The sequence below is a fragment of the Muntiacus reevesi genome, chromosome 3 (genome assembly GCF_963930625.1).
Source record: "Muntiacus reevesi chromosome 3, mMunRee1.1, whole genome shotgun sequence".
In the NCBI taxonomy this organism is placed as follows: Eukaryota; Metazoa; Chordata; class Mammalia; order Artiodactyla; family Cervidae; genus Muntiacus; species Muntiacus reevesi.
This window is the reverse complement of record NC_089251.1, coordinates 182,112,147-182,400,504: the sequence shown is the minus strand read 5'-3', so window position 1 is coordinate 182,400,504 and position 288,358 is coordinate 182,112,147. Positions and strand designations below refer to the sequence as shown.

General features: G+C 39.2%; 3 protein-coding genes across 11 annotated transcripts; 2 read left to right on the top strand and 1 right to left on the bottom strand.

Annotated features, from left to right (window-relative positions):
* The first annotated feature begins 79,705 nt into the window (after positions 1–79,705).
* CCDC28A (coiled-coil domain containing 28A) lies at positions 79,706–94,251 on the top strand. The gene is made up of 6 exons (XM_065931270.1): positions 79,706–79,850; positions 83,274–83,473; positions 86,654–86,817; positions 87,621–87,775; positions 88,806–88,828; positions 93,680–94,251. The coding sequence occupies exons 2-6, from the start codon at positions 83,316–83,318 to the stop codon at positions 93,732–93,734; spliced, it is 555 nt and encodes a 184-aa protein (XP_065787342.1). The 5' UTR covers positions 79,706–79,850; positions 83,274–83,315; the 3' UTR covers positions 93,735–94,251.
* Positions 94,252–96,951: 2,700 nt separating this feature from the next.
* Positions 96,952–178,759, top strand: ECT2L (epithelial cell transforming 2 like). Of its 3 annotated transcripts, none has more exons than XM_065931260.1 (21): positions 96,952–97,008; positions 110,874–111,000; positions 112,104–112,216; positions 130,307–130,469; positions 133,821–134,073; positions 134,870–135,038; positions 135,874–136,012; positions 137,758–137,926; positions 138,583–138,711; positions 144,392–144,484; positions 146,078–146,260; positions 147,683–147,786; positions 160,739–160,953; positions 161,876–162,023; positions 163,656–163,729; positions 163,829–163,985; positions 164,605–164,670; positions 165,953–166,041; positions 171,419–171,591; positions 172,908–173,031; positions 178,587–178,759. In XM_065931260.1, the coding sequence occupies exons 2-21, from the start codon at positions 110,899–110,901 to the stop codon at positions 178,627–178,629; spliced, it is 2,706 nt and encodes a 901-aa protein (XP_065787332.1). In that variant the 5' UTR covers positions 96,952–97,008; positions 110,874–110,898; the 3' UTR covers positions 178,630–178,759. The 3 variants fall into 3 exon arrangements, with proteins under 3 accessions (XP_065787332.1, XP_065787334.1, XP_065787333.1); XM_065931262.1 differs by lacking the exon at positions 178,587–178,759 and adding an exon at positions 155,331–155,417 and having other exon boundaries at positions 172,908–173,155; XM_065931261.1 differs by lacking the exon at positions 96,952–97,008 and adding an exon at positions 105,434–105,473.
* Positions 175,291–263,149, bottom strand: REPS1 (RALBP1 associated Eps domain containing 1). 7 transcript variants are annotated; one of them, XM_065931263.1, is made up of 20 exons: positions 262,849–263,149; positions 224,039–224,162; positions 222,195–222,391; positions 221,908–222,061; positions 220,829–220,953; positions 220,163–220,325; positions 219,821–219,884; positions 218,083–218,237; positions 206,504–206,625; positions 202,950–203,030; positions 197,555–197,642; positions 196,683–196,784; positions 186,217–186,289; positions 184,707–184,825; positions 183,775–183,857; positions 181,880–182,065; positions 180,631–180,726; positions 178,620–178,768; positions 177,785–177,890; positions 175,291–175,556 (listed from the first exon to the last, which is right to left on the bottom strand). In XM_065931263.1, the coding sequence occupies exons 1-20, from the start codon at positions 262,999–263,001 to the stop codon at positions 175,488–175,490; spliced, it is 2,409 nt and encodes an 802-aa protein (XP_065787335.1). In that variant the 5' UTR covers positions 263,002–263,149; the 3' UTR covers positions 175,291–175,487. The 7 variants fall into 7 exon arrangements, with proteins under 7 accessions (XP_065787335.1, XP_065787337.1, XP_065787336.1 ...); XM_065931265.1 differs by having other exon boundaries at positions 183,775–183,839; XM_065931264.1 differs by having other exon boundaries at positions 186,217–186,286.
* Positions 263,150–288,358: the final 25,209 nt, after the last annotated feature.

The following is a 288,358-nucleotide window of genomic DNA, read 5'->3' as shown; positions in this document are numbered from 1 at the left end:
TGATGCTGCTGGCCAAGGAATCATCCTGAGAACTGTGGATGAATGCAGTGAATGGTTAGGGTTCCAGTTCTCACAGCTGCTGCCACCAGCAACCACTTATGTGGTTAAAGGGATTTTCCATTAATAGAGCTAAACGTGCTAGAGAGTGGAGTATCAACCAGTTAGTCTCATCACTGCTTCTCCTCCTCCATCACTAACAAGTAAACTGGGCAATGTCCTTGGGGCATAAGCTTGAGATAGTATATTACAGTGTTAGAGTATTTAAATACAGCAAGCAGGGGGAGAGAAGGAAAGGGAAGAAGAGAATATGCTCCCTTAAAACACACCACTAAACAAAAATAAGCCTGAAATTACACATTTGTTCCTATATTATCTCTCTTCTGACACTGATCGTGAATGTCTGGCAAAAGAAGAGAGACCAGAAGATGGGAACCATTAACAAAAAGACTTTGTATTTAGAGACTAGATTACCTTTCATCAGTACAGCTCAAAGAACCACACAAACTTTATTAATTCTCTTCAGATTCACAAAAATACTGTCACATGGGCTGCTAATTCACCTCCATGGGTCACACCACTGGGCTAGTGGCACAGTGATTAAAAAATAACCTGAATAAAGCAGAAAATACCTATTACACCCTAGCCACATTCAGAAATTTTTCAATATTAAAATGAACAAAAGTTCACAAAACTTAAGGCTATTCACATAAAATGTTTAAACACAGAATTAACCTTTATCACATTTTGTCTCAACAACTTACCAGTTTTGTGACTCTGGGCGAATTACCTCTCTGTGCCACTCAGTAAAATGGAGGTGGGGGTGGTGACATGTCATTCTTACACAGTTATTCTGAGTATTGAGGAAACCAGACTATAATAAGTATCCTACAAACGTATGCTACAAAAGTTATTCAGTCGATGTTAACATAATTTTTAAGTGGACTTTGCAATTTCCAAGCAATAGATTTAGATTACTAAATGTAATGGAATGTGAAATGTACTAATGGCACTCAGACATTTTTCTCACTCATTTCACACCTTCATCCCCTGCCACCATTATCATGGGTGTATTTGCCCTGTCCCCCTATTTTTCCATAGACTATTAATGTTTCAGGTAACCATCCAACATTTAGAGTAAAAGAAATAAGGTTAATCTTCACCTTTCCACAAAACAAGAACCAAAGCTGCAGCAAGAGCTATTCGACAGACCTTTGTTTTTAAATTCTGGTGAGCCAAATCTAAACAGACCCCATATGCCGCCAAGACCAGCCACCCGCCAAGGCGAGAAATCTTGAGACAGATGTCTCATAGCCATTCTGGTGAATGGGGAAGGGAGATGTTTATTTGTTTTTTAAGGGGAAAAGAGAAATAACTTCAGAGGAAAAATAGCAGCATAATATTTATTAGAATGATGGGAAACACTACTCAATTAAAGAACCGATAAAGAGGGAAGGAGACAACTATCTTTCGACTCAACAATCTGTCTGTGGTAAAGATTCACAGAACTGTCGTTGTGGGCAAACAATCTTAGGTATAAAATATGATGAATTTTTCCAGCAGATGAGGATAAGAGCAAAGACTTAACAATCCACTGGACTAACGGATATAACTCCAACACATCCTCTCCTAAATACTACTCCTGAGTGCAACTGGCAAGTTCACAAATACTAAACACAGAGAAGAAATCCTAGGAAGCAGGAGGAGGAAAAAAAAATTCTCTCTGCTTGGTAACTCTGTGTGAACACACAGGTCCCGGAAAGCCAAAGTCAAGTGAGAGATTGTCAGAGAGACGCAAGGCTTCTCCCATTTAAAACAGCCTCTGGGTGTCGACGGCTTGGCGGAAGTTCTCACATAGCTAGGTTTTAAAAGACCAGGACAAAAAATTATATAGAGACAATGACACCACTATTCTCTTAAAAATGCTATCTAGTGCTATACTGATAGATAGATAGATAGATAGATGGATAGATGGATAGATAGATAGATAGATAGGATCTTCCTGACCCAAGGATCGAGTCTGGGTCTCTCGGATTTGGGGCAGATTCTTTACCATCTGAGCCCCAGATAGATCAATACATGTTAGCAAAAACGGAAGGGGGGGGACACAGGCACACTCCAGGTTGTGACAATTTCTTCTTTATAGCCTCTGCACTTTACAAGTTTGAAATTTATGATGAATATACATTAATATCATAATTAGAACTATTTGATGACATACTTTGCAAGGTTGAAAGCTTTTCAACATACTTTTACTTATACAAAACTACACTGGCAGGCTGTGTAATTCAATGATTAAGTTTCTGAGTCTACCCTCATGAATAACGCTTAAGTTCATCATTTCTATACTAATTCAGTACCAATCTTTGGTCTTAAGCATACTGACAACCAGGAAAATACCCACATTTGCTTCGCAAATGTCTGTGTGTTACTCTACACTGTACTCTGCACTCAAGGTAGTTACAACCAACCCAGTGAAGTTAAAATACCAAGCAGACCTCCAGATCACATGCATTTATTTAGCTAATGAAGTCACTCTCTCAGAGTAAAATGTTCCACACTGAAATTCAAATGCAGCCCTGTATCAGTAATAGTCTCCTCCCACGTCAGGAAGTAATTCGCGTTCTGCATGCAGGATATCCAGATAAAAGGCAGAAAAAGGCCACTTGTAAACAAACTTAACTTACACTGTGTTCTTACAAACATTTAACAGAAGTACCTCCTCCCTTTTTCATTCTCAATACAGGAAAAGCTTACTCATCTCTTGGGAGGCTCATATTTTAAATGGATCTAAATCAAAGCACTGACGATAAAAAAAACATTTAAGAAGGTGCTTAAATTAACAATCCATTTCAAGGTTAATTAATCTCATTTTTCCCTTATCAACTGCATTCTCTAACGCCCCCCCCCCCAAAAAAGCTAATTTCGGTTTCAGAAATAAGAAACTGGTTTAAAATACATACAGAAAAATAATGAAAGTAATCACTCTGATCATATATACAAATAAAGGGTAATGAGGAAATTAAAGGATAAAGAAGATAATCCAGAAATTACATATATAGCAAATGGAGGGAAAAGAATATTTTTAAGCTTGCATGGAGAAATTCTGGAAGAATACAGAGAAACTAATAAAAGCAGTTATTCTAGTGGGGAGAAGGGAGGACAAGGTAGATGGGGAATAGAAGCAGGGGGATAGATGGGGGATAGATGGGGGATAGATGGGGGATAGATGGGGGATAGAGCCTTCCCAAGGTATAACTTTTGCGTATTTTTTTCAATATTGTAAGTGGATAGCCTGTTCAATAAACTAAGTGAAAAACTATGCTAAGATTATTCGGACTGCTCACGATTTTCCACCAACCACAGCCCTCATATAATGCAGGTGTACAGAATCCCAGCTATGGAGTCAGGCTGCCTGGAGTTCCCTGAGATACCACCAGCTGAACATCCTGAGAGCTGCAAGGAGGCACCAGTACCCACGTGGTGGTCACAGGAGCCAGACCATCAGCAGGGAAGTAGCAGAGCACCTCAACGGTGCTCCTCAGATGCCAACAGAGCCAGGCAGAAGTTAGTTATGCATAGCAGAGCCCCCTGGAGAAGGAAATGGCAACCAACTCCAGGATTCTTGCCTGGAAGATCCCATGGATGGAGGAGCCTGGTAGATTATAGTCCCTGGGTTCGCAAAGAGTCAGACACGACCAAGTGTCTTAACCCAACCCAGCAGAGCCCCCGCTTAACTCCATCTCCTTTTCTACTCATGTAAGTGCTAAGTCCTCAAAACATTTTTATCGGATGTCTAACACAGCCACGTAAAAGTCCCCGCTATATTTTACCATGTGCTGCTGCCATGTTAACCAGTCAGTTACTACACAGTCCTTCACACAGTACTTTCCCAGCTTTTAATCAGAAGGGGTAGAAAGTAGACGAAAGAACAAAGAGATTTCCCTGTAGGAATAACCTCAAACAGTTGTCTGTTCTCCCCAAGCAAGACATCGTTTTTCTTTGGGGGGAGGGGGGATAATGTCTTGTGAAACAAATCAGAAGAATAAAGGAAAATAAAACACTAATGGAAGAAAATTCCCATCATCTCATGGTGGAGTGAAAAAAATCTTATTCCAGAAGGGTTTATATTTGTGTTTTAGAATATAATTTTTAGACGAAGCAAGCTAAAAACACCTAAAATCAGTATTTTACATGCATAGGAGTGCCACTGTCCTTCAAACTTACAGGCAGGTTTTCTAAGTTTAAATTGGTAATTTGGAAGTCAGAACAGATTTTCCTTCTAGCCATAATGTCATCAATAAAGGTTAATTCCATCCGTAATATTTACTTGAGTATCAGGTCATTCACACAAAGTGGTAAAGTGCCTGAATAAGGACCCTATTTCCCTTGTATCCCCTGCAGCTCGGCACTACCAGAATAACCCCAAACACACCTCATGAATGGAGGACTATCCCACCGTCTTCAATGGACCAGATTCCTAACCCACAGCACAGACTGGTGTTTCCAAAACTCTGGTTAATCAGAATCACCTGGGGGTACTTGTCAGCCAGGCGTGTTCCTGGCCTCACCCCAGACTTGCTGACTCAGAGTCTCCAGAATCTCTGGGAATCTGTTTTTAAACAGGGCTCTGGTGCATCTGATGACTCAGAATATGTGGGAAACACCAGATGAATGAAATAGTGCTAACAACCGTTCTGCACCCAAAGGTGCTCAGGGAACGCTGAGATCTGAGCAGAGCCCCTCAAGTTCTGAACGGGGACATGAAATCAGGAAGGAGCAGGGTTCAGGCTCTGACAGCTCCCTGGGCAACTGAGATAAAGGAGATGTTCTTAGAGCTTCCCAAGTGGTGCAGTAGTAAAGAATCTGCCTGCCAATGCAGGAGACACAAGAGACGTGGGTTTGATCCCTGCATGGAGAAGATCCCCCGGAGAAGGAAATGGCAAACCACCCCAGTATTCACGGACAGAGGAGCCTGACAGGCTACAGACTGTGGGGTCACAAAGAGTCAGAAATGACTGAGCTCCTGAGCCCGCACACTTAGAGCTAAGAACCCAGTGGGAGCTCAGTTGGGTCTGTAGGTCCTACAAAGGAAGGAAATGGAGATGCACAGGGCCCCCAAACATTTGCACAAAGGGTCCAGGAGAAGGGCTCGCTTCCCCCATCCCCAACCCTCTTCCATCCTCAGCCCTACAAGCCAAACCCCTATAAGGCAGAAAGAAACCACCACCCTGCACACATTCCTGTCAGAAACTACATGTACTTTAAGACCCTGGGCAGAACTCTCTGGTTTTCACATGGGAAGGAGCTGTGCATTTCTCTCTGACCCAAGCTTTATCTTCGCAGTTTCAGTGAACGGCCACCTGACGTGGCACATGGACATCCACGTACAGCCAGATGCTAACTCGGCCTTTACCGTCATCAAAACCACAGCAAAGGATGAGCACACAATCGCTGTGTGCCGGGCACTGTGCTAAGTACTTCAGAGGCATGTCTCCAATTTCTTGGCTATTTGATAATAGTTTGAGAGTTTAAAAATGAAGAGAAGGAAAAGGGAGAAGGCCAAAAGACTTAAGGCTCCCCCCGACCTCCGATAATTGACAGGCTGTTATGCCATATCCTCGTGGTGTCAGTTTCCCTCGTCTGAGTACAGAATGTCATGATTTGAGGAGAGAGTACCATGGAATGGTTAGGACAGTTTCTGGACACAAGTCTGCCTGGGTTCAAACCCCAGCTCTGTCACTTATTAGCTGTGAATGTGGACAAGCTATCTGTGCCTTAGCTGCATCGTCTCTCAAACAGACGACAGTATCAGCATCATGAAGCTGCTGCACATAGTGAAGTGTCTGGCCTACAACGAGTGCTCTGACATCAGGCAACACAAATCACCAAAAAGACAGCCCAGTGCCAGAAACTGGAACTGTGCTGCTGCCTAGATATCAATATCTCTTTTCTGTTGTTGCTAGAGAGATGCTAAACACTCTGACAGACATATTTAATTCAGAATGGAAGGGACTGAGGCTGGGACCTCCAGGGCCTTTTCTCAGAGAAGCCTTCATTCAGAAACAGAAGTTCCATATCTTTTGCTACATTTGTCTGACGTGCTAAGGCACCTGTTTTTAGAATCGCAGACCACAAATGTTGACATGTGAAAGCAAGATGGCCATTGGCACCATCCTGCTGATTTTGAACTTTAAACCTTATAAAATTAATTCACTCCAGGATATAAACCAATTTGAGGAGAAACAGAGCTAAATAAATAAGTTAGTAGGTGCCTAGTTAGGTGCAAGTCATTTTATTTTACACTTAAACTGTGAGTTTTAAAATACATTAAAATGATAGCCAGAGAAAAACACTGCATGATTTTTCTGTTTCTAAATTTTCTTTCAAAATATTAAGACTCAAAGATTGCTCTCTCACTGGGTAAGTTTTCTCATTCGTTAGTCTCAACCCTAATACATACAGATGAAATTTTAATATTGGCTCTTCCTCTTATACAGAGGAAAAACTAGGTAATTACTAAATAAATCATTTCAACCTAAACCAAGTAATTATAGCTTCAATACCCAGATGTCAAAGAGTAGATTGATGTTTTGGCTTAAACAATATATGCTCATAATATTTTTTCAAAAATAACTCTCTTTTTTAGAAATCTAACATATGGCAAATGCATTTAAACAATTCTCTTTCCAAAATGACATTAACACTTTACAAAGATGAAGAGGAATCTATGAATGGACTGTGGGCAAGATATACACAAATTTGAGACAAGTATCTGCCTGATCTGTTTGGAAAATGACTAACCCCTCAAGACGTGACGCTCCATGCACTCCATGTGGGTAAAATGTGAGTTGAAAGAGTCTGTGTGGTCATAAAGAATTTACTTCAGAACAAATGTTAAGAATCAGAGAGAGAATATTGATCAAAGTTGCATTTACAAAATCATCTGAGATACCACTGTTATCAAAAGTTGGCTTAAAACTCAACACTCAGAAAACTAAGATCATGGCATCTGGTCCCATCACTTCATGGCAAATAGGTAGGGAAACAATGGAAACAGTGACAGACTTTATTTTGGGGGGGGCTCCAAAATTACTGCAGATGGTAACTGCAACCATGAAATTAAAAGACGCTTGCTCCTTGGAAGAAACGTTATGACCAACCTAGACAGCATATTAAAAAACAGAGACACTACTTTGCCAACAAAGGTCCGTCTAGTCAAAGCTACGGTTTTTCCAGTAGTCATGTATGGATGTGAGAGCTGGACTACAAAGAAAGTTGAGCGCCGAAGAATTGATGCTTTTGAACTGTGGTGTTGGAAAAGACTCTTGAGAGTCCCTTGGACAGCAAGGAGATCCAACCAGTCCATCCTAAAGGAGATCAGTCCTGAGTGTTCACTGGAAGGACTGATGCTGAAGCTGAAACTCCAATACTTTGGCCACCTGATGCAAAGAACTGACTCATTTGAAAAGACCCTGATGCTGGGAAAGATTGAGGGCGGGAGGAGAGGGGATGACAGAGGATGAGATGGTTGGATGGCATCACCGACTCAATGGACATGAGTTTGAGTAAACTCCAGGAGTTGGTGATGGACAGGGAGGCCTGGTGTACTGCAGTCCATGGGGTCGCAAAGAGTGGGACATGATGGAGCGACTGAACTGAACCCCTCATTAGAATCACAAAATGCCAAAATTGGAAAGGCCCATGGGGGGTTATTTTAGTCAATGTCTCTATTTTACAAACAAGGAAAGGAGGTTATGAATAAATTGTTCCAATATGCATTAGAAAATGGCAGAGGTGAAGTCGGACTCAAGTCTCAGGATTCTGAATCCAGTGAGCTTCCTCGTCCATTTTAACAGTCCTCCCAGTGCTCTAAGAACACAGGGGTACTTGTTAAAATACTGGAGACTCTGGCTCAACAGGCTTTGGAAGGGTCTGGGAATTCATAACTTTAATGAGAGCTCCAGGCAGTTCTTAAGGTCTGGCTAGTATGGGAAACACTGCTTCATGTCATGCAGTCTCCTTAACCTGAGGTACAATCTGGTCACTCAGCTGTCAGTTTCTATTAATACATTTAGGGACCGTCCAGGGATTAGAGGTGGGTGGAGACCTCATTTCCACACCAACATCCTCCCTAGTATGTGGTATGTTTCAATGAAAGCAAGTCTAATGCCAATTTCACCAGAAATAACAAACATTTATCAGCAGGCATGCAGGCACAAAAACAATCACACAACCTGCTCTTAAAAGTGCAGTCAAATCTCTACTCTGTCTTCTGAATTGACAAACGCCCTGCATGAAAGGTTCATTCTGACGAAGCAGCAAAGATGTTCTGACTTTGGGACCAGTCAACCCTCTGGTTGGGTCAGGGGAACAGTGATTATGAGGTAGGACAACATGCATCACCCAGAAAGTATTAGGCTACAGTGTCTGCCTAATACAGACACTACAAACTCAAACTTGTTTATGTAAAATAGTACTCATATAATCTTTCTCTTGGCTAGCTATCTTGACCACCACTTATCTCACCTATAAAAACTGTATACATTCTACCAAGGCTGTCACATGCGGGTGCACACACTGAAAACCACACCTACCCCATGGAAGCAGTTAGCAAATACTAATGTATGAATGATGCGCCCTAGAGTTGCGCAACACAGCAAACCTCCCTGAACTTAGAAAACTTCTAGAATCTTCTGAGGGGGAGAACAATCTACTTTTCTGGAACTGTAAGGGGAAAAAAGTCAACAAATCATCTTTTTTCCTACCTGTTTCAACAATTACATTTCATATTCACCCAGAAAGCACTGTTAAGGTGAAGTTTGGGACTAAAATCAGAAGACTGGTTTGTCTGTCTGTATATACTTCTTACTAATTCCAGAATTTCCATTTCTTTGTCTGTAAAACAGACACTACAACCTGGCCCTCCTACCTCACCAGATTTTGAATCAAATAATGGATGTGAAAAACATTCTTTCAATTATAAAAGTGCTACATAGTGTAATGTTACTATTAATTATAAAAAGAAACAAATCACGCTGGGTTTAAAAATAAAACAGGGCTGTGAGGTTGAGTGTATACTGATTTCTGCAAAGAAAAGTCTGTTCTGATTGTTTACAGAGCCAAGATGTAACCCACCAACATTTCTGGCCACTGTCACTATTTTCAATGGGAACTTATTTTGTCAGCAAAATTAATGAGATTTGACTTCCAAGGGAAGAAGTTTTCTGGTGGTTAAGCTCATACCCTTAAAGAGGTAGAGAGTTAACTTTTTCATTTGCTTTTAGAGTAATTGTCTCGTTCTGCAGACTTGCAGCAGTCAGTATACCAGTCCCTCCCAAAGGTTTTGTAATGATTCTTGCTGACACTGAGCACTGAGAGACTAAATATTAGTTCAGTTCAAATGTTGACTGAGGTAGTGCATTCCAGACACTGTTTTAAACTTTAAAACACAAAGATACGGCCACCCTTGACCTTAGGAGCTTGCTATCTAGCAGAGGGGAGCAGAAATGAATAGATTTCAGCCCACACTGGTAAATGTGGGGATGGAGGTACAAAAGAGATGTCCAGACTGGATACCATGGGAGCTCTCTCTCCAACCTGGTAGTGTTGGAGGAAGCATTAGGAGAGTCTTTAAGGATAAGTAGGAGAAAAAAAGTCAAGTGTGTTATCCCCAGTCATGACAAAAAATTATTTTGGACGATTACCTATGAGGTTGTGGGGAGCGGCAAACTTGACTAGATACTTCTCAGAATCACTGAGGCAGGGGGCTGGCCCACAGGACTAAAAGCAGCTTCTGTACTGAAAAGATAAAGTGTATCCGTTTTTTCAACAGTTCGGGCTCACACCTCTGATACCTAGAGACCCATCAGGCAGTGAAACATACACACAGCACTGTTACACTCTGGCTTCTGATCAACTGTTAGTTGTTACTTGCTCCTTGGGAGACTCATTACAAGGTTTATCTGAAAGAAGGATGAAATTAACAGTCATCATTGTCCTTAGGACTGTTTATGAAATGTATCTAAACTGTTCCCCATTCCCACCTGACCCTAAAAGGGATGGGATAGATGCAATGGGTCAGCAGGTGAGCCAATCAGAAGGTCTGGGCTCCAGGCCTGCCTGCGCCATTAAGCCCACCACCTAACCTGGCGTTAATCACTTCAACTCTCTCGGACTCAATTTCCTCCCATGTTAAGTGTTAATGAAAGAGATGACCTTTACAGTCGGTTCCAAGTCTAAATGTCTGTGCCTCAGTTCCAATGGAACATGTTATCCTCTACACCTGACTAAAAAGGGATCAAAATGACTTCAAAATGTAGCTTTTACACAGAAACAAGACATTAAAAAAAAAGAAGAAAAATCTTACCTGAGTCTAAATAAGATGAATGCATAGTGTTTCAACTCATTTTAGCATACAAAAAAGTTAAGTGTGTGAAGGACAGAAACCACAGAAATATGTTTATAGTTCAGCTTTCTTCTCTACATTTATACTTCTACTATCAGACATAATTACATTAAATAAAAGCCTTACATCTCCATCATTTAGAAAAAAAAAAAAAGATGAGCCAGGTTTTCCGGGGTGAAATCAAAGATTCAAAGAAACTTGTGAAAAGTTTTAAAAAGAGTTATTTTCACTAATTAGGATGACCTTAGTTAACTCAGGGAATTGGGGGGGGATTTGGCTGCAAACCTTAGCTATTGGTGCATATCTATGAAAAGAGAGAAGAGTGATACATTTAAATGTAAAACAAAGCTGTCAAAAGAAGGAGTTCTGACTCCAGGGAGTCTTTTCTAGTTTTTCAATTCCCACAATAGATTAGTTCACCTAGTAATCAGATCTGCCTCATCACAGCATTCCTCAAGGGTGAAATTCTCCTTCACCTACACACAGACACTACATGGGAAAGGTATAGAAGCAACTCAGGATTACGGGATGACCAGGACATACTACTAAGACAGTGTATCCTAATTCATGAGGCCATTATTCACTTTAAGTAGATATTCACTTTAAGTCCAACAGTTTTGAGACTACTCTGATTTTTCTTTCTCTGACTTTTTTTTAGAGGGGAGGGGAGGGATACAGGGAACTCTCCCTGGGTGGGAACAGTCCACAACTTATAAGGACGTGCTGACAGCAATATCAAAGAGATGAACTGTAAAATATAAAACCATTACATGGTAACTTCACAACTTGGAGAAAGATGTATGACAACAAGCAGTCTCACTGGTATTAAAGTACTAAAAACGAACTCTTCCCGTTGCAAGGTGGTAAAATATAGTTAAGCTTCTCTAGGAAGGAGAAAAAAAAAATTAAAACCAGCTATTCAAGATTGCATATGAAGTGGTTGGAAGAGACACAGCATTTCATCCTGAGCTGCTGAAATCTAGGCCGTGTGTTACACCTCCCCTCCCACCCTGCAACCCACCTCCACTTTACTCTTCACGCTTAGGATTATGATCAAGTCCACCTACCGAAAGGGGAGAAACCACACAAACATCACGCTGAAAGTGTCTCTACTTTGGGCCAGCAGGAAATTCCAGTTACTTCATTCACTGGAGCTAGTTAAGCTACTGAACTGAAACGCTTGCATGAAGAGGTCACTACCTCGGGACAGATACTTGATTTTCAGGGTTGGAGGAGGTCAGACAAGGACGATGGGGATTTTGAGTCTCAGTACAAAGTCAAGGACCCCTGAATTACAAAGAACTAGTCGGCGAAGCGGCTAGGGGTTGGCAAGAATAAGCGCCAAAAGAGAAAACCCTGAACTAAAAGCATACTTTTATTTTTAAGTCAGAGCACCAGTCAGAGAAGTGACCAGCAGCCCCAACACTCGCTGAGAACCTTTGAGATTTTCGCAAACGGATCCTCCTGAAGTCTCGAGGACTGGAATCTTCATAAATCCATACCCATCCAGTACCCCGGCTCCTCCAACAGGCTACCTTCCTCTGACCCTTTTCCCACGACCTTGGCTCCTCCTCTGCCGACAGCGCCCCGGGGGCTCCTCTCAGCCTCCTACACAGAGAGAAGGACCAGACAGACGGACAGCCCAAAGCCATCAGGGCGCCCACTCCATTGAGGCGGCCTGCAACCTAAGCAACCCGAGAGCGCCACGCGCGCCCGCCACATGCACGGCCACGGGTCTCGGATCGCGCCGTCCCCACCCGGGAGCCCGACCCTCGCGCGGGCCGGGGACTGCGAGGCTCCGCGCGGACGCCCGAGAGCCGGCCGGGAGCCGCCAGGGGGCGGGAGGGAGCAGCCGGCCGGGCGCCTCCCCGCCTCGTTCCCCTCCCCCGAGCCTGCCTCCACTCACGGATTTTCACTCGGCGGTGGTCGAGGCGCGCGGTGGCGGCGTGCAGGGCGTCGAGGCGGCGGTGCAGCGCGGCGGTGCGGTGGCCCAGGGCGGCCGCCTGGCCCTCGAGCTCGCCGAAGATGTCCCCGGCGCAGCGCGACAGGTCGGCGAGCTGCGCCAGCAGGCAGACCAGGGCGTGCGAGCTGACCTGCTCCAGCGAGCGGAAGAGCGTTGCGCCCGCCGCCCCGGCCGCCTCGGGCCGGCGCAGCCGCGCGGGCTCCACGGTCCTCTGGTGGAAGGGCATGGCCGGGGGGAGCGGCGCGGGAGCGCGGCGCTCAGTCCGGCCCCCGTCTGCGCGGGGCGCGAGTCCGCATCCAACACAAAGAAAAGTCCGGGCGGCGGCGGGGCGCCGAGGGCCGGCGGGTCTCCTGCCAGCCGGGGAGCAGCGAGGCGAGCGGGCGGGACGGACCGACGGGCGGGCGGCGAAGAGGGGAGCGGCGGCCGCCTGGGGAGCCGCGGGGAAGGGCTCCGGAGGGTCCGAGCGGCGGCCGCCTGGCGCCCGGCGGCGACCTTCCAGCCGCCGGGGCTCCCGGGCCGCGCGGCCAGAGGAAGTTCGAGGAGCAGCTCCCGGGCTGGGGGCGCGGCGGCGAGTTGGAGACGCGAGTCCCGCTGAAGTTTGCAGGGAGGCAGGAAAGAGCCGGCGACTCCTTCCCTCCCTCCCGATTGGAGAGGGAGGAGGAAGCGGGGGAAGTGCCGCCGACACCGGGCGAGAGGGAGGGGAGGCGAGAGAAAGGAAAGGGGGAGGAGAAAAGGGCCGGCCCGGGGAACCACCTGCGGCTCCAGCGGCCGCCGCGCCCGGCGCCCGCGGGGAGATGATGGCCCCGCGCCTGGGCGCACCCTAATCGGCCGGGCACGGTCGCCGGGTCCCGGGTCTCCGATGTCGCTGCCACACTTCCCGCCGGAGCCTCCGGGCGGCTGGACAGAGCCCTGGACCGCCCCCGGCCCAGTGCGGGGAGGGGCGGGGCGCCGCGGGGGCGGAGGCGGCAAGCCCAGCGGCGGCCGCTCACCTGCGCGCCTGCCCGCGGGGACACCCGGGCCCTCCGTGGGTCCCCGGGAGTTCTCCAGTCCCCCCTCTGGAAAGTGGCCGAGGCTTCTGGGCTGCTGTGGTGGATCTGAATGAGGACATCGTTAGATCGTCCAGTGGCTGGTGGTTTTGTAACAGACAAGGAGTGCGCTCCTCCTAACTAGGGGGACGAGGAGGACTCTAAGGACTTCTTTTTGGAGGGGGATGGTTCCTCCGGTGCCTCCCTCCCCTCCATCTGGAAAGGTCCTGGCTAAAATGTGCCAAATCTGGGTTTCTTTCCCCAGGCGCGCGCGCGCGTGTGTGTGTGTGTGTGTGTTGGGAAAGTGGGGAGCACAAGAGGGTAGGCAGCGGATCAGAACCTAGAACCCTGAATTATGTACCTGGAAGACGTTTAGTTAAATGCCATTGAGGTCATGGTCATAGAACACCCCACTAACTCAAACCTTCTGGTTAGAAGCATCTGAGGAGCTTCAATACCCCGAAGCTAAAATCCCACTGGCCTCATCGCGATGTTTGCTCAGAGAAGGAATCTCGGTTCTTTGGTTTCTGCCCCCCAAGTGACCCGAATTGCTGTGCTTTGGGGCTGTAGTTTGGGAATCAGTCTCCAGAGCGGTGCTGATTGTACTACAAAGTGGCTCCCCTTTCTCTGAGACGGGAGTGCAAGACCAACAGGCCTGAGGGAGCCCCTCAGATGAAAGTTAGTGGACAGAAATGGGTTTTGGTCTTTTTCCCTTGTTGTACAACTGATCATTTTTCACAATAGGGACGAATAACAATCTAATAATCACCCACTCTGACCACCTTTGAGATGTTCTGAGGCCCAAAGGAACTGCTGCTGTCCCTGGGGGGAAAAAATGCTTTGAAATTTATGAAGCACTGTATAATCATCCGTCACAGTATAAAAGTGTGCGATTGCCTCAAGAAGTATTTGCTGAGTGCCTGTGTGTGAAGCATGGGCTAGAAGTAAAAGTACAGTCAGCAAAGCTGACTCCTTCCCACCCATGAGGGTGCTCCCAGTGCAAGGGACCAGAAATAACATGCTGAATTCACAAACCTACAATTCACCTGTTTAAGGTATACAATTCAGTGGGGTTTTTTTTTTTTCATATATTCACAGTGTTAGAATATGAATAGATATTGGAATATTCATAGAGAAAACATGAAAAGATGCTCAAAAACTAATTAGATGAAGCAATATTATTAAAACAGTTTTCCCTTAAATAAATGCTTGAAAACCAGGTCTAGTTCAAGATGCCACTATGATAACCATGGCACTGCCCGCCTCAGTGGGCCATCCCCACCCCCCTTGCTGCTGACAGAACTCGCCTTGTGTACTGGTATGTCCAGCCTCTGAAAGAAGTCAATCTTTCTGTCCCATCCTGGTCTGACAGTTAGTGGTCAGGTGTGACCCAACTATAAACCAACAAATTTTAAGAGGGAGTGGGAGGCTTTAAGAAATATTCACCTCCTTGATGAGATGAGAAAGAAAAGAAGGTTCTCTCATTCTCCCCTCTCTGGTCAAACCCTGCCTCCTGCCTTTGGATGTACTCAGATCATGATGGAAAGTCTGAGACAGTGGCAGGATCTTGAGGCCATGAGAGACAGCCCTGGAGAATGAAAGCCATCGTGCAAATGCTGCACTTACCCCATGAGGATGACCCTGTGTGCACGTAAGTGCTTCCCAGCTGGCACTAGAGGTGAAGAACCCACCTGCCAATGCAGGAGACATAAGAGACACAGGTTTGACCCCTGGGTTGGGAAGATCTGGAGGAGGACTTGGCAATCCACTCCAGCATTTGTGCATGGAGAGTCCCATGGACAGAGGAGTCTGGCAGGCAACTGTCCATAGAATTGCAGAGACAGACATGACTGAAGTGACTTAACACACACACATATATGCACTTAAAAAGGTAAATCCTTGTGGTCTGGGGACCAGGAACATTAGCATCACCTGTGATCTTATTAGACCTACAGAATCTCAGGCCTCAGACTGACTGAATCTAGTTTAACAAGCTCCCCAGGTGATTCAGATGTATTTTACAATTTGAGAAACACTAGCTAAACTCCTGTGGGGTGAATTTTCCTTTTACTTCAGTCAAATGCATAGGAATTTATGAAGAGAAAAAATAGTGGGTGATCAAGGGATTGAAGATTCTGGAGAGAATTAAGTGAGTATGGAAGGATGAGATCAAGAATACAAATGAAGTTGCCAGATGGCCTAGGTGTCCAATAAGGAGAGAGCAAAAATCATCTGTTTGGAGCGGATATAAGAAAGAGGAAATGGTGGGGAGTTTCTTAGCAACTCAACAAGTGGTGAATATAAGAATTACTGAATAAGAGCTTGGGTGAACTGGATGGCTTGAGTAAAAGGTACATAGATCTAACTTTCCCTGCACTCTAGAAGCCCCAAAGTGGAGCACATGTTTGCAAATTAGCACAGTGGGAATTTCAGAAGGATCAAGGTCACAATTAAGATCATCATTAAAAGGTTGACTGTAGAGTATGTAATCGATTAAAGAATGCAGTGGACAAAATAAATAAATGGCCTGAGTTCCATGGGAGAGTTTCAAGCATGCAATCCTGGGTTTGCCCAGGACTTCATGGAATGGACCTGAAAATTGGCTGCAGAGAAATATCAAGGGGAAAAAAAACAAACAAACAGGCAAGAATGTCACTATTAGAGAAGGGGGCACCAAATATGAAATCTCAGAACAATGACTTATGATTATGTGAATGGAGAAAAGAAATGTCCTTAATAAGAAAGGCAAGCAAACTGCATCAACTATGTCTTCTTGATAATTATTCAAAAGGCAGAACTTAAAATCTGTCTTTAATGGTGCACACTCAGTTGCTTAAGTCGTGTCTGACTCTTTGAGACCCCATGGACTGTAACCCACCAGGCTTCTCTGTCCATGGAATTTTCCAGGCAGGAATACTGGAATGGATTGCCATTTCCTTCTCCGGGGAATCTTCCCGACCCAGGGATCAAACCCAGGTCTCCTGCATCTCCTTTATTGGCAAGTGGATTCTTGACCACTGAGCCACCTGGGAAGTCCTTAAATCTTAATCAAAAAGGACTCAAACCTTAGATGATAATAAATATGGGCCTTTACCTCAAGGTTTATGATAAAAATTGACACCAACTAATGTAGTTTCCTAGGCTGCCATAACATTACAAACTGGAGGCCTTAAAACAACAGAACTTTATTGTCTCACTGTTCTGGAAGCTAGAAAGATGAAATCAAGGTGTCAGCAGGGCCCTGCTCCCTCTGAACCTGTCGAGGAGAATCCTCTCTTGCCTCTTCTAGTTTCTGTATTTGCCAACAATCTTTGGTGCTCCTTCACTTAGAGGTGGATGTACCAATCCAATTGCTGCTGCCATGGCCACATTCTCCCCATGTGTCTTTGTGTCTCTCCCCATCTTATGAGGACACCAGGCACATAGGATTAAGGGCCCAGGGCCCACCCTACTCCCATAAGAGGGCTTCTCAGGTGGCACTAGTGATAAAGAACACACCTGCCAATGCTGGAGACATAAACAGATGCAGGTTCAATCCCTGGGCTGTGAAGATGCCCTGGAGGAGGGCATAGGAACCCACTCCAGTGTTCTTGCCTGGAGAATCCCTTGGACAGAGGAGCCTAGTGGGCTACAGTCCATGGGGTCACAAAGAGTCGGACACAACTGAAGCCACTTAGCGACTTACCGGCACTCCAGTAAGACTTTGTCTTATATATTACATCTGCCAAGTAAGGTCAGCCTGAGGTACGGGGGGATAGGATTCAACATACCTTTTTAAGGGACACAATTCAAAAATATCAGCCCAATGAGATGACTATTTTTAGGTAAATTATTTAGATTGAGAGACTCTTCATGCCTGAATTACTTCAAGCAAGAAGCAATAGCATACTAAACTCCCAGGTCCCAGTTTGGGACCTTTCTGGGTGAGGCAGGGGCTGCTGGAAAGGGTAACAGGATAGAAACACTAGGTGAGGCAAGTGTTTTGGGCTCTGGTCCCAGAACTCCTGTTGGTTGGTCCTGTGTGGCCATCAGCCCGCATTCTCCACTCATAAATTCAGCAAGGGATCTGGGTTTGCCTTGATTCTGTTCCTCTCTGCTCTATGGTCAACAAGAACTGAGAAAGCAGAAAGGAGCCCTGAGGTCCTAAGCCAAATCTGTACATGGAACCATGACTAATACTCTGTATTCACACTTGTCCATTAACATTAACCTGAAGGGAGAATAAAGAGAAATCCTATTCAATCAATTCCAGGACCAAAGTAGTAGATGTTTGTATACTTTTTAAAGACTCCAAAAATGAGTGGAAAGCAAAATCAGAAGTCCTGATAGAGTATACAGTATTCTCCAACTTTTTGATATAGAGTACAAATTGTTATTGTATGGAAAGGCTAATGGTTGATACACTCTTAGTATCACTTACCAGCAGGGAGAAGAGCAACAAATTATCATAATGTGAAAAAGAAACAACAGGCACAGTGGGGTGTACCAGGTAACATTCTGTCCATGAGATACTGCAGTTCATGTGTCTGATTTGCCAACGGATAGAAATTCTACCTAGTCAGTTTGGAGACTTCTATGAACCCAAGAGTCTTCCGCTTTTAACAAACAATGGCAGGCAAGTGGTAATTTTCCCCAAATTAAAAATGGCACTGGTCTTTGATTAGCCAGAGATATCTTCTTCAAATGCAATTCTGATTATGGCCCAAAAACCTTCAAAGCGTTTCCAAAATCTCTAGGATTACCCTTAATAAGGGGCTTAAAGCCATGAGGGTGTGGTCCTGCCTTTCTCTCCAGCCTCTATTTCCTGCTTCCACTCTCCCAGCCACCTGAGAGTCCTTACCTGTTAGTTGGGTGGTTGGATGTACAAACTCAAAGTTTTCTTCAGTTAAAGATCTCGCCTTCCTCTCCACTCCCCTGCCTCTTCTTCTCTTCCTCGTAGTTACCTTGGCTCCCCCTTCAGAAGTTCACTCACATCACTTCCTTGACTAAGCCTGCCCTCACCTCCCCAGCCAGATAGGGTCTGCTTAGTATCAGGTACCATACTCCTTGAATACATGAGAGTTTGTATTTATATATTCAGGTTATTTTAAAATAAATATCTATATGAGTCAGGGCTCTGAAAGGAAATAAACCAACCTCAGATAGTTCAATTAAGAGAACTGAATCAAAAGACAATATTACAGAGGTGTGAGCAGGTTAAGAAAGGCAACAAAGGATGTCAGGACCCCCAGAGACTAGTCTTTGGGCCACCTGGGTTTGAGGGGTGTCAGGGGAACACCACCCTGATTCCCCTCCAGGACTGACCTCATCCATTAGCAGCTGGGAGTACTAGTGGCCAGCTGGCATTAGCCAAATCTCTCTTTGAGACTCATCCTCCACTAAAAGCACCTTCTTACTGAAGACACGTCCTTTAACACACCCAGTAACTGGTCTCCTTGGAATTTAAGGTCCTGCCCACTTGCCGCCCTTCCCTGCACACCCCCGCCTCACAAGTGCAGGGTCATCCCAGCTCATTCTGCCCAGTCCTGCTTCCCTCACCTCCCCACCCCAGTGGCAACTCCAAGAGCACTCACTCACCAGGCCTCCTACAGACAGAATGTTGGAGTCTGTTTCTCATGGAACCTGACCTGGAAAAAAGGCCAAGGGGAAGGAAGTGTTCACCGAGCAGCATATGAGCTGGGACCATGAAGAAGAAGAGGTCACCCATAACCTAGAGAAGTGCGTTAACTGCCAAAATATAGCCCCTGACCAGGAAGGAAGCAGGGGAGAAAAAGCTCAAGCTCTCCTCTCCCTCCCTGTTAATTCCTTGCCTTACTTCCCACTGCTGGGAAGCCAGCCCAATATCTCAGGCTGGAACAGATCAGGCCATAGATGGGGTGGGCAGAGGGGAACAGATGCAAATGGAAGTTAATCAGAACCCACATTTTTGCTCCTCAGTATCCCTTTTTACTCATCCCTCAAATGAAAAAACTCTGTCCCCCATGTGGAAAACACCCCTAGCTATTATCAGCCTCAGGGTGATATCAATTCAGGTTTATTCTGAGCAGGACCTAAACTGCAATATTATCTACCTTCAGTACCTCATCTGGGGAAGCAGGAAAGGAGGAAGATAAAGACAAAATCAGTTAGTATAAGTTATGCAGCCACCTCTACAGCTAATCATGGGGTCTAAACTGATAACTGCACCTCCCGTCTTCTACCATCCACTCCGTGTTCTCCTTACTCTTGGTCAGCACCTGTCAGGGTAAAACAAAACGTCATTCCTGCAGCATCCTGTGTCATCCTGTGTTCTGAGGACAACAGTTTTCCATTCACTGTTCTGTGTGATAACAACCAAATTTCTCCTTAGTACGTGGCCAATACCTCCAGTGGCAAGAGGAGTCCCAAATATCCAAGAATGTCACCTTAGCTCCCAGTATAGTGGAATCACGGCCCTGTTCTCCAACAGAACATTGGCCATTTTCCCCCCTTGTGAATGAGGAATTACAATGAAGAGCCAGTCGGCAAGGGAGACTGAAAGATGCTGAGAGATGCTCAGATGAGAGGATAGATAACAAATACAACATAACCATCACAATGAGAGGAAAGAGAAGAAGGGGCTGCCACCAGGGAAAGTAGGAGTCAGGAGAAAGAGTTTGCCAGCTATATAAGATATGAGAGATCATAGATGAGTTGTGACTATAACAACAGAAAACACCCCTAGCTATTATCAGCCTCAGGGTGATATCAATTCAGGTTTATTCTGAGCAGGACCTAAACTGCAATATTATCTACCTTCAGTACCTCATCTGGGGAAGCAGGAAAGGAGGAAGATAAAGACAAAATCAGTTAGTATAAGTTATGCAGCCACCTCTACAGCTAATCATGGGGTCTAAACTGATAACTGCACCTCCCGTCTTCTACCATCCACTCCGTGTTCTCGTTACTCTTGGTCAGCACCTGTCAGGGTAAAACAAAACCTGATGGTGCAGCCTCACAGAGGCTTCCTCAGGGCCATTTGCATCCTCACAACACAGGAGCATCGTAAGATTGCTTCCATTTTCTGAGATGAACAAATAGATTCAGAAAGATGAGTGACTTTCTCAAAACTGCACAGAAGCAAGGAGCCTGGGTCTCTAGGGAATCTCACCGAGAGAAAAGAGATAGGGCATTGTATTTCTGAGCATTCTGAGCACTGGGGCATGTGTGCCTATTATCTCCCTTGATCCTCATGTAATCTGAAGCTAAGTTTTATTGTACCCACCTTACAGATGGGCACAATTAAGTACTTTGCCTAAGAGCTCAAAGCTAGGAAGCAATAGACACAGGATCCCTAATTGTTCAATTATGTCATACCGCAGGTAGGCCTGGAATACATTTAACAGATGAGAGAAGAAACAAGATTCATAAAACCAGAGAAGAGTTCCTCAATCCAAAAATAGCCTAATATCTTAGAAGTCAAGGGGAGATGTTTTCACTGGGAGAAGATATAATATCATGGAAAACACAGTGGACTCTACTAGCTCCAGAAATGCTACAAGCTGGCTGCGAGACCCCATACCAACCTCTTAGCTTATCCGGGCCACTGTTTCCTCACAATGAACAGTTCAGAGGCTTCTCTCCCACCTCCAGTGTGTGTGAATGAAGGTCGCTCAGTCATGCCCAGCTCTGTGGGACCCCATGGCCTGTAGCCTGCCAGGCTCCTCTGTCCATGGAATTCTCCAGGCCAGAATACTGGAGTGGGTAGCCGTTCCCTCCTCCAGGGGATCTTGCCAACCCAGGGATTGAACCCAGGTCTCCTGCACTGCAGCAGATTCTTTACCTGAGCCACCAGGGAAGCTCTCCCTCCAGACCTCCCTGCTTACATATTCATCATTTCCTCCATCTCCAGCCGGAAGGTCTACTTACTTGTGCTTAAGAAGGAGTCATCTGTTCCTGCATCTCTGTCGCTTTGCTCCTGCAATCACCGCTCTTTCGAATCTTCACTCTCTCTGTCTCTCCACGTGCCACTTGAGCATTTAAAACACACTCAATTGAACTCTGGGGGAGAACGTGAGGGTGGGATGTTTTGAAAGAACAGCATGTATATTATCTATGGTGAAACAGACCAACAGCCCAGGTAGGATGCATGAGTCAGGTGCTCGGGCCTGGTGCACTGGGAGGACCCTGAGGAGTCGGGTGGGGAGGGAGGTGGGAGGGGGGATCGGGATGGGGAATACGTGTAACTATATGGCTGATTCATGTCAATGTATGACAAAACCCACTGAAATGTTGTAAAGTGATTGGCCTCCAACTAATAAAATAATATTTAAAAAAAAATAAAAAAAATAAAACACACTCAAATCTTGCAAGAATACCAGGTGGGTTGCCATACCCTCCTCCAGGGGATCTCCTAGACCCAGACCCAGGGATCGAAACTGCAACTCCTGCAGTTCCTGCATTGCAGGCAGACTCTTTACCACTAAGTCACCAGAGAAGCCCACATAGTTTGTTGGTACTTAATAAATGTTTGCTGTGATATAATAAATAATAATAATAAATAATAACAAATGTTTATATGTATTATATATATAATAGTTTGTTATTATATATAGTTTGTTATATATTATACCACATAGTTTGATACTTAATTTTTGCTATAATATAATAAATAATATAAAATAATAATAGTTAATGTTTATATATTATATATGATAATAAATAATAATAAAAGTTTACTAGATCTCAATTTCTTTCTTTTTCTTCCTTCTTTCCTTTTCTTCTCCTTGTTCTCCTTCCCTCCCTCTCCCCTCTCTTTCTTCCTTCTTTCCTCTCTCAAACCCATTTGCTCAATTGATAAAGAACATTTCAACCTGAAAGTCTCACAGGAATGTCTAGAACTGAGCTCATCTACTTCAGCACCCCAACCTGATCTTGCTTTAGCATTTCTTACACCTACAACTTGCCACAGAGTCCTCCATCCAGAATAACAGCTGTCTATTAACATCATTTTGGGGATATAGATGTTCAACTGGCTACAGATCTGCCACCCAAATTATATCCCTCCATCTTGTCTTCAAGGATATCATGGGAGTCTTCCAAAGGCTTTACCAAAATCACACTGCCGTTCTTCTGTACCAAGTAACCACCTCAAGAAGGAATGAAGGAACTGTGACTCAGGGAGAGAAAACAGCTGCAGAAAATGAAATGCAGCAAATAAATAGCCTTGAAAATCTCAACCAGAGCAGTTAGAAATAACTTCTTTGAAGTTATTTGACTGTACTGTATGAACTTTACAAAAAGCAAGGTAAAAGAAAACCTGAATCAGAACCAGGGCAGAAACATCTCTCTTAGCTAATGTCAACATGTTATTGAAAAGAGATTGGAAGTGCCAGAATTATCCTACATATTATTTTAGCTTGTTACTTTCATGTTTGTACTTAGGTAAACTGGTTAGTAAATGGTTTCAGGTTCTTTCCATAGTTTGGATTACTCCCTGCAAAGCTGTTTGGGCCCAGCAGCATTTCAAAAATTCAGCTGGCCTTCATCAACTGACAATACAAGAAACAGCTTATAAACCCATTATTTTTGTTTTCTATGAATATTGCTTACTACAGTTTCACTTGAGAAATTCATTTTAAACCTTGTGTTAGGAAAAGCATTGCTTCCTAGAAGAAATGAGTACCTTTTTTCTCTCACAGTTATTTTAAAGAACTGCTAGCTGACCATAGGTTCTTCTAGGTTTCTGTGAAGCTTTAAGACAAACTTCTTGTCCTGTTATGGGGTCTGTGCCCTCCTGGCCAGGATGCGTGCATGCGTGCTAAGTCCCTTCAGTCCCGTTTGGCTCTGTGTGACCCTGTGGACTGTAGCCCACCAGGCTCCTCGTCCGTTTGATTCTCTAAGTGAGATTACTGGAGTGGGTTGCCATGCACTCCTCCAGGGGACCCTCCCAACCCAGGGATGGAACCCACATCTCTTACTTCTCCTGCATTGGCAGGCAGGTTCTTTATCACTAGCGCCACCTGGGAAGGTTATATTTGCTCCCAATCTCACCACCACAATTATTAACTTTCCACTCTATTTTCCATAACTATACTTTTTTTTTTAAATTCTATTTATTTACATTTTTACATGTGTACCCATTGAGCTGCCTCAAATTCGTGGTTGAAAAATATGAAGTGTGCATTAAATTTTAATTAATTATGAATTATTTAATATGAGTGCCATTATTTCCAACTAACCCATTATTACTTTTATATTTTTATTAAAAGTTAAAAAATTTGTTGTTTCAGTTTTGAAGTGAAGTTCACTCAGTCATGTCCAACTCTTTGTGATCCCATGGACTGCAGACCCACTGGCTCCTCTGTCCATGGGAATTCTCCAGGCAAGAATACTGGAATGGGTTGCCATGCTCTTCTCCAGGGGATCTTCCCAACCCAGGATCAAACCCAGGTCTCCCACATTGCAGGCAGATTATTTATCAGCTGAGCCACCAGGAAAGCCCCAATGAGAACATAATTGATATACACCACTGCTAAGTTTAAGGTGTACAGCATAATGATTTGACTTACATCATCGTGAAATGAAGACCACAATATGTTTAGTGAACATCCATCATCTCATATAGATAGAACATTAAAGAAATAGAAAAAAAGTGTTTTTCCTTTTGATGTAGATTCTTAGGATTTACTCTCTTCATAACTTTCATGTAGAGTGGACAGCAGGGTTAATTATATTTATCATGTTGTACATCACATCCCTAGTACTGTCTGTTTGTACTGTTTGTACTTATCCTCTTGTTATTTTCAATGTTCTTAGGTTGTAAAGATAATTTATGCATTATCAAGGGGGGCTACCTGAACCAATTGCAGCAACCACCTTGCTGCCCAGTCTGGACAAACCTAACAAGTCCCGTCCCATCTGAGGGCAACAGATCATCTTATCCACACAGCTGACATCTCTCTTTTCCAGTGTTCCTGCTCTAAATGTGGTGTCAAAAGATGATGAGATCAGTGAGATTAATTTATTATTCAGTAAATTCACATTATTTTCCTTCTTCAGTATCCAATTAAAAATCCTAATTCTGTGCCTCTTTCCTCCCCTTCCTCCATTATCTGATCATTTAGTTATTTCATTCTTCATCTTCAAAATGAGAAATGGGTTGGAAATAAACTAAATGTCCACCAACAGATGAATGGATAAAGAATATATGTACAATGAAATACTACTCAGTCATAAAGAATAAAATAATGCCACTTGGATGGATCTAGAGATTATCATACTAAGAGAAGTAAGTCAGAAAAAAACAAATACCATATAGTATCCCTTATATATGGAACCTAAATATGAGGCTAATAAACTTATTTATGAAACAGAAACAGGTTCACAGACTTACAATCAGACTTGTGGTTGCCAAGGATGGAGTGGGAGAGGAATGGATTGGGAGTTTGGGGTTAGTGGATGCGAACGATCATATATAGTATGGATAAACAAGGTCCTACCATATGGCACAGGGAACTATATTCAATATCCAGTGATAAATCATAATGGAAAAAAAATGAAAGAGAACACATATATTTTAACTGAATCATTTTGTTGTACAGTGGAAATTAATACAACATTGTAAACCAACTATATTTCAATAAAATAAAATTTAAAAAAGAAAATGGGAAAAACATGACCAATTATTAGACTATTAAAATTATGTACCTGAGACAAGAAAAAAATAGAGAGACCAAATCCTTATAGTCAAAATGGGAAATTAACAATGTTCTTATTTCAGGAGGTTCTGAAAAAAAGTTTCTTCTAGAATTATCTACAGAGATTACTTGTATTTCCTACATGCAGTAAATATCTAAATTGTCCACTTCATTTTGGTCTTGGAGATCTAAGAAGCATGGTCAGGAAAATTATCCTTTCTCTGTTGTAAAATTATTTTAAGTTTAGGCTCCTTGCTTTACTTTTTTTCTTTCCACTTTCAACCACTACTTAAACCTAATAGATTAATGGAATGTTCTTTGAGAAAGTAATTATGTAAATACTAGCAAGATAAAATTATCTTGAAAAAATCTACTCCAAGGGAAAAAATGCTTTCATATATATATGTGTATATATATATATGTATATATATGTATTTTATATATATATATATAAAATCCTTTGTTTCTATTTCCTCACACTTGTGAAAGTGATATTGACTACTTCCTTCAAAAAATGGTAAAATTTTTAGTTATTGTATCATGCTTCAATAAATAGACATAATCAGGGACATTGTCAATAACAGAATAATGCATCATCTTATGTAGGTAACTGATTATTTATAATATTACCTGTCCTCAGGGATCAAACCCAAAGAGCCTTTTCATGAATTTGGGAAAGTGGAGCCTTCTCAGAAGCTTTCATAATAATATACATTTAGCCAGAAGTGAATCTGCTGTGAAGGTAACAAGGCTGAGGCCTAAGGGGCTCCTCACTTGATTTTTCCTTGACCTTGTGAGGGAACCTTTCCAATATGTCCATAGGGTCATATATTTTTGTAAAGTTTGTAAAAATCAATTGTTTGGTCTTTTTTCCCTCAAAGAGGAACTCCAAAATTGCATAAGTTTTGGACTGCATAAAACCTGGATCTACGCCTCATCTCAATGGAAAGCAACCTAGCAATCTGTTTTCCTCCAAAGTAAGATTGTAAGTACAGCAAACCAACTCTCTTCTGTAAAATACTGTTTTAATTGCATGGTGGTGGTGGTTTAGTTGCTAAATCATGTCCGACTCTTATGACCCCATGGACCATAGCCCGCCAGTCTCCTCTGTCCATGGGATTTCCCAGGCATGAATACTGGAGTGGGTTGCCATTGCCTTTCTCCTGGAGATCTTCCCAACTCAGGGATAAAACCTGTGTCTCCTGCTCTGCAGGCAAATTCTTTACCACTGAGCCACCTGGGAAGCCCTTTGATTGCATAAGACTGAGGGGAAAAAAAAATGTGTGCTCATTTGAGTCATTATACTAGACTATTTTGAAAGCAATATTTGGGAAAAAATGCCCTATTTAATATTCAACTAAGTCCAACTGTAATTTAAACTATTAACATTTAGCTTTTATTCATAATTTAGCCATAACTCATACTTCCTAATAAATTAGGAGAGCTTGGCAATAATTCAATATACAATTAACATTTCATAGACATGCAGATTTTTCTTTTAATGTATGCACATAAAGAGGTGAAATAATATGTCTCCTCTAGCATTTCCCTTTTGAGAAAAATTATATTTTTTAAAAGTTTACATAAAAAATTACATGTCCATTATAACCATTTCATAAGGAAAGCTAATATTTCATCAAATCAGGATAATTAGGGCATAAAAGTATCTTTCATCACAGTGTAATCTTTCTGTCACTGAAACACAACACTTATAATCCTAAACTATGCTTGCTAATCTTGGCCACAAGGAAGTTAGAGGAAAGGTAATTCATAAAACAACTCAGAAAGGTAACACCTCAGTACACCAAACCACCTAGATTACTGTGGACCACAGTCAACCCCCCCAATTATACTGAGAAACAAGCAGGCAACCAAAGGGAAATATAAAGTACAGTTCTGAGCAAGTTATAATTTTATCCCTTGTAGTTTCTGCCTTTCAGCCATCAAGTGGCCTAACTGTGCAAGATCTGTAGCTTCCAAATGGCTCCTTGAAGTGTGTTGCAGGCATCCAGCCTCAAGCTCACATAGGCCACCGAACATAGTGCCCTGAAACTCTCATAAGTTCTATCCATGGAATTTTCCTCTGGAGTGAGTTGCCATTTCCTACTCCAGGGCATCTTCCCATCCCAAGGACTGAACCCCCATCTCTTGTGTTTCCTGCGTTAGCAGATTCTTTACAACTAGCACCACCTGGGAAGCCCCTCTTTAGAGGGCACTTGGACATGAATTGTGGTCGATTCAACAGTTAAAATAAGATTCAGTGGTGTGTTTCTGTACCTTGAGAGTGAAGAGATTACGTCAAGGTCAAGCACAAGGTCTCAACTTGAGGGTGGGTAGATGGAGAGAGCAGACAATATGAGAAAGCATCCTGATGTCGGAGTTAAAACAGTGACTTCTCCTTTAAAAGTTGCTGACATTTTCGAGGCAGATGTGTTGTGCTGGGCATTAAGCCAAGAACTGTGCATGCATATCTCACTTAAATAACTGGTTAGGACTGAAGGAGGCTTTATTATCACTGCCACTCTACAGGTAAGGAAGTAGATTTGGTGAATAGCTAGTGCATGGAGAAGAGACTCTGGGTTTATATTCAGCCTGATTCAAGAGTCTGGATTTGAAAACATTATGCCAATGTTTCCCAAAGTCAGAAACAGAGTCTCTGCAATCTGTGACGGGATTTTACTTGGCGCACAGATGCTTCATTAAATATTGAGAAAGGCATGACTCCTTTTGAAGGTCTTTCAATCCTTTTCCTGTCGAGGAGAAGGGCTCAATTTGGTGTTGAATTGTCAACACCTCTCTAATGCTTGCTGGTCTGCTTTTGTAAACAAGGAGACCAAGCCACAGGCTTAGCCTTCAGCGGGCAGTGAGTGGTATCTAGCTGGAATTTAGCAAGTATTTTCATAGTATTTGTTTCCATATATTTTATATCTGTGGAATGAAATATGGGTTTTTCATCATGTAGTAAAACAAATTTTTCTTTTTTCAGTAAGTATATTTAAATAGTGTGCATATTTAAAGAAAATATTAAGAAACTGTGGTGACCAGCTTATGGCTATCTATCTCCCTAATAATGCCATCAAACACAGAAAGTATTGCTGTGAATGTATTTTGCAGATGTGACTGAAATTCATAATTGCTTGGTTTTAAGTGAGGGAGATTATCTTGGAGTATCTGGGTGGGCTCAGTGTAATCAAAGTGTCCTTAAAGGGAAAGAAGGAGGCATGAGAGTCAGAAGGAGATACGAAGACAGAAGCAGGAGTCAGTCAGAGTGATGCAGCCAGAAGCCAAGGAATGCAGACAACTGCTAGAAGGAGGACAAGGCAAGGGAATGGATTCCGGCTCTGTGTGCTGCATCATGCCCAGTCGCCTCTGACTCTTTGTGACCCCGTGGACTGTAGCCAACCAGGCACCTCTGTCCATGGAATTTTCCAGGCAAGAATACTGGGGTGGGTTGCCATGCCCTCTCACAGGAGATCTTCCCAACCCAGGGATCGAAGCCAGGTCTCCCACATTGCAGGCGATTCTGTACCATCTGAGCCACCAGGGAAGCCTGAATATCCCCCGTGAGCCTCCCAAAAGATGCGGCCATGTAGACACCTTACGTCAGCCCAGACTTCAGACTTATGACCTCCAGGACTGTAAGAGAGTAGTTCTGGTTGGTTTAAGCTACTAAGTTAGTGGCACTTTGTTTCAGTGGCAACAGGGAACTAACACAGTCAGTGGTGTTTGCTCGGCCACAAATGACAGGGTAAGCCAGGTAGTGTAAAGTTACAATACCTGTCCAGAAACCAAGGGTCAGGTTGCTTACTAGACAGTTTAGAGGGAAGAGTGCTCTTCTCTGTAAACTTTGAAATATGTTAGTTTATGCCTGTTAGGGGTTATTGGTGCATAGCAGGTGTTCTGTAAACATCCAGGGAGTGGATGGATGATGAAAGGTGAGTGAGAGAGAGAGAAGTATTTCCCTGGAACATGCTGTGGTTCTTGCTGTCCTCTACAAGGCCTATGTCTGCTAAGTGAGAATGTGCCTCAACAAGAAAAGTAAAAAGATTCCAGGTCTGGGTCACCATTAAGAAGCCATTAGGAAGCAGTCTTAGGGCTAAAGGTTGCTGCTTGTAAATGTACCATTTCTGCAGATACCAGTCAGTTTCCAGGACTTTGACAGTCTGCTCTTTTTGTGTTTAGAGGCAACATCTTCTCTTTTTACAGAGGGTCCATCCTTTTTTCTCACAAATTCTTCAAATAAAGACACATTCTTGAATGAATATTTTCTCCTTTAACCCTCTTATTTTACCCTAATCTCTGTTTCATTATCTAGTTGCTGGTTTCCTTCTTGTCTGGACCTTCAATCATTATTTGAACCTTACGGCCTTACTCAAGTAGAAAGTTTAACCCATCTCAAGCATTGACTTCTGGGTATGCTAATACACTCCTTTTTCTCAGTGTCAATTTCAGAACCAAAAATGTTTAATTTTTTAGTCTTATACAGTATAAGATCAAATTATTTAGATCTGCTTGAGATGGAAATGGTAACCCACTCCAGTATTCTTGCCTGGGAAATTCCATGGACAGAGGAGCCTGGTGGGCTGCAGTCCATAAGGTTACAAAGAGTTGGACACAACTGAACAGGGAGACAACAAAAATAATACATGCAAGTTGGTTTTGTTAATGACACAGTAACAAAAAAGAATTGAACTCATGTTGAACCCCAGTTCCCTTCTCTATAGGCATGTGTGTGTGCGAGAGAGAGAGAGAGAGAGAGAGAGAGAGAGAGAGAGAGAGAGAGAGAGAGAGAGAGAGAGAAAGAGAAAGAGAGAGACAGAGAGAGAGACAGAGAGAGAGAGACAGAGAGAGAGAGAGACAAAGATACAGAATTATTCCTCCAGAGATATTCAGTGCATACCCAGGTTATCTGTATTCTTTAACAGCAGTAGCATTCTGGACCCTGTTCTCCACCTTGTTTTTTTAAACCTAAAAATCTATAATAATAATAATAATAATACTTCCTAGGGGTGCTGTAAGGATTAATCAGTTAATCCTCAGCTCATCCCTGGGCACTAAATGAGACTTCTGTTAAACAAAATACATGCTCTCTTTAAAAACAAAATTTCCAAGACTCTAAAGGATGTTATTTAAAATCAACACATCCCAACATTAATTTTTATTATTTCATATTCTTTTAAAATAATATGTAATTAAATATATAGTATAGTCCTACAATCAATAAAAACTTTCAATCCTGATTGTTTGTTTTTAAAATCATTTATGTAGAGCTTGTCATTAATGACTCAGCCTGCAAACTTGTAACTTTATACATTTAAAATGCAAATAAGTCATAGTTTGTGGACTCTGTCCCCTGACGTTAAGCATCTGTAATATTTATAAACTTTTACACTACTAAAATAAATGAATCTTAAAATGAGGAGGGGGTGTTTTAGAAGTCACATTTCCTAGATACAGATATATCCCACAACAGTCTGTACTACCTAGCCCCCACTGAGCGCACCTAGTGAAGCTCACTGCTTCACAGAAGGGTCCATTTCATGTTCCCATTTTGAATTGTTTTAATACAAACTTCCGTATCTTTAACCCCATATCTTGCTTTTATCCATGCCAAATCCTAAAAGATGATGCTGTGAAAGTGCTGCACTCAATATGCCAACAAATTTGGAAAACTGAGCAATGGCCACAGGGTTGGAAAAGGTCAGTTTTCATTCCAATCCCTAAGAAAGGCAATGCCAAAGAATTCTCAAACTACCACACAATTGCACTCATCTCACATGCTAGCAAAGTAATGCTCAAAATTCTCCAAGCTAGGCTTCAACAGTATGTGAACCGTGAACTTCCAGATGTTCAAGCTGGTTTTAGGAAAGGCAGAGGAACCAGAGATCAAATTGCCAACATCCACTGGATCATCAAAAAAGCAAGAGAGTTCCAGAAAAACATCTTTTTTATTATTTTTTTTATTAGTTGGAGGCTAATTACTTCACAATATTTCAGTGGGTTTTGTCATACATTAACATGAATCAGCCATAGAGTTACAGGTATTCCCCATCTCGATCCCCCCTCCCCCCTCCTTCTCCACCCGACTCCTCTGGGTCCTTCTGCTTTATTGACTATGCCGAAGCCTTTGATTATGTGGATCACAATAAACTGTGGAAAATTCTGAAAGAGATGGGAATACCAGACCACCTGACCTGCCTTTTGAGAAATCTGTATGCAGGTCAGGAAACAACAGTTAGAACTGGACATGGAACAACAGACCGGTTCCAAACAGGAAAAGGAGCACATCAAGGCTATATATTGTCACCCCGCTTATTTAACTTATATGCAGAGTACATCATGAGAAATGATGGGCTGGAGGAAGCACAAGCTGGAATCAAGATTGCCGGGAGAAATATCACTAACCTCAGATATGCAGATGACACCAGCCTTGTGGCAGAAAGCAAAGAAGAACTAAAGAACCTCTTGATGAAAGTGAAAGAGGAGAGTGCAAAATTTGGCTTAAAGCTCAACATTCAGAAAACTAAGATCATGGCATCTGGTCCCATCACTTCATGGGAAATAGATAGGGAAACAGTGGAAAGAGTGACAGACTTTATTTGGGGGGCCTCCAAAATCACTGCAGATGGTGACTGCATCCATGAAATTAAAAGACACTTATTCCTTGGGAGAAAAGTTATGACCAACCTAGACAGCATATTAAAAAGCAGAGACGTTACTTTGCCAACAAAGGTCTGTCTAGTCAAGGCTATGGTTTTTCCAGTAGTCATGTATGGATGTGAGAGTTGGACGGTGAAGAAAGCTGAGCACCAAAGAATTGATGCTTTTGAACCGTGGTGTTGGAGAAGACTCTTGAGAGTCCCTTGGACAGCAAGGAGATCCAACCAGTCCATCCTAAAGGAAATCAATACTGTATGTTCATTGGAAGGACTGATGCTGAAGCTGAAACTCCAATACTTTGGCCATCTCATGGGAAGAACTGACCCATTTGAAAAGACCCTGATGCTGGGAGGGATTGAAGGCAGGAGGAGAAGGGGACGACAGAGGATGAGATGGCTGGATGGCATCACCGACTCAATGGACACGAGTTTGAGTAAACTCCAGGAGTTGGTGATAGACAGGGAGGCCTGGCATACTGCAGTCCATGGGGTCCCAAAGAGTCGGACACGACTGAGCGACTGAACTGAACTGAACTGAACTGAACTGAATTCTATCCCATCTTGCATTTCCCCTCTGGGCTCTAGATCTGAGCTCAAGTCTCACCCTATGCCCTAACCCATAGGCACCCATTCCAGCATGAACCCTTAAAATAAATTTCTAATTCTAATGGGACATCTCTAAAAGGTTTATAATATGCTTAGTTTAGATGCTTTTATATTTGTGTAAAATGTCAAACAATTACATTTGCTAGCTGAGCAAATGTACAACAAAGCTGTAAGTTTACTTCTGATAGGTACCATGGGCAAACTGGACTGAATTTCTGAAACAAAGTCAGATTAATAAACCACCAGCTAAACAAAGTTCCATAGAGACCTGGAAGCTGTCAGTTGATGACTCAGATAAGACAAATGCGTTACATAGTGACTACAACATATTAGAAAAATGTGAAAACTCGATGTTGTACTTTGTTTTTCTGATATTCTTTGTACTAGAATTTTTAACTTTGGAAAGTCCAGAGAAGTTTAAGTGAATACTGAAATAGCAATTGAATAATTCTAAATTTCACGAAGAGAAGTTGAAAATAAAGCTTTCCTAGGATTTAAAAGTAAAATGTTATCTTGGGACAATATAAGCACAAATATAATAATGTGGTGATTGGGAACTGGATGCACTGAATATGAGGTCCCATAGCTGAATACAGACTCCATGAGGCCTCAGAACTGGTGTTCTTTATCTCTGGGACAGCCCTTTTACCCAGCAACAGAGTCTGGCCCATTGTAGGCATTAAAACAAAGAAAATTCTAGTTAAAAATAAGACAGACACTTCCCCTGGTGGTCCAGTGGTTAAGAATTCGCCTGCCAATACAGAGGACATGGATTCAACCCATGGCCCAGGAGAACCCCGCATGCCTCAGGACAACAAAGCCCTGAGCCTAGAACCTGTGCTCCTCACCGAGAAAAGTCCCCCACGCTGAGAAGACCAGGCATGGAACGAGTAGCTCCTGCTTCCAACAGCTGGAGAAAGTCCACGTGCAGCAACGAAGACCCGGCACAGCCATAAATAAGTTAAAAATTTAAAACTAAGACATTATTATGCTGAAAGATATAAGTGTAAGCATGAATATATACTCCACATTCAAGCCTGTAATAAATCGTTAATTAATCCTGAGAACAAAGACTAAATCATTTTAACCACAAAGTTCCTATTTTACTGAGAAATACAAATGCTGAAAGAATTCATCACTAGCAGACCCATGCTTTAAGAAATATTAAAGGAAAAAGAAAATATTCAAGCAAAAGAAAATAGATACCAGATGGAAATATAGACCTAAACAAAGTAATAAAAAGCACTGGAAACTGTAACCACATGGGTATATTCTATGATTTTTCTCTAATTATTTAAATATTTTTAAATGATAATTGAATGTTTAAACAAATATAATTAAAATGTATGGCACAAATATCATTTAAACATCACTAGGGGGAAAATGGTCATTTTGTAATGATAAAGAGCTCAATTCATCTGGAGGACATGACATCATAAATTTTTATGCTCTTAATAACAAAATTTCAAAATATGTGAAACAAAAACTAATAGAACCACATGGAGAAATCAGTAAATCTACCATTATAGTCAGAGATTTATACATCCCTCTCTCAATAATTAATAATACAAGTAGACCAAAAATCAAGGAAGATATAGAATGGAACAGCACTATCAATTTGATTTAACTGACATTTATATAATTCCTCAATTCTTCAAATGGTGGCAAAAACAATTTTTTCAATTACACATGGAGCATTTAACAGATCATATTCATGGCTACAAAAACGTGTCAATAAATTTTAAAGGATTCAAGTCATACAAAGTATGTTCTCTGACCACAATAGAATTAAATTAGAAATCAATAGCAGAAAGATCTCTGGAAAATCTTCAAATATTTGAAGTAAAATACTTCTAAATAAGCCTTAAGTCAAAGAAGAAATCAAAAGGGAAACTGGAAAGTATTATAAACTGAATAAAAATTAAAACATAATTTAGTTGGAAATTTATAGCACTAAGAACTGTGGTGTTGGAGAAGACTCTTGAGAGCCCCTTAGACTGCAAGGAGATCCAACCAGTCCATCATAAAGGAGATCAGTTCTGGGTGTTCATTGGAAGGACTGATGTTGAAGCTGAAACTCCAATACTTTGGCCACCTGATGCGAAGAGCTGACTCATTTGAAAAGACCCTGATTCTAGGAAAGATTGATGGCGGGAGGAGAAGGGGATGACAGAGGATGAGATGGCTGGATGGCATCACCGACTCGATGGACATGGGTTTGGGTGGACTCTGGGAGTTGGTGATGGACAGGGAGGCCTGGTGTGCTGTGGTTCATGGGCTTGCAAAGAGTCAGACACGACTGAGCGACTGAACTGAACTGAAGGTCTTCCTAGGTGGCACAGTGGTAAAGAATCCGCCTGCCAATGCAGGAGACTCAGGAAACTCAGGTTTGATCCCTGGGTCGGGAAGATCCCCTGGAGCAAGGCATGGCAACCCACTCCAGTATTCAGAATTCCATGCACAGAGGAGTCTAGAGGGCTACAGTCCACAGGGTCACAAAGAGTCAGACACAACTGAGCATGCATGCACACATGCACACACACACATACACACACTATAGCACTTAACACCTACATTTGAAAAAAGAAAAGGTACCAAATTACTGATCCAGCTTCTACCTTAAGAAATTAGAAAAAAGAAAATCAATGAAAACTATAGTAAGCAGAAGAAAGGAAATAAGATTACAGAAGAAATAAAATAGTATGAAAACAATAAAGAATATCAATGAAATTAATATACAAAAGTCAACTGTGTTTCTATATATTGTCAATGATCAATTGGATGTTGAAATTCAAAAAAAAACCTTTCAACAATGTCAAAATCATGTGAAATACTTCGGGACAGATCTAACTAAATATGTGCAAGAATTCTATACTAAAATCACTATATTGTACACCTGTAACTTATATAATATTGTAGAGCAGCTGCAAAGATCCCCTGGAGAAGGGAATGGCAACCCACTCCAGTATTCTTGCCTGGAAAATCCCATGGTCGGAGAAGTCTGGCAGGCTACAGTCCATGGGGTTACAGAGTTGGATTAGACTGAGCGACTAACACTTGCACACAGCAGCTTTACTTCAGTTTTTAAAAAGATATACTATTAAATGCAAGCATATTCTTTTTAAAAAGCACTAGACAAAATATAATAATCTAATTAAGTAGGCCCCTGTAATAACAGAACCAAAAGTATCAGGATAGTAAAAAGGTTTGCTTAAAACCAATTTGCTAAAAAATAAAAACAAACAAAAAACACTACAAAACATTGCCAAGAGACGTTAAAGGAGACCTAAATAAGTGGAGAGCTATCTCATCATGATGTAAAACACTTGATATTCTTAAGAGGCCAATTCTTGAAAAACTGAGCTATGAATTCAATGCAGTCCCAATCAAAATTCCAGCAAGAGATACGACATGAATGACTCTGGTACACAGTATGGTAAGTGAAAGAAGATAGACACAAAAAGGCAAATATTGTATGATTTCATTTACATGAAATGTCCATAAGAGGCAAATCCATAGAAACAGGAAGTAGTTTAGTGGTTACTAGGAGCTGGTGGGCGGAGAAGGCAATGGCACCCCACTCCAGTACTCTTGCCTGGAAAATTCCATGGACAGAGGAGCCTGGTAGGCTGCAGTCCATGGGGTCGCTAAGAGTCGGACACGGCTGAGCGACTCCACTTTCACTTTTCACTTTCATGCATTGGAGAAGGAAATGGCAACCCACTCCAGTGTTCTTGCCTGGAGAATCCCAGGGACGGAGGAGCCTGGTGGGCTGCCGTCTATGGGGTCACACAGAGTCGGACATGACTGAAGTGACTTAGCAGCAGCAGCAGGAGTTGGTGGGAGAGTAATGGAGAGTGATTGCTAATGAATACAAGGTTTCTTTTAGGGGTGATAAGAAGGTTCTGGAATTAAACAGTGGTGATGGTTGCACAACTTATACACTTTAGAATGGCTAAAATGGTTAATTTTATGTGATGTGAATTTTACCTCCATTAAAAAAAAATCTACTTAATAAAACCCAGCAGGCATTTTTATCATAATTGACAAGTTGATTCTAAAATTCATGTGGAAATGAGAAAGACATGACATAGCCAAAACAACTTTGAAAAAGTAGAATAAACTTAGAAGGCTAACTCTACCTGATTTAAATGCTTATTATAAAGGTACAGTATTCAAGACAGTGTGGTACTTAAGCAAAGACAGACAAATAAATCAATAGAACAGAACAGAGAGTGCAGAAATAGACCCACACATAAATAGACAACTGTTTTTCAACAAAGTTGCAAAAGGAAATTTAGTGAAGGATTGTCATTTCAACAAATGGTGCTGGAATAATCAGATATCCACATACAATAATAATAGTAATAGAAAACTTTCATCCATACTTTGCATCATATAAAAATTTAACTCAAAATTGATAATTGGCCTAAATGTAAAACCTAAACCTACAAAACTTCCAGAAGACTTGTTATTGTTGTTCATTTGCTAAGTTGTGTCCGTCTCTTTGATGAACTGCAGCATGCCAGGCTCCTCTGTCCTCACTTTCTCCCAGAGTTTGCTCAAACTCTTGTCCATTGAGTTGGTGATGCTATCTGACCATCTCATCCTCTGCCAACCTCTTCTCCTTTTGCTTTCAATCTTTCACAGCATCAGAGTCTCTTCCAACAAGTCTGCTCTTCGTATCAAGTGGCCAAAGTACTGGAGCTTCAGTTTCAGCTTCAGCTTCAGCATTACACCTTCCAATGAATATTCAGGGTTGATTTCCTTTAGGAATGACTGGTTTGGTCTCCTTGCAGTCCAGGACACTCAAGAGTCTTCTCCAACACCACAGTTCAAAGCATCAGTTCTTTGGTGCTCAGCCTTCTTTATGGTCCAGCTCTCATACATTTGTACATGACTACTGGAAAAATCATAGCTTTGACTATACAGATGTTTGTCAGCAAAGTGATGTCTCTGTTTTTTAATATGCTGTCTAGGTTAGTCATAGCTTTCCTTCTAGAAGATAACATAGGACAAAATCTTTCTGATCTTGGGTTAGGCAAAGATTTCTTACATACAACACTATAATCACAACTCATGAAAGAAAAATACTAATATATTGGACTTAAAATTTAACACTTCTGCTCTTCAAAGGATACTGTTAAGAGGATTAAAAGATGAACCATGGATTGGGAAAAAAAATATTTGCAAAGCATACATTTAATAAAGGATTTGTATCAGAAGATAAAGAGCTCAAAGAAAAAAGTTTACCTGCAGAAAAGGAGTGAAATTGAGAAGCAAATGAGTCTTGGCAGTGTTCTGGCTTCGACTGTGGGTTGCCCTGAGATACAGCTAGACCTGGGGCTTTCCTACAATTTGGTTACATGAGTCAATGTGTGTGTGTGTGTGTGTGTGTGTGTGTGCACATGCACATGTTCAGTTGTGTCTGACTGAAGCGACTTAGCACACACAAAGTGCTCCTTAGCTCTGAGAGGAGCATGCATGCCTGCTCAGTCGTGTCTGACTCTTTGTGACCCCATGGGCTGTAGCCCACCAGGCTCTGCTGTCCATGGAATTCTCCAGGCAAGAATACTGGAGTGGATTACCAGTTCTTCCTCCAGGGGATCATTCTGACCCAGGGATGAAACCTGCCTCTCTTGTATCTCCTACATTGGCAGTCAGATTCTTTACCACTAATGCCACTTGGAAAGCCCTGACGTGAGTCAATAAGTTATCCCTTCTGTCTAAGTAGGTTTGAGTAAGTTTTTCATTCCTTGCAACCAGAAATGCATCTTTAATATGAATCATTTAGAGGAATGGAAATATGATAGAGAGGATGTGGAAGAAGGAATATAAGAATGCTCTGTAAGAGTAACTGTTGAGAAACAAATGATTCATTGTGATCACAAGGAACTCGTGATATGGCCATGTACTTGGCCATGAGTTCATATCTTATTATTTATTAAAAATTTTAAAGCACACATTTCAATGAAAGAAATCAACCTGTTGTCCAGTGGTTAGGACTCTGCACTTCTACTGCAGGGGGTACAGGTTCCATCCCTGGTTGGAGAACTAAAGTGTTGCCAATAAATACCATAAAGAAAAGGAAAAAAAAAAAGACTGCTAGATATCTATCCTAGAGGAATACTGGCACCTGTGTACAAGGGGAAATGTATAAGGGTATTCACCACAACTTCACTGTAATAAACAACAATTACAAACAACTAAATTGTCCATCAGAAGAAGAATATCAAATAATCCATTGTAGAGCCACATCATGGACTACCTGGCAGCAGCTTAAAAGAACAAGATAAATCCATAATGTACTGCCATGGAAAAGAGCTCTGAGACAAGTTGTTGTGTGACACAAGCAACTTGCATTCTTAGCATGTTTAAAACATACAAAGCAAACCTCTATATTTCTATAGATGGATATACATGTAGGTAAACCTATAGAAGAGAACTGGAAGGTTTCACCATCAAATGATAATTGAATTCACCTCTAGTAGGGGATCGGAGAAGGCAATGGCACCCCACTCCAGTACTCTTGCCTGGAAAATCCCATGGACGGAGGAGCCTGGTGGGCTGCAGTCCATGGGGTCGAGAAGAGTCAGACATGACTGAGGGACTTCACTTTCAGTTTTCACTTTTATGCATTGGAGAAGGAAATGGCAACCCACTCCAGTGTTCTTGCCTGGAGAATCCCAGGGATGGGGTCTCACAAAGTCAGACATGACTGAAGTGACTTAGCAGTAGCAGGGGATGGAGATTGGGAGGAGTTAAAAGGAGACTTTTAGTTTGCCCTTTTAAAAATAATTCCAGTTTTGTTTAAAAGTATTTATCAGCTTGTCTGTTTTGTTTGAAATTTTACATATGAGTAAATTCACTGGAACTTGTTTAATTAAAACAAATGAAAGAGGATGAATAAGTTTTACTGTGCATAGTGTACTAGCTATTATGTAAAATAGGTAAGGTCCATACCAAGTGGAAAAGGCTAAATGTGCACAATTTTAGAGTCTCTATATAAGGGACCTATGTACCTAACTTCCAATAATAAAATGAACAAATAGACTAAGAAAGAAAATCTTTAAAAAGGTCAATTGGGATAGACTATAAGGAACATAAAATGTTTTAAATTTATGAAAGGAACATCTGACTTTCTAATGGATTGTTTTTAAAACATTCAACTACAAGTTTCTTCTTGTTGCTGTTTTTCCCCATGGGAAAAAATGTTTAGATTTTCTAGTTAAGTGACAAAACCTACTGTATTAGTGTTCTTTGAAAGGAAGCATGGGGAAACTTTGGAAATGAAGGGCAAAATGTACTGAACATCAGGGAGAGAGTCACAGAATCTAAGGACCCACGAAACTTCAGTCCTCAGGAAGAACAAGAACCAAGACATCTCTCAGATCTAGGCTACGGGTGGACAGCTGAGCCATCAGGCTTCCTGGAAATCAGTCTTGCACCACATGATATAAATACACCAAAGCAATGGCAAGTCCCAGAATCTCTTCCAGCCTCCCACATACTCACAAGGTCCATTCAGGTCTTGAGAATTCTGAGGTTCTGAAGACTTTCTGAGTTGACATTCCAGCTGTGTTACTTACCTACCATATGACTCTGAACAAGTTATTTAGCCATCATTATCCTCATCTAGGGGCTTCCCTGGTGGCTCAGATAGTAAAGAGTCTGCCTGCAATGCAGGAGACCTGGGTTTGATCCCTGGGTCAGGAAGATGCCCAGAGAATATCACAGACAGAGGAGCCTGGTGGGCTACAGTCCATGGGGTCGCAAAGAGTTGGACACATCTGAGTGACTAACACATCACACTTCACATCCTCATGTGTAAAAATAGGGGTAAAACTGTACCTAGCTCCTAGAGTTCTTGAGAGGATTAATTTATATAATACATTTAAAATTATTAACCTAGAGTATGTATTCAATTAGCATTGGCTATTATTACTTCCTATTCATAAACAAAAATATATCAAAATGTTAAGTACTCTTAACAGTGGAGGTATAAAGGGTTCTTCTCTCTTTTCATTAAGTTTCTCTACTAAGAGTGTTTTATTCTAACTGTAAAAAGAAATATTTTAAATCTGCACTAATAATCTAATGATTAGAATTACAGTAGGATCTGCTATTCAAAATAGATAATTTATGATCAATCAACAATATTTGAATGTCTTTACAAGAGCTTAAGAACAACAGTGTGAAATTTTATCCATGGAAATTAGTAAACTTTTTGCCTCCAAAGAAAAAGATAACACAGTTCTTTAATTGGAACTGTCTTAGTTCAACAGACTCAAGTGAATTTCTTGTTCATGTGTATATCTCCTTGTTTGACTCTTTCTTCAGTCATTATTTGTGATGGTTCTGTCTTGGTCTTGAACAAATAAACAGCAGAATATTTAAAAATACTGGACTGCCGGTCCTGGCAAGAAATTCATCCCCAATGACTGAAACCAAAAGGTCACAAGATGTTTCCCTTCATTTTGTCATTTGATCTTAGATATGCTGCTCTCAAAACACAAGCTACAATAAGTAGCTATTTAGAGACAAGACAGCCCAAATCTATCATTTAAAAGAGGAAATAAGTGGTGAGGACATTGCATTCTTAAACTAGAACTTCTGAACTGAAAACTTTTTGTTTGTTTAAAATAATTCCACACAACCAGGAATCAGTGAGAGAACAATCTCCTGTCAGTGGTGGCAGATACTGTAAGCTGACTCCCTGACCAGCCATTTCACCCTTCCCATCCAGCCTTCGCTACTAGGATGCTGACTGGGAAGAAAGATACTTGCTTTCCTGTACTTGGCCAATGGAAGCTGGGTGGCTATGCAATCCAGTTCTGGCCAATGCAGTGTAAACAGAACCTCTGCTTAAGGTTTTTAGAAAAGTTTTTTAAAGAACTGGGCTGACAACTTCCTTTTCACTTTGCCCTTCCTTCTTCCTCCTTCTTCCCCCTTGCCACTAACACGGTGTCTGAAGTGAAGCTATCTTTCAACCATGAAAATGAGAGCCACATGAAGGCACCGCTAAGCCACCACCCTGACCTGGAAGCTTGCCCCCAGATATATTATTGTTTGAGGCAAATAAACCCCTTGCATGATTAAGCCTCTCTTCCTTGCATTTTTGGTTGCTTGCAGGCAAACACATTTACATCTGATCAAATATAACATACCAAGGAAAATAAATTACTCTCTGACATTAATAACTTATTTTTTCAGAGACTATAAAGGACCTAAGAAAGATGTTTTATCAAATTACACTAGGATAATGCCTGAGAAACTTGATTCACATGATGTACAATGTGAATTTTGCATTCTTGAGCTTATCATTAACTTAGAAAAAAAAGTAAAGTTGACATTTTAAAAAATTTCATTTTCATGGAGAATATATAAAGAGAGTATCAGTGAAATACTGTCATGTGAATATACAATACAGTCTCTGTAGTTTTATATTCCTAAAGAAATTAAGAACATTCTTCACTATTAAGTTGAAATATCACAACATAACAATTACATTACATTTTCATTCTGGGGCTGGGGTGGGGTAGGTGAAGTAAGAAAACTGGGGTAACTCTCGGAACCAAATAGAGTTACCAAATAGAGCTCAACCACTCCCTTCCCCAAACCTCTGCCCTTAAGATGATGTGAATTTTGGAGATAGCTAGCTCTTGGTTATTTGTCTAACTTTATAATCAAAATGACATCATTGGACCTTAAACTGGAGAAATTTTTTGCTATCTAGATTAGGTCAATCTCTTCAAAAGGAAAGAGGCTTATGAGTTATATGCAAGGTTCAGTTGCCATGAATGTCTCAGAGTTCATATATAGGGTGTACATTTGAAAACCTCTGGAGATCTACCAGATTAGCGCTCTCACCCCTTGGGATTAAGTATGGGGCTGGTCATTATATGTATACTTTTGAGTATAGAGTTCCATTGGAGTTAGTCAAGGGTGACCATGGGGGAAAAAATAAATGGTGGAAAAAATGATCTTGCAAATCCACCCGCCACCTCCCCACACCATCTCCCATTTGATCCAGAGCTGCTGTGCTTTAGGTTTTTCTATTTAAGGGGTTTTGGAGTAAGTTTTCATTTGCAGCAAGTTTATATTGCTTAAAAAAAAAATAACCGGGTTAAGATATATCCTAATGCCTATTTACAGATACAAACATATTACTTGAAAGTGCGTGTGTTCTAAGTCGCTTTTGTCATGTCTGACTCTTTGTGACTCTATGGAGTCCCTGCCAGGCTCCTCTGTCCATGGGATTCTCCAGACAAGAATACTGGAGTGGGTTGCCATGCCCTCCTTCATGGGATCTTCCTGACCTGGGGATTGAACCACATCTCCTGCAGCTCCTCATTGCAGGCAGATTCTTTACCATTGAGCCATGGGAGAAGCCCGTATTACTTCGGAGAGGTAACATTAATTCATTAGTATCCCCATACACATTAAAATTTAGCTGAGCTAGTAAATTAGAGCAGCAGACCATCTTGGAACTATTTATTTGACTCTCAGGTTGCTAATTCTTCAATTATTAATACATTAATCTAAAAAACTAGTGTAATCCATGAACCTATATTTACACCCCAACAAGTGTCTCATCAATTAGTCACTTAATAGTTTCACAAATGTGGGCAAGTTAACCTCTTTAGTCTGTTACAATGGAGCTACCACCTCACCAGGTAATATGAACACCTAGAAGCACAGAAAATCTCTGATCTCAGGTATCCTGCAAAACTAGTACTGTCAACTTCTGGAGCAATGGAATAATCATCAGATTTTTTTCCCCAGATTCTTCCTTTAACTCTGTTGAAGTCTTCTGGACCTCTCTCAACTGTTACTGCTATTCTTAGAACAGCTATTTTAGGGAAAATATCTTCTTTTTATTCCCAAATCTAAGCCCTTAGCCAGTTTTTATTGCTATGCTGCCTGATCATTGCACAGGGACTCTAGAGAAATAGGACACTGAGCTCTTTCGAGGGAAATGCACATTTGTTATTCTTCTGAATAGACTTTCTGCCTGAGATTTATCTCCTACTCTGTGAGCTGGGCCAGACAAGATAGAAACCACAAATATGTCTTCCCCTTAGACCCAGAGCAGAGCCAGACCAGCTTTTCTCGTAAGCTCAGAGCTCTGAGAGTGAAGTCATGGACCGGGAAGAAAGCAAACCCTCTTCAAGGTCTGCATGGGGAGAGGGATGATGACTCAGCACAGAAGGAGGAGTATGTGGACGCCTTTGTTCCTCCAGAATGGCAGCCCCATTGTGCTCTTCTCGTCCATCTTTGGTGTGTCCGTTAATGCAGGCTAGAGCGTGATGTTAGATCGGGGTGGGGGACCTCTGGTCAACAAGCCCTTTCAAGACCAGCTCTAGTGGCAGCTCCCTGAGAACCACAGTCCAGGTTCATCCTTCCCTCCCAGGAACTCTCTTACCACTTACTATTCACAGTCATAGCTCTTTTAGGGCAGCTTTTATGTTTATGTAAATAACTTTTCTCCTTAGGTAGATTATACATTCTTTGAGGACAGGACGGAAAGATTAGTAGCAGATTATAAAGACCACAGGCATTTGTGGTCCAGTGGACTAGGTGGTCCTGTGGTAAAGACTGTGCTTCCACTGCAGGGGCCGCAGGTTCAATTCCTGTTTGGGAAACTAAGATCCCTGCCTGCTTCGTGGTGCAGCCAAAAAATTAAATTAAAAAATAAAAGACAACAAGTACTAGTTAAATGTTTATAATCAATAATCAAGGAAGGATAAGTACTTGATAAAAAGAGATACCTTTGCCTGGATTAGATGGAATTTGGAAGCCTTCTTCTAAATAAAGAAATGTCCCAAAAAAAAAAAAAAAAGAAATGTCCAAACAGAATGTCTGGAGGCCTCACCAAATTAGGAAAGTGAGTCTGGAAGCTCTAAGACAACGAGGCCCCGCCAGAAGAGGAGGTGGATTTGGAGGCCAGGGGTAAGGCCAGCATTGCAGACACAGCAGGGGCGACCACAAACAGAAACTCCAGCCAGGAGGAACCAATGTGTCAACTGGAGGCCAAGCCTGGGGAGCTTCTAGTGGTTAGATTCACATCTGAACCATTCTTCAGGGCCTCTTATGTGGCACTGGGGGATACCCACTGTAGGGCTCTGGACCACTGCGATTTGTCTAGTGCAGAACATATGGACATACTTGTTTGTTTATCTCTAAATAAAACTTGGTTTTACTACACTGCAATTATTGAACTTGTAAGTGGAGTTCATGCCAGTTTACCACATTATCAAATGGACAGTTTTCTCCGGTTTTGGCTCATGCCAAAGAACATGATTTTGGAGTCAAAAACCCTGACATTGAAACTTTCTGAGCCTACTTCCTTCTTTTCTGAAATGAAAATATTTTTCACCTTAACAAATTTTTGCTTCTAACACCTTACCAGGCATATAGTAGACACTTCATGAATATTAGTTTCCTTCCATTCTTTATGCCATAAGTGTATCTGGCAAGATGATCACCACCCGAGACATTAGTGCATGTTTAAGCTATAATAAATGTTTCCTGTAAGAAAGCAAAGGAAACAGCCTGAACTTTCCGAATCATTGAAAAAAACCCGAGAAGGCATTTAATTACTTCAGTCTTGCTCTTCTCCTTAAGCAGATGACCTACTATAAAAAGCAAACTATCTTTCAATGAAGCTCATTTTGTTTTACGATGTGTTCAGTTTTCACAAAATCAACTCCAGGAATTACTTTACTTTCTTCTAAGAAGGAAATAATCTTTCAAGGAGCATTTATTCTTTTTACTACCTTTCTCCTGCACTGTGATCCCTTTATATCATGCCTAAATTGAATTTTAAATGCTTTTAAAGCAATTTAAAATGGTATTTTCACTGGCTGATATTTATAAACTTGAAAGTTAGTAGATTTTGCCTATATTGGTACATATTTCCAAATACACTTTTAGTTATTCTTCAAAGGACTCATAGCACATCAAAGGGACATGTGATTTTTAAAACAAACCTGAGAAAATCCACAATCAACAATTTGTATCAGTCCTGAAAAAAGCAAACATAAACTCATCACTTTCCTATATATAATATAGTCACCTTTTTTGGTACAGTTAACACATGGATGAAATTAATTATAAATACATCACTATATTAAGAAAGAAAATGTCTATTCAAGTACAAGTTACTACTTACTGATCAATAACAACCATTAGCAAATAAGAAAGCAATGTACTTCAAGTAACAAGTATTTATCAAGCATACCTTATGTGCCCAGCACTGTGATAGGTCCTACAAATGTGGCTGTGACTAAGACCCCATGTTGTCTTACTAGTTAGAGTGTATATTTAAGGATACATCAAATAATAGAATCATGTACATTTTTCTTACTGCATTAAAACACAAAATTAAATCAATATATTCTAAAATATTAACTTCATCTTAGAAATAAACCAACAAAGCTAGAGTTTTGAGCCAAAATGGAAACTCAGCTGTAACAGCTACTGGATTTATAGCCATTAAGCTATCTGGAAACTATTCTCTTCCTTTAAAATCCAAACTAGCTATAGAAAACCCTCTCACTCCCACAGGGTATATTAGCAATAGAAATTGAGATCAGAAGGTTGGAGAAGCAGAGACAGGGTTCATACAAAGTGAAGCCATATGTACTAGATTGGATTATTGTTCACAATTCTTCCCTCCATCCCTCAGCCATGTAAACCTACAGCACACTAGAGTGGATTGGTGTATTTCCTCACTCTATTGACGTTGTGCCATGTAATTTGCTCTGGTCAATGAGATGTCAGTAAACATGACATGCACAAAGGACCTAAATGTCCTTGCATTCTTTGGCTCAGTCTTTAGCACTCCTATGATTGCCACCAAGAGGTGTGTGCCAGCTAGCTGCTCGCCATGAGTCTGGGCCCCAGAGTAAGATACACAGGCTGTCCTACACCTAACCTAAAGCCAAGAGCCAAGACAAGCTGAACTGTGGCCTAAACCAGGGCTGCCTCTGCCAACCTGCAGGCCTGTGAGCAAGAATATAAACGCTTCCTGTTAGAAGCCACTGTTTTTGAGATCTTTGCAGGACTTTTAGAGCCATAAGTAATGCACCATTGCTGGATAAAATAAGTAGCCCAGATCCAGCAGTATGAGAAGTAGTATGAGGACTTCATGCCATTGTAGACAATTGTGCAATTAGTATAAAACACCTAACCGAAGTAATAGACCACACCAACGATAGAAATCATGGGATGGAAGTGGGAGTCAGTGAAAGGTGCAGAAAAAGGGCCACAAATTAATTAAACAAGCCTAGACATCATAGGCTTGCCTGCTTACCAAGAGTTGGCATGTCCTGATGGACAGGTGACAGAAACACCACAGTTGAATTTGTCTCTTGTTAAAAACACAAAGCTTTATTTTCCATTCACGGTTGAAAATATTTTCATAGATCAAAGACTTTAAGTAATTTAATAAAATGAAACTTTAATTTGATATCAATATAATTTGAAAGGCAAGCACAATGATATTCTTCTTTGTCTTAGTGACTAAGAAAAGTAAAGAGACTGACTTTTTGTGTAAATTATATATCTGTACCAAGAGGAGATTGAATGCTGTCACAGTAAGCCCTGTGAATGAAAATTTTGCAATAGTTCAAATAGAGAAAAGCAATGAAGAAATGATTCACTGCATAGCACACACCTTCTTTGTAGGACACAAAGGCAGGCAAAGCTTCCACAACATATTAGCCAACACCACATTCAAACTGAGAAATGAAATTTAGTCTCAGTCAAATGAGGTCTATAACACTGTTGATTTGAAATTCTCTAGTTTGGTAATTAAGTTGGCATCTAATTTAAAATTTTGTTTTTGTTTTATAGTTATAATAAACACTTGAGGTAAAAGATTTTGCCTCGGTTAGTATCCTATTGTGAGTAACAGAGAATTCAAATGCAAACTCACTTAACTAGGAAAGAAAATTTATTTATTCATGTAGCGGAAAAGCCTTGGGGTTGTTTAGTGTCATGAGTGGCTTGATCCAGGGGTTCCAAAAATGTAATCAAAATTCAGTTTCTCTTCATTTCTTGGCTCAGCCTTCTGCTGTGTCAGCTTCATTCTTAAGATTCATGTGGTAGCCTCTGGCATCTCCAAGCTTACAATCATGTCCTTATTGCTAGGGGTTTCTGTGGAAAGAGAAAGTAGACCCCATACAACTGCAGTATTCACTCTGGTTGAACCAATCCCCAGAGCCGAGGCCATGTCTTCTGAAGCAGACAGATTGACAGTTTCCGATGGGAAGTGGAGGTGGAGAAAAGTTTCCCCGAATAAAATCAGGGGTCCACTAGCAAAATAAGGGGTGGCCTCGGGTGGACAAGGAACACCGAGCATCCTCTGTATCGGGGTTGGCCTATGTACCAAGTATGTCCCACTGCCTGCCTTTATACAGTCACTGGCAGAGAATGGTTTCTACATTTTTTAATAGTTGGAGGAAAAAAGTCAAAAGGAGACTATTTCATGAAATGTGGAAGTTATATTAGATTCAAATTTCGCTGTCACCGAATATTGGAAGAGAGCCACATGCATTCATTTTATGTACTGTCTACAATTGCTTACATGCTACAGTAGTCAGGACAGAAATGACATGGCCCTCAAAGTCTAAAATATTTACTATCTGAGCCTGAAAGAAAAACCTTGCCAACTCTTGCTTTATAAGTTTATCCCCATAGCTTGATTCTAATATATTGTAAGTTAGTATTATTGTTAAAATGATATGTCAAGACTGAGGATCTTTAGCTATACATGTCCTTTTAAAGTAGATCAGTCTAGAGTTTGAGAACTTCAGTTTCATCTATAGGATACTGAATATCAAAGATGTAACAACAACCAGAATTTCAGTTAAATAGAGAACACTGAAATAGACACTGCCCAGAAAGTGAGGATTCTGATAAGGACAAGCAGATTCTGATACGCCCCTGTGACATCACTTCCAGATGTTTGTCCCCTTGGACACAGGCAGTGCTGTTCGGGAGACGTGAATCATGTCAACTGAGACATTTTGTGCATCAGAGAGGAAGAGTATGGATGCTTGGCAGACAAGCATTAAATTATTTGAGACGTGCCGGCTACATTTCTCCCATATCCAGTGTCACGTCAAAGGAAATCACCATCAGCTCTGCTCTCTACCCAGCTCTAAGCCCTTCACCCAGGGGTGGCCAACCCATAGCCCAGGCAGTGGCCTAGGAATATTAAAAACCCTCAGAGATGAGCTGAGTTATTAGTTTCCTGTAATTGCCATGACAAATTACCTCAAGCTGGATGACTAAAAACAGAAATGTATTCTCTCACAATTCTACAGGCTGGAAGTCTGAAATGAAGGTATTGGCAGGGTTGGTTCTTCTGGAGGCGCTGAGGGAGAATCTATTCCATGCCTCTCTCCTGGCTTCAGATGGCTGACAATTCCTGGCATTCCTTGTCATGTGGCCACCATCTAATCTCTGCCTCCATCTTCACAGGCCTTTACCCTCTCTGTGACCCTATTTCTTCTCCTTCTTTGCCTCTCATAAGGACGCTCATGATTGGATTAGGGTTCACCTTATTCTAGGATGATCTCTTCTCAATATCCATGCCTTCAAAAGCCCGTATCTCAAAGAAGGTCATATTCTGAGGTTCTTAGTGGACATGAATTCAGGGGGACACTACTCAACCACTATATCTGGATCAAGTAAAATCAGGAATTTGAAATGGGAGAATAGAGATAAGGCAACTAATATTGGGAGCTGAAGTTTCAAGATGTCCTAGAAGGAAACAAGGGCAAACCAAACTTATGAGCAAGCAGAGGCACTAAAAAAGTCAGAAAGTACAGATACAGAAAAGACTGTGAGGAAGAGAAAAGGTACAAAGAAGACTGTAAGGAAGCCTGATGGTAGCAGAAAGAGAAGCAAAGAGACATTCAGAGAAGCAGACATCAAGACTATTGGAGTCATGCTAACAGCAGGGCAGTTATAACTCTGTGTGACCCCATGGAACTGTGTCTGTACTGCCTTAGGCATATTCCAGGATCTGAAGGTATCTGTTGGTCTTAAGTTCCTTTGAGATTCTCTCTCTCTTTTCATCAACATTTTTATAATCATCACCATTGCTAAACTTTGCCGAAAGATGTCCCTTTTACTTACCACCTAAAGAGCTTAATATCTTGAGTATATTTTAGATAACTACTGAGTAAAATTTATGTGCTACATGTTCATAGTGAGGTCCCAGTAAGTCTAGCTAATCTTAGCCCTTTATTTATTAATTAACTTAATTAATTAATTTATTAAAAATTCTTGAGTTAAAGAGCTCCCTAGACAATTATAAAAGATATCTGAGTCAGATTTACCCAGCTGATAACTATAGTCAAAACATGATTATCATCAGTCATCATGGTATGTGGATTAGTCAACATTTACTAGTCAACTTTTACTAGTAACAATCCCCAAATCACAATGACTTAGATAATAAAAGATATATTCGTTGTCTATCAATCATGGGTTTATGGCAATATTTTTCTGCCACAACTTTCTTCTTTAATATTCTCATAGCAAAGGGAACAGAGAGGGTTGGCAAAAACACACAATGATGATCAACACTTCTGTTTAGACATAGTGTAAGTTATATCTGCTCACACTGAATTTCAGGGAATTTGAACTTGGACAAAGAGCTTTGGTTCAGTCTGGTGGCAATATTGAATATGGAACATGTAAACACAAAAGATATGGATGGTCATTTTCTACTCATCCTGCATTTGTGAATCAAACAAAACTATACAGGAGCTGGAAATGAAGGAGATGTATAGAAAACAGCAGATGTGGAGAGAGCACCCAATGAAATTTCAAGTACTTGACTTCAGATACATTTGATATCAGCTGCATTGTCACCCTTGGGTCCCATGAACTATATCAGCCCATGCCTTGGAAACCTTTTGTGTACATTTCCAATCACATCTGATTGTGATACAACTGCTTTCACACAGGCTTCCACTCTTTTTTTTTTTCCCAGCATCTCACTTGAGAGTGGACACACACTCTTGTTTCCCGTGCAGGGCTTCTCTGGACCTGTGGTACAGGGCAACACGGGAGCCCACTGGGACTGACATGACACCCGCGGAAGGACAAAGCAGCAGTGGGAGGCAATGCCTCTCTCCTCACCTGGTCCCTGTGACAGGCCTGCAGAAGGTCTCAGCAGGAACAGGCACCAATCCATCTCCTAATAATGCAGCCCTGTGTGCCTTTCTCTCCTTCCCTGGTTCTCTTTCTTTCATCCCTCCTTTCTGCTTCCTTGAATCACATCCCAAATAAACTACTTGCATGTAACTCTAGACCCAGGCTCTGCTTTGGGGGGAACCCAGAATAAACAAGTTGACACCAGAAGTAGCCATTGAAAGAAAGCCCTCAAGACAAGATTCTAAACCTGGCCCACCCACTGGGCATGCAGCAAGAAGAACCTCATTGTTGGTAGTATGTGAGATGGTTATAATCTCTGGCAACAATGGCTTCATAAACTGTAATCGTCCCTGTTGGATTGGAATGTGGTGGAAGTAGAAGGCATAGCATGGGTTATGTGGTAATTTGGGACTGGAACAGATGGCAATAGTAATTACAAAAATTATAGAATGGTTTGGCTTCTGTTAACTGCTTTTAAAGTCTTGATAAAAGAAAACATACTCATGTAATTCAAATATAATGCAAAGTCCACTATAAAAATAAAAAGCCTTCCAGGTCAGTGTCTTTTCCATAACTGGTGTTGGATCTACTAGACATCCATATGGAAAAGGTGAACTTTAACCTCTTACTTCACACTATATTCCGAAAGTAATTCTAGATGGATCATGGACCTAAATGTAAATAATAAAACAATGAGGTTAAGCACCAGGAACTCTACTTAATATTCTGTAATGACCTAAATGGGAAAAGAATCTAAAAAAGAGTGGATATATGTATACCTATAACTGATTCACCTTGCTGTACACCAGAAATGAATACAATGTTGTAAATCAACTATACTCCAATAAAAATTTAAAAATTAAGAAAAAAACAATAAAGCCTTTAGAAGAAAATAAAAGAGAACATATTCATGACCCTGGGGTTAAATAGAACACAGAGAGCATTAACTATAAGAGATGACTGATAAATTGGACTTCATTAAAACCAAGAACTTCTGTTCATCAAGATACCATTAAGAGAGTTTTCTAAAAGGAAAGCCAAGGACTTGGAGCATGTATTCAACAAAGTATGTAGATTCAAAAACATAAAGAATTCTTACAAATCAATAAGAAAAAAAATAAACTCATATAGCTGGATTTTCAAAAACTGCCTCCATTTAGTATATATGTATGATGGAATACCACTCAGTCATAAAAAAGCATGAAATAATGCCATTTGCAACAACACAGATGGACCCAGAGATCATCATGCTAAGTAAGTCAGAAAGAGAATGACAAAGACTATATGATGTCATTTATATGTGGAATCCAAAATATGACACAAATGAACTTATGTATGAAGCAGAAACAGACACACAGACATAGAGAATAAACTTATGGTTACCGAAGGGGGAGAGAAGCAGGGGAGGGATAAATTAGGAGCTTGGGATTAGAAGATCACGAGCTACGATATGTAAAATAGATACACAACAAGGTCCTGATGTTTATTACAAGGAACTAGATTCAATATCCTATAACAAGCCATAATGGAAAAGAGTATGAAAAAGACTACATATATGTATGTATACTGAATCACTGTGCTATACACCAGAAGCTATGGAAACTAACACAACTATACTTCCTTTAAAAGAAACCTGTCTCCAAAACACTTTTTACAAGCATAAACAAATGACAAAAAGCATATGAAAGGATGATTAATGTCATTATTCATCAAGGAAATGCACATTAAAAACCTACAATTTAATACAACTACACTCCCACAAGAATGACTTAAAAGAAAAGAACTGTCAGTATGAAGTAAATTCCTGGTAAGGATGTGCAGCAACTGGAATTTGTTGCTGGTGGGGCATTTAAATCAGTACAACCACTTTGGGAAACTGCTTGGCACTATTTAACTGAAGTTATATGTACATATGGTCCAGAAACTAAGCAATTCTACTCTGGGAAAATTGTACTCCCAAAAGAAATGAACATTCATGTTCACCAAGAGTCACATGAAAGAATGTACATAGCAGTTTTAGCATAATAACACAAACTGGAAATAACCCAAATATCCATCAGTAGGAGTATGGATAAATGAACTATGGTGACTATGGAATGCCAAACAGCAATGAACAAGAGCAACTGCTTCCCACAACAACATGAATACACCTCACAAGCATAATGATGAACTGACGTACAAACCACAGATCCATTTATACAAAGTAGATGGGAAAAACACACTTGTGATGAGAGAGATCAACAGTGATAACCTTGTGGGGAAAATGTTGATTGGGTGCGGGCATGAAGATGCCTCTTGGGGTGTTGGAGATGGTCTGTATCCTGATTGGGGAGCAGTTATAGGAGTGTATGTAAATGTAAATGTATAGCAAGCTCTATATCTAGTATGTATTGACTTTGTTGTATATAAATTGTACCAGGCTTCCCTGGTAGCTCAGCAGTAAAGAAGCTGACTGCCATGCAGGAAGACCCCCTGGAGAAGGGAATGGCTACCCACTCCACTATGCTTTCCTAGGAAATCCCATGGACAAAGGAGCCTGGCGGGCTACAGTCCATGAGGTTGCAAAGAGTCAGACATGACTTAGCAACTAACCAACAACCATATAAATTATACCTTGATTTTAAAAAAAGTAAAAAAAGGAGATAGAGGAAAAAATTTTAAATGACTCTCATTTCCTATAGCTATAGGGCAAAATATGGTGAAAACATCAGGCCCCAGATTTAACAGGAAAGGTGGCAAAACTGCAAAGGAGAGTGAAGGCACAACCTCAAAAGTCTTTGATGCCAAAGTCAGGGCCCTGCTAGGGAAAGCTGTAACCTGACGTCTGGGATAGTGACATTTGGGTGGATACAGCAAAATATCTTAAATCCCCAAATTTCCATGAAACTTCTGCCAGAAGCAGCAATCCTTTCCCCCTTGCTAGAGAAAAATTCACAATGGCTGGAAGCTTTGCAAAAACCTCACCTGAGTCAGGCCTTTTGTAAGACAATGCTTTGTCTTTTTAAGATCTGCCACCACAACCTTCGCTGCCTCAGGAATAACAAGGGTTTACAGGGAAAAAAACATTTCCTACTCTGGGAGGAAATAGCTTATACAGTCAAAACAATCACAGGACCAGAATAATAAGTGCTGGCAAGAAGTGGAAGAACATGTGTGGGAGTGTATCTTGACAGTGGTCAATCAGAGTGACAGTAAGGGCAAAGAATATAAACCTCTAAATCTGCATAGTGGAGAACTCGTCCACACTGGAGCACTCTCCTGTGTCCTGGGGTTAGGCCTCCTGAAAAGGAAATCTGGAGTTACCCTAACACGCTGCTGAGATGGGCTCTTGGAGTGTGGCCAGCGAGATGTCTTACTGTAAGCAAGGTCAAGATACCAGAACTGCTTTGGCCAAATAGTGAAGAAGAGGTCATAAAACTCAGGGTGGGGGGGGGCGGGTGGGATGTGAAAATGTTAAGATAGATTTACCACACTTCTTACAAATGATTCAAGAATCCACTCTCTGACCATACTCCTCAGGAAGTCCTAAAGGACACTTACTTCACTGAAGGGATAAGAAACACATCAAAAAGTTTGCATTGAGGGACTGCCCTGGTTGGTGGTCCAGTGGCTAAAACTCTATATTCCCAGTGCTCCTGGCTTCCATCTCTGGTCAGGGAACGAGATCCCAAATGCTGCAACTAAGTTTGCATGCTGCAAGTAAAAGATCCTGCATGCCACAACTAACACCCAGGGCAGCCGAAAATTTTATAAAAAGGAGAAGTTTGCATTGGGATCTTTGAGAAATTCAATGATACATTTCCTCTATGTGTTGAAGAGATGCTGCCTTGAAACGAGCAGAAATGACAGAATTCTAGCACAACGGAGTCCTGGGAATGGCACTTGACAGAGTCAACATGGACATAATCACTGTAATAGACAGCAAGTCTAGAATAGCAAACACAGTGTCTTTACAGAAAGCTGTGGCAATGATTATAGACTATGACCTTCCTAGGAGCAAGACAGAGGGATACCCAATCACAGTCTTTCTTCAAAAGCTTTTGCTGCCATTTATGATAGAAACTTTACAGTGGAGAAAACCGTCTTTCTACACTTTTAAAAAATTAATTAATTACTGTATTTTTGGTTGCACTGGGTCTTTGCTGCTGCACGGGCTTTTCTCTAGTTGCGGAGAGTGGGGGCTACGCTCTAGTTGCAGCGCATGGGCTTCTCATTTCAGTGGCTTCTTTCGTTGTGGAGCACAGGCTCTAGGATTCTAGGGCTTCGGTAGTTGTGGCTTCCGGACTCTAGAGCACAGGTTCAATAGTTGGGGGCACAGACTTAATCGCTTTGTGGCAAGTGGGATCTTCCTGGATCAGGAATCAGACCTGTGTGTCCTGCATTGGCAGGCAGATTCTCCACCACTAAGCTACCACTAAACCACAAAGGAAGGCCCTCCTCCTAGACTTTGTGAGGACGGTTACATAACAGGGTCTGAACCGACACAAACAGAGTCAAACACAAAACGCTATCATAGACCTCTGCGTGGGGAAGGACTTAACGGGTGTCAGGTAGCGTCTTTATGCTTGGCAGAAGTCCATTGTTACTGTGATCCCCAAAACTCTGCAGAATAGAATAGAATCCTAAAGATAGGAAATAACCTATTCTGTGATTATTTCTCCAGTCCCCAAGAGTGAAATTTGAATGGACATACTTATCATTTGGCAGAATTTTCACATTCCAAGACCTACTATATAAAAGTTAATGTGGTAAGAAAGGCTACAAAGAAATCCTTGAAAATGTCCCCCATTGTAGTCAGTCTAAGTGCAAAGATAGCAAACCAAACACATCTCAAGAGGAATTTCAAGAATTCACACAACTCAAATATTTAGAGGATTCAGAGTGTTGGTTTCCCTGTTTAATTCACCTGTATGGCACCTGCAAACACCAGATAGATCATGTCAGTTAATGGTGATATTTTAATCTTAACCACTTGCTAGCTCCAACTGAAACTGATGGACTGAACAGTTTGTTTAAAAGAAATGATCAATACAAGCTCTGGTATACAGTATACAGCTCTTGCCCAACAAAAAAGAGGATCCAAAAAATTTTATGTGAGAAGGACAGCAGTACATTTTACTGTCTTGACTTGGCTTTTAAACACTTCTGCTTTCTTCATAATATTGTCTCCAAATTCCTGATCATCTTGATATTCTCCAGAAAATCAAGCTGGTCCACTATGACATCATGCTAAGTAGACTTGGTGAATAGAAAGTGACAAGTATTCTGGATGCCTTAGTAAGAACCTCCCATGCCATGGGAGACAAAAAATACAAAGATTCACAGGCTTGCTACTTCAGTGAAACTTTTAGAGGGCCAGTAGTCTGTGATGTCACAAACAGGCCACCTAAGGAATATAACAAGTTTTTGTCCTTGCACCACCACCACCAAGGGGAACAGAGCTTGGGGGTCTCTTTAGATTTTGGAGGCAATATAATACTAAACTTGGGAATACTACCCCAACCCATTTATTAAGCAGTTCAAAAGACTGCAAGCTTTGAGTGGGGCCTAAAGGAAGAGAATGTACATCTATAATTTTAAGTCACTCAAGTCATATGCTAACCAAGAACCAGTGAGATTAGATGTATCCTTGATATTTAAGGATTTAATGATGTTAAGATGCAGGGGCTTCCCTGGCAGTCCAGTGATTAAGACTCTGAGCTTCCACTGCAGAGTGGCAGGTTTGATCCCCGCTCAGGGAGTTGAGATACTGCATACTTTGCAGCCAAAAGAAGAAGAAGAAAATTTCTTGAGCTGAATAAAAATGGAAATACAACATATTAACTTAAAAAAAATTTATTTAAAAAGAGGATGTTAAGGATCACTAGAGAACCTCAATAGGAGAGTTGGAACTCAGACCCTACGATTCTGGTAGAAAGTGACGTCTTTGGCAGCGGAGAACAACTTATCATTTGAAAAGCTAGGCCCCGGTAGAGATTGTCATGAGACATCAAATGACTGTGTGATCTAAGCAACCTACACATCATGAATGAGAGTTTAAAAGACCCATTAAGCCATAAATTCAGATGGATGTAGCAGTAACCCATCATAAAACGTAAGTGGGTACATAGAGGATCAGGTCTAGCATGGCCCCAGGGCTCAAGTAAATTACATAAACAGGTGGTCCAAGTGCCCATACCTCCTACTTTTATTGTACTGATGCCTCACTTTGCACCTATGACCAAATGATGGAAGAAGATAAAACACAGCCTTGATTATCAGACATGTTCACTCACCATGTTGGTGTGAGCCAAAAATGGAATGCGGGTACAGCTAACCCTACCCAGGAGGTGCCCAGAAACATGCGGGCAAAGGGAAATTCTCCCAAAGGAAGAGTTTATTTATGCTAAAGAAATCTAGCATTTTATTTGGTCATGTATGTGAACAACAAACCACACTAATATTGATAGCATTTGTGACATTGGAATGAATAGAAATCATAAATGTTTTCATTATTATTTATGCCTAGTTATTACACATTTAATTCATTAAAAAAGAAGCATTCCTTTTGTAATCCCGTGTATTTTATCGTATGCATTTAAAAACACACTTTGAGATGAGTCTGCTGGCTTCACCAGACTGCTACAGAGGTCACAACACAGAGATGGTTGAGAACCCTGTCCCAAAGACACTCACCCAGTGGTGTCTGTGGACATATACCGGCATAGTCACACTAACACCATCCATCACAGAGAAGAGCTGGTGGAGAGCTATGTCTTCATCATTAGAAGGAATAAGTTAATTGTTGTAGCTTTATTCTATGGAATACTATAGCTACATACACTAAAACACGGGTTTCCCTTGTGGCTCAGCTGGCAGAGAATTCGCCTGCAGTGTGGGAGACCTGGGTTCAGTCCCTGGGTTGGGAAGATCCCCTGGAGAAGGAAAAGGCTACCCACTCCAGTATTCTGGCCTGAAGAATTCCATGAACTCTATAGTCCATGGAGTCACAAAGAGTCGGACACAACTGAGCGACTTTCACTTTCAATATCCAGTATTGTCAAAAGAAGGGGAAATCTAACCTTTCAAACATTATTAGTGGGGAAGAGAAAGGTAATACAAAGTTTCTGAAAGGAAATTTGGCATTTGTTTAAAATTCCATGAAAATTTGCTCTAAAAACCTGCAAATCCTTGGCATAGCATTTTCACATTTAGAAGTGTATCTTAAGGAAATAATGAAACGAAAGTACATAGATATTTAGTTACAAAGATGCTTACTGTGGAATTTTTTTCTCACAACGGAAATGTGAAAAAAAAGATGATTAGATACTGGCAAAGTAAACTGTAATATCTACATATTAAAGAATAGCATGGGGGCTTCCATGGTGGTCCAGTGGTTAAGCGTTCACCTGCCAAAGCAGGGGACACGGGTTCAATCCCTGATCTGGGAAGATCTCACGTGTCACGTAACAACTAAGCCCGTATACCATAGCTACTGAAGCCTGTGCACCCTAGAGCCTGTACTCCACAAGACAAGCCACCGCAGTGAAAAGCCCGTTTGTCACAAATGGAGAAAGCCCTTGTGCAGCAATGAAGATCCAGCACAGCAGCAAAAATAATACTAATTAATTAATTTTTAAAATATAGAATAATGTCACTGAAGTAGTATCAATAAGATAGGAATACACTTTAAAACAGCATAGAAGAAAAACAGGACCTATGTAGTATGAAGCATTTTGTGATTTAACATTTATACAGCAATTTTTCATTTTAAGAGTTTCACGTTCATGAAGTGAATTTGGAAAACAAAGGTCAAAGAATATAAAAGTCACCAAAAATTTCAACCAACCAGATATATTCACGGTTCATTTCTTGGTGGATATTATGTTATGAATAAGACTCTAATGTAAACAAATGGAATAAAAACATATTTTTTAGGAACCCAAATATCAAATTGAATTACAAATCTAAATGTTCATCCTGTATGTAGGTAGAATGAATTATACTATACCTATCTGAACTTCCAAAAGAGCTAATAACTCAGAAATGTTAGGGATGCCCATTGGGTAAATTTTCCAAATTCTGATCAGGAAACAAGTCTGATTGGAAAAAGGTAGGAAAAATGAATAGAAGCCACCTATAGTTAACATTTGTTTTTTGAACTTTTACCTAAACACCACAGGCCTTAGGTATGAAGGATTTTATGATTAACTACTGTGTTTGCACAAGTTAAAATTCAAAGCTTGGGTTCTGGAGACCTTCTGCCTAGGGTTAAATCACTGCTCCACTACTTACAAATTCTGTGTTATTAGGCAACGTACGGTCTCTGTCAGTTTCCTCTGAATGGAGAAGATAACAGGCCCCACTTACAGGGTTATAAAATGAAACGAGATGATATATATATGTAAAGCACTTAGAATCGTACCTGGCTCTTAATAAGCACACTATAAATGCTGACTACTGGCTTTGCAGGCATTAGTGAAGCAACAGAAGCACATTTTTAACAGCAATCTGAAGCCCATCATATCATGTGCATTGAATAAACGACTCATTAGGAAGCTGCACAAGCTACAGCCTCCCCTTCCTTTTGTCCAGGAAAGCTGTTTAATACCGCCGTAAACACTTAACAGCCACCATCAGAAGGAGAAAAGTTGAGAAGGATTTCCCTGTGAATAGAGCCGGTGTGTGCAGATGGGACATCTAAAAACCAGTACATAGTTTCCTAGGCGGTGAACTCTCCCCTCTCCTCCCTAAATTCTTAGAATCAGATTGTGATATTTTCTGTGCTCAAGACCCTGCTATAAAGTTGACCCATAAAGATACTTAAGGTTTGGCACCCATCTTCTCAGAACTTAAAATCACTTAAGAGGATGATGTCAAAATACCTAAAAAGATAACTAAGTAATCCCAGCACATTAGCTTCCTAACATTGCTGTAACATATTTTCACAAACTCAGTAATTTAAACAATATGAATTTATTCTCTTACAGTCTGGGAGGTCACAAGTCTTCAGTGGATCTTACTGGGCTACAGTCAAGGTGTCCATACGGCTTGCACTCCTCTTAGACACTCCTGTGGGAGTATCCATATCCTTGTCTTTTCCAGCTCCTAGAAGCTATCCACATTCCCTGGCTCATGGCCTCCTTCAAAGCCATCAATGTCAGGCTGAGTCCTCACACTGCATCTTTCTGGTTCCCTCTTCTGCCTCTTCCATTTTTTAAAGGACTGTTTTATGATTATATCTGCATAATCCAGGATAATCTGCCTGCTTTAAGACCACCTGATTTATAACTTTAGTGCCATCTGCAATCTTACTGCTTCTCTACCATGTAACCTAACATCCTCTCAGATTCTGGGGATGTGGACATCATTGGGAGGCTATTATCCTGCATTCTGCTCCTAATAAATGATAATGATCAAGTGAGATAAAGAAATGGCACAAGATAGGATTTCGGTGGAGTTTAAAGTCACTGCAGCTGGGAACAGTCAGTGAACGCTTAAAGGAAAAGGCAGATCCATTCTGGCCGGTTAAGCATAGTTTTAAAAGTGGAGTGGGAGGAGTCCAAATGAGAAAAGGAATGAGAACAAAGTCTTGAAAATGTAAATGAAATGAAAATGAACCAGACCACAAAGGATGAATACTTTGGCTAAAGGAAGAGTCACAAAAGGGGGAAGCAGAGTGGCTGGGAACCAGCTTGTCAGGGGTCGAGAGTTGATTCCCTGTCAAAGCAAACTGACCCCAGTGCGCTTTTTAACATGATAATGTATTCCCAGATGACCATCAGGATGTCAGTGCTTTTTCATGTAATAACAGCTGAATGTAATACCATCAGAAAAATTCGTAATTACAGTTCCTGGCCAAATTAAAGTAGGCAGCCAAAACTGTCCCCTCAGATGAACTATAAGAAATGATCAAAATTGGATTTTGTCCATTTTTAACAGGGCCACTCATAGAAATCAAAACATTTTACTAAGAACAAATGATGCCTGTTAAGAGCTCTCATATTATATCTTTACTCTGCAAAATAATATACAAAAATATTTTTAAATGTGAAAGGGGCTCTTTTTTTCTCCCCATAATGTGGCTGTTTGGTGCTAAAAGTAATGTTACAGGTCAGGTTCTCATATCAGGTGCCGCATCAAGCCTGCTCCTTCATTTTGTTTTCACAAAACAAAAATGACATTTTACAAGGTGCATAGTGGTTAAAGGAATACTGCATATGCTGTAACGTCCAAGTACTTGTGAAATAGACTCTTCCAAAAATCACTGAATATTTTCAATAGTTCACCTCTAGATTGTTAATCTCAGGAAAATGTATTAAATGTATACTGGTAAAAAAAATTTTTTTTAACTGCACAAATCAGAGTGAGAAAAAAAAAGTCAAGAGTGAAAACCAGTTTCCCTACCTCCTACGCTTGAGCCATATCATTCCAGTCCTTGCCGCCCCGTCCCAGACAACTTCTGCTTGCAATGTCCTTGTACAGAGTATCTTTAACACCCAAATGGTAGTGAGACAAGAGGGAAGAGGGCAGACCACTACTTTCAAAAGAATGGCATAGCCCTCAAGAATACAAAACAAACTCCTTAGAACAGATTAAGTCCAAGATGGTGGACGATTCAACTTCCAGGGGAACTTGAGCCTCATTATACCCTCATTATACACATTATACACATTAACACACGCTAAATGACACGCCTCATCCATGGAACAGAGTTAAATATCTTCAAAAGACTTAAGAAAACTGAACACAAAATAACAAACTATGTGTCAAAAAACTGAGAACAGTATTCAATGGTGAGTGCCCCAGAGATCACAGCAGTGGTCTTTAAAGTGGGCTCGGCTTACCTGGTTTGAGGCACCTGCCAACACTCCATCCACTAATGCCATTCCGCAGACACACCAGGAATCCTCCTGCCTTGAGGTCACCGGCGGCCTCGTGCACCTCGCATGCTCTTCCCCAGATGTCTGCGTGGCTCACTCCCTCGCCACGCACAAGGCTTGCTCAGATGGCCCTCACACAGGTGGGAGCTCCCTGACCATCCGAGAGCTCACTCTGGCCCCTCCTGTCCTCTGCTTCATTTTTCTCCACAACACACCTCACCATCCCGCCTCCCTGCCCCCGTTGTTGTTGTTCTTTAGACAATAAGCCATGTCCGCCTCTTTTGTGACCCCATGGACTGTAGCCCACCAGGTTCCTCTCTCCATGGGGTTTCCCAGGCAAGAATACTGGAATGGGTTGCTATTCCCTTTCCTAGGGGATCTTCCTGATCCAAGGATCAAACCCATGTCTCCTGCACTGGCAGGCAGACTCCTTACCACTGAACCACCATAGCTTAGTTGGAAAAGAATCCGCCTGCAATGCAGGAGACTCCAGTTCAATTCCTGGGTCAGGAAGATCCCCTGGAGAAGGGACAGGCTACCCACTCCAGTATTCTTGGGCTTCCCAGGTAGCCCAGCTGGTAAAGAATCTGCCTGTAATGCAGGAGACCTGGGTTCAATCCCTGGGTTGGGAAGATCCCCTGAGAAGGGAAAGGCTACCACTCCAGTATTCTGGAGTATTCAGAGTCAGACATGACTGAGCAACTTTCACTTTCACCATGAAAGCTCTGTATATTACTTATAATTCTTGCTATTACAATACTGTGATGAACATTTTTTTGTCTATTTTCTTGTGCATGTTCTTGTACTTAGAAGCAAAAATATTGAACCATGAGTGAAGCACATCTTTAATTTACTAGATACTGCCAATCAACTCTCCAGGGTGGTACTTATTCATACTCCCACCTGTTGTTTCACATTCTTCACAGCACTCCACATTATCCGACTTTTCAGTTTTCTGCCAATCTGAGTATGAAATGGTATCTTCAGTTTCAATTTGCATTCCCTCTATCATTAGTGAATTTGAGCATCTTTTCATGTTTATTGATCATTTTAATTTTCTCTTCTGTGAATTACCTGTTCATATCTTTTGCTAATATTTTTATATATTCTTGATACCAATTTTTTGTCACTTAAATGTGCAGCATGTAACTTCTCCAGTCTCAATGGTCTTTTAACTATTTTTTATTTACAGTAAAATTTATTTTAATTGATTTTAACATAATTTCAAAGTAGGTCTTTGCTCTAAGATAAGCAAAAGAACAGATATCTTAAATCTCATTAAGAGATCCTTTTCACACTGTTCCTTGAGTAGGGCATTGAGCTTTGGGGGTTGAGTAGGGCACAGAGCTTTGGATGCCCCAACAGTGACACCCTAGCATTCTATCCCTGGAGATTTTACCTAGAGATACAGAAAGAACAGATAACACCAACATACAAGAATCAAATTGTAAGAGGGTTTGATAGGATGGAGAAGGCAATGGCACCCCACTCCAGAACTCTTGCCTGGAAAATCCCATGGATGGAGGAGCCTGGTGGGCTGCAGTCCATGGGGTGGCTATGAGTCGGACATGACTGAGTGGCTTCACTTTCACTTTTCACTTTCATGTATTGGAGAAGGAAATGGCAACCCACTCCAGTGTTCTTCCCTTGAGAATCCCAGGGGTGGGGGAGCCTGGTGGGCTGCTGTCTATGGGGTCGCACAGGGTCTGACACAACTGAAGTGACTTAGCAGCAGCAGCAGCATGATAGGAAGGAACTCTTGTGTTACATTCTACATACCTCCTTAGGGTTGTCATGATAATGACTGATTTTTTTCTCTGCAAAGCTCAGTGCTGTTTTCTTGTCTGTTTTTGTTTTAAGTAAAATGTCAGAGTACATGAAAATGCTATACTTATTTATCTTAATAATAAAAATAATGGAAGTTTACAAATTCTTCATGAGTACAAGCTGGGTCATGACTATTACTGATGGAGTTTACCCAAGACACTAACTCCAAGTTTGGTGACCATCAGCAAGCTTGCGCAGTGGCTGAATCTCATTCCCATAATGCCAGCCAAGGTTCCAGAAGTAACTAGCAAAAGCGAAATGTTCTGGATCCTCAGACAGCTGATACGTACCCAGGCCCACTAGGCCACCGCAGAGGAACCCGGCAGCCAGGGACGGGACACTGCCTGCTTTTGCATATCCAGTGATCCCACCAGGGGCACCCAGCGCTGCACAGCCAAAGTCAATCCAATGTAAAGGCACCAGTGGGCTGGAGGCCTGCATTGTTCTCTTTCATTTCATTCAAACAGAATTTTACACTCGGCCTGCACCTCCTTCCCGAACACCTGGGCCGACACCTGTCTTTTAACTTTTTTAAAGTGTTGTTTTTAAAAAAAAAAAAATAATCCAAATTTTACAATGTCTCTTTGTTTGTGGCTGTACTGGGTCTGGTTGCTGTGCATAGGGTTTCTCTGGTTGTGGCTAGTGGGGGCTCCTTTTTCTTTGTGGTATACAGGCTTCCCACTGCAAGGGCTTCTCTTGTGGCGGACCACTGGCTCTAGGGCAGGTGGGCTTCGGTAGTTTCGACTCAAGGGCTCTAGGGTGCAGGGTCAGTCGTTGTGGTGCATGTGGCCCCTCAGCATGTGGGATCTTCCTGGACCAGGGATTGAACTGGCATCCTTTGCATTGCAAGGCATATTCTTAACCACTGGACCACCAGGGAAGCCCTTAAACTGTTTTTTGATGTACAGAAGTTGCCATTCCATTTCTTTCTTTTTTTCTTTAAATTTATTTATTTATTTATTTTTCCTTTATTTTTATTAGTTGGAGGCTAATTACTTTACAATATTGTAGTGGTTTTTGCCATACATTGACACGAATCAGCTATGGATTTACATGTGTTCCCCATCCCGATCCTCCCTCCCACCATTCCATTTCTTAAAGATAAATTATTACATATTAATGATTTCTTAAAGGTGTTTAGAGTTTTTCTTACATACATAGAATTAAAAACACATTTTAGGATTCTTTTTTTCCCATAGGCATCTATTTTTCAGCACAATCTATTACTATGTTTTAGAATGACAGTGTTCCCATGGCGCAGATTTGGGGAGATACTTCTCTAAAAAAGAGGAAAGGACAGTGGGCTTTTGAGGAGGGCAGGCACCTGATGGGAAGAGAGTTTAGGAAGGGAGAACACTATTCTCTCATTGTTTTATGTGGGAAAGTTTGCCTCTGCCATTGTGAGTTCGCAGTCATTCAAAAAGTCTTGACTGACTTATACAATGGCTAAATTTATCCCTCCCACGAAAGTCTTGTTTTTTCAAAACATCTGACTAGGCTGACATTATTTCACATGTTACTCTGCCAAGAAGGTTCATAGGTCCTAGGGAACTTCTTTCCTGAACTATATTATTGGGAATTTTATATACCTAACTTCATATTTGAAAGATTTAGTGTAGCTGTAATACTCTAATTATTCTAAAAACTTTAACCTTCTGTAACTGAAGTGATGGGATTCAGTCAGTTATTTTCATTTTGGTTTACCTAAATTCCTGATGATTATCAATTGATCATTAAATGCCTAAACTCCAGTGTGACTGCGGAGACTTTGAGCCCCAAGTTCCTTTCCTCACATTGTCAAGGGAACATTCATCCTTATCAAGTTTGATCCTTTAAAGATAGAAACAGTAAGAGGCTACTTGTAACTCAATTCTGATCCCCTCCTTCTCTCTCCATTACAGTCTCAGGTAGACAACGTTGATAATTCAAATGACGTTTAACTTCCTCAGTGTTTCCCATTCCTTATTCTTTCGACTTCTATTTATCTTAACACATTTCTCAATTTTAGATTAGGAGTTAGTAGTAAGGTTGTCTAGGCATGGTTAGGTGAATAATAAATATAACATAGCAACAAAAACTATGTCATTAAAACATAAACTAACTTAACTTCAATAGAGACCACTACTTCTTCAAATATCATTATTATTCACAACGCTTCAATGAAAGGAATTACTGGATAATTGTTAAATAACCAAACTGAGACAATTAGTAAGAGAAATTACTGACATAAGAAAAACAAACTAGACATAATTTTAAAACACTAAACTTAAATGCCAGTGGCTCCATATGTATGTAAAGGAAAAATAATTTTGTTGTAAATTAACTAATGAACAAACAAGACAATGGTTTGGTTAGGCAAAATACTTGTTTCGATATTTTATCACAGTCTTGTAAACCTCTCTCGTTTATGTAATAAAATTGCATCAGTCATTTTCCTCTGCTGATGGATTTAGCTACTGAGATTTATTATAGATCATAAAAAGATTCAAACTGTAAAGTTAATTTTAATACTACAGCATTTCCTACTTCAGGAACCTGTCTAGATTTTTTAAATTTTTCTTCATCATGTCCTAAGGATGACTGTTCTTTTTTTTTTCATCCTATCTTACAACTTGCTGTCAGCCTCTTGGCCAGTCTAGACTGGAAGAATAGTAAGGGCACTCCTATAACCCAGAGAGGTTAAGTGATAACTGGGAGGGATGGTGAAGCTCCTGTGAAGAAAATAATGGAAATTCTTAGATGTGAGAATTCTCTAAATAGCATCACCTTAAGGAAATCTCCCACTGAAAATGGAAATTTTAATAATCTTAGGAGTCTGACAGGGACTTCACTGGTGGCTCAGACAATAAAGAATCTGCCTGCTATGCAGGAGACCCAGGTTCAATCCCTGGGGTGGGAAGATCCCTTGAGAAAAGAAAGGCTACCCACTCCAGTATTCTTGGCTGGGGAATTCCATGGACAGAGGAGCCTGGAAAATTCCAAGGACAGAGGAACCTGGGGTGCGGGGGTGGGGGGTGGGTACAGTCTGTGGGGTTGCAAAGAGTGGGACATGACTGAGTGACTAACACTTCCACTTTCACTTTTAGGAGTCAGATGAATTACCATTGGGCTCAAAAACGTTGTTTCTTTATTCAGACCCTACTAAATGAGTCAATCTTGCAAAATTGGAAAACAAAACTAGAAGTATTTACTATGAAAATACAGATTCCTTTTCTTTCTGTGTAGCATCCTCTTCTAGTAACAAATAGAAACAATGACATTTATTAATATCATTAAGGCTACACAATACATTTATAAGTGACATCAAAATTTAGAAGAGCAAAGTATGGGAAAGGGGAGAGAGTCAAGGTCTGATAAGAAGCTGTATGAATCTGGGAGATAATGGAGAACAGGGGAGCCTGGCTTGCTGCAGTGATGGGGTCGTGAAGAATCGGACATGACTTAGAGAGTGAACAACAATAACATAAATCAATCAATAAATAAAACATTGGAGAAGTATGTAGAATAAAAGGAGAACAAAATTTTTGGTAGCTCTGACTGATAAGTAAGGTCACAAATTCAAGATACTGTGACTAAAGATTTTCTTTTTGATCTGGAAATCACAACTATTATCTATGTGTTTTAAAAACCTGTGCTATGTAATGCTTTAACAGCATTACAGCTTAAAGGAACTATCAGGTGACCTTCCCTTTTTAGAGTTGGTAAAATAAATCCCCAGCCATTGTGCTTGTTATTTGAGGAAAAGGGCAAGATCCTGATACCTTCTTTCGGTCTAGTGTAGATTTCTCTCCTTCCTGGTCTGACGCTCACACTATTAGAGTCACACCTTTTGTTTACATAATGCACACAGGTCACTGGCCCAGAGGATGCAATTGCACTCAGGGATGGTGAAAACCCTTTCCCTCCTTAGCATGGATTCTCTTGTCAGATCACATCCCCTACTTCTTTCAGGCAGTAACTTAGACTCTAGGTATTGGCAAATGAAGAAGATATAGTCTTTTTCCTTTAGGAACTCAGTGTCTAGCAGAAAATAATACACAAATATAATGTAACATGATACATCTTCTACTATAGTTGACAGAGGTTGAAAAGAAAAATAAATAGTCAAATATAATAAATAATAAAGATTGAAAAGAATAATAATCAGCATTACCTAGAATATGGGGAAACAGAGCACTGAAACATGATTGCTAGAAGTTCAAATTAATAAGTATTCTGGACGGCATTTTAGTATTATGTATCAAAAGCATTTTTAAAAACTAAGAAAAAGTGAATACCATTTACCTTAGCAGCTCCATAGCTCAGGACTTAACCTAAGGAAATCCTCAGACAAATTTGCAAGGATGTTTGTACAAATATTCAGAGAGAGTAGCATTTGTTGTAATAGTGAAAATACTACAGTTTCCAGTAAGAGGTGGTGATTAGTTAAATGAATTTTGCTACATCCATACAACAGAATATTATTATCACCATTAAGAATGCTATAGTTTTATATATATATATATATATATAGAGAGAGAGAGAGAGAGAGAGAGAGTAGAAAATACGCATTTGATTTATCTTTGAGTGAAAAGTAGGTTATAGAACATAATAGATACGATGAAGATGGTATATAACTTCTTCCTCTCCAAAACCTATAACCCCCGTCTAATCATGAGAAAAACATCAGATAAATTCCAATAGTGAGGCATCCTGCAATACACTGACCTACTTCACAGTTGTCAAGGTCATCAAGACAAGGGAAGTCCAAGGAACCGTCAAAACCAAGAGATCCCTAAGTAGTGTGTTTAGTCACTCAGTCGTGTCTGACTCTTTGCAGCCCCACGGACTGAAGCCCACCAAACTCTTCCGTCCATGGGATTCTCCAGGCAAGAATACTGGAGTGGGTTGCCGAGCCCTCCTCCAGGGCATCTTCCCGACCCAGGGATCGAATCTTCATCTCTTCTCCTGCTTTGTCAGGCAGGTTTTTACCACTAACACCCCCTGGGAAACCTGTGTATTTTACATATGTACACACATATATGTGTTATATATATAAATTGTCTTTCTTATAGTAGCTCATCTTTCATGCCCTGTTAGCTGCTTCTTTTCCCCCCATGCCTACCCCAGGCTCCCAAAGCATTCCATTCCTATCTCTCTTACTTCATTATATTTATAGTGTAGCATTTTAACCACTTGCTTACAATCCTGCAATCTCCAGTTTGACAGGAGTTCCTGTAGATTCTGTCCCCTACTTTACACTGTATTCCAGAGAGGTAGAAAATCCTTAATAAATATTTAGTGAGTGAACAGCTATATTTCTACATGACAAAGAAGGAAGAAATCGCGAGAGGCAGCAATCCATGGCGGATATGTTTCTGTAAGAACAAAAAGGAGCAACTAAGAACTGAATGATTAGTAGGATGAGAGGAAAGACAGACCTAAAGCTCAGGCAGATGCAGTTGTAGGGGCCTCTCCAGGAAAAATCACGTGACAGTTTTGACTGGAATAACCTGGGGAGCTATCACATCAATCTTAATATACGACTGTATCTACAACATACAAGTTCTACACATGTCAATATGGAACAGAATACTAAGATATACTGTGAAGTAAAAAGAGAAAGTGACAGAACCGTGTGCATATCCTAAGTGTGGGTATGAATACATGTGTGTACACACATATATATACATTCATATACTGCACACGTGTGTGATGAGATCAATAACAAGGCTGTGTAGAAGAGAGAGCTCCTTTTCATCATAAACTTTTATTACCTTTTATTTTAATATCACATACGTGTTATTAATCTATTCAAAATTTTAGAGGGATCTACAAAGTGAAATTTTGGATTATATTTCTAAGTGAACTTTTAAAAAAGGAAACCATATGCAGCAAGGAAAAAAACATCTGGAATAGGATATACTAAAATGTTAATGGCATACCCATTGTCTGTGCTAAGTTTTAATTTTCTCCTTCTCTAGTCTTTTCTGTCTCAGTCTCCTAGTTTTGCCAGTTCCTTTTTTCCCAAGGCTGGCTCCTTACAAGTGTTCCCTCTCTGGATTCTCTTGGTGATCTCATCAGGTTTCATGGCTGTAGGTACCAAGTATGTAATGAACAAATATATACATCCAGGCTAGATCAGAGCTCCAAACTTAAATATACAACTGTTTCCTCAACACTGCCACCTGAATGCCTAAAACATCAACTCAAGTGTAACATATCTCCAAATGAACTTCCTGCCCTCCCTGGCCTCCAACACACAAGTCGTGCCATCTTTGTCTATGTCAAATCCTTCCTTGCAGTTGCTCAGGCCAAAAACTAGACTCACCTTCCCACATCCCATATCCAATCTCTCAGTAAACCTTGTTACTTTCACCTCCAGAATGGATCTAGGTTTTGACCACTTCTCACCTCCTTCCAGCTGTCCTCCCGGTTCAGGCCCCGTCTCCTCTCATGTGGATCACCTGGATGGTCTCCAGATTGGTCTCCCTGCTCCTCCCCTCCACTCCCACAGTCTCCCCCGAGGTGGTGATCTATCCACATGAAGACCAGATCATGTCACTCCTCTGCTCAAAACTCCCCAGGTGCTTCCATTTCTCAAAGGAAAGAAGTCCAAACCATAGAAACAGATCACTGGGTCCCACATGACCTGTCACTCCTTCCATCCACATCCACAAAGCCTTATCTCTCTCATGTCACCACTTGCCCTTTCCTGTGCTCACCCCTCTCAAACCAGCTCAACCCCCTTACCCGTCTTCTTTACACACCTAGCCTGCTCCTACCTTGGGCCACGGCGCTGTTCCTTCCTCTGCTCTTATCCCAGGTGTTCTCGTGACTCACCCTTTCCCATTCTTCAAGTCTTTGCTCAAAACTCACTCGCTCAATTAGGCCTTCCCTTCTGTGCCTCCCTATCCAAAATTGCAACTGCCCATCCATGACCCTATGCCCCTTTCCCCAGGCTATTTTCCCCCATAACACTCATCCTTTCTATTCTACAGAAGTGATTTGGTTATTAGGGTCATTTTTACAATCTGTCATGTCTACATTTGAGTACAAGCTCCATGAGAATGGGGACTTCTGTCTGTATTGTTCACTGAGCCTAGAAAAATATTTGACATGTAGTAGATGCTCAGTAAATACAAGTTGAATGCACAAGCTTGGATTACTTGCATAATAAGAAATGATTTAAAAGTAAAAGTTACTATAATGAATGAAGGCTACAACTGTCTACTTACTCATAATTTTAAAGTTTCGGTGGGTGTTACAAACATTGTATTTTGCTTTGAAAAGATCTTTCCATTCTTGTTGTCTTAGGAAAAAATATTTTATTTTTAAAGAAATGCTTTAAAATATTTTTTTTTCCTTATTTCTCAGGGCTAAAGTAGAAAAAAGTTTTATTTTATTTTCACCATGGGGGGGGGTGGGGTGGGGAAGTAATCCGTTTTGTTTCAGTGGTTGCCTTTTCTCCTGCAGGCAGCGCTGCGGAGGAAAGAGAAACAGCAATCAGGGCCAAGCAACAGGGTTTTACCCTGTCTCCACCACGCACTCAATTGCTTTCAAACAGGGACCTTAGCCTCTCCTGAACCTCCTTTTCCACATCTGTAAAGTGAGAATGATACTTACGTCACAGAGTTGTGAAGATTAAATGGGGTCATAGCTAATATTTGCCGGGTGCTTACATCACAGAGTGGGTAATAGCATGCCTGTTTTCCCAGCTTAGGAAACAGAGGCCAAAGGTTATCCAACTAGTCAGGTAGCAAGGGCAGAGGCCCTGAATGGTTCGTCTGGGATTCCTTCCCCTCCGCTCTCCTATGTCTTATCTCTTTGGGAGAGGACAAATGGCGAAAAGAGCATCTAAAGATGACTAAGTGGGAACTGGAGTTTGACCCTTCCCTTAGCACCCGAGAGACTGTTGCCTTGAGCAATGTCCCTTGGGAAGTGCACCATGGACATGACTGGGTCATGCATGAACCACCTCAGGCTATCACAAATCTGGACGAGTTACATAGAATTAGCAATAATCCAGGGCAACATCTCTCCCACTTCTTTTTTTTTTTTTTCAGGTAGATAATTACGCAAAGTCAAATTCTTCTACTTTTGATTTTTCTTTTGGGGTCTCAGCTCAGTTATTTCCACTCCAGAAATTTTTTCCTCACACATGTGCTCCTTAATCTTCTTTCACCTTTTATTAATTCTTATCCAGTTACCTCAGGTAAATCTTTCTTCTCCTTACTGACATTCTCTATTGCACCTATAAACCCCAAAACAGCTATGTTCAGGTTGGTAAGCATAAAGGGAGTATTCAAGATACAGCTAAGTTAAGGAGAAGACCAGCCCTTCACTTTGAACTGTTCCGGGCTCAGTGAACAATATGGCGTACTACCCCAGATGGAGATCAGATACCCTCTCCAGCATCTTCTCGTACGGTCCACTGACTTCTGCATTCACATCAACGTGGCTGTGGTGAACAGGGCTTAATGCAGCTGCGGGTGGCCCGAGTCCCAGTTCCAGCCGGCAGCTGTGAGGCTTCGGGCACTTCTTAACTCTCACCCCACTTTCCTCATCTGTAGCGTGTGCGCTAAGTCACTTCATTTGTGTCCGACTCTTTGCGACCCTATGGACTGTGGCCCACCAGGCTCCTCTGTCCAAGGAATTCTCAAGGCAAGAGTACTGGAGTGGGTTGCCATTTCCTTCTCCAGGATCTGTAATGTGGGATCATAACAAAATCTACCTCCTAGGATTACTATGAGGATTAAATGGGTTAATTCATTTAAATCACTTAGAATGGCTTCAGGGACAGAGCAAGGCCAAAACAAACACGTCAATGGGATTTCCTCAAATATGAATATTCAATATTAAATTTTTTTCTATATTTCTTACTCTTTAAAATATTATTATTATGGAAATGAAAGTGTGAAAATGTTAGTTGCTCAGCCGTGTCCAAGTGTTTGCAACCCCATGAACTGTAGCCCACCAGGCTACTCAGTCCATGGAATTCTCCAGGCAAGAATACTAAAGTGGGTGGCCATTCCCTTCTCCAAGGGATTTTCCCAACCCAGGGATCAAACCCGGGTCTCCTGCACTACAGGCAGATTCTTCATCATCTGAACCACCAGGGAAGCCCCAACTATTATCATAACCACTCTTAAAAAAAAAAAAAAAAAAAAAAAAAGCTTTTAAACTACAAATACAGTGGTTAAGTCACATAAATTTTTTTCCAGTCACATAATTAAATATACTTTTACTAGGTAAAGTGAAGATCTACCACTCATAGTATTGTTTCTATGGAAAGCTTAAATTCAGAAATTTTTATAAATGACATTTTAAAGCACACTTTATCTAGAAGATAGGGAATGCTCATATTGAAAATGCAAATATACATAAAACTATAACATATGATTGAATTTACCGGAAAAGTCTTTACTTTTTTGAAACAGGATTTATTTCAAAAGCAATTTACCTATTTCTGTTGCCAGAGTTGCTGTAAATCTGGTACCTCTGAAAAGTATTAGAGGTGACAGGATCTAGAATCTCACTTATTCACGGTTTGGCTTTTGCAAACAGAATCACATGTGCTATTAAAAAAAAAAAAAGTGTTTGTATAAAATCACCACTTCAGTTTCTACCATCTGTACTTGCTTGAGGGGTCAATTTCCTGCAGATAAGTCACCCAGCTGAGGAACTCAGATCTGCATGGGGAGAGTACAAAGAGTGATGAAGTTAAAGTGAGGAAGCCCGCCCGACCAAGCTACTTCCTTTTTATCCCTCCAAATAAGGAAACGCGGCAGCACCCTGCAGACGGGGGAGTTCTGTTTATTTTGGAAAGAACGACAACAACAAAATATCTGTTGGTAAGATTGTCAGATTTAGTAAAGCAAAATATAGGATGACCAGTTAGATATGATTTTCAGATAAAGGAATACCCTTTCAGTCCCCAATATTGCATGGGATATACTTATATAAATAAAGTATTCTTTATCTAAAATTCAAGTTTAACTGACTATCCTGTATTTAATCTGGTCACCTTATTTGTTGGACGATGAATTATTTCCAGACATATAACTGGCCCCTCCAACACATTTCCATACTTTTTAAAAAATACATGTGTTTTGTATGCAAAGTATACCAATTTGAGTATGTCTTCAAGGTTTTGGAAATTGCTTGAATTAGAGAACTACCAGTAATCCTCATTTGAAATCTATAATCTCATATAAGTATATTTGAATTCTAATTTTGGCTCAGTATAATTACAGAAATAAGTTTCAGAACTGTTTAATTCGTTTTTTTCCCTCAAAAGTTAAATGCAATTCTCAATTTTAAATGAGATAATACCGCCACCTGGAGGACAGAGATGTGTTATGTCTAAGAATCAGTGTCACTTCTAATTCTTTAGTCACTGAAGTTATGGTGACACCTGATTAGTAATACCATTCTGCTACTTGCCACTATGTAAGTCTAGTTTTCTCCTCATTTATTCATTTTTTATTGAACACTTTCTAGGTTTCTACTGTATGACAGACACTATGCTAGACTTTGGGAATACAAAGTTGTAGAAGACCTAGCTTCTTCCTTCAGGCAGCTAACAAACGAGTGGGAGAGAGCAGGGGATTACCAGATGTCATCCCAGGTATGCTTGCCCTTTAAGGTTAAAATGAAATTAATATAAACCTCCAATCTTCAGATGGTGGAAAATTCGTGTCTTTCTAAGATTGCAGGGGAAACTGTGGCTTGCATAGCTCCTGCTTCATCTGACATAGTTCAGTTTATGGACTGCTTTAGTGTTCTATACATGCTGCCCCTGTTCTCCATCAAGCCTCCTGAAGATGTAGAATACAATGCTTTCCCCTTGGTTTTCATAATGATTAATTTACCCAAAGCTTTGAGCTTGTTGGGGATTCATTTTGATGTTTTTTTTAAAAGATTGATTTATTTTTGGCTATGCTGGGTCTTCATTACTGCATGTGGGCTTTATCTAGTCGCAGCAAGCAAGGGTTACTCTTTGTTGTGGTGCACAAGCTTCTCACTGCATTTCAGGGCAGACTCTTAACCACTAGACCGCTAGGGAAGCCCTATTTTGACATCTAGAAGCATGGGGGAATATGTGTGTGTGTGTGTGTGTGTGTGTGTGTGTAATTAGAGCCATACCAGCAATGATAAATTGAATAACTTCCTTGCTCTTTTTAAGGTCCTTCTTCCCATCATTTTGACTCTTCTTCCCATCTTTTTTTTTTTTGCTGTCCATTTGCAACACTTTTCCACCCCCATCCTCTACCACAGTGAAAAACTTTCTCCAATTGATTATACAGAATGATTCAACTTTCTCAAATTCATATTCCCAAACTCAGTGTCACGTCCACCTGTGCATATACAAAACTCATTATTGTATTGTGACACATATGGGCCATCTACCTAGAGTCTCATCCTTTATTTTTTGCCCCTATATAAATGTTTATTTCCCCCAATAACAGGAATTACAGCAACTCCTTAAAAGATAGAATGATAACAGTTTAGGCTTTATGTAACATTTTATTTTATTTTATTTTATTTTTACTTTATGTAACATTTTAAAATTTCCTTGTTGCTTTACTACCTTCCCCCCTGCCCCGCCCCACCACTTCCTCCTTTTCCTTCATCCACCCCTACAGGTATTTCTTAGCAATCTTGTGGTTTGTTGTTGTTGTTCAGTTGCTGAGTTGTGACTGATTCTTTGTGACACCATGGACTGTAGCACTCCACGCCCCTGTCGTCCACTATCTCCTGGAGTTTGCTCAAATTTATGTTCACTGAGTTGGTGATGCTATCTAACCATCTCATCTCCTGCTGCCCCCTTCTCCTTTTGCCTTCAACCTTTCCCAGCATCAGAGTCTTTTCCAATGAGTCGGCTCTTTGCAGGTGGCCAAAGTACTGGAGCTTCAGCATCAGTCCTTCCAGAGAATATTCAGGGTTGATTTCTTTTAGGATTGACTGGTTTGATCTTCTTGCAGTCCAAGAGTTTCAATCTTCTCCAGTTGCTGCTGCTAAGTCACTTCAGTCGTGTCCAACTCTGTGCAACCCCATAGATGGCAGCCCACCAGGCTCCGCCGTCCCTGGGATTCTCCAGGCAAGAACACTGGAGTGGGTTGCCATTTCCTTCTCCAATGCGTGAAAGTGAAAAGTGAAAGTAAAGTCGCTCAGTCGTGTCCCGACTCTTCGCAACCCCATGGACTGCAGCCTACCAGGCTCCTCTGCCCATGGGATTTTCCAGGCAAGAGTACTGGAGTGGGTTGCCATTGCCTTCTCCGATCTTCTCCAGCACCACAATTCAAAAGCATCTATTCTTTGGCTCAGCTTTCTTTATGATCCAACTCTCACATCTGTACATGACTACTGGAAAAGCCATAGCTTTGACTACACGAACCTTTGTCGGCAAAGTGATGTCTCTGCTTTTTAATACCCTATGATTTTGGAGCCTAAGAAAATAAGATCTGTCACTGCTTCCACTTTATCTAACCCTAACCCTAATTGTGCTTCATGATAATACTACTGAGCCTCAACTAAAATTCAGCAACAAGAGAGAAAACTGATGGAATGATTGTAATACAGATAGCTAATTAGCTGGTACATTGTATCCTTTGCTTTCTGGTTGAGTCTATAACACAGTGCTTCTTCCAAAGCCCGAGTGCTCCTATGACAAAACTTGGAGAAAGGATACTAGAAGGATGCATTGTTCTCATATCTTGCAAATGACCACTCACTAATCCTGTTAACTGCTCCTGCCCTTAAAAAGGACGTGTGAATATGAAACTGGATTAAAACCTTAGTTTTGTAGAATCACAGGAAGAAACTATCCCAAATATTAGGTTTTTAAAATAATCACTCAGGCAGGCAACAACTTCCCAAAGTCTCAGAATTAGTTCCTTCATTAGATCCCTTGGTATGAAGACTTTGATACCCAAATACAAACTGCCCAGTTGGAAAATGAGAAATTGCCTGGGCATTAGTGATGCCATCTGATTGGTATTATGACTGGGCCTAGATCTATGGACTTTGGGGTTTAAAGAAGGATTATTTGAATGACTTTACTTTCAGAAATAAAATCAGTGAGCTTCACTTGTTTGTAACACATACATTTGAGTGCCTACCTTATGTCATGTTCTATGTAATGCACAAGACAAAGTGTTTCAGATACAAAAATAAACTGAAAAATAATATCTGTCCTCAAGGAACTTAAAGCCTACTGAAGGAGACAGATTAAGCAAAGGCCATATATGTGAGGACTTTGTAAATGCCTAAGTCTGTAACTTTTCATGTCTGTTGTTTACCCTCTTGTTTGTTTTACAAAAGTAGCTAGCAATAAAATACTTAGAATTTAAAGGATCTCTCTGTTTACTTTGGGAACCTGCACTAATGCTTAAGATGTACATCTTAGAGTAGACTGAAGTCCAGAACACTCTCCTTGACTGGCATTCTTTCAGTTCCATGAATATGGCAAGCTCATTTCTGCTTTAAGCCTTTTTTACTAGCTGTTTCCTGAGCCAGGCATGCAAAGAAGCATTAAGACTGACCTGTCTTGGCCTGGGCATTCTGGCATGGGAGGAAAAGGAGATGGAGGAACCCTTAGAAAAATCACAGATAGGTTTCTAAGTTTAAAAATCTCTTTCCTAAAAGAACCACAAGGGACAATAAAGCGGTGACTATTTTCTAGGTAGAGCAGCCATTTGATTTGGGTTGAGATACCTTTTCCTTTGGAATGTAATCTCAAGGGGAAAAACAATGCCTGCCTGCAGTGCAACTCAACAAACAAAGATGCACAACAGTGGCTTCCAAATCCACTCATCGCCCAGGACCTTACAGAAAAATATCCTTGAGCCAACAAAATGTGGGAAAAATTATGACACATGATGCTGTTGGAAATTTAAACACTGACTGCATATTAGATAATATTAAGTAATTATTGCTGTTTTAGGAATAATGGTGATATTGTGATAAAGTTTTTGAAAGATCCATACTTAAATATTAGAGATTCAGTCATGTCTGGGATTTGCTTCAGTGTATTACTGGGGAGAAGAAAATGTCATGGGAGGAATATAAATAAAACAAGATTGGCCATGAATCAACAGCTAGATGTTGGGTGCATGGGGATTCATTATACTATTCTGTCTTCTTTAGTACATGTTCCAAATTTTCATAAGAAAAAGTAATTTTGGAAATATGCTACAGAGTACATTAGTAGGGGGTGAGGGGATTGGTCTTGTTGATCACAGCTCCTATTCTGGAAATATCTACTCTCTTTAGGAAGAAAGTATCTGATTAATTTATACAAGGTGCACATTTAACAATCCAAAGCAGGGATTTCTGAAGCATAAAGGAAAATCTAGTAGGTCTCAAAGAACAAGATTTCCTTCAAGCCTCTATGTTTCAAATAAAAGAAACCACACTCAAAATTGTACTTCTAGGGAGGGGGGATCGGGATGGGGAACACATGTAAATCCATAGCTGATTCATGTCAATGTATGGCAAAAACCACTACAATATTGTAAAGTAATTAGCCTCCAACTAATAAAAATAAATGAAAAAAGAAAACTGTACTTCTATGACTCTGTCTCACGTCACTGTCCCTAAGTCAGTACGATCCAGGCACCCTGACCACTGGCCTCCTCAAATGCACCAAGCTCATTTTACCTAAAGATCTGTGGTTTTAGTTTATGCTTTGTCAAAGAATGCTCATCCCGCTGGCTGGCTCCTGTCCTTCATTCATATTTCAATCTCCCCCACCAAAGTTGCCTTTCAGGAGGGCTTCCCCAGTACTCCACCTTTAGTATCCCAACCCTTACAAAAACTATGACCTTAAGCTGTTATTTCAGAGCACTTATCACTAAATGAAACTATCTTATTTGCCTAATTTATTATCTGTCTCCTTTATCAAGGATATAAGATTTCTGACTGTAGGGCTCTTGTCCATCTTGTTCATGGATGTCCCCTGATTTCTTACAAGCATCTGGTCAAAATAGATATTAAATACAGAACTTTGAACATGGAACTATGTAATTTGAAAGAATACCTTCTTGTGCCCTTATGTTATATCTGGGGTTGCAAATGCAAATGTCACAGGGCTTAGATGGGTACTAAATGCATGGGTCTTAGAGAAAAACAGAGATCACCTGAACGTATCTAAGAGTCAGCTGCTCTTGAGCTTGAACTACTGTTGCCAGCCTACAGTGCAGATCTAGTGTGATCAGATCTTCCCATTTATTATTGGGATGATAAATAAATGGGTTGAAATAGCTCAAAATTAAACCTGTTTATAAGCTCTGCTCACACAGATAAGACAATTCAGAGATGAGCTGAGATACTGAGAACAGATATTGAGAAGATCACACTACAGCATTGCTTGTAACAGCAAAAAAATGGGAAAACAAAAACACCCACCATTATGGGAATTCTCAAAGAATTTGGAGTAAGCCTATTTGATAGAATACGGTATGATTAACAAATGAAGTCTAGCCTTCTGTATTCATGTAAAAAGATCTCAAAAAACACATAATTGGGTGGCAAGTCAAGTTGTAGATCAATATACAAAATATAATAGTATTCATGTAAAACTAGAAACCAGGATAACTGCGTTCATCTTTGCTTTGCGTATCTGGCATGGATATGATGCCGGATACAGTTTCCTCACTAGCAATGAGGGAGAAGTAAGTGCTACTCTCTCGTCTCTTCAGTCTAACAGTTTATGAATCTAAAACCTCCCCATCCCCATCCCCCACATCTGGATAGAAGGCTATCCAGACTAGGGAATGAAACACGGATTCGCCCCTCACTTAGGAGAGTTCGCTCTCTCTCAGTTCTCAATTCCTTCTCCAGAGGCAGTGTGTGTAGAGAGGAACAGCCTTGGCGAAAGAGAGACGTGGATTTACCAGCCTTTTTCAGTGTCATATTCTTCATTTCGAAACGCAGATTCTAACACCTACCTTATAGATTTTAGTGAGGTTTACAGTTAACGTGTCAAATGACTAAAAGTAATAGTAGCAGTAATAGAATTCCATTTAAGGGCTCAGCATCAGGGTCGCTAAACGGAATCACGGTTTTTCACGCTGCCTTCCCACCAAAACTGATTTACTTTAAGTCGGACACGACTGAGCGACTGAACTGAATTGAACTGAACTGATCCGGACTGATCCTGGTGAAGTTTCAGAAACAATCCTGAACAGTTGCTATGGCGACACTCTGGTTCCGCCTCCAAGCTTGTTCGAACAGCTTGCTGGGAATTGTAGTGCGTGGGAGATTACGCTCACTGAGGGGGCGGGGCAGCTTCCGGAAAAGGTATATTTCCGGTTCTTGCCTTCACACTTACCCTCCTTATCCTCCCCGCTTCTGGGCCATTGAGTCCCAAATAAAAGCCCGTCTATGTGTCTTCCTTTCTGTGCTCGTCGAACTTACAGTCGAAGGCAGGATAAGGGAAGCAATGTGATGCCGGCGCCGTAGAAGAGAGCGCACAGGTGGTTCCGGAAGAGGCGGGGCCCCCGCCTCGGGCACGGAGCTCTGCCTCCTACGTCACTTCCGTAAACAAAGAGCGCTGTGGAGGCGCGAGGTCCGGGATGTGACCCCGGCTCGGGCTGCAGCGGTAGCATCGGCGGCTGCGGCGGTGGCTTCAGAGGCCCCGGGGCCTTTGCAGGGTGAAGAGAACTGCGATCCCCTTGCTCCTCAGGTATGACGTGGAAACAAAGGCACCTCCGCTGTGTCCCTTGTAGGCCCCTCCCATCACTGTCTCTGGCCACTACTGGATTCTGGGCGGTGAAGGATCTCCGTGACGGCTGATTGCGGAAGGGAAATGAGGTGAAGTCTAAAGAGACTTCTCGTGATCTTTCTTGGAGGCTGTGAGTTCCTGGCTCTCAAAAGACTACGAGCTGTGTTCTGTGAAGGTCTTTTCTGAAAGGGTCCTTGTTGATTGGTATACAGGAGGAATTTCGGTGCTCTTGTAGTATTGATGTTACCTTCCCAACACGGGTAATTTTCGAGCCCTTCCCCCTCAGAACATCTTAGTTTAGACCACTCTTGGTTTATTTGCTTTGCTTTACTTCCTAGCTTTCTTTTTTTTTTTTCCTTCTTGTATCACCAACTGTATATAAGCATCATTAAATTAAAAAACCAGTGTGTTTATATGTAGCATAAATGTATAAGATCCTTGCCTCTGAAGAACTGATATCCCATCGTCTGTGTTCAGTTATTTTTTAAACATTTAACTTGTGTTGCATGCCGAACCAACCCCAGAAGGTCTGTTCTGTTACTGAGAATGCTTCTTAAAGGAAGAACCGTTAACCAAGATTTAAGCAGTTTGTTCTCTGCGCTTACAGACTGGGCAATACAGCCTTTCCTTTACAGCCTTTGGTTCTTTGGCAGTTTAGCTCCAGTTATGATTGTCTAGAATCAGCGGAATAAACTGAGTTCATTGGTTTAATAACAGTGCTAGTAGCACACACACACAAAAGTTGTTTTGATTAAAATTCTCAAGTAATTACTTTAGGAGTGATATCAATGTATTTGAGTCTTTTTGAATGGTCATTGCTGTTTAGTTGCTAAGTTGTGTCAGAAGACTCTTTAAGACCCCAAAGACCATAGCCCACCAGGCTCCTCTGTCCATGAGATTTTCCAAGCAAGAATACTGGAGTGGGTTGCCATTTCCTTCTCCATTGAATGGTCATAGAATGATTAAATTCAACACAGCATAGTCAAGACGTAATGCTCCTAAGGCTTTTTGCCATGCGATGAGACAAGTAACCATTTCTCATCTTATGATACATGAAACAATATAATTAGGAAGAGTTGAATTTATGCATAAGTAAAAAGGAAATGTAGAAGGATGTTTTTAGATAGGTGGCTATTAGGAAGATAAAGCTGGTTAATACATAAAGTTAAGGGAAAGTACTGGGTAAATTCCCTTGTGGCTCAGCTGGTAAAGAATCCACCTGCAGTGCGGGACACCTGGGTTTGATCCCTGGGTTGGGAAGATCCCCTGGAAAAGGGAAGGGAAAGGCTACCCACTCCACTATTCTGGCCTAGAGAATTACATGGGTCCATGGGGTCACAGAGTCAGCAACTTTCACTTTCATATATATTCTCTCTGGAAAAACCAACTGTAATTTCATAGTGTAACTTTTTAAATGAACATTCTTTGGCATTGCCTTTCTTGGAAGTATGTGAACCATGAACTTTCAGATGTTCAAGTTGGATTTAGAAAAGGCAGAGGAACCAAAGATCAAATTGCCAGCATTACCATGAACTTTCAGATGTTCAAGCTGGATTTAGAAAAGGCAGAGAAACCAAAGATCAAATTGCCAGCATTCGTTGGATCATTGAAAAAGCAAGAGAGTTCCAGAAAAACATCTACTTCTGCTTTATTGACTATGCCAAAGCCTTTAGCTATGTGGATCACAACAAACTGTGGGAAATTCTTAAAGAGATGGGAATATCAGACAACCTGACCTTCCTCCTAAGAAATCTGTATGCAGGTCAGGAAGCAACAGTTAGAACCGGATGTGGAACAACAGACTGGTTCCAAATCAGGAAAGGAGTACATCAAGGCTGTATGTTGTCAACCTGCTTTTTTAACTTATATGCAGAGTACATCATGTGAAATGCCAGGCTGGATGAAGTACAAGTTGGAATCAAGATTGCCGGGAGAAATATCAATAACTTCAGATATGCAAATGCACCACCCTTATGGCAGAAAGCAAAGAAAAACTAAAGAGCCTCTTGATGAAAGTGAAAGAGGAGAGTGCAAAAGTTGGCTTAAAACTCAACATTAAAAAAACTAAGATCATAAAAAAAAAAAAAAACTAAGATCATGGTGTCTGGTCCCATCACTTCATGGCAAATAGATGGAGAAACAATGAAAACAGTGAGAGACTGCAGCCATGAATTTAAAAGACGCTTGCTCCTTGGAAGAAAAGCTATAATCAACCTAGACAGCATATTAAAAAGCAGAGACATTACTTTGCCAACAAAGGTCTGTCTAGTCAAGGCTATGGTTTTTCCAGTGGTCATGAATGGATGTGAGAGTTGGACTGTAAAGAAAGCTGAGTGCTGAAGAATTGATGCCTTTGAACTCTGGTGTTGGAGAAGACTCTTGAGAATCCCTTGGACTGCAAGGAGATCCAACCAGTCAATCCTAAAGGAAATCAGTCCTGAATATTCATTGGAAGAACTGATGCTGAAGCTGGAACTCCAATACCTTGGCCACCTGATGCAAAGGACTGACTCATTTGAAAAGACCCTGATGCTGGGAAAGATTGAAGGCAGGAGGAGAAGAGGATGACAGAGGATGAGATGGTTGGATGGCATCACTGACTCGATGGACATGAGTTTGAGCAAGCTCTGGGAGTTGGTGATGGACAGGGAAGCCTGGTGTGCTGCAGTCCATGGGTTTGCAAAGAGTTGGACACAACTGAGCAACTGAACTGAACTTTTTTTATATTAGCAAACTAAATGTATATAATAAAGTTTCATGTTTCCTTGGAAATAGAGAAAGTAAATTCAAAATAGTCATGGAACAAGTTTAATTTTACAGAACAGTTTTTTGTCAAGGAAATAGAATCAGTATTATCTTTTGGGAGAAACTGAATTTCTATGTGGTAATTGAAATAAGGTTTCTGGTTGCTAGTTAAAATGCAGGTACCTATGTCAGTTTTACATCTGTTTGAATCTAGCTCCTTTTTCAAAGAATACGTTTTAGAAGGGAAACCTAAAGACCACCTTAGGCTTGATGCAGGCTGAATGATTTGTTTGGTGTTTAGGTGTCATACCCCTTCTATAACAATATAGGTTTTTTGAGGGCAAGGACTTTGTGTTGCTCAGTACTGTCTCACTAATGCCCAACATAGTGTCTGACATGTGGAAGAGAGTAAATATTTGTAGGATGAATTAGTAAAATGATGAACAAAATTTTTTGTCTAACAGGCAGTTTTGGTTAGGGCTTCTGTGTATTTAGTAAAATGAAGCTCAAGGATCCTTTTTCTAACTTTAATGATCTCTGAAATTCTTGATCATCTTTCAGCCTGTAAAGTGGGTCTTTGAACCCCTTTCATTTTGGCATCTTCTAGCATATGTGTATAAATCTGCTGTATTTCCTTAGGTCATAAGAAGCTGGCCTGGGTGCAATAAGGAACTTAAAACAATGGAGGAGCGCAAAGTGAAGAGAAGAAGTCCTAAGTCTTTTAGTGCCCACTCTACTCAGGTTGTTAATACCAAAAAAAATGCCATTCCAGTTAGTAAAAGCACGGGGTTTTCAAATCCTGCATCCCAGTCAACTTCACAGCGACCAAAGTTAAAAAGGTGACTTCTTTTCTTTTACATTATTATAGCAAAATGCTATTAAAGTAAATACTAAATCCACTCAATCTTATAACATTTTTATCTTGGTTTGACTTTTGAGGCACATACTATATGTGATTTAGAAAAAATTTTATGAAGGTTACAGTATACAGAGATTAGAAAATGCAGAATGAATGATTGGCTTTAAGGCTCTTTGTCTCATATTAAAATATACAGAGCAAAAGAACTTGTAGACAAAGTTGATGAGCTAGCCAGAAATGGAAAAGAGGTATGTGGTGGTTGTTTTTTAAACTGAATATTTGTGCTTTAGTAGTTTTTTTTTTTAAATAATGAATTCATCGTTTTAATAGAAATGATTTGTATTTATTGTAAATATTTAAACACAGGGAAAATTCAAAGAACAGAAGAACACTAAAATTCCACCACCTGGAAGTAATCATTATTAACATTTGGTGAACATCATTTGTCTTAAGACTTGAAAGAAAACGGAGGACAAGTTTGAATGTGTTACATATTACTGATGCATATATGTATTTTGTAGTGCTAGATATTTGGAAAGCAAGATAATATCTTTAGAGAAAAAGCACTTCATAACCTCCATCCTTTAGATAATTATGATTAAATAAACTTCCAGTTGCAAGTTCATCATGAGAGTCAGTTAAGGAAGTAACACTGTGACACTTTGTAGCTGCTAGATTTACACAAAAGACAAGAGGGCTGTCTTGGTGATGATCTTACACTCTTTGAGGAAGCCAAAGAGACATAGCCAGAGACACTTGGAAAAGAACATTCCAATAAGGACTAAATGAAAAACAACAGGAGTTATAAGGACTTCTTTTAAGTACATTATCCGACTGGAAAGGAGTTTTCCTTCTGGAGGAGTTTAATTTAGAGTCAGATTTTGAATATGGTTATGGTTGGTGGAAAAAGAGGGCCAAGAGATTTGCAAGGAGATCACTCCTTTTTCCAAATTTTTGCATCAGTTTATTTGTAGCTCATTGTCATTTTCTACCTAGTACTTTTATTCCTATACACCATTCTAGAATGTAGGCTTCCTGAGGCCTGGGGTTTATGTGCCAGACAGTATTTAGAGTGGGACTTGGCACAAAGTGTAATTTCAGTGGGTACTTTTTAATTGAATTATTTTAAAATAAAGTGAGACCGCATGACATGACCAAAAAACCTGAAGTAGGAAGGGACAGATTAATATTTTCTTTTTTGAGAGGATTGTTAAATGATGAACTGATGCAAAACACTTGGATAAAGCTTCCAGTTTGAAAGAAAAACAATTTGCTACACCAAGACCTTATATTCTGTAGCAGTTTATCTCAGATTTTAATGTGAGTATGAATCTCCTGGGGATCATTTTAAAATGTAGTTTCTGAATCAGTTAGTCTGGGATGGGGCTTCAGATAAGCATTTCTAGTAAGCTCACAGGTAATAGGGATGGTACAGGTCTTGGACAGCGCTAGAGTAGCGCTCTAATATCATATATCATTTAATATATCTAATATCATCATTTGTAACATAAAATTACAAATCTTGCTTTGTGAAGAACTGTTACTGACCTACTCTCCACAGCCCATGTGTTCTACGTTGATTTCCAGAGAATTAGTTTGTCTTGCCACATGCCCCCCACACCCACAGCCCATCCTATTCGTCTGACCCAAATTTGTAGTGCGTCGAGTTGTGGGGAAGACGTCTTCACGCAACCTTATGCAGAAACTAATTGAGTGCGCAGTATATGTGTACTTCAGGATCTGTAGCATGCCTTGGGGTTATAAAAGTAACCCCTGTTCCCACTTAGTCTTTGAGCCTTCACTCACATACCACCTTTCACGTTTCCTCTGCTGTCCCTAGGCTGAATGAACTGTTCTTTCTCTTTGTTCCCGTATCTCAATGTGTGTAGCACCATCACTCAAGTGTTTGGGAGCCTGGGATATGCTAGACATGTATAATAAGAATCATTTCTACTAAGGGTTCTGAAAGGGCCTTCCGGAGGAAATCACATGTAAAGGATGTGTGGGAAGTAGCCTGGCAAAGATGGCAGTGGGGGGCTGGGGAAAGATGCTAATGTAGGCAGAGGATTAGCAGAAAGCAGATGAGAGAACGGATTTCTAGGAAGCAAAAGAGATTCAGAATGTCTGGAGCATCGACAGAACAAGAGAGAATAGGATTCCTGAAAGTTATTGGCCTACTCAAGGGTTTGAGTTAAGTCAATTATATGGTCTGATATTACTTTTTAAAACTGACTTGACTGCTCTGTGGGCAAGGAAGGGGGACTCAGACAAGACACAGGCAGGGAGACCAGTTGGGAAGCTGTTGGAATCGTTCAAAGAATAGTAGCAGTGGAGAAGGAGAGAACTAGAGAGCTTGTAGAGAGCATTATGGATACAATCTATAGGACTTCCTGCCTGCACATGGGAACATAGGAAGCTGGGAGACTCAAGGATGGTAACAGATTTTACCACTCCATCACATTATGATTGTGAAATTATGTCTGTCTTTCTCTGAAGACTGGGCACGCTTCAGTACACTAACTGATGTCCTGCGCATGTTCATGTACTCAGTGTCTGGCACCAAGTCAGCTACAGAGTGGGGGCCCCATAACCACTTACTGGACAACCCATAGTTCGGGGAACAACTGGGATAAAGTTTAGATGAGAAAGCAGAATGTTTCCTGAGAAGTGAAATATGAAACATAACGCTAGTAAGAAGACTTACTAATTCTCTTTTCAGTTATTTATTTATTTATTGCATATCTAAAGAATTCGATACTGGAGGAAAAGAATTTCCCCTGGAGGAGGAAATGGCAACCCACTCCAGTATTCTTGCCTGGAGAATTCCAAGGACAGAAGAACCTGGCAGGCTACAGTCCATGGGTCGCAAAGAGTTGGACATGACTGAGCGGCTGAGCACGAAGATATATTACTCAAAATTTGTATATACCTTAATAGTTCTAGTTTACATTTGTTTGAGATTTTCAGTCTGTTCTGCTGGTTTCTGCCTTGAAATGACTGGTTTTACTTAGCATTGTTTTTATCCTTATGTCTCGTTTCTATGGAAATTCCATTTAACTCACTAATTTTGCTGAATCTAGAACAACCTGAAAAAATAGAATTATCTCTTTTTAAAGATAATCATATGCAATTATTTTTTTTTATTGCATCCTTTTAACAGAGTGACGAAAGAAAAGGCCAAACCTCAAGGTGGAGAAGGCAAAGGTGCCCAGTCAACCCCAATCCAGCACTCCTTCCTCACCGATGTCTCCGATGTCCAGGAAATGGAAAGGGGCCTCCTCAGCCTTTTAAATGACTTCCACTCTGGAAAACTCCAAGCTTTCGGTAATATACAGTGCTTCTTTCCACTGTTTTTCTTCTCAAGATGTTGGCATCATATTTTCTGCATGTATTTGTCATTCCTTTTTAAAGTGTCAGTTTTTTTTTAATTAAAAAGTCCAGAGGCATAAAGTGCAATCATCCTAGATTGCATTTGTCATGGGATATAATTTGCTTTTTAAACTTTCAGGAGAAAAGATTTTTTAACAAGGGTTGATTAGTCGAAATGTTAAAGTAGGATTGCTGTTGATGGATTAGGTCTCTTGAAAGTGTAACAAACAACAGGGACATTCTTTGTCAATTAAAATATTTTAGACTTAGTTTTCAATTTAGAAACACTCGATTATTTTTTTTTGAAGCCTAAACTTGTTTATTGTTCATGAGTCCTGATTTTTAAGAATTTCATGGCTGAAGTTCTTATAAGACTCTTAATTTCACTCAGATTATTATAAAATGCTGGGTTACTTAATTCTAATGGTATTTGTCAACTAGGACATGAATAGATGGTGTTAACTTCTATATATGATATTACTATTTAAAAAAATTTTTTTTAGCTAAAAGCATTCTTTTACTTAAAAAATGTTTTCTATATAATTTTTTAATGCCTGATCATGTTTTAGATTGTTGTTGTTTTCTTGATCAGGGATTTGATTTATAATTTTACGCAGAAAATATGCAGTCATTACAATGTAATTTACAAAAGAAAGAAAACTGATTTATCTTATGTACCTAGACTTTAGAAGTTTTTCCTCAAGACAGTTAGTTTAACCTATCCTAATCTTTATTAATATTCTGGAATGTTCCCCTAGGAAATGAATGTTCCATTGAACAGATGGAACATGTTCGGGGAATGCAGGAGAAATTAGCTCGCTTGAACTTGGAGCTCTATGGGGAGTTAGAAGAACTTCCCGAGGATAAGAGAAAAGCAGCCAGTGACTCTAATCTGGAGAGGCTTCTGTCTGATGTGAGTACCATCCTCTTTTTTTAGTCAGAATTTTTGAGATAAAATTCACCATGGTAATCATTTTAAAGTGTAAATTCAGTGATTTTTGGTATACTCACAAAGCTGTGCAGACATCACCACATCTAAGTTCAGAACATTTTCATCACTCCAGAAAGAAAGCCTATACCTCTCCATTCTCCCCTCTCACCATCCCGTAGCAACCACCAATTTATCTTCTGTCTCTATAGATTTGCCTACTCTGCACATTTCATATAAATGGAAATCATAAAATATGTGACTATATATGTCTGGATTCTTTCACTTAGTGTAACATACACTCTTTTTTAAAAGAAATTTATTCAAAGGAAATTATATTTACATCTAAGCATATTTTCTGAGATGCTGGCAAATCTAAAAGTAAAAATATTTGCTTCTGTACATATGTAAAGGATCTTAAGATATAAAAGATAGTATCTCAAAAGATCCTAGCATGATTAATACATTTTGTATTAATTACTCAGGTGGTAGTTGCATATACATTTGGTGTTTATTGTAATTTAGTCCAGGGTCTCCATAGAACTGTATAACTTTAGGCAATTTAATGTTTTTGTAACTCAGATATTTCTCTCTGTAAAATAGGAATGGTTAATTCTACCTGCTACTAAAAACTGAGTATCATGTGAAATCTTTTTGTAATTCATAAAGTTTTTAAAGATTTTGATCATTAAAATGGCAACTTCTTTCTTTTAAAAACTATCAGAGATGATTATAGTTAAGACTGGTTTTAAGAATACTTATAAAGCTTCTTTTTTATCACATGGTTTTAACTCTTTTCTCATATTCTTATTTCATAAATACTAAAGCTACTTTATTATTATTTTAAGTGACTTTCTCAGTCTAAAAAGTTTTAGAAAGTTCTTTAATCTTTTGTTTTTTTATTTAAAGAAAGTTTAAATGAGAAATAATTTCTTTAATATCTGATTAACAATTATCTACTTGTGATATTTATGTTATAAAAATGAAAATTAAATTTGTTGCTTTGTGTTTACAGCTAGAAGAATTGAATTCTTCCATGTATCCTTTGCTTAGTATCAGCAGTGAAAAGTTTACAGATTATAATTTTTGGTGAATAGTACTAATCAAGTGAAGAAACCTACTATTATTTACTGGGGCCATCTCTTTTTCCTTTTGGTTTCTAAATGGAATTTCCTAATTGTTTTGTATGCTTAAAATTTGTTTTTCTATCATTTGTGCTTTGCTTTGTATTATTTTTGGAATTTTAAAACAAAATTTTAAATATTTTAAAGAATAAGAATTAAGAAATAAGATATAAGAATTAAGAATATAAGAATTAAGAAATCAAAAGAATTAAGAATTAGCCTAGTTGCCATATACATTATTTTGAATCTTAGACTCTTAAGGTAAATGGAAGTGGGATAGCAGACATAATAGACTACACTAAATATAATGTTAGAATTAGATGCATTAAGAAAGGTGTATAATGAGGTTAACTTAAAGAAAATCACCGAGGCACATGTAAAATATTCATGTTTTGACATTCTAATTTAGAGCAGTTATTTCAAGAACTTTTTAAAATGTATTTTTGAATGTAGTGATAGGCACAATATGAGGTATGTAAGAATAAAAAAAAATGAAGTTAGGCATCTCTTTGAACCAAATAATGAGATACTGGTAAGGATACTGGTTATAGAGTCAAGAGATTTGATTTTCAAAATTTGGTTCCACATTTTGCTAATGTAAATTTTGGTAGATTGTTTAACATCTTAGAGTGTCCTCTGTAATTTGAGGTAATTGCTACATGTAATGATGTGTATATGAAAATTTCCAAACTATATGTTATAGACTATATATTTTAAAAGTATTTTGCTATTATTGCTATAAAATGTACTATTTCTAATTGCTAAATTGTATAATAACAACAATGAAGAAATAGGAAGATATATATAAATCCAGTAGTAGTAACTAATATCTAACCTTTATTGAATACCTGTTATTCTCCAAGTATTATATGAAGCATTTTACATGCATTATCTCATTTGATCCTACCTTGAAAGTAGGTGGTTCTACCCTTCATTTTATAGATGAAGAAAATACAGTTTTAAGAAGCCACATAAACTGTAGGGAGATATGGATGTGAGATATCATTATCAAGAAAGACTTTAATACAGGGGTAAGATATGAGTTAATTAGGAGGTTTTTCACTAGGGGTAGTTCCTAGTTCTTTTTTAATATTCTTTTTATAAAAATATTTTTATCTATTTATTTATTTGACTGCACTGGGTCTTAGTTGCAACATGTGGGATCTAGTTTCCTGACCAGGGATTGAACCCAGGTCCCTGCATTGAAAGTGTGGGGTTTTAGCCACTGGACCACGAGGGAAGTTCCTTTGTATTTGTTTTAAGCTTCATATTCTATGCTTTATATCCTTTCTTGTATGCTTATGACACAGAATTGCTATCCTCTTATCTGAGTTTTTGTTAAATATTTAGACTTACTTGTCTCACCAACTTTCTCAGTTCAACCCCCACATTTAAACAAGGCATGGTGGTAGAGTACAAGAACATGGGCTTTGGATTGCTTGGTTTCAAATCTTGGTAAGCAACTGTAACCTTGACCAAAGCCTGGCAACCTTAGTTTCCTCATCATTAATAAATGTTCTCTCTGTAATCACACTTTCCCCTCCTAGTTTTCCTCTCTATAATCAGTTGTTGTTTCTGTTCAGTCACTAAGTCATGTCAGACTCTTTGTGATCCCATGGACTGCAGCATGCCAGGCTTCCCTGTCTTTCACTGTCTCTCAGAGCTTGCTCAAACTCATGTCCATTGAGTCAGTGATGCAATCCAACCTTCTTATCCTCTGTCGTCCCCTTCTCCTCCTGTCTTCAATCTTTCCCAGCATCAGAGTCTTTTTAATGAGTTGGCTCTTCACATCAGGTGGCCGAAGTATTGGAGCTTCAGCCTCAGCATCAGTCCTCCCAATTAATATTCAGGGTTGATTTCCTTTAGGATTGACTGGTTTGATCTCCTTGCTGTCCAAGGAACTCTCAAGAGTCTTCTCCAGTACCACAATTCAAAAGCATGAATTCTTCAGTGCTCATCCTTCTTTATAGTCCAACTCTCACATCTGTACATGGCTGCTAGGAAAACCATATTTTTGACTATACGGACCTTGGTAGGCAAAATGATGGCTCTTCTTTTTACTATACTGTCTAAGGTTTGTCATAGCTTTCCTTCCAAGGAACAAGTGTCTTTTAATTTCATGGCTGAAGTCACTGTCCTCAGTGATTTTGCAGCCCAAGAAGGTAAAATCTATCACTCTTTCCACTTTTTTCCGATCTATTTTCCATGAAGTGAAGGGACCAGATGCCATAATCTTAGATTTTTGGATGTTGAGTTTCAAGCCAGCTTTTTCACTCTCCTCTTTCACTCTCAAGAGGCTCTTTAGTTCCTCTTTGCTTTCTGCCACTGGAGTGGTATCATCTACATATCTGAGGCTGTTGATATTTCTCCCGGCAGTCTTGATTGCAGCTTGTGATTCATGCAGCCTGGTATTTCACATGATGTACTCTGCTTATAAGTTAAATAAGCAGATCATCTTGGACATCTGAGTGCCTTCCTGAGTATGTACACTTGGACATTGGGTGACCCTGAGTCCAACTCATGAATGACAAAACCAGAGAGAGACAACTACAGATAAAGACTCCAAAGCAGTGGGTCTCATTGGCAGAATGCATACTACTTCTGCCTTAAAGTGACTGGTCACCCCTTAGGCCCAGCTGAATGGGGGAGGCAGAAGTTGGTTAGTCTTAAGTAAGGGTCACCTATTAGGGTTAGTCTTAAGTAAGGGTCACCTATTACAGATGGTTCTCAAAGTGAAGTGTGAAACGATGTTTCATTGTTAACAACTTTTAGGAGCACCAGAATGACATGCATTCAACTATTTTGGGGCATTAAATAGGGGAAGGTGGGTGCAATGCAGTGTTCTTTTTATCCTTTATATTATGTTCCAGTTGTTAAGCTGAACTTAGGACACATTTGAAAAAAAATATTGGGATTTGAACATCACATAGAAAAACTGGTTTCTAATCTACAGGGTATTGGGCTTTGGAAAAGAGAGAAGGAGAGGGAAGAAAATCATTTTTATGTATTTCTTCCCCTCCATATATATTATGAAAAAAATAATTAAAATATCTTCCGAAAGATTTTAGGTAATTGAAATATATCCCTGGATATCTGTGAGCAGTGTTTTCTGGAATCTACATACAGAAGAAAGAGCAGTTTATTATCTGCTGAGCAATAGATAGGATTGAATAATTTTTATTAGTTATTTAGAGAGCCTAAGAAAAGGCTACAGTCCCTGACAGAACAAGTAGAAAAGTCTCTGCCTGCTAAGAATGATGATAAGTGGTCAAACATAGCCCTGTCATCAGCGCCCCTAGTTTTTTAATGTTCAAGATTATTTAAAAATCCTTTCTATAACTGTAGCAGATATTGCTAATCAGTCATGGCACTGTCTGCCATTTAACTGGACAGGGACATGAAATTACTTGCTATCTCTTAATTACAGTTAGTTGTCAGGCATTACCAGTTCTGTTTTATATTCTTTCATTCTCTACCCTCATCACCTGATTCTATAATATTTCAAATTTCTGTTCTCTAGAAACTCTAGAGTTGCACTGTTCAATATGAGAACCACTAGCCAGGTTATCTACTGAGCACATGACTTGTGTCCAATATGGATTGAAATATGCTATAAGTATAATGTGCACACCTAATTTCAAAGATTTAGACTGAGAAGAAGGATGCAAAGTATCTTAATGTTTTTATAAAGATTACTTGTGAAATAATTTCCTAATTATTAATATAAATAATTATACTTTAAAAACTATATCTGTTGCTTTCATTATATTTCTGTTGGACAGTACTGCTGTAGACTTTAGACATTGCCACTAAAAGTTATTCTTCCTAAAACATCACTTTTATCTTGCCATTCCTGTTTCTTACCAAGTTTTTCACTGTCAGACTTTTTAAAGGCTCTCAATAATTTGATCACAACATATTCATCCTATTATGTTTTTCATTAATTTTCATTCCCATCAAGTTAGTTCTCTGGATGCTCAAATTCATGCTCACCTTAATGCCTTTGTTCAGGTTGTACTTTCTACCTAGAGTTACTCTGACCTCCCCTTTCTCCTTGTCAAATAACACTCAAGCTGACCACATTCATAAAGCATTTTGTTTGTACCTCAGACTAGCATTCTGCCTTATTTCATTTTATATGTGTTAAATTTCAACCTTCCAGCCGACCGAGAATATCTTTGACAGCAGAGCTCATGTCTGTACATTTTTTGCAAACATCTGCTACACGTGTATTGCTAGCATTTAGTTATCCACAGGATATCCAGATCATTGTTTGAACTGGGTCTTGAAAACCAGGTGGTAAGTGGATCATATAGGTGAAAGAGGAAAATGAAAGGCAGTGATTAGAAGGATAGGGAATACATTTTGCAGGAATTCTATCCTATTTCCAGTCTTCTTGAAGAATAGGTTGGAGGATTATAGAAAAGATTTTAGAACTGTGATGATTTTCTTCTATTTTATTCTTTTGGACTTTCAAAAAGAAATTATCTTCCCAAGGATCATAAAGTGGTATTGTCTTCTCAAGTGAATTTTGTTAATCCAGTTAAGTTTTTTAAGTCTTCAAATTCTAGATGTAGTAAAATACTTCACTACATTTAAAGACCATCTTACCACATCCAAGTTCCTCAATAACAGCATAGGCACTTTCTGTTTAAACATATTTCTTTTTCTAATACCTCTGTCTCTTAGCTCTTGAATGTAATTTCCAGAAATGTAAAAGAAGTACTCATTAGAGAATGAAAATGTTCTTAACTGATGAATTCAGACAAAAACTCCATTTGGCAGATGCACAAGATGTTCCAAATACTTCCACCAGCTAAAATGAAATTCAGTTGCTTTCTCGTGATTTGAAGAAAAGCAGCACTCTTTACTTTTCCAGCTGAATCCAGTAGCAGAATCATCTTTCACAATAAGGAATTAAAGTAATTAAAGTGCAAATACAGTGATTGCTTTCACATGCTGCTTTTAGTAAACTTGACTTGCCATAATTCACCTAACTGGAGGTCTAGGTCTTGTTGAAGGCTTAATCAGGAAATGTGATACAGAGCTTTTGCTGCTATGCTTAATATTGTTGCCTTATGGGTTTATACTTGAAATGCACTGTGCTAAATGTTGTTGATGGGGCTGAAGGATTTATCCTTCCTGAGCTCATCAAACTTATTCCTCTGTTGATAAGTTGATGATGCACAGGCTTTTTGTGGCAGCCCAGCTTCAGTTTACATTAGACAATCGGTACACACACCTGGTGTGTTTTCCAGTGGCCAGTGACAACAAAATGTTGAATGAATATTTGTGAAATTTGCTATTTTTAATAAAGTGATTGTTTTAAATTAAAAACAGTCTCTCTGTTTTAGATCAACTTACAGTCTTCAGTCTGGGAATATAAGGGCTGGCTCAATCCTCCAAGGGTAAACTGTATTTAGAAAGTTGAGGTTCTGTACCTTTCTTGCAAACCTTACACCTTGTGCACATTTAAATATTGATATAATGAAAAACAGCATGGGCTTTGATCTTACTTAGACCTTGGTTTGAATCTCCATTCTGCCCCTTAGCTTTAGGTTCATGTGTGTTTACTCAGTTCCTGGTTTTTTTTTTTTTTAATCTAGAAAAATGTGGTTAATAACCAACTTGTAATGGTTGTAATGAGGAAGTAAAACATGTATGTATAAGATCCTTAGCACGATAGTTGACACCAGTAATGTTCAGCAGTCAGTAGCTTATTAATACTAACATTAGCTTTTAAATAACTTTATTGAAATAATTCATATGCCATAAAATTTTCCCTTTTAAAGTGTGTAATTCATTGGTTTTTAGTAGATTCAGAATTGTGCGTTCATCACCATAATTTAATTCTAGCTAGAACATTTTCATCACCTCAGAAACTCATTAGCAGTCATTCCCTATCTCCCAAACCCTTCAGCCCTTGGCAACAGTAATCTACTTTCTGTTTCCATGGATTTGCCAATTCTGGACATTTTCTATCAATAGAATTATATCATACACAGCTTTTGTGACTGGCTTCTTTAACTTCCTATAATGTTTTCAAGATTTCAAGTTTTATCCATGTTGTAGCATGTATCAATACTTCCTTTCCTGGCTGAATCATATTCTGTTGTATTGATATACCACATTTTGTTTATCTACTTATAGCTCACTTGCCTTCACCTTGTAGAATAGGCCCATGCTTCTTCCACCTTGTTTCCAGGCCGAAGAAACAAGCACCTAAATGGAGATGGGGGAGGGCAGGGACCCACTGAACACTATTTTTTAAAAATCTCAATTTCAGTAAATTTTGGCATTCTGAGTTGAAAGAATTTTGGTCACTTTATCTAATCTTTTTAATACCCCTTTTAAAAATGAGAAAGTCACCAGAACTTTAAATGCAACCTTCAAAACTTTTCTGTTGGGATAAGCGGATAGGGATTCCAGGGGAAAGAGCATCCTAGGTCTGACATAGCAAAAGGAAACTCTGTCATTTGACATGTTTTTCTTGGATAAGTCCTGAGACAGAGTAAAGAAAAAGCTGTTTCCTGTGGCTTAGTGACAGAGCAGTAGATTGACCTTGTTTGTTCAGTTGGTTCATTTGTCCTTTGTGTCAAGGAACTCTATGTGGGTCTCAGGTGACAAATTTTTAGTTTATCTAATTTGTATCCTTTCACACAACTTAAACATGTTAAAAGACAACAGGAAAAAAAACATGAGGTACTTGGATTAGAACAAAACCTAGTTAGAATAAAATTTATTATTTATTATACAGTTGTTATGTGTTTACCTTCCCAGGTGGCGCTAGTGGTAAAGAACCCATCTGCCAATGCAGGCGATCCTAGAGAAGCAGGAGATGCAAGAGACACATGTTCAATCCCTTAGCAGGGAAGATCCCCTGGAGAAGGAAATGGCAACCCACTTCAGTATCCTTGCCTGGAGAATCCCTTGGACTGAGGAGCCTGGTGGGCTACAGTCCATAGGGTCTCAAAGAGTCGGACACAACTGAAGCGACTTCACACACATGTTTACTGTAGAAAATTTTTACTTAAGATTGGATTTTTTAAAAGTACTACCAGAGCAAACCATTTAACATTTGTTCACATACTTCTGGAGTTCTTGAAGATTTATTTACAAAAATTAAAGTGAAAGTGTAGTCTCCCAGTAGTATCTGACTCTTAGCGATCCCATGGACTGTAGCCCCTCAGACTTCTCTGTCAGTGAAATTCTCCAGGGAAGAATACTGGAGTGGGTAGCCATTCCCTTCTCCTGGGGATCTTCCCGACCCAGGGATCCAACTCAGGTCTCCCACATTGCAGGCAGATTCTTTACCATCTGAGCCACCAGGGGACTCGAAAAATTACAAAAATTAGGTAGCACAATTCATATAGTTTTCTAACAGACTTTTCATGTTGTGAACATTTTTTCTTGGCGGTAACTGTTCATCTACTTAAAAAAAAAAAAAAAAAGGCTTCACAATAAATACTTAAAGGCATTTTGGCCAGAATCAGTAAAAACTTATCAAGAAGGATATTGTTTGGGCTTTGGTACCTCTTGTATAATGTGAAAATTGGCAATAGGTATTAAAATACTCGGAGGATTTACTGAAGATTAAGAAACCCCACCGTTTGCATCACACAGCCCTAAAGTTACTGACAATGGAGACCAAACAAACACTGGCTTCAGCATCCAAGTCTCCTGTTGGGTTTGGCTCCCCTGCTCTGCGTCTTCAGGGGCTTCTAGGACTATAGCGACTCCTGGGATCCTGTCACAAACTCCCTGGAGGGTGACAAAGGAGCAGGATCGCCGACCTGGCCAGAATCCGGTGCAGCCCTGATGATGGGGGTGTAGTCCGCCCGGCTTCTCGGCCCCCAGCTGGGACAGCTGGCCACCCAGCCGCTCAGGCCGGGCTATGGGCTGTGGATGCGGATCCTGCAGAGCCGCCGGCGGGGCGGGGCGGGGCGGGGCCGTGTTGTCCGGACTCTATGGAAACGGCGCGCTGCAGACCCAGCCCCTTCCCCGGGCTGCGGCCAGCGTCCTGCTCTCGCCCCTCCACGCGATCGAAAGAGGAGGCAACCGCCAGGAGCCGGCTCTCTCCGCCACCTCCTGGAGGTAAAGCTCTTGGCTTCCGGGCCGCACAGCTTTTGCTTGGGGCCGTCGGGGTCCAGCGCCTGGGCGGTTTAGTTCCCGGTGCAGCCTCGCGAAGACCCTAAGCTGCGCCGGCGCTGGGCTCCCTTCCGTGACCTTGAGGAACCAGCGCCCAGAAGTGGCGCTTGGGAGGAATGAAACTGTCCCTGCCTAAGGTCAGGTTTGAACTGGACCGTTGCCAGTAAACTCTTAGCTTCTGCAGAGCACGCATTTGGGGTAGAGATGAAGTTCTTTAGCACTTCGGAAAACACTGATTTTCGTAGAATTCTGAACTCGCTCACAATGACTCCAACCCTACATTGACTAGTTATCGCCCTCTTCCTTCCGCGGAGTCAGAAATGTGGAGAATGGGAGGGGTGGGCGGGGGGTAGCAAAGGAGAAATACAAGGAACCTGTGAATACAGTTCATGGTTAGAACTGCATAGCTCAGAAAAGTTAATATGCTAAGATTTGATGAATAGGATTATATTCATAAATAGGTCAATAGGATCAAATCATGGTACTTATATTTATCCTTTTAAAAGTACTTACGCTCTACTTATTAATAAATCTTGCCATATATCAGAACAGAATATCCAGACATCGCATGTATTCAAGTGCAGCTCAACCCGTATAATTGTTTTCAAGCCCATTTTGACCTTTGTGCACCATAAGAGCCTCAAAAATCATGCTCTAAAAACCATTATTTCCATGAAAGAAAATAAGGATTGAGACTAGAAAGTTTTAGAACAACAATAATTGGTTATTTTTCTCAAGTGAATTTAAATAGTACAGTCGCTTCTTGTTATAATTTTAATGTTTATAACTTTAAACTTCTCTTATCAGTGAGCAAATTCATCATTTGAATATGTCCAGTTTTGGCTCACGGGCTTCCCCGGAGGCTCAGGGGTAAAGAATCTGCCTGCAACGCAGGAGAGGTAGGTTTAATCCCTGAGTTGGGAAGATCCCCTGGAGTGGAGGACATGGCCATCCACTCCAGTATTCTTGCCAGAGAACCCCATGGACAGAGAGCCGGGCAGGCTTCAGTCTATAGGGTCGAAAAGCATAGGACCCTACTGAAGCCACTGAGGAGCAACAGTTTTGGCTCACAATGTGGTATTTCCTACCCACTTCTATGCTGTTAATCAGGCAGATTTCCTCAAGACACGCAGTTATTTTCATCATTTATTTGTGCATTTAATAAAAATTATATGCAAGTTGACATTCAAGTGTCTTGTTTTTACATGCCCTGCATATTGGACATTTAACTAGAATTATCTTTCATTTCTATTTTTTCTTGAATCACACACACTTTTTCTCTATACCTGTTCTTTTCTGCAGTCTTTAGAACCATGCAACCCAAGAGGAGGCATATTTAAAGAATTAAAATTTAGATAATAAAATAAATGAATCATTGTACAACTTGCAGTGTGAATTGCCAAAGTACTCAAATGTAGGTACCTCTGTGCCGGGGAACAATGTTTTGTTTTCGGTTTCCACTCCAAGCCAGTGTCTTGTCCTGGGGAGCAGAACCAGAGTAATTTGCATTCCTCCAACTGTGTAACCAGTCACCTGTGGAAACATAGTTAAGGACAACATGGTTCTGATTCATCCCAGTGATGATTTAGCTCTCTGTATGGACTGGCGATTATCCAGCCGTCTCACCCTGTAGTCTGGCTCTGATTGTCATACGAATCACCCCCTTTTCTTTCACTAAGCATGGAAGTACCAGTGTCAATTGCTAAGTTTCTCATTGATATGTCAGTTTTAAAGAATAGTCAGTCATGGAATAGAAAGTATATTTCCAAATTAACCTACTACTACTATAACTACTATAACTACTATATAACTACTATAACTACTATAACCTATAACTACTCTACTAAGAGTAGTCATATATCAAAGTTACACTCACATATTAGGAAAAATCCAGTATAATCTTTAAATTTGATAGCCAATTACTGCCTGTGTGACCATAGATGATTTCCCTGTTCTTGTCTGTAATCAAACTCTCAAGGTGAATGTGAGAAATATATGAACTTGTGTATAGGAAAGAGACTTACTAGCACCATGCCAGTTAGAGTAGCTATTCAAAAAAAGGATAGTAAATACAGCATTTATGACATGCTCCTCTCCCCACTTTGATTTTGTTACTTATTATGTTTGTTGGATTCAGTTACACATGAGAAGACCTACAGACTAGGATCTCCTATTGTACTATCCTTTTCCAACAAACTAGAAATATGTAGAGCCCTTGTTTTACCAAGTGAAGTAAGAAGGAGTTCTCCAGTTTGCGTCACCCATGCTGGAGTTTCAATTCAGTGGAAAAACTAGGCTGTAAGTGAAGAAGCAGCAGGATATTCCCTCTTCTAAGAGTGACACACTGCTTTGTGTAAAAACAAGAGAGATCCGAAGTGATCAAGGAAGATCTTTGTGGTACAGTGTTTTGGCTTTTGGAGAAAGGACACTGAGAAAAGATGAAAAAATGGATGAGAATTTGATTTTGTACTCAAGTTTCATGTCTCTCTTGGTATTAGAATATATTGTAGCTGCCTTATTGTGTATTATAATTCACAATATCTATTCTTACCCCCAGAGTGAATTCTCACCTCAAATAAGTATGCTATCTTCCAGTTGCTGATGTCATTAAAAAAAAAAAAACTGTCCTATCTACATATGAATTCGATTGTAAGCTTATTTTACCACCTTAACTCACTTGACACAATGATGGACATTACTAATAAGATCACACAAGTAGATAAGTTGTTACAGTTGCGATGCAATAGTCAGGCCCTAATAATCAGTGAAGGAATTGGGCATTTTCTTGGTTAGCAACTTTTCCTTCAGCTCTTGCATTTAGAAAATTGGTAGATGTGGTAGAATTACTCATTTACTCACTCAGCAAATACTTATCAAGTCCGTTAACAGTTGGCAGGCTTCCCAGGTGGTGCTAGTTGTAAAAAACCCGCTTGCCAATGCAGGAGACATAAGAGATGAGGGTTCGATCCCTGGGTTGGGAAGATCCCCTGGAGGCAGAAATAGCAACCCACTCCAGTATTCTTTCCTGGAGAATTCCATGGACAGAAGAACCTGGTGGGTTACAGTCCATGGGGTTGCAAAAGTCGGACATGACTGAGCAACTCACACTTTCTACCTGTTGGTAGGCACTATATGATAGGCAGCTTCTAAAATGACTCCCTACAACCCCAGCCTCCTGGTATTCCTGCCCTTGTGAAACTCCTCCCCTCAAGTGTGGGCTAAAATTGTTTCTAATACAGGGGCTGCCAAACTTTTTCCGTAAAGGGCCAGGTAGTAAATATTTTTAGCTCTGTGCGCCATATTGTTTCCTTCCCAATTATTCAATTCTGCTATTATACTACAAAAGTCACCACAGCCGATATGTAAATAAATGTGATTAGCTGTCTTCCAATAAAACTATTTACAAAAATAGGCTGTGGGCCAAATACAGCCTGCTGAGCATGTTTACTGACCCCTGCTCTGACTAATCAAAAATGATGGTATATTACTTCTGAGATTTTATCACAGACTCTGGCTTCCATCTTGCCTGCGCTCTCTTACCCTCTCGCTTGCTTACCATTTTGTGAGCTAAGCTATGGAAAACCCAGCTGGAAGGGGAGCCGCCAACCTATAAGGAAGTCTTGTTCCAACAGTCTGTGAGGAACTGAATCTTGCTGACAGCCCTCTACCATGATTTGGTAGCGGCTCCTTCCACAGTTCAGCTTTGCAATGACAAAAGCCCCAGCTGACACTTGGGTTATGAGAGATTCTGAACCAGAGAACCTAGTTAAGCCATGCTTGACCCCTGACTCATGGAAACTATGATAGAATAAACGCTTTAAAAAAAAAATTTTTTTTTAATTTGTTTGGTTGCACTGGGTTTTAGTTGCAGCACACAAGATCTTCACTCTAGTTGTGGCATGCAAACTCTTAGTTGGTACATGTGAATTCTTAGTTGGGGCCTGTGGGATCTAATTCCCTGACCAGGGATCGAACCTGGGCTCCCTGCCTTGGCAGCTCAAGAGTCTTAGCCACTGACCTACCAGGGAAGTCCCATAAATGCTTTTTTAATGCAACTAAGTTTTGGGACCGTTTGTTACTTAGCACTAGATACCCACCATGTTACCCACATCAGATAACTAATACTCTTCATGATATGCTCCTATAGCAATGAACAAGGGAAATGCTACATATTATATCCTTCTCATGGAGACTGACTATGGACATCAACATACTAAATTTCTAAAATATCCTGCAAAAAAAATCCCCCACAATTTAAATTTTGTTCCATCAATCATTTCCAGGCATATTTAACCACATATCCTCTTTTTCTGGGAAATACCTATTAATACCTTATGGAGCTACTACTTGGAGAGATTTTAAATGTTAGACTGAAAAGAAATCATTCCATTTAAAGAAGTAGTGATTGCCAGCATGTTGTCTCTCCCTCAGTCAAATAACTAGTCAATGAAGTAAGATATTAATCTAAGAGAATGAATATAATCCTGTGGGAATTTGCATCTGAGTCTGTATTTATATCTATATATGATGTACTATATCCACATATTGAAGCTCACCAGCAGAGATAGTAACTATTCTTTCTGCAATGTTACGCTCATTTTGTAATTCAGCAAATCCCTTGCCACAGAGGATAATAACAATTCTGAGAACTTGCTAAATAAAAATCCCTTATGTTGGCTCTTAGAGACATTTCACATAACAACAGCTGGGCATCTTATGAAACTAAGGATTTGTTTTCATTTAATGTTGATTCAGAGGGAGGTATTAATTTTCCACATTGCCATGAAGTTTTTATCCGAACATTGTTGTAGTGTAGTTTGCCAAGACACATCACCGCCTTACTTCACACATGAGACAGGTCCGAGATGAAATTACCTGTGAAGCTTCAATTTTTTTTTCTTTTGGCTATGTCCACATGGCACTTGGGATCTTAGTTCCCAGACCAGGAATCAAACCCATGCCCCCTGCAATGGGAAGCAGGGAGTCTTAATCACTTGACCACCAGAGAAGCCCCTAAAAGCTTCAATTTGGGGGAGATCAGAGCAGGAGTCCAAATTTGGTGCTCACCATGTCCTGCTGCCCTTCCTAATATGGTGCGTGCCTTTCTGAGATACTCATTTTTAAAATGTGCTTCTATCTGACTGAAGTGTAATAAGTGTAGAGGCAGCACCAGTGTTTGTCTTATTTTCATATTTTTCTGACTTGCCAAAAAAATTTCCTCAGCTACTCCAGGCTAAAGAAATTCACATTGTTCCCTCTCGGTATTTATAGCAACAGAGGTTGCTTAGAAACTTAAACATTTCTGATGCTTGAACCTCAGCTATAATTTCACTGAGAAGCAGTCATCCAATTTGTGTTTTAATGCCTTCTGTAATGGACATAATCTCCCAGGACAGCTAATGCTGCTGAAGTGATTGTTTTCCTACTTAGACTGAGCCAAAATCCATCCCTCTGACCTCATCCATTGTTCTTAATTTTGTCTTCTGGGCACTCACAAACCATATGTAATTGATTTTATGTATAAAAAGCCTCCAGATTTTTATGTGTGTGTGGTATGGTATGAGGAAGGGGTCCATTTGCTTTTCTCTTTTTAAAATATTCTATTTTTCTATAAATGAAAAAAATCTCTTTCTTCCTCTTTGATTTGTCATCTAAGAAGTGTCTGATTTACGTGAGTCTATTTTGGATTTTCTCTTCTGCTCCTGTGATTAGTTGTTTGTCCCCATGCTAATACCATGTGATCATATTACTGCAGCTTTATAAAGTCTTTTTTATATTAATTTCTTATTGACGTATAGTTGATTTGCAATGTTTTAATTTTAGGTGTATAACATAGGGATTCAACAGTTTTACAGATTATACTTGATTAAAAGTTATTACAAGGTAATGGCTGTAATTCCCCATGCTATACAATATATCCTTTTTTAAAAAAAAATAAGATATAGTTGTGATGTGGTGGTGATTGTGATTTAGTCACTTGGTTGTGTCTAACTCTTGCAGCCCCATGGCCTGTAGCCCTCAGGCTCCTCTGTCCATGGGATTTCCCTGCAGGATTACTGGAGTGGGTAGCCATTAGCCATTTTCTTCTCTAGGGGATATTCCTGACTCAGGGATCAAACCTGCATCTCTTGTGTTGCAAGCAGTCTCCTGCCTTGCAGGCAGATTCTTTACCAACTGAGCTACCAGGGAAGCCCATAGTTGTGATACAGTTTATATATATATATATATATATATATATATAAATATATATATATATATAAAACTTTGCTATACACCTGAAACTAACATAGCTTTGTACATCAACTATAATTAATTTTTTAAAAAGTCCCCCCCAAAAAATAAAAAAAATAAAAAGTCCCACAAGGGCTTCCCTTGTGGCTCAGTCGATAAATAATCTGCCTGCAATGCAGGAGACCCAGGTTTGATCCCTGGGTTGGGGAGAGCCCCTGGAGGAGGAAATAGCAACCCTCTCCAGTATTCTTTCCTGGAAAATTCCATGGACAGAGGAACCCGTCAGGATACAGTCTATGGGGTCACAAGAGTTGGACACGACTTAGCGACTACACCACCACCACCATTCTTTTTCAGGTTCTTTTCCACCATAGGTTATTACAAGATAGTGAATATAGTTCCTTGTGCTATACAGTAGGTTCATAGATACAATAAGAAATACTGTATCTATTTTATATACAGTATTGTGTGTATGTTAATCACAAATTCCGTATTTATCTCTCCCTATTATAAGTCTTGATATTTAGAAACACATCTCCTTCTCTTGCTCTTCCAGACCATTTGGACTACTTTAGCCCTTTATTTCTTGGCCATGCCACTTGGTTTATGGGATCTTAGTTCCCCAAAAACGGATTGAACCCAGGCCCACAGCAGTGAAAATGTGGAATCCTAACCACTGGACTGCCAGGGAATTCCCAACTTTAGTCCTTTAAACTTCCATGAATATTTTAAACTCAGCTTTTCAAGTTACACACACCGCCCCCCCCCCACCCCAATCTCTCTTTGGGTTTTTTTTTTTTTTTGAGATTCCACTGAATCTGTAGATCAGTTTGAATGAATTAGTTTCTTCATTTTTCTGAATCTCTAATACATGAATCAAACATGTCTCTCCATTTATTTAATTCTTTAAAAGTTTTTTTTCAGTAAAGTTTTCTAATTTTCTTTATAAAGTTGTACTTTTAGTTTTTTCCTAGGAAATTAGTAGTGTTTGATATTATTCTTTTAAAACTTCTTAATTGAAATAGAAGATAGGAAAATATGTAAGTCCTAAGGGTAAATAATAAATTATGAAGTGGATTCACCTAGGGTCCCACTCTTAGATCAGTACCATCACTCCAAAATCCCTTCTCATATCCCTTCTAGTCATTCCCATCTCTTTCCTCACTAAAGATAACCACTATTCTGACTTTGAAAACTACAGTGTAGAACTTTGTATAAATGAGACTACACAAAATGTGTTATTTTGTTCCCAGCTTCCTTTTTAAATGTCTTATGATGTGTGATTTGTGCATACTGATGTGTCTAGCAGCAGCCTGTTCATTGATCTATAACATTTTATTGCATGAATATATGACAATATATTTATCCATTCAACTACTGATGGATGCTTGGGTTGTTTCCAGTTTGGAGCTATCCAATGCAGCTATGAATACTCTTGTGGATACATTTGGTTTATATGTGCATATTTTTCTGTTGAGTCAACTGTATGCATATTTTCAACTTTAGAAAATAATTCCAAACAGTTTTTCAAAGCACTTATACTGATTTACACTTTCACCAGCTGTATATGACCATTCTGGATGTTCACCAACACTCAGTTTTGTCAGTCTGTGCTGGATAACAAAGCATCCCCAAATTTGAAACAGGAATCATTGTCTTTCACAATTCTCTGGGTTCACAATTCATCTGGGCAGGTACACTTCTTCTTTTTCATGATTAATTATTTAGTTTTGGTTGTGCTAGGTCTTCATTGCTACTCTTGGACTTTCTCTATTTGTGGCAAGTGGGGGCTACTCTTCATTGTGGTGTGTGGGCTTCTCATTGTGGTGGTTCCTCTTGTTGCAAAGCACAGACGCTAGGTGCACAGGCTTCAGTAGTTGCATCTCAGGCTCAGTAGTTGTGGCGTCTGGGCCCCAGAGCTTGCAGGCTTCAGTAGTTGGAGCTCAATAGTGAGGGCTCAGTCATTGTGGCACACAGGCTTAGTTGCTCTGCAGCATGTAGAACGTTCCCGGACCAAGGATCGAACCTATATCCTCTGCACTGGCAGGCAGATTCTTATCTACTGTACCACCAGGTAAGTCCTCTACTTCTTTTATAGGCTGGAGTCATTCATATGGTTGCATTTACCTAGGAGCTCGGTTGGAACTGGAATACCTGAGTTGGCTTCACTCACACACCAGGTACTCTGACTTGGGTGGCTAAAATCTGGGGGCTGGGTTCAACCTTGTCTTTTCATGTGGTCTCTCCTCACTCAGTAATCTACTCTAAGCTTATTTACATGGAAGCTACATCTCCAGATGCAAAAAGAGAAAGCAAGTCTTAAGGCCTAGGACCAGAAGTCATTAACCATCACTTCTACAACATTCTAGTGGTTAAAATAAGGCAGTGCTAGTTCAGATACAAGGGGAAGAAGGTCAATAAGACTCTACTCCTTGACGGAAGAACTGGGATGGGAGGAATTATTCTTGGCCATAGCTACAGACAATATACGACATCCCACCCTCTGGTCATGATTCACATGCCTTTCACAAGCAGCATACAATTACCCCATCCCAGTACACCCAAAGTTTCATCCAAGTTCATCTAGATTGGTAAGATTTTTATTGTTGTTACGAACAGGAGTTGGAGCTTATCAAATGCACTTCTGGGGGAATTCCCTGGTTGTTCACTGGTTAGGGCTCTGTGCTTCCACTGCAGGGGCACAGTTTTGATTCCTGGTTGAGGAACTAAGATCCTCCATGCCATATGGAACAGCTGGGAAAAAAATGCACTTTCTGTATTTACTGAGATTTTTATGATTTTCTCCTTTGTTTTATCGATGATAAGTACATTGATTTTGTAATATCAAACTAAATTTATGTTCCAAGAATCAGTCCAAATTGGTGGTGATATGTTAACTTTTTCATATATTGGCGTGTTTGGTGTTCTAATATTTTGATTAGGATTTTTGTTATAGGATTATGTTTACGATAATAAACCTATAATATTCCTCTCTTATATGGTCTTTGTTGCGTTTTGGTGTTAACGTTATGTTGACTTCATAGAAGAACCTGGAAATAATTCCCAATTTTCTATTCTCTTGAATAAGTTCAATTGATATTTTTTCCTTAAGTGTTTTGTAGGTACAAATATTGGCTCCAGGAGTAGGGTACTGCCATACAAGCATCAATATATTCCAAATTATGTGGCATTAACATCCAATATAGCAGCATGAAATTGTTATTGGGAACTTGGACTGTTAGCAATCCATGTCACCAAAAAATTTGTAGAACTATATTCTAGAATAGCTTAAAGGGCATATTATATACCTAATAAGCTTATACTTTATGCAAAGGGGTAGAAAATGACTTATTATAATGAGTCTGTTATTACTGGCTGCATTTGCCAAGGTACTACCAGAATTAAAGGAACTCAGAAGAAAAAATTGGTCTGGTTTGCAAGCAGAGATGAAAAGGAATTCAGAGACAACAAAAAACTCAGATACCTGCAACTGAGTGGAGGTGCAACTGAGTCGCACATTCAACCAGCAGAGAAGCAACAGAGAAACGCTCTGAGAAACAAAGGCTGCTTAAAACTCAGCATCGCAGCAAGACCGAGTCAAGAAGAAAATGGCTGTCACAGGAAACTATAAGTAAGGTGAAAAGACAACCCTCAGATTGGGAGAAAATAATAGCAAATGAAGAAACAGACAAAGGATTAATCTCAAAAATATACAAGCAACTCCTGAAGCTCAATTCCAGAAAAATAAATGACCCAATCAAAAAATGGGCCAAAGAACTAAACAGACATTTTTCCAAAGAAGACATACAGATGGCTAACAAACACATGAAAAGATGCTCAACATCACTCATTACTAGAGAAATGCAAATCAAAACCACAATGAGGTACCATTACACGCCAGTCAGGATGGCTGCTATCCAAAAGTCTACAAGCAATAAATGCTGGAGAGGGTGTGGAGAAAAGGGAACCCTCTTACACTGTTGGTGGGAATGCAAACTAGTACAGCCACTATGGAAAACAGTGTGAAGATTTCTTAAAAAACTGGAAATAGAACTGCCATATGACCCAGCAATACCACTGCTGGGCATACACACCAAGGAAACCAGATCTGAAAGAGACACGTGCATCCCAATGTTCATTGCAGCACTGTTTATAATAGCCAGGACATGGAAGCAGCCTAGATGCCCATCAGCAGATGAATGGATAAGGAAGCTGTGGTACATATACACCATGGAATATTACTCAGCCTTTAAAAATAATGCATTTGAATCAGTTCTAATGAGATGGATGAAACTGGAGCCCATTATACAGAGTGAAGTAAGCCAGAAAGATAAAGAACATTACAGCATACTAACACATATATATGGAATTTAGAAAGATGGTAATGATAACCCTATATGTAAAACAGAAAAAGAGACACAGAAGTACAGAACAGACTTTTGAACGCTGTGGGAGAAGGTGAGGGTGGGATGTTTCAAAAGAACAGCATGTATATTATCTATGGTGAAACAGATCACTAGCCCAGGTGAGATGCATGAGACGAGTGCTCAGGCCTGGTGCACTGGGAGGACCCAGAGTAGTCGGGTGGAGAGGGAGGTGGGAGGGGGGATCGGGATGGGGAATATGTGTAACTCTATGGCTGATTTGTGTCAATGTATGACAAAACCCACTGAAATGTTGTGAAGTAATTGGCCCTCCAACTAATAAAATAAAATTAAAAAAAAAAAAAAAAAAGAAAATGGCTGTCACAGCACTATAGGATCTCCGAATGGAAAAAAGTGGTAGCATATACTTTCACAGCTGGGAGCATATCTCAAGAAGAAGAGACTTAGAGTTTGGTTCTTCCCAAGGAAAGTCTGATTAGGTTCATAGTTGTTGTTCAGTGGCTAAGTTGTATCCGACTCTTTGAGACCCCATGAACTGTAGCACGCTAGGCTTCCCCATCCTTCACTATCTCCCAGAGCTTGCTCAAACTCATGTCCATTGTCAGGGATGCCATCCAACCACCTCATCTTCTGTTGCCCCCTTTTCCTCCTTTCTTCAGTCTTTCTCAGCATCAGGGTCTTTTCCAGTGAGTTGGCTCTTCACATCAGGTGGCCAAAATATAGGAGTTTCAACTTCAGCATCAGTCCTTCCTGTGAATATTCAGGATTTACTTAATTTAGGATTGACTAGTTTGATCTCCTTGCTGTCCAAGGGACTCTCAAGAGTCTTCTTCAGCACCAAATTTCGAAAGCATCAATTCTTTGGCTCTTAGCCTTCTTTACTGTCCAACTCACATCTGTACATGACTACCAGAAAAACCATAGTTTTGACTATACAGAAAGACAGAGACAAGTCTCTAAACAGTTGTGAACATAGCACTGCCTGAATTCAAATAATTTTAAATAAATATTAAGAAATCAGTATTGTCAAAGGAGTCACCTACATGGTCTAAAAAAGAATGTGATTGAGACTAAAAAAATGACAATCGAAATCCGGCCTTCTACAGCAGGATCTCAGAATTGCTATGGATTAACTCTTTTATATACCATTCTTATCCTTTACAAATGGGAATACTTATTGCAGTTATCCTTTAATTGTTCTACCATTTTATATGTATCTTGTATGTATGGGGGCTTCCCAGGTGGATCAGTGGTAAAGAAGCTGCCTGCAATGCTGGAGACCTGGGTTCCATCCCTGGCTCAAGAAGATCCCCTGGAGTAGCAAATGGAAACCCCCTCCAGTATTCTTGCCTGGGAAATTCCATGGACATATGAGCCTGTTGGGCTACAGTCCATAGTGTCACAAAGAGTCTGACATGACTGAGCACGCACGCATAGTGTGTGTATGGGCTAGGCCAGATAACTTTTCTTTTTAGTTCAAAGATCTGTAGGTCAAGAGTATATCTTGGTCTGTCATGACTGTTATGAATCATTTCTATCTCCTGGAATCTAAGCTAAAAGTATTGATGAAAAATAAAAGAAAATATTGTTGAGATGGAACTTTAGGGTTGTCTGCTTTGGGGAGTGGATGAGTATTTTCTGCACATAGGAAAGGAAGGAAGTTGACCCAAAGGGTTAACTGTGGTAGACTGTATTACTCTTGTATAATATGCTCCCCTTGAATGTGGCCTGGACTTAGCTACTTTCTTTTACCTAATAGAATAGAGCAAAAGTGATGGGATACCGCTTCTGAGGTTACAAAGAACCTGTGCTTCCCTCCGTGTGTCCCCTCTTGCTTTTTCATTTGCTTACTCTGATGGAGGCCAACTGCCATATGAATTGCCCTATGGAGAAGCCCACGTGGCAAGGAAAACAAGGGATTCCTCCACCCAACAGCTCACGAGCAACTGAAACCTGGCTTCAACCACATGAATGAGCCATAGATCCTTCAGAGGAGGGACTTCCCTGGTGGTCCAGTGGCTACTCCATGCTCCCAATGCAGGGGGCCTGGGTTTGATCCCTGGTCAGGGAACTAGATCCCCCATGCCACATCAAACATCCCACGTGCTACTGGGAAGACCTGGCACAGGCAAATAAGTTTAAAAAATCCTTCAGATGAGACTAGAGTCCTGGCCAACACCTTGATTGCAGTCTGTGGGAGACTGTGAAGCAGAGGGACCCCTTATGGACTGAATTATGTCCCCATAAAACCCACATGTCAAAGCCCCAACCCCCAGTGTGACTGTATTTAGAGATAGAGCCTATAAAGAGGTAATAAAAGTTAAAAGAGTTTATAAGGTCGAAGGCCTTAATCCAACTGGACTGATGTCCTTATAAGAAGAGGAAGAGATACCAGAGCGCACCCCCACCCCTACCCCAAACCCACATGTGCTCAGAATGAAGGCCTTGTGTGAACACGGCAGAAAGGCTGCTGCTGCAAGACAGGAAGAGAGGCCTCACCAGAAACAGCAATGTAGATCTTAGACTTTCAGCCTCCAGAACTGTGAGAAAATAAACTTCTGTTGTTTATGCCCCATTCCCAATCTGTGGTATTTTGTAATGGCAGATCTAGTACCTTAACAATACTATACCCCACTAGGTTGTGTGTGGATTTCTGACTCCCAGGAACTTTGAGATAATAATAACAGTTGTTTTGAGCTGTTAAATTTTAGGATAATTTTCCATGCAGCAATAGATCATTAATATATTAATATTAATCATTAATATATTAGTCTAATTTTTCTCTCCTTATCCTCTGACTTATGCCTTCAAAAGTTGGGTAGGGGTAGGGCGCTGGTGGGGTGCATCCTCTTTGAGCCTTTCAGATCGCAGAGAAAGAAAAAGTCAGTATTCATGGCTAGTAAAGAATCATTCCAAATTTTGAGTCAGTTTTCCAGCAAAGTAAAAAACAACTCTGGTTTGGATTCATATTTCAGTGCAAGTAGTTGAGGAAAGAATAATTTCAATGATTTAGAGTTCATGAACTCCCTGTACATATTTGTATGGATATATATATATATTTCTAATTATATTTATATAAACAAATCTATATAGATGAATTGCTGTAATTCTATTATTCCTATAAGGACAGCATTGATATACTGGATCTAGGTGATCTTAATTAAACATTTATTGAAATCAATGTATATTTTCTAGGACTGGACAAAAATAATTTGCTGAGATGTCAGCTGGAAATTCTCCCAGGGAAAGCCTGGAAATGGAGAGCTTCCACACAAGATTCAGTGCCTGGACACCTTTTAGCAACAAGTCATTAAATCGACAGGTGAGTCACATATTCTAGAATAAGATAAGATTAAATTCTAGGGTGACATTTACTGTGATATATTGGGTCTCATGTTACCATATTTAAAATAAATGCTTGTAAGAACTTAGTATTTGAGTCACTTTAAACAGAAGTGAACATACATTTGTCTACCCCAAAGATAATCTCTCTTCACCCCAGTTCACAACTCCAGTTTTATGGAAGGCACAAGACCGGCCCCCACTTTTGTCCTGTTTACACCTCAGGAAACGAAGTCGAAACCTCCAGGACACCCTGATTGCCGTAAGGGTGGTGTTTTGCTGTGGAGGGCAGTAGTGTGCGTATTTCTTTCATTCTGTCTTCCCTCGTGTGCTTACTGCACAGTTCCCTGGGGCCTGAGGGTTCCCCCTCCTCTGAGAGGTAGTCACTGGATGGCCCAGGCAGCTCTGCCAGGCCTCCATGGAGAAGGAGGCTGCCTGGGTACTCAGAGCTCAAGCGTGGCCCAGGCTTGTTCATAAAACAAAGAGACCAGACAGGCTGGGAGCAAAGCCTGACTAGTAGTAACAGCCATGAGTTTGTGTATATCATCTAAGCCAACCTGGACTGAGGTCCTGGTTTAGGGGCACACTGGTCCTGGTGTATGTCTTTTGTGGAGACACTCCTAACAAAGGCTACTCAGTAATATTTACTAACTTTCATTTTGGTGGGAAAATGTAGGACTCTGGCTTAGTAAAATCACACCTACTCCACATGGCCCTGTTTTCACAATTAAGCAAGTAGCTGGTATGTATTTTCAAGATGAAATGTTTGGGATCTGTTTCTCCGTACCACACTAGTTTAGGTAGAAACAAGAGCGAGGATTCATTACTTCTTTGCGCCCTCCTTGGGCGTCTCTGTAGTTACGTTCCCACCTGCCTGCCCAGCAAGCCTGGGCTTGCCTGAATCCCTGAATAAAAAGCAGTTTAAGCTGAAGGGACAGACCCTTACTACAATGTGAAAGTGTATGAACTGTAACGTGCAAAGCAAATATTAGCTGTGAGGTTGTTAGGTTGCTTATGTCTTGCTTAGCAACTTAGAATATATTGAACTATAAAGGAAAATGTCATTTCTCCCCCAACTTGTAGCTCTTTCAGGAAAGAGTTGCTCTTATAAGTCACTGGTTTGATCTCTGGACTAACAAGCAACGTCAAGAATTCTTATTCACGATTTTTTTACGATGCACTACATCACAATTAAGGTAAATGTAGCCTAATGATGTAATTATCTTAAAGAAAATAAATATTATACATTGCTCATATAACCTTTAAGAGTTTTCCTTTTCCCTAGAGAAAAACAACACAATTGATATTTTAAGGTTTATAAACAATCTTTTCTAGTGCTGCTTCCTCTTTGAGTGTGAAATGGAGCCTTGGGGACCTTGAACACCTTCATACCATAGTGGGATATTTGGTTTTTGCAAAAAGTTCTAAATAGCTTCAGCCAGTGAATCTTTAACAATCTCTTAGTATATTAAGTTCTCCTTGAAACTATCAGATAAGGTATTTCAAGTAGGTGCTCCAAAATATTTGTTACATGAGTGATAATTGTGAAGTCACTCAGTCATGTCCGACTCTTTGTGACCCCATGGACTGTAGCCTACCAGGCTCCTCCATCTCTGGGATTTTCCAGGCAAGAGTACTGGAGTGGGTTGCCATTTATCTGAGAAGTGACAATGGCAGCAACCGTTAGAAATATGGGAAGGACTTGTACAGCAGTGATTACTTATTAACAGTAAGTCCTGGGTTTTAATTGTTTCCCTTACATCCTATTATATCTGTAATTTATTTTAAAATACTCCAGCATAGCTGATGGGACATGTGAAAGTGTTCACTGCAATTACACCCAGGGGCAGCTAGTGTTCTAATCAAGAGTTAGCACTTTGGGTTGGTTAGCTAGCCACTGTATTGAAAAGTTAAAATGTCTTAGTTATTACCAGACACATTGCTAAGTAGCATATCAAACATCAGACATTAGTTTTTCTCAGAGCGACTTGTGGCATAGCTTGAGGGATGAATGCTAGGAATGACCCGTCTTTGGTGAAATTAAAGGTATTCTGATATGTGGACTAACCAAGATATTCTAGAGTGCCCTCCGGCACGCCTGGTTGAAGAATCCAGCCAGGCTGGTAGGTGCTTGCTTATAAGGATGAATTCATCTCCCAAAATATGGCCTTGTCTGCCTGTGGAATCTCTGAAAGCCTTAGGGCAACAAGGGTAGTAATAGAATCCTGTTTCTGGAACACTGTTATTTCTCAGTTGAGTGAACCTTTCACCCAAGGCTCAGAGAGCTGGGATTTCATCAAGCCCACAGAGGAGACTACATGAAGTGGTGAGGCTGGGAGGACCGGCCAACCTTTGAAATTCTTAGGTAATTACCCAAAAGTACCTAAGAGTTGTGCAAGACCAAACTGGCTAATTTTAGTTTATAGCATCTGCTTCTCACTCTTTCTTACCCTTCCGCCCGCCCCATTTCTTTCAATCAGCCATTTCTTCTCTTCTGCCTATGAACTCACCTTCTCTGCTGCCAGCTTTCTGTGCATCCGTGGGCCCATAATGGATTATCCCTGAAAGAGTCACTGGAGGGAGACGGCCATCTTCTCCCATTAACACACTGTGTTGAAAGAGGCTGCAAAGACAGCTCACAGATAAAGAGGCTCTTCAATCAATGCTTAAAAATCAGGGGGAAGGGACATTCTTATGGTAGTCATTGGCTAGGTTTCCTTTGGCTCCAGCTTTGCAGCTTTCAAGATAAGAAAATAATAGACCCAACCCTTATATCCATAATTGCTTTGTGAGCCATCACGTTCTAGCCTCATGCATCACAGAGTGAGCAATTTTAGTTGTAACCACTGGAGGTCATTAGTGATCTTGTAGTATACTTTGAGGCTCAATAACATTAGGCCTGACATTTTTTCACTGGAAACTTCATCCATTGTCTGGTACCTGAATTCTTCTTACTCTAGGACAGGGATATAGAACTAATCGGTTCACTGAAATTTCTCTGCTTTGTTGGACAGCAGTTTCTGCAGAGTGTGTATTTCATAGTCCCATGAAGCTGTTATTACATGTTCTGGGCTAGTGATTTCAGGGGAAGCTGTATGTCAATTTCTAGTCTCTGAGTTTGGCATCCCGAAACCAGAATCTTTAATTTGCAGTGGTGGTTTTGTTGGTGAACATCAGTCAGTTCATTCCCCACAGTCTGGATGAAGTCTCTCTTACACAACTTCCTCCCATCTTTTTTGGCCAGTCATTTCTTCTCTCTTACAGACAGCTGCAGATACCACGTGTGGATGGTCTAATCTCATTTGAGCTATGCTTGATTTTAAGTAAATATAAAAGACCAACTCATTTTCATTTTTAGCCTAAAGTTAATGCAATAAATTTTAAAGCATCATTATTGAAATGTAATCCACATACATAAAACTTATCCATTAGAAGGACACAATTCAGTGGATTTTGTACATTCCCCGAGTTGGGCAACCACCAGTACAATCTAAGTTTAGAACATATCCATCAACCACAAAAGAAACCTCCTTTCTATTAGCAATCACTCTCCATTCTAACCCCCTCCAATTCCAGCCAATTCCAATTCCTCCAATTCCATGTACAACCACTAATTTATTTTCTTTCTCTATAAATTTGCCTATTCTAAACTTTTCATATGAATGGATTCGTACAATATGTGGCCTACTTTCATACAATGACTGCCTACTTTCATAAATTGTAATGTTCTCAAGGTTTACATTTTTATCATGAAATAATACTCCATAATATGGATATGCCATATTTTATTTATTCACCAGTTGATGGAATTTGGGTTGTTTCCACATTTTGACTACTGTAAATAATGCTACTGTAAATATCACTTTATAACTTCTTCTCTATGGATGCTTATTTCTTTTAGGTGTATAGCTAGAAATGGAGTTGCTGAGTCAAATGGTAACTCTAGAATCAACTTTTAACTATTGTTTCCTCTGAGTTTTGTTTACTCCTCTAGTCCCTATTCCCCCATAACTATGAATAAGCTTGTGACTAAATGAGAGAATTTAGCATTATTTGAATGCCTGAACACTTTGTATGTAAGCTTAGTTATCTTTGTGTAATACCTTGTTTTCAAGACAGAGAAGCCAAAGTTTGAGATGCTTTGTTTTATAATTTCTGAATAACTTTGTTTTAATTCGGGCAGTTACAAAACTTAAATAGTTTATTGCAATATTGAGAAATATGTTGTCACAGTTTTTATTAAAAGTTTATTCTTAATCTGTATGAGATATATTCATATATCTAATATTTTCTGTCCTAATAAATATTCCATGTTGTTAAGAGTTTGGAATTTTTCTTATAATATTTATGACACTTTTCAAAGGTTCACCTTCTTAAACCTTCCCTCTGTCAAGTTTTCCCTCTCATCTCAACTTAAATGTCACCTCTGCTGGGAAATGTCCTCTTTGTGCTCAACTTTCACCCCATGATTTTTACAAAACTCTTTCATGGCATTTCCCCCAACCTCCCATACATTATGCTTATCTGGCCACATGTCTGATGATTTCCAGTGGCGTTGTCCCCCTGCCTCTTGCCTAGGCTGACCTTTCCTGTGACTCCTTGAAGGAAACTTGGCTGTTTGTGTCTGTCATGCTTGGAGAAACCTATGAGACATTTGAATCGGTCTCCTAGTCACACTGGTGGGACTGGTTTCAAATTGCTTCTGTTCAGTCAAAGGTAATACCTCCTACAAAGACCTTTCTTTCTGGGGTTGGAGCTGTTCAAGCTTGTAGCTTTTCCTGGTGGGTGGGGCAACATTCATGATTCATGTAACTGCATTCCCAAGACTTGAGAGTCACTTGGACTGCAAGGAGATCAAACCAGTCAATCCTAAAGAAAATTAACCCTGAATATTCATTGGAAGGACTGATGCTGAAGCTGAAGTTCCAATACTTTGGCCATCTGATTGAAGAGTTGACTCATTGGAAAAGACTGGGAAAGATTGAGGACAAGAGGGGAAGGGGGCGACAGAGGATGAGATAGTTGAATGGTACTACCGACTCAATGGACGAGTTTGAGCAAATTCCAGGAGATAGTGAAGGACAGGGAAGCCTGGTGTGCTGCAGTTCATGGGGTCACAAAGAGTCAGACATGACTTAGCTACTGAACAACGACATTCCCAAAACATGGATGGAGTGTGTGTGTGTGTAGGTGGGGGGGGGGGGGATCACAACCAAATAAAGATTAGCTCTTGTCACTCATCTCCATCAGAGTCACCTGGAAATGGGGTTGGAGGGCAGAAAAATGTACCAACCCATGTATAGTTAAGAGGGAACATCCCCTCTTACTCTCATCTCAGTACACCCATCCACCCCCCACCCAAGGAGTTCCTTGGAGGACTCAGTTGAGGATGTCTGTTTCAATTGTAATCTCTGAGGAAATCTAGTGCATAAATTTTTTCAGAGACAACAGACTTCTAGATTATCCTTAAATATAGAACAACTATACCGTGCTGAATTACTGCTGTCCATTTGAAAGGAGGATATTTCTGTGTGGAGTTGGTGGAGAGGAGGGGGTAGTATTCAGAGACACATTGTTTTCTAAATATCCAAGACAGGTCTGGAAATGTGGGTCATCCTGCTTCTTCCCTCTCATCAGCCTCATATTCTGTATATACTGGGTTGGCCAAAAAGTTTGTTTTGAAAACCCAAATGAACTTTTTGGCCAACCCAATATTTCTACCCTTTCACATAGATCAAATGGTTATGGACAACCACAGGAAATATCAGTATTTGTTTTGGGGGTGGCTTTTAGGGGTGGATGAAACAAAGAAAGAAAATCCTGAAGTTTAAAAGGAAAGGAGAATATGAACTATATAGTATATAGCCTATACAGTCCATGGAATTCTCCAAGCCAGAATACTGGAGTGGGTAACTGTTCCCTTCTCCACAGGATCTTCCCAACCCAGGAATCAAATCTAGGTCTCCCGTACTGCAGGCAGATTCTTTACCAGCTAAGCCACCAGGGAAGCCCAAGAATACTGAAGTAAGTAGCCTATCCCTTCTCCAGGGAATCTTCTCAACCCAGGAATCGAACTGGGGTCTCCTGCATTGCAGGTGGAGGATTTTCTTTTTTACCAGCTGAGCTACCAGGGAATCCCTCAAGAAAGAAAATCCTGAAGTTTAAAAGGAAAGGAGAAACCTAAACCCAAAGCTTTTTTACCGGGTAGGGGTGGGGACAGAGTAAGAGCGTGTGGTAGGAAAGTCATTGGTTTACATTAGGCAAAGCCCCTGCACTTGAAGTCCTCACTTCCTGTTTTCTCCTTTTGTAATGTTTCACTTCTCTTTACAGCATGTAGCTCCACCTGCCATTCCTTATACACAGTAATACTTGCTTGTTTATTTACTGTCTGCCTATTCCATTAGAAGTTAACTCGATGAGTGCAGGGTATCTGCACTCTGGTATCTCTTTCCATTCCTATTACTTAAAACAATACCAGGTTCATAGTAGCCACTCAACAAACCCTTGTTTGAATGAATGGAGATATGTTAGACACTCCTATTACAATGATAATAAAAAGATAATCAGGAAAAAACTTTCCTTTGGTAATTCTTTAGGAGGAAGGACTTTTTTTTCAAGATATTACAAGTTCTAGAATATAGAATATTATTAATACTTTGCTTCATTGAAGACTTTTCATTTTTAATCAATTAAAGACTTCCATAAAGTGATTCCAGAAGGAATTATGCATAGTAATAATACCTAAGGGTATTACATATTGCTGGAGAAGGTATGGTGTTCTTGCCTGGAGAATTCCATGGACAGAGAAGCCTGGCTGGCTACAGTCCATAGCATCACACAGAGTCGGACCCGACTGAGTGATTAACACACATTACATATTGCACACCTCCAGAGGGTGCTGTTTCACTCTGTCATCTGTGTGAATGGCACCTGCTAAACTTGTTTATTGTACAGCTTCCCAAATGTAGCAGCCCTGATAATACTCCACTCATTTATAAAGTACATGATGTTAGCTTCCCAAATCTACCAAGTATCATTTACCTTCTGCATAGGAAGGGTCAAATCCACAGATAATTTACTGGAAAATGGAGACAAGGTTTTAGGAGACTATTTGTCTCTATCCTGTGTTTAAGAATCTCTTTAAGAACTTTTCAGGAGGGTTGTGGCAGAGTCAGAGTAGAAGTGGGGCTTCCCTGGTGGCCCAGTGGTAAGGAATGCCTGCCAACGCAGGAGACATGGGTTCAATTCCAGGAGGATCCCACACGTGGCGGAGCAACTAATCCCATGTACCACAACTATTGATCCTGTGCCCTAGAGCACGGGAGCTGCAACTACTGAGCTCACACGCGGCAACTTCTGAAACCCACAAAATGCCCTAGAGCCCTTGCTCCACAGCAAGAGAAGCCTTTGAAATGAGAAGCCCAAGCATCGCAACTGGAGTAGGCCCCATTTGCCACAACTAGAGAAAAACCCCCACAGCCACAAAGATCCAGCACAGCTAAAAATAAATAAATTTTTCGAAAGAGTAGAAGAGGCTGCCTATCAGACTTAAATGGCTAAAAATCTTAGAAGCAGAAGAAGGAGGTTTTTATTACATACATAATAAATATTCAGTGAACACCTGTAATCTTTCATCCTGCCTTCTCTATGTATGCTTTTGATGTCATGGTCAAAAGGCTTTCAAGTGCAAATAATAGAAATGGAGCTCAGACAAGACTAGGAAGCAAAGGAAATTTAATGACCTAAGATTTGTCAGGTTATAGGCTGTACTAGATCCTAAGGTTCAAACAATGTTACCATAGCTCTTTCTGTCTCCCTTCTCCCAGCTCTGCTTCCCTTGTGTGCTGCATAAAACTATAGAGATAAGCACAAGACCTTTATGAAGGAAATTAGAAATCTGTATTAAAGAACAGGAAGAAAAAGCCTGGGTAAATAGATATGCTATGTTTAAAGATACCAGTTCTCTCCACATATATCTTTCAATTCAAGTCAATCCCAGTACAAATCCCCAAAGAGCATTTTCTTATGAACTTTGAGAAATTAATTCTAAAGCTAACCTTGAAAAGAGAATGGACTATTACAGCTATGGAAAATCTAAGGATAAAGAAAAAAATTAGTGAGTTGCACTGCCAGATATTAAAACCACTTTTATCCATTTACGAAATAATTCCATGTAATAACTCAAGTGTAAAGGGTAAAAGGACTGAGATAAGTGCTCTGAAGGGGAGGAAAAAAACAGGCAACTATAAAGATTGGGTAGATCGGGCACTTGGGCAGCTGGATGGAGATCCTTCCTCTTCTTGCATCAATTCCTGTTTAAAGGGCTAGAAAGTGTCCATCACACACCCTCCCACCCACACCATTCCCCACTTCCTCTTCATCTTCCTGCAAAGCCCTTCCCCCTCCTAGATATCCTGTGCTTCAGGGGTGATGGGTCACCCTGACACCCAAAGAGTAAGTCACAGTTGGACAGAATCATGGTCATTCCCTCCTCCTTGAGGTGTCTGGTTTAGGAAAGGGCAGATAGATCTTGGTTCTGCTGAAGGAAACACAAGAGAGTGGCTGCTAAAGTTTCTGGGAGAATTTTCTTCACTCTCAAAGGAACCTAAAAAGGAACTTGGGGAAAGGACACGCCTTCGTCTGCCCTATAGCCTGTCATCCCTGTTGTGTGCAAATCTCTGCTCACCGTAGTCAGCCATTTGGAAACAGCCTCAGAGAACAAGCTTGAGGAGCACAGCAAGATGCTAAGCAGGCAAAGTGAAAATACAGAAAATCTTGACCCTTGACTACTGTGAGTTCTTGAATTCACCAACTCTGGAGCTGCCCTGATTTTCCTTCTTTAAGAAAAGAGAAAGGAAGATAAACAGGTTTTAAGGTAGTCCATAATAGACCATTTATCTACTTGTCACTCTCTTGTCATATCAACTTTCCAGGATCTAGCAAAGAACCAGATAGATTTGGAAAAACAAAAAGCATCTAGTGGTCAAACTGATGTCCTTTACACAATAGGAGAGAGCTTGTCAGACCTTCCTGCCAAGTTTAAATATTTAATTCAGGGCTTCAAACAGGATTATACATTCTTCTAAGGACATCATGCATGTATTCAATACTTTGTACCTGATTGGCATCAGCATCAATATCTGCTAGGCTGCCTCTTCTACCAACAGGAAGTCTAGTTCACCAACATTGAGGAGGGTGACCCCATTAGACTCACTTGGAACTTGTTAAAAATGAACCGTGAGCCTCACCCATAGACATTTTGGCTCAACATACCTGGGGTGGGGCTGGGAAGCTGTTTTTACTAAGTTCCCAAGATGATTTGATCTACAGTCAAGTGTATAACACAAGGCCTGGGATCAAACCAGTCAATCCTAAAGGAAATCAGTCCTGAATATTCATTGGAAGGACTGATGCTGAAGCTGAAGCTTCAAAACTTTGACCACCTGTTGTGAAGAGCCAACTCAATGGAAAAGACCCCGATGCTGGGAAAGACTGAAGGAAGGAGGAGAAGGGGACAACAGGATGAGATGGTTGGATGGCATCATTGACTCAATGGAGTGAGTTTAAGCAAGCTCCGGGAGGTGGTGGTGGAGAGGGAAGCCTGGCGTGCTGCAGTCCATAGGTCGCAGAGAGTCAGACACGACTGAGCAACTGAACTGAACTGGGTGACCTGAAGGCCCCAAGCCTTCTTCCACCTCTTCATCTATTCCTTCTTGAAGGCAGGGATACAAACCATGAGTGTCCTGTCTTTTCTATTATCAATTAACAAAGCAAAATTTTTTGTTCAGTTTCTGTAGGTTTTTCACCTTTCATATCTGATACTTCTTAGTAGTTTTAGAATATTTCACTGTAAGTAACTTCCAACTGTGGTGTTGGAGAAGACTCTTGAGAGTCCCTTGGACTGCAAGGAGATCCAACCAGTCCATCCTGAAGGAGACAAGTCCTGGGTGTTCATTGGAAGGACTGATGCTGAAGCTGAAACTCCAATACTTTGCCCACCTCATGCAAAGAGCTGACTCATTGGAAAAGACCCTGATGCTGGGAGGGATTGGAGAAGGGGACGACAGAGGATGAGATGGCTGGATGGCATCACCAACTCGATGGCATGGGTTTGAGTAAACTCCGGAGTTTGTGATGGACATGGAGGCCTGGCGTGCTGCGATTCATGGGGTCACAAAGAGTCGGACACAACTGAGCAACTGAACTGAACTGAACTTTCAACTTGACACAAATAATAAAAGAAATATTTTACTCTCATGTAATTGGAAAACTCAGACGTAGGTTTGGCTGCAGTTGAAGCTTGATACAGAGGTTCAGTAATAAAACCAATGATGTGTTTTTTTCTGCCCCTCTGCTCTACCTTTGATGGTCATGGCTTCAACTATTATGGTTCCTCAGTTGTGTCCAGAAGAGAAAAATTCTTATTTTGGTTTCATTCTGATTGGATTAGTTTGGGCCCATGCCCATCTCTGCCAGTGGCTGTGGCCATGGGATTGATCCACATGAATTAGCCTTTACCGTGTGATTTTTGGAGTCAGCTTCTGTAGAACCATATGGATCACCAAATAGGAATTGAGGTTATCTAAAGAAGAGGAAATAAATGATAGATGCCAAAAGTGAAAGTGAAGTGAAAGTGTTAGTTGCTCAGTTGTGTCCAACTCTTTGTGAGCCCCATGGACTGGAGCCCCCCAGGTTTTTCTGTCCATGGGATTCTCCAGGCAAGAATACTGGAATGCCATTCCCTTCTCCAGGGGGTCTTCTGGAACCAGGGATTGAACCTTGGTCTACCCACATTACAGGCAGATTCTTTACCATCCAAGTCAGCAGATAAAGTCTATTCTTCGAGCATTCAATGAATCTTTACCAAGGCTCTACTGTATAACAAGCATAGTTCTGGGTACATGAGATTCAACACTAAACAGAGTGTAAAAGACTCCTACCCTCTGAAGTGAATATTTTAGTAGACTAACACTTGTCCTAAAATGGTAAAAGAAGAATGTCCATGAGTCTCACTGGATATTTGATAATACAAAATAGCACCCCTGGAAATATTTGCAAGTATTTTGCATGTCTTAGAAGCTAGAGCACTGTGGTAGACTGGATAAATGTCTCAAAATATGTCCAGGCCCTAATCCCTGAAACCTAAAAATGTTATCTTGTATGGAAAAAAGACTTTACAGATGGGATTAAGGATTTATGATGGGGAGATTATCCTGCATTATTGGGGCTCAACATAATCTCAGTGGTCCTTGTAATGGGTTCAAGAGACATCATAATCAGAAGAGAATATGATGTGATGATGGAAGAGATGGAGCGATTTGAAGATCTCATGCTGCTGGCTTTGAAGGTAGAGAAAGGGGATATGAGTCAAGGAAAACAGGCAGCTACTAGAACCTGAAAAAGACAAGGAAACAAACCTCCCCTTAGAGTTTCCAGAAATAAACCAGTCGTGCCAAAACCTTGTCTGTAGCCCAGTGACCCTGATTTAAGACTTGGGATCTCAGAACTCCAAAAGGACACGTGTACTGCTTTAAGCCACCAAGTTGGTGGTAACCTGTTATAATGAAAAGGAAATTAACACAAGCAGCGACTTTGTCTTCCTTGTTTTTCACCTTTTTTTCACCCTCTATTTCTAATTTAAACATATTTATTTACTCCCCTGCTAAGCTACAAGTGCCATATCAGGTGTTGGGGACAGAGCAGCCAATGAGACTGCCACTAGGCCTTTTTATTTTGTTATGAGGCTTCTAGTCCTGTAGAAGAGAAAGACTTTAAATGGTGAATGAGTTAAAAAAAAAAAAAGACTAAAAAGATTTGAGGGCTAGCTAGAAAAGAAACACAAAAATAGGCTTAGCTTACACTATAGTGCACATCAAGTGTAAAGGATACAGGTTTTGGCAAAGAATATGAGATGGAATTAAGTATGAGATGGAATTAAGTAGGCAGAGCTCAGTGAGCAAACGGTAGCCTCACAAGGGGAAGTGTTTGGGGAACAGAAACGGTCAGCCTATTGGGAAGGTGAGAGGATTCTTGCAGTACCCCAGAAATATCACCCCCCAAACCCGCCTTATATGGTCACCTATATGTCACAAAACTAGCTTTTTACAAGCCACGTGACTTTGATCTGCCATTCTGGTTCCAGAGAAAATTCGTGCGCCTGCCTCAGAACCTTATTTTGCTTCATTGGTCACAAGTCATATAATAATAAGAATCACACAAGGAAAGTCATCCTGCACTCACATAGTGATATCAAGTCCAAGTACATGCATTATCCTTTATTTTCCATAACCCTAGGCAGGTTTGGCCAATACAATCAATATCAAGGAAATAACTACCGTTGTGCTAAGTGACAAAGGAAAAGTAACTGGGATCTCACCTAGTGAAGGGGCTCAGGGAAGCCTTCCCTGGGGATTTGACACTTCAGCTGGAATCTGAAGGATGTTTAGAGATAGACAAGCCAAGACTTGGAGAATGAGTGTTCCATCTGGAGAGGACCACTTGTGTGAAAGCCATGGGCCTTCTCTGTCTGTTGAATAGTTCTATAAAATCAGGCCTTTGTAGATGCACTAGAAAATGTGAATAAGCAAAAAGAGAAAAATAATCACCCATAATCACCCATAATTGCACCACTTAAATGTGACTTTCTTCTATTTTTTATGCTTTTATGTATCCATTTAACTATTTGTGAATGTGCATATACCAATTATTTTAAAATCTTAAAAAATTCTTCAGTCAGCCTCCTTATTGCCGTACCCACACCTAGGTTTGCTCTTTTCTCACTGGAGACCTCAGCACATGGTTCTCCGTTTTCTGTCCACCCCAGACCCAATGGTTATTCTGTGTGGCACTCGCCTCCCTGTGAAAATCCACCTAGCACAGACCCTTACCACCTCACCAAGCATGTGTGAAGCTGCTAGATAAGACAAGGAGACTCTGCGTAAACCACTAGAAGGCCAGGAGCCCTGCCAAGTCTGCTCAGGCCTCTCCAGACCACCTCACCAACCTGCCCTCGCTTCATCATGCCGCTTCATCATGATTGTGGCAGCTTCTTTCTACGTCTTATCAGAAATTCTAGAACAGAGAATTAGGTTCAAGTTCCGTATTACTAAGCCTGGTTATTTTTGCAAAGCACGCATTGTGCACTGAACAGCACACTGTGAGGCATTATCATGCATTATTTAAATGAAGCGAACCCTGTCACAGCAAATGAGCAAAGCACATTTTGTTCATTGTCTCCTCACATGTTGTTATTTCTCTTCACGGATTTCTTACTTTGCGACATTAACTAAAATGCAATGAGCCACAGTGTCATTACTGCAAACCACCCTATTTCTCTGCTCCTCATGCACTGATTGTTTTTTTTAACGTGACTGACGCATTTTCTTTCCTTCATGCTTAAGATTCATTATACTTGAATGTTTCCTTGTAGCAATGCAGACTAGGAACAAACATTAAACATGTGTAATTAAGGTTTACTTTAAAAAGCAACTCAGACTTGATTCTCCTTTACTTTACTGAGATGGAACAGCAGATGCTAAAGTGGATGGGAACAAAGACTCTGAAGAGACTCAGACTTTGAAAAGGAGGCTTAAAACTCCTGTTTTGCACTTATTTTATTGATCTATTTTAGAATTCCAAATGAGAGCAAATTGTCTCTCAAGGGCCCATGGAATGATTGTGAAGGCTACCTCAGACAGTGAGGCGTTAAGGTCATGAATCCACTGGGATTAACTGTCCTTGTTGTTGTCACAAGTCTCGTTCAGTTTGAATGTTAATCACTGTCACTACTGAGAAGATCCCTATGAGACACTGTCTGTGGATACTCTGTGCTGCCAGGACATGCAGAACTCCATCCTTTGCCCTCCTGCTTACCCCCAATCCCCATCCTTTCCAGACTGCAGGTTCATTTTAAACCACTCTGTTCTATCTCCAGTTATGATAAAGCTGCATGGACAGGGATCAAGAAAAAGCAGTGACATAAAGTCAGGGGAGTAGAACACACAAAAATAATAGGCAATCATTAAACCTTGGAACTGAAGCAAATAATTGCTTCTTAAAAAAAAAACAACTTTTACATAATTGTTTAACTTACAGAGAAAAGGTGCAAAGCTAATGCAAATAGTTTCTTTAAACTTTTTACCTGGATTCCTTGATTGTTAACATTTTACCATTTTTTCTTTATTATTCTGATTATTTGAGAGTGAGATGTAGACTTAACGCCCCACTAACCCTAAGCATTTCAGTATGTTTCTTAAAAATCAAGTGCACTCTGCTGAAAAATCACAGTACATCCTCCAATGTCAGGAAATCATCAATTCAACACTAGTATCCAATGCACCGATGCCATTCAATATTCCTGATTGTTCAACAATATTTTTTACAATCATTCTTTCCTTCTCAGTCCAAAATCCAACCAAGGTCATATGTTGTATTTAGTTTCAAGTCTCTTCAATGTGGCAAAATTCCTCAGTGTTTCCTTGTCTTTTCTTACTTGACACTTGAAGAGCATAGAGCTGGTACTTTGTTGAATGACCTTCAATTTGTGGTTGACTGATATTTCCTCAAGATTACTTTGAGGTCATACATTCTTGGCAGGAATAACACAGACTTGATGCTGTGTTCTTCTCAGTGGATCATACTGGGGGTATAGTATATCAGGTTGTCCCATTGTTAATGACCTTGACTTTATCACTTATAAAGTATTTTATATTTATTAATAATTAAAAAGGATTTGAGTGATTAGTTTTAAACTAATTAAAAATATTTATGCAAGTATTTTTTCTCATCAAACTTTTACCCACTAGTCTTTAGCATATGTTGTTGATTCTAATCTGAAGTACTTATTACTGTGATAGCTGATTTTCTCATTTCTTAATTTCTTCTATATGTATGAAATGGTGTTCTATTGCAAGGTAGAGCATTTCTTTCTCCCAGGACTTGAAATGAGGCTCCAGTTAAGCCAAAAGTTTGTTATTTCAAGGCCAAAACTGTCTCTGGGTCTAATGGATATTAAACAATCTGTTGGTGAGGGTAACTAAAGTCTTTTTTGTCCCTCACTGGAGGTACCATTTTCATTTTGCATTGAAACTTTCTGAGGCTTGGCCCACTCTATGGAAATTTAGGTCAGAGAAGACCCACTGAAGGATGAAATCTGCTCAGAGTCATCACTGTTCTTTCAGTGAGTTAATCTGCATCCATTAGGACTCAGTAATAGGGCAGCAGTAGCCACTTTGTGAGAAAAAGTCTTGAAGTCCCAGTGGCGTTAGGTAAATGAGTTCTGGTAGGTTCTTATACCAAAGTTTTCAATTAGCTGTTAAGATTAGTCACAAAATGTCAGTGAATCTGCAGAGTTTGGAGGAAATCAGGGAGTTTCAGAGAAAAGCTTAATTTACTGATACCTGGATTGCTACCCGGAGGCTTGGAACTGTAGCAGATGTTTATTGCTAATGTAAAGAGAACCATCAGGTATTAAGTGTCTTTTTTGTGTGTGTAATTGTTAGCTGCAGGGCCAGCAGTACATTCTTCATGAACCATGAAATGTTTTTTGGCCTAAGAGGGCCTCTAAGATGATCACTTTAGTAGGGTCTTGGACTCTGTATTCCTTCAAGATCTATCTGTGCTTAGGTAGCATGCATATAAGAAGTTTTCTTGTAGGATATTGTATTTTAGAAGTTTTCTTTGTAGATGTCATATTAAGAAGTTTTTGTTGAATGTATTAACATGATATAGTTTATGCTTAATTTTTCTTTTTTAGTGATAAACACTGAAATATTTATGGATGAAATTATATAACGTCTTGGATTTGTTTTAAAATAATATGGGGATGATTGAGGAAGATGAAGAATGGGATATGGCAGAAACCAGGTTGGGTACAGGATGATAATTATTTAATTACTGGAGTCATAATAGTATTAAAAATATTAATGTAAGATAAAGAAAATTTCAAATAAAAGGAAACTGACAAAATTTGTTGTCAGAAGACCTGCAATAAAGAAATGTTAAAGGAAGTTCTTCAGGCTAAGGAAATTGATACCAGATGGAAACTTGGATCTAAAAGCAGGAATGAAGAGCACAGGAAATGATAAATGTGGGAGAAAATATAAAATTTTAAAGTTATTTTAAAGATATATGACTAAAGCAAAACAATGTATTGTGGGGTTTATAACATAAGTAGATGCAGTAGAGAGATGACAACAAATGCACAAAGGATAGTGAGAATTATATCATTGCACTGGACTTTAATTTTACATAAATATTAGCTTTATGTAGACTATGAAAAGTTAAAGATGCATATCATACTTCCTAGAAACAACTTTAAAAAGTAGTGCCAAGATACCCTAAAAAACAAATAAAGGTATTAAAATGAAATACAGAAAATGATTATTAATTCAAATCAAGGCAAGAGAAGAGGAATAAAGTTTCATAAAACAGATGGGACAACCAAACAACAAATAACAAAATTGAGATTTGGGTTCAACTGTCACCAATCAATCCTAAAGGAAATCATCTCTGAATGTTCATAGGACATTCATAGAAGGACTGATGTTGAAGCTGAAGCTCCAATACTTTGGCCACCTGATGTGAAGTGCTGACTCACTGGAAAAGACCATGATGTTGGGAAAGGTTGAAAGACAAAGGAGAAGGGGGGTGGCAGAGGATGATTGAATAGCATCACCAACGCAATGGACATGAATTTGAGCAAACTCCAGGAGATAGTGAAGGACAAGGAAGCCTGGTGTGCTGCAGTCCATGGGGTTTCAAAGAGTCAGACGTGACTTAGCAACTGAACAACACAGCAACAATAACAATAATTCCCTAGAGAAGGAAATGACAACCCACTATAATATTCTTGCCTGGGAAATCCCATGGACAGAGGAGCCTGGTGGGCTATACTCCATGGAGTCACAAGAGTTGGACATGACTTAGCAACAGGGCATATAACAATAATTAAATTAAATATAAGCAGACTAAACCATCAAATAAAGACAAGGTTTGGCAAGTGAGCAAAAAGATAATCTCACTGTATATTGACTACAACGGACACTTTTAAATATGACTTTTTTTTTTTTTTTGCCAACCCCAACCAGGGATCAAACTTGTGCCCCTTGTAGTGGAAGCATGGAGCCCTAACCACTGGACCACCAGAGAATTCCCTACATTTTAAATATAAAGGCACTTATTGGTAAAGTATAAGAATGCTGCTGCTGCTACTAAGTCACTTCAGTCGTGTCCAACTCTGCGTGACCCCATAGATGGCAGCCCACCAGGCTCCTCCAACCCTGGGATTCTCCAGGCAAGAATACTGGAGTGGGCTACCATTTCCTTCTCCAATGCATGCATGCACGTTAAGTCACTTGAGTCGTGTCTGACTCTTTGCGACCCTATAGACAGCAGCTCACCAGGCTTCTCCATCCACAGGATTCTCTAGGCAAGAATACTAGAGTGGGTTGCCATTTCCTTCTCCAAGTATAAGAATAGGAAAATATATTATACATTATGCAAATAGTAAACATATAAAAGTAGGATGGCAACATTAATATCAGACAAAATGGACTTCAAGACAAGGAATGTTACCAGAGAGATAAATATGGGCATTTTATAGTGAGAAAAGTAACAATTTCATCAAGAAGTCACAACAATTATAAATGTTTATGTACCAAATAACAGAGTTTGAAATTACATGAAACAAAAACTGACAGAATAGAACCAAAGAAAAGGAAATTAGTTTGAATATAGAAGACCTGAGCAATCTTCTCATTCTCCTAGAACTAACATTTATAGAAAACTAGACACACCAATTTCCAAATATATGTTATTTTTATGGGAAAAGTAACATTTATCAAGATGCATTATTTCCTGGTCCACAAACTAAGATTCAAACATTTCAAATTCTTGAAATCTTATTAAGTATATTCTTTAACAACAATGCAATAAATTTGGGAATTGATAAAAATAAGATACCTAGAAAATCCCCAAATATTTAGAGATTAACATCACTTATAAATAACCTATGATCAAATAAAAATCACAAGAGAAATTAGAAAATATTTCAAGTTGAATGACAATGAAAATATGACATGGCTAAAGTGGACTGCAGTACAACTTAGAGGGATAATATAATGTAAATATTTTTGTTAAAGAAAAAAAAATTTAAAATTAACAATCTAAATTTCCACCTTAAGAAGGGGGGAGGGCACAGAATATAGCAAACTATACCCAAAGTAAGTAGAAGGAGAGAATTTATGAAGAATGGAAATCAATATAATAGAAACTGAACAAACAATAGAGAAAAACTATGAAAACAAAAACTGGTTTGTTATAAATAGTAACAAAATTGATGAACTCCTAGGGAAGAGTAATCAAGGAAAACAGAGAGAGAAAATGTGAATTAGTAATATCAGGCATATAAAATTGGATGTTGCTATAGATTCTATGAACATCTAAAAAATATAAAATTATCAACAATTTTTCACTAATAAGTTAAACAATTTAAATAGTTTTATAGATTCTACATACGTGGTGCATGAATTGAAACAGTTTACTACTCTCTCTCCAATACATATATCTTTTATTATTTTCTTCCCTTATTGAACTGGCTAGTATCTCTATCCCATGTTATAGTAGTGAGTGTAGACAATCTTGCTTTGTCAAGAGGAAGACATTTACTATTTCACAATGAAGTGTGATGGAGCTGTAGGTTTTTATTCTAATTGCATTGGGAAATCACTGCAGACTTTCACTTGCATGAGTGATACTATCTAATTTATATTTTTAAAAACCACTTGGGCTACTGTGTGGAAAACGGGCTCCAGGAAGACTGGAGTGAAAGCTGTGAGGCAATCAGGAGGTGACTGCACTCGCCCAGGAGAGAGGTGGTGGTGGCTGTGGGGGTTGAGAGAAGTGGCTGTATTGGGGCATATATTTTGGGGGATATCTATTTGTAGAGCTGACAGGACTTGTTTATTTATTGAATTTGGGTAAATAAAAACCCCAGATTTACATTGTATACAACCATGTTTACTTCAGAATTTTTTTCCCCTGTGAATTTTAGATATTGATTGATATTGATAATATATAATTTTGTATTGATAACTCATTTTCCTCTTTAGAATGGATCATTGAATGTGGATACAGTATTCTTAAAAATCTAGCCATATGTTACTTAGGACTTAATTTTTTTAAAGGTAGAACATTAGAGAAAGAATAGTGACCAATATTTATACTGGATTTTTAATCAATTTTAAATATTAGTGTTCTCAACTAAATTTCTGTATTTTTCTTTTTAGGGTTATCCAAGACTGGTTTTCAGAAAGGATGCAAGTGGCCAGAGTGGATTTCTCTACAGTGTTACCACGCTTCATCTCTCTATACATCTTTTCCTTTCTGAATCCAAAAGATTTGTGTGCTGCTGCACAAGTCAGCTGGCCCTGGAAATTTTTAACTGAGCAGGTTTACCATTTGTCACTTCCTAGGAATAGGGCTCAGATGCAACTGTTATCTGTGATGAGGCAATGAGGGTAGCTCCTTTCCCTGAAAATAATAACTGAGGGTGTCTGAACCATAATTAATTTATCCTTAAGAGGAGAAAATAGGGAATTTTTTAAATGGGGAATTGTATTTAATGGGGGAATTAAATACAGTAATTTATTTTATAAGTCAGGGGATATACACTATTCTAATAATTCATATAATTCTGATAATCTTTAAATACTCAATTTAGTTATTTAGGAAATAATTTATCTTGGTTAAGAAGTCCAATATTTTGTGAAAATTTATTTAAGATTTGGTTTTAAATGATATTGTTTTAGTCATGATAACTCACCTTAAAAATTGCTCTATAACCACAACTTTAACTGCTCCCTCTTTGGCTAACCTCTGTTGAAGAATATAAAACTAGATCTTCTACATCTGCTGCCATTAATTCTGTCTCTGGGATGTTTATCTCTTTACTTTTAAAAGACTTAATGAAATGTAATAGTTGGCATACTTTAAATACAAATCAATAATTTACTCCTTTAACTTATACAAACTTTCCAGGATGGACTTACGTTGAGATTCTGATCTCACAGAATACCTGGCTGTCCATGGAGGGGCCACATGAAAAGCCAACTGTGAGCCCTGGATTTATAGCATTTGTGAATCCAGGTTTAGTGTTCCCATGGTATAGTGTTTCCTCTTTTTTTACTTTCAACCTTTCTCTGTCCTTACACTTAAGAAACATCCTTATAAACAAATTATGGTAGTGGTTTTCTTTTACCACTTGACAATCTTTGACTTTTACCTGGAGTCATTTAGTCTGTTCACGTTTATGTAAATACTGATACATTTGCACGGAAGTCCGCCATTTTACTATTTTTATTTACTATTTTATATTTTGTTTTTTTGTCTTCTTTTAGGATTAACTTAAATATTTCTTAGATTAGTTTTAAATTCTTTAGCAGTTCTTTCATGGCTACCATAGAAATTACAGCACTTATCCTAGGGTTATTTACTACCTCTGAGATAATGAAAGGAGCATAGAACTCTAACTCCATTTGCTTCCCTGTTCAGTTTCTATGCTTTTGTTCTCAAACATCTTAATTTTACACATACACACATATAAAATACACATACATTAAAATATATATGTAAATATATAATAACAAACATAAAAATAATTTATAATATCTCTTTTGTATTTAAAATATATGTATACCTCATGAATATTTATTACAATTGTTTAATACATAGTCAATATTTATTTACAGGTAAACTTTTTCTGTTATACTTCATACCTTTCTGCATCTCTGATTTCCCTACAGGGTTCAATTTTTTCTGAATTCTCTTTAATATTTCTTTTAGTACAGCTTACTACTGACAGATTCTCTTAGTTTTTGTCTGAAAATGTCTTTACTTCACCTTCAAATTTGAAGGATATTTTCACTGGGAATTTGAACTCTAGGTTGGCAATTAATTTTTTATTAGAACTTTGAAAATGTTCCATTGTTCTCTGGCTTTCATAATTTCTTGAAAAGTAGGGAGTTTTATTGTTGGTCCTTGAAAGGTAATGTTTCTATTTGCTCTAGCTTCTTTTAGGATATTTTTCTCTGCCTTTGGTTTTCTGCAAGTAAGATCCCCTGGGGGAGGAAAGGACAACCCACTCCAGTATTCTTGCCTGGGAAATCCTATGGATAGAGGAGTCTGGTAGGCCACAGTCCATGGGGTCGCAAAGAGTCAGACACGACTTAGTGACTGAGCAACATGCCCAGGGTGTGTGTGTGTGTGTGTGTGTGTGTGTGTGTGTGTGTGTGTGTGTGTGTGTGTGTGTGTGTGTGTGTGTGTGTGTGTGTGTGTGTGTGTGTGTGTGTGTGTGTGTGTGTGTGTGTGTGTGTGTGTGTGTGTGTGTGTGTGTGTGTGTTTATCCTGTTTTGCATTTTGCACTGATTCATAAATTGGGGGTTTTATGTCTTTTATAAACTTTGCAAAGCTTTCAGATTCTGTCTCTTCATATATTGTTTTTGCTCCACTTTTTGTTTTTTCCTCTGGGTTTTGATTTATTACATTGATCCACCATGTCCCACAAGGTTCATATTCTTTTATGTGTCTTTTCCATTGTTCTGGCTTTCAGTGTTTCAGTCTGGATTTTTCTTCTGGCCTAGCTTTCAGTATACTAATTATCTCTTTAGCTGGATTCTAATTTGCTCTGAAACTTGTCCCTTGAGTTCTAAATTTGTTATTATATTTTTCAGTTTTAGAGTGTTGGTCTGATTACTTTGCCAAAATTTTCCACCCAGCCATTTAATTTCCTAAGTATATTAACTACAAGTTTTTTTTAAGTTCGTGCCTGATAATTACAACTTTTGGATCTCCTGAGGGTCTCTATTTAGTAAAAAACAAAAGAAGAAACAAACAATTCTTGTCTTTTTTTGTGTGCCTGCTATTTTTGGTTGAGTGCCAAATATTTCATATAAAAAAATTGATGCAATAATTTGAGTCTCCAGATGATGTTATCTTCCTCCAGAGAGAACTTGCTTCTGGCATTTGGTTAGGCTAGGAATAGCTTATTTAAATCCAATCAGAGAATGAAATATTTCAAAGCTAGTTTCAACCTAATTCTTTGTCATCCTTACTGAAAAGGATCTCAGCTAAAAGCCAGGATCATTACCAAGGCTATTCCCCTTTGTGGGCTCTGAATCTTTCCTCTCTTCCCTGCAAGAATCCTTATAGTTCTTAACACCTTCTAAGTCTTTCAGTCAAAACGTCCTGCTCTGCTCCTCAGCCTTAGTTTTGCTTTGGAACTGTCAGGTGTCTGGAAGTGAAAAGTTGAGACAGAATCAGGATATTACTTTTCTGGGTCTCCCTCCTCTAAGGCATTAGTTATACAAGTCCTCATTGAATTGGTACCTTAAGTAATTGTTTTACAGTTTTTTGTATAGATTTTGATTAGATGAAACCACATGAAATTTGCTGTTTTCATATCTCAAAACTGGTTGCATATTGGCATTATTATATGGGTCAAAGTTGTTCCCAATGCAAAGGTTAGAAGCAGAATTCTCAGAATCTGGTGCATACGCTATGGGAGCATTGAATAAGTATACAAAGAGGACTAATACATATATTCATATAAAACATACATGTTCATCAAATAACATTTTTCCTATGGAGTAAGGTATGCATCTTATTTCTCGGAATCAAGTTTAGATGGCAAGTCAACTGCATTAAAAATCTCAATGTAATAAGAAAAAATTATCTATGTGCCTAAAAAGATTATTACTAGGAAACGGTCCTTGCAACTCATCTTTCTCATTTCTTTTTCTGAAGGATTGCTTATGGATGCCCAAATGCATTAAGTTTGGATGGTTTCTGCCCTATACGCCAACTGATAATGAGTACGGTGCTTGGAAACACCATTACATTGCTTGTGTGTCCAGTTTAGATTGGCTAACCCCTAGGGAAGCCGCTGCTGTTTATGGGACTCTGAATGAACCCAAAACAGAAGAGGAAGAGCTACAGGAGAGGCAAAGAGAAAAGTGCCTAAGGAAAATAGTTTGGGAGAAAATTGCACTACGTAAGAGTGAGTGGTATTTTACAACTTTATATCTTAGCCGCGTATTGTAGAAACCAATGGATTTACATACAAATTCCCACAGAAGAGGATAGCACCGTCTTCTCAAAATAGCCTATAGGTGGCATTCTTTAAAGTATGTCAGGGAAAACTCTTTGTTCTTCACTATTAACTAAGAAAAACAAAAAGATTTCCAATGAAATACGTAAGGTTAAATGCCAGTGCCTCCGTGAGACTAAAGGTAAGGAGAGAGCAGCACAAACACAGCAAAAGCAAATACATTCAGGACAATTCAGAAGAATTAGTATTGGTGACAACATAGGGAAAATGGAAATGGAAGCAAGAAGAATGACATTTTTTTTAAGGTGGAAAGGGAGCCGGGATGAGACATGCTCTCAGCTAAGCCCTCTGATCTGCACGTGTGTAATCAGCAAACCTGATCTGAGTTCTCCCATCTTGCTTTTTCACTGACTCACCCTCTGTGAGACTGTAACAAATGGGAAATTTACTTGAAGCCAAGAAGAGAGGCAAAAATGATGTGAAGCCTACAAATTGATGAACTTGGTTTCTATGAGAAAAGAGTTGCTTATTCTCTGAGCTTTGTTTCTTGACCTGAAGTGACTGGTAACTTGCAGCTACAGAGCAGAGAGGATAAGAGAACCAAAGAGAGTCTGTAAATGGCTGTAATTACTGCCATCTGGAATACTGCCCTGGTACAGCTTCAATTTTGATGGCTTTATCTGTGTAGACTTGGCTGGGAGAAGCTTGAAGTAAACAGCCAAGCCTGCTGCTGTTTGTTTTTCAGAGGAGTTGTTCAAAGTTCGACCCCCTTGGGTGAGTGGAACACACTGCTCTAGATTGTTCAGATCCAAATGCCAACCACGTCTCTCCCAGACTGTGAGGGATCGAGTGAGATTACATGAAACTTTGGAGAAACAGCTTGTTTTGTCATCTTTAGAATCTTTGCCCAAGCGGTAAGCAAACCTTCATCTGTTGAAGGTTCAGCACCTTCCCATGATACCAAGAACTCATTCTAGAATAATTTAGCTAACATGCGGTGGTCTTGTATAATTTTTTTTTTTTTGGGTCTTCTATAATTAAATCACTCTTATCCTATAAAATAGCAATAGAAATAGTTCCCTAATCTTCAATAACAGTGGTCTTGAACATGCTTTCTGAAGTAAATATGTAACATTCAAAATTTACATTTCAAATATTCTAAACTCTGCAAAGAAGCTATATTGTGGATGTAGCAGTTTTTCTGTATAAAGTTATTGAGCAAAAATAACATCTTTCCAGAATTTTTTTTCCATTTATTTTTATTAGTTGGAGACTAATTGCAATATTGTAGTGGTTTTTGCCATACTAGAATTTTCTTCTTTAAGTGGAGTAAGTATATACATCTGAATGGTGGTGGGGATGAGGCGACTGTAGAAATAATGGACATTATTTGAAACAACCATGAGGCCCAGGTGATTAAGGAAATGTAAAATATCTTGGCTGCTTCCTTTTCGAATGTTATTTTGAGCCCTTTAGTATGTCAGTACATTGGTTTTTAGTGCCTACAAAAGTAAGTCCCAAGGACACATTCCAGCATCCCATGAAGACAGGAGGAGACACCTGGCGGGCAGCTTTGGCCCCACTCACCCAGGAGTCCCCTTTGCTGACGTCCGTGAAAACCACAGGGAGACCGAGGTCCTGAAGCTGGTTGCCTTGTACAGAGAACTGATGCCCAGAGGACACAATGGTGCTCACTTATCAAACGAGAGAAAATAAAAACCTCACTTTCCCCCCCCCTTATCCTCATAGAAGCAACATTTCTGGATGCCATTCCTACCCTTTATCATCAAAGAAAAATTGGCGTGGAGTTTATAAAAATGACAGCAGTTCTTCAAATGCTCTCCAGCCACATTTCATATTAATATCATCTCGGATTCCTGCATATGAGGTACAGTGTGTTAGGAGGCCAGCCCTTCTCTGAATTGGGTTTTTTTAATCTTCCCTAGAACAGACGTATGGCAATCTTTTGGTCACCATGTGTATGAAAATGATTCATCTCCTTAAAGGAAAGCTGTCTGATCTAAGTGGAAATGTACAGACCCAAACAGTTTTAAAAATCAGAAGCAATAAAAATAACCATAAATCAAAATTATTTTTTTTACATTAAAGGCCCAACTGCCTTGCTTTTAGGGGTCCAATAAATTTTTGTTGAATTCAATTTTTGTCCCTAATCCACAAAAGAGTAAAGTTATACAAATTATTTTAAAATTTCTTTGGAATGACTGAGGAATTTAATAATATCTTGTAACTAGCATCTCTAAAAAGAAAACTGTCAGAAATCTATTTTGTGATCTACTTAATGAAGGTGACTTTAAATGAAAATATGCTTTCTATAATGAAGTTATATATTTTACATTTTAATGTGAATAAGAAAAAAGAAGCACAAAGAAGACATAGGAAGCATGTATACATATGAGTATGATACACACATAGGCATATATGTAAGGGATGGCATTTGTAGAATGTATTTGTTGGCTTACTTAGAAAGTTCTTGCAAAAAATTCTATTTGTAAGAAAATGGTTGCTTTCAAGGTATGAAATCACTTCACTGTTGAACATCTAGGAATTGACTTTGATCATTCACAACTGGCTAGCTTAATGGATCCATATGAAAGCAAGATCAGAGTTTGATCTCCAGGTGGGCCATAGATAGTTTCTCTAATGTTTAAAAAGACATCATGCTGGGCACAGAGGATGACTGATGACAGAGTAAGAGTGAATAAAGTGGAATTGAATAAATCCATGATCCTGTTTGTCTTCTTTATGTAAGACTATGCCAGACTTACTCATCTGACTATGAATGTAATGGAGGTTTAGGTAAAAACCATGAAACCATGTGGTAGTTCTCAATTCAGTTGAACTGTGATCTCTAGAAAGTGGCATGAGGTTTTGGGAAAAATCAGTGCCTTCAATGACTTTACAGCCTGACTGCTGCTAAGGAATTAACTTTATCAAAGTGAAAAGTTTATTTGGTTCTTGAATTCAAAGAACAGTGGTTTTTAGCATTTATTTACTACGAAATAAATATTTACCAATATTGATCATTCAAAAATTTATAATTAAGAGGAAAACAAAATCTATTTAAGAAGTCCATTACAAAATTACATAATTTTGTTACTTTAGTGTATATGTCACTGTGCATGGGTGTGTACAAAGATAAAAAAACTGGAAGAAAATAATTCATTAGTGTTTCTTTGAGTGGTGGATGGTGGAGTTACAAAAATTTCCCCTGTTAGAAAAAAACAAAATAATTTAAAAAAGAAACTAGTGATGGAGAAAACTTATCATCTTCCTCCTATAATTTCAGAAGAAAAACAATAGTCTTCAAAAATCATAGATTACATAGTCACTGTTTTTATTAAAAAGTATTCTAAAGTAACAGGCTTCCCTGGTGGCTCAGATGGTAAAGAATCTGCCTATAGTGCAGGAAACCTGGGTTCAGTCCCTGGGTTGGGAAGATCCCCTGGAGAAGGAAATGGCAACCCACTCCAGTATTCTTACCTGGAGAATTCCATGGACAGAGAAGTCTTGTGGGCTACAGTCCATGGAGCCGCAAAGTCAGACATGACTGAGTGAGTAACACATTCTAAAGTAATGGGCTTTGGTTCTTACTGGTCTGGTTTTGTTTTCTAGATGGTGGCGAACAGTGTTAGGGCAGGTATCATTTCTGTGGTGTATGAACACAGTGGCCTAAACTTGGAGACCCTACTTTATCTCATAGAAAAAGCTCTGGATGGGCAGATGGCACAAAGTGTGGGAATATTCAGTGACGGAGACAGCAGAGAAATCAACTTACTCCAAGGTAAGACTGGGGATTGGGAAGAAAAATTTGCACTGAGGTAGTGTTTGTCCACAATTTAAGGAGGTTGCTATCCCATCTCAAATCAATCAGGCAGGAGGAGTTCCTTCTTACTCTTTTCTTTCTTTACTGGGGCTTAGGAAGGCAGTCTCCAGGACTCCTTTTAGAAATCGGTGTTAGACACATGCAGACTAGCTGAATCATCACATTCAATTCCCCGCAGGTGAAAGGTACAGTGAAGTTTCCCATGCCTGGGAGCCTTACTTCTGCTCTCGAGGACTTATTTATTGATTGGCAATCATGGGAAACATTTCCACTTTGGAATTTGGTTGCAAAGTCCCAGGACTTGACTGGCCATTGACCAACCATGCCGTGAGCCTGGTAACTCACACCGCTGCCCCCCCGGAAGCAGAGACACAATGTCCTTAACCTAAGCACTCCGTGTCTGATAAATCCAGGACGGGAGGAGAGTGTTATCATGTCGGAATCCAGTGGTTCCTTCTGTGGTCCTAACATGGGGCCATCATTGAAGCAGAGATGCCCTGCAGATCTTGGCCTTACAAGCAGATGTTGGCTTTTTGAACCTCTATGTTTTCACAACACAAACTGCTCTTAGCTTCTGTTATAATAATGTGACATTTTTATTTCCTCCCCCTCAGGCTATAAAATTGGTATTAAAAATTTACTGATGCCTGAAGTGAGAGACTTCTGGGAAAAATTAGGAAGCTATGTGGCCCCTGAAGAAGAAGGGGGTCACGTGGACCTCTTTGTACCACTTGGAGCATCAGGTCAGTTTTGAGAGGTAGTGGTCATACCTACTTTGTGATGATTTATAAAATCTCCTCAATTCAAATAACTAAGTTACATTTATTTTTTTACTTTTTCTCCTTATACTACACATACTCAGATATTTAGGGGGAAAGGACATCAAGGTTAGTGGTCAGAGTAACCTGTCCCTAAAGAAATAGTCATTAGTGGTAAGAGCCAACCAGAAAAATTATTTGTTTCTTCTGGAAAACACAGTAAAATCAGCCTCCACAGTGCAGGTGAAAATGCCAGACCAGCACTGGGACCATGAGCAGCCTGTATGAGGAAACTTTCCCTGTTGGGTTCAGAATCTGGAAGAAGAGGGCATGAACTTGGTGACCAGGGACCTGGACTTCAATTCCACTCATGTGACTTGAGCTGTGTGGTCTTAGGCTAGTTTGTGGACCTCTGTTTCCTAATATGAAATTTAGGATAATAGTATCTTACCTTATCAGACTTGTGAATATCAAAATACATATAAAATACTCAAATGTTGGAGTATTAAAAAAAATGGTGAAGTGCCTTGTAAAGATGAGTGTGGTAACTTATCATTTTAAGTGTCTGTCTAGTATCAGCCATATTTAACATAAAAGCTTTGCTTTCTTGAATTCATGGGCTATGTTTTTTGTTTATTTCTTTGCTGTTGTTTTTTAGCTAAGCAGAACATGGGAAAGGAAGTGTGGGATTAAAGTTTCTCAAACTGTTTCTTGCTACCCATTCCTTAGGGAACTTAAATTTAGTTCTTAATCCTTAGATTTCATTGGACTATTCAATACATACAAAGCATGACTCTGGCAGGATGCCCCTAGGCAAAGGAAGTATAGCAAGGAGTTTAAAAGAAAATGAAGTACAAATTATTGTAAAAAGATAGTTTTTACAATTACTACAAGTATATAATCTCAATTATGTAGAAAACAGGGATAGACAACTCTAGGAGGAAATATAGCGCACTATTAACACTGTCTATCTCTAGATCTGTTATTTCAAATTTTCTTTTAAAATCAGTTTGAAAAGGGTAAGTTACAAAGAATGTGGAAGGTGTGACCCCAATGTTTAAAATCTGTGTATGTTACAGGGAGGGTGGTGGTGGGGTGTGTGTATAAGAAGGGTTTGGAAGCATATATACCATCATGCTGACAATAGTTGGATAATATTAGTGAGTTTTCCTTTCTTTTATACTTTCCTTTTTCTTTGATCTTTTTTTTTTTTGTCTCTATTTTCTGTAGTGAACTAGTATTACTTTTAAAATGAGAGCAAAACAAATTTTTTAATGGGAGTGGGGGGGAAAAAAGGATGTTAAAAAGTAACGTATTGAAAGGCCAAGAGAATATGGGCAAAAGGAGAAAAGAACAGATTTAGTGACACAAAAATGGTCTCAAGTGAAACTTAATGGTACTCAAACAACAGATTTCCCATTGCCATTCTGGGCCCCCAGGTCATCCCTGGACTTATCAAATATAATTTCTCCTAGGTGAACCATCGAGACCCTGGTTCAGTCAGAAGGCCCTGGCTTCTCAGTCAAAAATCTTCCACCACCTTAGGAATCACTCTGGAGCCTGTCAGTCCTATAGCTGTACCACCTCTGAAATCTTGATCTTAAGCATCTGTCTCTGAGTACCACTTCCAAATCATGTCCTCAAATATTCCCACTCTATCGGTTCTTTGCCTGAGGATCTCCAATCCACATACTCCCACTTACTCACTCTCCATCACTATGCCTTCAACCTTGGTCCCTTCCTCATTAAACCTCATTACTGGTTTGTCATTATCATCTCTCTTGCAAAGAACCTGAACTTCTTTTCTGCTGGCCAAACCCCAGTTTATTTGGCTAAATCCCAATGCCGGCTGGAGAAGGAAATGGCAACCCACTCCAGTGCTCTTGCCTGGAAAATCCCATGGACGGAGGGGCCTGGTAGGCTGCAGTCCATGGGGTCGCAAAGAGTCGGACATGACTGAGTGACTTCACTTTTCACTTTCATGCATTGGAGAAGGAAATGGCAACCCACTCCAGTGTTCTTGCCTGGAGAATCCCAGGGACTGGGGAGCCTGGTGGGCTGCCGTCTATGGGGTTGCACAGAGTCGGACATGACTGAAGTGTCTTAGCAGTAGCAGCAGCAATGTCGATTAGAACACAATCTTCTGCATAATCTATGCCTGCCAGTACTGAAGCAGCTGAAGACTGTTGGAAAGAGTAATACAACTGTTCTTACTGATCAACTTTAATGCCATAAATACCAAATGGGATTGGAGCTCTGACAAGCAATCCTACCACATTTCCTTGGTAAATTCATTTTCCCACTCGTTAATGACTATGTCATCCCGTCTCCTCTTTAGTCAATCTTTCAATAACCGTCTCTCTCACTTGTTGATTTCACCATTTACTTCCCTAAGGAAACCCCTTAATATACCTCCCACCACAAAAACCACCATCTATCCCACCTCTTACATTCATCCTGTCTTCCCTTCTGTTACGGTGAAAACAGCACCCCTGCTTGAATCAAACATCAGCTACTCCACTTGGATACCGGATTGCACCACCTTTCACCTTCTCAAGACATCACTCCTATGCTCAAATCTGCTCCCAGAGCCTCAATCCTATTGGATTAATCCTATCAGAGCAAGAACACCTGTAGTAGCTCCTCCACTCTCCCCCAACCCTGAAAAAGACCATAAACTTTCCCTCACGTGAGTTGACTATACCAATGGTTCTCAAGTTGTTGACATGTATTTGACTCACCTAGAGTCAAATACAAGACCTAGAGTCACCTAGAGGACTTGTCACAATCCACCTTGCTGGATCCCACCCTAGTGTTTCAGATTCAGGTCTGGCATGCGAGCTGAGAATTTGGCAATTCTGATGCTGCTGATCCCAGAGCCACACTTGGAGAACTATTGGTATAGCTCAGAGGTCCCCAACCTTTTCAGCGGCAGGGGCCGATTTTGTGGAAAACAGTTTTTCCATGAACCAGAAGTGGGGGTTTCGGGATGATTCGAGCATATTACATTTATTGTGCACTTTGTTTCTAATCTAATGCTTTCACTGATCTGACAGATGGTACCAGCCCACAGCCGGGAGGTTGGGGATCCCTGATCTAGCTGACTGCTTCTACCTTCCTCAGACCTCTCACTTGCCCGCCTCCCAAGCTCCTCCAAGTGGTCTCAGTCTACCAAAGCCACTTTTGGAAGACTATAAACAACTCCCATGTTCCCAAATCCAGCAGTCCCTTCTCCATCCACACCTTGCCCTGACCTCTCAGTGGCGTTTGAGGTGGATAAATACGTCTCCTCAAAACTCTCTTTCTTCCCTTGGTTTCCCTAATACCACCCACTTCTTGTTTTCCTCCTACCTCAGCAGTCTGTTCCCCTCAGTCTCCTTTGCTGGCTCCTTCTCTTTGGTGAGGCCCTTAAATGTGTCCTGGGCTTGATCCCAGTCTCACTTATTTTCCATGACTATACACTCTTCCCTTAGGGAGTCTCATTTATTCCTATGACTCTATGTTCAATCTGGATACTGAAGACTCCCAAATTTATGTCTCCATCTCTGAAATCTCTCAGCTGTAAACCCGTATCTAGCTTTTACTTGACATCTTGATGTGGGTGTTTAGTTTGCATAGCTAATAGGCATCTCAAAGTGCACACACCTGAAACAGATTCTTGATTGCCTTGCATCACAAACCCACCCCTTTCCCAGGATTCCTCACTTAAGATTTCATTATTCACCAGTTACTAATAAGTCACAAACCTAAAACTCATCTTTTTTTTTTTGGTATTACAAATTGTAAGCACTTTTATTAAGGTATAGTTGACACGAAGTAGTTAAAGTGTGTAATTTCATAAATTTTGACATATGCCTACACACCATGTGAAACCATAAAACAGTCAAGATAATGAACACATTCATCATCCCTGAAAGTTTCTTCCTGCCACCTTGCAATTTCTCACTTTGCTTCTCCACTCCAACCAGCAGCAGCCACTGATCTCACAATATATTAGTTTGCATTTTATAGAATTTTCTGTAAATGGAATCATACAGTGCATTTTTTTGGTCAGGCTTCCCTCACTCCAGATATTTCAGATTCATCCATGTCATGCTGGTATCAATGGTTCATTCCTTTTTACTACTGGGAATGATTATATTGTATAGTTATACCACAATTTGTTTATCCATTCACCTGTTGATAGATATTTGAGTTCTTTCCAGATTAAGGCTTTTATAAGCAAAGCTGCTGTGAACATATGCTTTCATTTCTCTTGGGTAAATAAATGACTATGAGTGGAATCACTGGTTTATATGATAGGTGTATGTTTAACTTAAAAAAAAAAACCCAAAAACCAGCCAAACTGTTTCCAAAGTGGTTATGCCATTTTAGATTTCCACTCCAGCTACCCAACACTCCGACACTTGGTAAGGTCAGTCTTCTTAATCTGAGCCACTGAAGTGTGTCCTGATATCTCTTCATGGTTTTAATTTGCATTTTCTCTAATGATCAGTGATGCTAAGCTTCTTTCCATGTGTTTATTTGCCATTTGTCCTCCTTGGTGAAGTGTCCATTCAAATCTTTTGTTCATTTTAAAAATTAGGGTTTTTGGCTTTTTTACTGAGATATCTTTATATATTCTGGGAATAAACAAATTTTTCTGTTGCAAATATTTTCTTCCACTCTATGACTTATCTTTTCCTTCTCTGAATAGTTTCTTTTGAAGACAAGAAATTCTTAATTTTGACAAAGTCTAATTTATCAATCTTTATGTTTTATAGATTATGCTTTTGATGTCATATCTAAAAACTCTACCTAACCAAAGATCACTTCTATGATTTCTCCAAAATTATTTATAGTTTTAAGTTTGACATTTGGGTTTGTGATCCATTTGATTTATGCTTTTAAAAAAAAAATAGAATGCTAGGTATGAATTGAAATTCTTTTTTTTTCCAAACACGTGGCTATCAAATTATTTCAATACCATTCCTTGTAAAGACCATCCTTTTCCCAGTGGATTTTATTTGCATCTTAGTTGAAATCAATTGACTATGAATGTGTAGGTACTCTTATGAACTTGCTGTAATTTCATTGATCTATTTGTCACTGGAAACATTAGATACAAAAAAGTGACAGATATCCCAATCTTTCAGCCACAACCATCTTGCTGCGAGCAACTGAAACAACTTGGAGTAATCCTTTACTCCTGGACCACAAAGAATTAAAATACATTACCCTATAGTTTCATTTGAAGTAGTTTGATCTATATGCTGTGTCACAGAAGAAGGGGTAAAATTAACACTAAAATTTGACCATTGTATTTCACTGTGTGTTTAACAGTTTTAAAACTATCCTCTTGCAGTGAGACTTCGAGTCAGACTATTTTAGAGAACCGGTGTAGACTTTTCTGTCTTTGGCCTAATTCCAAATTTGAAAATAAGCACCAGGTCAAACTGCATCCCTCTTTCTCCACCCTGTTGTCAATCCTCCTGAATGAAGTGTCTGGACTTCAGCATTGAGGGATGAACTGTAAAGTGTTGATGGACTATTCCATGAGGGATTTGAATTGAAGACAAGGCCTACAAGTGACCTTTCTTGGCCAGCTCATTAGTGCTTCTAAGTAGTATTTAACTGTTATGGCAAACCTGTGAGTGAACTAATGAAAGTATTTTTGACTGTGCAGAGGCAGGAATAGAAGTTCTTTCTCAGCTGTCTCAACTGACTGGCACATTATTTACTGCCCCCACTGGGATTGCCACTGGCTCTTACCAACATGGTAAGTGTGTATGGGTGCTGACCACCGTGTCCAGTGATACCCACCAACTCCAGGATCACCAAAGACAAAACACAGCTCATAATACTGGTTCTGGCAATGTCAATTACTGCCTTTCCTTCCTACTCTGAAGGAGTGCTGTCACCCCCCCAAACTAGTTCATTTCTCATCACTCAATCATTTGCTTAGAAAGGAATTATTACAAATATCTGCTTCAAACCATCATTTGCAAAAACTGTTGAAAATACAGCTTTCACAGTTAAACAAAGATGTAGCTGATCTAGAGAAATGATAAGTACAGAGAACAATTTTCTTTGTAAAATATTATCAATGTGCTTTCATTTGGAAAAATGAATTGGAGCTCTAAGGAGCTAGTGAAGGGGCTGGCTCAAGTTTCACTGCAGTAGCCTTAAGGGAGAGGAAGAACAAAGAGAAATTACACTTGAAAGCAAAATTTCATTTAGATACTAAAGCTGCAACTATTGGATCAAAATGTAACATTGGCTGACTAACAAGAGTCAAATTGCTTTGCTATAATAATGTTAATCATTTTCCGCTTTAAAACTCCTTCACTCCCTGTCAAACAGGGATGGGCGTGATGTAAAACTATATAAAGCATTACTTCTCTAATCCTGGATGCTAAGTGCCTTGCAAGACAGGAAAGCTGGCATCATTGGGAGACTTGTAAGGGAGAAGATTCATGATGATACAACAAAAAGCTTGCTGACCTAATACAGTTTTGTAGCAGAAGTTGCTTGTTACTTTTAGTTTACATAGCAGCAGCACCCAATGAGAGCATATTTGGCCCCATGAAGGGAGGAAATCAGCCTCGCAGAGATAGCAGGGTGTAAATAGCAGTGTAGTGCAGATAGCACTGCAGTTATAAAATGGATTTTCATCTTTTTCTCCTCCTCTGTCTCTTCTTCCTCCTTTGCCCACTCTTCTTCTTCTCATTCTAGAAGAACATGTTACAAATAGTTTCACGTTTATCAGCAAAAAATGTGGAGAGAAGAATGAAACTATCTATTTAGGACAGAAAATCAAATTTCCCTTGGCCCTGTATAATTCAGTCACTGATTTTCAAGGAAAGAAACTTTCTTAAGCACCCATTTCAGTACATGTAGAGATATCTGTAGAGAAAGAGCAGTTGGACATGATGTAAATAAGATGCAGGGCTGGCTCCAATGGAGATGACTTTCAGATGACATGATAGGGAAACCAGGCAAAGTACGGTTTTCCTATATTTTTACTTTTTAGAATGTGAACATAAAATAGTGTATTCTTATTTGGAAGTCTATTCTGCTTTTGATGCAAAAATCCAGCAGCTATTTAATTTTACTTCAAATACAGTGTAACATGTCAAACTTATCTATCAAAGAGTAGATAGACATTTGAAATTATTCATTTTCTTCTTTTTGAGTTTCTAATTTTAGCTTTGAAAGCAGACTATGGGTGTTTATCTTAGTTTTCTAATGAGAAAGGGTAATAAGCCTGATATAAATACAATTAAGGGTTTTTTTCCCCCATACTATAAACAAGAAGAACTCTTTCATTTGAGCTTAAGTCTGTGATACTAAATGGGGAAAATAATGTCAGTTCTTAGTGACTGGCTGGGACGACAGTGGGAAACGGCACCCCCTTCCATCTACTTCAGCGAATCAAAGCTGCAGACATGGTCCAGCTTCACCGACTTCCTGGAAGACACCTTGAAATTGGTAAGGAAACAATTAAGTCCTCTCTTCAAGGAGTTGCAGAAGAACATCAGTGGCAGGATGATAGGTAAGAACTGTTGCTACTTCTGTTGCTGGGTAATTATGAAGCTTGTCACATCCAGAGTGAATACAAATGTAGGAATGCAGAAGTAAAAAACTGTTTATTGTCTTTGTTTTTCATAGCTTCTTTCAGATACCATGAATATCCAGTAAGAACAAATATATTCATCTTTAAAATACTGAAGCTAGTTCCTGGTTTCAAATGTTACCATCTTATTCTGTTAGTCAATTGTTTACCTTGGCAAAATTCACTTTGCTAAGCCAGAGAGCTCTGTCCTTTTCCCTCTACAATTTGCTCTCAAAGTTAAGCACCAGCATCCCAATGAAGCATCTCTTAGACCACAGCACCCATTACTTAAACTGTTCTATAATTGAATTCTATGTATTTTCTTTCTAAAATATTTAATTTGGTGATGGGCTTCATGGGGAGGCCTATTGGACATTATTTGTTTTCACATTTATACTTGTTACTCACGATCCAATTATCACAATAAACACTTTTGGAAACAATGTCCTGTTTCAACTTTAGATCTTCATCTAAACCTGTCAGTTCTTCAAAATTAAGTACTTTTTAAAAAATGTATTTAAGTAGGTTTTTCCTGCATCTTTAACTGCCAACTCATTTTCCTTCCTAACTCTTCACACTGAAGCACTGTACCAGTCAAGTCATTATACATCTGTCTTACTTCTCTCTTCCCTTCCTCTGCCTTGCTCTGTCTACACAAGAGCTGCAACATACAAATATGCATGCAGGTATTTTATCTGTCAACGTATGCCCATATCTCTTTGCATGAAGCAAGGATTTGTCTTTTTGGTTTTAACTCTACCACATTTAGTAGGTGTTCAGCTAATATTTAAAAATTGTTATGAGGCTAAAAACAAGGAGAAATTATTTCTCCTGCTTCTTTCACAGGTATTAACGACTAGAGAGATAAATGAAAAGATTAACAGTAGAAGTGTTTTCTGATCATGTATGTCATAAGGCATGAAAATCAAATGGAAAAAGGTTGCTTTTCAAATCAATGCAAGTTGCTCAAAATATTTTAAAAATATATATGTATGTTTGTATGTTATTCTCTATGCACTTAAAATATTTATGGAATTGAGCACAAAGATAATGCAGAATATGGAAGAGCTTTTGGTAGAATTGAGAATCTAAACTTTATAAGGTTTATTTTTACATGTTCTTTCCCTGTCCAATTTATATATTTCATTTAATGTCAACTTTGTCAGGGTGGGTACTTTTTATATGCTACACATTTAGATGCTTTTGCTCATTTTCTATTTTACCTTGATAGATAATCTTCATGGCATAATAGAATTTTTATTCTTAGTCTGCATTTTTATACACTAACAAGCAACTATAAGAACTGAGTTTTCTTCTTGATCACATCTCTTAATTACAAAGCATATGGACTTATATTTACAGGGCAATTTGTATTTGACACCATGAGTGTGGCTAACATTCTGAATAACCAAGAAATCGTACAAGCTCTGGCAGATGGATTGATAGAGCTTTCAAAAGAAAATTCTGTAAGTGCTCCTTTGAATAAAATAAGCTACAAAACTCCCAAAACTTAAATTTTAGTGTGCATTTACCACTTTATCCTTTAGAACACAATTCCTCAGAGAAATAGCATCAGTTTATGAAAACAGCCACTGAAAGAGTCTGAACCCAAGATGTATTATTACACCAAAATAGACATATAGGAAAATCTTCTCAGTTATTTGATATTAATCATATGGTACACTGATCTATCTTGTGATTAATTTCAGTCAGAAGTGACTCCTTTAAAAAAAAAAACATGTTTAGTGGCTTATATTTCACATAAACATTATTCAACAGTTAAAACAACTTAATAGTATGGCAGAAAAACAGAGTGTGAAACCAGCTAGAACAGATGAAAGGCAAGGAAGGCTAGATGAGAGAGGAAGGAAAAGAAAAAACAACAGAACAGAAACAAGCAAGGCAGTAATTTGGTTGGGGATAAACTTGGGGAAAGCCTGAAAAAAATCAGAAGCAAATCTTGAATGCTCTTCCAAAAAAGTCAGTCCACATACCAGGACACAGTGAGGGGAGGCAATGTAAAAACATACTCTGTCCTAATGTCATAGAAAGGCTCTAGGAAAATAAAATACAGTCAACTCATATATCCTTGGGTTCTGCAACCATGGGTTCTGCACCCTCAGATTCACCCAACCACATGTTGAAAATATTCATTAAAAAAATTCCAGGGACTCAGCTAGTGGCTAAGACTTCTTGCTGTCAATACAGGGGACCTAACTTCATTCCCTGGTCATGAAACTAGAACCCACATGCTGTAACTAAGACCTGGCATAACCAATTAAATACATATTTTTTTTTAATTCCAAAAGTTTCAAAAGATGAAACTTGAATTTAGCCATGCATTGACAACTATTTACATAGTGTTTATACTGTACTACGTACTATAAGTAATTGAGAGACGATTTAAAGTATATGGGAGGAACTTCCCTAGTGGTCCAGTGGCTAAGACTGCACACTCAATGCAGCGGGCCTGGGTTTAACCCCTTGTCAAGAAACTAAATCCTGGGAGCTGCAACTAAAGACTGAAAATCCCATGTGTGGCAAATAAGACCCGGTACAGCCAAATAAATAAATATGTAAAGTATATGGGGGTGTTTCCCAGGTAGTGCAGTTGTAAAGAATCAGCCTGCCAGTGCAGGAGATGCAAGAGACTTGGGTTTGATTCCTGGGTCAGGAAGATCTCCCAAAATAGGAAACGACAACAAGCTCCTGTATTTTTTTTTTTTTTTTCATTTATTTTTATTAGTTGGAGGCTAATTACTTTATAATATTGTAGTGGTTTTTGTCATACATTGACATGAATCAGCCATGGATTTACAAGTATTCCCCACCCCAATCCCCCCTCCCACCTCCCTCTCCATCTGATTCCTCTGGGTCTTCCCAGTGCACCAGGCCCGAGCACTTGTCTCATGCATCCCACCTGGGCTGGTGATCTGTTTCACCCTAGATAATATACATGTTTCGATGCTGTTCTCTCAAAACATCCCACCCTCGCCTTCTCCCACAGAGTCCAAAAGTCTGTTCTGTACATCTGTGTCTCTTTTTCTGTTTTGCATATGGCGTTATCATTACCATCTTTCTAAATTCCATATATATGCGTTAATATACTGTATTGGTCTTTATCTTTCTGGCTTACTTCACTCTGTATAATGGGCTCCAGTTTCATCCATCTCATTAGAACTGATTCAAATGAATTCTTTTTAATGGCAGAGTAATATTCCATGGTGTATATGTACCACAGCTTCTTTATCCATTCATCTGCTGATGGGCATCTAGGCTGCTTCCATGTCCTGGCTATTATAAAGAGTGCTGCGATGAACATTGGGGTGCACGTGTCTCTTTCAGATCTGGTTTCCTCGGTGTGTATGCCCAGCAGTGGGATTGCTGGGTCATATGACAGTTCTATTTCCAGTTTTTTAAGGAATCTCCACACTGTTCTCCACAGTGGCTGTACTAGTTTGCATTCCCACCAACAGTGTAAGAGGGTTCCCTTTTCTCCACACCCTCTCCAGCATTTATTGCTTGTAGACTTTTGGATAGCAGTCATCCTGACTGGCGTGTAATGGTACCTCATTGTGGTTTTGATTTGCATTTCTCTGATAATGAGTGATGTTGAAGCTCCTGTATTCTTGCCTAGAAAATTCCATGGACGGAGGAGCCTGGTGGGCTATAGTCCATGGTGTCACAAAGTGACAGTGAAAGTTGCCCAGTTGTGTGCGACTCTTTTCGATCCCACAGACTATAGCCCACCAGACTACCCTGTCCATGGAATTTTCCAGGCAAGAGTACTGGAGTGGGTTGCCATTTCCTTCTCCAGGGGATCTTCCCGACCCAGGGATAGAACCTGGGTCTCCCACATTGCAGGCAGACGCTTTAACCTCTGAGCACACACACCAAAGTCTCTGGGAGAATGTCCTAGGTTGTATGCAAGTACTACACCATTTTACGTAAGGGACTTGAGTATCTGAGAATTTTGGTATCTGCAGAGGTCCTGAAGCCAATCCCCATGCATAAGGAGGCATAATTGTTGCAGCCCTCAGTTCAGGGGAAGCTGAGAACAGGACAGGAATGGGGTATTATTAACATACCTGATGCTGTATAAGGCTTGTAGTTTTCCAGGAAACAGTTCTCAAATCCTTCCTTCCCACTGTAATAATTATACTTTGTGGGGGATTTAACATTGCCTTTGGACACTTTCTCCTTATCTATCATGGTTTCAGCTTGGCTTCCTGAGTAAATACCAAACATCTCCTGGGCTCATGGCCCAGTGTGGATCCTGAGGAGGTGCAGGTAGCCATGATTTTCTTCTCTGAAGACTCAACTTTCCAGTGCACTAGCCAACCCTCTCACAGCCCAGCAATAAAGGCCCTGGAGAATTCTGCTGATAATACTATCAGGGATGTTCACAGGGATAATCCTGAGGCCCTGAAATTCTCTGCACTATTCTCAAACACCAAAGAATTATTCAATGTTTGACGTTGGTTCATGGTATTTATGCCACCAACTTATTTAAAAATAACTTTGTATCATATAATTTTCATGGTGTTCAAACCTACAGCCTGAGAGGGAACCAGATTTGGGAGTCTCACCAGGGTGTTTTCCCCAAGAACTCTGCTGCTTGGAGGCTCTCCTTTCCCCTGTAACACACCAAAGTTGTCCTGTCTCCTTTCCTCCTCTGGCTAAGAGGCCAGTGTGGGCCACTTTGGTTCTGAAGACTTGAGACCCTCCCATAAGACCTTGGCATCCGCACTGAACTGTAACAATAAGCTGAGAACCAAGATTAACCAGAAAGCCCCATTTACTACCTCAAACAGTTACTTTGTTTTCTAGACTTGTAAATTAATTAGGCAGAAAGCTGAAAATGCTACTAGAAAATGTGTTCTCATATCTGCTGCACTCTTGACCTGCATTTGAAATAAAAATTGTTCTGGGGGGGGGGGTGGTAATCTTTCAGGACAACCCTCTGGAATTTTTGTCATATTTTCTGCTGAAGAAATGTAGTAAAAAGAGCAAGCATTTTGAAAGAAATGTCATTCTGACAAAAAGTGACCCAAAGGCAACACACAATTTACTCACAAAGGTAAAATTACTGTGGTATTTTTATGCTGTTGCTTCACTGTACAGTTCGAGAAATGTGCTTAAGAAATTCATAATCAGTAATGATAATTCTAACCTGGAAAGCTTTCAATTTGTCATTTCTTGTCAGAACTTCATTTTCATGGATTTTTATTTTTAAAAGGGTGCTTTGTAGTTTCATAATGTTAGTAACACTTAATCTACTTGATTAGTGGATTACATGGCATCATGCTGATGAGAGTAACACTAGTTGACTCTTGGGGGAAGAATTGAATACGCGTATTCTGTCCAACATAACCTAAAGAGATTTTTTTTTTTCATTTGCAACCCAGGACACTTTTTTGCTGAAACTAAAAATGGTTCTTTTTTTCTTTTTTCTTTTAGTTGAGATTCAAATTCATAAAAGAAAAAAAAGTGAGTTTGAAGCTAGTTCTTTAGTCGAGCAAAAATAATTTTTGCCAGTACTATATTCAGAATACGTACATTCTTGGTTAAGTGAAGTAATATGGATTCAGGAAATACTGAAAATTGCATTGTCATTCAGAGAACTGATTTCTATGAAAATGCCATTTCATGCCCATTGGAAAAGCACATATCTTTGATGATTGAAGGCTGGGAATGCCACCCCTAACACAAAGTCACCGTGGAGACTATTAGGAGAAATAGACTTGTAAGTTCCCCTAGTAGCAAATGGTGTGTTGCCCTATTAACCTGATATTCTGGAAGACTTTGTTGCCCTAGCTTTCAGGACAGCACAGTGCAGGGGAAAGCAAACGGTGCCCCTCTGGGGCCGCGTCCTCTCCGCCAAGCTGCCCTAGACTCACTCAGCAGAATGAAAGGCCTGCAGCTTTGCAGCTCCTGCCCTCTGGGTTTAGTAGGCCATGCCTCTTAGCAGAACCCCCACCCCCTGAAGCAGCTTATTCTCCCCAACCACAAGCATCCTCTCCAGCAGGAGTCTTGATAAACACATTCCCGGGGACATCAAAGCCTTTAGATGTTAGAACCCTGCTTCCTTGTAACCTGACCCCTAAATCTATCTCTTAGGAAACTCACAGACCATGTACTCATCAGGGTTGTCCAGAGAATCAGAACCAATAGACCTGCTCTTGTTACATCACCTTCCTGTAATAAAACTACAGAAATCTGAAACTCCTTAATGCCTGGGAATATCTTTGATATTTTCCTTTTTTAAAAATAAAATTTAAAAAAAAATAGGTGCTAGATTCTTATTTGGTTTTCTGTTATTTAACACTTGGGAGCCTTTGCACGATGCCCATGAAATAAAGTTGGTGGCCCTAGGAAGGAAAACCACAGATTAAATATAGAGGCTGAATTTGGATAAAATGGAGGTGAGTTTCTCCACACCTTGGGGTTTATTTTTAAAAGTGTAGATATTCATCCAGAAGAGCACACAAACTCTCAGCCATGGGAGTGGAAAGTAATGCCTTTTTCTGAGACAACTGTTTCATAGATTCTTCCACAAGGGTTTGTATAAAAGGATTAGTCTGCCAAATCCAGGACCAAATACACATACATATATACACATACATAGGTAGACAGCTCACTCTATAAATCTATCTATCTATCATCTATCTATCTATCATCTTGCTGCCCAGTCAGTACAGTAGTAACTCCTGGCCTTGATATGCCTGCAGTGTTTACACTGATGCTATAGAACCATGGTGATAGGTCACAGCCAGAATCATAGTTGTTCTTCAGCACTATCATTTTTACAACTACTGCATGCATGCTCAGCTGCTCAGTCGTGTCCAACTCTGCGACCCCATGGAGTAGCCTGCCAGGTTCCTCTGTCCATAGGATTTCTCAGGCAAGAATCCTGGAGTGGGTTGCCATTTCCCTCTCCAGGGGATCTTCCAGACACAGGGATCAGACCACATCTCCTGTGGTTCCTGCATTGGCAGGTAGATTTTTCTTTCTTTTCTTTCTTTTTTTTATTTTTTTTACTACTGAGCCACCTGGAAAGCCTCACAATTCTTTCTGGACCCTAATTCAGGTAGTCAATTGTTTTCTGGGAGAAGCACCAGCAATAAGTAGGATGTTAGCAATAACTAAGATCCTAGAGGAAAATTCCAAATATGTGATCCAAAGTCTCCCTTACAGGCCGTGGAGAGAGTCAAGGCAAAGGCCGATTGACTCAAAATAATTGTTTTCTTAAAAATGTGCGAAGTTTGCTGCTCCGTTACTTCCTTCGAGTTCATGTTTCAAAATGAATAGCAAATGGCATCTTAACCTAAGAACAGGCTCTAAAAATCCTAATAATTCGATAATATAAAATGAGAGAATGTGTTGTTTTTAGTTTCAAATACAATTACTATGTCAAATTGACTTGCTATCCACAAAGAAAAATTTACATTTAAGAAATAGCTGTAGCTGGGAATTCCCTGGTAGTTCAGTGGCTTAAAAATTCTTAAAAAGCTGTTGCTGAGCCAGAGATTAAACAAAGCCCAGTCTGAGTAAGCAGGTTCTAAGATAGCCAGGGTAGTCTAGGAGTCCACTGCTGAGCTTCAGTGACTGAGCACCCATGGGAGCCTGTCCAAAGGGATGATACCCCAGATAAGGGGGCCTCTGTCCTCTGTGGAATCCACAATCCAAATCTGTATGACTTGGGTTCTCTTAACCTCCAGTCAAGCAGGCTGAGTTTCATTTTCATTTTATGCCTGCAACCACATCTACCTACACAACTGCAGTGTCACTGCTGACTGGTTGAAGCTATCATTTCTCTACATGAATGATCAGCATTATTACATATTTTGAAAGAAGACAATGTTCCACGCATGGAAATTTTGAATTATTTTGTCAAAATTCAAAGTAGATTCCCCCCCACCCAGCATAAATATAAATACTGGAGTAGGAAATGACGACCCACTGTAGTATGCTTGTCTGGAAAATTCCATGGAAAGAGGAGCCTGGCAAGCTAAAGTTCACAGGGTCACAAAGAGTTGGACCTGACTGAGCACACACGCAAGTATAAATACATGCCAGACTGGTGTGGGTCAGCCCCAAATGGGGAAGAGAAAGGACATGGTGAAAACACTATGTGGAGCAACCATGAAGTGCTCAGACTCAGGTGCGGGGACTGCAGGCCCAGGAGAAACTGGCTGGCTGCATGTGCTTCTGGGCCCAGGGGTCTTCAGGCAGCCATGAGGGATGTCTGGAGGTACAAAATAAAAGTGTGTCTTTGTCTGAGTAGAGTAAAGCAAAAGGAGTCTTGGTTATAAATTGGTATTTTTCTTCTGGTTTTACTTCTACATATCAAGGGGTTGCCATGGATAGTTTTATCTTTGACTCCTAAGGGCAGCAGTAGTGACCATTCATCATCATTAGCTTTCAACACAAATGTGGGACCATTGTTCCATTTCTCGGGTGGACCCTGGGATGCTGCAGGCAGAAGGGGGGTTATTTTTTAATGTGATAATTTATATGGAAGCCACAAGAAAAATTAACAAGGCAAAGTGAGGAAAGAATAAGCCATATTTAAATGTGGAAACAGATCTAGAAATGTCATGTGAATTTCTTTATGACACTTTTTCATTAGGTGAAAAAAGAGGTGAATTTCACAAAGTACTGTGAACATTTCTTCTAGCATCTTGAAAGTAAGGTAACTTACGTGCTCACTGCTGCCAGAACTGAGGCAGAGACCTCTTTCCCAGGCATGTGTGAGGAACTCCTCCCAGGGAAAATGGCAACTGCACTGAATTGAGTTTCTTAATACAGTTCCTAGGAAGCAAAAAGTTATTTTTTTTTTAAACATAAAATTTAATTTTGTTGAGTGCTTAACTTATGTGTCTAGAGAACACTGTGATTAGGGCCAAAGGCAGAGCTACTGAAATCCTCCTGTGGGCTTAGCACTGACTAGGCATTTAGATATTCCAGGGCCTGCCTCCAAATAATCAAGTCTACATTTAATCCTCAGGAAAGAGATGTTATAGAAGATAACCCTCAGGACACAAAACCAAGTCTCAGCAAAAATGATCCAAATTTTGAGTTGCTGGTTAAGCTGGTAAGCCAACTATTCTGGTTTGTTCTTTCTTTTTTCTTGAGAGTTTCTCTTAGAGGGGGGAAAAACCCCAAATATAACTGGAGGGGATTCAACCAGTAGCTTTTTCTTTTGAGTAAGTCCTGATCTAAAAAGAAGTTGAGCCAAGGGGATGGACTTGAAACATCTTGGCAACAACAATCATCTCTGTGCTCCTCCATGCTTTTCTAATAGGACGCTAGAAAGGCATTTAAAAAAAATGGTCCGTGGACATGAAGGTTCACAGTTTCTAACCGACCCATCAACTGCTGATTGAGTATAATCAATCAGTCACAGTTTCTAACCGACTCATCATCAGCTACGGTCTGATTTCAAATGTTGAGGATAATCAATATAACCTTTAGGGCTGTCTTTCAAAGGGTAGTGGGGGGAGGACGTGTGGACCGGCAGAGGCCTGGTCCTGTGCTGCTGGTTAACAGACAGCGCATGTGTGCCACCTAGCATTTCTACAACACACATCCAGTTTTACTATCATGTTTCAACCTCAGAATCCTGAAAGGCAGACATTAGAACCCGAATTTTGTCGAAGAGGAAGGCAAGTCAGAAAACTTGAATGATTTCCTTAAGGTCAAGCAACAGGCAGAGAGAAACGTTTGAATCTTGCAGAAGGACGCTCAGCCCTGGGCTCTTTCCCAACCACACAAGAGCTGGGACCCGTCTGCCTACAGTGGATTGCCGGGAGCCGGCACACGAGATCCCACCCATGACAAGGTCATGAGGAGAAATCCTGACAGGCAAGCGGGATCAGGTTTTCAGGGATTCCAAAAAGCTGCCCCCGGCGCTCACCTTAAAGATGATATCTGTCTTTCTGATGCTTGCTTCAATAGACTACTCCCTAATTTCTGTGACACAGGCAGAAGGCCTTCCCCGATCTCTTCCCAAATAAGAATCAATTTAGAACTTTAATCAATAAGTTTCCCAGGTGGTGGTATTTTATGAGATTATCCAGGGTGAAAGGAGTGTTTTAACTTCAATTCCTTTGCTGGTATTTTAGTTTGTTTGGCAAATGCATTTATGCCCTTGGTACAAATATGCATGACTGCTCATAATACCCTAATCATAAAACAGCATAAAGAACCTGATCATATAAAGGCCCTAATAGACATAGAGCCTTTTTGAGGGGTGAAGGAGTCCTATTAGAAAACACAAGAAAAATTATTCTAAAAGTGGTTATTGGGTTGACGTTTGCTTGCTGCGTTTTGCTTGCTGTGTTTTTACTCTTAATGTGCTAAGGTTGTGCAGCGGAAACCATTGTTAATATAGTTAAAGGTCTAGAAAAATAAGAGCTTAGCCCTAGTGTGGTAACAGTGAGATGGTTGTTAATTGTCACCCAGGAGTGCTAGGCAGAGGCTGCTTCACCAAAGTCGCAGTCAGTGTGGGGTAAACTTCTTAGATAAACTCAACTGACAACTTCTGCAGAAGGATTAACTTTTGTGTTAACAAGGTTATACTTCTACTCTGTACTGTTGCCCTATGAGACTGCTACCTTTCAGTTAAGGTCACCATAGAAACAGAAAATAGATTTACATTCACCTGATCTGCATAAAATGTTAATAGGCCCCAAGGCCAGAAGATAATGTACAAGACCCTCATAAACAAAGAAGTATGCAGAAAACACCCTGGTTTCGTGAAGAACAAGCTGATGTAATGTTAAACTATTTTCCCCTAGAAATGTACTAACTTAGGGTATAAAAGCTACGGTAAAAAATAAAGCACTGCCAGACTCTGCCAGACCCTGCCAGACTCTGCTGCACCCCCCATTTGGTCACTCTCTCTCTCTCTCTCCCCCTCTTTCTCTCTCTCTCCCTCGCAGACTTGGCCCTATCAAGGCTGGTCTCACGTGTCTTCTCTCTCTCTCTTGCTGACGCCGTTGATCCTGAGGGTACCCCCTGGATCCTGCCGAGGCTGGACCCCGGCAGTGGATGGTACCTACAGTCCGCCTACAGTGGACAGTGTCCCTGTGGACCTCGGCAGCCACAGGCTCACTCAGCCCCACGCCATCCCCAGGAACCACCCAGAAAGAGAGGGTTTACAAGGAAACAAATACGACAGTATCTCCTCTGACCGTTGGTGATAATACTGCACAATGGTTTTGCTACCCAAACACAACTCCATATGCCCAACACACAGTGAGGCCAAACATACGAAGTTATGAGTTCCGAGCAGAGAAAAGTTAATGGCAGGGCCAGGCAAGAGACAGGTGGTTCAGGCCTTAAAAACCCCAAACTCCCTGAAAGCTCTCAGCAAAGCCCTTTTCTAGACAAGGTGAGGGGGAGTGTGGTTAGTCCTTGCAGACCTCTCCGTGTCAGAGCCTTTGTTCTTGAGGTCAAGTCATGGTCAGGTAATGATGTTCCTATAAATTTCTACCAAACAAACATTATCCTCTGTTCTGACAGGAAAGGGCCAGGTCCCAAGGCACCCTTTCACCCTCCGAGTTCTGGTCTTGGCTGAGAGGAGGCCGATCTCAACTGGTGACTCCCTCAGGGCCAGGTCCCCAGACCCTGCCCAACCGGCATCACGGACGGAGCCAGGCACCTCAGGCTCCTCAGGCCGCCCAAATGGCAGGGACAGGTTCTGGAGACCAAGTCCCAGGCACATGGCCACTGCCGTTAGGTCACAGAGGTGGGGATGGGGGAGAAGCTCACCACTGCCTCAAGGCCTGGGGCTCGGCCAGTGGGCGGCCTTGGCAAGAGCTCCAGAGCCCTGCAGAACAGGGCCCCTGCTGGCCCAAGGCTGGGTGAGCTAAAGAGCCCAGGGAAAAAGCTGAGATCCACCTCTTACCTCACTTTCCACCAGAAGACCACCACTCCGGCTGACGGTTGGCCGAATGCTCCCACCAACGGTAGCTTATTGACAGTTGGTTGGTTGTGGGAGGGGCCACTGTGGCACCAACCAATGACTGAGCAGGAACGCTAACGGTCTCTCCGTAGCCGTTGCCTGGTAACAGGGTGGGGTGGGGGTGGGGCTAATGGTTCACAGCAATGGCCCCGCGCTAAGAGCTATGCTGGGCAGCGCTGCTATTACAGTGTCAAGATAACAGCGGAAGTTTGACAACTGAAGCCTTAAATCAAAATCGTTATAAATATTATAAGGATTAATTATAACGATTATTATTAAAACGCCAGTATTTTAAAGATCACTTCATGGCAAATAGATGGGGAAACAATGGAAACAGTGACAGACTTTATTTTAGGGGGCTCCAAAATCACTGCCCATGGTGACTGCAGCCATGAAATTAAAAGACGCTTGCTCCTTGGAAGAAACATTATGACCAACCTAGACAGCATATTAAAAAGCAGAGACATTACTTTTCTAACATAGGTCCATCAAAGCTATGGTTTTTCCAGTAGTCATGTATGGATGTGAGAATTGGACTATAAAGAAAGCTGAGTGCTGAAGAATGGATGCTTTTGAACTGTGGTGTTGGAGAAGACTCTTGAGAGTCATTTGGATGGCAACATAAAGGATATCAGCCCTGAATATTCATTGGAAGGACTGATGCCGAAGCTGAAACTCCAATACTTTGGCCACCTGATGTGAAGAACTGACTCATTGGAAAAGGCCCTGATGTCGGGAAAGATTGAAGATGGGAGGAGAAGGGGACGACAGAGGATGAGATGGTTGGATAGCATCACCGACTTAATGAACCTGAGTTTGAGTAAGCTCCCGGAGTTGGTGATGGACAGGGAGGTCTGGCGTGCTGCAGTCCTTGTGGTCCCAAAGAGTCAGACACGACTGAGCGATTAAACTGAACTGAAATACACATAAAATATAATATGGACTGTAAGCCACCTGCCAATGGATATGGATGTAATTTTAAACTCATTGTGCCTGCTCAATTGCCCAGTCTTGTCTGACTCTTTGCGACCCTATGGACTGTAGCCCACCAGGCTCCTCTGTTCATGGGATTCTCCAGGCAAGAATACTGGAGTGGGTTGACATTTCTTCCTCCAGCAAATCTTCCTGACCCAGGGATCGAACCTGTGTCTCCAATGTCTCCTGCTTTGCTGTGGATTCTTTACCACTGATCCACCAGGGAATTTAAACTATCTAAATAGGCTTTATATACAATAGGCATGTGTTTGAAAGATTAAAACTAACCAAGAACAGTGTTTATAGTATTTCAAACAGAATGAATGTTCTGATTCTTAAATTATTTTCACATTTTAATTTTAGCTCATGAAATTATGGTTGACATTTCAGGTGCAGATCACATGGCATTAAACATTAGTATTGTCATATTTTATTTGGGGCAGTGTGGGGCAGGGCTGGAGGGGAAAGAGGAAATTGTGTTTAAAGAGTTTTAATTCCCACTGAAATGTTGTAAAGTGATTGGCCTCCAACTAATAAAATAATATTAAAAAAAAAAAAAAAAAAAAAAAAAAAAAAGAGTTTTAATTGTTTTAGGTGCAAATACAAGGCCATTAGATTTAAAAAATTTGAATATTGTGATTGTTTTCTAGATTGTAAAAATACTAATTTTACAACTTCAAAAGTATAAATAGAAGGGAAAGAATCCTAATTCCAGTAAGGAAAATTAATTTCTCCAATCATAAACATTGCACTCAATATCAGGGTGTGGGGTTTCTTTATATCAGTGCATGGCTTTTCCATCGGCATTGCTAAAACAGGACTTCGATATATAGAAAGCATAGAACATCGGGAAACCTAACTACCCAGGAGAGACAGTACTTTTTCCTAAACACAGAAAGAAGAGCATGATTTTGGTATTTCATAATACACAGAAGGAAATAACTATTGAACTATTTGATAATGAGAGGTCTAGCTCATTTCAGTCTTGTTTACACGATAATCAATAAAACGCTACTGGGGAAAATAAGAGGAAAACAATGCACAACCCAAAGCCTTTCTCACCATCACCTCTGTAAGGACAGAATTCTGCATTCGCATCATTGTAGCGCCAACACCTAGCACATGACACTAGATATCTATTTGGATGGATAGATGGATAAAAGTAAATTCTCAATCTGCACCTTCTCAAGATTCAAGAGTCCAAGGCCCATCTCTACTATGGCATCAGGTGGCCAGCGTGAGGGACAATTTGATGATGGGGACAAGCAGTGGTCAGCAGAGTCCTCCACATTCCCTTATTAAGTTTCCCTTCAGCCCTGCGTATCACAAACCAGAAAGACACCCTCAGAGTGACTGCCTGACTGCTCAATACTTTCATTTCTCTGTCTCCTTTGACCATCAGGCTTTTTGATGATGGAAGCCTGAAATGAGTCATTACACTTTCCTTCTGAGTTCTTCATGCTTTTCCACAGGAGAGAAAACTCCAGTTGGATTCAGCCGAAAAGCGAACAAGAGTCATCAGGGAACTCTTAAAGAGCGAGAGAAAGTATGTGCAGATGCTGGAAATTGTGAGAGATGTTTATGTGAGGCCACTGAGAGCGGCACTGTCATCAAACAGAGCCATTCTCAGTGCTGCAAACATCCAGATCATGTTCTCTGATATCCTGCAAATCTTATGTCTCAACAGGTAAACTCTGAATAGCTATATTTTGAAATATGCATTGTAGTATGGGAGGAGCACACACTTGTTTCAAAAAGTTATACAGAGGCTCAGTCATTCTCTGCCCTTCCTGGGGACACTGCCTGATCCTCTCACAGAGGAGAGATGACTCTAGACAGTGGGTTGCAAACAGCAGTGATGACTCCTGGCGTGTATCCCTGCCTGGACGCAGAGCTACAGTACAAGGGGTGGAGTTCAGTGCCTGGGGATTCTATATTCATCATGCTATTTATGCAAAAGACAATGGGAAGGGGAGCTGTTCATAGTCATCAGCGTTTGGCTGATCAGTGGGAGAGGAACAGGAGGCTGTAATAGGATTAAGTCACTAGAATACTTTGCTTAGAGAACCAGAGGCTGGGGATTTGTGTAATAACCATATATGTATATGGAAGGGTTGAGAGAGAAAATTGATCATTTGCACTGAATAAAGTAAGACAAACTGAACTTGTGTTTATCTGCCAGTAACTCTTTAGATAACTTAGAACAAGTTCCTTAGCTTCGGGGACCCCAGATTCTATCAAAGGAACTGGTGTGCTTCCAGTTTTGAAATTCTGTGATGGCTGAAGAATAGCCTTTGATCCAAGGGAAATGGGCTTAGTGGCGGTGATGGCAGTCAGCTATTGAAGTGAGTTGAGCACCCTCCTCTGAGGACTGTAAGAAACTGTCCCCAGACAAAGGGGAGAGAGAACACAGGGCAGCCTCTCCAGGCCAGCCTGGGATCCTGACTCAGCCCCCAAGTCAACCTGCTTTCTCCCTTTTCCGGCTCTGTGTCAAGGCGAAAGGATCTGACAAAAGCCCCGCCATAAATGACTGAGAACAAATTTACTTTTTATAAGTTATAGGCTATCACTGGTCAGTATTTCACAGCCACACTTTTCTCATGTTGCAGGCAGTTTCTAGACGACCTGAGAGACAGACTACAGGAATGGGGCCCGGCTCACTGTGTGGGAGAAATATTCATCAAGTTTGGAAGCCAGTTGAACACGTATACCAATTTCTTCAACAATTACCCTGTGGTTCTGAAAACTATTGAGAAGGTAACAGATTGAGGGACCATCCACGCATTTAATTAGATCTTCTGAACTTGCGAGGACTAGAAAGACTAGAATTAGTAGGAAAGATTTCTTTTCTATCCTTGGCTTCCAGATCTCCTCCTCTGGTTTACCATGAGCTCTTTGAGGATGAGGGCACTGACTTAGTTTCGATCACTAGGGGCTGGCACAGTGCTTGACCCAGCAGCGCCTAGGAACTGGCTGTGGGACTGAACTAGTCCTCACGCAGATTTCCGGACTCCCACCTGCCCCAGTTACCCTAGGGCTTGGTTATAGGAACGTAGTTCACAGTTAGGCAGAAGCAAAACTGTGAACCCTGCTTTCACACTGGCTCCACAGCCCGTGGGGTGAGTCCAGCTCTCTCATGGAGAAAAGGAATTCGTAATCATGTGTACTCAATGTGTGAAATCTCACGATAAAATAAGGAATTCCTTTGTCTCATATTCCCGACCAAGTGCCTTTTAAACAGTTGTCTTTGTTGTGACAATGTGTATGTAGCCTGAGCAGGCCTATGCAGCTCTCATCTGTGCCCCTCACTGTTCTCATTGGGATCTCCTCTGATGCAATAAGATACCTCTTTTCCCTCCTCGGTTTGCGTCAAAAGGGCAGCAGGAGGGGCACCTTGGGACGTAGCGGTGCCCTCTGCCCTGTCCCTGTCCGCTGTGGCCCTGCCCACCTGTCTGCCCTGAGGCCCTCAAGTGAAGGCCTAGGGCTGGGAGGTCTCTGAACACTTCCTGACCTCAGACATCTCCCTTTGTCGTCTTCTTCCTGCTCCACCCCGGGGAGTTTAAGCTCTGCTGCGCAACTCGATTATGTGAAAGTTGCATGAATAAAGCAGTGACATAGAACTGACGTTTAGGACAAGAATTGGAGCAAAGCATCACATGTTATCATAGCAGATTGGTGCCAGCAATTTTATAGTTATGGATAATAATGTGTCTATTTCACTAGCATGGGGGGTGCATATAAGTAAGTGCTCAGTAAATGTTAGCTATTAATATTATTGAAATCAACTATTTGATTTCTAGAAATTAGAATTACTGGCATCTGAGAAAAATGAGGTGACTTCCTGGGGGCTGTAATGGTGATGTTAAGTAATGCATTTTAAAACAGATTTTAAGTACAAAGGAGCACCTTCTTCATGTTATTGTGGAAAACATGCTCAACAGCAGAATCACACACCAATCCCTACACTTAACACTTACCGTGTGGCAGGCACTCTGTGGATAGGATTTCCGCCCCCTCCCCAGCCCCACACCAAGAGTTAGCTATGACATCCATAAGAAAACTGAGGCTCAGAGGAGTTAAGTAAGCTTGACAAAGTCACACAGAATTAGATAAAGTTAAATTAGAATTCTAATCCAGGCCTACCTGCATGCAAAATTCATTTTTATTTTTCTATACTGATTAAGCTCAATGACTAGGGTTAATTTATGGTATAATTAATACATTATACTTAGGATATCAGGAAGCACCTATAGTATTAATAGTACTGTGATTTGGTGTAGATGTTGCCCTTTTGCTTTAAGTGCTTCATAGATGATGCTTGTCTGGTGGAACAGAAACAACACTTCACAACTGTCTTACAGAATTTTGACAATATAACTCTCACCTTAGTGCAGAGAAATGATACCAGCATTCCGAGCTTTCCTGAAGAGGCACGATAAGACCATTGTTACCAAAATGCTGAGGTAAGCTCTGAGGGAGAGCACAGCTAGGGCACGCCAAGGCCTGGAGTTCTGTGGCCTCAGAAAGAGACCAGAGCTCCCTTCTCTCTGCGCCTCCTACAGTCTTCCGGAGCTGCTTTTGTACCCATCCCGAAGGTTTGAAGAATATCTTCATCTTCTCTACGCTCTGAGGCTTCACACTCCTGCAGAACATATTGACCGTGGAAACTTGACCATTGCAATTGACCAAATCAAAAATTACAAAGGCTACATAGATCAGGTTGGTTGCTGATAAGAGTCTGTGTCCTTTAAAAATGTTATAATGCTTTTGTGGTACTCTGACTCAAAGGTTCCGAAATCCCTTAGCCTCTTGGGGTTCTCTTCAAATTTTTCCCATTCTTTTAATGCTAAATCATTGTATTCAGTGATATTGAGCACTGAGGGCCTTTATTCTAAACCAAATAATGTTTTCAGATATCTCTATTAAGTACACTTATACAGATTAAAAAAAAGAGCAAATCTCTTTGTTTCTGAAATTACTTCTTAATGTATTAGTCAACTTTCCTGCCTAAGAAAGTACAGCAATCACAATTATTCTCTGCAAGATTTGATCATCTTGGAGTATAGGACTACCATTCTGAACATGTCACTGTGATGGGCACACAGCCCAGGAGTCTGGGCTGAATGGAAACAATAACACAGTACACCCAGAAAAAAACTTTTTGGACAGTCTTGCCACTTGCCTCTTTGTTTTAAAACACTGGGTACAGGAAATTGAGAGTCTTATGATAGTTTATGAAAATACCACAACATTATCAAGTGCTATAACATATTTTAATCTATTTTTATGTATAAAAATATCACAATTTCAGTTTGCCTAAAGTCACTTTCTTTTCTAGATGAAGCGGAACATCAATATGAAAGATCACCTGTTAGACATACAGAGACTCATCTGGGGGTGCCCTGTACGTATTCTAATGCACTTGCTACATCTCATGCTCAAAAAGGAGACAGAGATTCTGATGCAGCTAACATCTGTTGAGTGTGTGCCAGGTGCTGCCAAGTTCTCACATTCCACATCCTTATCTGCAAGGATGCTAGACGAGAAGAGGCACAAGCGGGCTGGACCCCATCCCAAGATTTCTCTGTAGTCTTAGCACCTTGCTTGGTACTACAGAGCTCATGACCCGCTTTGAGGAGTGGGGCCATGTCTTTATTGTTGTCTATCTCCCTGCACATAATATCTGGCGCAGGATTCTGCCCACTGAGGACATCTGTAAAAATCCTAGAAGTCCTCTGTTAGTTATCTGTTACCTACGGAATATCATCTGACTCATTCTGCTTTCCTTCTTACTGCCTCGCCTACCACCTTATGATCAAACCACACAGACACACTCATAATTCTCTAGTGATGTCAGCCTCTCCCTACACATTTGTGTTTTGCTCATGCCCTTCCCTCTAAGAAATTGCTTCTTTTTCTGCTCCACTGGATAAACTCCTATTCATACTTTAAAGATCCAGTTCAAGCATCATCTGCCTTGAAAAGTTTCCCCCGACATCTCCAGGTGTGAGTTGCCCCTTCCTAGCTATTCTCAGCACCCTGCACCTCCCTGTCACACTTTCTTACAGTCCTTTATCCACAAGATTGGGAGCTCCATCAGGTATGAACTAGTGTCTTCTAGTGTTCAGCATATAGCAGGAATCTAATATGTGAATTATATTGAATTAAAATATCAACGATTGTGGTTTTATTTGGCCAAATTGAGGAAGCAAAATGCAGTTGCTTTTGCCTAGTTTAGATCTGCACATTCTAAAAGGGAAAGAGTAATGGGATTGATTGGGTTACAGAAAATCCAAAAATCTTGGGGCTCACAAAGTCCACAGAACTTTATCTCTGGATCACTATATGCCCCAAGTGATCATCTCCATGGCTAGATCAGTAAAAGAGCCTGACATCTTAATTTGTAACATTTCATTCATTTCCTTTTCTTGATAGATCCCTTCTGACTCACCCACATCCCCACTTTATTTTTGGTAGTAGGAAAGCATTTATAATAAAAAAAATAATTTCAATAGTTTTAAAAATTAGACAACTTCCTCAAGTATAGTTTTAAAAACAATGCTTTTTTCATAATTGAACTTAGTTATACTCAACACTTAGATCTTTTGGGATATGATTACTCAGTAGTGAGACTTATTTTATAAAATATATATATATATTTCTAATTCTTTTTATTTATTTCATAGACTCTATCAGAAGCAAACAGATATCTGATTAGGATTCAAGATGTGGCCCAACTTCACTGCTGTGATGAGGACATAAGTTTCTATTTAAGGTAAATATTCAGCTATCCTATGGCTATGAGCGTTTCTTACTTATCTTGTACCCAGAATCCAGTACGTCTGTCATATTGTAAATATACAATAAATCTTTGTGTTGATCTGAAAGGTTACACACACACCCCTCTGAGACACGTGAGGTGTTTATCACCGTACTCACATTCCAGGCAGCTACTTCGTAGAATGTAAGAAACTAAACTGTCATTGCCTGGGCCACTAACTCGAGACATGGGATGTCCGGTTTGGTCACTTTCCTACTGAGAGGAGAGCTGATGTGAGATACCACATGGATGATCTGCTCAACTCTGAGAAACAGAAGGCCAATTAATTATCTGCGGTTTGGTACTGAGGTCAGCGCTCGAAAGGTCTCACCGTGGGACCACCATGGTATTGAGGTCTCCCATGTCTAGTTTGCACAGTGCTCACAGTAGTGTAAAAACTATTGTGATGCGACGGTGCTAACATTTCCTTTTCTCCTTTACAACAAGGATGGGCAAACTTTTTCTGTAAAAGGTCAGATGGTAAGTATTCCAGGTCTTTCTTACCAAGTGATATCTGTGGCAACTACCTAACTTGGCCATTTTAGCACAAAAGTAGCTACATAAATACAATACATAATGATTAATATGATCTTCATAAACAATACAGTATATAAGTCAGCAAATGTAGCTGTGTTCCAATAAAACTTTATTTACAAGAAGCAAAGAGTGGGGCCATCGTTTTTAAATTCTTGTTTTAGAAAACTGTTTGCCAATCTATGTTTTCAGTATTAATGGCAAAGATGGTAGCTCCACAAAGAGCAACCAAATGCAGAGAAATTAATTCCTATAAAAGAAATGAAAATCAGATTGCCTGTTACTTCAATGAACATTTCACCGAATGTTCCCCAAAGGCCCAGGACAGGATTTGGGTTGGAGGAGAGGTTGGAATAAACCAGTCCTTTCACCTTGATTTAACCACTCCCTTAAATGGAAATCAAGTCACACAACTGTGTCACTTTTCTCACTGTCCCAGTGCTTTTGTTTTCTTGTTTTGTTGTTTTTGGTCAGGAACAATAGAAATGAGCTACAACAAGAGAAGGAAGCTAGATATCAAGTCAGCAATTCTAAACACATCCATGTAGTAGGACACATGCTAGGGATTATTCCAGTTTTTTATTATTAGAATTAATTTTACCTTCATGTGTTCATTCTCAGACACGCTCCCTTTTATCTTTCTTTATCTAAGTCCATGTTTCTAACTGACAGAATTTGCTCTGGGGAGAGTCATTTTAGAGCTAGGAAACCTGGAGGCATTTGTCTCTCTGTAGATATAACCCACATAGTTTTGGATTAAGTCTTTATGTACCTTGGAACTTTGACATTTTCATGTGTGACTTTAAACTTGCTGATTTTTTAAGCATTTATGTTTACTTTTGTTCTTCTAATGGGGTGTTGCCAAGGGCAAAAGTGGAGCCTCTAAGACTGGTGAATAGAGGCATGGCTTTAGATCACCAAACAGAGCCATCCACTGCTCAGACTCTGAGTCCTCTTGAGGACAAACATTACTAAACTACAGAGTATGTATATTGTTAACTTTACTTTTAGCTTACCCAAAGGGACCTATAGTCATTGACCAGAAAACTGGGCACTGGGGGAAGAGAAATACCCAGATTCCTCAGGGATACAGGACTCTGGCTCTGAATTGATTTTTATCCTGGCAACTGCCAAAAGCCACTATGATCCACTAGTCAGAATGTGGATGATGAGGACAAGGTGATAAACAGTTTTGACTCAGGTCAGCTTGCAGAGGCTTCCCTCATGACTCAGACAGTAAAGAATCTGCTTGCAATGCTGGAGACCCAGATTCGATCCCTGGATTGGGATGATCCCCTGGAGAATGGAATGGCTACCCACTCCAGTATTCCTACCTGGAAAATCCCATGGACAGAGGAGCCTGGCAGGCCACAGTTCATGGTGTTGCAGAGTCGGACACGACTGAGTGACTAACACTTAGCTCACAGAACCAATGACGTCCTGTCATCTGTTCATGCCAAAGTTTATGCTCTGAAAATTACTTTTAAAGTTTTATGTATTTATGGAAGTTGGGTACTTTGTTTCTTGGTCTGGCTAACGTATTAATAGTGATTAAATAATGACAAAACACTTCTAGAATGGTGTTAAGAATTTAAGCTATGTTTGGCAGAGTCATTGAGTCTATTTGTGAAAAAGCAAAGAAATCCTGTCCAGATTCAAGGTAAACACTCCACCCGTGGAGTTGGTTCTTCTGAATCTGAGCAGGAGCAGTTTTCTGAATCTTGAGTAGGATCCAGAGTTTCCATTTCAGTTGTTCCATTATGTCAATGTGAAAGGCAAAATTATTTGCTTTTACATATGTGGAAGAATAAAGGTTTTTTTTAAAGGGTTCTGGTGTTTTTTGTCTTTGGATGAAACTTGTTGAAGCTCTTGGTGAGTATAAATGGCTTTTGGAAAGTTTTTTCCAAGGTAAAATTCATTTATATGTATCTTAAATAGCACTTTCATAATCAGATTAAAATAATAAAAACCTCTTTGTGCATTTATCTTTCTCTGCTCACGTCCTCAGGTTACAAGTGGCCTCAACTCCAAGTTCAATAAATGTGCCTGCTCCTTCCCTCCTCTGGGCCATCCACCCACCCAGTCCAAGTGGGTCACGCAATTGGAATTCTCCCTTCATTTAACTTCCTTTCAATGCTATCCCTTCCAAAGTGAAAAACCAAACATCTGTTTACCAAAGCAAACACCCCTTTCAAAGCTACATCTTCAAAGCACCCTGGTAGGCACATTCCCTGGCCATTCAGATAGAAAGGCAAAGTTTTATTACAGCTTTTAAATATTTTTCTCAAATGATATGATTCTCATCAGTAATAAGAGTAAAAATATTGCCAATGAAGGGTCAAAAACATGGGTGGAATTCTTTTGCCTAACGTGGCCATTCAGCACATACAGCTCACCACATACCGATCTAGATGCACCCCCTTTCTTGCTTCCCCTTTCCCTCATCCTTACTTCTATTTGCTCCCTTATTCTCAGAATAACCTCTCAACTTAATCTGGAACATTATTTCTTGCAAACTACCAGTATATATGAAGCATCCCACTCCCTCCAGCCTAAATCATAACCACAGATATGGGAAGGAAATGTTTGAAAAAGGTGGCTCCAGTGGTTGGATGACCACTGCATTTCTATCTCTCCACACACCTAACATGAGCTGTACCCCCAACGCGCTCCCAAGAGCTGAAGCTGAAGCAAAGCACTCCTTAAAAATGTTTACACCACTGCCTCTCCCAGTCTAGTCTTTTGCCCACAACATGGGCACAGCTGTAATAAATACATGACTTAAGTGCCTCAATACTCTCAAGTGTGGTTGGCGAACCAGCATCACCAGGGAGCCGTTAGAAACACAGAATCTCAGGCTAGTCTGCTGCTGCCGCTGTGTCACTTCACTCTTGTCCAACTCTGTGCGACCCCATAGACCGCAGCCCACCAGGCTCGTCGGTCCCTGGGATTCTCCAGGCAAGAACACTGGAGTGGGTTGCCATTTCCTTCTCCAATACATGAAAGTGAAAAGTGAAAGTGAAGTTGCTCAGTCGTGTCCGACTCTTCGCGACCCCATGGACTGCAGCCTACCAGGCTCCTCCATCCATGGGATTTTCCAGACAAGGGTACTGGAGTGGGGTGCCATTGTCTTCTCCGCGGGCTAGTCTAGCTCTACTGAATTTGCATTTTAACAAAAATCTCTGGGTAATTCAGAGGCACAATAAAGTTTGTACAAGTCAGAGCCATTATGATACAGAGTGGATTTTAAATGTGAATTATAGTAGCTTTTATGTCAGTCTTTGGTAAAAATATATATAACCATTTGGTCAATCAATCTTACCCTTGGAAACCCTGACAGAAATATCAGTGCATGTAAGGAGTCTGTTTATATGTAAGGAACTGGTTTTTTCAAATATTGCTCACAGTGGCAATCAAGAAAAAACAAAGGAAATGAGGGAGGGAAGAAGGAAGAGAGACCTGAGTCTGCAAACAAAGAAATGCCCACTCAGTGAGGGAAGAGTTAGAAAAATGCTGGTCCATCCATGCTATTACTTGGTCATTAAAAAGAACTTGAAGTGACTTCTATTGCTGGGAAAAGCAAGAAAAGAGCCTGGAATAATACTCAAAACCACCTACCTGTAAATAGATGCATACATAAATACATATTTGAGTGACTACTTGAATGGGTTAAAAAAAAAAAAAGTGGAAAGATGATATACTGTTTGGTAACTTGGGTAACACAAGTGGAGGGAGGCGTGAGCCAAACAAAAAGTGAAACAAGAGTAGTACAGTAAAACCACTGACAGTACCTGCTGATGTGACGGTGTCACTCCTGTGCAACTCTCTCTGGTTCTAACTCAGCAACGTAAAAATCAAACAGACGATGAAGATAAGAAATAAGAGAATTCCTCTCAATAAACCAGTCAACTGAGTTGCTTGCTTAGAGTAACTTCCTGATGCTTCTAAGAGAAAAACACTTTTGGGGGCTATCCTCCATCCAAGTAACGAGCTTGCTGCACTTGGCCACTCCTGGTGCTGGACAGAGATTGGGGACATGGGGTGAGGCTCTCCCAAATTCCTCCCTAGTACATCATTTGATGCTTGGTTGAGTACTCCCATGAGGTAACCCACACCAGAGCACAGTGAAATCCTGCTAAACACTGTGATCTGGCCCCATCAGCAGAAAACCACAGAGGATACTAGATGGAGGTTGGGGACCAAAAAATACCTACCACTGACATGGTAGCAACCTCAGGAGAATTGAAGAGCTACTTAAATCCAACTTTTCATCAATTTCTCTCCAACTGATATTAGAAAATTCTCTATTTTCCTACTTAGTAAATGCTTTTTCTCCCCTGGTTTCTTCTTGAGACACTGTACACCTTACTGATTCTTGTGCTTCTCTCTAACCCAACTTGTTACCCTTAAAGATGAAACCAAAGTAAATGAAAACATTCTCCGCAGATTGCCTAAGTACATCAAACACAAAATACCAACACAGCTTTAACCTGACTTTGTGTTGTAACACTGGGAAAATTCAGTGTTCATTTTTTTCTGCATCGATTGGATACTGTCCAATGGATAAGCTCAAATCATTCCACCAGGAACCCTGAGGCCTACCTACATGACTGGTCTGGGAGACAGAGGGACTATTCACCCCAGGAGAAAAATACAGAGAATTTCAAAAAGTCAGTCCAAAGGTCTGAGGGAAAAACCCTGATGATGAGCTTATCAACATAAAGATGGTGAAGTGTGCGACAAAGCACATATGTATGCATATGTAAAACTAAGCTGCTCTTTCTCTTTTTTAAACCAGGCTCTATGAACATACCTGTGATCTCAGTCTTTTCCTCTTCAACGATGCACTGCTCGTTTCTAGTCGGGGTACATCTCATACTCCATTTGAAAGGACTTCAAAATCAACCTACCAATTCATTGCATCAGTGGCACTTCATAGGTTAATCATAGAAGACATACCAGATTCCAAATGTATGTATTCTCTTCCTCCTAAGAGATAACACCTTTAAGAAGCTGTATTACATAAAACTCATTAGCTATTGAAGTAGAAAAGCAGGAAGAGAACTGGAATTTGCATTTGCAAATAATTTCCCAAGTATTTTCAGGATCTCATTAATGTAAACTTTCCTCTACCTTTGAAACAGCAAAAGAAAGGAATGCTGGCATTGTCAGACACATACCCTACACATTAGGAAAACAGCTTTCCAAAGTCACAAAGGGAGACATAACCCTGTATCATTGCCAGGGAAGCTGGAGTCCTTAACCACTACCTTCTATTGCTTGTAGATGTTAAACAATTTTTATCTATTACTTTTCCATTATACTAGGACTAAGTGATTATTGCAGATTTGACTATTCTTTTTCCGTAAATTTGCATTTACGAGTTCTCTAAAGGATGCATTTGCAAATGATGTTTAGTAACAAACATTTAACTCATAATAATCTCAGAAGAAATAATTGTTGTTACAAAAAGAAATCCTACTTAAACCTACTGTACCTTTTAGTTTTTGTCTTACACTACTTTCCAATCTTAAAGAGATCTGTATCTCTTTTCCTTTGTTTCTGTTAGGCCAATCTGAATATAACACCCTTTGTTCCAATATTTTTCACTGCACGTGAAGGTAGGACTTACGGGTAAAGTTAGAACTAAGATCTCAGAGAAGGAACTAATCTAAAAAGAGCTGCTTTCCACTAGCTTTGGCTCCATTTAAAATCTAAGCATGAGAAAAACTGAACACTAAACATGGGAATAAATATTTTCACCTATTGAGAAATAAGTATTTTCAAACTCAGTTAAGAAGGGTTAGTTATCCATAATGTGCATGACATGTCTCCTTCCATCTCCCCTTAATCAGCTGTGCTCTATGTCAGAACATCATAACGTAAGCTAAAAGTGGGCATTCAGCTAAGTCGTCGCTGGCTTCATTCTGTCCTGGTGCTCATACCAGGGTGGCCAAGGTCCAGCTCTCAGCATCTTATCTACAATAACTCTTGTAAAGACCTTTCCTGGTTCCAGTTCCTTCTGAAATTAAAGAATATTATATCATCTATTACTTTAAAAATAATTGCTAATTATAACTAAACAATTATAAAGACAAGTTTATTTTAGACTGTATTTGAATTTTTCAGTAATTTAGGAAGTTATACTCTAAACTGGATTTGTGTTTGAAACTTTAATTTTCAAAAAGTCTTCAAGATGACTTGATCAACTTTTGAATTTTAAAACATTTTTTCCTTTTGATTGTTACCTACAAAAATTAATTTATGTACTTCCAATATTTTTACAGTTATCAAGAATGCATTTATTCTTCAAGGTCCAAAACATGAATGGATCTGTGCAACAGAAGTTGAAGATGATAAATTTCTATGGTTGTCTGTACTCCAAAATGCCATCAAAAGTAGTATGGAAAAGTGAGTCTGGACTTCAGACAACAGGGGTGCCAATCTGCCCTGACAAAGTGTGTTGTTTTCTGTTACAGAGGATCCAGTAAGAAGCAGAATAATGGTTCATCATGGATGATCCGTGGATGAACTAGGGGGGACTCATAAAATTCCTCCTAACTTTTAAATTTTATCATCTATGCTCAATTAGGTGAAATGGATAAGAAAAATTTTAATGTAAAAATTTGAACCACTTCTTTTGATAGCTGTTTTTCATGGACAGTATTATTTAATCTGACTGACAAAAGCTAAGGCTGAATAAGGATATTGAGTATTTAAAGATTTGTTTTCTGATCTAATGAAAAATAAAGTCATAATGAAAAGTATTTCTTAAATGATCAGTCTAGAGAAATGTCTTAATCTGTTGGTGACTTACCAATTATCAACCTCTTTTAACATTTCCATGAAATATAGATTTTAAAAATATGTATAAGAAATCTAAATAGTACTTTACTAAAAAACTGGTCACATATATCCATAATATGAATGTATTCCTACAGAGAGCATTAAAAACATACCACTATAAAGCACTAAAATTTTCTGTAATTCTTAAGTGTTCCTTTGTTGCAAAATTAAATTCTTAGACCTTCCAAATAAAATGGTTTAAAAATTTGTTACACTGCTAAATTAGAAGGCTGTTTGGTAGAGGGTGAGGGGGTACTTTCTAAAAAACAAAAACAAAATTTGCCTGTAATGGAATTTAGCTGAGTAAAAACTGAAGAAATTAAGACAATTCTATTTAAAACAGAAAAAAAAATAAAAATAGGTATTGAGTAGTTTTCTGGGCCCTTAAAGCTTTCATTTAATTATTTAATAAACTGAAGCTATAAACTGGTTAGCCACTTTGAAACTTTAGATGATATATGCAATAGTAATATTTTTACTCACTTAATGATAGATAATATTGTATTAATCTTGGAAGCTTCTGGCTGTCAGTTTCCTCCTTGCTTCAAATTCTCCTTTAAGGAAACGAAATCTACTAGTACAGTCTAGCATTGTGAAGTAGGCTTTTTTAAACATTTTCTTTTTTCTACAACGAAAATACAAATTCCTTCTAATTCTTAAAAATTTAAATTCTTGTTTAAAAATGTACAAAAGTTAAAATGTTGTTTTTAACTAGTGTAAAATCACACTATTATGATAAAACCATGCAGCTTAACATCTATGTCAGACAGAATAAAACATTAAAGGAATGTCTGCTGTTAGTTAGCAATAAATGTAAATTCACAAATGTGATCAAAATGGAACTATCATATAATAGAAAACAAATCCTGAGACACTACATGATTCTGAATAGGACAAACTTTAGAAACTCTTTGTTAATAGGAAAAGTCTCTATAGCAAAAGAATGGAGAAGAAATGGCAACCCACTCTTCCATTCTTGCCTGGAGAGTCTCATGGACAGAGGGGCCTGACATGCTACAGTCCATGGGGTCGCAAATAGTTGGACATGACTTAGGGACTAAACAAGAAAAACATGGCAAAAGAATGAGTAACAAGAGAGCTAAAGATAACTAGGAATCTTAAGGAATTTTCATTTATTATAATAGTGAATAATTAAGATCCTCAGAAGTTCTAAAACATGTTACTTGAAAACACTTCTAGAGACTGATGAGCATAAGCTTATCATTGCGAGTTTAGTGCATAAATCATGCAAAAAGTGACGTCTGCAACTGGACAGTACTTCTGTGGCTTGCAGCATCAACACTTTCCCTTTGCTTCTAGCAGACAATTTAAAAATGCCTATCTTCAGTTATTTCCTAATTTTATAGGACTGCTGAGGAATTAAAATCTCACACACGACAAAGTTTAAGTCACAGGTGATACGGATCAAATTTTCATCAGGAAAACATAAAATCTGCCCCCTAAGTTGATATGAAAAAGCCTGTAAGTGCCATGAGACTCTTGAAGGATGTTGATTACAGCAGAGCTTATGGTTAAAGTATGCCTTATCCGATACAGTTCTTTCAAATTAAAAATCAAATAGGAAACACATTTTAAAGATTTTTGGATTCTTTAAGTATTAAGCCTAAAGACAAATTGACAGTTTATTTAATTTTGTCTCCTTTTGAAAATATTTCTGAGTTTGTGCTTAAGGTGTTAAATGAGAAACCCATTCTGTAAATCCAAGCAGTGTGAGGTTTTGGCCACATAAGTATAATGCACCAAAGTTATGGGATAAGAAGGGGGGAGGGGGGCTGTGCCAACAAACACAATACACCCTCCAGAAAAAGTCATCCTGACCCTTTTATTGTTGAAATTAAAAAATAAAAGATACTTAAATACAATGGTGAACATATAGGGCAAAACAGAATCATAAAATTTAATGTTGAATTAAGCAGTGAGCTGAATGTCTGGGTCTCCAAATTGGCTTTGAACCCAAAACCGCTTAAAAACAGGTATGTTCACAGTTAACGGCAACTGGCTTAAAGGTGAGAGAATGGTCGAAGCTGTTCCAGTTGAACTTCCAGGGAAATTCTCTCCTCAAGAACATCCTGAAAAAGATGGAAAGACAAGTTATATTTCAACATATACAAAAACGCAGGCACATCTAACAGCAGCACTGCATGAAGGGACATAGTTCCTTTTAGAAACATAAGTTTCTTTTTAGGTGCCTACATTAAAACACAATCAATTAAAATCTTTTTTTTCTCATTACTTTAAATCAGGGTAATCAAATGTTCTTTCCTTCATTATTAGAAAAGCCAGTATTTGCAGATGATGGTTATTAATGCATGAATTTTGCACAAAGCCCACCCCTTGCAGTAACTGCAGATGAGCTGGATAACAAAGATTTTTTCCCCTGGTGATTACCTCTGGTCATAACATAACTCCTGCACCTCATTTTGAGCTTCAGTTTCACAATGAATTAATGTATTTTATAACCAAAATTTCTAATGACTGTCGATTTGGGACAGTCTTTTCAGACAGTCAGCAACTTATGCAGCCATATCCTTTTTTTCTTTTTCTCTATCACACTGACAGTATCATGTTTTAACCAGAATGACCTCCTCCTACTTGGTACCATACTTTCTCAGAGGATAATGAGAAAAGTGATTTTTAAAAACAGCTTCTATACGCATGTTTCTACGGTTTTTCATAGTTCTTCAGAAAAATATGCATTAACAAAACTTCCACCTAAAGGAAGCTACCAGAAAGCTTGTCATTTAGTTTCACATTCTTCCGTTACAATGGACCAAATACAGCTATGAATATCTTCTTTGATCAAAGAGTTACACAAGAATACTATTCCTTTAACATACATTTATCAAATGCCCCACGTGTGGAGTTTTGAGGACAGAGACAAGATGGTTATAAACCTATCCAGGACAGTCTCAGTTTCTCTCTGATGTCCTGGCCTACACTTTAACACATTCCTTTCTCTCTTTTCTCTTAAAAGTACTTTGGTTTGAACAATATATTACATGGTCAGTAAACAGGAATGATTATGACTTAGCCTCAGTGAGTTCAGGTTAGTAGGACAGAGACACAAATGTGCCATAGATATGGACAATGTGATAAATGCTAGAAAAGGAATATGAACAGAATATTACGGGACTCAACTGACTCTGTATTCATTTTACATTTCCATGGACTCCTTCCTCATCTTTATGGTTTACGACCTTGCTACTCAAAGTGGAGTCAACTGTCCAGGAGCATCTCCTTCACCTGAAAGTTTATTAAAAACTGCAGAACTCTCAGGCCCTTCTCCATACTGGACATGAGTCACAATTTTCATTTTACCATGGACCCTTCCTACATGTATACAATTAAGGTTTGAGAACCACTGGTTTCTAAGACGTGAATGTCTAATAATGTTGATGAATCATACATGATTCTGCTTGTTAGTTTTTATGTATAGGGATTAAAAAAAATCATGATGAGTAGTAAGCAAGAAAACAAACTCATCCTCTCAAGTACAGATGACAGAAGCACACACTAGCCCTGAGCACCATTTCTATTTAAGGTTTGTCTTTTCTGTTTTAGAGATGATCTAAATTGCCCTCATCCCTCTTCTTCAGACCTGTCATTTTCATAGAATCTGAGTTGTTTTGATAAAAGGATAAGTTAACAATACTCGAATCATTGTAGAATTAGTGTGTAGAGAGCCACATATATGATCCTGGAGGTAGCTGAGGTCACAACATTTCTACTCTTGCGTTTCATTATGAAAGTTAACGAACATTTTCAGTTCAGTTCAGTAGCCCAGTCACATCCGACTCTTTGCGACCCCATGGACTGCAGCACACCAGGCCTCCCCGTCAACTGCCAACTCCCGGAGTTTACTCAAACTCATGTCCATTGAGTCGGTGATGCCAACCAACCATCTGGTCCTCTGTCATCCCCTTCTCCTCCTGCCTTCAATCTTTCCCAGCATCAGGGTCTTTTCAAATGAGTCAGTTCTTTGTATCAGATGGCCAAAGTATTGGAGTTTCAGCTTCAGCATCAGTCCTTCCAATGAATATTCAGGACTGAACATTTTAGGAATATGCTTTACATACATATAGGATAAGGCAATCATACAAGAAATTAGTACAGGAAATTCTTTTTAATATTAAAAGATTCAAAGGCATATAAAACATTTTAGATCCACACTTCTCCTGCTACTTGGAAAGTTTCATACTAGCATAAGAACTGCTGGATCACCTCCAAGTCTTAGTTCAACACTAACAGGCTCTGACTCCACGGAACTTTCCAAAGAAAGATTCAGAAACTACATTACCTTTAACTGTTGCTGCAATTCACTATTCAATCTGGCCAAAACTGTGTTGGTTTCCTTATTGCGTCTAATTGATGCCTGAATAGCTTTCTTATCTTTCCCAACAGACCTGAGAAGATAAAGAGAGCAAAAAACTTGAACTTCATTCTTATTATTAAATTCATTCCATTCTTCCCTGTGATCTATGGCCAATCCCAGGAAGCCGAGGGAGCACCTTTGCCCTGCTAGCGTATCTCAACCTTGCTTGTTCAGTTTTAAAGCTCAACCAAAAACTACTAAGCTTCAGAGGCTTAATTGCTGTAGTTATTGATTTAGTGACTTTTCTGTAGAATCACCTGAGTTTAAGTCAGTGCAGGGCAGGAATAAGCAAACTTTTTCTATTAATGGTCAGATAGTAAGTATTTTAAGTTTTGCAGACCATACCATTTCTGCTGAATATTCTGTTTTTCGTATCTTTTCTTTTTCTCTTTTTAAACAAAAATGTAAAAACCCTTACAAAAACTGGTCATGGGTTGACTTTGGCCCATGAGCTCTAGCTTGCCAATTCTTGATTCTAGAACAACCATAGTTAAAACATCAGTGTTACTGAGCGATATAAAAATTTTTAAAGTCTGCTCTAGGATTTGTAACTTGAGTTGAACTTAGTAACAGAAGTGGGGGGAAAGTGGGAAGAATATTCCACTTACTCATAAATGAGAAAACTCTCAAAGGGGAACAGTGGAGGACCTGTGCTCAACTACAGGACAAGACTGACCATAATTCCCTTCTGTTTAATATTTTTAATTACTGTGCATTTTGTTTCCAGGAATTACACATGTTTAGGAACAGCTTTGATTACCGAGGAATAGAAGGTTGTGATGCAAGAACAGCAGCTAAGACGCCTGTCTTCTGTGTATGTTCATCAACTTCTGGCCTTAATTCATCTTCTGATTTTAATCTCCTTCGAACAGGCTTAGGTGGTGGAGCAAGAGGTGTTGTGCCTTTGCTCTGGGAGACAAGAATTTCATGAATAATAAGCATTTCTTGAAGACATTTGTGGTTTGTTAGCACTTTGCCAACATCATATGCTTTCTTTAAGCCTTTCATTCTCTAAAAGTTATGGGTCACTTGTCCTGCTTTAAAGCAATTTATATATTTGTGGCAACAGCTAACTTAAATTACAATGGGAAAGAATGTTCCTAGTGACATCACAACTGTAAATGTACCTATTAAGACAAAACTTTTTACAGGGTGACATAACAAGGTCCTTAATGCCCGAATTCTGTGACTCAAGGCTATAATATTCAGTTTTAACATAACACACTCAATATGTATCTGTTCAATAACTATAAAAGGCAGTCTCCAGAAACATGCATCCAGTATTACCACAGGGTTTTCTATTCACATATCCTAAGACACATTATCTTAATGAGTAATTTATAAAGAAGTGGAAAACCAGGCAACTCTTTAAAAAATCTTTAAGATATACAATAACTCTTAAAAATGAGTAGCTGTTTTATTGGAGATCTGTCCTCAACAGAATCAAATATAACAGTCTGGTATTTACTATAACCTGATCTGACCTGTTAATAAGTAAAAACAAGAGTCAACTGCCATCCCTTTGGTTAAATGCTATTTTTAATATATTGCCATTTACTGACAAAATAAAATTCACTATTAAAAAAATTACAGAAGTACTAACAGTAAAAAAAAAAACAAAACAGTGCCCAGAAAGCAGTATTTATGTACTTTCAGAAACACTCAGTTTTACTGACTACCGGGTATTGTCTCAGTGGTAACAAAAAAGTGACCAAAATCTCTTTCTCAAGAAGTGTCCTGTTATCTGCAATGTGCTTTGAAATGCAAACAGCAGGTAAGAAGGACTGATATAGAGAAGGATGCAGATATAAAGCAAGTATATTAACACAAGGAAAAATGTTATAGTTTTCTATTTCTTTAATTCTGTATTTATATGAAATGAAGAACATTCACTAAACATACTGATAGTCATTTCGTTATATATGTAAGTCAAATAATTATGTTGTACACCTTAAACTGTGTTGTGTATCAATTATATCTTAATAAAACTGGAAGAAAAAAAAAAACTGGAAGAAAAATATAGTAAATATTAATGGTACAATCAAGGTGTGGCTTTATTGTTGTACAATATAAAATTCTTCCAACTTTTCTGTATGGTTAAAATTTTTCACAATAAATTTTTGGGAAAAAATTATTCCTAAGACAGTTAAAAAAAGAGTAGAGAGTATAATATTAACTTTGCCAAGTCACTTCAGTCGTGTCCGACTCTGTGCGACCCCACAGACGGCAGCCCACCAGGCTCTGCCGTCCCTGGGATTCTCCAGGCAAGAACACTGGAGTGGGCTGCCATTTCCTTCTCCAATGAAAGTGAAAAGGGAAAGTGAAGTCGCTCAGGTCGTGCTGACTCCTAGCGACCCCATGGACTGCAGCCTACCAGGGTCCTCTGTCCATGGGATTTTCTAGGCAAGAGTACTGGAGTGGGGTGCCATTGCCTTCTCCCAATACTAACCTTAGAGGGTTGATAATCTTTCCCTGTTACACACTCAGAACTGAAGTAACAGAAACTGAGTATGACAAAAAAGGAAGTCCTACTTTATGTACTTGAAACAACGTAACCACCACACAGAATCTGAGAACCTGTGGCACGCATTAATACAAACGACAGGCTATCATCTCTACCTCTAGGTGGATGAGACAGGCTATGTGTATTACAGTTTAAGGCAGTGAAACGGGTTAGATGATCTCTAACTTTATTTGTAAGATTTTTCAAATTATACCATGTAATTTTTATATGTATAAAACAATCAATACTATAAAAGACTTTTGTATACCACATTGGCGGGAGCACTAGCAGCTGTCTTTTCTTCAATTTTACTATCTGTTTTGGCAACGCGAAGAGAACTTGCGGGATCAGAAGCTTTTTCAACCTAGAGATGAGTATATTATTATTACAAATTATATATAAGTAACATACATATATGAATAAATATATAAGTGACAGATCAGACAGTAAAATGTTTAGAAAACATTCATTCTAACAGTAAGAAGCTCAGATGAAGATGAGAGGAGTTTGAGACTACCCTGTGAAATGACCATGCATCTGCCCCTTTAGGTCAGAGAGGGAAGAGAATACATCTCCGAGGGGATGGCAGACAAAGTCTGGGAAGTTCTTTGGCTGGGGGAGGGCATGTATAAGCACCCCCTGCACACCGCCACTCCCACCTCAGGCCCAGTCTGCCTTCCTGGAGGTGCAGCCCATTTCCCCAGTAGCCCCTGGCCAGGTGGAAAGTTACAGGTTTGAAGAACTAGCTGGCAGAAAATTTTCCACGGACCAAATCTGTAAGAACTCTTTATGTAAATTATGCCAGTCAAATGTCAGTTTTTTAAATCTATTAGAGAAGATCAGTATAAACTGGAATAATCAGAGCAAACTTCAGAATTCCCCTGTTTCCTCCGACTCTGTATTTACACTTATGAGGACAGGGATTCTTGTCCCTCATAGAGAAGTTTTTGCTGCTAGAACCAAACAGTCCCCCAGAACACTGGCTGCAAAGATGAAATTCTGGCATCCTGTGGTCTGTAAGTCTGTCTAACTGATGTGACTTACTCCCATACAATTTTCACCAAATCACAATCAGATGCTTAGCATTAAGAGGCAACCCCATAAACTGACTTATTCTCATACACAGCGAGTGTAGCTATGGCAACCACAGCTTCTTCTTATACGGAAATCTTTGAATCACACAATCAGATGCTCAGCATTAAAATGCAACCCCCAGAACAGTGTTTTAGCCAAAACCAGATGGTTACATCTTTTCATGTGACATCTACCCTTCACCCAGATATTGATTCTTACTAAGCAATTTATGCAACCAGCAGGTGGTCTGAGGCCAGTAAGAAATTGAGAAGCATTGATCTACAGAATATAAACCCTCTAAAAGCAGCAACAGCAGGTGTTTTACTCACTGATGTCCCTTCTATTATCTGCTCTTTTAGGGGTTCCTCTGTTTCAAGACTAGCTTATGAGCATAATATTGGAAGATTCCCAGCAGAAAATTAGAGAAGCCCTTGAAAACTGACCGGCAAGACCTCTGGATGTTTCTCGGCTTCATCATCTTGTTCTTCATTTACATTTGATGCAGCAAATACTTCAAATTGGCTGAAATCTGCAAAATTTGGTTGTTCTGGTATCTGCTGAGGTGAGGTACTAGTGTGAGTTATTAGGCCATCGGCATCCACTGGGCGATGCACAACGGGACCAGGAGCCTATAGGAGGGTTTAGGATACAGGAGCAAATATTTTACTGATCTTAGTGTCACAGAGTAGCCTTTTTCTTTGAAAATTTATTATAAGGATGCTCTGATTTATTAGCTGAAAATTCAGGAAAGTGAGCTACAGTAACATTTAGCTCTAAAAAACCTTGAGTGAAATGCTAAGACACTAAAAGATACTTTAACAAAGTTCTTATTGCCAAGAATGTGCAACAAAGGAGACAAATTCTGGCCTTAATCTCTGATTCTCTCCTTGCATCTATTTTTTAAATTAGGTTGCTGCATAATGGGTCATTATTTTAAAAAGCAGTATTTATATGTTTCACTATGTTTCTAAAAAGACTATTATCTCTAAAGTGTGAAAACCAGTGCTATAGCCACTCTCCAGCACTCCAGTGCACTGGCCTTCAATTTGTCCTCCACTCTTTTACAAGATCAATTCTCCTAAAGTCTCCATTTGAAAACTAAATTTATTGAGTACCTATACTTTTGACCAAACAAATAAGGTCCATCCCTAACAAAGCTGATAATCTAGCGCAGGAGACGAGGGAAGTAAACAAGGGATTAAAATACAGTGTGAGGAGTTCTGTCACAGAGGAAGCACAGCAAGCTAAAGGAATGAATCTCAAGTCTCTCCCCTGCTTGCCCTTAAAAGATCCTCCACATCCTACAAGAAAAACTCCACCGTCTTAGTATGACAGAGGAGATGCTCTGTCATTTCCTCACCTCTTCAATTTTATTTCCCATCACTCTAGTTGTACTGAACTCAATACTTTTCCTTGAAGAATATGCCAGGCCTACCTTACCCTCTGTGCCACTCCTTCTGGTTGTAATGCCTTATCCTCAAGAAATAGTATTTTATCTTTCAAGTCTCTGCTTACGTCTAACTTCCTTCATTTTACTTGACTTTTTCAGTGTGATCCCTGATGTTACTATAGGACATCTATGCTAAAACATTTTATAAGTATGTCTACTATAGTATTTCTATTATAACTGCTTACAGGTCTGTTTTTCCCACTAGACTGGTTCTTGAGTCAAGAGATAATTCACTCCGTTTTACACCTTAATACAGTAAAAGTATTCTCATTGGCCCTTTAGATAAAATAAATACTGGAATATTCAAATTTCAGTATCTCTGACAATTAGGAAACCATATTTTTAACTACAAACAACCAATTTCATTATAAGAATCTAACTCAGAAAAATCAACCAAATTCATTCATGTAAAAATGTAGCCAGTCAGTCACATAAAACTAAGCTACAAACTAGAATCTACTTTGGAACATAATAGTTTTATGCAGATGAAAGAACTTTGACCTGTTAGTTGTGCAACACTTTATTCACTGATGCAGGAGCACATCCAGGGAGATGCAGGGAGGTTACCTGGAGTCACTACTAGGTCCAGGACATACATGACACACTTCCTATCCCTCAATCCATTGATTCTTCTTCTAAACCCTCCTTTGTCAAGACACTATCATTTGGTTCACTTCTAAGCTTCTTTGAAAAAACAACCCAAATCATTATTGGAATTCTTATCCTCTAAGAAAAGACCTAGCTTCTCCGAATTAAATATGCATTAAGAATGACAGGCAATTCCCGATTTTCAAAATAATTATAGAATAGAATCAAAGACCTAACAGATAAACTGACCAAGGGGACTATAATAACTGATGCTTACTAATGAAGACCTAGGAGAATTACCTGGGAGGGCTGTGGTCTTGGAGGCACTGCAGGAGGTTGGGCAACAACTCCAGCCTGTTGCTGTCCTGTGTGAATACACAAATCTTCTTTTTGTAAATATATATAATTACTTTGCCAGTAAAGCAGAAAGGCTGAAGGAATGTGATCAAACGATAAAGATTTCAAATGCCAGTGTATAGTACTGGAAGCCAAATCCATCTCGTCAGAGTGTCCGGATGCGGTTGAATCTCACAGCCTCTTAGACCTCACTTCCCTCGCTCTAGTGCACACAGCGCTGGTCTTGCTCCTCCCCGTCCCTCTAACACTACACGTTCTTGGTCTTCTCCCCACCTTTCTGACTACTTTTAGCTATCAAATATGAAGACTTCCAAATCTCCTCTTTCCATTTAGCATTTTAGTCTACCATTTCTATGTAAATGATTCTCAAATAATAGATCAATCTTGCTTAGCCCATAGGTCCAGCGGCCTGTCAATTTCTTTCTCTTCTTTCTCATCACTCCAAACACATAATATCAAAAACAGAACACCATCACCCTCTATCCTAACTTTTCTATTGTGACCAACAGTAAGACCAGTCATATAAAAACTGAACCCTCTGAGTAAGTTATGACTCCTCTCTCTCCTCTGTCATGTAATGTAAGACCTATTTTATTAGCTTTTCCTCCTTAGTATCTCCACATAAGATCTTTTTATTTTTTAATCTCTTGTGCCATCTCTCAGGTTACCATCTTTATCATTTGAACTCACATTTTAGATAATCATTAAAAAAAAAAAATTCCCTCTCACCTGATACTTTTTCAATTTAAAATTTTTCTTCAGATAAATATCAAAAAATAAGAGAAAACAAAATACTGTGTATCTTTAATCAACTAAATATATTTAACAATTTAACACATTTAATTTAATTTGTATCACAGTTCTCTAACTCCTACCTGTTGTGACGGAAAAGGTCCGATTCATGTCTAAGGATGATGATCTAGAATGAGAGGGCTGAGGCCGTGGCGGTGGGGGTGGAGGTGCGGTGTTTTCAGGCGACGTTCCTGAATGAGACCTGCAAAAGTGGCCCCGTTACAGCTGGTCACGTTATTGATATTGCAGCTTTTCTTTTTAGGCAATCAAACTTAGCTAAGCAGCAAAGGATCTTATTGGAGTGACATTTTCTCCAGAGGGTACACAGGTATTAAATGAACAGAGTATTATTTATGATGTGCATTCAACAAGCAGTTACTTAATACAGCAAATAATCTTCTAATTATACATTTAACAAAATTTTAAAGAACTTTAAAAAAAGTTATTAACATGAATTCAAGGTAGACTACTAACCTAGTGTAATGTTTTCATATTCAGTTAAAGGCAATATTAGTCTGAAAAGCTGTTTTCAAAGAAGAGAAACTGTACTTACAGATACGGTTATCTTTCAATGTATTTAAATTTGGTAAGCTGAGGTATACTTTGGCTCAACTATGTGAGATGCCATCTCATCTTAAAATCACTCATTTTAGAGGTGATTATACTCATGTTCACTCACCCTGGAGATCTGCTATTAGCCACCAAAGTCTTCTATATTCTGAAGAATCTCATGGACTAAGACAATCTGATCCTCACTTATAGGAACAAAAAGGAGACTAAAACCCCAAAAGAGAACCTTAAGACATATGAAGAAGCAGCCTTCTGACTGTGTGAGCTCTTGGAGAGTCTACGTTACCAGTCTCTCCATACACCCTCCAGGTGTGTGGCAAAAGACTCTCACGATATATGAAAAGCAGTGGAGAAAGATGCTTCTGTCCTGTGCAGTTTTGAGAGGATGGTGAAGCCCTGGGAGACAGACCCCTTGCCACCTCACCCTATCCCGTATCATTTTTGTCTGTGCCTGAAATGTTAACATGTGACACAGGTCTTCAGGATGGGTAGGTAGCTCAACACTGGCCTGCGTGTCCAGATGACATTTTAGAACACCAAATTTTGGTACTTGTCCCATACGGCTCTAAGAGGAAACCTGCACATTTCATACTTAAAGAGACTAACTGCTCAGCTACAAAAAAAGGACTGTATTAAACCAAGTGCAAAGAAGTTATCAGTTTATTTTAAACCTCCCACAGAACACCATGAAGACAACGATTCCTTTTGCTTTGCTTTGGAAAGAATAAAAATCATTTCCCTTTTACATAAATCAATTGGTAACCTGACAGCATTTAGAGAAGTGAAGAACTGAGAAAAATAACTTATGCATGCTAAATCGCTTCAGTCGTGTCAGACTCTGTGCGACCCCATGGACTGCAGCCCACCAGGCTCCACTGTCCACGGGATTCCCCAGACAAGAATACTGGATGGGTTGCCATTTCCTTCTCCAAAAATAATGTATACTTGGTTTCAAATAATTTTCAATATTAAAATGTAACAAAATACTTTAATTATGCTTTTTTAATTAACAGAAACACTAACCTTTGACGAGTTACGTTGTTTCCAATCTGTTCTGGATCCGAAGTAAAAGAGTCTGAACTACTGTACCCATCTGCTGATAAAGGGGATATATCCTATTTAATAATAATCATTCCTTTACTTTTTATTCTATATGCCCTAAACAGGTAACTGAATTACTGTTTCAAACCAGGGATATTCAAAGATTGGCCAACAGGTTAATGTTTCATCAGTGTATTACTAACCATAAAAGATTAGATATAAATCAAATAAATGGTGTATTTATACAACAAAATACTATGCACAGAGAGAAATTAAAATCTAGAAATGTTACCATTTGATAATAGAGAAATATTCAAAATTAGTTACACAGAAGCAGGGCAGAAAATAGTACATATATCACAATTTCATTTCATAAAAAAATATGCACAAAGTAAAAGATTACGGTTGACAATGAATGTTAATTATGGTCATTTGTGGAACAGTGAGATTATAATTTGTATTTTCTTATTTTTGTTTATTACATTTCTACAAGTGTGAATAGTTTTTATAAAGAAAAAAATTCATTTTAAAGGATAAATTAGAAGCATTTTAAGTTAAAAAGCGAACTTAAAAATTGTTAATGTAAATTTTAAAAAAATTGATAAAGGAATAAACTGTGCTTAGACAATGATAAAACTTATGAAATTAAGCAGAGGGTTCCAATTTTTCACCTGAGGACATATTTTCAATTTCCTCAAAATCTTATAAAGGAGCAGAGAACCCCAGAATCAGACTAACAGTTAAGAAACAATAAAGAAGTTTTAAAACAGAAACTCTAGGGATAATCTGAAGAAATACTACTAAATACCTTTCAAGAGTTATAAATGCAAGGAACTGGTTATTTGGTGTAGTTTCATTTCAAAGTGTATCCCACTTCTTTTTCCTGTCAAATCACTGGGAAGTTTACTAATTGGTACAGGAATGATGCTAAAATTAACACATTCTCATTTGGACGTTGTTAACAGGCATCTCAGACTGAACACGTCCAAAACTGAATTCCTACCCTTTCTCCCACAAATCTTCTACTACAACAGACTTCTTCAGTTTCCAGTTGCTCTGGCTAACATCCCTTGAATCACCCTGATTCCCATGCCCCCACCCCTCACATCCTGTATCACAAAGGTAAGCAAATCCTGTGGTTTTTTCCTACCAAAATCTAGCCAGAATCTGACCACTTCTTAGCACTTCTTACTGCTACCACCCTAGGCCAAGTCATCATCTTCTCTTGCCTGTATTAATATAACTGTTTCCTAAAATGGTCTTTCCCTGTTTGAATTCTTGCCTTTTTCTGGTCTATTACCTATATAGCAGCCAGAATGATCTTGTTAAAAAAGGAAAGTCAGGTTACATCACTTCTCCATTCAGAAACCTTCTAAATGGCATTTCTTCTTTCTCGGTAGAAGTCAGTCTTATACTGCTCCCCAGTTACCATTCTCCCACATGCCAGTTCTAGTTCTGGTGTTTGCTGGCTGTTTCTAGTAGATTTAAAGAAGGCATCGTCCCTAAACCAGGGCTCCATATTGGCTATTCCTTTGGCCTAAAACGTCCTTCCTTAAGATACTCACACAGTTAAATTCATCTCCTTCAAGTTTTAACTCAAATGCTACTTTTTGGTAAGGCTTTCTTTGATCCCCTTACTTAAACTGTCACTCCCCCTCCCCTTTCACAACTTAATTTTTATCCAGGGTGTTAACTATATCTTAAGATACAAGTTATTTTTATTTTATTTTTCTGTTATCTCCCCTACAGAATGCAAACTTCGTAAGGGCAAAGAATTTTTTGTTTTGTTTACTGCTGAATACTCAAGTGTCTAGAACAGAGTCTGACACATATTAATGGTATTCCATTAACAATGACTGAATGAACATGTACACAGTTTCCTGAGAGAGGAAGAAAGGAGTTAGTGGGGAAGAGCTAGCTGAGAGGGATGGCCAACAGGAGGCTTGCCTTGAGGCAGCTGCAGTGGCAATAGGCATCCATTTATTAATACAGAAGGTACAGGTCTTTAAAAGGATTGACTATTCCCTACATTATCCAGTGAAGATAATACTAAATGGTTATATATTCAAATTATTCAGATGCTAAATGTAGACAAGGATAAGAGAAGATGGCAGAAGAGCAGGTGGAAGTGGAGTACACCTCTCTTCACAGATGCATCAAGAATACATCTTCAGATGCAGAAGATCTTGCAGAGCACCAGCTTAGAGTTAGTAGGAGTCCCTGACCACCGGAAAGGAATATACAGATCCACACAAAACTGGGTAGGACAAAGAAGGGAAGGGAAGAGGAGGAGAGTTAGCACAACTGAACCTGTACCCAGTAGGTGGGGAAGTGGAAGAAGGGGTGGTATCCCCACATCAGGGCAATCGGTTGGGACAAAGGGGAAGCATCTGAGACTGTTGGGGAGAGTGAAGGAGCTGATCTGTGACAGTCTGAATGGCGTGAGAACCACACTGACAATCTGTGCCGTGGGCCTACATAGGCCAGGCAGGGACACAAGTCTGCCAGAACGCAGAGCAGCTGGGAGCTGGAGAGTAAGCGCAATCCCAGGGTAAGGACTGCTGCTGACTTTGGGGAAACAGCCTGAAGGGATGCGAAGGAGGAGATCGCTGTGGGGAATGCCTTTGGAATAAAGTCAGGCAGCAGTGCTACTGCTGAGTCGCACACAAGGACCGGAACCATCACTTCTCTCCCTACATGCTGGCATGAGCAGCTGAGTAACAGTGGAATACCCCAGAGAAGGTGGCCATTTGAGTGCCTGACATGCCAAGCAACAGAGAAGGACCCCCATCAGGCCCTTGGAATGCCAGCTGCCAGAAGCCAGAAAAAGATTCTAATAGCATCATATCTCCCGTGCCCGTGGCTGCCAGCTTCCCTGCATATCTGGTGCCATCAGAGTCCCTGTGACCTAAGCAGTCACACCACCTCCACACCCGGTCCTCCCTGGGGCAGACCCAAGTCCTAGAGGGCAGCCTCAGGAACTAATTCTTGTAAATGACCCACAAGCAGAGGTGGGGATAAAACCACAATTGAGCTCCAGGGGCAGAGTGGACAAGAAAGAGGGTTGAAAACCTTTTCACCAGCTATATGAGCTAGAGATTATATCCACATGATCAACTAGGCAGACACTTGTGTCTATGGAATGCATAGAAGGACGAGTGTATCCACAAAACAAAATGCCCTAGCTCTGACAGCTGTGGACACTGGAGGCAAGAACCTACAGGAGTAGAACTAGATTAGAGTCTGTGCTGTCCCCACAGCTGGTCTAGAGACCAGCTCCCCCAACACTGGAGGGCTTCCTAGCAAGATGGAAGTGGACTGTGAATCACAGTAGGGGAAAGGATGCTGACAGTTGAGACTTGAGAAAAACATTTATTATTATTCTTATATTTTGATTTGTTCTGTAGTTGATTCTGGTTTTCTTTCCTCAGATGCTGTGCTTGTTGACTTCATTATTATTATATCTATTTAAGATTTTGAGAATTTTTTTAAAAACACATTTTATTTCCTTCATATACATCTATCTCTACATTGGCTTTTTGCAGATCTGTGGGGCTTTTTCTTTTTTGTTGTTGTTTCGTGTTGTTTCCTTCTTCTTTATTATATATAAATTATACATAATAAGATATATATATTATTTATATATTCAGTTAAGTTCAGTTGCTCAGTCGTGTCCGACTCTTTGCGACCCCATGAATTGCAGCATGCCAGGCCTCCCTGTCCATCACAAACTCCCAGAGTCTATCCAAACTCATGTCCATCGAGTCGGTGATGCCATCCAGCCATCTCATCCTCTGTCGTCCCCTTCTCCTCCTGCCCCCAATCCCTCCCAGCATCAGGATCTTTTCCAATGAGTCAACGCTTCGCATGAGGTGGTCAAAGTATTGGAGTTTCAGCTTCGGCATCAGTCCTTCCAATGAACACCCAGGACTGATCTCCTTTAGGATGGACTGGTTGTATGGACTGGTTGGATCTCCTTGCAGTCCAAGGGACTCTCAAGAGTCTTCTCCAACACCATAGTTCAAAAGCATCAATTTTTCAGAGCTCAGTTTTCTTTATAGTCCAACTCTCACATCCATACATGACCACTGGAAAAACCGTAACCTTGACTAGACGGACCTTTGTTGGCAAAGTAATGTCTCTGCTTTTTAATATGCCATCTAGGTTGGTCATAACTTTCCTTCCAAGGAGTAAGCGTCTTTTAATTTCATGGCTGCAATCACCATCTACAGTGATTTTGGAGCCCAAAAAAAATAAAGTCTGACACTGTTTCCACTGTCTCCCCATCTATTTGCCATGAAGTGATGGGACTGGATGCCATGATCTTTAGTTTTCTGAATGTTGAGCTTCAAGTCAACTTTTTCACTCTCCTCTTTCACTTTCATCAAGAGGCTTTTTAGTTCCTCTTATATACATACAATATATACACTATTGTATACAATATATTCTTTTTATAGATATTAATATATATACATATATATAGACTATACAATAAGATTATTATGTATATATTCTTTTTCATATATAAATCTTTTTTATATACTTTAACAGTACTTTTCTGTTTTTTTCTTTCTTTTATCACGTTTGGCAGTTTGTTTGCTTTATTCCTCAGCTGGCTCTCTTCTTTGGTCCTGTTTTCTGTTTAGTTAGTGCTGTTTTTAATTTGTTGCTATCACTTATGGTTTCCTTTGCTCACAGGGTCACTCTCTTGTACTTCGTTTTCTTTGCACTATTTTGGTTTTGTGTGTGTATGTCCCTTTGTTTCTGTTACTATTTGTCTGATTTTGCATTTACCATTTGTCTGGGGTTGTTTTTTGTATGTGTTTGTTTTAATCTCCTTTATTGCCATAACAAACAGCTTGCGGGATCCTGGTTCCTCAATGAGAGACTGGGCCTGAGCCTCTGGGTTGGAAGCACTGAGTCCAGGACACTAGACGGCCAGAGAATTCCTGATCCCAGGGAGTATTAATTAGCGAGACCTCCCACGAAGGCCGCTTCCTGGATCCAAGACCCGGCACCACTCAACTGCCGGCAGCACCCAGCGAAGGGCACCTTACCCAAACAACAAGCAAGACCTCAAGAGGAGACAGGCTTCCCACAGACACCCCAACACACACCACTCACACAGGCCTGCTAGTTAGAGGGGGAAAAATACCTCCTCCCACCAGAAGGCAGGCACAAGTCCCTCCCAACATGCAGCCTACACAAACCACTGGACCAACCACACCCGCTGATGGCAAGACCAAGAACAAGAGAGAATACGTCAAACACAGAAGGTTAGATAACATGGAAAAGCAAAGAAATATTGTGCAAATTTAGGAACAAGGTAAAAACCCACAGCACCAAATAAACAAAGAGGAAACAGGCCAACTACCCAAAAAAGAATTCAGAGTAATGATAGTAAAGATGATCCACAATCTCGGAAATAGAATGGAGAAAATGCAAGTCATTTAACACATTTAACAATGACCCAGAAGAAACAAAGAATAAACAGAGACAATTACTGAAACTAAAAATAATCTACAGGGAATCAACAGCAGAACAACTGAAGCCGAAGAATGAACTGAAAGACAGAATAAGTGAAAATAACTACTGAAGAGCAGGATAATCACAAAAGAATGAGAAGAATTGGGGATACTCTCAGAGACTGCTGGAATAATATTAAACTACCCACTCCAGTATTCTGGCCTGAATAATTCCATGGACTGTGTTGTAAAATATTAAACACACCAACATTCAAATTAAGGGGTCCCAGAAGAAGAGAAAAAGAAAGGGTCTAAGAAAATTTTTTAGGAGATTATAGTTGAAAACTTGCCTAACATGTGAAAGGAAATAGTCAATCAAGCCCAAGAAGCACAGAGAGTTTCATAAAGGATAAATCCAAGGAGAATCATGCTGAGACACATATTAATCAAACTGACAAAAATTAAACAAAAAGAAAAAATATTAAAAGCAGTAAGGGAAAAGCAACAAGTAACATACAAGGGAAACTCCATACAGTTAACAGCTGATCTTTCAATAGAAACTCTACAGGCCAGACAGAGGCAATGGCAGGATATATTTAAAGTAACAAAAGGGAAAAATCTATGACCAAGATTACACTACCCAGCAATAATCTCATTCAAAATTGATAGAGAAGTTAAAAGCTTTACAGATAAAAGTTAAGAGAATTTAGCACCACCAAATCAGCTTTACAACAAATGCTAAAGAGACGTCTATAGTCAGGAAACACAGGAGAAGGAGAATACGAAAACAGTAAGAAAATGCCAACAGGAATACATGCATCAACAGCTACTTTTAATGTAAATGGATTCAATGCTCCAACCAAAAGACACAGACTGGCTGAATGGCTACAAAAAACAAAACCTGTATATAAGCTGTCTACAAGAGACTTACTTCAGACCTAGAGATATATATGGACTGAAAGTGAAAGGATGGAAGAAAATATACTATGCAAATGGAAACTGAAAGAAAGCTGGAGTAACTATTCTTATATCAGACAAAATAGACCTTAATATAAAGGATATTACAAAGAATAACAGGACACTACATGATGATCAAGGGATCAATCCAAGAAGACATAGCAATTGTAAATATTTACACACCCAAAATAGGAGCATCTCAATACATAAGGCAAACACTAACAGTCATAAAAGGGGAAACTGACAGTAATACAATTAGTAGGGGACTTTAACACCCCACATACACCAATGGACAGGTCATCAAAACAAAAAATTAACAAGGAAACATAAGCCTTCAATGACACATTAGACCAGATGGCTCTAACTGTTATCTTTAGGGCATTCCATCCAAATGCAGAAGAATAAGCCTTGTTCTCAACTGCACAAGGAACATTCTCCAGGGTAGATCACATCTTGGGTCATAAATCAAGCCTTGGTAAATTTAAGAGAACTGAAATTATATCAAGCATCTTTTCTGACCACAGTGCTATGAGACGAGATTATCAACTGCAGGGGGAAAAAAGCTATAAAAAACACAAACACACGGGGATTAAATAATATGTTTTTAAATAAATAACAGGTTACTGAAGAAATAAAAGGGGAAATAAACAAATACCTAGAAAAACAAATGATAATGAAAACATGATGACTCAATACTTATGTGATGCTGCAAAAGCAGTTCTAAAAGGGAAGTTTATAGAAATAGAGTCCTACCTCAAGAAAAAAGAAATACACTGAATAGATAATCTAACCTTACACCTAGAGCAACTGGAAAAATAAGGAAAAAAATCTCAAAGTTAACAGAAGGAAAGAAATCATAAAGATCAGAGAATAAATAAAAAATAAAGGAAAGAATAGCAAAAATCAGTAAAACTAAAAGCTGGTTCTTCGAGCAGATGAACAAAATTGACAAATCGTTAGCCAGATTCATCAAGAAAAAATGGAGAAGACTCAAATCAACAAAATTAGAAATGAAAAAGAAGAGGTTACAACAGACAATGCAGAAATACAAAGGATCATAACAGACTATTACGAGCAACAATATGCTAATAAAATGGACAATCTGAAAGAAACGAACAGATACTTAGGAAAGTTCAACCTTCCAAGACTAAACCAGGAAGAAATTAAAATTTTGAACAAGCCAATCACAAGCACTGAAATTGAAACTGTGATCAAAAATCTCCCCAAAAAACAAAAGTCAGATGGCTTCACAGGTGAATTCTATCAAATGTTTTCAGAAGAGCTATCCTTCTCAAACTCTTCCAAAAATTGCACAGGAAGGAACACTTTCAAACTCATTCTATGAGGTTACCATCATCCTGACACCAAAACCAGACAAGGAAATCACAAAAAAAGAAAATTACAGTCCGTATCACTGATGAACATAGGATGTAAAAATCCTCAACAAAATTCTAGCAAACACAATCCAGCAACACATTAAAAGGATCATACACCAAGATCAAATTGGGTTTATCCCAGGGATGCCAGACTTCTCCAATATATGCAAACCAATCAATGTGATACACCATATTAACAAATTAAAAGATAAAAATCATATGATAATCTCAACAGATGCAGAAAAAGCTTTTGACAAAATTCAGCACACGTTTATGATAAAACTTTGCAGAAAATTGGAATAGAAAGAACCTATCTCAAATAATAAAGGTCATATATGATAAACCCACAGCAAACATTATTCTCAATGGTGAAAAACTGAAAGCATCTCCTTGAAGATCAAGAAGATGATAAGGGTGCCCACTCTCGCCACTATTATTAACAACATAGCTTTGGAAGTCCTAGCCACGGCAATCAGAGAGGAAAAAGAAATAAAAGGAACCATACTGGAAAAGAAGAAGTAAAATTCTGTTTGCAGATGACATGATTCTCTACATACAAAACCCTAAAGATACCATCAGAAAATCACTAGAGCTAATTGGTGAATTTAGTAAAGTCACAGTATACAAAATTAATACACTGAAATCCCTTGCATTCCTATGCACTAAGAATGAAAAATCAGAAAAAGAAATTAAGGAAACAATCCCAATCACCACTGCAACAAAAAGAATAAAACACCCAGGAATAAACCTACCTAAGGAAATATAAAAGCAATATATGAAAATCTATTAAGACACTGATGAAATCAAAGACAACATAAACAGATGGAGAGATATACCGTGTTCTTTCTTGGATTGGAAGAATCAATATTGTGAAAATGATGATGATAGTACCCAAAGCAATCTACAGATTCAAAGCAATCCTTATCAAATTACCAATGACGTTTTTTACAGAACTAGAAGAAAAAAAATCCACAATTTGTATGGTCACACAAAAGACCCTGAACAGCCAAAGCAAACCTGAGACAGAACAGCAATGGAGGGACCATCCTCCTTGACTTCAGACGATGCTACAATGTACAGTCATCCAGGCAGTGTGGTGCTGGCACAAAGACAGAAATACAAACCAACGGTACAAGACAGAAAGCCCAGAGATAAACCCACACACCTATGGGCAGGTGTGACAAAGGATGTAAGACTTTATCTTTGACAAAGGAGGCTAGACTATAGGATGAAAAATCTTTTATTGAAAAGAGAGTATCTTCAATAAGTGGGGCTAGGAAAACTGGACAGCTATGTGTAAAAGAAGGAATTAGATCACTTCCTAAAACCACACACAAAGATAAACTCGAAATGGATTAAAGACCTAAATAAATGTAAGACTAGAAACTATAAAATTCTTAAAGGAAAACATAGGCAGAACACTCTTTGACATAAATCATATCAAGATCCACTATGACCCACCTCCTAGAGTAATGGAAATAAAAAGAAAAATATACAAATGAGACCTAATTAAACTTAAAAGCTTTGGCACAGCAAAGGGAAACCACAAACAGGATTTAAAGACAACCCTCAGAACAAGAGAAAATAACTGCAAATGAAGCAACTGATAAAGGATTCATCTCCAAAATATACAAGCAACTCATGCAGCTCAGTATCAGAAAAACCAACAAACCAATCAAAAACCGAGCAGAAGACCTAAACATACATTTCTCCAAAGAACACATACAAGATGACTAGTAAACATATGAAAAATGCTCAACATCAATTATTATTAGAAAAATGCAATCAAAACTACAATGAGGTATCATTACCACACCAATCATAATGGCCACCATCAAAAAATGTACAAAAAATGCTGGAGAGAATGTGGACAAAAAGAAACCCTCTTGCACTCTTGGTGGGAATGCAAACTGATACAGCCACTATAGAGAACAGTATAGAGATTTCTTTAAAAACTAGTAATTAAACTACCATATGACCCAGCAATCCCACTACTGGGCATATGCCCTGAGAAAACTATAACCGAAGAAAACATATGTATTGCAATGTTCACTTCAGACACAGAAGCAACCTAGATCTCTGTAGAAAGACGAGTGGATAAAGAAGTTGTGGTACAAATATACAATGGAATATTACTCAGCCATAACAATGAACGAGTTTGAGTCAGATCTAGTGAGATGGATGAACCTAGAACCATTTATACAGAGTGAAATAAGTCAGAAGGAGAAAAATATCATATATCAATGCACATATATGGAATCGAGAAAAATGGTATTGATGAACCTATTTGCAGGGCAGGAAAAGAGACTCAGACATAGAGAACAGGCTTATGGACACAGTGTGGGCAGAAGAGGGTGGGATGAATTGAGAGAGTAGCATTGAAATACAAACATTATCATATGTAAAACATATAGCTAATGGGAAGTTGCTGTATATCACAGGGAGTGCAACCTGGCGTTCTGTGATAACCTAGAGGGATGGGGTGGGATGGGGTGGGGTGGGAGGCAGGGAACACATGTATGTATACCTATGAATGATTCATGGTGACCGCATGGCAGAAACCAACACACCACTGTAAAACAATTATCCTCCAATAAGAAATAAATTAACAAAATAAATCTCACATGGAAGATGTAATTCTTTCACTTACCTACAGTATTTCCAGAAGCAAATTTCACTGATGAATTTATCTTATTTTCTTCTGAAAGGTCAGATGTTTTCACAAGCAATGGGCTAGTGGGATTAGTATGATCTAGGAGAGAATTAATAGGTAAACATACAAGATATAGGTACCTGAATTAATAAATTCACAAACCTCAGAGTATAAAACAAGACTTCATTTTAATACTCTGAAGAAGGAGCAAGTAAATCCGTGACATATAAGACAAAGCAATATTTTAATAGGATAAATATAAACCTGTTTATATAGAATTTGTTATCTGCCACAACAGAAGATACCTTATAATGAAAAAATCAAGCTGCATGTTCATACATTGTTAATTTTATCCCTTAGGGCAATTAGTTAAATAAAGCACCACACAAACAACCACAGGGTCATTAATTTATTGTTGTTGACCTACACAGAAAACAAATCTACTTTTGAGAGACCCTAACTAAAACATTTAATCTAAAATGAGGAGAAACTTCAAGAATTAAAGCAAAATAAACAATTTCAAAGACAAAATTCATTTTAACATATACCTCTTCAGTTAAAATTTGAACACATTTTCAATGTAGATTTGTAAGCATGATCATTAAAATACAGAGGGTATTAGAAAAGTCACGTTTTCCAACTGTCTTTATTTAAAATTTTATAAATTAAATTCAATAATTTGCTACATTTAAAAATATACACATACACATAATACATATACTGCCATAGAAAGTACTATGTTAAAAATAAGTAATTAGCAAAAGGAATCTGAACTCAGAATGATTGCTTGTGTATTTTGGTTTGATGCTAACCTAAAATATTAACACAACATACTAAACTGAAAAACAACCCAGCAACAGTTTCCTTACCACTGCCAGTTCTTTTAAGTTCCATTTCCTGCATGTGGATTTTGCTTGGAGTCATACGAATGGGAACTGGATGAACAATAGCAGTATCCTACAGACAAATAGGAGGACATACAGAATTTGTATTAAAAATGTCAAGTAGATACCATGAAATAACCAAAACTAACAATACTTCAAAAACTAGTGGACAGAGTTCTCCTTCACACTAAGCTAGGCATGAGAATTTTTTAATTAAAAATTCCAGAATTATATTTTAAAAATCAAGCTTACTATATATGCTTAAGAACCTGATTTGTTTTATAAAAAGTACATTTTAACTTTGAATGATTAAAGATGTGAAGAAAAAATTGGTCTTACACACTTCACGACAATATTCAAAGGCAAACTGTGAAATGATATGAGAATCCAAAGACTGAGTAACAGACTGAACTCATTTTCACTAAACTGCTCAAGAAAACTTGACACTCTTCTTTTTCATGTATAAAACAAAGTTAATGAAATGCCCATCATATTTTAACAGTAGGCACAATACATACTTTATATAGATTAGTTCCACAGAACTGTTTAAATTTCATGAATAAAACTTCCACAAAGGAATTCATTTTTTAAGTTAGGATAAGTAACACTCCTACTCTAATACTTTACTTAAACTTTTCATGACTATAATAAATCTGATAATCCTCTACTTAAGTCATGAGTGGCAAGGCTAGTTAGAGCAGTTAAGGAACTGGTAGAACAAATTTCTGAAAGGACTGAAAAGGCACCGTATGGCAGCCTCTCCAAATGGGAAGGAAGAGAGAAAGATGCATATGGGAAGCCAGGCAGGCCTGGCCCTGGGAGCTGAGCCACCCAGGGGAGGAACCAGAACAGGATCAAGCAACTGGTTTAATGGCAACAGACAGCTGAAAAACACGGCTACTTCTACGAGTAGCTACATTCAGCTCCTTCTACGAGGAGTTGGCTCATATTTTGAATGTGCTGCTGCTAAAGACAACCTGAGATCCTTAAATTTTGAATACCTTGTAATGAGTTTATAATTTAGTATAAAGAATAATGACCTTTCAATTTAAGTTAGACACCGTTTTGGTGACAGTATTAGGTAACACCACAGAAAGTTGAGTTCCAACATACCATCTCCTGTTTTATAGGTCTCCTTGGTTAATTCTCATAATCTCTAAATTCAAACCATTAATAACAAATGAATTCCTTATTGCAATTCTATGGATAAATTCATTAACAGTAATTTCCTGTCCCCATGCCAGTGAGACTCTGGACAGATAGTTATGTACTATCTAACAAAACTGAACTAACATTTCACCTACAACTCTAAAAGTATAGTTATAAAAGGTGAATATAATAGATGGATAAAAGTTTATAGATTTCTCACATAATGAGTCATACTCAGAAAGTTATTAACAATCACTCTAGATGTTGTTTGTTAATGGGTATAAAAAATATGGCTTCAAGAATAAATATTTTCTTAGCTTACAATTTTAATAGCAGAAATAACTAAAAACCAGAATTTAACATTCTAAGGCAAGATTAAAGGAGAAAGCAAGATATCTCATTATTCTAAACCCAAACAAACTAGGAAAAAACAAGCAAGGAAAACTTATTAGATACTTTAACTCATAATACTGATCTAATATGTATTCTGTGTGTATGTTTACAAAGTCAGATTTATAAACTCTGTAACAGTAATATTAAATAGCCTTTTCATGTATTTACCACACAAAAAACAGAAGTCATATTCATGACCCTAAGAAAAGAAAATCATGAAATCTTCTAGAATGAATATTCTCTAAATAATTTGCCTAAGTTTCTGTACTAATAAATCAATTTTCTGTTGCTATGAGCCTACAACAGCTTTACTCCACCAGATCCTGCTACTAGCAGGACAAGGCAGTTCCTGGAAGAGTTTTACAGAGATGACCAGGCCTAACCCCAGACTGCTGGACTGGAAGCTTGGTTTGTGACTATAACGTGCAGTTCAATAAAGAGCATTTCAATATCCAAATAAAGATCCATAAATGCCTATGATTCTTTTGAGTCCTAAGCCAAAAGATGCTAAGTAAAACTTCTGTTCCAAATTAGCATCCTCATATTTAAAAATAGAGAAAAAAGTAGAAAGACTGACTGGAGGCTTTGCCCATTTCTTCTGTCTACTCAAACCACACAAAACCTTTAGGACCTACTCCTACACACTTCACAACCATGGCACATTTGTATCATATATTTGAGTACTTCATCTGATACAATTTAGTACTTTACCGAATATTCTATTGTGCTCATATATCTATATTTTCTACTTGGCTTAAATCTTAATATACTATTTGTCTTATTATCCTGTTTATCCCTGCTTACTTTCTACTCCTGTGTCACTAACTTAGTTCAGGTGCTCATCATCTGACTCTTTCCACCCCATCAATCCTTCACATTGTTGCCTGAATGACCTTCCCCAGCTACCTCTGCAGAAACCCCATCTTCTCATGGTACTTCTTGTCAGCTTGCAGTGTCTATGAGATTAAGTTCAGATCCTTGGTCAAGCATACAAAGTTCTTCCCACTTGTGTTTCAGGCACGCTCTTTACTCCCCATCACTGCCCCATACACACCTACCCTGTATCTCACTGCACTGAACTGCTCCTGCTCATGATTTTCCCTCTGCTTGGAATGCCCTTGTCCACTTCTGCCAATTAACAGTTTCATTAAAAATTCATCATTTACATCATTACAATCAGCTATATTACAATCATCAACTTGTAATGATCAAGCTGTGGTCTACTTAAGACTGGAATTTTTTTTGACATCTTGGTATTCCTAGAGAATAACATGGGCATGTGGAAGGGGCTCCACCAAACCAAGTGACTTGGCTGGACATAATCAGTGATCAACTGAACTCCCTTTTCATACACTGAGTGACACAAACATTCTACAGCACTCAGGATCAGACATAAACCACGGAGAAGACTAGTACACTGCACTTCTCATCATTTCAGAATTTCCTAGCAGAAACAGATTCTACCAGAAGCTATTAACTGATAAGCAGTTCAACAAAAGTAATCAAGTTTCTGGAAACGAGATATCAAAAACCCAATTTCATAAGAAACCTGGGAACCTAGAGCCATCTTGGTTTTCATGTGAGGTCACTGTACTGTGTGACAGCTGTCTCTAAGTACCAGAGAGCACAGTGGAGCTCTTCACAGACTTAATGTTTATTGAGCAAATGCCTGCTTATCAAATTTTGACTTTTAAAAATTACTCCATCAAAAAAAAAAATTACTCCATCAATTCTTTCTGACATTGTAAGGTATGCTAAATTTGTATATCTGAACTGTGGTGGTCTTTTTCTCCTATGTGATTCTAATCTGAATGGATCTTATTTACTTACTTATAATTCTCATTTATAAAAGCCTTGCTGAGGATCATTTGGGATTGTGACTACAGACTGTTCTGTGAACAGGCAATATGTTAAGTAAGAATTAGATGATGGTTAAGAAGCTCAGACCCTCACTAAGAGCAGAGCATTGTACCAATTACAAGTTTATAGTGAGATTAGAATTCACCACCATAAGAGAAAAAAGATGGTTTTTGGTACCAGATTATAAATATTTAAGACTGCCAACATTATTAAATTTAGAGGTCTAAATTCAAGTTTAAAATTTTCATTGATCATTAAATTTTTTTTTTCCCTAGAGCCTTCTGTCATACTAGAAATAACAAAAGAAAGTATTGTGTTATGTCATTTAAAACATTAGGCTGGAATTCACAAATTTGGATATTATTTCCAAGAAGTTACAAGAACATTACTGTTATTAAACTATTTCGCTGCATTTCCTGCCAGTCATGAGTCAATTTATTTTGCCTTTGAGTCTATATTTTTAATGTTCTTTCCTAGCCTGAATTTCTATTTTCAATATCACTTAAGTGTTAGAGAATAAAAGAGAGTCTCAACTGCTATATCCTTCCCTGTAAAGTACTTTTACTAAAGTACTTTAAACAAAATTAACTTGACTCTGTAAATAGAAGATAGGAATAATATGGAGAAATGAAACTCAGAGCTAAAGTAAAACTTAGCTTATAGCACACCCATCACTTTCCAAGGGACCTTAATTACTATTCTAATAAGCAGCAAAAATTGTTAAGCATTACCTTTTTATTTCTCTTCCATTTTTCAGAGACTAAAATCAAACATTAACATCCTCAAAGTGGTAAGAAAAGAGAAGCCAAAGGCATAGATAATCTACATATTAATTGTTCCCTGAATAATGATTATAAAATAGACACTTAAAACATTTTGATACATTATGTTTGAATATAACAGCATTCTCTATATTTCAAATAGATACAAATTCTTTAAAACTGTAAAACACCAAAGGTTCATTCATTTAAAATGCTGAAGCCGTACTATTATCTTTAAATACCACTTCTCCTCAATTTATATTAAATAACGAGTATTTTTACATTTAATGAATAAAATGTTGGCTATCTTCGGTCAGAAACACCTCAAAAGAATGCCTCATGTCACCTTCTCCATATCTTTTCACTGAACTCATTTTAAAAAATCCTACCTTTACACTCTTCTTCCCTTCCTACTTACTTCCTCTTTACTTTTTGAAAGGTGCTTATTAGCATGTCCTTCTCTTTACAGGAAAAAAAATTAAAAGAAAAAGCAGAAGTGAACAGTGAGAAGAATGATTCATAGCTAAGGTTTTGAAGTTTTCAAATAACTTGAGGGACAGGAGGGGCATATATGAAGTTCAATCTATGGGGATAATTTATTTTTTAAAATCAGGATGTGAACTTTGTAGCATTTTCAAAGCAACACAGCAAACCACAGGAAGACAAGACAGAGGTCCTCTGCACAAATGAAAATCTGACTGACAATTCTACATTGTTTTGCTGAACTTGATTCTCTTGTAACAGAACTCAACATACTGATTAAGTCAAAGCTGTACCATCTAGACTATTAAATAAATGATGACACTGCATATTTACATACATAGTACATAATACATGATGTGTAAGCATACAAATAGCATTTAGTGTCATTACACTGAAATAAACAGCATGTTTAATAAAAACATACACTCAATTACCAAATAAAAACAAAATTAACTATATCAATTGTTCACAAAATGCTTCTTTAGACACATGTACCAGATTTTAAAAACAGATTTCTCTCACCAAAATAACTAGAAAATACAGAGAATGGTAAAAAAAAAAAAAAAAAAAAAAAAAAGTTCTTTCCACCACTGAGCACACAAAAATTGAAAAGTCTGCCACCAATTCCCTCTAAGCACTCCACTGAATCATGCATATCAGCTAAAAACCATAATGAATGAAAATTTGGGTTAATAAAATTAATTTCAAACAAGCAAGCTAAGTGATTGACTTACAGGATCAGCTGGTGCAATGTTAGAATCAAATTGGGTCAGAGTTTGTGAGCTTGAAGAGCGTTCACTAAATGTCTCCCACTGCTGAACAGACAGAGGAGAGACAAGTCAGCATGACGAGAAAGATGGAGTAGAAGATCACCGGAGAAGATTTAGCAAGGTAATTCAGAGGTTGCACTGCAAGTTGTGTTTCGTAGGCCTGACAAATTCCGTTAAGTTTTATTTTTCCATAAACATTTTATATTATCTGTGTAAAGTGAGCAGCTTCATACTCAAGTGTACAGTAATAACTGATCTCTCTATGGGAGAGATTCAAAGCCTTACAGAATTTAACTCAAAACACAATAAAGGAACAGTCTAAGTGGTATTAATGGTAACAAGATAAAAATTTAAAAGGGTTTTTTCTAGACAAAGAATAACTTCAAATCCTTTGTTGAAAATCCAAGTGTTAATGCACTGAATTAGTGATGCTAATGAATTCTGATTGTATTAGAGTTTTGGTCAAAACAAAGCAAGTCAGTGTGACTTGCCAGTGCGACCCCTGAAAGATGATTCTATTATGTACGTGCACATATTTTATACAAATGTATAGATATTTAATAAAATATAACTGAGATAAAATGCAAAGAATTCTGGAATTAATATAAGTTGCAGTTTATGTCAATCTGCAGCAAATCAAACCCTATGTTCAGCATTATGAACAGGGCCATGCCAGACCACAAGACAGAACTGCCAATCAGGCACCCACCTCCAGCCCCATGCTAGAAAAATCAGAATGCGGCCACAATGAGAGCAAATCAAGCAACTGAGTTTGTGTTATATATAGAAGATGTATTTTGATATGAAATACTACTCTTCTAAAAGAGGTACACAAATATCATACCTCAAATTAGGTGGAGTGATAAGTGAATAATTTTAGTAACTCCATTTGAAGATCTTAGTAATAAATAGTATAGGATTTTTAGATCAAAATCATTAAAATTATCATTACAATTTGATTCTTAAGAATTATCAATGACTCTGAAGAAGGAAAAACATTTGCACATATAAAATATATACACACAAATGTTTACACACAGACACACCTATCCCATTAACTAAAATCCTCTTTATAATTCAGTAAACATTTTTATGCTTCAAAGTTCGACTTAATATTTAAAACAGTGCTTTTCAATTTGAGAAGACATGTAGAAATTAAATAATAGCAAATGAATACATTTATAAAAATTATCTACAAAAATGGCTAATGTAATCATTCAACAGTTCTTCTCTCAGATGTTTCAAAATCATTAAACTAAAATATATTGAGAAACACTGATGTATTCAGAGTGTCTCCTGAATAGAGAGTCCATAGTAATTCACTCTTATCGTGGGACAGCACTTCAGGGAAGTGACTTACCAATGTCTATTAATATCATCAGTTTCTTCAATAATTACTGCTGCATAGGTACAGAAAAATTTTTTAAATTTGTAATTATCTAACTGTGGAGAAAAGTTTAGATGCAGACTATTTTTTCCCTAAAATTAGAAGACATTTATTTACCTATTTGGTGGCATGAGATTTTACCTGATTTCACAAGGCGGTATGTAAGCTACCTGGAGTGCAGAAAAACACTCTTATCTTTAGAAGTTTGGTATAATGGTTAAGAGCACAGTCTCTGGAACCAGACTCCTGGAATCCTAGTTATGCCATACACCCTTAGGCAAGTTATCTAACCTCTCTATGTTCCAGTTTCACCATGTGAAATATGACATTAATAATGCTTACATCACAGAATTGTTATAAAGATGTAAACAGTTAATATATGTAAAGAGCTTTTTGAACAGAGCTGGCACATCAAAAGTCCTCGATAAACTTTATGGATTATTGTTAGTGTTATCCCTTACAGTGCCTCATCTACATTAACAGGTGCTGGATGAATATTTACTGAAAGATTAGTGCTTCAAGGCAGAAAACTAAAATATAAATTCCATACATTAAGGAGACTTTAAAAAAGATATTATTAAAATGTGTAAAAAAATCAATGTTAGTAGAATTTTGATTTTCTACACACAGTAAAAAAAAAGAAAAAAGAAAAATCATGAAATTCAGTACCTTACTAGTAAATACTACAAAATGAAACTTGCCAGGAATATTTAAGAAGAAAAAAATGCAACTGCTTCAATCAGAGTTCAAAGGGATTTCTCTTCCTACTTTTTAATGATCACATGTGATTTTATTTAGAATGAAGACAGACTTTTGAATTGAGATGCCTTAGAGTTGCTTTTACTTATGAACTGACATTGATAAAAATACTTTTAAAATCTGACACTGCTTCTTAAAAATGACAGAAATTAATAAATGCAGCAGAAACAGTGCTTTCAAGAAACTGACCCTATTCTCTTATTATAAAACCTCTCTACTAGTAAATGCTTTCAAGGCTTAAATTTTCCCTCCAGAAAAACACTCATATAAATGGTTTTATATCTGACAGCACAACGGATGTATGTTATAATGTCTCAGAAACAGGTATCTGTGATTATGTCATAAAGCAGCAGCAAGCACTTTAAATCTGCCAGTTACTTCTCTGTTTTTCAACTGTACACAATTAACTAGTGTCTCTTAAACCCAGTATTTTTTTCTGGCTTTAAAAGACATGGAAAACACAGAAGCTTAGAGGAGTTTCTTCCTGAAAGTCAAAAAACTTTTATTTGTAGCACTATCTAAAAGTGATACCAAAAACTATAAGAAAAAATATATAGATATAACTTGTTCACAAAGAAGACTGCTCTAGTAAGTTAAGCAGTGGTTTTCAATTAGGGATTGACAGAGCACTAAGGTTTAACTGAGGGGCTTCAGGGGGTACTTTGTGGAGGCAGGGCTTCAGGTCCTCTTCACTGTTTTATATAATCGAGTTCCAAAGTAATGGGGTGGTGCGGGGTGGGGGGGGGAATGTGTCTCAAATTCTGTTTTGTATGCTGTGCTTGATCTTATATAACATGGTCTTTATATAAAGTGGTCTTTAACCACTGCATTTAACAGGGTTGAATCACTCCATTTTGTATTAAACAAAATAAATTACTATGAATAGCTTGGAATCCTTTTTTCATGTGGAAAGCCGGTTGAGTGGCTTCTCATATCACCTCTAATGCCAAGATTCCAAATCTACTATCCCAGGCCTTCTTACAGGAATGAGAAGGCAGCGTGACACAGCGGGTGTGCCAGCTGACTGAACGTCAAAGGACTTGGGTTCAAACCTCAGTCCTTGTTCCCTGACAGGCTGTAAGATGTCTTGTCTAAGACATCTACCCTTTGACTGTTAAGTTCATGCACCTGTCTCACCTAACTCACAGGGTCTTAACAGGAATGAATGGTGGAAACTAAACGATAGTACACGTGTGAAAAAGGACTTCGAGAACCTCAGAGAGTCATGTAATTACAAGCATCTATCACAGGCACACTTGATATGGTCCATATGCATGCATGCTGAAAGAGCTATAGGCTGAAATTACCCTGCTTGGAACTTCTTACCTTAAAAAAGTGAACATTAGTGAAAGAAAAGGGAAGTGTTGCTAACCTCACTGCTCTGATTCAGCTCCGGCCAAGTCTGGTTTAGCGACGGCATTGAAGGAGACTTGCTTGGAGGAGCTTCTGCAGGAGAGCCTGAATAACCTACCTCACCTGGCTGATCCCCAACATCTGCAATTTAAAAATAGAGAAATTTTCTGTAAACAATATATTTGAGTTCTGGAATGCTTATTCATAAAAACCTAACAGAAGATTTTCACAAGTAGTAATTTATAATCTGAATTGCCTTTTCTCATGTTCCCCAAACAAACATTTTAACAATTAAACAGGCAATATGTATTCCTGCTACTTATTGTCTACCTGAAACCAGAGTTTTCCATGAAAAATAAAATCTAGTTAGAAATACACAGAGAAAGAGTGTTGTACATAGCAATGAAATAAGGCACATACTCGGAATCTTCTTCTAATAGAAATGGATTTGTACCAGTTCCCAAAGCTTACTTCAAGGAATATTAATCAGTAAGGCATTTTTAAAAAAATAGGTTTTTCATTCAAATAAATCTGGGGATATCATAATTCTCTGTTGGACGTGTCCCTATGCACATTTCTATATTAAAGACCTAGAGCAAATAAACGTTGTTTAAATCAGTCTTTCCCAAATATAAACTTTTTTAAAATCAGATAAAAAACCCTCAATATCCCCTTGGCATATACTTTAGGAAATGTTGATTTACACTAGTTCACTTGCATTTTCTCAACAAGTCTTCTTTGTAACCAAGAAGCAGCATATATTTTTAAGGCAGACAGCAAAAGGAGAGGAAGAACCCAGGCAGGAGCAAAAAGCAAAGTCAATAAGTCCACATGAAACAAACTTATCGTTGTTAAGCTCACTCGCATTTACAGGCTTAACCGAGAGGGCTACAAATCCATGACACAATTTCAAAGTGGTTTTTAAAGTATTATGTGACATCATGTTCTACTTTTAATTAGTTAAGGCCTCATCTAAACTCTCTCTTAAACTGTAATTTAAAAATGGAAGAAAATTTCAATGGTAAATAAATTCTCATTCCAATCTTCCCAAGTTTTACATGGCTTTGAATATAATTCCTGTCTGAAAATCACATTAACTTTGCCAAATTAATGGAGTATACCTAATCTATTTAGAACCTGTGTCAAAAAATATGATTCTAATATCCGTCACTATCTTTTTGTTTGTGACCATGGGCAAGCTGAATAAAATAAATAGCACCTGAGTTTCTCCATCAGAAAGGAAGACACCTGCCATTAAATGTTAGTATTATATTTCAGATTCCTATAGAGACAGACATAAAATAACTTGGCGAAGTATAGGTTTAACCTTTCAATTTATTCATAAGTAAATCCTTCACACTATAGTACTGAACATAGAACCTAATACTTACTAGGCACTCAAATATTTACTGAATGAATTACTTTTTGTGACCTTCATTTAAATTCATTCTTTAGTGTTATTTCCCTAAAACCAGAGTTAACTACTGAGACTTTGAAAAGTTCTCAAAATTTTTCTTCACCTTATTCTGAACATGATTACCTCGAAATATCAATACTTCCCTTTTACTTACCCTGACATTATTTCTTTATAGTCATCACACTGCAAGTTCTATCATATTTTGATAAATTTTGGTTTTCATAGATCAAGAGTTATTCAGATTTCTTTCTTGATTCCATGCCTTTCTCAATAAAAGTGCCATAGTGATACAGAACCAGTAAGAGGCAGAAATGCTTTAAATAATGTTCTATGAAGACTTTTTAACTCAAAGCTCTCAGAGAACAACTAATGAAAAAAATTATTTATGATAAATAGTAGCAGCAAATTCCTTATGGAGACAGCTTGTGGTTTTCAGTCTGAACAAAAATCATGGACTTTTTTTTTTCCTATGGTAACAAAAGGAAAGGGAGTTGAAGGAGAATATGGCCATAGATCTAACAGTTTACTGGAAGTGAAACTGTCAGAAGGATAGAGATAGAAGAAGTATCTTTAAAAGATCCCTCAAAGCAGGTATTAAAGAAACAAGAAACAGAATAAAAATAGTATTAACTATAGGATGATCAATTTTCAAAAAAACCTATTCAAAGTCATATTCCATTTCAACTTAAGCTCCAAATATCACCTTAGAGCACACAGGGGCCCTCAATTGACTGTCTACACCTCTGTTTTCCCGTTAGTCCACTGCTGAGAAACTTAGGGCCACAGTGCACGCCACCCCCACTGCTGGGAAGTGCAGGTTTGGGATAGATTTGGGGTACCTCTCTAATCCACTGGTATAAAGGTGCAGCGGGTCTAGCCCCTTGAGGCTGAGAACTGAAGTTAGTCACTCAAACAATTACACTTCATAATCATCCCAATACAGTTATTTCCCTAGAATAGCAGTTCTTAAAATTGTGAACCATGGACTCCTGGGGACCCCCATGACTCTGCTAGGGGGTCTAAAAAGTCAATTATTTTTGTAATAGTAATAATGCTTTTTCCCCGTGCTGGCACATGCACTGATGTTGCAAAAGCAATGGTGGGTAAACCTGCTGGCTTATCAGCAAGAACTAAGCGTGGCTCCTAAACACACTAGCAGTCATTGTGTTCTTCACTGCCACACATTCCAGTTAAAACATATAAAAATAAATAAACCAGTAACTTCACTAAAGAATGTTCACAATTAAGCAGTAAGAACTATTAATTTTATTAAATCTCACCCCAAAACTCATTTTAAAACACACTGTATGATAAAGCGGGAAACATATGTAAAGCGTTTCTCCATATTAAAGTGCAGGGGTTTTCTCATGGGAAACTACTGGTGTTCAGTTGTCAGCTGAACAGGCCACACTTTTCACTGAACACTATCATCCTTGAAAGAACAACTGATAAAACTATATAATTATTCAGACATGGTAGGGCACAGATTTTCTCAAAAATGGATTAAGTGACCCTGTATCTAAAGTAACTATTTTCAGTATTTGTTACCAATGACAAAGTTTGAACTTTTAAGTGAACGTTGGAATTCTGGAAAATGTATATCATGTCTATAAGCTCAAGAGCTTCCCAGTACTTAAAAGACTTCTTTGATAAGATAGGTTGTAACATTAACAACTAAACTTTTTGATATTTTACAATAAAATGTTCCAACATTTCAAAAGGTGTACAACTCAATGAACTGATATTTTACAAATTATCAATGCATTATGTTATAAAACCATGCGTGGTAACAGATTCATTCAAAGTGCAAGACAGATCTATGTAATAGTACAAACAATTCATTAATATGGTTTCAGCTTTCACTGCAATTAATCTTTAAGAAATTACTATATGTTGAGTTTTTGGGTAGTACCAAAGAATATCCAAAATTATATGAAAATAATCCTCCCTTTTACTATGTGAGGCCAAATTTTCTTCATGTACCAAGAATTAGCTATCTTTTTCTACAAAAGGCCAGAGAGTAAATATTTAAGGCTTTGTAGGCTTTAAGGTCTCTGTTGCAACCACTCACAATACACTACTGTGGTCAAAAGAAGCCATAGGTAATTCATAAAGGAACAAGCTTGGCTGTGTTTCAATAAAATTTTATTTTTTGGATGCTGAAACTTGAATTTCATATATTTTCATGTGTGATAAATTTATTCTTTTTTGAAAACAGTCAGTAAACTGGCTCTGGTCTCATGGCTTAAGTGTGCCAACCCCTGCTATACTTCAAATAAAGTAAAACACTCATCAGATTGAATGCAGAATGCAGATAGATGAGATCTAAGCTGTCTTCTATTAAACCAAATATTAAAGAGATTTTCGAAATTGTAAAACAATGCCACCCTTTTTGCAATACAGTTATTTTCCTAAAAATATCTACACTAATATATAAGGGGTCTATTTTAATTTCAAAATAAAGAAGTGTTTTTTTAAGTATATCACTTTTATTTCCTAATAAAGTTACTATTGATAGATCTAATCTATAAAAACAAAGCTTTTTTGAGGGTCCACAAATTTTTTTAAGAATATAAAGGGGTCTGATGACAAAAAGCTTTGAAAAAAATCACTGTCCTAGAAAATTAAAAATTATTTCTGGAATAAACTAGCAAAACTGCCCATTGGTTCTTTCTTAATTTCATACATAAAACAAACGGCAGTAGAAAAAGAGCAAATTACCTACGCTCTAGAAACTGACAGTCATGAGCTGGAGGGGAGGCATTAAGCGTGTAAATTAACTGCGTCTCCTTCAACCCGCTCCTTACAAACACTCCAACAAAGGGCTTCACGTCCAGCCACAAGGGTTAAGTCCTTAAGACTGCATCCTCACGGAGGCAGGGGTGTGGCTTCACTCTTACCTGATGCAGTGTTCCAGCCTAGCCTCCTGCTGGAACACTGTGTCAACCCCTGCCTCCCTCCTCAGGCTTCTGCTCTGCCCCTGACATCATCAGAGCATCAGGGCTGAAAAAGAAGAGCATGAGCCTAAATCATTTGTTAAAGTCAACCCCAAAAGGGCTTTTATGCAGAAAGTATTTCCATGTATAAAAACTTTGTCTGGAAGACACAACCCAGCATGATCATACTGATGTACTGTCAATCTACACTGAAAAGTTAGTAATAATAACATTTAAAACACAAGCCTGATTTTCAGGATAGCACTAGCAAATAAACAGTCAGTAGTTTTCATCCTTCGAGCCTTCATAGACTCTGAAAAGTTCCCCAGATTCAATTCAGTTCAGTGTACCTCCTGAACAAGCTCTTTCAGGAACAGCTTCGGTTTTAGTCTAGGTTTATAACGTACCTAATCCAAATTTATCTTATTTTCCTAGTATTATACTCAATATACTAAAAAATTACTTCAAAAATGACTGCCAGCTATTATTAATCTTTTAGAAACATAATACACTATCTGAAATCTTATGGTTTAAAACTTATTTTCCTTTCAAGTAGCAAAACAAATCCAAGAATTCTTCAGTCATGAAGGTTCAAGGTTCTAAGCTCATTTAACAGCTTCATCTAAGCAAAAGTAACTATATCTTTTATTTATTTGAGGTGTAAATATTACCTGTACAAGAAAAAAAATTTAATTTAAAAAAGCAGGTTTCAATAAATTTTGCGTTTTCAAAAACAAATCCTATTAAAGAGTACTTTTTTCATTCATATTTTTAAATGACAGAGGCAAGAAATGCATATGCAGAAAGAAATTAAGGACTCAGTTTAAGATATGCTTTGCCTTGAACGACATTACATGGATCAAAAAACTGAGCTCTAGTTCAAAAACTAATTCCACTTCTCCCTGATACTCCACAAATGAAAACCTATTCAGTAAGCAGATCTTAAGAAGGACTCAATTTCGAATTAAAACCAAAGATTTTTTTCTAAAACTGAAGTAAAAGCATGCCCAACAAGGTTTGAAAAGAATAAAACATTTACCCCAAATATTAATTAAATTGCACTTGTCTTTCTCTTTTTGCAGTATTTATCAATATTTTATAGCAAATACTGTTTTGACTCAACTATTATACTCCAAAGAAAACTACCTACAGATAACACAGAAGGTTTCCATTATCTAAGGATACCTAAAAATGGGAAAAGCCCATTAAAGCTAATCCAATTAAAATAAGGACTCAAGCTTCATAAACAGAAAACAACAACTAGAAACTGGGGCTTTATCTTTAAGACTAACATAGAAAATGAATGTAAAGAATAAAAGATTAAAAATCTGGGGTGAGATTTGGTGGCACAATTAATAAAGCAAGAATTCAGTAGTGTGCATCGTTACTGAGGGCCTGTAAGTAAATACAGCAAAGACATAGTACTGTACAAGAGGACGAGGCTCCCATTCATTTCCATGGAGCTCTCATCCTGACAGAGCAAGACAAACATCCTTCACTCCATTCTGACTTTCACAACACAACCACCAAGATAAAATCTCATTTCTGCAAGAATAATTAAGGGTATCATTAAATAGTCCCAAGACTCTCATTAAATCTACTGTATTTAAACCGCAATCTTGTTAAGCCCCTAGTGTCATTCTTGCAGAGATTTTCTCTTTTAAGTGTGAGCTAGCCTTGTTTGTCACTTTTCTGTGACAAACAGATAAGTGTTTGTCAATTTCTGCCACGAATCTGAGGAGGCTAAGTGTTTTTTCCAATTTCATTAAGTGGTGCCCCTTTGCCAGTATTTACAGTTGTTCTGATCCATCCGTTCCAATACCCCACATTCTGAAATGATGCCATTAAGAATGTATACAGATATGGGGTGGGGTGTGCTTGAGAACTAATTCCTTAGATGTAGTGGTAATGGTGAATATTGTGCCTATTTTTATTATTTTTATCTCTGCAACTAAAGGCACCTGAAGAGCAAACTTTCCAAAACAAAGACTCAACTTTCTTTGTACAAAACAAAAATGTGGTTTTGTTTTTTTTTCCCTAGCACCATTTTAAAGATAAAGCAAGGAAATTATCTGAAAATTCCATCAATATGAAGCTGGCTGAATTAAGGAACATTCATATGTATGACAAAGAATGTGACAACTCTATATGTAATAAGTGCAGAGATGCCCAACATTATTAGAAAAAAATTCACAGATGTATAGTGTGATTGTACTTGTGTAAAAACAGCTGCATGTGTTATTTCTGTGGGCTTTTATATGTTAAATTTTCTGGGTGAAAGAACCTAACATTAATCAACCTAGTCTCAAGTATGGCTTTTTGGCAAATTACTCATAAATAAAAAGTCTCTGGCTTTAAAAACATTCATGTTAAATACCACTAGAAGCTTGGGGGCCTATGCTATGTACTATATTAACAACAATGAAACACACTGAAATTTACTGCTTAAAGAAGTGATTATGGAAAGGACACAGAATAGTGAACAAATTCTTTTCCATCTTTGAGTATCTCAACCAGATCCTACCAAGGTGCTCATGTGAGCTGTGTGGTGTGAAGACAGGAAACAGTTTTAAAAAATAAGTGGTTCAGTCATTTAGACATTTCAAAAACATAAACGGCTACTTACGTACTCAATTTGCACCCTGTGAGATACTTAAATATAATGAACAAGACAGATCTGGTTACTACCTGCCCGGGAACCTCTAAGCTAGTTTAAGAGACTGACCAAATGATCACATAAAATATACATAAAATAGCAATTGTGCTAAAAAGACTATTCTTTGGAAACTGAGTTTAAGACATGGAGGGTTTGTTTTTTTTTTTTGACATGGAGTTTTAAGATAAATAACAACTCAACATGCTTTCTTTTTTCTTTAAGGTACAGTTGTGGTAGGCTAGCACATAACCTTAATCTTTCTTTCAAGTGGGGTGCATAAATTGGGAGATTGGGAATCAACACATATATGCTACTATATATATAAAATAGGTTACTAATAAGAACCCACTGCACAGCACTGAATATTCATTGGAAGGACTGATGCTGAAGCTGAAGCTCCAATACTTTCGGGCACCTGGTGTGAAGAGCCAACTCACTGGAAATGACCCTGATGCTGGGAAAGACTGAAGGCAGGAGAAGTGGGGGGCGGCAGAGCATGAGAGGGTCAGACAGCATCACTGATCCAATGGACAGGAGTTTGAGCCAACTGTGGGAGATAGTGAAGGACAGATGAGCCTAGTGTGCCGCTCATGGGGTCACAGGGTCAGACGTGACTTAGCAACTTAACAATGAGAACTGCATTGCCAAATTCAGAGATGGTCAATGTTAAATAGTTTAATTCAGGTCCACACAAGTACTTCTACCTATGAGCCTTAGAGTTTTTCTGGTTTATCCGATATTTGTGCTTAGTCACTCAGTCGTGTCCGACTCTTTCTGACCCCATGGACTGTATCCCACCAGGCTCCTCTGTCCATGGAATTCTCCGGGCAAGAATACTGGAGTGGGTTGCCATGCCCTCCTCCAGGGGATCTTTCCAACCTAGGGACTGAACCCAGGTCTCCCAAATTGCAGGCAGATTCTTTACCATCTGAGCCACAAGAGAAGCCATCTGATATTTAATCCTATAAATCTGTTCAAATGACTTTGGATAAAATACATATTTATCCCACCGATGTTTGCACGCCTACAGAAAACTTACTTCAAGCAACTGTAACTCGTCATCACTGTTCATCATCTACCTTTCTATAAGAGTTATTTAAATTATAAATACAGAATACTTGTGGAGCTAATGGCTCAGTGGTGTAAAGAATCTGCTTGCCAATGCAGGAGACTTGGGAGTTCAATCCCTGGGTCAGGAAGATCCTCTGGAGAAGAAAATGGGAACCCATTCCAGTGTCCTTGCCTGAGAAAGTCCATGGACAGAGGAGCCTGGCAGAGTCCAGTCCATGGGGTTGCAGAAGAGTCAGATATGACTTAGTGACTAAACAACAAAATAACAACAAAACATCATAAACTTACGACAACAAATGATTTTATTTTCAAAGACAGAAATGTTAAACATTTTACTTTAAAAATGGCACATATTTAGCATAATAATGGAGAGTACATCATGAGAAATGCTGGGCTGGAGGAAACACAAGCTGGAATCAAGATTGCCAGGAGAAATATCAATAACCTCAGATATAGTGATGACACCACCCTCATGGCAGAAAGTGAAGAAGAACTAAAGAGCCTCGTGATGAAAGTGAAAGAGGAGAGTGAAAAAGTTGGATTAAAGCTCAACATTCAGAAAGCTAAGATCATGGCATCTGGTCCCATCACTTCATGGCAAATAAGATGGGGAAACAGTGGTTGACTTTATTTTTCTGGGCTCCAAAATCACTTCAGATGGTGACTGCAGCCATGAAATTAAAAGATGCTTACTCCTTAGCAGGAAAGTTATGACCAACCTAGACAGCATATTAAAAAGCAGAGACATTACTTTGTCAACAAAGGTCCATCTAGTCAAGGCTATGGTTTTTCCAGTGGTCATGTATGGATGTGAGAGTTGGACTATAAAGAGAGATGAGAGGAGAAGAATTGATGCTTTTGAACTGTGGTGTTGGAGAAGACTCTTGAGAGTCCCGTGGACTGCAAGGAGATCCACCCAGTCCATCCTAAAGGAGATCAGTTCTGGGTGTTCATTGGAAGGACTGATGGTGAAGCTGAAACTCCAATACTTTGGCCACCTGATGGGAAGAGCTGACTCATTTGAAAAGACCTTGATGCTGGGAAAGATTGAGGGCAGGAGAAGAAGGGGACGACAGAGGATAAGATGGTTGGATGGCATCACCAACTCAATGGACATGGGTTTGGGTGGACTCTGGGAGTTGATGGACAGGGAGGCCCGGCATGCTGCAGTTCATGGAGTCGCAAAGAGTCAGATATGACTGAGCGGCTGAGCTGAACTCAATAATTATTTACTGAGCTACTTAGTGCTTGCTTACAAAGTGCAAGGTCCTGAGAATACTACAATGAATATGATCATTTCCAGTTTTTTAAGGTGCTCAGAATGTTGTAGTAGAAAGAAGGGGACAAAAGAACAGGATTCAGCATAATGTGTACCGAAATGAACAGCAACATAGGATATGCTGCGACAGATCAGAGAAGACAGAAACCACCTATGCCTGGAGGTCACAAGGGCTCCACCGAAGGGATATTTATAATATCCCTCAGGTCAGCCAAAAGAAAGTGTTTAGGTATTTCTCCTTTAATTGAGAACTTCTAAAAACACAACTATTTAAAAATGGTTTTTAAAGATACTGATTGAATCACAGTGTCACACAACAATTTCTATACTTCAATGGACTTTGTGTCATATAAATCTCAGGCTTACAATAGGTAGGAGAAGAAAGATTAAATGATTCTTCCCACCTCCAAACAGAATTCCAAATTTATCATTTATAAGTAGGCAAAGCAGATTTTAATCTAATATCGTGTGGTCAAAACATTTACAATAAATGTGATTGGAAAACCATATAATATTAGAATTGGAAAAAATTGAGTCTTTGACACCTTTAAAATTATAGTTAGAGCAATAGCGTATAGATACATGCAGGCAAAAAACCAGAGTGTCTCTTTGCCAAACAAATCCAGCAGACATAAAGAGACAAATGCCCAGGAAAGAACTTCTTGAATCATCAGTCTTAAAACTCCATCAGATCAACATGACAAAGAACAAGACTTTATTTAAATTAAAGAAAGAAAAAAAAAGACTACACTGCAAAAACGTGAAAGCCAGATTCACCTATCTGAATCCAACAGTTAATAAGACCAGAGAAGTCTCCAGAAAATGACATACAACAGAGCAAGTCTGACTTATTTCTTGTTAGTACACTATCAGTTTTTTAAAAATTAAAGTCATAGAAAATCTCAACATACAAAGTCCAATTTATAAATCAATGATACAGCAAGTCTGTAGCTATCACAACTGTTTCCCTTTTGGCTTACCTAACAAATATGCTAAATAAAGAAGTAATTTTTATTTATTTCTTAATTAGGTAAACCAAAACAAAGCAAAGTTATCTAACAAAAACACTTAGCTTTCAGCTCAAGTTAGAGGATAACTGATACCAAATAACTACCTGAAATGATCAGGAAAATCCTGGGATTCTCACAGGATAGTGTTTGTAAAAAACTGAAACCAACAGTAAATTATTTAATCAACCTACTGGTAGATAAAGAGTCAGTATATAATTCAAGTCTTAAAATAGGAATGGTCAAATTCACATTTCAGATGGAGAAACAGATAAAAAAACAGAGTGACTGGTGAGAACGTGCCCAAGGTCAGAGAGGAACTGACAAACCAGAAGCACACTCAAGTTCTTAACTCCAAGGAGACCTGTTGTCTTCCGGACAGTAATGACGTGTTTATGGTTCCTTCCGTGTAATTTAGAAAAAGAAGTCAGCTCATTTCATTTCTGAGTTAAATAGAAGTTGCTCTTTTAAGAGCCAAATTCTGTTCTATCTTCTTACAACTATAAAATTCCTTCCAACATAATACACAAAAGAGAATTTAGATTTAAAAAATTTGAAAACAGTAATTTAGTTTTAATTAAACTTGCTAAGAATTTAGCATTAATTTCCTCTTATTCATTCAGAATGCAAGGAAAATGTATTCTATTCTTGTTTCCTTTTAAAGAAAGCTACCAGGCAATTTGAGGCCTTATAAAAACATTCTAGTAAATATTTTTTAAAAGCATTATCTATAATCAAATACAAATTTCCCAGACTTCTTCAGAGACTGAAGAAAAGAAGTGGGCTTTTTAAAGGAAATGCTTTCAGTTTGCAAAGATCTAATGATAAATCAGGCATTCCCTTCAACAGATCAAGATACGTTAAATGAAAAAATGCTGATAATGAAGACTGCCTACTTTACCCACTTCAGGTAATTTATAATACAGTTAAGTGCCACAAAATAACAAGACACTGTGAAATGCTCTTCAGATCGTCACAATTCGTGAGTGTTAAGTGAAACAGTGGCATACATAGTGGCATATATTCTTCATCTTTTTATTTCAAGTTTACTAAATAAGTGAAACCATTATTTCAGGTTTAACCCATACAGTCTATTCTGATGGCAAATCTATGTACTTCTGATGAAATGTCTAAGCTCTTAACCTAAGTTATCACATCTTGATTTTGCTTTAGGAATCAAGTGTTATATTTGTGGAAGTATGCAGTCAGGTCTCTTCAGCTCCTGATCTTACCTGCTGAATCTTCCAGATCAATCAGTTTGGGCATTAAGCTTTCAGGGAGTTTTTCTGGCAAGTCATAGCCATTCTTCCTCGCAACTACCAGATGAAAAGCAGCACAAAACTCATCCAGTGTCAAGGCTCCATCTTTATCAAAGTCTGAGAGTTCCCTAGAATAAAAACTTATTATTAATATAATCATATTCTGCTTTGGCTCCTTTTAGGTTTCAAAAAGAAGCAAGAGAAATTCTTTCCCAGAAAAAAGCAATTAACAATTTAAAAAATTCCACAGATGGAAGGCCATGTAATGAAACAAGTATGTGCATGCTAAGTTGCTTCAGTCATGTCCAACTCTGCGACCCCACGGACTGTAGCCTCACAGGCTCCTCCGCCCATGGGATTCTCCAGGCAAGAATACTGGATTGTGTTACTATGCCCTTCTCCAAGGGATCTTCCCAACCCAGGGATCAAACCCGGGTCTCTTATGTCTCCTCCATTGGCAGGCAGGTTCTTTACCACTAGCACCACCTGGGAAGCCCAAAACAAATGTGAAAGTGAAGTTGCTCAGTCTTGTCTGACTCTTTGCGACCCCATGGCCTGTAGCCTACCAGGCTCCTCAGTCCATGGAATTTTCCAGGCAAGAGTACTGGAGTGGGTTGCCATTTCTTTCTCCAGGGGATTTTCCTGACCCAGGATTGAACCCGGGTCTCCCACATTGCAGGCAGACACTTTACCGTTTGAGCCACCAAAACAAATACAGCAAATTGTTAATTGTAGGCAGTGGGCATATGGGTGTTCAAGACACAATTTTTTATACTTTTCTGTGTACTTTAAAATCTCATATAATAAAATGCTGAAAAAACAGTTCCAATAAATAAAGTCACCAAAAAATGACCTTTAACCCACATGCATTTCTAGTAAAAGGATTTAGTTAAACCCTGGGTTACTTAATAATGTCACTGAAATTTTTAAAAACTGCTTTTGTTGTTATCAAATTTCTACATGTATGCATTTAAAGCATTCAACAGAATTACAAGTCCTGATACATTGAGACAGCAGCCCCACCCTGGTGTCCATTTCCTGGTTGCAGAAGCAATCATTTTTTAATTTATTACCTTAAATTACATAAATGTTAACAGCATGCATATATTGCCAGTTCTTGATTTTTCAGTTTTAGGCATTATCTACTTTTCCTACCATAGTATCCTATGCTTCTAAAGATGCTACTAACAAAGTAATTTAGAGTATAAATAAATACATTGATATAAAGTAGAAATAACATGTATTTATCTGATAATTGCTTTTAAAAAGTAATTTGTGAATGCAACTTGTGTTCTGATGGCTAATTTCAACTACATACCAGCTATCCTGAGTCTCAGTCTAAATTTAAATCGGAGCTAAGCATGTTCTTGAGATCATGCCTTGCTATAGGACTTATTTACCCTGTTAAAAACCAAATGGGATAAACATAACCATGTATGAGCAAACCAGCTTTTATGCCACACATTATTCTTTCAACAAGAAACAGCTGATACAGCTTAAAAACTTTTAGCACACTTTAAAGAACTACTGCAGAGTAACCACTTAGTTCCTTTCTGAAGAGTGAGAGGAAGCTGGATATTATAAGGCAATACTGAGTTCTTTGAGAACATTCTTGAAAAGGTTACTCTAATAGTTTAAGTTCAAAATTCTACCTGCTGTAAACTCCTTTGAAACAACCCACATTATCCAACTAATGATATATCATACTTACCAAATATGAGAAAGTTCAAGAATAGGAAGTTTTGATTTTGTAAAAAACTCTTTAGCTGCAGATCCTGAAATATTAAAACAGTGTTGTTTAGTGTTATTATGGACTTACAGCTCCAAGAATAAAACGTGAGGTAAGAGTCTTAAGACTTCTGTCACTGAGAAAAAGGTAACCTTAACATGTGTACATATCATATTTTTGGTTTCCAGTGCCTATAAACTTTTTAGGCAATTTGAGAATTAATTTATCCTTTATCATCACTGACCAATAAAACCATGTCTTTGAGATTATGAAACTGAGACCATCCTATCCCATTTATAAGAACTTCTGTTTTTAACAACTCACCTGGAATAAATCCGTTTAGATCAGGCTGAATGGTTTTAAATTGATTTACATAATACTGTCTTTGTTCATCTGTTATTTTCCAAGGATCGTCATAACTACTGGATTGCCTATGAATTTCATTGGCAGTTGTAGCTGAGGCTACAGTTCGTACTGTTGTCTGGTCCTGTAATGAAACATTTTTTCCTCAGTACAGTATCTATCTATATGACTATATGGACCAAGATTGTTAAGTTACTTATCTTTGAAAGTAAAACTTACTTTTTGTGGATGTTTAAAAATATGTCTTAACAAACTCATCAGCAAACCACATATTTGTTATATAGGTTATTAAACATTTTTGCACAAAGATTACATAAATGTGTAGAATGACAGCAATATGTAAGCAACAGAAAGCTATGTAAAAGGTGCTAAGAAAGCCAAGCAAATACATTCCTAGATGCAAAAACCTTTCAAAATTTCACTATGGAATTAGCAAGAAAAATCAGCCAAAACTTTCAATAAAACATTCCAATGAAAAGACTTGAAGAAAAGGCACAAAGCTCTTTTTTTTAAATAAAAGAGTGAACTTGTATTTATAAAATGTGCAACAGCAAAATATAAAAACAATGACAGCAGCAATACTCTTAATGAAGCAAATAAAAATGCAATACCAATAAAATGTCACACCTGGACAGAAGCAGGATGCATGGTTAAAAGAGTACTGGTTGGTGGAGTATCTGCAAAACTGACCCAATTTTCTTGAGGTGGAGGTGGAGAATGTCCTGACCACACTGCATCACCAGCAGAAGAACCTAAAAACAGAATGGGTAAACATACTGACTCACTTTTGAAAGAAAAAATAAAGTTACCAGGTTTTTAATGATAACAAATCACCACACACATGAACAAGTTTTCTTTTAAAAAGCTAACTCTGAGGAAATAATAACCATTTCCAAAATGGAATCTTACCTGTCAATTTAAAATTATACCTCATTTGGCATAATAACCAGTTTATTGCTATAATAAGCAATACAGCAGCAGAATCATTTTTATAACAAAGTATACTTCCCTTCACTAATATAATATATATACCTGGGAATATATCTTCAATATAATATATCTCTTATACATTTTACCCTTCAGAGAGAATCTGATAACTATAAACTTTTGTCTAAGCATCACAGATATAAGTAAATGCAATTACCACTCAATTTACTTAGAAACTTTCACAGTTGGCTTTTGCTTCTATTTAAGGTACTTAATTGGAGAAGGCAATGGCAGCCCACTCCAGTACTCTTGCCTGGAAAATCCCATGGACGGAGGAGCCCGATAGGCTGCAGTCCATGGGGTCGTGAAGAGTCGGACACGACTGAGCAACTTCCCTTTCACTTTTCACTTTCATGCATTGGAGAAGGAAATGGCAACCCACTCCAGTGTTCTTGCCTGGAGAATCCCAGGGACGGGGAAGCCTGCTGGGCTTCCGTCTATGGCGTCGCACAGAGTCGGACACATCTGAAGCAACTTAGCAGCAGCAGCAGCAAGGCACTTAATGGGTCTGAGTAAACTCCAGGAGTTGGTGGTGGACAGGGACGCCTGGCGTGCTACAGTCCATGGGGTTGCAAAGAGTCGGACACGACTGAGTAACTGAACTGAACTGAACTTATAAATTAAAAGCTGACTTAGAGGCAACTCTTAAAGGAACACTATCAAGTTTCCTTCAATTTACAACCCTTAATAAATGTTACTTTAAAAAAATTTCTAAGTACCTGATTGTGCTTCACCAAAGGGAGACCAGAATGGTCCAGGTCCTGCAAGAGGCCTCTCACTATTTCCTCCACTGGGATGACGGTTGTGCTTCCTCCATGTGTGTGGAGAAGTTGGTGGAGACTGCTGTGGCGAAACTACTGGGGACACAGGTTCCTAGAAAGAACATCATTATGTGAAAATTTAAATTTTAAGGTAACATTTTCATTACTCAGGCAGTCAATAAATGTTGTAGTGTTAAGCATTCTCACAGTCTATCAACTGATAGCATGAACATGTACGTGATTACCTGCTGGTCTACAGATGCACGAGGCTGGACAGGATCATGGCTTGTGGACCCTTTTTTCACTTGTCCCCTGCCAGGTGGTGGGGGGATTACACCAGAGTAAGACCCTTGATTTTCAGAATCTGAAGAATATGAGGTTGCATGACGAGATTCCTGTTCATTCTTTGAAGCAACAAATCTTGGCAGAGGAAGGTCCTTTACTATTAACCACAAAAATAATTATTACTTCAAAATAAAATAGGGTACACACATTAAAAACTGAAATGAGATGAATTTGCTATTAGAAAGAATGTTTGCAAAAACTAAGACAGAAACAACAGATACAAAATGTTTATCGCCACAAAATTCAGATCATCTCCCTTAGATTGTTTAGGGAAACTCTAATGTAGAAGGTAGTAGTAACATCAAACTGTCACTCTAAGGGGTTAAGATGTATGAAATGTTCAATGCATGTCAGATTTTTTTTTGTACTTTATATTTATCTCATAACCATATAAACTTTAAAAAAAAAAACAACCCCATTTTACAGATAAAGAAACTGAGACTCTAAGATGCCAAGGTCACTGACAGTAACTGACAGGATCTGCACCCAGGTCAGTCTGACCCTGAAGCGTAGACTGTTTCTACTCACACTGGTTCCCTAAAGGAAGATGTTAGAGCTCTAAACAAAACAAGAATATGTCACTAAGTTTGAAACTAGATTAATCTAGACACTTTCATTGCAGAAATTCCTGAGAACATCTTACTGTCCACCTACCAAGGACACAGAACAAGGCGTTAGTTACACCTCCCACTTTAGTCCCGCTTACGACACTCCTACATGCAAATATTCTACATTCACTTTTAAAGAGAGAAAAGGATATAAGACTGAGAATGTCTCTGCACATTTTTAGACTAGAATACAGCAGCAGCAGTATCTTTAGAAGAAAGTGTACTTCCCTGCACCATGATTACCTGCATTTCTCTTTAGAATCTCCACATTAAGGAGGGAAAATAGTAATGCTTATGCAGCATTTATGTAAAGAAAATAAAAATTACCTAAAAAGAGTGTAAACTCTCAATTCTAGAACAATGAAATGAGAGCTCCACACTGAAAACTTCTGGATGAATAATAAACAGAGGTGGTACTTAAAACTGTTTTATAAAAATTCTAACATTACAGAAAACCTCAAGTTTTCTCTTCCCACCCCATTCCCTATGAAAATCAAGGAACTCTGCATTTAAGAATGAAGAAGAAATTCTTAAGGATTTAATTCTTAAGAAATTAAGAATTTTCAACTACTTAGACACCAACGAGCCTTCAAATATTAGAAAACCAAATTATCCTAGGTGACACTTATAGGGTGGGCAGATGTTTGTATTTGGGTTTTAGTCTGCCAATATTTTAATACTGTCTCTACCAATCAAAATTTTGGTTAACTAATACTTTCTAAATTTCAAATGGAACTTTCATAGCTTTTCCAAACTGGAAAAGTATAACGTTTTATACTTAGTGGCAAATATAAGGAAGGCATATATGAAGGTAGTCACTACAACTCATCAGCTACCTTGATAAAATTATTCATCTAAATTCTAAGCAATTTTTAGTAAATTAAAGTTGCCATTTAAGTTTTTATATTACCATAAAACATGTGTGAAGTACATAAATGCCATAACGAGTTAAGGTAGACATATTTTTCTAATAGTAACAAGTGAAAAATGCATGGCAAAAATAAAATCACGATACTTTAATTCAAGGTCACAAATGCCACTGAAACATCAGAAAGGCTCCATAGTTCTACTGACTTTATTTCATTTTTGATTAGAAGTTCATTTTCATTTCAGTTACTAATATATTCCATAGTTACCTGTATTTATGCTTTCCACTCTTAAAGGGAAGCCAGACTGGGCAACAGCTACAAGTTTCAAAGCAATATAGAATTGACTTCTTCCAAAATAACCAAGTCTTGTTGCACCACAAAGCTCCATAATCTATAAAAGAAAACAATGTTAATATAAAGAATTATGATAATAATTCTCCACATAAGCAACTATCCAACCCCTGTTTATAACTTTTCCAAAATACATAGCTGACATATGGCATATTACTCTCAACTGACAACTCTTCAAGTTTCAGTTTTAAATGTTTGAAAATAAAAAGGCATTGACCTTACAATAGGTTATCATTCTCCTACTTAGTAAAATTCATGTGATAAACAATTATATTTTGTTAGAATAACTTTTCTCTTAAGAATCATATCTTTTAGAAACAAACGTACCATCTGTTCTTCTTCATAAACACTGTGCATACAATAGGTCCAAAAGTTTCTGCAACCAACAGATTATAACCCAGTCATTTAAGGTAAGCCATAAAATGACTTACTAAGTGGGAAAGGGCATGATCCATAATTTTGACCACATAAGCACAAACTTTAAAACAACCAGATACATAAAGATTCTACCAGCAAGTTTGCCAGGTGACATTGCGAGTATGGGTTATTTCTCTTTACTTTCCAGATTATATTTAATGTGGTTATGCTACTTTTCTTTAAAACAACAATTTTTGTTTGCCTTTTTTCAAAAAAAGCACGAAGCCTTTTAAGGATTGTTCTAGTCATTCGATAAGGATTCCTTGACTGGCTACTCCAAGCATCAAACTGCGCTCACTCACTCAGTCGTGTGGGACCCTTTGGACTGTGGCCCACCGGGCTCCTCTGTTCATGGGATTTTTCAGGCAACGATACTGGAGTGGGTTGCCATTTCCTTCTCCAGGGGATCTTCCCGCCCAGGGACCAAACCCATGTTTCCTGCACTGGAAGGCAGAGTCTTTACTGCTGAGCCATTGGGGAAAAGAGACTTTTAGGTTACAAAATTAAATTATAATCCCAAAAAGTGTATTAGTATCTACTATACAGACATCACAAAGTAACCTTAAAACAAGCACTAAGTAACCATGTCTCAGCTTCTCAAAAATCCAAATTCTTGTACAAAGAGAGCATATTTAGTCTATTTTCTTTTACCCAACACATTCAAAGGAAGATTAAGGTACCTGAGATGTTGTGGTACTAAGTCAAAAATAAAGTATTTAGTAGAACTGCAAAAGTACCTATCGATGGTTCAGCAATATATCACAATAACAATAACCATTTGTTTACTTGCACAAGGAAAGACGACAGTCATTTTGCTATGAATGATCACCATGGGAGGAAGTTCCTGTTTCTGCCACTAAGGGGCATCACTTCTGTGTAAATTTAAAAGGGCAAGGAGGATAAAGAGGCAGGTTTACATTAGGAGAACTGTGGGAAAAGGAAGGTGAGAGTCAAGAACGGAGGAGCACAAGGGTATGAAGGCACTGCGTTGTGGTTACTGTGCCCACCTGCAACCCCCTCTGGGATCATTATACATCTGAGATACTTCTCCTTATAACCCAAAGGTCCTAAAATACACCAGGTAAGAGCCAGATAAAGGGAGGACCTAAAAGGAGATCACATGTACTTTGTTCATCCCTGTTACATCTGTTTCAGGTGCCTGTGGGATCTTCAGTGGGAGATACCCCGGGAATAGAACAAAGAGCTAGAGTTCAGAAGGGAGTACATTGAGAGATGCTCTGTACCTAGGAAGCAGACAGGAGGTCATGACTGAAGGTGGGGGACCAGTAAACGAGACTGCCAGGGTCATGACTGAAGTTGGGGGACCAGCGGACAAGACTGCCAGCACACCCAGAGTGACAAAAGGAAACCGAGCTTATCAAAGAGAAAGTGGGAAAAACACCAGCAGAAAGTGGGAAACCAAAGGTGGGACAAGGCTTTGGAAGGCGAGAGCAAGCTTTAAAGGAAACAATCATTGCACATACAGATTTACATACAAGGTATTATGAGAAGCAACCTAAACTCACAAGAATAGATAAAATTAATTATGGAATAGCCATATGAGAAAAATATGTAGCCTTTAAAATTCACTTATAGGATTAATGTTATGAAAGCAAAAAGCAGTATACACATAAGCATAACCCAATTCTCTTATAACATATACATAAAAATGGTAGTGAATATGCCATCATTTATTTCTGGGTGCTGAGATTAAGGGATATTTCTATATTTATTTACATGAGGCTGTATTTACTCCAAAAATATATAATATTATTTAATCAGAAAATTGATAAATAATTTCTAAAAAAGAGAAGCAGTAGAACCCCCAAAAAGGAGGGGAAATATACTTGATGTTTTGCAATTATGTCTTGTTACTTGAGCAGTTATAGGGATGAGGTAGGATAAAATCCAGTTTGTGGGTTAAGGAATAAACAGGAGGAATTTAAGTAGAAAGACAAGTACAAAACAGGTTAAAATATTTGGCTTTAAAGAAAGTAAATTTAGAAGGGTACTTCTGCTTCTCTTAAGTCTCAGAGCTAGTTCAGCAGAAGAGGCACTGGAAATCAGGTCTTTTGAGTCCAAACCCAAAGTTCTTCCCAAGATGTAAGGGTGGAAGTGGGGAGTGGGATGGGGTAGAAGAGCAAGGAGAAATACTATCCTTCTACTGTAGCAGACATAACAAAATTTTAAAAGTCTGTATGCCAAGCTGCCGCCTCAGGAAAGATGTTTTGAGAAGAGTAGATTAAAAAAATCAGAGGCAATAAATGCAATTATTCCTCTCCAGCTCGTCTCGGCTGCATCCCTTTTGAGACTCGTTCTGTGGCCCCCGTCGGGCATGTGTGTCCCCGTGTGAGCACCAGAGAGGAAGAAACAAGTTATGACACATAAACTTACAAAAATAATACCTGACAAAACAGTTTAAAGAAGTCTATCAAGATTAAATTACCAAGAAGTCTAAATTACTATCACAATCTGTGAATTAGGCAAAATCTGTCTCTAAAGAAATATTTGGAATAAATTCCTAGAAGGAGACCTGCTGGACCAAACTATCAGTGTATTTTAAAATGTTTTACCTATCGCCAATTGCCTTTCCAAAAGGTCACTGAAACTTATTCTCTCACTGTCAGTATACGAATGTTTCTCATCTCTAGTCATTTCATCTTTTTCTCCAGCAAACGGAAAGGCCACTCACACACTTACATGCATTTATTTTTGACCCCCTGTGTTACACAGTTCTACGTAACTATTCCTGGATCTGTAACATTCTTTTTTTGTCATCTCTACTTTATTTTTTTTTTTAAACAATTTTAAGTTGGGATATAGCTGCTTAACCTTCTTTTAAAATTACTTTAGCTTTATAATATTTAAATACCTGGAGTAAGGTTAGCCCAGCCTTCGCTTTTTGTTCTTGTTTAGAATTTTCTTTGCTATTCTCATGTTACTTAATCTTTCAAATAAATTTTAAAATACTTATCAAAATAAATTGAGGTTTTAACTGGGACAGCAATTTTCATGTACAGTCTGGTTTATAACTTTAACAAGACCACTTCACTGTTTTATCATTAAGGGCAATGTTGGCTAATACTGTGCAATACCTTTGTTAAGAAACTATTTAGCTAGTTCTACTATTCTAATAGTTTTGTTTGGGGCTTTATATTTTAAAAAACCACAGAGAGATGTTACTTTAATTATGTGCATTTTGGGGCAGAAAATGAGAAGATAGTTAATTTATCTCTTTGGCCTTATTAATATTAATAGTTCTATTAATAGAGTTCCTAACATCAAACCACCCTTTGATCCCTAAAATGAATTCCACTTAGTTATGGTGCATTACATTTTCAAATAATATTTATATAAAATTTTAATCACAATCTTAAAATGACTAAGTGTACAAAAAATATTATATCTGAAAGGTATGGAATTGATATGAGTTGGCTTTGTAAGCACAACTAGCAAACTTTACTTTTTTCCTGCTCTAAAATACTTTAAATAGATTAGGAATTACATAATCCTTAAAGATTTAGAAGACAATTCACCAATGACACAGGCTGGGCACCTCTGATACACAACTCATTTTCTTCCATGTTATTGGGAATAAACTAGGTTTTCTATCTCTAAAATATTTGATAATTTCCAAGAAAATAATTTATCACCTCCAAATTTAGAAATTTATTATTAGTTCAGCATTATTCAAAGGAGTCTCATTCTTAAGTGTGTGAGTCTCACACTTTTAATCGCCTCTTTATGGTAATTTCCCCTTATTCTAAATCATGTATATTTGTCCAGAAGCTCACACAGCTATCTGATCATGAAAACTACTTAAAGCCCCTAAGATACAGAGTCCCACACCCTTTCCATTAGATTCCAACTCATTTAGGAAACCCAGGGCCAGTGAGTGACTGCTGGTCTACTGCTGACAGCTACTGAAAACAATTAACCTTTATCTTATTAACATCACAAAATTTATATGCTCATGGTAAAAGAAATAAGAACTGATACAGAATTAAAAGTTCTTATAATTCTCATCAAAAGTAACAATTTTTTTATGTTCTTCCAATTTCTCTACACATATAACAAACACATGAGCACATATACTTCACATACACTTTTCACCCATGTAGGGTCATACTATATATGATTTTTTCCACATACTACTATTCAAAGATCTTTTTGTATCAGTATATATAGTTCTCTTTCATTTTTTTTAACACAGCATTCCATTGCATGACTATTCCTACTGCAAATTAACCAGCCCGTTACTGCTGAACATTTACATTTTTCCAGCTTTATATTACAAATAATGCCATAAACATTCATGTGTATGTCTCTATCTTTGTACACTTGTACAACTGTAGAACAAATCTGCAGAAACAGAATATGCTTTAAAATGTAACAGTCAAGTACTGTAACTCTGAATAACTGTAACATCTTACTGAAGGGCACAGAATCCTGCCTGCCTGGTTTTTCTTTTTTCTAGGAAAAGATAAAGTAGATGGTAGTTTGCTTTAATACCTACAGAGATTACTGTTGCTAGGCAATCATTCTATATCATTCATACAGTATTTGAGGAAGTTATGTAATTTTAATGTGCCTCAGTTTCCTCATATGTAAACTGGGGAAAAGAATATACTGTCTCATATGGCACTTACAACAAGGTCTGGTCCACGAATATCATTATTATTACTTTTTACTTGCACTCCTGATCACAATGTACTTAATTTAGTCAGGGATGTCAAAGATTAAATCATTCTTGAAAATCACATTTTCCTGAGAGCTAACGCCTATAAGCACCAAATTGGGTTTTATTATAATTTTTGAAGAATAGTCTTTAAATTCTAAAATATAGGGTACCCTCATGCCTTCGCAAGTATTTTGAACTTGTGGCTTAAGACAATATAACCAAACACAGGAATGTATCTCCTTTCCTTTCAGATACCTTTTTAAAATGATAGTAAGGGAATTCATAAAAATAAACAAGAGGAAAAGGGGAACAAAGAACTGGAAATTTAGGTAAATTTTAGCAATTAGAAAGCAGACGGGGCTTCCCTAGTAGCTCAGCGGTAAAGAATTCGCCTGCCAGTGCAGGAGACACAAGTGCAATCTCTGGTCCAGGCAGACCCCACGCCGCAGAGTAACTAAGCCCACGTGCCATAACCACTGAACCTGCGCTCCGGAGCCCGGGAAATGCAGCTGCCGGGCTCATGGGCTGAGCTTCTGAAGCCCACACTCCAGACCCGAGCTCTGCAACGAGACGCCACTGCCCTGAGAAGCCCGCACCCCAGAGCAGCCCCCGCTGGCCACAACTAGAGAAGAGCGCGCCCGCACAGCAATGAAGACCCAGCACAGCCAAAAGTAAATAAATAAATTTAAGAAAAGCAGGTGCCACACCTAGTATGGCATTCATTCTTCTTCTACCCATACCTAGGGTACAAGTCAGTGCCAAGAATATCCATAGAGAAGAGTCATTTTGGCCTGCAAAATGCAGGGACACATCCAGAAATGCTAGATATGACTGAGAGTAAGCCTGGGACAGGGATGAAGTTCCCCATCCCTACAGTCACTCACAGAGTATCAGCAACTAGACTTTTCCCTCCAAGTAAAAACAAAGAAACGAAAAGCAAATGTCCAGGAAGCATTAGGACTGCTGACCTAGACAGGAGTTGTTGCCCTAGAGAAAAGTTTCTGTTTCCAGCATTTAGCAACCCAGTTAAAAAGAACATCTGACCCACTCCTCCTAAAGTGAGGCAGCCTTCTGAGGTGTTATGCCCCATTACACAGTGCTCAGTTTTTCTACTGCCTCTAACATCAACAACCAACTGAAGAAAGATACAAAACGGAAGAGAAGTGCCAAAGTTACAAATGGGAGGGAAAAAACTCTGAAAGACATAATTCAATAAAGAAAGATCACTTAAAAATATTCTAGAGTATATCTTCTGGGAGATTTAAGATAATACTGCCTCACCCACAAAACAAGAACAGGATAACAATGATACTATGAAAAAGGAAAAATCAGGGAATAAGAGGTATGGAAATATAGCCAGTCCCTTGGTATCTACAGGGGACTGGTTCTAGGACCTGCCAGGACCTGCCTTGGATGCTTCAAGGATGCCTGAAGTCCTATAGCTGGTCCTCTGCATCCCTGATGATGCATAACCCACAGGTACCAAGAGCCAACTGTATACTTTTTGGAAAAAAATCTGCACATTACTAGACTTGTACAGTTGTTGTTGCAACAACATGTGTAGAGTTGCACATGTTGTTCAACGGTGAGCTGTATACAAAGTTCAGTAAAAATACAAGAAGATTTACAAAAATCTTTTTTTCTCCAGAAGCAAGAAAGGGAAAGGTGAATTAGAAAATATGAGAGAAAAGAAACAAAGAAGATTAATCTAGATGGGCCAGATTTTTATTAAAATGATATCTACAAACAATGCAGAGGAAGAAGGAGAGTGATAATCAAAGAACAAGAGATTTACCCCAAAGCTAAAGGACAGAGGTTTTCAGACTGCAAGAGTCTACTGAGTGTTCAACATAATGAGTTCAAGAATTCCTATACACATGATTACTGTGTAACTTCAGAACAGCAAAGATTAAAACAAAGATCCTAAGAGCAGCCAGAATAGGCATAGGGCAGGGAGGTAAGAAAGACTGCTTCAGAAAAAATATTAACTGGACTAGCATCAGACCTCTCATTGGTAATACTGAAAACCAGAAAGCGATAGAGCAATATTCTCAAAGTTCTGAGAAAAAGTATTTCCAAACCAGAATTCTGTATCCAGTATCAAGATGATAACAAAAGCAGATACTTTCATAGATGAAGGAATTTTAATAAGTTTATCTCCTATGAACCCTTCTTGGGAAAATGATGTTATTTAGCAAAATCTGGAGGACAGGGAATACGGGAAAAAAGTACATACACACCAAGAAAACAGAGAAATAACGTTGCAATGGAGAACGGCTATGCAAACGGCCTAAGCAGTAACCAGTTCTGACAGAGTAAACTGACAGAATGCTCTAGGAGAACATTTCAGAAAAAATAAAGGAATGGATATGGAAGCAACAGTGCAAGAAAAAAAAGAAAGGCAGTGGAGAAAGTGAAAGAATGTAATCAGAGTACAAAGCCTGGGACTGAAGTACACATATTTATATCATATTGTAAAGACCTTTTTACAGTGAATTTTTATATTCTAAAGTCAATCTAAAGCCAAAACATTAAATAATTAAGAATCACAGTTCTAGAACAAGGTGCCAATGTTCTCAATATTAAGTAGGTAAAAGTAGAGCTAACAAGTTGACAGAGGGAAGGATAAGAGAAGGTGAAGGGAAAAGACATCAGCTTCTGGTTTCTAGTCTACCTGAACAAACCAAAAAAGTCAAGAACTCCTTTTGGATATGCAGGAGAACAGAGATCATATAGAAAACTGCTGCTACCCAAACTGGAGACCAAAAGGAAGAAAATACAGAGAATCACAACTTACGAGAAGAGAAACCCATCAACATCAACTTCTCTAAAACCAGTGCTGAACTGTCACTGATGAACTGCGGTAGGCTCAGGGTGCACAAGGCTGAGAGAAAACTACAGGGGGACCTGGTCATACAGGGGCTTTACCTCCAAGAGAAACCTCTACCAGGGCTCACAGTGAGTGTGGGGAAACCCTAGCACTTCTAGCAGGGGGAGGGGAAAAGGAACCATCCTGAAATCCACCAAAGCACTCTGCTCTTAACAAGGCCTGTCCTCAGGAGAAACTAGTTAACCAGAGCCCAACCTGCCCGGTATTTATCAGCACCTACCTGACCTGGGAGAAGGGAAATGCCACTCTACCCATCCTGTCCCACCTAAGAAGGGTAGAGGGAATATGGGTGGGGCTGAGAAGCAATGATGAAGTTCACAGGTTCACCGAAAGACTGAGACAGCATCGTAAGACTACACAACGCTTTGCTTCCTCCCACACCTCACCACCACATTTCTAAAGAAGTATTTATGGCAGCCCATTAGCCCAACACTTCATGTCACGCTATTCAGAAAAAAAATTACAAGACATACTAAAAAGAAAAAAAAAGAAAAATATCACACTTTGAAGGAACAAAGTAAGCATTAGAATCAGACTCAGTTACAGCAGAGATGTTGGAATTATCAGGCCAGGAACGTAAAACTGTGGTTAATTTGTGAAGCATTCTAATGGATAAAGTAGACACCATGCAACGACAGACAGGCAATATAAGCAGGGAGATGGAAATCCTAAGGGGAAAAAAAGCTAGATATCTAAAACACTATGGGAGAAATAAAGATTGTGTCTGAGGGGATTATTAGCAGAGTGGACAAGGCTGAGGAAATAATCATCGATTTGAGCTTAAGGATATCGCAACAGGACCTCTAAAACTGCAAAGCAAACAGGAAAAAACAGAATATTCAAAAACTGTGGGACAACAAAAGATGACATACGTGTAATATGGAGAATAAAGAGAAATTAAACAGAAGAAATATTTGAAATAATAATGACTAAAAGTTTCCCCCAAATTAATGCCAGAAATGGAACCACTGAACCAGGAAGCTAAGAGAACAGAAGGCAGGATATATGCCAAAAAAATGTACACCTAGACCCTCTACAAAAATTAACTCAAAATGGATCACAGATCTAAATGTAAAGCACAAAATCATAACACTCACAGAAGATAGCATATGTATGTATTCAGGACCCTTAAGAAAAGCAGAGTTTTTTCCTTTCACCTAATAGGATAACACTATTACCATTTTTGTTTTGTTCTGTTCTTTTTAATGATTTGTGACTTTTGCCTTTTTGCCAAGCTATCGTTTCTGCTCTATCTTCCCAGTAGTCTTTCCAGTTTCTCCCTTTCTACTTTGTATGCCATGGTTTAGAAATGGAACCAACCTCTTCATACTGTAGAAAACAAGAATAAACAGTTCTTTAATAGTAACTCAAAGGGCTCTCCAATGAGCAAAAGGGACACAAACAACATTTTTTACTTCTGATATACGAAGTATGGAGGTGGTGGTGGGGCTAACATCATTGAGCACAAACAATGCTAAGCATAGTGCTAAATACTCAAGGTGTTCCCATCTAATTCTGAAAATAATGGAGTAGAATTAGTATTATCACCATTTTACAGAAGAAGAAAAAGAATCAGACTGGCTAACTAAGGCCAGCCAACTCAAAAGGGGGGGAGGAGCTATAATTCAAAGTCACGCTTTTAATCTTCTGCCAAGACTTGCTGCCCACTGTCCTTTTCCTACAATAATGTTGGCTACCTCAGGGCAAGTGCCCTCAGTGAGGCCTAAAAGTCCAGAATGCCTAGCAGTGACAATGAAAGAGTAGTTTAAATGCATTAGGAAGGCTTTTTAATCCTATGCTCCTAACACTGGGCACAGGGAATGCTAACAATAAAGATATATGGAAGTTGTTTGAGAATTTCAGCTTGAACACATGAGCTGAATTATAAATAGAAAAATGCAAAAAAATGGAATGAGAAATATATTGAAACTATACATAATACTGAGAATCAATACATAATCACTGACAATACTGTCAAAATTCTCTCCAAAATGAAATCTTATGAATGTTTAATCTAACAAAATACAACAGAAAGAAGATCCTCCCTTTAAAGTCATCATCAAGTTAAAATGAAGAAGGTGATTGTATTGCTTTCATTTTTATAAACATTCTTTAGTTTAAATTGGACTGGGTCAGCAGACAAGCTGTTTTTGTTGGCTTAAAGGCCCAGACAGTTTGGTCTACCTATATGCACAACACCTGCTACCAAGTCAGTCTAGCTTTTATTGTTCCACCAACTTGTTAGACTTGTCTCCACACCTCTCTGTGACTCATTAGCTTTACTGACATGGGAATACTTGCAATGCAGACTCGGGTTTACTACAAATTAGTGGAAAACAGGGAACAATTATACTGAGTACTTATTATCAGTAAGAGTGTTTACTTGCTGTCCCACTAAATACTCAGAACAATCCTCTAACGTTGGCTACCATTATCTCCAGGTCACAGGAAAGGAAACTGAGGCAAGTAAGTGGCAGTCAGGATTCAAATCCAGGTTAGTCTGAGTCCAAAGGCTTTCCACTCCCAGGTGCCTCTGAGGTATAGTTAAACAGAACTCTTAACAATGGCATGTTTATGGGGCAGTAGCTCCAAATGTATTCCAAAGAACACCATTCAAGTTAAAGGCTCTGCAGCTGAATAAATTGATGTATTACAGTCTCCTTGGAGACTTCACAATGCATTTTTAGCCCATAAGAGGCACTAAAACAATCCTACAGCCTAGGAACAAACTTCTTTTTGGATTAGGACCAATTAAAATGTTTCCAAACTAGTGGTCCATAGTCAGATACTCTGTATTAACACACTTTGGGAATCAATGCTATAAGACCCCACCCAGAGCAGTGATTTTCAAACTCTCTTGGTATAAGGATCCCTTATACATGCTTTAAAAAGCTATTGAGGACTTGCTCAAAGCTTTTGTTTTAGTGGGTTATATTTACTGATATTTACCATGTTAGAACTTAAATTGGAAAATTAAAAAATACATACCTATGAATTTATGTAAATACAAGAATAATAAAATTCATACCTATGAATTTATGTAAACACAAGAATAATTTATGTAAACACAAGAATAACACAAGAATAATAATTTCCCATCATGTGTAACTTAAAATTTTATGAAAATAACTTTTTCCCAAAATTAAAAAAAAAATGAGAAGAGTACATTGTTTTATAAATATATATACAAATTTCCTTAATGTCAAGCTTGCAACAACATTAATGTCATTTCTATATTTGATTTACCACAATATGTTGCTTTGTTGAAAGCAATAAAGACACTCCCACTTCACATAGATATGTGTTGGAAAACAGAGGACAATTTACATAGTCTTTTCAGATAAACCTGATATTTTTTGATACTACACCAAAACTCTACAAGTGGTAGTTGCTTATAGGTTAGCTGAAATTCAGAATCCAAAGTCACATTAATAAAGTTTTCTGCATACTCTTACATTAAAAATCCGCTGGTGTATCTGGTCTATTGCATCCCATACTGCCCCATATGTAAACTGTTGGTTCATTGAGTCATGCAGATCTTCCAAATGTTGACATATTTTATTTACAAAATATTAAAAATTACATTTGTTACTATCACCACTGGTCTCGTCAAAAAGGTCATTAAACACTGGGAAGCAGTCAAACACATGGTTGCAGGTAAATTCCAAAATCCTAATTTCTGCAGAAAGTTTGAACTTTATATCATTAGTAACAAATAGTAACAGCTGTTTTACTGTTTTAAGTGACAATCATACTTTCTTCATTTCCAAGAAAATCTTTGCCCAATACCCAAGTAGGCTGTTTCTTCGAGAAAAATGATGCTCCATTAAAAAAAAAAAAAAGTCAGGATAGGTCACAACTCAAACAGTAAAATAAGTACTTCTCCTCAAGAAAATCATCACTTTTCAGTATGCAGCAAATGTGGTTTATGCATACTTTCCACTGCATCACATAAGATACGAAAAAGATACATACTAAAAGATGAAGTTTTTTTTTAAATTAATTTTTTCTACATACAGAACATTTTAAAGTGAAACTGGTTTTTTGCCTGTATGTCAGTAAAGAATACAATAGTATTACAGTTGCTAAGTCATGCCCGACTGTGACCCCATGAACTGCAGCATGCCAGACTTCCCTGTCCTTCACTATCTCCTGGAGTTTGCTCAAACTCATGTCCACTGAGTCAGTGATGCCATCCAATCATCTCATCCTCTGTTGCCCCCTTCTCCTCATGCCCTCAATCTTTCCCAACATCAGGGTCTTTTCCAATGAGTTAGTTTTATTGACAACTTCTGCATTATGAATGAAAGTATCAGCACAGCAAAAAAAAAAAAAAAGAATGGGCAGCAGGGAGGAATAACACTATCATTATGAAAATATATTTTAACCTCATAGACCAGGGCTCTGAAGACCAAACTTTGAGAAATGCCATTAGAGAGCACACTCTCTATATGGTAGTGATTGCTTTGATGTCAATGCTATACACTCCCTGCCCTACAGAAGCCACTAAGAACATGTCTAAAGGTGGAAGCAAGTATACCACAAATTAGGGAAACTGGCCAAATGCGGAGATGCAGTGAGCTAAGACGGAGAAGGCAGTGGCAACCCAGTACTCTTGCCTGGCAAATCCCATGAATGGAGGAGCCTTATAGGCTGTAGTCCATGGGGTCGCTAAGATTCGGACGCAACTGAGCGACTTCACTTTCTTTTCACTTTCACGCATTGGAGAAGGAAATGGCAACCCACTCCAGTGTTCTTGCCTGGAGACTCCCAGGGACGGGGAGCCTGGTGGACGGCCGTCTATGGGGTCGCACAGAGTCGGACACGACTGAAGCGACTTAGCAGCAGCAGCAGTGAGCTAAGATGAGCAGGTGTGACAGGAGCAGCTGCTATTCAGCTCTAGCAAACTGCTGCTATAGAAGAACATCTGTCAAATGATGCGATCTTGAGATTTTTCTAAAGCTGGAAGTCTAGAATATTCCATGATACTGTTCTCACTTTTAAATGCTAATATGGATTCAGATAATTATTTAAAAATATGCAGATCACCTAAAACACTGAGACCACCTATCTACACATAATGTCTCAGAAAGTATTCTACAGTTACTACTAGGAAAATGGCATAAAATAAACAGCAAAAACTGCAGTAATGTTCCTTCCAATCCTCTAGCAAGCAAGGTGGGAAAAGGTGAGATGGAGTTTTATGGAAGATAATCATATATACAGACGTTATTACATAGTATAATCCTACTAGAAATACTCTAGAAATACTACAGTGAGATTCCAAAGCCCCTCCAAATTATTCTCAGGTTATTAATGAATACAATGGCTTAATATAATATTTCGTTATCTAGCAAGAGACTCAAACGACTGAGACAAGTGAAGAGGAACCACCCTTCCCTGACCGGTGTCAGGTCCAGTCCTCACACATACCCACAGTATAACACACAAGAATTCTAAAACACCCTTCCTCCTTTCCTACAGTAAGTCAAGACTGCTCCCGCTTCAAGGACTTTGCACTTGCTGCATCCTCAGTTTGTCTGCCCCTCAGATCTTTGCTTGGCTACTTCCTGGGTCATTCAGGCCTCAGCTCAAAGTGCAATTTCAGGGTTTACCATGAATACCCTACTGTTCACTTATTTATTGCCAACATCTTCCAAACAAGTCAGTCTCCAACAAACAAGGAAGATCCCTCCTATTTCTAGCACTTATAACAACTTCTGATGCACAGTACCAATATGTTCTTGTCTGGATACATGAATGAATGAAATATTTTGGAATCAATTTTGCTGCAGTGTCTTTCCACTCCTACACAGACTACAGGATTAAAAATTTTAAAGTACAGCTCCAAACAGTGTATATTATATGTAAAGAACAAACACATTTAAGTCTAGCTCTTAAGACAGTTCCCAACTGTCTTCCCAGTCTTACTTTGGTCAGCCTAGACTGGGCTCACCTGTCTTCACACTTCTGCTTTTCTCTCTCACTAGATCGCTCTCTAACCTATGTCTGTCTGTTAAAATTATACCCTTCCTTCACAATCCATAGTAAGAACCTCCGTCCTATAATATTTTCTATCCTTTCTTCTCCATAAACAAGCAAACTAGTGCGTTCTTTGTACTAGCATTCCAGCTCCTATTATATCACTTGAGTGACTTGAGTTATTTGTGTAATTAGCTTAACACTCCTGACACCTCCTCCCTCCACTGAACTCCTTGAGTGCAGAGACCATGACTTAGTCACAACTGGAACCCACTGAAAGATACGCCACTGTATTTTGCCAGAGTAGATAGTTAGTACTGAAGGGAACTGCTCTCCCATGGTGCTCACATCCTTCGGACTTAACAAACTCATTCTGTTCGTCTTCATTTGAATTAAATTTTTCTTCCTAGGAAAGATCATTTTAACCTTTTCTTTAAAAATTAAACATTTTCTAATAATAAACATGCTTGCTTTGTTCAATGTAGTTTGGATTACACACGATCCATGCATGTTTGCATATCATTTTTGCTGCAGTACACTGGGGCAGGTAGAAAGGTTAAGGAAAAAAAAAGCCAATGGCAAAGAAGATAGAGGCACAAGTCAAAGCCCAATCATTCCAACATGACTTAATATCTTTCAAATACTTATGTCAACAGAGTATGTTTTGCTTGTTTACAAGAAATGTGGACACATCAATCTCTAGTATTTTCCTTTGTTACAAGAACAATTTAAAAACTTAGCAGAGTCCAACAATATGGGAAACCCACCCGTTACTAGACTCATGAAGCATGTGTGCATTCCTAAATGATTCTAGCTGTCACTCTGTGACCAACTCAACCGCCAATTCCCTACTAAACTTAGGTCTAAAGTGAAATGCAATCTTACCAACCCTTTCAAGATACTTAGTTGTCTTACTGGGGCAAATATCTAATCTCACTTTTACTATATTACTTTCTTATCTAAAACCTTTAACACTTTTTGCTTTACATCTCAAGTGATTTTTGATTACAAGCCTACAGTTCCAGATCACACAGCTTCTTGCTTTCTCCTGCTATGATTTTATCCTAACACTTAGTTAAATAAACAGACATTCTCTTCTTTTCTTCCTTTCACTCATACCCTCATTCATAGCTTTCATTTCACATTTCAACCACTTTCTTATCTCAATTAAGGATGAGTTCTCCAAGTCTTTCCTCAACAGTTATGTCCTTAGAGAAAATTTTAAGAAAACATATATTCATTGCTGACAAATAGCACACATTATTTTACAGACTACTTCAAAAATAAGAAAAACATAAAATCTGTCAAAGTTCAGCTAAAGAGCAACATCAAATTTTCCTGAGCCCTTACTATATATCAGGGACTGAAATATCAGATAAGTACTAAATAAGTAACAATCTTCTTTCTACAATACATGTATCTGCAAAAGCCATATTTTTTCAATGTAAGGAAGAACTACCAATGTCTCCTATAATTTGTCAGCAGAAAAAGTTCAAATATATGTTCTTTTTCCCTTACTAATATTATCACAGCAATTCATCAACAAGCATACTATTAAATATAGATTACTGCTACAAGACTTAGAAGCTTCTTAATATTAGAAGGCAGACTTCATTCTACCTACTGAAAAAAGAAACCATAAAGAATGTACTGAGTTAAATAATTAACATAAAAGAGGACAGAGACAGACTTTAAAAGTTTAAGAAGTTCTTAACTTGAACTTCTGAATAGAATAGGTAATTAAAGAGATTCCTCTTAGCAGTATCTAATTCCTAATTCTGTACTATAATTTTATTTGCTTTGGGCAATATCAACTCCCTTTGACAGTCAACCATGATAAAAGTAGTACACACAGACCAACAAGTATTTTACTGCTTGTAATCAGTATCATAGTCATTAGCTGTCTAAACAAATAAAATACTTCTAACAGCCTCGAATATAAGGAGTCTGATATGAAAAATTATATGACTGCTAATAAAGTTTATTGGTAGTTCCTGTCCTCACATTCAATTAATTTTTTTGTACTGCCTACTTAACAACAACAACTTAAACAACTGAAATACAGACTAAAGGTAAGAAAGGACAAAAACAATAAAAATATGAAAGTGATTTGAAAAACTCCACAAACCACCCAAACCTTAAGCTTAAAATAGTAGTATTTGCCTTTAGAAATATTACTAATGCATGGAGATAACCTGTAAAGCAAATCTGGCCAGTAAACTATACTTAGGGTGACCATGTAATTTACAGCCAACCTGAGTCGTCTGTAGGAATGAGAGGGAGCACTATTTCTAGGTATGCCGGGACAAGAGGCGTAAGTCAGGATTGTTTCAAGCAAACCCAGGCTTGCAACTGCCCTTCCAGAACACTGTTAAAGACAAATGATTCCATTTAACCAGTAAGGGGCAAAAGGTGACAGGAAAAGCAACATTTAAAACCTATTCCCTCACAATACACCATACTGAATATTAATCTTAATTAAAGAGTCATTTTTTAGAAACCAGTGACTAGTAGTTAGACCTGTTTTTCTACATGAAGATTTTAACTATTCTAGAGTCTCGGCAACACTACTCTAGCAAAATTTTTAAAATAATAACATAAGTCAAACATTTAAATACTGTGGGCCAGGCATCATTCTTAGCACTTCATAAATTAAGTCACTGGGTCTTCACATCAGAAGCTTTCATCCCTGAAAGACAGAGACTTGTATCCCATCTTATAGATGAGAGGACCAAAGCACAGAGGTAAAGTCACCCTCCATGGTCACAGGGATGGGGGAGCAGAGGATCCCCCACTGCACGAAGTTAGCACTATCGCTCCTTCAGTGGGAAGACTGAAGTCCGTGACTTTTCATAAGCACACAGAATAGAGCGGAGGTCTAAGTTCTGCACTCAGCGAGCAGAGTCAGCGCGAACAGGTTAAGCACTGCGATGTAACTTTGTGCGCATATTCTCCACCACTGGCCAGGGGTCAGCAGAACATGGGCCTGGGAAATTTCTATATCACTTGTGATAAAGAGAAACCCACATCCCACGCTTAGGATAATGTTCTAACCTGTGCTATGGGCTACTGCAGGTTATTACAGGGTGAAGACGATGGCAGTAATGATGACGACTATGGTAACAGTTAACACTGACGGTGTACATACAATGTGCCCAGTACCGTTCCAAGCTCAGTAACCTATTAACTAATATAACCATCCTAACAACCTTAAAAGGTAGGGACTTCTCTCAAAAGAGAAAACTGATATGCTGGTGAGCTTGCTCAAGGACACACAGGAAGTAACAGAACTTGGATTGAAACCATGCACTTTACCACTACATTATTTGCTAGGGATCATATTGAATATTTTCCCAGTGGTAAATTCATATAACAAGTTGTACTATACCAGAGTCTACTATGTTACATTATAAAATAGGAGCTGTTAGTTTTGGTGATTAGGTCACAGAATCAAGTTTTCATAATTGCTTCCTACATGAACATAGATTAAGTTACATAATATATCTTGTTTCCTTGTAAATAAAAGGAAAAGTTTAGATTTTACTTCTAAGATTGCATCAAGTGCAAATATTATTTCTCTGAATGAAAATTTCATGTCAAGTCTGTAACTACAATACAAACTACCCTCTGAAAACATCGAATTTTCAAAAATCTATATTTCTGCCAAAGTACCATAGATTATTAGTTATGCGCCCCCCTTTAAAGATGATACATATTTAAATAATGTGTTTTTAAATATGAGTTGTTATGATAGCAAAAACCATAAGAAATTAAATTCACTGGGGACTTAAGTAGGAATAATTAATAATAAGTCACTTGCTAAACTCTGTCCTGTAAATATAGCTCTAACAATATCTGGTATGAAATTCAAGGATCACTATTTCTGTTTTGTAAATGGGTGTTTCATCACATTTTTTTTTTTTAAGCTTCACATTAAGTTTTTTTTTTTTTAGTGTTTTTTTTTTCCAGTGGGTCATCACATTTTTGTATTAAATATTTGATAGTGAAAAACTTTCTGCATTCTAGTTTTTTATTATGTCTGAGGGTTAATTTTCCCCTCTCTAGGAAGAGAACCAATTTAATTACTCAAGAAAAATAGGAACATGACTTGGCTTGCCACATTTGTTTTATAACAGGAACAAATACTACTTGTCCTGAAACCAGGTGTATCTTACAAAACAGATAAAAACTGGAGAATAAAAATAGTATTAAATATAACCAATCAACTATTATGAACTCATACTACACATATACTTTAAAAAATACAGATACATATCGATATCAAATGTTCCATGACATTTTCCTCCATTAGAAAATACTATACCATACAGAAGTTCCTGGTGATTCGGCATGAGGCCCCCTCAATCCTAGAGGGCCCATCAGTCTTCCTTTGAGCTCCTTTCAAAACACGCAGTAGTAACTGCGGGGCGTGGGTAGTGGCTCAGAACAGTTCTACGGAAGACCAAGTTCTCCCTTGCTGGTTTACAGTGATCCCAGTACCAAGATGCTTTACCCCCAGTAGATGCTCAGTGATATACCAAACATCACAGAACACCTTCCACCCCCAACTCAGGATGTAAGAACAAAAGGGAAAAAGAACAAAAAGTAGCTTTCAGGATCTGCCAGAAAGCTACTTTCTTTCTAAAGAAAAAATAATAGTAATAGCTATACAGCACACACCAAATAACTCTATAGCACTGCTGTAATGCTATAATATTCTTATTTTACAAATTCATTAGTTCTCAAAACAACCCTATCGGGGTGCTGAATAATTCTCAATATGCAGATGAAAAAACTAATGCCCAGAGAATCAAAGGCCCAGGGCAGTGAAATACTAGCTCAAAGGTCAGAAATACTAATATTTACACTGCATCTTTAAAATTCTATCAAAGACTTCTAGTTGACCAAATGAGAAAATAAATAATAAATTATCAATATTGATGACAGAGCTACTATTTATTCAGTGGTATACTAGTATTTATTTAAGATCATCCTCAAACAATTTTCAAAGTAGGCATTGTTACATTAACTTTATAAATCAAAACAGCAAGACAAAGAGAAAGTCCTCGCCCAAGGTCATTGACTAGAAATCAGCAGGGCCAAGACAGGAGCCCAACTGTGAGAAACTTGAAAGCCTGGTTTTTTCCCTTATGTATTCCCCAAACCTCAGGTTCCTACATACCACCTTCACAAGCTAGCCATGTCCATGAGCCACTTGTGCTACTACCTTCTTAATATTTCTTCTTTAAAATCAATACACTTTTTAAAAAACTCAACAGATTTATTTTAGAAGGAACTTGTTATCTCTATGTAAATGGAAATTAAGTATCACTTGAGATAAAGAGAAATAACAAAACCAGTAACACATTCAATGAAAACAAAACTGTCATTTAATTTCAGCCAAATACCACTGTCTGCAACATGTACTTGTAGCTATCTCAAGGCCTATCTGTTCTTTATTAAGAGAGTTAACTGTGTTAGAAAGATGTTAAAAACTTACCAGTACTAAACTGAAACATTCTCCTTAATCAGATTTAAAAAACAATTCAAAAAGAATAGCTTTCTCACAACGTGCCTTCACAGTGTTGGGTACATACCTGACACTCTGGAAAACAAACCACAAGGCTGCTCCACCGGCCTCCTCTAATTCAAGCATGCAGCCATGTCTGCAGTCGTTCCTGAACTCACAACACTGCAGAGAATGCTCTTACTTGGAAAGGAGGCAGGCTGTTAGAATTTGTAGTACTATAGATAGGCCTTGGCAAAATGTTCTCCTCTTAAGTACATACAATGTTCAAAGTATACAGTGGGCGCTGGGAGGTACTTAAGGTTCTCACATGCAACCCCTGTTTTCAAGAAATGTCTAACTTAGTTACAAACATAACATACAAATGAAAAAAGATAAGCTATCATATAAGGCTGTACTCTTATATGTTGAAATGGCTGGTGTTTTGAATACAAACTTTGTCATCTGATAGAGCTGGATCTGAATACCAGCTCAGGTCGAGCAGGTAGCCTCCAGAGCCCCAGGTTTCTCATTTATAAAGTGGAAATAATATATATTCTCTTAAGTTTAACTTTAAACACATGTCAAATAGCTCTATGCCTGACCCATAATAGGTACTATGTAATCAGTACTTGTTTCTGTAAGAATTAGAGACAGATTAGAAATATCTGTTAGGGGGGTGGGGGGGAGCCTGATCTGGATCTTAAAGCATGAACAGGTTTTTGGATAACAACCCAAAACAAGATGGGCATTGTTATTGGGGGGTGCCAACAGATCAAAGTAGAGATTCTAGTGGGGGCTAGGCAGTAAACTGGATCAAACTAGACGGTGAAGGTTCTAAGTGCCAGACTAATTTTAATTTTTACTGAGCATTTCTGAAGAACATCATATAATTTTTAAGAAATTCACTCATTTGTTCTTCAGCAATTACAGAAAAAAAAAGCTAGTTAAGAGTTAGGCGGCTAATACACTAGTGCATCAATAATCTGGTTGAAGCTCAGAAAGTAATTAATAAACAGGACAGAAAAGGATGATTGGTTGAAATTTTTCAAAGAACATCTGAAGGACTTTGTAAGCTGAATATAAGAAAAGGAGTCAAAGCTGACTCTACAAAGAGAAAAACATAGTAGGAAGATGGGATGCTTAAAGACAGTAACATAATTTAGCATCACAGAGAACAAAAAAAGAGATAATATCCAAGAAGTAATTCAGTGTCAATTATAAGGGAAGTAAGTGATAAAAGAGAATGAAGCCTAAGAAAATATTACTGGAGTTGCTGACTAGATAAAGATGAACTTTAAGAATATCTTTTTTTTTCAAGGGGTAGAGTGGGAGGAATAGAAAAGTCAGGTTACTACTACAGACAGAAGAGAAGAAATCTGGGTCATCTGTTATTCAGAAGTAAAAGGAAGAAGAAAAATAGGAAGGCAACTGGATGGGTGTGCAGGGTCAAACGAATAACACCGGAAGCAAAAAGGAACACTACATAAATAGAAAATAACCATAATACAATACAATTAGTTAACTATGACCATAATGTTTTTGTCTTTTGTTAGGTGTAAGTGAGAAACACTTGTTTGGATTCATTCCAGAAACAAGTCTTAGGGGGAATCTAAGAAAGGTGATTAGGGAAGGAAAAGATTTCTCTCTCTAGGGGTTTTAAATTGTGGGTAGTAATAGAAAGGGCTTCCCCGGTGGCTCAGCGGTAAAGAATCTGCCTGCCAGTGCAGGAGACACGAGTTCGATCCCTGGGTCAGGAAGATCCCCTGAAGAAGGAAATGGCAACCCACTCCAGGATTCTTGCCTGGGAAACCCCATGGACAGAGGAGCCTGGTGGGCTACAGTCTGGGAGGAGTTGGGGGGGAGGCACGACTTAAGTGACCAAACAACAACAGTAACAGAAAACATAACTATAAACTCCCTTCCTCTGGTTATTAAATCTTTAGCTTCCTGAAGGCAGGCACAGAAGAAAGGAGGCGCTTAGATTTCAAAGCTTTAACATCAGCAGTTTCTATGATTCTTGTCATGTTTACATTTGCTGTGACAAGGACCAGCAGCAAAACCTGTGACTGTGACATGACCGGAGTCTCAACGCCTGTGGGGGGTGTGCAAGCACCGCACGGAACCACGCGAGTGTGTCCAGCACCCGCCCTCTAAGTGGGCTTGCGGTTTTCACCTTTCAGCCAGGTGCACTGGGACTGAACTGTGCTTTGCTACATTTTGTAAAGAGAACATAAGCAAGAGTGACAAGATATCTATATTCCACCATAATCTGCTGCCAATAAATAAATTTATAAGTAAAATAAAGTAAATGTATTTATAAATAAAACAAATTTATTATTTACTGCCAATAAATTCCTAGTTTTGCTTCTTTTTAAGTTTCTCGAATTCTGCTATTAAAAAAAAAGAAGAGGGGAAAAAAAGGTTCTGGAAGGAAGGGAGAGGGAACTGGCAATGCTGGTCAGCAAAGTGCAAAGTCAAAACTCAAAGAGAATTCTGTGCTATTTGTTCCTGCTCTTGCCGCCTCCTTCTCTTCTCGTGCCCAGAACGTTGACTGCGGTGGGGAGAGAGTACCCAGGGTGCTGGCAGAGGAACATCCGAGGCTGCAAGCTTTACCACCCCCGCTTTTACTTCCCTGGGTGAGAAGCCCAGAACTGCCTTAATTCATCACCCCAATCACGTCCATGGATGCACAGAAACAGAAGAGCTAAGCAACTGTCTTCCTTAATAGTTAGATCTGTTTTCTAAACATCTACTATGTGCTTTTGCTACTCGAGATAATCATGAGGTCATGAAATGAAAGAAACCTGAATGGTACTTGGAGTTTACTTATAATTCTGTTGGGATGTAAATATCCTGGAAAAGTAGTTAAGCAATGACATAACTGAACAAACAGCACCAACAGCACAAAACATACCTAGGACAGGTAGGAGGCCTATGAGGGCTGCAGAGATGAGATCGCCGAAACATACAAGAGCTGAGGAGCCTTTCACAAAAGGGGAGGATGGAAGCATGAAAGCTGGTGGAGGGTACAGAAAGTAACATGTTAAAAAAAACTACAAAAAACTAACAAGTAACTGTGAGAAACAGCAAGCAGATCTGCTGGGTCAGAACACAAAGTCCATGTTAGAGGAATAACCAGAAACAAGACTGCCGGCGGGGGAGTGAGCTGGCAGGTAACTTTTAAGGCCGGGTAAGCATGACTGCTCACATCTGATATGCTCTCATATTACCATGCATTTTACCAGAATGCTATGTTTTCTTCCAAAAGAGTCAGCTTAATTAAATGAGAAACTACTGACCTAATTAATTCCTTATTTAGATTACTCATCTACCACTATTTGTTCATTGTCCTGTTAAAGAATTAGAAATTATACTTCTGAAAAGCAGAAAATCTCATGTGAGTTTACTATTAAAGTGAACTATCATTAAAAATAAAAAATTAAATGAATAGCCTTGAGGTACAACAGCTTAAAGGAAAGTTATTAACAGGCATGTTTACTATACCTGACCAGCTTTCAAAGTACTAGCTAGCTTACTCACAGTCTAATTGAAAGATTTATACAATCAAGATCTCAGAGGTTCCATATTGTTCAAAAAGGCTCATTCCCTGTCATTTGGGATTTTCTAAGTGACATGACAAAATGAAGCAGTGAGGCTAGGACCCAACAAGGCTCTGATGAGGAGTAAAACCCTGTAGAACCAATCAGTCCAGTAAGACCTGGGTGCCTATCATATCCAGAGTGATCTAAGGAAAACAAGGATAAGATAACACTTGCCTTCAAACTGCTTGCCACCTATCAAGGATAATATACACACACCAACAGGAAGTACAAGTTGTATACAAGTATAAACATATACAACAGTATGGGGAGATAACAGAAAGGGGGGGTTAGCTGGTTGGCAGGATGAGGGGAAAGTTCAAAGAAGCAGGATGTCAAACTAAAACAGAACATGAGTGGTATTTTTAAATGTTGCTTGAATTATGAAATACCTTTATAATTTCATGAAAACAATACAACATTGTCTTTTAAGAACATCAAGATTTTCCTTGATGATTCAGATTTTTTGGATAAAAGTTACATATGGGATAAAAATTTTCAAGGAAACTAAAGGACTATAAAACATGAGCTAGTTTGTAAATATCTCAGCATAGAGAACTCACCAAGAGAAGGATTTGCTCTGGATCCTAAGGGAAAATAAACACAACCCCAGTGACAGAGTTACACTGAATGTTGCTCTCTTCCCTCTAAGCCTCAGGCAGCTACTGCTTCGGGCTTCCTTTTGCGCTCTCCTTTCACCCTGCAAATGCATCCTGACTGATCTTATTTATACCCATGGCATAAACCGCCACCCCATCCTACGGGGATCCAAACCAGGTTACCAGGAACTTTCTCCTAAGTTCCAGTCCTCTGGAGAAGCAGGGCCTCATAAAAATTGAACAAATTAATGTTACCTAGACTTCCCAGAGGAGACAGTGACTAAGTCAGCCCGAGTAAATCAAAGTGTTCTGCTCAGCCGTCCTTTAGAATGTTGTTTGTGTTTCATATAAAAAGTTAAAAATTTTATCCCTTGACTTAAATAAAATTACTAATTTACCTAGCAAACAACTGAAAATAAACAACTGTATCCAAATAAATGCAGCAGAAGTTTTATTTACAAAAATATTCCAAGACACGCTGCTGAAAGACGTGGATGAACAGGACTTGTTACAACTTTTAAAGTCTAACAGGACTCACAACAGGACAGGGACTCTGCAAGCTGGTATGGGGCCCTCAACACGATCTATCAACATCAAGTAACTCTAGAGAAGAAATGTGGGGATTCAGGATATACAAGAGATAGAGTAGAGGGTAAAGATATGAGCACAGAAGTGAGATAATAAGTATGTAATCATATAATATTTAGGAAGCAGAGCACAGTGATTAAAAAAAAAGGACTACTTAAACCTCAGCTCTACCACTTAGGAGTTGTATGACCTTGGAGAAGTTAACACCTGTCCTTTCTTTATCTTCATTTTAAAAGCAGGCATAATAAACTATCCATTTCACAATACTGAGAAATCAATCTAAAAGAGTGCAAACGGTGTCTGACATAGAGTAGGCACTACACTATTATTACTATTTGAATTGAGTGCAATATATATAGTCAAGCTAGAGGTAAGTGAAGATATTTGGAGAGGGGGAAAGGATAAATCCATGCTCACCCATTCAACACTCAACAAATGTGAACTGACAACAATATGCCAGAGATAGTGGTGAACCAGATAGGAACACTGATCTCCTACTATGTTCTTGGACCTTAGGAGAAGATTAGTATACCCTGATGCTTAGATGTTTAATAACAGTATTTGTTGAATTCATGAATGATGCAATTATAAGATATTAAATAGAAAAAAATATTCTGAATATATGGAAAGCAGAATTTAACAGAACCATCCTTGAAGAAATGGTACAGCAACACTACAAGGTAACTCGCCCTCAAGGAATTGATGCACACATCTACTAATTCTTGAGTATTAAGAGAGCATCCAATTTTTTATTAATGAAATAGGGAGAACAGTATCTGGCAGGCTTATAAAGATTAAAAGAGATCTTGTGTTAAGTGAGAAGCACAAAGCTGCAATGAAATGCTGATGGCAAAGGATAAGCTAGACTCTCTTAGCTCTGAGGTTCACTCCTCAGCTAAAAGCAATTTTTTTTGCTTTGGAACTTGCTTGCAAAAAGCTAAGACCTCTTGCTTTAAATGTGCAAATGCCTTTTGGGTTTAACATCCAAGGTTCAATTCTTTGGAGGCTGGACCAAGCTCAGGTAAAGAGACGTTACTTCCTCATTCACCTTGCCTTCTGCTGAAACTGCTCAACACAGCTTCAGAAGATTTTTCAAGCCCTTTAAGTTAGAATACCTAATCCTCTACACAGAAGTGCAATTTACCATCTACTCTGAAAGGACATTTCAAATACAGTACGTTAAGTTTGAATCTATCATTTCTATCGAATGGCCTTATTCAGGAGACACTATCAAGTCTGCAAAAGCTTCTAAAGCCACCCAGTTGCTGCTCTCAAGCTTTCAAACGCCCACTAAACCTTGCTACCCAGATGGACTGAACATGACATGGGTGTGTGTGCTCACTCAGCACACCAAATTCAGCACACTGCTCTCAACTAAACTCGACCCCGCCCTCCACTTCTTTATTTCTGTTCATGGTTGTCATCACTCAGCAAGTCACGCAGACTCAGGACCTCAGAGCCATCTTTTATTTTAATCTTTCGGGGTAAACTCCAGAAGGACAAATCTGCTAATTACTGGGTAAAAGGGAGAAACATAAGGCAATAGAGATGGGATCAAAGGACTGGGGACAGTGTATTAAGTTCAATGCAACAAAAACAACAAAAGGTATAAAGCTAGGTTTGAAAAACAATGGAGAGACTTTTACTACTATTAAAAGCCAAGATCCTACAAATTATGAGTTTTCCTCAACAGAGCAGAGCTTGAGTGAACAAAACTTCGTTGCTCACGCTCTGAGAGACAGGCACTACACTAGATGTTTACATGTTACTTCATTGTGGTATTACGAAACTTTTGGATTTGGTATCATCCTCAGTCCACAGATGAGGAAATGGAGTCTTTAAAAGAGGTTAACTTACTTCCTCAGAGCAAGAAAGTCAATGAGCACTGAGGTGGAGATTCAAACCCAGAACCGTCACATTCCTAAGTCTACGCATTCTGACCGCATACAATACTTGCTGACACAGAAAATCACAAGGGAGTTATAAGTAAATGCTTTCCTATGAAATATAATTGTTTTAGAAAAAAATATGAATTCTTGTAAAACAACTAATAATAACATACAATACCAATAAACATTCTGTAATTTAAGGAGTCAAACCTCTGATCCTTCTAACCACAAATGAGACTTCAAGAAAATAAAAAATACTCTTGAACAGTTTCTAGACAATAATTCCATTTCTTAAGGACATAGATACACCTTTTTACATAATCCACAGACAGAGACAATAATCACTCTTAGATCAGCACTCTCCAACTAATTTTTATCCAAAGGAGCACATTAATATAATGTGGCCCAAGATCTATCTACACCTCAGATTGGATACAGCAATGTAGGGAAACTACACAGACAAGAAATCGGTGACTAAGTAACATTAGTTTTCTTTTTACCAAAAAAAAGTCATAATAGTGACAGTAATTATTTCAATAAAAGGAAGCAACCAGAAGTAGTCCTGTAGATTGAAACCATTATTTCATTAAAATTATTACTTATTGGGCACAATTATTTCAAACTTGGATTAATGTTAACATATTAATTTCTGCAATTTTCCATAAAGTTAAGACATCTGAATTAAATGTATATAAAGTCGGCATACCACCCACAGTTAATAGATGGAAATTAATTTCCATTATTTCAGATCACAAGTTTTTCAGCCCCTTCTTAATCTATTAATATGCTTATTCATATGCAGTTGTAACAAATCTTCATATGGCGATGTCCTTCATACATAATATCTATTGATATGTCATCTTCCATATGATATTCAACACACAAATGCGTAACCAAATGCCACATTACATTAAGTTACACTGAGGTAATATGAATGACACAGACAGCACAAAGGGCCCTTTATTCTCCACCACTCACCTGCACATTCTCGAAGATGACAAGTTCATGCCTTCTCCTCACCCTCCAAACTGTTATAAAGTTTTAATTTACAGCTTTGAGGTATAATTTATACTTCACAAAGAGTGTGCAGTTCATTGAGCTTTAAGGAAATTCATACAATTTTAGAGCTTTTCCATCACATCACCCTCCAAACTTTCCTCCAGTGCTTCCACTCCTGCCCTGGCCTCAGGTATCCATCCTGTTTTCTGTATTTCTAAACATTTCATAAATATGCAAGCACACAACATATATTCTTTAATGTCTGGCTTCTGTCACTTCTCAAGTTTTTGATATCCACTTCTGCTATAGCATTTATCAGTAATTTGTTCCTTATTTTTTATAGGAAAGTATTCCATTGTATGGATATACCATATATTGCTTATCACCATTTGAGGGACATTTGGATTGTTTTCCAATTTTTGGCTACTGTGAATATGGATACAATGGACAGTTACAATTCTCTGTGTGCACACATCTTCATCTCTGTTGGATAGACTCCTAAGAGTGGAACTGCTGGTTCGTATGGTAAGCATATGTTTAACTTTTAAAGAAACAATCAAACTTTACCAAAATGGCTGTAGCATTTACATTTCCAGTAATGTATAAGGATTTCAGTTTCTACACATTAATAATATTAGGTAATGTCAGTCTTTTAAATTGTAGCCATTTAGGTGGGTGTGTGACAATACATCACTGCAGTTTAATTTGCATTTCTTCAATGACTAATGATGTTGAACATAATTTCATATGCTTATTTGCCATTCATAACATCTCCTTTGGTAAAGTATCTATTCAACTCTTTTGCCCATTTTTAATTTTTTTTTCCTTTATAATTGAATTATAAGACTTCTTTATATATTCTAGATTAAAGACTTTTACCAAGTTTGCAATATGCAAATACTTTCTGTGAGTCTGTGACTTGTCTTTTATTTTAACTATCTTCTGAAGAATAAGTTTTAAAACTTCATTAAAGAAGTCCAATTTATTACTTTTTCTTTTATAATTCATGCTTTTGGTGTCTTATCGAGGAACTCTAACACAAGGTCACAAAGATTTCCTCCTATGTAATCATTTAGAATTTTTATAGCTTTAGTTTTACCATTATAAATTTACAAAGTCTATCATTTAGATAATTTCATGTATGGTGTGAAATATTAGTATATAAAATAGTATATTTTAAATCTACTTTTTAAAAACATACAGATAGCCAACTGTCTTAGCATTATTTGTTAAAAAGACTATCCTTTCCTCATTGAATTGTCCTAGCACTTTTTAAAAAAACCAAGTGAACATAATTGTAAGGGGGGCATCTATAATGCTTATTCTTATGCCAATCACACTGTCCTGATCACTACAGATTATATAAGTTTTAAAATTAGGCAAGGTAAGTCTTCTATTTTGTTTATTTTCAAAAGTGTTTTGGCTATGCTAGATCCTTTGCATTTCCTTACAGATTTTAGGATCAGCTGGGCAATTTCTATAAAAGAGTCTACTGGAATTTTTGCAGGTATTTTATTGAATCTATAAATCAATTTGGGGAGAATTATCATCTTAACATTCAATCATTCAATCTATGAACACAGATTATCTCCCCATTTATTTAAATCTTATTTAAGAGAATTCCCTGGTCCAGTGGTTGAAACTCCGCACTCTCTCACTGCTGGGGGCCTGGGTTCAATCCCTGGTTGGGATCCCACAGGCCTTCTAGTGCGCCCAAAACAAAAAAATCTTATTTAAATTCTCTCAGTTAATGTTTTGTAATAAAAAAATCTTGGTTTGTTGTTGTTGTTGTTAAAGCTTATTCCTAAGTGTTTTATTTTTTTAGATGCTACTGGGAATAATTTTTCCCCATCTCTCTTCCCTTTGGAATTGTGGACATTATCTGTTTCCTATCAAAGAACTGCTGTACTGTGCAGTCAGGGTCCGAGACCCTTCTTGCTTTCTCAAGGACGTCTCTCCTCATCTTCCTTCCTTCCCTTATTAATCCTAACAACTAATACCATGCTGTGGTATTTCTCATACACTCAAAAAAGCAAAGACTTCCTTTATGTCCTCATACCTCAACTTCAGCCCTGTGTCTGTTTCCTTTAACTTCTTTAAACCCAATTTCTAGTTCCCGGGTCACTGTATGTCCTTCAAGTCACTCAAATCTGGCTTCCATCTCTACCAGTCTGTGACACAGGATCCTTACAGTCACTGATGACCTTTAGGTTGCCAAATCCAAAGGTCATATTTCTCCCCATATCTTCTCACCCTCTCAGCCAAACTCAAGAATTAATTATTCCTTTCTTGAAATACTTGCATTACTTGGCATCCACAACATGATCCAATATATATTCCCAATTTCCACTTGGGTTGTCCTTCTTAGCTTCCTTCTTAGAGGACTTTCAGTTTTCCCAACTTAGAAATGTAGTGTTCCTCAGGGTTCTATTTCTAACCAATTCGTCTTTCCTCTCTATAGTCTCTTCAGGGATTTCACTTATTTTCATGGCTTTGAATATCACTAATCACTGCAGATGGTGACTGAAGCCATAACATTAAAAGACACTTGCTCCTTGGAAGGAAAGCTATGACAAACCTAGAAAGCATATTAAAAAACAGACATCACTTTGCTGACAAAGATCCATACAGTCAAAGCTACAGTTTTTCCAGTAGTCATGTACGGATGTGACAGCTGGACATAAAGAAGGCTGAGCAGCAAAGAATTGATGCTTTCGAACTGTAAAGACGGAAAAGGCTCTTGAGAATCCCTTGGACAGCAAGGAGATCAAACCAGTCAATCCTAAAGGAAGCCACCTCTGAATATTCATTGGAAGGACTGATGCTGAAGCTGAAGCTCCAATACATCATTGGAAAAAAATCTGATGCTGGGAAAGACTGAGGGCAGGAGGAGAAGGGGGCCACAGAAGATGAGATGGTTGGATAGTGTCACTGACTCAATGGACAGGTGTCTGAAAAAACCCCAGAAGACAGTGAAGGACACGGAAGCCTGGAGAGCTTCAGTTCATGAGGTTTCAAAGAGTCAGGTATAACTTAGCGACTGAACAACACACTGATAATCTTTAAACTGACATCTCCAAGTCAAATATCTCTGAGTTCTTCAGGATTTGCTGATCCTCTCTGACAGAGGTCTACTTAATCTTACAGGCTTCTGAGAATTTAAGATTGACAAAAGAAAACTGCTGAATTCACCATTACCCTTCACCCAAATAAAACAAAAACCCCTTTTAAAAAGCCTATTTCTTTCCCAGCCATCCAGTAATAGTTACTTGCAGCAAGATCCCTGAATTCTTTCCTCCATTACATTCCATATCCAATCCACTATCATATCCCACTACGTCTACCACCTACCAATACCTCAAGCATGTCCACTCCTCTCCACCCTACCACCACCTCACTAATCTAAGCCATCATGTCTCCTACCTGAATTACTGCATATCGAGTGGCCAATCTTCTCTACACAGCAGGGTAAACTCTGACAAACATAATTTAAGATGCTGTCACTCCCCCGCTGAACTCAATATGCCAGCAAATTTGGAAAACTCAGAAGTGTCCACAGGACTGGAAAAAGTCAGTTTTCATTTCAATCCCAAAGAAAGGCAATGCCAAAGAATGCTCAAACTACTGCACAATTGCACGCATCTCACATGCTAGTAGAGTAATGCTCAAAATTCTCTAAGTCAGGCTTCAATAGTACATGAACCGTGAACTTCAAGATGTTTAAGCTGAATTTAGAAAAGGCAGAGGAACCAGAGATCAAATTGCCAACATCCACTGGATCATCGAAAAAGCAAGAGAGTTCCAGAAAAAACATCTACTTCTGCTTTATTAACTATGCCTAAGCCTTTGACTATGTGGATCACAATAAACTGTGGAAAATTCTGAAAGAGATGGGAATACCAGACCACCTAACCTGCCTCTTGAGAAATCTGTATGCAGGTCAAAAAGCAAGAGTTAGAACTGGACATGGAACAACAGACTGGTTCCAAATCGGGAAAGGAGTATGTCAAGGTTGTATACTGTCACCCTACTTATTTAGCTTACATGCAAAGTACATCATGAGAAATGCTGGACTGGATAAAGCATAAGCTGGAATCAAGATTTCTGGGAAAAATATCAATAACGTCAGATATGCAGATGACACTACCCTCATGACAGAAAGTGAAGAACTAAAGAGCCTCTTGATGAAAGTGAGAGAGGAAAGTGAAGGAGGAAAGTGAAGGAGGAAAGTGAAAAACTCGGCTTAAAACTCAACATTCAGAAAACTAAGATCATGGCATCTGGTCCCATCACTTCATGACAAAAAGATGGGGAAACAATGGAAACAGTGGCTGACTTTATTTTGGGGGGCTCCAAAATCACTGCAGATGGTGACTACAGCCTTGAAATTAAAAGACGCTTACTCCTTGGAAGAAAAGTTATGACCAACCTAGACAGCATATTAAAAAGCAGAGACATTAATTTGCCAACAAAGGTCTGTCTAGTCAAGGCTATGGTTTTTCCAGTAGTCATGTATGGATGAGATTTGAACTCTAAAGAAAGCTGAGTGCCGAAAAATTGATGTTTTTGAACTGTGGTGTTGGAGAAGACTCTTGAGAGTCCCCTGGACTGCAAGGAGATCCAACCAGTCCATCCTAAAGGATATCAGTCCTGAATATTCATTGGAAGGACTGATGCTGAAGCTGAAACTCCAATACTCTGGCCACCTGATGTGAAGAACTGACTCACTGGAAAAGACCTTGACACTGGGGAAGATTGAAGGCCGGTGGAGAAGGGGACGACAGAGGATGAGATGGTTGGATGGCATCACTGACTCAATGGGACTTGAGTTTGAGTAAACTCCAGGAGTTGGTGATGGACAGAGAGGCCTGATGCCGCAGTCCGTGGGGTTGCAAAGAGTCAGACACGGAACTGAACTGAACTCCCCCAGACATAAACTTTCAGTTGTTCATAATCCAAATGCTTGATCCCTGTGTACAAGGCCTTGCAGCACATGGTCCCTGCCATTCTCCCCTCTTGCCCATACTTCTCCAGCTTTCATCTCCTCTAACACCCCAAGCTCTTCATATATTGTTCTAGCCCTTAGCTAAATGCTCATTCCCTCTATGTGAAACATCTCATTTTTGTTCTCTTGCTATGCCCCCATCCCCTCATAGAGGTCTTTCCTTACACTTAGGTAGGTCCCTATAGCCTCCCATCATTCTCTAGTAACACAATTCTTTTCCTTTTAAACATTACCACAATTTATAATCCATGAAGGCTTGGAAGATTCCTGAGTTTTCACCACTGCATATACAACCCAAACATAAATAGTAGCCATGAAGTACTTTCTGAAAACATACAAAACTGATTTAAGAAAGACTTATGGTCAGCTTTTCCAGGTCTGCCTGCTGCTCCTTAAAACTGTCTTAATGTAGAGGTCCATGGGTCAAGCTTGGCTAGGTCAGGGGAAGACTGGCAACCTCAAATTACATGCAGACTTTTATGTAACTAAGTCTTCTAAGCAGAAGTCCAGCATGTGCACCAGAATCTCAAAGGAATCCACAACCACAAGAGTTAGAGGGAAATACACAGTTTAATACATTGTCTTCATCATGTAACGAGAGACTCAAATTCAACATAGTCAATTCTTGAAACAAAATGAGATGTAGTTTCTTTTAGGGATTTTAAGTCCTATAATTTATCAAACTGCAACAAAATGTGGTATATGGTATGAACTTAAAAAAAGATTTCTGAGCCAGGTTATTATCATCTCCTGATTTTTGTCATGCCTATATACACAACTCGTCAGCCATAAATTCCTTACACAGAGGTAGAGGAAAAAGACAAATCAAGACACATCTATCACAGGAAAGACTACAGAAAATGAAATATACTATCAGGAAAGCATAAAAAATGCCAAGTCTTATTACCCATCAAATACTCACTGGTCAGACACTCTGAAGAACTAAGCGTCACGGACCATACAACCCTTGCATCAGTTCCCTCTTACATACACAGTCACTTCAGCACTCTGGGCAAGATCCACCTCTTCAATATCTCCCAAAGTGTGTAAAAGAAATCAATTCCAGCTTCAAAATAGCGTATCAACTAATTTCAAGTCTGAGTGACTACTTTCTTAAGGATGTGGCTGGAGAGAGTGGCCATTCCTACACTGTAACCTCTTCCTTAAAAAACCCAATCAGGAACTTCTCTGGCAGTTCAGTGGTTAATACTCTGAGCTTCTAACTCAGGGGGCACAGGTTCAATCCTTGCTCAAGGAACTAAGACCCCATATGCTGCATTGTGTGGCCAAAAAAGTATTAAAAAAAATAAATAAAAAACCCAATTCAATCATTTCCATGGTAAGAACTAAAATCCAGGCACTAAGTAATCTCCTCGGGGCAGGGCTGGAACTTGTCTCCTGTGTGTAGTGATCCTTGACACATCAACTCCTCACATTCTTTTAGAGCGCTGTCACAACGCCTAGCGTGAGTTCTCAAGTTATTAAGACCAACTCTGGGCTACTGGCTAAAGAAAAGAAAAAGACTCAAAGTACCTTATAAGAAAGAAAAATTATTTAAGTAAATATGATACTACAGAAAGCCAGTAAGTGTGACTTCTTTCTCAAACAGTATATTTTTCAACTGTGTAAAGTGTTTAAGGTAAGATTATTTTTATAATGTGTTATAATTATTTTAGCAATTACAAATGAAAAATCACTTCTCCAGAACAAACTTGACATTAAGTCTGTAACTTTCAATGCATAAATGAAGCTCTGCTTCTTTAATCTTATTACTAATGAGTAGATCATATAATTGAACAAATTTCAAAAGAAAAATAAAATGGCTTATGTTTCATTATTATCACTTTTCCTGCACTAAACAAACGTGTTATTCAAGTATTCTACCAAGATATTGCTCAATACAAATGAACTAAAAGATTTTCTCAGACTCATTAATGGGTACATTGCTTATAATCTTCAATCAAAGAACAATTACTACTAGGACATTTTATCAAGCTATTGTGCATTCAAAGTCTACATGAAGTTTTAAAACATTTTCCAAAGTATAAATTTTAAATAAAAGCTAGAAAAACATACTGATTAGTGTGGTAAATAGCATACCTTCCCTAACATTTAAAAAATAATTCTGAAGATTATTTTTAAGCCACTGAATATTTTCAAGGTCAGCAGACAGCAAAATTCCTCATGATTAAATCCTATGAACCAGATTTTTCTCTGCCTAGTCTTGTTCCTCTCTGGTGTGGAGCATAACACTATGAAGCTCTAGTTCATTCACTTCGTCAATTAACACACTGTCTCCCCAAACAAACCCTTAGGTTCAGACCAGGTTTTCCTCTGGTATTCCCAAACAAGCAGAACGAACACTGCTTCTCCTGCTGCAGAGCCAGGCTCCAGCTGTGTGGACTTCAGGAGCTGCCACACACAGGCTCAGCAGTTATGGTACATGGGCTTAGTTGCTCCGTGACAAGTGGGATCTTCCCAAATTAGGAATCGAACCCATGTCTCCTGCATTGGCAGGCGGATTCTTACCCACTGGACCACTAGGGAAGTCTAGGACGGTGTTGCAATGTGAAACTCAGGATACCATATACAAGAACCTTCCTAGTTCTCTGAAGTGACTATATTTCCAGACATCATCATGAATAAAAATATTTATTTTGCAAAGGAGGAAATCCACATGTAACTCAAAATCAAATCATTTAAAATCTCTACTCTTTGTAAGAACTATGGGCAAACCAAGTACACAAATGGTGAAAAATAGGAAAGAGCCGACAGGTGGCAAGAAATAATGGTAAAGGAGAGGTATTCTATTCACTCGCTAGTTGTTTACCACTTCTCTGCCTATCAAGTTTCCAGGTAATAAACAAGAATAATACTCTCTTCACAGGATTGTTTTGCAAGGATCAAATGAGTTCCTGCATGAAAATGACCTGCACAGTAAAAGGACACAATAGGCACTCAATAAATGCCAGTTCCTTCCTCCTTCAGTTCTGGGCCCTCTGTTCTTTGTTCTCCACACTCCTTCCTCAGATGACTCAGTCTTCTCATGACTTTTATTAACAAATGCTGAAAACTACTGAATCAATCAAAGCCCTGATGTGCAAAAATGCATGCCTATGAGAAGCTGTCTGGTCTCTACCTCCAAGATATGCAGGGCAGAAAGGCAGAGGAGAGATCCCCAACACACAAATTGCACTGCAAGAACCAGCACTCAGAGTGGACATTCACACATTTCCAACTATCTCCTGGAGTACTCCATTGCCATCTCAAAACACCTGAAAACAAACTCATCAATTTCTCTTCAAAAATCAGGTCCTCTTCCTGCTCCTTCTGTAACTGTGAGTGGTGTTGGTGTCCTACAGAGAATAAACCATGCCCTTCTCTTCTCTCATCAAAATATCACCAGCTAACCCAGGCTCATCAAGGCCTACCTCCATCATCCTCTAATGTATCTTCAGCCTCATTTTCTGATCAACTGTTACCAGCAGAGTCCAGACCAAGTTTTCTAAATCTTGGCACTACTGACATTTTCAGCCGGATGACCCTCTGTTGTCGGGGCTGTCCTGCGTACTGTAGGCTGTTTAGTAGCACTCTTGCCTCCGTCTTGCCTTTTGGGTGGCAAAATCCCCGTCCCCCTAGCCGTCCCCACCCCCACAGTTGAGCTCCGCAGCCCTGTTCCTCATCACTTCATTTACATATGAAAGAGCCAGTCCCCACTGTCTTCTTCCCCCTACTTTGTTGCTCTGGTCTCCTAAATGCCTCTTAAGCGCGTTAGTAGCTCAGTCATGTCCTAGTAGCTCAGGCATGTCCAATCTTTGTGACCCCATGGACTGTGGCCCGGTAGGCACCTCTGTCCAGGGAATTCTTCAGGCAAGAATACTGCAGTGGGTTGCCATTCCCTTCTCCGGTGGATCTTCCCAACCCAGGGATGGAACCCAGGTCTCCTGCACTGCAGGTATATTCTTTACTGTCTGAGCCACCAAAAATGCCTCCTAAAGCACAGCTTTTATGAGTCAGTTCTCTTTAAATGTGTAACTCCCTGCCACCTTCACAATTAGTTCGAAGCTCTCCACCCAGTCTCAAACATTTACCACGAAACACCTCGCACTGTGCGACCCAACCGCCCTTCAGCAACACAGACCTGCTCATCCAGCCCCTCCTTTCCTGTCCTGCTGCTGCCACCCTGGTGTGGGCGCCCAGCACCTGGCACCCATTCTGAGCCACTGCTCAGCCTCCTTCCCTAGCCTCTCATCTTTCTCACTCGAAGTCAAAAACTATCAGTGAGTCTCCACTGCCTCCTGAAATATGAAATTGGCTTGTTCTTCAGAATATTTCCCAATGTGGTCTCTAAGTGCCAGTATCTCCAAAACATACTACAGCTTTGGCAAAACTGGCTTATCTGCTAGTCCTTGCAAGGGGTCCTACCCACACTTTCTACCTCTGGCTGTGTTGTAGCTCCGCCTGGAAATCCTCTTCATCCCTCCACACTGCTGTAAAGTCCCTCTGAATTAAGTGAAGAGGCCTTTCCTGGTCACACCCTCCTTTTTTCATCTCATGACATTCACACTGCTTTGTTACATGTTTATTTCTGGAGTTTACAAGGTCCTTGAGAACTTCTTACTCCTGCTGTGATGCCCTGCAACACCTAGCCCAGTGCTAATTTGTACCTGAGTTGTTCCAAATGTTTTCAGCTTAGGAAGCAAGGGAGGACTGTTTTCCGACAATCCTGAGCTTCCATTAGGGAATTAAGTCCACATTCCTCTTGTTCCACATTTTATCTCCTAGGCCAATTTTTTAAGTAAATTGCTTTCAAGATATCCAGAAAGCTATGAGAATTGTGCTTTAGGGAGTTCCTACAGTTTCCAACTTATTAATATAACTGAATCCTGAATATTTACGCTATTAAATAGTTCTCTAAAAAAGAAAAAAGGCAATAGAAATTTATTTTTGAGTGTAAATGAAATTGAGCATGACATGAAAATAAGTTGGACTGGGTTAAACATATTTGAAGCAAAGGTTAATTAAGCCTAATTTGTATCCTAAACAATAATATAATGTTCTAAAGTCTTCATGCACCCTTAAAAATAGGAATGTCAGTTGATTTCAGCTTGCCCTACCCCGAAGAAAGAAACCAAATAGAACATGGGAGGTTCCTCCTTAATTTTAATTTTCTAATGTCTTGCACCTATTTCTACAAAAATAGCAAAATCATTAGTGAGTATGTTCCTGTAAGTCTAACTCCAAAGCAATAAGGGGAACATACAGTACTCGGAGGCCCTGTTTTGTATGCCCCTGAGCTAAAAGTGATTTTTACATTTTTAAAAGACTGCAAGAACAAAAACAAAGAATATACATGCAGAGACTGTTTGTGGCCAGCAGACCCTAAAATATTCACTTTGTCTCTTCAGCAGAATGAATATGAGACTCCCAGCTGCTGGTGTGTAAGACGCCCAAATTTCCTCCCAAAATTTTTAAAAAGCAACATAAAACAAACCAGATTATGTGAAAAGAACTCGTTCAATTTAATCACAATTAATGCACAGATAACTTCTAAAATAGAGGCCTGTGTGGACATTTTTATATTTCCCAGAAGCTTCCTCAGAAGGAACTTGACCCTCATTCTAAGCACACTTAGGCTTGAAGAGTTTAAAGGGCCTGGCCCAAAGTCACACTGCAGGTTAAGAGAGTGGGGGTCAAGGGTCCAGGCCTGAAAACTCCTGATTCAGGGCTCTCTGCAATACACTACATCATACCTATGCACATGGCCATAAGTTTTGTAGATTTGGCTTGGATCATCATAAAGAGGAAAGCTTAAAACCTGTTCCCGTACGCTGTTTAGACAAAATCTTACTAGCAGTTATGAATCACAAGGCCCAGAGTAACATCACTGCTCACCACATACATTAGATAAGACGGAGAAAGCTTAAAACTTAACTCTCCTCTCTCCTCTAGGGCATTGAGGCAAATATGCACCTTTGACTTGCAGTTGCTCAATACTTATCTACCAACCCAATCCACCAGTTCCACCAAATGCTATCGAATGCCAATGGAAAAACCAGCCACGCATCCTAAAGTTCTTTCCATACCTGCTTGCAAACTACTAGTTAAAAGTTCACATTTTTTAATCTCCTTGAGAATTCAGCTTCCTTAAGAAAAAGAAAAGTAGATCTCAAGACCAAGGATTCAAAAGCATGGTAACAATCCCAGATCTTTCATCTGAAGTTGCTCTTCCAGGGTTGAAAAATCCAGATTCTGCCGGGCAGCCGAGAGATACAGGGCTTACGCTCTCCAGAGATAATAGAGAGACCACCACCCCCTCCCCAAGCCCCACAGTATCTCTGCCTGACTTTTGTCCTCGAAGAGCGACCCCCTCCCCCTCGCGGGTCCCGGCGGCCCGGGCACCTGCGGCCCCAGCCCGCAGTGGAGGAGACCGGGGAACCTGCCCACCGCCGGCCCCTCGGGAAACGGCGCCCACTCCCACCGCGCGGAAGCAGGCGGCTAGAGGCCCAAGCCGCCGGGAAGGGACCCCCCTCGGCGGCCGGCCGACCCCCGGACGCGGCGGCGTTACCTGGAGGACCACGTCGTTGGGCAGCTGCGCGGCCCGGAACAGCTCCAGCACTCGCCCGTTGGCCGACACCTTCTTGGTGCTCTCGATGTCGCAGTAGGAGAAGAGATCCGAGTAGTATTTCTGCTCCGCATCGCTGAGCGTTAAACCTTCCATCTTCGCCTCCGCTCACGGCCACCCCGCCCCGCATGCAACACCGGGGGCCCGGCCCCGCGACCCCGCGATGGCGGGGGCTGCGCGCCGCCCGGCCTCCTTCTCCTCCTCGCCCCCCGCCCCGAAGCGGCTGGGAGCCCCGGCCTCACACGCGCGGGGGGCGTCGGAGCGACAGGGCCCGGAGGTCGCGGGGAGGGGGCCCGGCTGGGCTCGGCGCGCCGCCGCCGACGAGGCCCCGCGCAGCGCGCGGCTCCGGCTCCGCCTCGGCGGCCGCGGGGAGAACACGGGGAAGGAGGCGGGGGCCGCGGCGGCGCGAGGCCGGGGCGGACTCCGCCACCGCCTCCGCCGCGGGTTCGAGTCTCTCCGGCTACCCGCCGCTTCCCCCAAGACTTCCCGCCTCGCCTTCCCCTTCCGTCCACGCCCCCGGAGCGGCAGCACTTCGCGGAAAAGTTGTGGGGCTTCTAGTCTAAAGTTTCGGGGGTTCAGGGCTGAGCGCGGCCGCCGCTCCGCCTCCCTCTGCCGCCATTTACTGCGCCCCGGCCCGGCCCCCGACGCGACCGCTGCAACACTGACAGCGGCGGCCGCGCTCCAGACCCGGATGTGAGGCCGGGAGGAGAGAGCGCGAGAGGGAGAGAGAAACACCCACCGGGCTGGCTCGGCCGCTCCCGGGAGAGGGGGCCGCAGCGCCCCCTGGTGGCTGGAGCTCCGCGGCAGAGGGTCGAGCCGCCTTCCGCGTTGGGCCGGCAAAGCTGGGACCCCCGGGGGCAGCGACCAGTGGGGAAAGCCGGCAGCCCATTCATACCAGGAGAGCCTCGATACGGGCTGCAGTGTGGATTATTTCCAAGCTTCTGGCACCGAATGGTTAATAAACATTGAGTGAAAGGGGAACATTGTTCAGGTTCTTATCCGTTGTACAGCTTTGAGGTCAGATGTTACTGAGGGTCAATTCAGTATTTCTATGTGCTCTGAAGGGCTATGAACATGCAACCAACCCACTTAACTCTCATCGTATAGACACTAGCCACTGAGACCCAACTCCCACTCTGGCTCCAAGCCGTGTTTACCTGGGAAACAAAATTGCTGAATAGAGGGAACAGCTGGCAAACTTCATCTCGTTATGCAAGGTGGTTCTGGTCACCAGGAGCTTAGTGTCATAAATATATACCATCAGCTCTCTAAACCTGCTTAGACTCTGGGCCGACCCCAGGGGCTTGCTCTGGCGACCCCTATTTGCCTCCTTTATGAAAATGATGTGTTTGCGCTGTTGTATTCTACACCTATCTTGGAGATGCTTCTTGAGATGTCTCAAATAGAATATCATAATAGTTTGTCCTGAACAAATAGGAAATAGTTCAAAAACAGCAGCTAGGGTAGAATTAGACTTTTCAGTTTGGGTTTTTATTTCGTCTGCTACAGGTTATTCCGTAGAGTGCTGACCTTACAGATGACCCATGAAAGGAAAGTGTTGCAGGTTTACAATCCTCTATCTGGAATTCCAAAATTCAAAGGCACTGAAAACCCCAATGTTTGGGGTTTCTTTTTTTTTTTTTTTTTTGGGGGGGGTAACACTTTGTCAGCAAAACCTGCCCTACCTCATTTGGAGGCAAAATCTCAACTCAACTCACCTGAGGCTATTTATAGTCGTTATATATGCCACTTAGTGTCAATATTTACTCATTTTACTCCAGGCTTTAATGGAATGTTAAAATACACACAATTGTAGGCATTGCATTACCTTTCTTGTTTAAAAAAAAAACAACGAAGAGGGATTGTGGGACTATATTAGAGTACTAGCACTTGATATACTTACATATATAGCATGACATTAACCTCAAGTTTCTCTATTTCTAAAACTTTAAATTTGTCACAGCAATACCTCACATGCCCTTATAGGACACCTACCAGAGGTGATCGGAGACCCACAGATGTCCTGTCTTCCAAAGGTATAAAAGGGAGGAGCATATGAGATAGGAATTGGCTCATGATCATCAGCTTCTTTTTCTCCACACCTTTCCTAGACCCTGAGACTCTTTCCTGCCCCAGGGCCTTTGCTCCTGCCACTTGAAATACCCTTCCCATAAGCCTTTGTGAGACTTGTTCTCTCACACCTCGGGTCCCTGCACAGGTATCGCCTCCTCAGAGAGAGACGTCCCTCAACACCTGATCTGAAATAGCCCCCACCACTCCAGTGGTTAAGAATCTGCCTGCCGATGCAGGGGACACGGGTTTGATCCACGGTCAAGGATGATTCCACATGGTCAAGGAAGACTCCACATGCCGAGGAGCAACTAAGCCCCTGCACCACAATTGCTGAAGCCTAGAGGCGGGTCCTCTACAACAAGGGAAGCCCGCACACAGCCAGGAAGACCCAGCACAGCCATTAATAAAAATAGAATAGCCCCCCACCACTCTCTATCCCCTAATTTGAATTATTTTCCTTTGTAGCACTTTTCACTCCCTGACATTCACATATATTTTTGTTTACATCCTGAGAATTGAGATATATCTGACATACAATCTTTTGTATGGTGGTGAGGGGAGTCCTGAACATCAGTACTGTAAGGAGCACTGTATCTGTGTAAAAGTTCCTCCAAACACACACACACACACACACTCAAAAAACCAGAAAGCCTTGCATGAAGGGGAAACATTTGCCAGCCCCAGCCAGATACTGGGTTGGCCTGGTGTTAGAGGGTTTGACAGTTTCACAAATGCAAGGGTTTTTTCCTGTATCTGTTACTTAAATTTATATTTTAAAAAGGTACAAATGAGAAAAAAAATTTAACATACAGACCCTTTAAGGCCAAGTCTAATTCTTTTCTATACATGTCTAGGTATATCAGTTTTTAAAAGGGACATCACAAGAATGCTGTTTAAAATAGCTGGTCTATAGTATATAGCTGCAAATTTAAAGATACTGGTCTTCAGGTAAGATCAATATATTCTGAGCTAGTGATGCAGAGAATATAGAATGGCCTTTTGAAAGTACAGCTGATATGTCAGCATGGAATTAATGTTCTGTGAAGATGGGACCCCATACTCTATGCAGTAGCACCCTCAATTAGCCATCTTGTATGTTACTCTGTCTCCAATAGGTAGACTCTGTGGGACAGAGAACCAAAGGATAGAAGCAAAACTGGCTGCACTTACCTTTGCCCTCAGGGACCCACTCGGGGGAGCTTCCCATCCCCTCAACCTTAGATTTTGAGCATGCAAAAGTCCTGGTTGTGACACAGGACTGTTTCCACTCAGAGGCTTATTATTAGTCCCATTAAACTGTATGCCACAAATGGTGTTCTGTCACGTGAGGCTCCTTGTGTCAATAGATCAGTAAGGAACAAAAGAATCAACATACTGTAAGGCAACTGATCCAGCTCAACTACCCACACACTCCTGTTCCTATCAAGTGACTGACTTAGTGCTTACCAACCTGTTGCACTTAATATTGCAACTATTATGATTGGGGCTTCCCTAGTAGCTCTGTTGGTAAAGACCCGGGTTCAATCCATCAGTCGGGAAGATCCCCTGGAGGAGGAAATGGCAACCCACTCCAGTACTCTTGCCTGGAGAATTCCATGGACAGAGGAGCCTGGCAGGCTACAGTCCATGGGATCACAAAGAGTTGGACACGACTGTAACTAACTTTCAGTTTTTTCATTATTGGATTAAATATCACATAATCTAATTAGGAAAACATAATTTTTCTTTCTATGGAAACTAAGAACATGCTGATGGTAAACTACTAAGAAAAGTGGCTGTTGAATTAGCTGCTGAACTCATGAGGAAAGGCGGAGTTGCAAGAAATACCACCATATCTATGGGTTGGGCACACAGGATATTGATGTCTGCTGCTTGTTCAATTGGTTGATGTAGTGATCGGAATGGAATATAGTTTCTTTCCTGTAATTATAAGTTTCTGTTTTTTTATAATTTTTGAAAAACCAATAATCTTTATAAAAATATACACACTCATGGTAAAAACTCAGAAAAGAACAAAGAAAAAAAAAAAGTTACCTGAAATCCTCCCATCAACAGACAACCTCTGTTAACATCTGGATGAATATCTTTCTTAACATTGTTTACTTAAAATTCACACAAAAAGACAGGCAAATAATATCAAGTAAAAGGATTTATTTTTATATAACATGTAAATATATATACATTTTATTTTATATATATTATGCTCTACATACACATTACAAATATATAATTTAAAAATCAATGGATGCATCATTTATTACTATATATTATTACTGCAACATATATTCCATCATATGTTTAATATCGTGTGCCTACTTCCTTGTCATATCTTTTGTATGTAACAGGTCTTTTTCACTGAACTATAGATTGTACTTGTAAAGGTGTTATCACTTTTCTCCAAGCAATATGAATCTTACTGATTTCTTCTTTTGGTGTGTTCAGTTGCTCAGTCATGTCTGACTCTTTTGACCCAATGAACCTGCCAGGCTCCTCTGTCCATTGGATTTTCCAGGCAAGACTACTGGAGCAGGTTGCCATTCCTTTTTTTTCTTTTGGAGCCATCAATAGAAATGATATATAATCAGGTTAACTTAAAAAGCCACAACTATATCCTCCAGAAACCACATGAGGCAACCTTGTACTGTCTTACCAATGGGATCTATTTTCATTACTTAATAGGAGAGAATCATAAAATGATTAATTTTTTTAGATGTTGCAGTTGAGGTTTAGTAATGAGATAGAAAACACCAGATAAATGTAAAATCTCAGATAAGCATCAAATTCATCAGGAACAGAGGCATAAAAATCTATACAAAATTGTTGACACAGCAAAACTAAATCAACTCTTTATATATACAAAATTCTCAGGAGAAATTAATGAAAAATGGAAACGCAAATAAAGATAAAAAATCAAAATAAAAAACCAAACCAATAAATATTTATTACTTACTTATGCAAGGCAGTTGTCCCCATAAGTATCCTTTGTAAACCTTCTCAATTTAGTGTGATTTCAATATTCTGAATTTTTAGCAAGGGAAGAGTCAGAATGGTTTCCCTCTTCTTTAAAGTACTGAAGCATGCAGAGGTAGTTGCAAAAAATACAAAATGTATGTTGCTTGTTATTAGTAGTGTTTCCTAAAGCAAAAGCTTAGACTTGGGCAGGGCCATCTCCAAAAACTGCAACTTTTTAAACTAGTAATTTAACAAAAACAAAACAATCTGTCCTTAATTCTATATCTACAATCTTCATTAGTATCTCTTAACATCCATCACCCTACCATGAAAATATGTTACAGTATTATGGATTCCATAACCTTTAATGGGGCCTAGGAGCTAGAGGTTTTCTGCTTTGTGAAGTATTTTTCCACTTTAACACTTTTTTTAAAGTATCCAAGGATACTTAAAGGTTATCTCTGCACAATCTTAAAAGTAAAAATGTGTAAAGTGAAAATGAATATAAATCTTAATGGCTACAGTAACAGTAGGGTAACAAGTAATGAAAACAGATAATACTAGCTTGAGGTAAAACAGCTTTGAAGTGTGATTCTGGCAATTGCAGTTCAGTCGCTCAGTTGTGTCCGACTCACTGTGACCTCATGGACTGCCCCTAGCCAGGCTGCCCTGTCCTTCACTGTCTCCCTGCGTTTAGCTTTTAGTCAAGTTGCACAGCACGTGGGATCTTAATTCCTCAATCAGGGATCGAACCCACCACCCCTGCCTTGGAAGAGCAGCAGAGCCTTAACCACTGGATCACCAGGGAAGTCCCTGCGGCAAGTTTAGCGTCTGTCAGTCACAGCGTCCTCTGTGAAATGGGATGCTTTATTTGGCCAGCATAAGAACAAGAATGCATATAAAATTTTTTATCAACTGATGTTTAACTTCTGGCAGCTATTATCAAGGACAGACATGGTCAAGATCTGTTTGCTTATATTTGTTCTTGTTATTTATTCAAGTAATTCAAACAATCAGGGATATTCTTTATTAAGATTTAATAGTAATTTACAACATGGGGTTATTAGCTGTAAAATCCATTTCCTCCTAGTCTTTAAGTTTTTACTATACTATAAACCCTCTGGACAAAGAAAAACTGATGTGTCTAGTGCTTTGGAGACATAAAACAAGTGTTATGGCCGGTAAGCATCTAGAGCTTAAAATCTACTTACCTTTTTATTTCAAGGATTACATAAGTGTAGTGGGATCAAACACTTTAAACACTATATGTGGCTTTTAAATTTTCTCTAGCATGTATAATCTTCCTTAGCAGCGGCATGGTGCTGAACTTCATTTTGTCAGTCAGACCTCAGAATCTCCCCGTTAAAGTGTAATCATTTAAGTCATTCAGTCTCTTTCATGTAAATGCTCAGCCTTTCATATTTCTTCCTCTTTTCTCTGTTTTCCTCCCAGATGCCGTGGGGTTACAAGAGGGCAGAAGATGGAGATCAGCTGACACAATGTCTTGACTGTGAGCGAGAAGAGGCCTCAAATCCACAGGCAGAAGTCCTTGTGCCATCCTCTGGTTCCACTGCAAAGTGGCTGGTGTGGCCTGGTCCCAAAGTCTATGTGAGGTATCCTCAGAGCTAGTCTGGCCTGCTGGGGCACCAGGCTGGTATCATAAAACCACTTGTAAATCTTTAGTTTCTAATCATTCAGTCTCAGCACTTGGTAGCTTCTGTAGTCACCAGCACTTTCATTAGTAGCTCTGTTGGTCCATGTGGGAACTTGGGGAGGGGGTGCTTCTTAGAACTGAGAATTGGGCCTAGGCAGGTGCTTTGGTTATCTACCGCTACATAACATATTATCCCCAAATTGTGTGCCAGAAAACATGATTTTGTGGGTCAGGGGTTTGGGAAAGGCTCAGCGAGGCAGATATCTTTTGTTGTATCTTACCCTGTGGTCATCTGAAGGCTTGACAGGGCTGGATGTCCGAGATGATTCATTCATGTGGGTAGCAATTAACGCTGACTGTTGTCTGGGAATTCATCTAGGGCTATCTCCTGGAGCATGTCATGGTATCTCCATCTGCCTGAACTTCTTACAGCACAGTGGCTGAGTCTTTAGAGAGAGCATTTAAAGACATGCATTCAAAGAGATCAAGGCAGAAATAATGCAATAGAATTTTAAGGCATCTTATTGATTACATGTGAATCATGAGGCAAATGCAGATTTAATAAAATGAAAATTATATCCCACCTTTTGATGAAAGGATCCACTGTTTCTCATTATAATGAATAAGTCACATAAAATGGCTTGCCTTTTTAAACCATATATGTTATAAATGACAAAAAATGAAAACAACTGACCAGGGACTTGACTTTAGGCTGGATTTCTCTGTCACTCAATCAATATCACATCTTTCTGTTGCTGGCTTGGTATTATTGCCACTTTCCTATCGAGATCATGTCTCTAAATTAACTGGATATTCTTTTTCTATTTACCATGGGAATGATTCACCTATAAGACCATTTGATACTTTGGAGTGGTTGTTCTTTGGCAACTTTATTAGTTTCTGCGTAGCTAACTGACCTATTCAGGTTTTCTTTCTCTTGTTGAATAACTTTTTTTCCTCAAAAATTTATCCATTGCATTAATATTTTTAAATTGGCATCTATATTTTTAATATGCCTTTTGTAACTATTTTAAAGACAGAATCTAATTAAGTTTCAAGACAGAAGATAAGTTTAATTACTTTCTTGGATTATTTTAAAAAATAGATTCATATTGCCTTAAAAGTTTTACTTTTTTTTTCTTTTTTAAAGTTTTACTTTTGTCATTGTGAAAATTTACTGCTTGGATAGTAGCAAAGCTGATTTTACCAAAATAAGTTTATCTCAGGCAAGAACTATAAAATGTAACTGTATGCCACTTTCTGTAGCATATAAAATCTCATAAAGGTTAATCCAACAAGAGGTCAATAAACTCACTGATAGTCTCAGTGATCTCAGGATTCACAATGCCTATGTTTCCCGGATTAATACTTTGATTTAAGAACAGAAAACTGTTTTCCAAAAGTAACTTAATAAGCCAGTTCATTAACTCAAAGAGAATAATTTTCAAAGGGTTACTTATTACCAAGGCAATCATCAAGATAATCACTATATGTACAAAAATAAATTAAAAAAAAAATAAATTCCCCTGAAGATTCAAAACCAAAATTTCCCCAAAATTTCCTGATAACCAAAATGAAATTTGCTTTTGTTTGGTTAGTTTGTTGTTGATGGTCATATTTTTAGAAATTGGAGACTTTTAAAAAACAAATAGTTGCTTAACCTGGCCAATTTCTCCACAACTCAAGACATGCTTTCCAATTAGCCAGGTCATTTCAAGTGATCAAACTGAGTCGTCATCAGAGTGACTTTGTCGTATGAGTGCATAGGAATAATTGGATTCCACAATTTTAATATCTTATTCTTCTCTTTTATGATAGAATTCTCCAAAATGAATTCACTAACTTTTTTTCTCCGTCTTCCTTCCTTTTCCTCTTCTCTCCCGCTTTCTCTCCCTCCCCTTACCTTCATTCATCAGTTATTAAATACATATCAGGCACTGTATTAAGTCTGAGGATTTGAAGAAAACATGTCTTGCCTTTAAAGAGATAAGAAGCTAGAGAGGGTGGCATTCACTATGAGTGAACAAGTAATTATGTAGGGTGGTGCATGGTCTAAGAGAGAGGAACAGAATACCTTAGAATATGTAGAGAAGTTTCCTGTGTAGACTGGGAGTGGTGAGAAGGAAGTTGAATGTCATCTTTTACTGTTGACCCTTCCATCAGGAGAGAACTGCAGGGTGATGATGAATAATTTGATAGATAGAGAAGGACATGTGAGAGTTAACAAGGTGAGAGAAATGGCATGTCCAATTACATCTTTGAAGATGAGAAACTGAAGAATGGAACTAGAGCTGATGTTGAAGGCAAAGGTAAGTAAGTGAAAGGTAATGGGGGAAAAAAGGAGAGAAAAATTTAAAAGAGTTACACAGGCAGAATAAATTCCAGTGTTCTGCTGTACAACCAAGTTTGGACACGTAACAATACTATATCATACACTTGAAAATTTGTTAAGTGGGAAACTCAAGTTAAGGGTTTTACTACAATATATTTGAAAAACAACAACAATATTCCCACAATACAAATCCTTGTGTTGAGCAGATTGAACCTTAATGGAGAGTGATGCCTGGTTCTCTGTTTCAGCCAGATCCCAGAATCTACTTGACATTTCTGTTTTGTAATTTATGTCCTGTTGCCTTCATCATTTTGAGAAAAAGGTGGTTTATTTTGGAAATAAGACTATTTATGATGTTTTAAAATCTGCTCTAATTAGATCAACTAGAGTTATTTTAAAGACATTGTTTGTTGTGATGAGTTTTGGAATAAGAGAACTACCACTTACTTTACATTTGACATTCAGGTACTTTTCTGCCTATTTCCTTTATATTTGTCTTTGTTTTCATTTTCCTAGAGCCATCACTGATACTTATTCACTGAATGTTCCAATATATCTCTAACCCTCTAAAGGTTCCAGTTGTTCAAGATATGTAGGACTTTCAAGACATCTTGGGGACTTGGCTCACACCTATAAATTCCTGTCATGGAAATAGCTTGGTTAAGTTTAGTTCATTACAAGCAAATATTTATTGAGCACCTAGTAGGTGTTAATAATTCTACACCTAAATGCTGAGAACAGAGAGCTGAATACCACAATCATGGCCATTGAGGAATTTATAGTACAATGGAGGAGACAAGTGTATGCTACCTAACAAGTTCTTTTCCATCTCTCATGTTGTATATTATCTCTATGTAACTCCCCACCCCCACCCACCACCTCTGAGTCCCTTGTCTCTAGTTCAAGGATGTCTGGTTCTCCCCTGCTGGCCTTTGATCCCCTTTCATGTGACTATTTTGCAGTAGCTTGTGACATTTCAAGCTGCTGACTAGAAACGCTGTGTTTTCCCCAGCTTGTCTGCACTGGAGAGAAGGAATGCAGAAATGTCACCTCAGTTTCAGAGGATTTGAAGTTAAGCTCTCCTCACTCCCAAGGAGAGCAAAACTGTCAGGTTTTAATGAGGAAATTACCTTCTAAACTATCAAGGTCTATCGTGTAAGTGCCCCAGAGAAGAAGGCAACATGAAGGGAAATAATGCTTCTGAGAAAAAAGGGAAGTAGGTGAGGAGGGATTTTCCAACAAGAGGGGATTCCCAGAGGGCCCCTTGAGAGGCTGGGGGTTGATCCTGGAGAAGCAGTCTAGAAGGCTTTAGGCCACTGCTCAAGAAAAGCGGGGTGAGCACGAGGGACATTGTCTGAAGGCCCAGTAGTCGTAAATCTCAGAGTCCCTGATTTCACTGGAGAAGCCACTTGTCTAAGAACAGGGACCAAACCAAGCTTTCTCTGGTCCACACTCGGTACTCAGTCCCAGCAGAGCGGAGCCCACTCAGGCTTCTCCACATATCATTGCCCAAGGGGACCCGCCTCCAGTCTTGTCAAGGCCTCGAATAGCCATACCTCCGAGAGAAAAGGGCAAAAGCTCTACTCTTAGCTGACAAGAGGTGGGAAGGGGAAATTCCCCCATGCTTAATTAGGGGCAGAACCAGCGAAGTTAACAATCAGCCTAGGATATGATAATAACCGACCTCACTGTTAGCTGTCTGCTCTCCTCTAGGACGTCTAATCTGTGTGCACCCACCCGCTCATTTACCACCGACACTTTTTCAGCCTTCATGGCAAGCCATTACCTGAAAAGTATCCATGTCATTGGGCCTTCCCAGGAGGCTCAGTCTTAAAAAAATCCACCTGCTAAAGCAGGAGTCGCAGGAGACACGGGTTTGATCCCTGGGTCAGGAAGATCCCATGGAAGAGAAAATGACAACCGACACATGGGCAGGGGAGCCTGATGGGCTACAGTCCATGGAGGTCGCAAAGAGTCAGACACGATGAAGCAACCGAGCATGCACACATGCACATCCATGTCAATTAATATTCTAGAAAAAATTTCAGGAAAAAAACCCATTCATTTCTTTCCCATTATCCAACTCTTTATTACATTCGATTCCACCTTGCTTATAGTCTGATTTTATTTTTGAACTTGACCTTTGTAGTAGACCCTAGACTTGGTGCTACTAATACTTTTGGTTCTTTGGAATTTGGCCATTGTGCATGACTTTGACTTCCTTCCAGGAGAGCTCAATCTTCCTGCTTCTGCTTCCTGCTCAGTCTCCTGCCTTACCTGGACCCCAGTCAACTCCTGCCCCTTGGCTGGTGCCCTGAGCAGGCTGTCTTCTTCCCTCATCTCACCAAACAGAAGGGGGAGAATCAGGCCCTGCCCCTGAATCTTAGAGCAAAATCCACGTGTTGTCACCACGGCCCCGTTTCCAGCTAGACTTCCCTTTAAGGTCCTCCTGTCAAGCTCCTTTGAGTTACTACGTGAATGTGCTTCCTGAACCACAGCAACTCTCTGGCAGTTTCAGAAACGCGCTTGTACTCTGCTCTAAAGGTGGAAGAACTTGAAACCAGGCCCTGGGTGAAGTGCTGCGTCAGGCGGCTGTAAGCGCTCAGACTTGTGGGCAGAAGACACATCCGTACTGGTCCTCTCTGAGCGCCTAACAGGGCTTCAAAGGAACCCTTTGCACGTCCTGAAATGTCTTAACCAACTGATGGGAAGTAGACCCATGGGGTTCCCATCACCCACACAAGGTTAAATTGCAGATTAACTTGTTTATAGCTGAGTAGAAAATTAAGTTACCATATCTGAGCAAGATCAGAAGTTCCCGCTGGTACTGCACGGCGGTTTCCTTCAGCTTCCTGGGTCCCTACGAAATGCAAGTCAGCAAAAGGGACATGGCACCCACTCTGTTATCTGGCAACTAGGCTGTAACACACACATTCTACTCATCAATTATAGAAGAGACTGGCTGACTTCACCCTAGACGAGGTTCCTCCCACAGCCTGGAAAGATAAGCTCCATCATTTAATCCCACTGTACCTAGGAATAATAATTACCATTCATTGAATGATTGCTTTGGGCTTGGTAAACCTCACAATTATTCTATAAAGAAAGGTTATTATTCCCATTTTATGTATGAAGGATAGAAGTCCTGGAGTGGTAGAACTCAAGCACACTCATGAAGTAATAGAGGTGGGATTCCAGCCACAGACTGTTCAGCACCAAAGTGTGTTTTTTCACGTTTTCATCACTATTGAATGAGTGCACCAACTTCACTGAACCCATTTTTTTTCCAGAAAAAATACCTTTATTTTTTGGCTGCACCATGCAGGATCTTAGCTCCTGGACCAGGGAGTGAACCTGTGCTCCCTTCATTGGAAGCACAGAATCCTAACCCTGGACCACCAGGGAATTCTCCAAAATAACATTTTTTATTAAAAAAAAATTGAAGAGAATAAAAAAGCTACAATAAACATCTAGCTTGAAACATTTAGTGGCACAGTGGTAAAGAATCTGCCTACCAATGCAGGAGATGCAGGTGACACAAGTTCGATCCCTGGATGGGGAAGATCCACTAGAGTACGAAATGGCAACCCACTCTAGTATTCTTGCCTGGAAAATTCCATGGACAGAGGAGCCTGGCAGTTTCATTGGATACCATACAGTCCATGGTGTCACAAAAGAGTCAGATGCGACTGGGCACTCACAGCTTGAAGGAATAAAGATGGGTATATAATTTATATATCCTAAAACAATAATATATAAATTATAAAATAACACAGTAAATTATTATACTTGGCAAGTGTGATGAAAGTTGTTTAAACAGTGTGTGGGGTGCGTGGGGTAGAGTGAAAATCGCTCAGTCCTGTCCGACTCTTTGTGACTCCATGGACTGTAGCCCGCCAGGCTCCTCTGTCCATGGAATTCTCCAAGCCAGAATACTGGAGTGGGTAGCTCTTCTCTTCTCCAGGGGATCTTCCCAACCCAGGGACTGAACCTAGGTCTCCTGCATTGCAGGCGGATTCTTTACCAACTGTGCTACCATATAATGAATCAAATGTTACCATACAGCAAACTTGGGCTATTTTGAGAAGTACATGTCATTTAGCAGTGACTTATTAGAAAATTATTAGCCTGAAATAAAGTTGATGCAAATATATAATGACACACATTAACAATGATGTATTTAATTAAAAGTCACTTATAATAAATCATAAACATACTTAACATTTATGATAGTTAAGAAGCAGACTAACAGTGACTGAAAACAAGAATCATCACAAGCCAATTGTTGATGCCTCACAGTTAAGAAAGTGGCCTTCCTGATATCGCCGAATTGCAGTGTTTTACCTGTGAAAAAACAAGTAGGTGCTTTGAAACATAGTTTTGTGACCATTGTTATTATATTTTTAATATTTATTTATTTGGCTGTGCTGGGTCTTCATTGCGGCATGTGGGATCTTTAGTTGCAGCATGTCAACTCTTACTTGTGGTGTGTGGGATCTTGTTCCCTGATCAGGAAAGGAACCTGGGCCCCCTGCACTGGGAGCATGGAGTCTTAGCCACTGGACCACCAGAAAAGTCCCTCTGACCATCATTCTTAATGATAGGTCTTTCTAATCTCTTACTTTCTCAGTGATGGCTGCTTACCCCATGTAAATTCTCTCTAGCTTTAAGTAGTTTGAAAATAATAATTGGATTAATAGTTGAATTGATGAAAGTGAAAGTGAAGTCACTCAGTTGTGTCTGACTCTCCGCGACCCCATGGACCCCATGGAGCCTACCAGGCTCCTCCATCCATGGGATTTTCCAGGCAATAGTACTGGAGTGGGTTGCCATTTCCTTCTCCAGGGGATCTTCCCGACCCAGGGATCGAACCCGGGTCTCCTGATTGTAGACAGACGCTTTACCATCTGAGTCACCAGGGAAGTCCTAAATCACAGTTGTGTCCTACTCTTTGTGACCCCATGGACTATACAGTCCATGGAATCCTCTAGACCAGAATACTGGAGTGGGTAGCCTTTCCCTTCTCCAAGGGTTCTTCTCAACCCAGGAATCGAACCCAGGTCTCCTGCATTGCAGGCGGATTCTTTACCAGCTGAGCCACAAGGGAAGCCAGTTGAATTGATAGTTGAAGATAAAAACTGAATTTAGCAACTTATCAGAACCTCTCTAGTTATGGGGAGGACAGAAAAACAACTACAAACAGAAACTTTTGATCATTGCCAAGTACTTAAAAGAGAGTGTTCGATAAGGGACTTACAAAATCTCAGCGGAAGTATTGTATTGCAGGTATTTCCCCAATAGAGGAAATGATTCTATATATCAGATCAAAAAACTCTGTTAGGGTAAAGAGCAGCCTATTAATTCATGCTGGTGGCTGAGTCGCTAAGTGGTGACAGACTCTTTGTGACCCCATGGACTGCAGCATGCCAGGCTATTACTAACTTGGTTACTATTAACCCTTCTTCTGGATTTGTGTCACAGCTGGAGGAGCACCTGAAGTCCCCTAACTATTTAAAAGAGAAACCCATGTAGAAATATCTGGATGTTTGAATTCTTAAATTAAAATCTAAATAGTTGAATGACATTATCTATCAAACTCAGACTTGGTAAGCCCACAGAACTACTTAGCTATTTTAAGGAAATTTGTGGCAGTAGAAACCATGTACTGAGTTCCTTAGAAATCAATGAAAAGATTGGAATTAATTCTAGAAAAAAACACCATTTATCAAAGAATGCTTATGACTTATTTAGAACATTCCATTTAATTTTAATCAATATTGCTAAGACCAAGAAAGAAAAAAATACAGTACATGTGCTTTCCCTACAATTCTTTATTATTTTATCCCCTAATTAAACATATAGAACAATTGCCAAAAAGACTTTAAAGATTTACTCTTACAGATATATCTTTTCAATTTATGTTGACTAAAGATCAAACTACATTTCTCCTCTCTTTCTCTGAGGAATTAAAAATATGTATTATGGATAGTAATAACTGATGGCTAACAGGTAGTTATTATAAAGAATTTTATATGCTATTAATAACACTTAAAATTCACATCATGTTAATCAAGATGTCAAGGCAACCTAAGTGTCCATCAACAGATGAATGGATAAAGAAGATGTAGTATATCTACATAATGGAATATTACTCAGTGAAACAAAGCATGAAATTCTGCCATTTGCAACATGGATGGACCTAAAGGGTGTTATCCTCAGTGAAATAAGTTAAACAGAGAAAGACAAATACTCTATGTTATATGTTGAATGCAAAAAGTAAAACCAACTACAATATATAACAAACCAGAAACAAGTTCACAGATAGAACAAACTAGTGGCTACCTCTGGGGAGAGGGGAGGGAAGAGCGACAAGAGAGGTTTAGGAAATTAAAAGGTACAAACTACTACATATAAACAAATAAGCAATAAGGGTATACCCTGCTGCACAGGAAAACAGACCATCATTTTGTAATAACTTAAAGCAGAATATAACGTATAAAATACTGAATCACTATGTTGTACACCTGAACTATACTACAATAAAAATAAATAATTTTATAAGTTCACATCATATTATAAGTGACAATATCAATGAAATTTTCATTATTGTGATTGCTTGCACTTTATCTCATTAAAAATGCGTTCACAGAACTCTGCTCAGGGTTATGTGGCAGCCTGGATGGGAGAGGGGTTTAGGGGAGAATGGATGCATGTGTATGTATGGCTGAGTCCCTTCGATGTTCACCTGTTGTGAAACTATCACATTTTTGTTAATCGACTTTACTCCCAGTATAAAATGAAAAGCTAAAAAATGCATTCAGTTAATTTTTGCATGTTTTTGTGGCTTATTTCAATTGAATATGGTCCAGATGAATTGATACTGAGGGCAGAGGTATGTTAATCTCACATTAAAAGTGCAGTGGATGGACAAGGAAATGGCAACCCACTCCAGTATTCTTACCTGGAGAATTCCATGGGCAGAGGAGCCTGGCAGGCTATATTCTGTGAGGTTGCAAGAGTTGGACACGACTTAGCAACTTAACTACTACTGCTGTGAACATTAATGCATAAGTATTTGTTTAAATACCTATTTTCACTTCTTTTGGTTATGTGCCTAGGAACAGAATTGCTGTTTTGGGTGTTTTGGGTTTTTTTTTTTTTTTAATTCATAGCAATATTTTCCCTTCCCTTCCAGTAGTAGTAGGACAAGGAAAATTGGAAATATTTTATACTTGAAAGGGGCCTAAATGAATCTGGAGTCCTTAAACTTTGGTTTCCCTTAAACTTTTTGTAAGACTAACCTAAGTGAAATATTTTGTCATTAATCACAGTAATGTATTCATTTTGTAAGTAATGACTACTACTCAATTTAAAATTAATCTTCCTTTCAGAGTGGCCAGGTTTGCAGTGCCTAGCAAGACAGTCAGTCAGGGCCGTGTGATCTTTGGTAGGTTACTTAATTTTTTGAGACTCATTTTTCTCTTCTGTTGAGTGGGAGCGACCCACTACATAGTATTAGTATGCACTGCTCTCTTTTTGTTAACATAGAAAGATGTTTTACATTGGAGCTAATCTACCATTTAACAATTTTTTCAAGGGCCATATTATATATTTTGTTTCACAAATTTGGTATCAATTTAGGAGAATAATTTGAAAAGTGAATACTTTGAAAAGTCTATATAACTGTAGTTATTAAATGACTTGTAAACTATGTTTATATTCATATATTGCTATATGTAATCTTCTGGTTTTTTAGAGCTCTTGGGAGGTCTCAGACTGCAATAACTAATGCTAGGATAGCCGTTTGACATCTTTGGGTCAAGCTAATATTTAAATGAGAAGACTACCTGCATTTGTCAAAGAACTGGGGTTGCCACAGAAGTAAATTTCAATGATCAAGTGTCCAACCTGACTGTTTAAGGAAATATAATTTGAAACAAACAAACAAAAAGTGCAGTGGAAATAGAACATAAATGCTGGTAATCATCCTAATTTTTTTGGTATTACCTCTTCCCTAGAAACTTGTTTAAATTTTGGTGAGGGTAGAAAAGATATTTAGCCTACAGTGACTAAGGTAAGGAGTGGACACATCTACTCTTTCATTTGAATAGTTCTGAGAGGAGTCAAGATGTTAGAAAGGCGACCTTCAAGCCCATTCAACTAAACACTTGCTGAGTAACCACTCCCTTCCTGGCATGGTGCTAAGCACTGCAAAGGATACAAAATCAACAAGACACTGTCCACCCCCAAGAATTTTACAGCCTCTAAGAGGAAATGACTATAGCACAAGTTCCATACAAGTTTACATAAATGTATTATTCAGAACAGTAGACTGGAGCAACTTGGCCTTCCTGAGAGAGTTGTTAACACACATCACTGAGAAAATAAATGGCTGTAGACTTAGAAAGTGGCTGATAGATTAGAAAGTGCTGGAGAGGGACCAAGAAAAAGGCAAATTCTAAAGTTTCTGCTAGGTCTTCTAAGCTGCTCAAGGGTCAGAGAGGAAGGTTCCTTTTTCAGCAGTGCACATTAATTAGACTTAGGACTGGAAAGCTTAACTGCCCCACACAAAAAGGAAGGGAACTGCAGGTTCTGAAGATGGAGAAGCAGGGCCTTAGGAAGCAGGGGGGAGATGTGAGGACAGAGCCTGGCAGCAGACGGGGAGGCTGCAGCTGTGAGGAGGGGGGCCTGGGAGCAACTCCGGAGGCAGGCAGTGAGGAGACCTGCAAAGAGGACGGGCTTCCCTCATAGTCCATCGGTAAATCATCTGCCTACCATGCAGGAGGCCCCGGAGTTCGATTCCTGAGCCAGGAAGATCCCCTGGAGAAGGAAATGGCAACCCACTCCACTGTTCTTGCCTGGAGAATCCCATAGACAGAGGAGCCGGGAGGGCTACAGTCCATGGGGGTCACAAGAATTGGACACAATTTAGCAACTCAATCACCACCATCACAGACTTCTTGCTTCTTGAATATAGCTTGCCTTCCTCCTTAAAACTTTGACAAAGCCTGATATTCATCACAAATGCCAAATGTTAGTTTTAGGAAGGAAGGGGGAAGGCGTCAGTGTGAAGGGTGGGGAGAGAAATGGAGTTTTCCCTTGTCTGTTTTGGGTGGAATATCTGAACATTAACAATATATGAGATGCAATTAGTATTGGAGAACTCAGAACCGGTGGAAAGCAGAAGATACATCCTGAGAATTGCAAAAATAAAAGGAAGAGCATTGAACTTCCTAGAGGATCAGAGTAGTAAACTTGAATTAATTTTATTGAATTTCAAAGATGATGGTGCGATTTACATTTCACAAGATGACATGATATTACTGTCCTGGAAGATGTCCAAAGTGCCGGAGGACTCCCAAGAGAGGGATATGACATATTGGTGACAGAGGAGAATGGAGTGAAGGAAAAGATGCAGGGCCAGGCACAGTTACTGTATCAATTCATTTCCCAAGTTTTTTTTTTTTTTTTTTTTTTGCAAAGAGGTAAGATGCTTCAAAAAGAGATGCAATTTAATTTAATCATTATTATAACCCTGTAGGTAGGTTTTAGTATCACTAGTTTTTAGATTAGAAAACTAAGACTTGTAGAGGTTAGTACCTTTCAAAGGACACATACAGATAGGACTAGAGACGCATTAGGGGCCTGGGTAGCCTCTGCCCTGTAGGTAACACAGGGGGCTTTGTGAAAGAGCTGGCATTTGACTTCAGCCTTGAATTTCAGTAGGCAAAGATACAGCAGGAAAGAAGGACTCATCAGGCAGAGGAAAAATCTGAGCAAAGGCAAGACAGTGGGGATTTGGTGGTTTCAGGCTCTGGAGAGAAGAAGGTACAGGTTGCATGCTGAGCACACAGAAAGTGCTAACTAAACATTTACAGAATAAAACTGATTTCCTCCTCATCCCCGTACCCTGAACCAGATGCAGAAACAGGATGGAGTTCAACTTGACTGACTCATGGTTTTCACAGATGGTTTGCGGGGGAGGGGTGTTTAGGAATCTGGAAGGTAGTAGGGGCCAAGTTGTAGAAGATTTTAAAAGGCATGGCTAAATATACACATGTATATATATATATATATATATATACACACACACATACTTTATTTAATGGACTGTGAGGAAACCCTGAAGATTTTTAGCAGGAGTGTGTGGGGAAAACAACAATAACAAAGTCAACTAGGTTTTAAAGATCTAATTGACTTCATTGAATGATTTATTGAGTGATTCATGAATCAGGCGGCATCCTATCTAGCAAGCAGAAAGAACCTCCGTGGAGTCATGTAAAACAGAAAGCTTTTATAGGTAGAAGGGGAAAAAGCAAGGGTTGTTTCAGTCTTAGGTAATTTACCTACAGGGATAGAAGGAGGTAGATTACCTCACTGGAGCTGACCAGAAAATTCCAGACTGACCAGTTAAGACTATATACTTGGGGGAGGTCATAACTGCAATTAATTTAAGTATTAAGTCTTGGTTTGCTGATATGGGACTTAGCACAGGTGACTTCATTTGGGACCTATTTCTTTTTAACAGGTATGACGTTATTAAAGCTATGAATTCATTTCAATTCAGTCACTCAGTCGTGTCCGACTCTTTGCGACCCCATGGACTGCAGCACGCCACGCCTCCCTGTCCACCACCAACTCCCAGAGTTTACTCAAATTCATGTCCATTGAGTCAGGGATGCCATCCAACCATCTCATCCTCTGCCGTCCCTTTCTCTTCTTGCCCTCAATCTTTTCCAGCATCAGAGGTCTTTTCAAATGAGTCAGTTCTTTGCATCAGGTGGCCAAAGTATTGGAGTTTCAGTTTCAAGATCAGTCCCTCCAATGAACACCAAGGACTGATCTTTAGGATGGACTGGTTGGATCTCCTTGCAATCCAGGGACTCTCAAGAGTCTTCTCCAACACCACAGTTCAAAAGCGTCAATTCTTCAGCACTCAGCTTGATTAAAGCTATACTCTCAGAAAATTTACTTGACCATTGGCTGAAGGATAGCCCAGAGCAGGGCATCTCAGTCTTGAATATAATGGCAACTCTGTTCCATCAACTCTGTGATTCTGTATTTCTAACAAGTTCCCTGCCTTAAAGATCCTGACCCAGTGTGGCTGGAGTAGGCTTAGGAATCTGAAAACTCCACATAGAGAAACCCTGGCAGGATGGACCCAAGCGAAAGTGAGAAGTTTCAAGCTGAGAGGACTTCCTTTGTTTAGAGCCTTAGGACAGGAAGAGGTATTAGAGAAGGAAGAAACCGTGATGTGAGAAGCCCGGAGGTAGCTTTTTGTCCACCCCTTGACACAGGAAAGAGTCCAAGAAAGGGTAAACTCTTCTGTCCTTTCCCAGCCTTCCTCTGCACACACATATGAGTGTTTTCTGGTCATCTTACTCCTCTCCCACAGTAGATTAAAGGAAATTGAGGCTGTCTGACTCCAGTTTCTCCCAGAGTCCCTTCCCCAGGGGAGGGCATTTGCAAAGCAGTATTCACCAACATTCTGCTGAGAGCTTTAGGGTGTGCGTGTTGAGGGGTCTGACCTCTGATTTCCTCTGCCTGAGTCCTGCTTCTGGCTGTAAATTCTCCCCTCCATTCCCAGTCTTGGATTCAATGGCAAAATATGCTTTTGTTCCTGCATCGGGTCCAGAATAAAATGGGATGGGGTGAAGGTCAGTTCTGTTCTGTAAATGGTTATTCGGTGCTTTCTGTGTTAGGCATACAACCTTATATCTTCTCTCTTGGACTGGAAACTTCCAGGTCAGAACTTCAACTCTAAACTGCTTTCTCTGTGCTTCTTTTGAACTCAGCCTTAGAATATCACTTTTTTCCCAGGAGACTGCAGTTGACCCTCTTGTCTGAATTCCCCTGGCTTCTGTTTGCACCCTCAACTCCACCCTGAGGAGCTCACTTCTTGCTGATCTCCAGCCACCTAGAGCCACTTACTGTCCCTTACTGGGACTGGCATCAATGCCAAGTGCTGTGGAGAGCTGCAGGACAATGAGAACTGGGGACAGGTAATTGTGTCTGCCAACTGAGAGTCATTAGTGACCTTAGACTAAAGAGGCACTTTCAGCCAAAAGGTAAAGGCAAAGGCCATGTAATAGGTAGTAAAATAAACAGTGAGTGGTGAGGGCTAGAAGCGGCAAATCTAAAGTGTTCTTTGAAAAAAAATGTGTCCTGACAAAGAGAAAACGGAAGTTCAAGCAAGCAGTAGGTTTGAGGGAGGCAGTCGTGAATAAAGCGGAGGATTTATCAGGACTGTAGAAAGACACAAACGCTCCAACAGAGGTCTGAGAAAAATGAAATCCTCTGTTGCTACTTCTAGGGACATTTGCATTTTGGGAAGGGACTTTTCCAACCCGCAGACAAGTTTCATTTGGCCTGGTCAGTGTGCTGAAAGCATTTAAATGAAGTGCCTTATTTCTGAAAAATGGGAACTTTGTAAATTTTTAAAAATACAGGTTTCTATCTTCTCTTGAAAAATTGTAAGAGTTAGCAACATTGGGTGAATATCCCCCCAGCGGTCATTTATATGATTTATATTCTTTGTCTTTCGCTAAAGGCATTTGAACTTGCAGTGTCTATATTAAAGTCATCTATATTGATTGGAGGGCTTCCCAGGTGGTATCCTCGTGGTAAAGAACCTGTCTGCCAATGCAGGAAACATAAGAGATGTGGATTTGATCCCTGGGTTCAGAAGAACCCCTGGAGGAGCGCATGGCAACCCACTCCAGGATTCTTTGCCTAGAGAATCCCCATGGACGGAGAAGCCTGGCTGGCCAGGGTCCATAGGGCTATATAGCTGTATAGACGCAACTGACCTGATATACTTTAAGAAGGGCTCTGCTTCTTAAAGGGGCGGCAGGTGATTCTAATGTGTAGCCTGAGTAACTCCTATTGTCAAGCTTTGTGGCACTAACCCCTTCCACTCCAGGCCTTGTGTCACCCCTGGACAAGAGCTGGCTATTTGGCTTACAAAGTGTATTTTTTAGTGCCTACTTTGACACCCGACTATTCTGTGATCATCACAGCTGCCTGCCTGGCTGCTCTTTGCATGTAGCATTTAGCACCTCGTGACTGAGTTCAATAATCTTGAATTTTAACTCTCAGTTGCAAAGCTAACCACTTGATCCAGGCTCACTAAAGGATAACACAGCCTCCCTTTACTGGAACTGCAACAGAGACTCAGGAAAAGCAAAGTGGAAGAATTGAAAACCAAATGAAACAAATCTACAAAGGCTAAAAATGAAATATGGGTAGGGTGACCCACTGTCCTAAATTGACTGGACAGTCCTAGGTTTAACTTTTTTGGTGAATCATTTTGGATAAGAATTTAGATTTCTTGCCAGAAAAGTAGGGGGCCTAGAAACAGGTGGTTTGTAAATTTTTCCGTTCGTGAGTTGGAGGGGGAGAAATCCCAAAACTAAATAATAGTTTTATCTTATTAAAATTCTTAATAATTTCCAGATTGTGTTGATACTTTCTTAACCTCCTCTAACAACTCTGTCCAAAAGAACTTTCTGGGAAAATAGAATTGTTCTGTGCTATCCAATACAGGTAGTTATTAACCATTTGTGGCAGTTGAGCGTTTGAATTGAGGCTACCTTGACTAAGGATCTGAAGTTTTAACATTATTTCATTTCAATTAATTTAAATGTAAATGAAAATATCTGTAGGAATTTAGTAGTTAGTTACTGTACAAGGCTTGTTTTTATTGTACGGCAGAGTTGCTATCATTTATGGTAGACATATCATGGGGTGATTCATCTCCTACACTTCCTTTGTAGAGAAACAGCAACCCTATATATTGGATTTAGCAGATTTAACTGGACGTGGGGGAACGTGGGGCAGTGGGGAGGGGAGGGCTGTTGGAGAGAGGGTTGGGGCAGAGAAATAGTAATTGATCCAAACTGGGCCAATTAGATTTTTTCTTTCAAGAGTCTGAAATTGAGATACTGAAAGTCTGTATCCATTTGGTAATGTAAACTGAGCAAGCAGGGTTGACACAGACACTGTGCCATGGAGTCTTAACTCCATGTTAGGACTAATCCTCACCTAACAGGTGCAATCATAAGTTATGCTCCGGTGGAGATTAGAAACTCTGTAATGTAGGTGGGGTTGAGGGAGGAAGAGTGGGGGATGGAGAAGGGAAAGAGGGAAGAAATTCCTTCTAATGAGTGATGGACATAATACCCGAGCTTTGTTGTACTCCATTGTTTTTAATTTGGATGTTGAAGGGGGGGTGGGGAAGAAAGATATGGAGGAATGGTGAATAAAAAAATAACAAAAATATCTTAATGTAAGTTCTAGAAATAATGGTGACATATATTCTCTAATAAGCCAGTTTATAAAAGTCCTGTTTTTCAACTGACAAACAATGGTTCTCTTTCACATGGAAGTTTGTTCTCTTTGATGACTCTTTGGGAAAGAGACATATATCTTAGCCCATAATGGTTTTCAATAAATATGTTTGATGAATGAATAAATGAATGAGCAATGGGAAATGCAGCATCTTCCCAGTCATATCAACACTTGTGCAACAGTTTGGTTTTTTTTTTTCAGCCAAAGCATCTTCATTTGTTCTCTGGTTGGTTGGTTTGTTTTTAATTTATTTTTATTTTTGCTGTGCTGGGTCTCCATTGCTTTGCGAGGGCTTTTCTTTAGTTGCAGAGAGTGGGGGCTACTCTCCAGTTGCAGTGGGCAGGCTTGTCATCACGTGGCTCCTCCTAGGAGCTCAGGCTCTAGGGCACAGACTCAATAGCTGTGGTGCGTGGGCTTAGCTGCTTCAAGGCATGTGGGATCTTCCCGGAGCAGGGATCCAACGTGCATCTCCTGCACTCAGATGCACTTGCAGGCAGATTCTTAACCACTGAACCACCAGGCAAGCCCCAGTTTGTTTATTATTGTTTATTAGTCTTGTCCTTGCATTGTTTATTTTTTAAAAAAATTGAAATATAATTCACCATAAAATTCGTCCTTTCAAAGGGTACAAATCAGTGGGTTTTGGTGTATTCAAATGACCATGTGATCTTCATTAGTATCTAACTCCAGAGTATTTTTCATTGTTAAAAAGGAAACCCATAACCATCAGCCCTATTTTCTTCTTCCCAAAATAACTTTTCTTGAATTGTAATTCTTTACAGATTAACATGAGGTTTATGTTACACTTAGTGTAACATATATACAAAGTATTTTTTAAACAGTGAATCCATTTTTATAGTAGCAGGGATTTTATTTGCTTAAAGTAATCTATTTCTGTCTCTCTTTCCCACCCCACCCATTGGCAGAGTACTGTGAAACACTACTTACTTGTAAACAAGTAGCACATACAAATTGATTATTCATTTCACTGGATATTATCCAAATGAAGAACTGCCACAAACCAAAGGAGCTAGGTGCTGCCCCGAGAGTTGCTAAATATGCTCTTTTCTTGAATTATACTTTTTGCATTATATAGACTGAAAAATACAAACTATTTCTTCTCAGCTTGTTTTAGTAAGGAAAATATAGTCCTCCAAAGGATTTTGGAGTCACCTTAAACTTTACGTGACATGAGAGACCCTGATCAATCAGAGCTTTGTTGAGAGTAATCTTTCGGTGGTACAGAGACTCATTCAAAGTCACACCCGAAGTGACAGGTGTTTACTCTGACAGGCTAACTAGGACGCTCTTTAGGAAGGGACTGAATACAATGCAGCCACAGAGACCTGGATACTCATATTATCCTCCGGAGCAGGTCTTCGTTGTTTTTAATATATCACTGGGTCTCAGCTTCCCTTAGAGGCACTTCTACCACTTCCACTCATACTCACCTTCGACTTCATCTTCAGTTTTTGCTTACTCCAGTATTTTGCTTTGTCAGGCCCATTTTCCCTATTTCTGCCTCAAGCCCTCTCAGCTTCAGCCTTCCTGTCAGATAGCTCATTCTCTGTATTCATTCTCCCTTTTCAGTTTCCAGCGGAGAATCTGATTGGCTTATCTAATGATCCAGAGTTCTGGTTTGTGAGGACTGTTTGTTCCAGGTCACCTCCTAGGGTGATGGCCAGTTTATGGACTGTGTCTTTTGCATCACATGACCACTCTTAATCCAATCAGCTAAAGCAGTTGGGGGGGAACTTTGGGGGCAATTATTTGTGCAACCTTTGTCCTAGGAATAGTTCGGGTCAGTTCTCTTGGCAGAGGCTTGGTTTCCTTTTTGAAAAGATACCAGGTAGAGCAAACATCACACACACACACGCACACACACACTCAGAGATTAAAATAAGTTACTATAATAAAGGATGTATGAATAAAATGATTGAATTATGCAGTTACATGTAGGAAATACTGAATAAAGAGGGGAAGAAATCTACACTGACCCAGGGCCAAGAATTATAATAGCTTTATCCAAGTAAAGTTTCTTTGCAGTAAAGCAGTTTTCAAAACTGCATTTTCCTTCGCAAATCAGACCACCC

Excerpts from the sequence above, each read along its gene's own strand:
- REPS1 (XM_065931263.1), bottom strand. The coding sequence starts at position 263,001 with ATGGAAGGTTTAACGCTCAGCGATGCGGAGCAGAAATACTACTCGGAT. Across the intron at positions 222,062-222,194 it reads GTGCATCTGTAGACCAGCAG|GAACCTGTGTCCCCAGTAGT; the intron begins GTAATCACGTAC and ends TGTTCTTTCTAG. Across the intron at positions 180,727-181,879 it reads AACATCCAGAGGTCTTGCCG|GTTGAAAAAGCTTCTGATCC; the intron begins GTCAGTTTTCAA and ends ACTCATCTCTAG.
- CCDC28A (XM_065931270.1), top strand. The coding sequence starts at position 83,316 with ATGGAGGAGCGCAAAGTGAAGAGAAGAAGTCCTAAGTCTTTTAGTGCC. Across the intron at positions 86,818-87,620 it reads TGGAAAACTCCAAGCTTTCG|GAAATGAATGTTCCATTGAA; the intron begins GTAATATACAGT and ends ATGTTCCCCTAG. Across the intron at positions 88,829-93,679 it reads GAAGAATTGAATTCTTCCAT|ACAAAAACTCCATTTGGCAG; the intron begins GTATCCTTTGCT and ends TGATGAATTCAG.
- ECT2L (XM_065931262.1), top strand. The coding sequence starts at position 110,899 with ATGTCAGCTGGAAATTCTCCCAGGGAAAGCCTGGAAATGGAGAGCTTC. Across the intron at positions 111,001-112,103 it reads ACAAGTCATTAAATCGACAG|CTCTTTCAGGAAAGAGTTGC; the intron begins GTGAGTCACATA and ends CCCAACTTGTAG. Across the intron at positions 135,039-135,873 it reads TTAGAATCTTTGCCCAAGCG|AAGCAACATTTCTGGATGCC; the intron begins GTAAGCAAACCT and ends TTATCCTCATAG.